Here is a 238,298-nt window from a genome sequence, read left to right on the forward strand (position 1 = left end):
AGGATTGCTATTCACAAAACTTAAATAATGAGTAAAACATCAATAATCCTCTATAAAAAAAAAATTACATGCTAGCCATTATAATTAAGGAGTTATATTACAGAGCGTGAATGCCTACTCTCTTATAAAGTAAATATTGATATAATTATTTCTTAAAAATCACAAAATCTAATTAGTTTCCTCTTGATGATATTAATAATACTAATATTACACGTTAATGAATCTCATTGGCTGTTAGCTAGCATAACTCCATATTACAATAATAACGTTCGGATGGTTAAAAATTAAATCCTCCTACCGTGAGAAACTCAACGATAAGGAAACCGACAGGCACACTCTCTTGTCCTCCTTTAAAAACTTCTTGGGGGAAGACTCTCTCTCTTCTCTCCAAGGCACGCCGCCGCTGCGAATCAAACTCTCTTCCAAAACCCTATCCCTCTCTGTTTCTCTATGGCACCAAAACGTGCTCCTCCCGTTGAAGATCCACCTTCTGCTTCTAGCTCCGAAGAAGAAGAAGAAGAAACTTCCAGTGGTGAAGAAGAAGCATCTGATGATGAACAGAGCCATCCCTCTCCTCCACAGCCACAAACCAAAACCATCCGAACCCAAAACTCAGCCCCCAAAAAACCCGAGCCCACCACTCAACAATCTGAATCTGAGCTCGAATCTGATTCTGGGTCGGAGTCAGAATCCGAATCTGAATCCGAACCCGACCAGAGTGTCAAGCCTATAACCTCTAAACCAATGGAGGAGACCCCACCGAAGGAAGCAGCAGCGGTCAAGAAGTCCAGATCCAAACCAGCTGTAGCCGCCACTCCGGAGAAATCAACAGCTGTGAAGAGGGGTAACGGGGCTGATCGCGATTCAAAAGACTTGAAACGGGCTAAGAGTAAGGAATCCGAGCCTGAGAAGTCCGAGGACTCCAAAAAACAGCTCTTTCAAAGGTTGTGGACTGAGGAGGATGAGATTGCGCTGTTGCAAGGTATAATTGATTTTATTGCAGAGAAAGGTTATGACCCATCAAAGGATATGAATGCGTTTTATGATTTTATTAAGAGGTCTTTGCATTTTGATGTGTCTATGACTCAATTGAAGGATAAGATTTCTAGGTTAAGGAAGAAGTTTGAGAATCATGTGAAAGGGAAAAAAGGAGAAAGCAAGATTTTTAGCAAACCGCATGATCAGAAGGGGTTTGATTTGTCGAAATATATTTGGGGCAGTGAAGGGACTATTAAAGCTAACGGGAAGAAAAACAATAATAGTAATGATAATAAAAGAGGGAATGCTAAGAAACTAGAGGCATTGAAGGCTGAGTTGGGTATGGATGTGGGGGAGGAGGAGAGAATGGAAGTTGAGATGGAGAGAGATTCAAGTGTCAAAAAGGTTTTGAAGTTTGATGGAAGTGCGAGTGGTGGAAAAATGGATGATTATGTGGTGAGAAATGGATTGGATTTTGCGCATGGAATGAAGAAGGCAGAGATGGAGGAGAAGTGGAGGAAGTTGCATATGGCTGAATTGGAGTTGTTTTTGAAGCGGAATGAATTGATACGAGAGCAAGCAAAGTTAATGCTGTCAGCTTTTAAAGCTGACAAGGATTAGTGTGGTCGAGAAGATACATGTAGAGGGGTTTCATGGTTTAAGTAATAAGTGATCTTGTTAGCTTTTCCTTTTTTGTTTAGGTTTCATAATCAGCACTAAGTTTGGAATGTTTAGCTTCATAGATAATATTATCCGTAGTCCTTTTGTTCTGCACAATTCTGTTTTCAAGGCTTAACTCTCATTTAGTAGCTATGCTATGTTTTATTTCTCATTTAGTAGATGTTTTGTTGTTTATTTCTTATTTCATAGTTATTGTGTTTGATTAATGGGTTTAACATCAATAAGTTTTTTGTTTGTTATCCATCATCGCCTTGTGGTTTGATGTGCTCTGCACAAATTTTTCCATAGGTGCTCTTAACAGTCTTATCTCTGTAGTTTATTGGGGAAATAAGTTGTTTCATCACCATATTGTTTGATGGTTATATGAAATTTGTCTTCACTTTCTGAAAAAGTATACTCAAATTATGACTATATGGTGTGTTTGCAGTAAGAACTTGCATAAAAAGTATGTTGTTTCAATTTATATCAAGGAAACGTTTCTCTCGTAGTTAATATATCCTTGAAAACAAGTTCGGCAGATGATAGAGAAACTATTGGCTTCAGATCGATTGGTGGATAATTTTTCAGATTATTATTGTTGTTTTTTTTAGCTTATCTGCCTTATGTTGGATAATATCCACACCATGTGGGTTAATGATGCTTAGCGATAATATGAGATGGCTTGGTGAATGTGGCTTGTTCCAGCCTAGGGTATTGGCACACACATATGAACTCGGCTCCGAAATAGAGTAGAAAACTGAGATCCACTTTAAGCAAATGAACTTGGCTCCATTTCCTATCAACCTTTCGGACATTTCCTATTGAAGGCTAAAGAAACAGAACAGTTGATTTCAGAACTGTCCAGAGGGACTGGACAAGGAACTGGGCTTATCTAAGACCGGGGATGTATCATCTATGATGTATAATTCGCAATAACTCTGCTATTAGAATCGATGGCCTGCTTTATCAGGAAATGACCAGGGCCTGAAAGTAATCAACCAAAAAGTAAATACACTTGTTGACAGTTTCTTGAATACCAGTCAATTATAGAGTTTGTTTTGATGACAAAACAAAGCATAGAGAAAATCCCGCCGCTTCTTTATTTGCCATTCCCCTCTGTGCATGACCTTTTGCAGGTAAAAACAAAGGACTTATAAACCAAGAAAGGGGAATGTAGAAATCTTTGGTTTTTCAACAGAATAAGAGCACACAGGAAACTCTTTGGCACAATTTCGACTTGAGGGAGAACAAGAAGAAAAACCACGTCAGTTGATTTTCTAATACCAAAACCAGAAAAAACAGCCAGCATAATTGATTTTCTTCTCCATAGTAATGAATAAATGATGTCTGGTCGAGAATGGGATGGTGTTGATTCCGAAAGGAAATATGCTTGATATGGCATCTGCCTGCATTTTGTAGTCACGTATACTGATTAAGATCTTCTGCGTGCTGTTTCTTGTGTTCAAGTGGTTAAAGCAGTTTTCTCCATACTACTTGTTAAAGACTGATTTGACTAATTGCATCATCAGTGAATCGGTGTATGAATACATGATAATTAGAATTATGCGTGTGACAACAGTCAATCTTTATGAGTTTGAGTGGGTAGAAATTAGCGTCAACTGAAAAGGATTTGCATTAACTGTTGTCGGCAAACACAACGATTCAACTGATGCTGTTTCAACTTTCAACGACAAGGAGGGTAGCTGTCCGTTGTTCTTCTTTCTTGGTTGAAAATGAAAAAAAAAATGGCTACCTGGTATATAGTTGCCATTTAGAGGAAATAGAAAAGCTCTATCCTGAGGCTCTCAGCTCTGCTTTGTGAAGAAGTACAAACAATGACTCACATTAAGAGGCACATGACAATCTAAGACAACCAAAAATATGATTGCTTGAAAAAAGTGTACTTTTGTAGTGCACAAGGCAGACTAACTGCTCAAGTGAATCAGGGTTTAGGTAAATGGTCATAGGAACTTTTCAGCTGTTGGATTTCTAACAGAAGACAAAGGAAAGTCTAGTTCAAGCCTCCTTACCAGTAACTATATATGTTATGGACATGGTAAAAGCAGTGTATTTGTTTGCCTTTTTTTCAAAGCAACAGCAGAAGGTATTGAACGATCAGAATTCCATCAGCTGGACCACACAACTGAAAATGGATAAACCTTTCAGATTACGAGAGAGAGGGACCATATCTGATTACGGGAATCCTGTCAAGGGCTTTGGGGTCAAATTCACTAGAAATTTTAATGCATGTCTTGGGTTTGATTTTATGATGCAGGAGAGTAACCAAGTGAATCAGGGTTTAGGTAAATGGTCATAGGAACTTTTCAGCTGTTGGATTTCTAACAGAAGACAAAGGAAAGTCTAGTTCAAGCCTCCTTACCAGTAACTATATATGTTATGGACATGGTAAAAGCAGTGTATTTGTTTGCCTTTCTTTCAAAGCACCAGCAGAAGGTATTGAACGATCAGAATTCCATCAGCTGGACCACACAACTGAAAATGGATAAACCTTTCAGATTACGAGAGAGAGAGACCATATCTGATTACGGGAATCCTGTCAAGGGCTTTGGGGTCAAATTCACTAGAAATTTTAATGCATGTCTTGGGTTTGATTTTATGATGCAGGAGAGTAACCAGCTTCCCACGACTTTCAAACCTTGCCTTGACTGTCGTTTTATCATCCATAATCCATGTTCCTCCAACTACAAGAACATTCTCCTTTTCTGAAAGCATCCGAGAGACCACTGCTGCTTCTGCAACTTTCTTCTCATGATCAAAATAATGAGCATATGATGCCCTTAGTAAGATACCCTTATTTGTCCTGAAAAGTTTAGAGAGAATGAGTTGCCGTAAGTCTCCTTCCCTGTTTAGGCAACTATAGATAATAACAACAGACACAAGCCATAAGCATGATGACTATTAGCAGGTTGTTTAACGTATAATATGTTGCTAGTTTAACTAGGAAAGTCGGTCCAATTTTTCACCAGTGCAGGCAAAATAACTTACAAAGTAATTCATCCATCAAAATTTGGTTTTGTCACTCTAATGCCTGTGTTAAATTCGTGAAATCTCTTCGAAGCAAGATTGTATGGCGTCTCCATACCAAATGCAAGGTGTGGAGCACCAAAAGTTGCAGAAAGCTGAATTATATGGCGGCTGGTTGAAGGAAGTCTCGTAGATAAAGCAGCATTTTTGTAGAAGTATTCTACTTTATACGGAACTAGAAGCAGCACCTGCAGGGGACCAGAAGAAAAGGTGATTAAACTTCTACATTTCCAATCAATTTGGGTAAGACGAGATAAAATGACAAATTTTTGTTTAATTTGCATATGTTGTCTCAATGCATCTGATCATTTGAGTAAGAGAAAGGACATTATGCAAGGAAACAGGAATTTTATCATTTCTTTCCGTGTTGGAGAATCATACAGTATTCAATGTGATTGAATTTAGGAACCTTAGCTTCAGAATCTTACTCAGGTAAAGCACAAAAACAGTCCATACCTTTTAGAGCTATGATCTGGCAATTTCAGTGAAAATGTATCCTTCATGGTCTGCGATGCTCAATGTAAAGGTTGTGAAATCTTCCATAAAGCGAAAGAGATCAGATAAAATAATAGTGAAGTAACAGAACATGATTTTAAGTTTACAAGTAAGAGCCGAGAACTAAATCCACGAACTCACTGGTAATTTTGAGTCAACATCGACCTTAACAGAAGCATGAATATCTTCCTGATTGTATTCTGCTGTAACACCTGCAATTGAACCTTGCGCTATCTTGCCAGCATATTAAGTAACAGCTTGAACAATGCAAGACATTCAATTTTTCATCAATATATGGCATTACAAGGAAGGATTAATCATAAAGTGGAACAGATATGTCAATTTCATCTTAAAATATATAAGAAGAAATTTCTTTCTTTTCTTGTATAGAATTTGAGAGAATCAATTATAGGATTTGATAACCAAAAAAAAAAAAACATAAGAAAAAATTGAATTCTATTACTATTGCGGGAAACTAGGGCGAGGGAAATTATCAACATACCAATCCAGTACCATTTCTAGTCGAGATGCTGAAGTAGTGATTAATTTTGTAGCTTAGAATGTCTGCAAAAATTGAATAATAACAAACCATCACAAAATTTGCAGAGAAAAGGTACCACAGCTTAAACTGAAATTTGAGAGAGCTCCCATTATCAAGACAGGTGACTAGCACAGGAAAGAAGTCGAGTAAATGCACATGTTGCGAGTTTCTTGAAAACGGAGTTAAAAAAATGAAGAAAGTAACAGAACCCTGGAAAAACAAAGGGATGAGGGTGTTTTTCAAGAACAGAAAAGGTGAATTGAGAGAGAAGAAGATGCGAATCAATAAAGCAAAGAACAACATGATATATACAACCAGAAAGCTTGCAAACAAGAAGCACGAGTTTATTCATAAAAGAAATGCATGCGACTAAAAAAGAACCTCTCGCAGGCTTTACAAAGTCAGAGATGAATCGAGGACGTCGGTGTTCTTTCTTTCTTTCCCTTTCTTGATATGATTAGGGTCACCCATTTTGTCCGTGTAGAGTTTTAGTCAGGGGGGAAGGTTAAAGGTAGCAGAATGGAAGGTTTCTTTTTAAACTTCTTGCTAGCCGAAAAGTTCTTATGTCGTTCATAAATGCCTAATAACAGGAAAAAAAATTTACTGATTTTCTGAAAAAAGAAAAGGTGATTTATATAAGCTTGAGGTGCGGTGAGTTAATATGGCATACGTGGCAATTTAGATGTGAAATTTTGGGCTTACCAAAAACTAACAAGCTATAATCTCTTAAGAGAGTAATTTTAATCATTTTCAGTTGAAATATGGGCTCTTATTGAAAAGAGAAATAACGAAAATCGATAGCAATTAAATCATTTTTAGCTATACACTTTATGTGTTAAAGTTCAAGATATTTAGTTAAAATAATTTTATTCATTTTCTATAATCAATGTATCTTGTGATTTAATATGAAAAATTTAAAAGGATGATAAATGATAATAAGTAATGTATGGTAAAACAAGTGACTAGAATTGTGATAATAACAAGTGATATCTAGTAAATTCAAGATAATCATATACTCAGTAAATCAAATGTCTAATAAATCAGATAATCAGTAGCTAGTACCTGTAAAATAATTTTTTTTGATGGACGAAGGACTTTCTAATAGTAAAATCAATAATTTTATAGAGAAAAAAATAAAATGAATTTTGAAGAGATAGGCTATGAAAAAATATATAATAAAAATAATAAAAATAATAAATTATAAATTTTTAACATTAAAAATTTATAATATATTTATTACCGCTGAATCTTCTATTTTAACAAGGTTTTTGAAGCAATGCAACACAACCAATTTAAGGCTAACAACATAACAGAGGATAGGATCAAAATGGGTGCCAAATTTCTGACATGAAATACGAAGAAAGTTCTTTCCTTTCTTTTAGCCACCGAAAACAATGAAAGCAATTTAATAACAAAAGACATCATCATGTTGGGGGAAAGAAACAGTTGGACCTCCTTCAATAAACGAATTAAAGGAATTTAATAACAAAATACTGCAAATTAACAAGAGGCATAAGCCTGGAATAAACCTTGTGATTTCTTGCCAAAGTTGGAGAAAATTGGAAGGGCCTTGTGGTGCTTCGCTGGCTGCTGCTGCTGCTTTATCTTTTGTTTTTTTTTTTTTTTAATGTTTGGATTTTGTTTTTTAAAATATTTTTTATTTAAAAATGTATTAAAATAATTTTTTTATTTTAAAAAAATTATTTTTAATATCAATGCATCAAAATAATCTAAAAATATTTAAAAAATATTAATCTAAAGCAAAGAAAAAAATAAAAAAAATTTAATTTTTTTAAAAATATTTTTAAAACACAAAAACAAATAAGATGATGCCAATGAGTTAGACAACAGAATTGAAAGGTCTTTGACTAGTTTACTGGTGTTTGTTTACCATGTTTTTTAAGTTTTTTTTATAAATATATTAAAATATTTTTTTTAAAAAAATATTTTTATTAATAATATTTTAAAATAATCCAAAAACATGAAAAAAAAATTATTTTAAAAAAATAGCATTGCCGCATAAATAAATACACCTCAAGAAATCCAACTTTACAAATGTTTCCATTGGAAATTTTTTTTAAAAAAATTTATAGTGGTGAGCTGGTCCTTATGAATATTTAAAACTTTTGATATTTACAATAATTCAAATTGAAAAAGGAGAATCTAACGGTGGATTTTGATGACCAACCAACTACTATCATTATATATAAATCCTTTTTTAACAACTACTCTTACCGAAAAATTCATTAGCAAACTATTTTTTCACATAAATGAAGCTTAATTATTTTTTTATGAGAAGAATGGACGGTTAAGATTAAGAAACCAAGTCAATCCCGTAATTTAATAATCCAATCGTGCGAAGATCGAATAACAGGATCCTCTGCCTCTTATCCAGTGAGGAAAACCTCACGGTATTTCTCTTATAACGCCACTTCACTAAAACCTAAATCACTGTTCCACCACAATCATTCCCATCTCTATTCGCGATGTCTCGTCGAGAACGCGGTTCTGACTCTAGGCGACACCGTTCTGGCTTCGACAGAGAACCCAGGTATCTTTTACGGTTTTTATGTGCTGAGTTCTTAATATACTGCATGCCCTGCTTTTGTTGCTCTATAGTCATAATTAGTCTGTCACTGCAATTCATGGTGCGTGCTCTCTCGTTTTCAACCAAACACGGCCTTGGTGTTTTATATGCCCTACATTTTGTTGCTATGTAGCGGTAATTGATGAATCACTTAGATTCATGAAGTGGGTTTTTTGTTTTAGAACCAAACATGACCTTGGTAATTGAGTTGATGATGTTGGTAATGTTTGTGAGGTGTTTGGTTTTCTTGAAGTCCTAAGAGGTCAAGGAGAGATGGAAAACCAGAGTCAGAGAGAGTAACAATTGACTCTAATTTAGATCAAAAGAACCGGCGCCGGTTGCAAGATGCATTGCCTCTTGAGACCCCGTCTGGTCCGGATTCTGCCAAGGTGGAGTCTGGTGGTGTGAGCAAAGAAACAGACAAGAAACCAAATGAACACGGTGAAGGAAGCAAGCATTCTTCTAAGCCAACTGAAGTGCCTTGGTCGCGGTCCTTTTTTCAGGTTTTTTCTTTTTGGAAGTAATTGTTGATATGTGGTTTTGTGGAATTTGTTCTGGTGTCTCATTGTCATTATCTAATGGATGCGAAATCTAGCGCAGTTGAGACAGTAAGTTCAGAAGCTAAGGTATGCTTGGGTGCCTATGGAAATAGAAAATTTGAGTTTGTAGCCATTATAGGACTTAGTGGTCTGGGATTATTTCTATACTTTCCTGAAATGCCATTTATACTATACAGTGGTTGTCTTTGTAAATGTTTATTTGCTTGAATCAAAACAGAGCAGTTCAACTTTTGCAATAAAAAAAAAAGGAGAGATTTTTTTTCCTTGACAAATCTTTGGTATCATAGAAGTTTTTTAGCTAATGTGTTGCATGAATTATTTTAATGACTGGAAAGAGATGTTTACATTTGCTCACCTTAGGGCAATATGGATCTCTAATACAATATTCTCTATGCATCCTTGTGCTCGTGGGACAAAAAAATAGATTTTAGAGTCTTGAATTTATGTAATTGATCATTTGCTCTAGTAAATGAGCAGTATTTCTCTCGATCTTAATAAATCCATTGACTTTATAAATCGTGAGGGTTCAATTCCCTCTATCCCCAAAAAAGGGCCTGCTCAACTCCCTAATTGTTTATTTTATTCCCTCTTTTTGTTAACGGTTCAAAATTCGTTATCTTTCTCATTCATTCCAGTGCATTCAAAACTTTTTTTCTGGGCTGATGTTGTGTGATTGTTGTCTGCCCCATGCCTTCGAAAGCCTCCATGTATATAACAATCTTAGGCTTGCCTGTACATGTCTTTTAACAGCATGATGAACGTGGTAATGCTGGACAAGGTGGTCGAAGCTTTGGCCGGAGATCTGCTACTGGTGGGTTCCTGATTTCACTTGCATGACCCAAATAATTCTTTGACCCTGTTACTTTTTTGTTGTCAAACAATTTCACATACTGTTCCTGTGCTCCTCTCTTTTGAAGAGCGCCGATTTAGGGATTCAAAGGATGATCGGGGTGAAAGGACAGAAAACAAGGCAGCAACTTATGATTCGCGGCAAAGAGACGAGAAGCCACGAGGTAAGGGGGATGACAAAAGTGTATGGGGCCATGATGGTTTCTTGAAAATGGAGGCTGAGCCGCCACCCCCTGTGAGGAAAAGACCTGCATTTCAGGAGAAGAAAATCCCAGTGGAGACTGACAATCCTGACAAAGCAACTGTGGAATCTGCGAGGTCAAACCATTCTCATCATCCTTTGTCGGTTAGTGAAAGGAGGGAGGAAAGAGACCGTAACCCTCGCCGTGTAGACAGACCTGAGAGGCCTGCTGCAGGAAATAGAGAAGTGAAGAAGAGTGGCCTTGCATCAAGAGAAAGATTTGGTGGTGATGGTGGTGGAAATTACAGGGGAAGAGAGAGATTCAGCGACAGACAAAGTTATCGCCCAAGTGGTACGCGTGGAGAGAAATGGAAGCATGATTTGTTTGACGATGCTAATAGGAGTCCGACCAAGAAGAACGAAGAGGATCAAATTGCAAAGATTGAAGCACTCTTGGCATCGTAGGAGGAGAGAGGATGCTCTGAAGTTTTTGATCTGCACAATGCAGTGTGTTGTGTTTTTTAAGATCATGTTGAAATTTTGTTGATATTCCCCCTCTTTCAAGACATTTTGAGTGCAGAGTTACTGGATTGAATTCATTTCTCTCATGAATTCTATTTAATAGCGCAACAAACAGTTGACTTGGCCAATCTAATTAGCACTATGAAAAATGCTACATGCGTCAGTTCATTCCTCAATTACGGACACTGGACGCCTGCCTTCTGGCTCATATGGTTTTGATCTCATCTTGTAGACATTTCTGACCTTCTCATTGTTATTGTTGGTGTTATACTTTTTTTCTTAAGCATGTGTCAATGCACATGCCTGAAATTGATCAAAGTAGAGCATAATATTGTTACAATCATTTATTTTCCCCTGGTCTTTACGGGGTGCCCTTGAACTCGAGATACTTGGAGGAGAAGGTACCCTGCCAACTGGATGTGCCGGCCGTTGACGTGAATACAATCATTGTCTTGAGTCTCCTGACTTCGATTAGTATGATTTAGATTATTTTATTGTTGAAAAGAATACAATCTTAAATATGTAAAATCCGACAACGTTAACATAATATAAATGGTTATTAGTTTTATTACCCGCGTGCGTGATGCTGCGGATATTTTTTTTTTATAAAAAATATTTTTAAAAAAATAAAATTTAAAAATGTTAGGTTTTTCTGTAAAGTTATACTTAAGAGTCTTGGATTTGACTGTAACGCCTGATCTAAAAGTAATATTTATAATATTAATAATAACATTAAACTTGCATGATCCAAGTTTAAGTGAGTCTGGTTGCAACACCGGACCCAAGAATATTGGATGTGAGTCTGGCTATAAGATCATGTTATAAAAGTGTGATAATTAAATAGATTAACTAAAAAGAAAAAAACCAACAGGAAGAAAAAAAACTAATGAAGAAAAAGAAAAAAAATCTGAATTAATTGGGTTAACCCTTCAAATCAGGTTAACCCGTAAAACCTGGAATTCGGGTTATGAAAGTTTGATAACTAAATAGAAAAAAAATTTGACGGGTTTACTCAGAATTAACTGGGTTAACCCATCAAACTAAGTTAACTCGTCAAGCCCAGGATACGTGTCATGAAAATCTGATAATTAAATAGAAAGAAATTTAACATTAACAAACTAAACTAAATGAAAAAAATTAATTAAAAAGAAAAAAAATCCAGGTAACCCGTCAAACCAGGTTAACCCGTCAAATCCGGGATCCGTATCATGAAAATCTTATAACTAAATAAAAAAATTAACATTAACAAAACTAAATTAAACAAAAAAAATTCATTAAAAAAACAAAAAAATTTTTAAAAAAAAACAGTTCTATAATATAATATAATAATTATAATAATATAATATATTAATAAGTGAAATGCATGGGGAAGCTACAGTAATTTCCCACGCCTTTTAGAGTATTACTTAATATAAAAAGACATGTGAATTTAACGTTCTTATTCGCGGTTGTAATTCAAACTAATTTGTAGTTTTCCTGTATTTTTAAAGAATATTTATTTTTATATTTATCATTTATATCTTTAAAATTTAATAAAATAAAAATAAAAATATATCTATTAAAAAAGTATCAACGACATGTCATATAACTGAATATTCATAAATTGATGTAGTATACATATTAAGCCATATTGTATCCCTATTATGCAAGGTAATGGTTATTTTGCATAAAATATTTTATAAAAAACATTTTTTTTAGTTTAATAAAAAAAATTGATAAATATAAAATTTCACATCATAAACTAATAGATTTAGTTTATTTTGTTAAAAATGTTATTAATTTATTAATTTCTATAAATTATTTTATAGTTTATTTATTGAAAAATATTTTTTAACATAAGAAGATTTATAAGACATTTTATGAATAACAAACAACTCACAATACTATAAAATTATTTTACTCACCATCATTATCGTTAGCCATTTGCATCTTCAATTGCCACAATCTCTATCAACATTTCTACGACCACTGTCATTTTATCGCTATTATCTTGTCACTGTCCTACCACTCTAACATGGCATTGCCGTTGTTCTAACAAGACTATTATATCCTCTTAGTCATTGTTATTGTCTCTATTACTAACATTTATATTATCATCTCATTACCATCACTGTCACAATTATTGATATTATTTTACGGAACAACATGTAATTATAATTTCATTACATCGTAATTCTTTTTCACATGATTACCTGTCAAATATTAAAAAAAAATATATAAAAATCTTAATTAATAAAAAAATTATACAAACAACCACACTCTAAACATAATAAAAATAATGTCACGTCAAATAAAAAACTTCTGCTACTTAATCATCTAGTAGGTGATCCAGCAGTAAGAATTTTGAATATGGGGGTTTGCTTTCCTTACAGTCTTAGGTTTGAGTCATGTGGTTGCTAATATAATGATCACTGGAGGTTTATATAGTCGTTAACTTTAAAGCCCGTGAAATTAGTTAAGGTATGCATAAACTAATTTGAACACCCACACTAATAATAATAATAATAATAATAAACTCCCGCTACTTATGCTTTCCTGGTAAATCGTGAGGGTAAAATGTCATGATGACCTTGAATAATCCAATAATTCTACTGTATATAATAGAAATAACTAGTCGATGAGCTCGCGGATTGCCGAGGGTTGAATACAAAATTGTATTAATTTTTTTCAACTGAAATTAAAGTTTAAATGAAAAAAAATCATTCGATATGTATGTTTTAATATTTAATATCACGTGTGTATTTCTATATTTAAATTTAAACATATTCAATGAATACATCTCATTTCAGTAAAAAATAAAATAAAAACTCAAACGTCCAATTAAATATCCATTTCATAAAAGAATATAATTAAAAGGAAAGCCACAGTCAACAATTAAGTGTTATAAAAGCATGTGGAAGTCAAAATTGAAAAGGTTGTTATTTCAGATGCAGTTATAAATTTTTGTAGGAAAATGATAAAATTAAATTATATTAATTTGACATGCTTATGCTAATACACAAATAACAAAAAATAAATATCTAAATGCTAACCTATTTACAAAGAATATTTTTTAAAACAATATGTTGTGTTAATCTATCTTAATGTATTTTATTATAAATATTTTAAAATGTTATATCGATAAATAATTAATTATAAAATATTCTTATTATCATAAATTCTCTCTTTATATAGAACAAACTTATTTTTATCTAATTATATATGTGTGTGTTGAGTTATAGTATTTATAATATGTTTATATTTTCTGACCAACAATATTTTTAATTACGTTCATTAAAAATTATAATATAGCTTGTATAAAAGATCTAGGGCAGGAATTAATTTTAAAGAGACTAGAAAAGGACACGGGCCAGGTTGCCCAAGGTCACTGAGCTGAGCGATTAAGGACCGAAGCGCATGTAGGCTAGCAAGACTGGGCCTAAACAAGAAATTAAAAAAATAAAGGGGCTCCGGCTAAAACTATAAAAACAGGTGGCTTTAAGAACCGAATGAGGAAGGGAAAGAGTAAAGTAAATGTCTAAAAGGCCCTTTATCTTAAAACTCCTGACTCCGAACTCATACAGGACATGGCTCCCACCAGTCTCCCTATAAATACATTACCCTCCTTGTTTAGCTTGTCGCTTTGCGTTCTGCTTTACTTGTCAGCTTTCTCTGTTTTCTTATTTAAGCTCTGGTTCCCGAACTATATTAAGATGAAGGCAAAAAGATTTCATTACCGAGGTTCACTGTCACAAAACCCTTTGTTGCTGCTGCTGCTGCTTTTTATATGCTTCGTTTAAAAAGAACCTTGTTTTGTGATCTAATTAATTTTGTTATCAGGTTGTGACATTATAGATGATTATGGTGATGATCAGTTTGAGATAACCGGCCCTAAGAAACTGGAAGCATATTTGGAAAAAGTTCTATCTAAAAAGAGGTACGCTGTTTAGTTACTTGGCTAAATTCTTTTTGGAGTATACTTGGTTCCTTCTTGCACATAGACTTCCAATCTGATATTAATAATTGCTTTTATTTGACTTTTTGGTCAATGAAGGAGATTTGCCGGAAAGGAATTACTACCGCCTATCGTTGAGGCCTTAAACAATGAGTTGGAGCTCAAGTTTGTGGAAAATAAGTAAGCAATTTCTTTACAGAATTTTTTTTTTTCCTGGTCCCACTAGAGTAATCTTACTTGGAATAAAATTAAATTATACAAGGAGGGAGAGGTGGCATCCAAATCACAATATAGGGTTTTCTTTATGATGATGACTCTCTAATTTTGCTCATAATTCTATGCAGCTTGTTTACAGTATTGGGTTTTTGCCTACAATTCATAATAAAAGGGCCTTCCACGGAGCGACAGCTTGCATTAAATGCACTTGGTTAGTAAAGATTTTAAGTTATATATGATTGTCTTTGATGGTTTGACAATTGGTGTTCAGTGGATGAATTCTGTTGTTCTTGTATTTTGTTTTATAGGTTTGTTGGCAATGACCATTGACAACGAGGATGATGCCCGTGAATTATATAGAAGCTCCCTAGCTGTTCTTTCTGAGACTCTAAATTCTGGGACTGAGACCTTGAAGGTATCCTACACTCGTTGTTCTCTATTTCTATAATGATTTTAAAGCAACGAAGGTAATAACACTTGGACTATCTGGCTTTTTCATGTGCAGATACTGGATTCCTTAGCTATGATCACATTTTTCTGTGCAAATTATTCAAACGAGACGGAAGAACCAATGAAAATTATTTGGACATTCTTGGATGCTGACTCTGATAATGTATGCAGTTATTTTTAGCACTGATGTGTATATATGTCTTGAAATTTAATAAAAAGAAAATGCTCTCACTTGCTACTTGATTTCATCTCAGGAAGTTGCAAGGAAACATTCATCAGCTGTTCTAGCTGCAGCAATTTCTGCCTGGTCTTTTCTGCTCACAACCATGGAGACATGGAGACTCAACGAAGAAGATTGGCAAGGGTATGTACATTGAACACAAGCATTAATGTAGAATTCCTAGATTTCACGGACATCCTGATAGTTTGCTTTTTACATGAATGTGGAGGGTCTATAATAGAGTCGTGAATTTTTTCATGAGAACGGTTTTCTTAAACTGCTTGCAATGCATATCTTTCATTGCTGCATAAGGTTTTGGAAATAACAGATTGTTTTAACAAATGCAGAGCAATTTCTTATTTTACCAATGTACTAGAGGAAGGTGATGAATCTGTGCATGTAGCAGCTGCTGAAGCTTTAGCCCTGATATTCGAAATTGATTGCCTCAAGAAGTTCTCTACTCTGGTGGATTGCTCACTCTGTGAAGAGGATAGAACCCTGATGGAAGATTTACTCAAAGAAGAACTGAAGAATACTATTGCAGAGAAACTGAAAGCAAGGGATGAAGACTCTGCTAGACAAGGCACTATTGCAAATTTAGATGTGCTGAACTATTTCGAGGTACTGCTTAATTGATTTTTTTTCCTATGCCCATGCACATATTTCCCTGTAGCCAGCTTACTAATATAAGTTCATTTTTTTACACCAGAATGGTACTGCCCCAGAAGATGTTACTATCGGTGAAGATGGACTAGAGTTATATACATGGTCTCAAATACTAAGGGTAAACAATTCTTCCTTCTAGTTCATTTAACTCTCCGTTTATTTCCTCTAGCTTCTGCACCTATTTCTAAGTGTTTTAGCCCTCAATTTATTTATTTACTTTCCTTTTTTATTCTGCAGGTGAATTTTTTGAAGAATCTTCTAGGAGAAGATCGAGTGGAGAAACACAGCATGGTTTGTTTCTTGATCTCAACTATTTTCATTGTTGCCTCATTACTCGTTCTTTTTTGTTTGAAATGCATTAACGTGCTTGCTGTTTAAACAGGAAAAAGAATATCTCCATTACATTTTCTCTGTGAGACCAACAACTTTTAATTCTTCAAATGTTGAACTCTACATGCCAATCAGGGAAGAGGTTAGTTTATGAGCTAAAATTCGAATTGTCTCTGCGTGCTTGTGCGAGTGGCAGCAAGTTTTGATTCCTTCTGACATTTTTCTACTTTGTAGGCCACTGTTCGATATTTTTATAAAACAGCCATGTCTCCAAATTCTTTCATCGCCAAAAAAAGGACTCAGCTACGGAACAAGCAGCGCTTAATATCAGAGGTAATTTCATTTTACCATTGAAATGGAAAGATCTTTTTGCCTTAAGGCCATTTAATTCATCAACACCTTTAAGTCAAAACTGAAAACATTTTGAACTAACTACTGATCATAAACTCTCCAGCCATCAATTTTTCGAACCACAGTTGATAGTACCAAGTTTGTTTTATTTATTTTAATATTTTTGTTTGAAGAAAACAGAGTACCGAGTTTGATCCGGAGGCCAACTCTCCTTTATTGTTAAAAGCCACCCCATTCTGTATCAAAATACTAGTTCATTTGTTTGAAAATAACATTCAGCCTTTGGTAACTTGCAGGAGGACAAGGTCAGTCATTTCCTGGACAATGATGACGGGATTCAATTGCCTTGAAGAAGATGTTACAAGTGCTCAGAGTGACAACAAATTCGTGAAGCTTACAATTAATCTATTTTTGCTCAATTTTTTCTTCTTCTTTTACCAACTAGATTAGAGTTCACTGTTTATGTAATTAACTGGATTAATTTTTTGTTCCATTTAATAAAAGGTGACAGGGTGTCACCCTTTTTTGATAAGTTGTAGCGTATTAGACCATTGAATGTGTTGGATGTGTCATGATCATGTCAAAAGCATTTTGCAAACCTCAGCCTACTTTCATTTGTATGTCTAAAACAGTTTCTTTCTATGCACTTGGAGTCTTAGTTAAGATGGAAAATTGCTCTGCCTCTGCAACTATCGAGTTTGAGTTGTAGAATTGAGCAGGTGGCAATTCTTACAGCAGAAACAGCAGTGAAAACCAAGGATTTGCTTACCATAGTAAGTAGTAGTAGATGTTATTGTATAGGAAATCAAGGATTTAGTCAACGATTTTGAAGCCATGTTTTTTTTTTTTGCGTGTGTGTACACGCTCGTGGGGGTGTTTAAGTACATGGTAACAGATCTGCAAACTGATCGGTAACAGGTAACTTGTTAAGGCAGCTAGACTTTCCTAATATCCTTTTTTATCAGTGATTGCACTGCAGAAGGATGTTGCTTCGAGCAGTCGTTAATGAAATTGATATATTTTCTGAAGATCCTAATTTTAACATGTTTCACTTAGTTATCTATTAGGGTTATTTTGTTGAAAATTTCCCAAGATATTTTTTTGGTTGAAATTTTCAACACATTACCATTGGCAGACGGTGGAATTGCCACCCATTTTTATAGCAAAAGTAAGTTAACATGCTACAATGGGGATTTCCTACTTTCAGCATCATATTTGAATTGGACTCGATCAAAGAAGCTGGAGTAGCTCAGTTGGTTAGAGCGTGTGGCTGTTAACCACAAGGTCGAAGGTTCAAGCCCTTCCTCTAGCGTTTTGTACCTTTTCTATGATTATTTTTTTCTTTAAACTATTTTAATGTACAGATATCATAAATACTAGCTAGTTTAAGGTCAAGAGGTATCCTCAGGTCAGCTCATCTCAATCTAGGATGAGGAAATTTTCAGTTCTGTTTCTATTACATAGATGCGAATCCTCCCACACTTCCGCTTTGAGACAGCCCAAGTGCCTAACGATGAGGTGGTACCTCACTTGATGCTCATTAGGAGACCCAATCATAAATGTATGCTTTCTTGTTATCCACTTCCTCTGCCCTTCACCATCCACAAGACCAAGTCCCTTGCATGTATCCCCATCCAAAGTTACATTATTTGTGTTGCCTTTCTTCACCTGCACCCTGTCAAATGCAACCATTTGCTTATTTTGTGGACTTGTTACCCCTGCTGGTCCCATTATTTCTCACGCCAATGACTAGACCAAGTTGCAGATTGGTGCAATTTACACTATAAACATCAATGGCTTGGCCATTAGGTTAAGGGTCTTGTTTGGAGGAATAAACTAGAGAATGCTGCTTGGCCCAAGAGAAGAATTTCAATGGGACTGGTAAGGCAGAAGGAGCGGAAATAACAAACTCTGAGAAAGTTGAGTAGCTTAGTACATAACCAAATTCTTATAATGATTTTACTGTGCAGAACCTGTAGGTTTTTCCAGGGAAGTCATCGGTTGAATTAGCTCTCATATTCACTTAATCAGAGTACTCTTTTGGATACCATGTAAAAGAGGACCCTCCAGCTGATAAGTAAAGAGATTGTCAGTATGAAGGTGGTTTGTAAACTTTGTTTTGCCTCGAAACAAATATAAATTGGTAATAAAATGCTCAAACATGAGACGCAGAAAATCATTTGGTGTTGGAATTGAGATGGAAAGATTACCAGGATCATCATGGTCTCCAAATATAACCTGAACGACAGCATCTCCTCCAGCTTGATCAGGATAGCCTACGCACAAAATCCCTCCAATCTTGCTCTCATTCTTGGCAAAAGAGATATCGACAGGACTAGCGGACATTATAACTAGGATCACCTTTCTGTTTGTTGCATTAAATACTTCTCTTGCAAGATTCTGTTTTTATCCTGGCAACATCAAGTTCTCCCTATCCAAGTCCTCTTGCTTAATAGATTGATCAGACCCCACCACCAATACCACCACATCTGATGTAGTAACAGCCTTAGTTGCTGCCCCAATAAGAGATTCACCGGTGCAATTTATGAAGGACACCCGACTTTATATGTAACAGATGAGATATACTTATGCAGTCCTTGTAAAGGGGTAAGGTATTTACAAGGCACGCCAGCATAGATGCCACAGTAGCATTACCATTTGGTCCTGTAACAGCCAAGTTTTTTGTGGCGTTTTTAGACAAAGGAAGAGCTCCATTATTGTCTAGCAAGACTATCCCTTGCTTTGCAGCATCAAGTGCTAGCTTTTGATGTTCTTCACTGCACACATCTGATGCTCCAAGATTTCCAAATGGGTGAAATTGTGGATCCCCGTCAAAGAAACTAAGTCTCATGAGGACTATATAACTGTAGATTAAGGCTCGGTATACAACAGATTCTTCAATTTTTTTTAACTTGACTGCATTCTCTGTATACCTTGGCAAAAAATCTCCACAGTCGTAGAAGAGTTGGAATCTTCAATCGTCACAGTCATCAACAACTTAGAAGCGTTGGAATCTTCAATCGTCACAGTCATCAACGATTTGTGCAAGTGCACTGTGTACCTTGCTTTTAAGTCAAGGTTTACTGCATCCTCGGGCGTGGCCGCATATCGGATTCTGTCATAATAAACCCAATGGAATCACATTTTGAGACAACATTCCTGCCCAAAACCGCACAAATAAGTAGTTAGGAACAAAAGTTTAAACATGAAATTCATATAAATCAAAAGAAAAGGTTTTTATGGTCCTGTTACATATTGCAGTATTCATATAGGCACGGGAAAGAAGTAGAGCAAAATCGTCAAGATTACGTTGTCCTCTGATAACCCCTTTGAGCAGGTCTAGATCAGCACAAGTAGGAATACCATTAACCCTGTTATATGAACACATCACACTACTCACATGACCCTCCTCTACACAGCTTCTAAATAGTGGTTGAAAAGTGCCCGCTAGATCCTTCTTTGTCACCTTCAAAATCAAAACAAACATATATAACCTTGTTCTCAATGTCCAAAATTATCATCGGACAATTGTACCATAGTAGAAAGGACTCATCAAGAGTGATATCTGCAGGCCTTACTAACACACATTGATGCAGCGAAAATGGCAATTCGTATATGAAATTCATGCATACCCTGGCATCAAAGTGAAATCGATCTGCACCTTTCCATTTGTCCATATCATAAGCAGTATAATGCTTGCAAAAATTTGATAAGCCTATTGCCAGTGGAATTCCCTTCACAGGCCAACTTCTTGCAAGGCCCTAACATATTTGACAGCATATTTTAACACCACCAAAGGATCCTCTCCTGGTGTCTCTTGGCCTCGATCCCACCTTGGATCACAAAACACATCAATAGTGGGACTCCTATATGTCAACCCGGCTAAACCCACATTATACATGGTTCGGGCCTCATTTGACACCACTTGTCCCATCTTAAATAAACCATAATCTTGTATTAAAACTAGCAGCAGACAAAATCACTGCTGGGAAGCTAGTGGCGCCAGGTACTGTAAATGTACACCATAACGGACACTTGCCACGCCATGAAGTGCCTCGGACCACCATTTGTATCATGTATAATTTATCATGTTAGGTTTAATATATTTGATATTTACCATTTGTAACGATATATGTCCAATAACCTACTGTCATTGTTTCACATATCACCAAAATAAAAATAAATCTTTATTTATGTAACAAAACACTTATAACAATCAATAAAAAATATTAATTTATTAGACACATCTACAAATTTATATTTCTACTATACTTATAATATAAAACTTTGAGGGCAACGAACTCCTTCACTATTTATATAAAAAATGAAGCTGTGGTTTTTTTTTTCTTCTTTTTTTATCATTATTTTTACTTAATTTGGAATTTGCCTTCATAAAGTTCATCAAGTAACTAAAATGGTGTTCACAGTTGAAAAAGTTTATTAGGGCTCAACCATTAAGTCATGTGTACACAGGCCTAACCGATAGAGAGAGGATGGTGGTATGCTTTCAATACCATCATGAAAACAACATTTGTCCACTGTGATACTCGCTATTTATTTTTTATTTATTAAATTATTAAATTATCTCTAATGTAACTTGATTATAAAAAAACAAAATGAAAATATAAAAAAGCCCTTAAACACCTGTTAATGAAAATTTTGTTTTTAAATATATTTTAGTTATTTCATAACCAAACTTCCATCCATGCATGGCCACAGTTAGATAGATGTACAGAAATGATTAGCAATTCATTCTGCCACTGAAGAATGCTGCTCTCTTCCATTTTTTTTTTTAAATTTATTGGACTTCACTTGACTAACCAAGCTAGAATGAAAAGTTTTTAATGTAATGAAACAAGAAGGTCCAACTAAACTAATTCAAGCCAATCATATAACCTGTTGTGGGCCTGGCTCACCTAGCAATTCCTCCTTTCAGAGGATACATTTGAAAACAAAATCCTGGTGGTATGCTGCCGGGAAATTGGATCAGCACGAACATTTTGCTGTACAATTCATGGCTACAGCTTGAACTACGTACATGCATGGCCAAATATGTTCCTGATATATAACAAAGAGACTTCTGTTTTTTTTTTTCTTCTTCATCGACAGCAAAGAGACATCACTCGTGACCAACAGTGCTGCTTCGAAGGAAAAGTGATTAACTGAACAAATTTTCTCGTTACCATGCTCCTAAATATCCCCGAACCTGCAAGAGAGGTGGGGCAGTTGACTTCTTAGTTTTCTCGAAAAAATCATAATAGCCCCCATAGTTTGCCCTCTGCTTTTATATATTTACCCCCGCACGTAGTTCAAGATTCAAATTTGCAAGCTCAGATATTCGCCATGGTGAGCCCCCATCAATCCGTGAGGAGGGTTTAGATATGGTGTAATTACCCACACCACAAGAGCCCAATACTGTAAATTGTTGGGTTTCCCCAGAACTTGGGGATGAAACAACCGCCCAGAATTATAAATGTCACAAGGAATGACATGTCCTTCTAAGATTGGCCGTGCTTTGTCATCCGAACTTGTGACTGGTCAGCAGGGAAGACAATCCGATTTGGCCAACTTGTAATATTGACCCGTGTATTGAGTGGTCTTGAACCCACTGGAACCCCGGAATTCTCAACGCCACCTTCTTCTTTTTATTGCTGGACAAATTTAATTAACAACATTTTTTTTAAAGGTGATAATACACCTCGTAGAAATAAAATATGACTTTCTTTTTTTAAAAAAAAACACAGTTTAAATGTGGTCAACCTCACAGCTATTATAAATTTACATAATTATTAATTTTAAATTTATATAGTTATTAATTTTAAAATCTCAAAAAATTAATCAAAATATATATAAATTAATTCAAACCCCTATAATTAATAAAAAAACAAAAAAAAAATCCAACAATTAAACCACGTGAATTGATCATGATTATTAATTAATGTGAAAATGGATTTTAAAATCCAACAATTAAACCACGTTTTGATGTACTGATTTTAAAAATAATTTTAAAATATAAAAAATATATTATTTTAATGTATTTTAACATGAAAAACTCTTTAAAATACAACCATAATTATACTCCCAAAAAGACCTAACAGATTTTAACCTTAATTGAGCGCTAGTTGCCCACGTGAATTGTTGACTAAGGTGGTAAAGATAATACTAGCTGTGAGACTTGGATCTTGTATTCTTGATTGTTTAACTTAAATACCAAGACACTTGGTTGTTAATTCTAACGGATAGGCAGGAAGTTAAGGAGGTTTTTTTTTAATAAAAAATGATGACATGTAACAAACGAAAAGGAAATTATAACAATTAATTTAATATTAAAGGATGCATTTTAAGATCTTCAAGAGAAAAAAACTTAATATTAATCTACCTATAAAATAGTTTTAATATATCTTTATTTTATTAAAAAAAAATGAAACTTGATTGTTAATTGATGTATTAGATAAGTAAAATTCTTATATTCCATATAGAATTCAAACCGAATAAATAAAAACATGCCATATAAAAAAACACGCATCAAGTATCTATATATAAATGAACTCCCAAATATTCGATCGAAAAAAGTTTTGATACACATGAATTAGAACAAATTTATTATTTGACTGGTAGAGCTAAAAAAATAAATAAATATTTAATTATTTCACAAATATCTCACACCTATATTTCGGCTATATTTCTTTTTTTAATAAAATTCGATGATGAAAAACATCATCATATCTTATCACAGTTGGGATCGTAAATCATAGATGTTGATGTTATCGGCAAATACTAATAAACGAAACACATACGCAGCAAAAAACGAAGAAACAAAACAAATCCCACTCGCACGCATCAGCAGTAACTACTTCTATGATTCTTCCTTTCTCTTTGTCGACAAGAAACCCAACAATTAAACCAACCCAAACTTTTTTAGATTTCCTTTTCATTTCTTACAAAACCCAAAAGAATAAATAAATAAAACCCACTTTAATTTGTTTTTTGTATGCATTCAAAGACCCAAACTTCTTTCACTCAGCTCCATTTATAGATCAAAACAAGCAAAACCCACAAAAAAATTCCCAACCTTTTAATAAAAAATGGTGCTAAAGAGACTATCTTTGAGTCTCTTTTTAGGGTTTTTGTTTACTTCTTTGATAGTACCAAGCTCTATAGCTAGATTTGTTGTTGAAAAAAACAGCTTGAGGGTTACATCACCAGATAAAATAAAGGGTACTTATGATAGTGCAATTGGGAATTTCGGGATACCACAATATGGAGGTAGTATGGCAGGTGCTGTTGTGTATCCAAAAGATAATAAGAAGGGTTGTAAGGAGTTTGAAGAGTTTAGGATTTCGTTTCAGTCGAAGCCTGGTGCTTTACCCACTTTTGTTTTGGTGGATCGTGGAGGTATGTACCCTTTTGATGTTTTTGGACAATTTTTTTTTCTTGTGCGTGGCTGGTCTAGGTTTGCTTGATTGGAGAGACACCTTTTTGTTTTTGAGCTTAATTTGATTGGTTTTTGTAAGATTTGTGGTGTTTTTGTTTGGTTTTGGTTGATTGTGAGGTGCCCTTATGTTAATTTTATCAAGTTGTCTTTTTTTTTTCTTATTTATTTATTGCTTAATTTGACTGCTGTTCTGATGTTTTGGGTCGTTTGTGATTGGTTGGGGAGCTACCCTCCTTTTGTTTTTGGTTTATTTGAGGGTTTTCTTCTTTAGGCTGTTGACCCCATGTTTGATTGGGATCATTTGCTTATTTTAGCTACTTTTATTACGTATAGAGAGGTTCAAGGAGGTTTCCGTTTGTTTCAGATCAACTTGCTGAAATTTATGTTGCATATGCTATTTAGGAATCAGCATTCATTGAGATGTGGGTTTTGTTGGATTTGGGACTTCCTCCTGTTGAACTACATTCCTCTGAGATTACCAACATAGTTCTCATGCTAAATCTATAATTGGTTCATGTGATTGCTTTTCAGATTGCTTCTTTGCTTTGAAGGTCTGGAATGCCCAGAAGGCTGGGGCTTCGGCAGTGCTTGTTGCGGATGACATGGAGGAAGCATTAATAACCATGGACACACCTGAAGAGGATGTTTCATCTGCAAAATACATTGAGAACATAACAATACCGTCTGCTCTTATTGAGAAAAGTTTTGGTGAAACATTAAAGAAAGCACTTAGCAACGGGGATATGGTCAACGTGAATCTTGATTGGAGAGAAGCTGTTCCACACCCGGATGATCGTGTGGAGTATGAGCTTTGGACCAACAGCAATGATGAATGTGGGGTTAAGTGTGATATGTTGATGGAATTTGTGAAGGATTTTAGGGGCGCAGCACAGATACTTGAGAAAGGTGGTTACACTCAGTTTACACCCCACTACATTACCTGGTACTGTCCGCAAGCATTCACCTTGAGCAGGCAGTGCAAGTCACAGTGCATAAATCATGGAAGATATTGTGCTCCTGATCCTGAACAAGACTTCAGCTCAGGTTATGAAGGGAAAGATGTTGTTCTTGAAAATTTGAGACAACTATGTGTTTTTAAAGTTGCAAATGAGACCAAAAAACCTTGGGTGTGGTGGAATTATGTAACTGATTTTCAAATCAGATGTCCCATGAAAGAGAAAAGGTACAGCAAAGAATGTGCTGATGCTGTCATCAAATCCCTTGGTAAATATTTCATAACTTCTTCTTATTGCAAGTATACTATCAATCACACTAGAAAATGGGAAAAACAAGAGTTTTGAATGTGTTGAATGTTCCATGTTGTTCACTTGTCATTGCTTCAGGGCTCGATGCTAAGAAGATTGATAAGTGTATGGGAGACGCAAATGCTGACTCTGACAATCCTGTTCTGAAAGAAGAGCAAAATGCCCAGGTAATTGTCTGTTATTCTTATTCTTCAGTTTAACACAACACTTTAAATCTGCAAGTTTGGATGCTTGTGCTTGTCTGCAATCATAGTAATCTCTGATATCAGTTCAACCATGTATAGCTGCTTGACAAAGACTTTCATGTAGGTTGGAAAAGGATCGAGGGGTGATGTAACCATATTGCCCACCCTTGTTGTCAACAATCGTCAATATCGAGGTCTGCTATTGCCAGCTTGTATATTGGATGAAAAGTTACATTTGGGTATTTATTTATTTTTTCTTTTTGAAAAACTTGTGCTTACAGGAAAGTTGGAGAAAGGTGCTGTTCTAAAGGCCATATGCTCTGGTTTTGAGGAAACAACAGAGCCAGCGGTTTGTTTGAGTGGTGGTAAGTTTTCTTATGCTATTGATCATGATTGCCCTTTGTTCTGAGGCCATCATCTGATGAAATGATGGACAATCCTGACTAAGTGGATTTGAGTGCTTGGTATTGTGAGCGGCCACTGAAAGCATGCTAGGCCTCAAACCAGATTACATTTTAGATCACTGGTTGAATACCCTGACTTGCTGAGACTAACATCTACTACTGGCTGCCTTGGGTGACTTGTGTGCACTCTTAAGTAGTTCATGATCGGGGAATCTTGTTGATGCAGATGTGGAGACCAATGAGTGCTTGGACAATAATGGGGGTTGCTGGCAAGATAAAACAGCCAACATCACAGCCTGCAGGGTATGAATTAAAACTTGCTGCGAGACATCACTCTCTGGCTTTTGATATCTTTAGGTCCTTTAGACAATTGCTTTTATCTATGCAGGACACATTTCGTGGGAGAGTATGTGAGTGCCCTCTTGTAGATGGTGTGCAGTTCAAAGGAGATGGTTACAGCCACTGTGAAGGTGAGTTTATCCTTTTTTTAAATCAGTAGAAACTTATGAAAAATGTAATAATATAGCTGTTCATTCATTTCAGCAAAGCTTGGATGTACTGCTGATGATTATAAATAAATGTCTGAAAGAAATTATTTTATGGACAATTGTGGGCTTTTATTAGAAAAAAATTACCTGCAGTACTGATTATATTCATATTCAGTATAATTGCAAGATTGTGCCATAAAGAAAATTTAGTTCCATGGATGGCACATGAATCTGACCTTTACTCGAGAGACAACATGTGTTGTATGAGAATTTGCAGGTAGAAGGTGGGTTGACTGGGCAGGAAAGTTCCAAACCTAGTCAACCGGAATCAAATGTGTGAGTTGAGGGAATGGTTTCCAATAGCTGTTCTAGCCATCCCTTGCAAATAACTCAAGTAGGATTTGATCCTAGGTTCTGGACTCAACAGCAATAGATTTACTTCCTAAGCTATCTAGCTTTACAGTTGGTGTATTCTGACCCAAGGTTTGGTGGATCTTACTCTGTTGATCATGCTCCAATATTAACTGTACCTTTTGAGGATTCATACCTGACGTTTGACTCTCAGATGTTAGTATTAGATGTGTTTGCACACATCATAAGAGGCAACTTATCTTATTTTCTAATTTAATATTTTTGTTATACTTTTGTGCCAACATCTTAAAATGTGCTATGCTTTAAAGTGACTATATTGTTTTGCAGTGAGTGGATCTGGGAGGTGCAAGATAAACAATGGAGGCTGTTGGCACGGATCTCGGGATGGACACACCTTCTCTGCTTGTCTGGTTAGTGATCATCATGTTTCTCAACTTGTTATTATCCAGTAAATTTATTCATTCCAGTTTCTAATTTTTACTGTGGACAGGATGTTGATGGTGGTAAATGCCAGTGTCCTCCAGGATTTAAAGGTGATGGTGTGAAAAGTTGTGTAGGTAAGATATTCCTCCATTGTCTTCCTTAATATTGTGCTTTTATCAGGATGGAGAGCTTGATTCATTTTGAAAGGAAATTTAATGACCATGCATGCAAATTGAGTCTACTGAGAATTTTATGGTGCCTGAGGTGTAAATCACAAACAGAACAACAGGTCATGTTTGGTTGAGAAATATAGCATAATTGTTAGGTTCAGGATATACAGCCTTATACAAAAAGACCAAGTCACTGTCTCATCCCCACCCTTGCCCCCCATTGTGATAAAGGCCCTACCAACAAAAGGTCGTACTTTACGCATTCAGAACTAGCTCCGGCTGTCCCCTTGTCTCCACAAATGCTACATGACAAACTCAATTCTTCCACCTTGCTTCAACAGGCACTTGATTGATCCTTGTTAACTCTCTTCATACTGCTTTGAAGTTAGAGATTGTCATTTCATTCTGTCCACTTCCAATGTTAGGCATTTTCTCTCTTCCCTCGTGGTACTACTTGGTTATTGGTTATCCAGGTGCACCTAGTACTTGCCCTAGTGAGTTGGTTATTGTTGATTCATGCATGATTTCTCAGGCACAATTCCACGCAGGTCAAATCTAATCTGCAGTTGTCAAAATCCCTTGCATTCAATTTAGTACATCTGTGCTACCCCAAGCGGTGGGGTCATGCTTATAAATAGCCTTTATGGGATAAATCAAATGTTTTAATTTCTAAAATTTATCTGTGCTTAGGCCATCAGTATGCTCCGATTATACTGATTTTGCTTATAACAATATTTTGAGTATCCACCTCTTGCCAAGTCAAAATTGTTTTGGGTTTTCTCCTTGACTACAGCTGAAACTGAAATCCTGCCAGAGAAATCTGTATGTTTGCCGATGCTGCTGCTTAATATTTTGTTTCTTCTACTTATGTTTGACTGTACAGATGTTGATGAGTGCAAAGAGAGAAAAGCCTGTCAATGCTCTGCATGTAGTTGCAAAAATACTTGGGGAAGCTATGAATGCTCTTGTAGTGGGGATCTTCTGTATATCAGAGACCATGATACCTGCATAAGTGAGTTAGAAATTGTACCTCCTTTGTTTGTTTATGCGATAATGTGGTCCTTGTTTTGATGCCCCCCCATGATCAATATCAGGTAAGAGCGGCACTGAAGTGAGATCAGCATGGGCTGCAGTTTGGGTCATTTTGTTAGGCCTGGCGATGGCTGGTGGTGGAGGTTATCTTATCTACAAATATAGATTAAGGGTAAGCGTGGTGCCCATCATTTTTTCCTTTTTAAAACCATACCTTTGGTTAAGTTTTACCTTGTTTTTTGCACACTTCAGACATCTGTCAAACATTTAGAATAGTGGTGGTCTCTCTATAGTAAAAATCTCTATTCAACTTTTTAGATCCACTATCTGAAGCAATGGTGGTATTGTGGGCTTGCAACCTAGTGGTGGTTGTTTTAAGCCCCAGGAAGGCTAGACCAGCTATTTATGCAAAAATGAAGAAGAATAAGATTATGTGCAAAGTTTCTTTCCAATACACTGCTTTAGTTGGGCTATCTACTACTGTTTTTAGGATCTCTTGTGAAGCAGTCTATACCTCATTTCTTTAGAACTTCCTTCCAGTGTTGGCATAGCTTGGAACATTTTAGAAATGATGGAAAGCACGGTATGGTAACTATGTTAACCACTTGTGGCAAATTTAGTTTAAATTGTCATTACTATGGGATAGATAGCTACATGTGGGTTAGCTATGCCTGAATGCTCAAAGGCTCAAAGCCAATCAAATCGAATCTATGGGCAGACTGAAGCTTCTGGGTTTTGGGTTTAACTTTTGGTTAGAAAACCTCAAGCAGCTAGATCAATTAGAGTTGACGTATATGAGTCTGGATTGCTCTTGACATGTTATCTTAAAAGTTCTATGCATACCTCATCGATGTACTTGCGATGCGTTTGATATGCGTACTCTAACTTTTTTCTTCTTCTTTTGCTTTGGCAGTCATACATGGATTCAGAGATAAGAGCTATCATGGCACAGTACATGCCTCTGGACAGTCAAGCAGAAGTTCCAAATCATGTCCATGACGAGCGGACTTGAAGAAAACTGTCCTCTGGCACAGCGCATGCCTCTTTGGAAGGTTGCTAGTAACAGCAGTGTTGAAGTGGTTCTCCAATTGCCCCTTATCCTTTCAACGGTTTTCAGCGTGGATTTTACACCTGTAATGTACATGGACAATAAAGAGTGCAGATTAAAATTGTACTTCGTTTGTTAGGACTGTAAAATCTTACACTTGAAGGATTGGATTTGGGCAGATAGTAAAGGATTTGGCTGTAATGTCCAAGAATTTTCGTTCCCGCCCCGTGATTTTTACATAATTTATGATTACCCTGTAACTGGTCCCCCCCCTTTAGACAGGCTGACCTTTTTTGCCGTTATATTTATTTAAATTCAAGTAGCTTTGACGCTTTCATTTGCACGGACGATCAAATTTATGTTGGAAATACTGTTGCCTTGTTCCAATGCGGCTGCCAGGTGAAACTGCTATTGCCACTTGATGTGTATCTGCTCGTTATCTTTTCTACTTCCCTTCCCTTTTTACTTTCAGTCACGCAAATGGCACGTTGCATTTACGAAATTATGTGTTACTTACGTGAGAAGAAACCATGAACAATATCCGGTGGCTTGTTATTTCTATGTGATGTGGATGATCAATGTTCAATGATGTGTAGTAGGACTTCTCCTTGTCTGTTCGTTGGAAGCCCCAACGGGCAGTGCCTGGTCTGGCCACCAGCATCTTAATTTTTGGCCAGAAAGTGGTAGCTGTTAGGCCCTGGACTTTGTTGTGGGTACTATATCAAAATTCACTTGCAGTTTATATAGACAAATCTCATAATCAAGCTACTCATATTTTTCCGAAAAACAAAATTAATCTGTCAACGAACCCGTGAATTTGACAGAAGGATCATATGGCAAGCCGCTTCTTTAGCTGCTACGTTAAATCAAACAAAAGCTAAGGTGAGAATAATTTCTAGCGAGGGGAGAGGGGAGAAAGGGGAAAATAAAAGGAGCATTTAGAATTTGAGATGTCTTTCTGATTGAAGTTGATCATGACCAGGAGCATTCATATTGGGATTTTATCCGTTTCACTTCTTTTATATTGTTGAAGTGCTGCCATGCCCTGAAAGAGAGAGCTGGCTCCTAATCTCTGGTCTGTTCACCTTGAGCCTCTTCTATTGAGCCGAGAGCTTAACACAGTTAGCCACCGAAAATATTCTTTCCTGCAGATTTTCTAAGGAAATTCATTATGGTAGTATAAAAAAGAATGCACGTTCCTTTATTATATGCAAAATCCTTATTTGTCATCTCCAAGGAAGATAAAAACATCAGTTGAATTTAGCCATATGTACTGACAAATAAGCAAACACAGATCAGCAAATTCTTTGGTTTGTTTAGATATTAATAAAAAGCTAAGCCACCAACTGAAAATTAATGACTGTTGGATAACCAAGTTCATGTATATTCTTATGAACGAACTTTTATATTCAAGTATAGACTCTGCTCGAATAATGTCCATCATGTCAAGGTGTCTACATGAAAGAATTTTTCACGACGATCACTCCTCGTGAATTAATTTTATAAGAGGACCTTATATATACTCAATACAGAATAAAACCATTACAAAGTGGCAATGACTTTATTTTAATCTCATCTATTAACAGATATAATCAAAAGCACCACCCTCCTCTTAACTTCTTCTATCTTCATGGTGCGGTAACTTTCAGATGATCAAGACCGATGTCCATCCCGTTGTAAGCGATTGGCGCATACATCCACAAGTCCTCAGAGCTTAGCAGCTGCAGGATTTAAAACAAGAAAATGACAAAAAAAAAATGTATCAGAAAATCTGTTTCATGTCAAAATATCAGCAAATTTAAAACAAGCACCATTAGATATATAATTTTTCTTATAAAGAAGGATGTTAATTTGTTCTGACCTTAATTTGGAGTTGCAAAAACTTCACATACTGGACAGCTTCTTCAAGCATTGTGCTAATGTCAACCTGCCATATCAGTAAACCAATCTTGAGAATTTTGCAGATCACAAAATTTATGGATTGATAATATACAGGGATGATGCCGTGAGATGTACTTCATACCTTCGTTCCGTTGGGGACAAGGTTTTGTAGAATTCTCAGCCTCTCATTTATTCTTTCTCTTCTTTTCTGCAAGACACAAAGGAAGATTTATCGACCACTGTTTCTTCAAATCTAGTAAATGAAATGCTGTGCAAAAGCATTGAAAGGGGTAGTCACCCTTGCATAGAGACTCTGGGGATCAGTGGCTGCCCCCCTGCTGGCTCTTGTTTTGCCACTTGAGTTGAGAGTTGCAGTCCCTTTCGAGCTCAAACTTGAACTCGCTCCTCTATTGAGCTCATGAGAGGCATTGGATTCATCCTCTGAGCAGCAACCGCTTGAGGCATGCCCATTAAGGCCAGCATTACTTCCTTCATCATTGTTGCTAGTCGAGGCAACCTTCTGGCTCTTCTTTGAACTTGCATTCCTCTTGTTCTTTTGAGCCTAAATCATTAGAATCAAAATAAGACTGTGCCTTGAAAACCAAAACCTTTTCTATATGCTCTACAGCAGAAAATAGAACTCCATCCAGTGCAAATGTAGCAGATTCTAAGAAGGTAAATGCTGGTTATTGTACTTACATCTCCTGAATTTCGTGATCTTTTCTTAGAAATCTGAGGTGGGTTGCTGCTTTTGTCTTCCAGGGGTAGTTCAGAAGCTGGCATCTCTGGTTCTCTCTTGGCCCGAATATCGTTTTCAGGAAGAGCAGCTACAGTCTGGTTTCCACCAGGCTCCTCATTGCTATTGCTCACTTCTTGGTTTGAGCAGTCATCGCCTTCAACGAGATATGAGTCTCCCATGCAAAAATCCATTGACATTGAGCTATTATTGTTAGCCAAAATTGGATGAGAATCACTCATGTAGTAGCTATCTTGGCTTGTGTTGGGAAAAAGAATGCCACTACCACCACTATAACTACTACTCCCTTGTGAAAAATGGTGCAAATTAATATTAGCAAAATCCAAAGAATAAAATGAACATTCATTAGCCCCTTCCATGTCCGTTGTTGGTTCGTGGTTAGGCCAGAAACTAGATGGAACTCCAAAGTTTGAACTTGAATCAAACTGTTTAGAAGGACAATTACCAAGCAACTGTGCCATGAAATCAGCCTCCTCACTAGTGTACATTCCACCAAGAGAACTCCACTCTCCCTCTGCCAAAGATCCAATAGACTCCATCTCTTTTTCTTGTTTTTTTTTTGGTAGCCTAATAGAGAAAGGGTCTTTTGTGTTTTTGACTGAACTGTTAGAAGCTAGATTAGCACGGTGCTTGAAAGGAAACAAGATTAAGATGGCATATTTATACCTAGCAGCAATGAAGAATGTTGAGACATACATTGACTTCACTTGTGTAACCATATCTGAATTCATTATTATAAATTATTAGTATATGAAAGGGTCTCAATTCTCTGTAACCAATTGGGACCAGTCCGTAATGGGGCCCAAGTACAACTCATCTGTAGGACCTAAATCAAGCAATGATGGAACTAAAATATTCAGCAACCCTTCATTAACACCCTAATCTTAAACTTAAAAGACACATGAAGAGAATGATTGTAAGCCTTAAAAAGTTATTTAAGGGACTTAACTGTGTTTCTGTTTAGGATAACTGTATAATTATTTTAGGATGCAGGTTGAGAAAAAGTGAGATTTGGTAGAGGATGAATAAAGAGAATCACACCTGGCAATAGATAGACGTGGGAGGTTCTTGTTGAATATGATAATACAAAAAGAATTTTGTTAAAGAGGATGAAAAGGACATGGATAAAGGACGGCTAAATGTCGTGGAGGGATGAGACTTAACATTCTGATCAAAACTACTTGGAACCAGACAATATATCGGTTTAAAGGATTCTCTGTCTCCTCCATTAATCTAGCTACCAAGTGTTCCTGAACTTAATTAGAATCTGTTTCTCTCTAGTAAGAACCCAATCTTAATCAACTCTTAAACATGACATCAGTCTCTCAACAAATGCAAACAAGATTTCCTTGATCATTTCATTTCTATGGGGCTTGTTTAAATGTTCTAACTTTACATCATGCGATATCAACTTAGGACGTCGATATACTACGTACTTAAGGCAATATATATACATGATGTTGTTGATCGATCCTTCTGAATGTAACATGGTACTGGTATTAATCAATTTTAACCTTCTGTATTTTTTGTGTTAAGTTGGGTGCTTTGAATTTGCTCAAGTCTTCTAGCTAGGTCAGTATAGAGTAACGAATTCCGGCATTCAAAGCAGCGAACTGATTCTTAACCTGTAAGGTTTTGCATGGTTTCCAAGTCAAAGACATTAATGCTAGCATCCCGTTTGTAATTTCCAAAGTAGAAAATTACTTCTAATTATAAGCACATTCTGCAGATTGCAGAGCCATGTTGTGTAAGAAAAAAAATAACGAGAGTCCACACCCCATCATGAGCTGCGAGATAAGAAAATAACATTAACAAAGATTGGGAACGAAACCCAAAAAATTTCCATATTTCTACAAAGACCTATAAAACGTTACTATATTATAATATTGTAGTGAATACGTTTCACTTTGAACTAATGATCACCGTGTGAGTAATGAAGAAAAACCAAGGTCGACCTTAATGCCATATCCCAAAGTCCTAGAGCTACCTCAGAATCCGGCGATCCTTACGCTTTATGGAACGCGTAAATCAAGCATTCTCAAAAGAAAGCTCAGAGGAAACTTCGATGAGTATTTTCATATTACTTACTCCACATTTTTAAAATTTGGCGCCGGCCATTGCACGATCTCTTGTAGGGGTGATGTTACCTTGTTTTGCTGAAGTATTAATTGTACAGGAATAAAATCTTTGCATTGCAAAGATAATTGGAAAAACTCTTGTAAAACCGATGTTGTTCTACACAGCAGAATGAGAATATTACATTTAAAATTGCTGTTTCTAATATAGAAAGAGGGGTGTAAACGTTTAAAATCTTGGTTTCTTGATTCTTAGCTGGCCTGCACGACCCCTTCAGAATGAGATAGAGTGCAGCATTTCTTGTTGGCTGGCATATGGTGCATGACCCCTTGCAATTAAAAGAACCCCATGAAGAGACACATCCAGATTTCAATCATTCTATTCATAATCCCTCGCCCTCGATCGTTGGTTAAATATTTCTCTAATTTACCATTAAATTAGAGGGAAAATATCAAATAATAACGTTGCCTCCGAGGATGAGACACGTTTATGCTTTGGTTAGTATAATGCCTTGCGTTGATAGTACTGTGGTATAGTGTATATATACAACATATATACAAAGTATTAAGTATGCAATTAATGTAGTTTTTTTTTATTATTATTTTCCTCCTAACTAAGGGAAGAATCCAATAATAAATTTGAAGTGTCTTTAGCTTCAGAGGAGTTATAAAGTGAAATTAATGCAAGCAACTTCTGCGTGTAAGACAAACATTCTTGTTAAAATGAGTAACAGAAAGACTTCACTCCCAAGTATAGAGATGATTTCGACGGACAGACGTCTGAGAGGATTGAAATCAAGTAGCTAGCTAGGGTTTTCAATGCTAAACGAATTCAGTAATTATTTTTTGTGGGGCATTGATTTTGTTAGTGATGCGACTTCAATATATATATATATATATATATATATATATATATATATATTTCAATTGAATTTTATATAAATTATTGATACTTTTGATGAATGCATTCACGAAAAAAAGTTGCTCGTGATCTGACAATATCTTACAGCAATATTCTCACAATTTTACTGTACCGATCATAAAGGTAGCAAGCATGCATGAAAAGAAATAATCTCTTGATACGCCAAATCATTGTAGAAAAAACCGGCCTTACGTGCAAATTAACAATCAAATCAAGTTGTGATAAATCCACATGCTGTTTATTGATGGGGAAAACGACAGCTCCCATTAATACTATCAATAATTAATTTATTAACAATCATCTAGGTGGTGGCCTAGTGGTAAGAGCTTGGGACTAAGGGGTTTGCTCCCTCTTAGGTCTCAGGTTCAAACCCTATGGCTGCTCATATGATGGCCACTGGAGGCTTACATGGTCGTTAACTTCAGGGCCCGTGGGATTAGTCGAGGTACGCGCAAGCTGGCCCGGACACCCACGATAATCAAAAAAAAAAATAATTAATTTATTAACGAGTAGTGTTGCATATTTTGGCATCTATATATATATATATATATATATATATATATATATATATATATATATATATATGTTTTGCGCGTTGAGTGTAATACAACTATACAAGTCAAGAATCCCAAAGAAAATACTACTCCTCTTCTCAATTATTACGATCAGTGGAACCCTTGAAAACAAAACAAAAAAATAGATGTATGATAAGTGGCCTTATTTGGTGGTCAGCAGCTGGTGCACGACCTCCGCGGGCAATTAAAAGAACCCCCATGAAGAGGCACTTCGCGATTTCTATCATGAATTCATAATCTCAACCTCGTTTGGTTACTTTTTTATTTTACAATTAAATTAAATTAGAGGGAAAATGCAGTATAATAAATTATATAAATCTCACTTAATAATTTAAGGTTTTGAGTTGAGATAGTTTTTCGATATGGTATTTGAGCCTTATCGACAAAGCGGTTACGTGAGTTCAAGTCTCACTATTTTTTATTCTATTTGATAAAAATTAAGCATAAGATAACGTGAATCTATACAAGTTTCAAACCTTAAAAAACTTTCACTTGATAAAATGTGTTAGCAAATTTTATAAATTATATCTTGTGACCTCATCTAATAACAATTTAAACTATTAAGTTGAATTAATTCAATATAATTATGTACAAGTTTCAAGTTCAAACGACCTCACTTATATCATTTAATTAACAACTTAAATTTTTAGGTGAGATGGTTCTTTGACTATTTGTACATTAATGTTGGAGACTAAATTTCTTTAGAATCATCTTAAAAGTGCACCACCTTCTTTAACATGATGTATTCAAATAAATTTAATAAATTCTTTTCAATACTAATTCAAGGTTTAGGTACAACCGATAAATAAAAAATAGTATAAAGATTACAATGGATCACAGGTGCATGGAAGGATTGTAAGGTGGGGGTAAAACCAGAAATTTACGATTGAGAATTAAGAGTTGGGGCTAATACGAAAATAAATTATTTTAAGGTGCAAAATATGTATTCTAAAAAAATAGAATTTAGATTGAAGGGTACAATTAATAATTTTAATAATTTTAGAATTAAAATGTATTTATTTCCAAAATTTAGGAATGAAATGATCACCCAACCATCGGTCGCAGATCTGCCAACCTTTGTGAAACTACAAATACTAATAAATAAATTAAATCCCCTTCAGTTTAAGAAAAAGATCAATATTAATCAGTAATATTTTCAAAAGGAGAATTATTAAAATATAGATCAGCCCTGTTTTCTAATTACTTACTTGTTTGTATACAATATAAAACCTTAAATAATATAAAATAAATTATTAAATTGAGCTCTTAGTTAATCACTTATAATTTGTTTTTTGCTATTTACTTGTGTTATTCTTTACTCTTTATGAAAAAAATACTGTTAATAGTTAGGGGAAAAAAAAGAGGCAAGATTTAGTATTAAAAATAATTTATAAATTTTTTTTTCATGCATGTTTTTTTAATTTATATTCACATTATGTATAATTGAGAAAAAACTGTTTACGTTAAAAATGGTGCATAAAAACACAATATTAGGTGAACATTATTTAGTAATTATTATTTTAAGAGTCTGGAGTTTGGCCATAATCATTGGTGCCTTTCCTATGCTACGATGACCTAGAAGAGGAAAAATGATTGACGGCAATGAAATTCCTTCCCCAAAAAGGAAATCTCACTAGAGACAATACCCTCTTTTATATTTCTTCTGATATATTAATATTAAATTCCATGAATTAATATTCTTTCATACAGGAACCTCCCTGGAAGTAAGAGTTGTCATCTGTGCACAAATTTTAATTCGGGGAGAAACGCCACCAAAAGAAAACTATTAATTAAAATAATATAATCACGAAATACGTGCAAAATAGTAATCAAACATGATATTTATTAATGGAGAAAACGACAGCTCCCATTAAAACTAATGAGGAGGGAATATATATATATATATATATATATATTAGCTAGCACTACTTACATATTCTATCCTTGAAGTTTTGCGCGTAAAAGGGCAAGAGTAATTAATGCAAGTCAAGAATCCCAATAGAAATATCTCCACTCTTCAATAATAATGGATGGAAGCCCTAAAATAAAAGGGATAAATTGCATGAAATAAAAGGAATTATGAATTGTTAATTAAAGACAGATAAAACAACTTGCAATGTTATTAGCATATTCTTAGTAATTATCCCTTAATTACTTAAAATAGACGCATGTGTAGCCTCTTATTAAGTTTTTTTATTTCTTTTTTTTATTTTTATACTGGTCGTGATAATTCCTATTTTATATCTAAACTAATGTTAAAAAAAAAAAACAAATGTTGGCTGTGATGATTTCTGTTTTATATATATATTTAGGCTATGATAAAGTATTGAGATTTTCTATTCGCTGGTGACTAGTGGATGCCGTAAGGTACTGAAAGTTTGGTGCTTCTTCTTAATTTTTTTTTTTAAAAAAAAAAAACCCTCATGGCCTCCCCGTGCGAGCATATAAAAGATTGGACGAGCGTCCCTAACGAAATTTTTGTCTTGTTATCATTAAGAGTGTCATAACCTAATTTTTGACTATTTTATTTTAATTATTATTATTATTATTTTATTTATTAAAAAGAAAAAATGATGAAAAAAATAATGTTGGAAAAACAAGTAAATGAAGAATGAATTAAAATTTGAGTTAAGGACAAAATGATTGGAAGTTTTGGGGTTTAATTAAACTTTGGAATTAATCCAATTAAGCTTGGAATTAATTTAATTAATCCAATTAAGAGTTTAATTGGAGAATTGATAAGTTTTGAGACTTAATTAAGCTTGAAATTAATTTAATTCATCCAATTAAGAGTTTAATTGGAGAATTGATAAGTTTTGAGACCCAATTAAGCTTGAAATTAATTTAATTCATCCAATCAAGGGTTTAATTGGAGAATTGATAAGTTTTAGACTTAATTGGACTTTGGATTTAATTAAATTAATGAAATCAGGGACTTAATTGATGAAATTTCAAAGTTTAGGGTTTAATTAGGGTCCAAATTGAAAAAAATTAAAATCCAAGGACTAGCTTGAAAATAGCACGGAAATGCAAGGATCCAATTACATTTTAACCAGGTGCTTGATTGCAAAATTACAAGAATTACAAGGACCAAATTGAAAGCAGCCTTTAGAACTGGAAAACGGAGTCGTATTGCAGCGACTGTTCACCGTCTTCTTGCTCTGCAACGGCTCCGCCATTAAGGCAGAGACGTTTCATCCGTTGGCAGCAACGCTTACGTTTGATCATGGAAGGCGGCCAATTACATGGCATTTAGGAGGCGACCGTTACCGCTAATCGATCTCTGGCCTTATAAAAGCTGGGCAAAGGCAAACTCGCAAGGGGTGAAAAAAAAACAGAGAGGAAAAAAAAGGAAAAAACTGGGGAAGGGAACTGAACAAAAAGAGAGAAGAAAAACCCAGTAGACAGGGGGGGAAGCTAAGCCCAGACACGAAAAAACCAGGGAGAGGCCGAAAAAAACTGCTGAAAAACCAAAGCAGAGAATACACGAAGAAAAGCCAGGGGAAGGAGACAGAGACAGAAACAGGGGAAGAGAACAAAAAGCCAACGTACCCCAGCTTCGCCTTCATCTTCCGAACGCAAACATAGTGAGCAGACGAAAAACCAGAGAAGAAAAACGCAAACAAAACCAAAGGAAGAAGCTTAAAAAAAACGAAGAGAGGACCAGCATCACCACCGACTGCCTCTTCTCCAGCACCAGCTTCCAAAACCAAAGGAAGAAGCTAAAAAGGAGAGAGGAACAAGCAGCTGACAGAAGGAATACACCGACAGAAGGGAAACGAACGAACACAGGGATCTTGAGGCAAGGATAGACGACCAAGAAAGACTAAAAAAAATCCGGATCGCCATTTCCAGCACCAGGTAAGTCGCGCTTTCCCTCCTTGCATTTTAATTACACGCCTGCTGGTAAAAAATGGCCAGCCGGGTCAAGCCTGTGACCCGGCTAGGCCTGCTGGGTCCAGCCCAGCCACATGGGCTGAGCTGGGCCCAGCCCCAAAATAATAAAAAATAAAAAAAATAGAAAAAAATAAAAAAAATAAAAAGATAGGAGAAATAGAAAAATATATGTATGCATGAATAAAAATAATATAAATTTACCGGTTTATTCACCAACGCCAGAGTCGGGAGTAAAATATTGGTTAAAGTTTATATTATTTTTATTCGCTATATTTTATTTTATTTAGCAAGAAAAAATATATGTGCATGTATGAAAAATAAATTTATTTATTTATTCACTAACGCCAGAGTCAGGAATAAAAAAAACTGATTTAATTTTATTTATTTTGATTTATTTGTTTTTTTATTTGTTTTTTTATTTTACATAAAATAAAAAATGTGTGGCCACGTAATAGTAATAAAATGAATTTAATTTATTTGCTTATTCACTAGCATTAGGGTCATGAATAAAAAATATATTAATCCAAATTTATTTTTATAGCCACGTAATAGTTACCAACGCCAGAGTTGGAATTATCCGTAGTCAAATATTCACTAACGCCAGAGTCAGGAATATTGTGAATAAATCATCAAAACATAAACCAATAAAACATTTAGCAATTTAAGACAAAATCAGCAATGCAGTCTGACTCAGGCAGAACGTTTAAGAGGTGATAATATCTTCCCTTTTACGTAATCAGTCCCGAGCCATAGAATCTCTGATGACCAGTTAGGGTTCCTAGTGACCATAATACTAGGTGGCGACTCCCCAAACAAAACAGATCTTTTCCCCTTAAAGAACCAGATGCCAGAAATCTGTTCTTTTTCCATAATTTAGAAATTATTTTTAGGGCCGCCGCGATGTCGGGTGCGACAAAGAGTACAAGTCTTTAATCATAAGCATTGATGTCCATTAATCATGAAATTTATATAACTATGGTTCTCAGATATCTGTATTGGACAACCATTTTGGCTGCTCAAAGATAATATCGCAAGCTAATTAAGCCCCTTTCTGACCTCCGATCAGGATGGATGCAAAGATAACTGTTGAAGGAAAGAAAATCTGCTACCTGTAAGGGAAGATACGGGATGCTATTTTTCCTGCAGAAGATCAAGTAGAATATTATTCCTCCATTATGTATTAGCATATATATCAGTAGCCATGCCATTTACATTGTATGTTACTTCATATATAGCTTTTCCTTTCCTTGTATATAATCCCTGCCCTGCATTGCAGAGATAAAGATTAAGTATCAGAAACACTATCTGACGCTTTACATATCAGTTACATTGTGCCATTTTTGTCAATAACATTGCAAACTAAGCAAGAAGTAGCAGCCCTAATCTTGAAAACGAGGGAAAAAAAAACACCTAGCTGTCGTCGGTAATGTAGCTGCCCTTTCATCTCCGTTGTTCTCCTATTTTTTTTCTGATATCTTTTATTTGTTTTCTTTTTAAGGTGTTAACAAATCAAATCTAGATTTGATATATGCACAAAGCAGCTCCTACTATATCAAGATGTTTTAATAAGGTTTTAGTGTCTCTTTGCTCGGGTTATGATGGGGGTACGTACTGTCTCTTATTGATCGAAAGAAATTGACTCTTTTTCATAAGGTTTTATTGTTTGATTTAATTATATCTTCAGTAAAATTACTATTTTTATATTAAAAAAAAAGCACTAATCAAATTCTTTGTACATATATAGAGTAGAGAAGTCCTTCTTCTTTTTTGACAAGCTTTTTAGATTGGCTGGAATGCCACGGACGAGTTCAACTGTTCATGTGTAGGGGTCATCTATAATTTTCCAATACAGTGTTGAAGCATATTTATGAATACAAAACAATAATATCCCGACCGGCTGCTCCTGCTCTCTTCACATTCAACAACAATAATAATAACCCCAAGCAAATCTAGTGTGTCTCGCTCTCACCAATGTATTCAATCATGAACAACAACAACAAAAAAAATTGCATGACAGAATAGCAGATGGACAAGATAATATGACTTCATTAATTCTAATTAACCAGCTCTGTTGTCCCTTTTTATTTTTTTTAGGAATAGAGAGAAGAATAGTTCAGTGTTGCTCCTTCGTGCTGTCTAGGAGTTGAATAATAATGATTTTTTCCCTTGATAATGATTTAATTGCAATGAAGACAGAATATATATATATATATATATATATATATATATATATATATATATAAAGTGTTTAAAAGAAAAGAATAATAATTATTTGGTTATGGAATTAATTCATAATTAAAACACAAAGATTGTCTTATAAAATATTTTCATATCTTGAGAACGTAAATTGTATTTTTATTGTTATAGTTTACATTTTCTCTGATCGTAAAATACTCTCTTTATAGTTTACATAACAAAATTTTCCTGATTTAGAATTTAATTTATACAGAATTTTAAATTAAACAAAAAACAATATTAATTTAATAAAACTTAGTTAATTCAAATAAATTTCTAGTAATTTAATTAACTATATCAAACTCGATATATCAACGCCAAATTTTTTAGTAAGAATGTGTTTTTTTTCAGATCACACTAAGAGTTGCACTTATGTATATTGTAAAGTTGCAATTAGGATGTTAATTTGCCTAGTTGGAAATGTCGTGTTCAAAATCAGATACCCATTTTCTGACTTGTCTTGGGCCAGGCAATCTCGATTATTTTTTTCGCGTATTTTTATTTTTTTATATTTATTTCTGAAATTTTGCAGCTGGCAGATTAATATTATTTCTTGAGGAAAGACAAATTAATATTATTGAATTAGAGATATTTAGTTTTTTTTTCCCCCGATTGTAAATAGGATAACAACTAGGAAGGTCACATCAACCACCGGGTTCAAAAGGAATCATCTTGAATAAGAAAGAGATAATGATAATTGAAACTATTTGCCGCATTAGAGTTGAAAGAGTGGCTTCAATTTATTGACTCGAAAAGCCATCTGGAAACTAGCTTAAGGCTGTCTCCCAACTACAAAATCTTAGGCTTGTGGAGGCATCATTATTTTGAAAACAAAAAAACCTTATTAATAAACATTTTTGAAAGGCAATGCTGCCTTGAATTTATGTTATATTTAGGGTTGTCCAGTTGGTGGGAAATGGTCCCCTGTGGGACTTTGATGGTGCCCATTTGAACCCACTAGAGTTTTTTTTAAAACATTCTTTAGTTAAATTTGAATTTTTTAAAAAATAATTTTTAAGTTTTTAGATCATTTTAATATATATTTTGAAAAGAAACTGTTATCATATTTTTATATATTTTTTTATAGAGAGTTTGGAAACACGATTGAAACCGTATTTTCTAAAAATTTAAATTTTTTATTTAAAATTATTTTTTTATATTTTCAAATTATTTTAATATACATAAATTTTTTTACAAAATTATTATTTTAATATATTTTCAATCAAATAATATTTTAAAAATAAATATTATCAAACTCTCAGACACTTTAGTCTAGTCTTGAAGCCGGCGGCTAATTTAGAAGTTTTGGTACTGTGGCAAACTGGGCTTAATCTTTGTCTACAGTTTGAATGATAGTCTCTTCTTCATAAACTACTAGATCATGTAACGATGGAATATTAAAATTTAAATGCTCAAGGATAGAATTCATCATGATTGGAAGACCAACACAAGAAAATATGAAATCTCGAGAAATGTCAGGACTTGAAATTGTTAAAATTTCAAGTCCATGTTTTGTTTTTCTTGTCAAGAGACAATCATTTTCTAAATGAAATTTATTTTTACTGTTTAATTTCATCTTTTCTATTCTGAAATAATAGGCGAACATTATAGACACAATAATTATATATGTTAACTCAAAGTTATGAATTATTTAGTATATCATCTATAGAATTGCAAATTAATTCGTGATATTAATTATTATCAAACAGGCCAGCTGATTGTTTCATGTTACATTAATAATTGCGAGTGATAAAAATTAATGCAATTACGATTTAATTAAAATGTAATTTAGAATCGTTTAAAAAAAGATACTATTCATTTCGCGAGTCGTTATAATAAGCTAAAGAAAGCTAACCAGCCCACTGCACTGTATATAGATAGTGTCACAAAACTTACCTCATCTTTTTGTAACTTCACCAAGTCAGTGATGGAAGTTAATGTATTGAAAACGCACAACAGCTATAATACTAATATTTCAAATTAACTATGTATCAAACATTACTTCTCGGCATATCCAAACGATCTTCCGCGTTTTGAAATTCTGATGTGGAAAGGAATTTCTAGAGGTGAGCTTTTTTTTTTTTTTTTTGACAAAATGCTAGTGATGGGCTATATAAGGAGGATATGGGACGGGCTGCTGGTCCTTACCAGTAAACAAAAGCTGATGTCAAAATGCATGGGCTGCTAATGAACTTCAATGCAGAGGAGTACCCGTGAGTAATCTTGGTGCTTCCATCTCTTCCACTAAAAATCAGATAACGCGCCACCTTCGAGGAGGAAGCAAGGGAATTCCCATGACGAGATAAGTCACGCACTACAAGTAGAAAAAAAGATCAGATAGCCTCAATTTTACCAGCCCAATAGGGTCTCAGAAAGAATTTCAGGGTAGGGTCTATTCCGGTTTTTGTTGATGCCAATAACAGGAAACAGTTTTGAAGAGCACTAAAGCAACTTACTAGAACAACCAGTTGACATAATTGAGTGAGCATGCTTTAACTCGAAAGCTATTGTAGGCTGCAAAACATACATGAGAGTGACAATTTTCCTTGTCCATGGAGTTAATAGCTGACCTCGTTCACAAATCCAACCAACACTGCGGGAAGGCCAGAAAACGACTAAAAAGGTAAAAGAAAAGGTAAAGGGGGAAGAAGGCCTAGCTCATGGACCTTTCAACTGGTATTTCTCCAAGTCTTATTAACTAAACAGTAGAGAATTACAAAAAAACAGGCCAATTTAAACGAAAACATCTATCCTTTAACCTGATTCTCCAACTCGACTATGAATAACCCAGAGAAAGAACTTTTTACATTTCACTCAAACACAAGTAACAGGTGCATGCATCAGTGCAGCCATACAAAATGGGAAGCGGCAAAAGCACCACTGACCAGCCGGCATGCATCCAAGGGTACAGTGTGTCATTATCCTATTCCATCATAACCTTACATACATCACTGCTGCTCATCACCTGGCTGCTCCTCTCCAAAACCCCGTTGTGCAATTCTGTAATACAGTATGCCCATAGTTGCCATACAAGCCCTGCAAAAGATCACAACACACTTGCATTAGTGAAGACAGCTATCATAATGTGTGCTTGCACTGTAGAAAATAGTCTTTTGTGTCATGTTCTAAAATTTGGGCTCATTGTTCTGGTTAGCAGTAAATCAATTCACAGATATAACTGCTTATATATAGGACAAAAACCACACCCTTCAAATTTGGAAGCCTTTACCAAATCAACAAATTTTGTCACCCTATCAGCAAAATATAATACACTGGTCCAAAAAAGGAGGGCTGAAAATTACATGATTGCTATCACGAGGAGGATTTTTCTTGGATCCATCCTTGAATGTTTTTGATTCCTTGTACGACCTTCTGAAGCATCATCTGCATTTAGTGCATCTTTACGTGGAGGTGCAGTAACTGGTAAAGTTGGTAATGCACTAGACCAGAAAGGAAGCAAAGCTCTGAGGAACTTGTGATGAAATGGACCTGCAATGAAAATAGTTGAAATTGAGATGGTATACAAAACCAAGAAAATTATTGAACCTGAGAAAACTGATTTCAAAAGAATCAGTATCAGCATATCAAATTGTTCTGATTCGCTAACGATGCTGTGTTTCTGTTTTAAAAACTTCTGATCAACTGCTTACAAAAATAAACAAACTATTTGGAATGATTAGAGTAGTGAGCAGGATAAGATTATAAAAGGTGAAAGTAGGCTCGCAGATAATGGTCTTGTAAAATGTCCAGCAACCTTCATCATATGATTTGAACTAAACTTCACACATAGGCAAATTTATACTCACCCCTTCGACTGTACTTTTTATGGTTCCCATCTTCATCATCTGCAAAGTATGAAAGTTCAGAATTTTGCCGCTCAACTTGTACGCCAACCTTTCGTGTTGTAGCAACAGGCTGGTTTGCATTACAAAACATACAAGAAATTGAAGTCAGCAAACAAATTGTTTTGAGTGGGAAAAAAAGGAAGAAAAAACGCTTACAATGCCAGTACTTGAGTTTTTCATGTAATTCGCCACAGAACTGGGGCTCTCAATCTCCTTAATATCCGACACAGAAATTTTAGAAGGCCCTGTTCCAGTTTCACTTGTCACTGAGGGTGACGAAGAAATGGCAACCAAAGGATCTGAGGTGAATGCAGGAGGTGGTGCTGGCAATGAAAATGGATGGTTTCCAAACAAGTTCTTTTCCAAACCCGTCTGCATTTTTGCAAAGATAAGTTATTAAAATCCTACTTAACTCAACAACACAAGAAAGAAGACCATAACTTCAGCCCCTGTTTCAAGTATTCTTCAGCTAGGTACAATTTAAAAGAAAATGGATGCCAAAGAATTTTCCCCATTAAAATGCAAAAGGTGAAGCCTTCCTTTTTTTAACCAAATAATAACTATCATGATAAAGATAAGCACAAAAATACAGGAGGAAAAAAGGAAATTTCTATCATATCTGTTAAATTAAAATCCTCGTTCATACAATGCAGAAAACGATGGCTCAAATACAAGACATAGCAAAGATCTTTCGCATTGGGATTCTGTCTAATTGCAAAGTCTATGAGCCATCAAGCACCCAACACCCATATGAAACTGTCTGTCAGTCATCATATCAGCAACTTTTAACTGTAGGCTATCACATCAGAGCTCGTATTAAACTAAATCATTCATTCACGCAATTCGCAACACCATGGTTGAAAATCCAACACAGCTGAAATGATCTCTCACCAGGGGAATATATCAGTCTAATTGCTACTAAGAAGGCACTAAAAATGCTACGGTATACACCTTTTTGAGGATTCACCGGTCAACATTTTGCAAGAATAAATCTACAAATATTAGAAGATGGACATGAAAAAACTATCCGTCCTCGAGAAATTAAACTCCACCAGCAATCTCACAGCCTAAAATCACCCAATCCAAACAGTTGGCATACCAGGAGGATAATCCGCCTTCCATGACCATGCAACTCATATGTCATGACCCTCTGTCTGTGCATGTGGTGTGAGAAATGCATGTGTGAGAGTGGGAGAGAGAGCAGAAGTCGAGCTGGCTTAAAACTCCCTAGACAAGGAAGCAAACTTGCAACTTGATTACCTTTGCATTATTAGTATTGCTTTACCCCCAAGGATCTTAGCTTTTAACAATTATAAGCTATTCAATATAGAACAGATTTATGTAGTTTCCACGGAAAAGAAATCAACAAATAGCACATACATCTTAGGTAACATGCAAAAAATGCACCTCAGGGCTTGGGCTAATTGCAATTCAGCGACTGTTTTAAATTTTGGCACTTATGTGTCATGTGATTTGTTCCATTAACATTGGCCTTAACATCATTAGTTTAGTAATAATGATGTACCATAAAATTCTTTGCCTCCTAATTTTTTCCATAATATTACTAAACTAACAGATTAAACTTAATGATAATGAAGCAAATTACTTGGCAATGAACCACCAAAATTTAAGCCTTTGTCAAGTGCAAATGATCCAGACCATATGATACATATTTTTCATTTTACCCTATCATAGAACTGCCATAATTTAAGCCTTTGTCACATGCAAATGACCAAGACCATGTGATACATATTTTTCATTTTACCCTATCATACGTTGGCAGAATGAAGAGGAGGATAATTAAAGATAACCAGTTGGAAAAAAAAATTACCACCAAAAGGTAGCAAAACTAAGGATTTAGTCATATAAGATATAGATAACAAATATTCGATACAAAACCTACAGTGTACTAAAGTTACATTCACAATGGAAGTTATGTAGTTAGATGATATGATAATTAATGAAGTAAAGCAGTAGTGCAGCATCAAAAAACACAAATACCCTGATAGATTGCAACTATTCAAGCACTAATGATGGAATACAGTAATCCAAAATCCAAGCTTAAACATTACCTGCATTATAGCTTCTTTCAGCTTTGAATGAAGACGAGATCCGGAGTCTTTCACACTTTTAGGAGGCCATATCTGCACCAACATAGCACCATATGGAAATAAATCAGGGATACAGAAAACACTACTAAAGTAAACAAATGCTGGAGATGACTTTCAGGGTTGTCTTACTGGTGTTGAACATGAAGGACACACATATCCAGCTGGTGCAGTATGCGGAGGGAAGCTTTTGATATGTGAAACCAAACAATTTGTGTGTATAGCATCTACAATAACCCCAAAATAAAGGGAAAATCAAATATTATCTTGTGTGTTTAAGAAAATTTTGCAACTAAAAGCATGTAACTATATCAGCAATGACTCATACGCAAGCAACCCAATCGAGTGGTTTGAGGACCATCCCCCTCTTGAAGCACAGCTTGGCATGAGCAACATTTTGGAGGCCAATCATACTCTCCATCTATTACCCATTCAGAGTATGTACGAACCTAGAAACAATGTAAACATTTGTATAGAGTGAGCCGGTAAGCCCTACAAAATGAACTTTACAGAAACATTTTTACATTATATATGCAAATACATACAGGCACATGTCCACAGTCCTAACAAATGTTAGTTTCATTATATGTTGAAGAATTTTAACCAAACAAACACGTCTAATTCTAATAAAATGTAACCTCAGGCAGTTTCCAATCAAGACATAGATGCCAAAAGTTTCAAAGGGCACATTGATATTTATCCCTCTCTTTTTTCTGATCTTTTTGGATAGATGATTTGTCATCTCATCCAGAATTTCAAGCTTAAGGAATGGATACCGTGTAGGCAGTCGCTTTGGTGCCATCAACATGTTCCTGCCTCTGCCCTAATCACATCGACTCTTCAGTAATTCCTCTCTTTTAATAACTAATATCTGCTGAATTCTAACTACTTGTCCTATTTCATTACCTTTTTTCGCCTTCATTCTATGCCCTTAATATGTCAAACATGGATAGTACAATATAAATGAATGAGAACCACAGTGCAAACCACGATGCAGCAATCAAAGACTAGTTATAAAGTTGGACGTAAATACCACACAAATTTGATGCTCTGGGAAGCAGATACAATCCCCGCAAACGGGAACCTTGTGCACGAAACAATATAACTTCGTAGCCTGAAACCCAAAAAAATAAAAAAATCAATCTCCAATTCAAAGAATGAAAAACGCATTGAAGAATGCGTAGAGGAAAAAAGAAATGACGAAACGCAAAATCATTTACCCTAGATCGAAATTAGATTCCAAAAGTAAGCGTTTGATGTCAAATTAAGAAATAACCAGATCTAAATATAAAAATCGATCGATCAATCACAAACAACTCAACACCAATCGAATAAGAGAGGGGTGAGTGCCTACCTTACGGCATTTGCAGACCACCATTGCAGAGAGCTGGAGGAGAATCTAGGAAGGGAGCTCCAATTTTACAAAAATAATTTGCTAAATGGCTAGAGGGAGATCTAATTGATAAATAAAAATCTGACGCTTAATTATGAAGACTATTTTTCTTCTTCGTTTTTTTTACTCTTTTCAGTTAATTGAATTTAGTTGGTAAGTATGTCGAGAACAAAGAGAGAGAGTCCCTATGGATTCGTGATTTTGGCCATGGAGATCCGTTTCTGTTTTTACGTCTCTCTCTTTAATATTTTTCTTTTTATTTTTAAAGATGGTTAGATTGGCCCTGATCTAAGAGATTGGGTCGAGATATTTCTAGCTGACTCGATGAAAATTGATTAATGGGCTCATTGGGCTCGTACTCTTCCGCCCCCTTAATCTCTCTTACTTCATACAACAGGAACCGATGCAAGCCACCTCAGTTCCTATAAAATAACATTTTATAGTTTAAAATTTTATTTATTTATTTATAGTGCTCATACATTTTTTTTTTAGTTTGTGATGGAAAATGATATGAAAGATGAGGGGTGGAAAGTGGAAACCATAATATATTTTGGGAGCCAGGTCACACTCAAAGTGTCGAATGTTTTTAATTTGAATCTTGAATATTTTAGCTTTTCGTAATAATTAAGCATTTTAACCTTTCAAGACTATTATATTCTATCCATGATCTTTCCTAGTTTTCTCATTTTAAAATTCATTCTAGTAGTTTATTTATTTCGACACCCCTCTTGCGAACATTTATTTCCTTCCTGTAAATGACTATCATAAAAATTAACATGATAAAAATAAAAATATCTTATCAATGTTATTTTTCTTTTCTCCAGGCCTAATATTTAAATTAGCTTATAATCTTTTGTATCAGCTCATTGGCAAGGTTTTAAAAGGGTTTGTTAGCACAAATAAGTTAAGTTAGTGAATGTTAATGCGGAAACGGTTGATTTTTATAAAAATATATTAAAATGATCTTGTTTTTGTTTTTTTAAAATAATTTTTTATATTGGTACATAAAAATCTAAAAATAGCTTAAATTTTTTTAAAAAAACAAATAATGCACTACGGTGTAATAGGGTGTTTGGAAGTGTGACAACAGTTATTTTTCAAGGCACTTTTTATTATTTTTTTAAAATTATTTTAATATCACTACATCAAAACAATTTAAAAACATGAAAAAATTGATTTTTTTTAAATAAATTGTTTGCCCAACAAAATTCAATACTAATTATGTGTTTGAGATTGTGGTGACGGTGACGGTTCATAATGTTTTTTGTTTAGAAATATATTAAAATAAAAAAAATATTTTTGATATTAATATAACAAAATGATTTAAATATATATATATATAATATTTTAAATAAAAAAATTAAAATTTCAAGAAATACAATTTATACCTCGACACCACTAGCTAAGCTTCAACTCGGTTAATTTATAGATTGAGCTTTTAAGGAAAAAATAAAGGTTTAAATTAATCTATTAACCATGAGAAATGAGCTAAAAAAAAGAAAGAAAGCAAGAGGAAACACTGCGGTGAGCATCACCCTGCTCATCAGAGGCTGCCGCCATCTCATTTCGAATTTAAAAATTCAAATTCCCCTCTCCTATTATTATTTTTTTTAGTAAAAAAAAACAGTAATACTTAGGCTGCCCCTGCTCGCACTTTCAAATCTCCTTCTTCCCCCTCAAAACCCCAACAATCAAAACACCGGCTTCCTCGCGCTTTTTTGAATCTCCGTCAGTAAAATCACGCGATGACAGCTGTCATCCCGCCACAATTCTCCGGCCGCGAACTCTCGAATCCCCCAACCGACGGGATCTCGAACCTCCGATTCTCCAATCACAGCGACCACCTGCTCGTCTCCTCATGGGACAAGGTACACCCTCACCAATCAAATCACTCCCAATCTTAACATTTTACTGTAACTCAATTTTTAATTTTGTTATCGTAGACTGTGAGATTATACGACGCGGGTACTAATGTTTTGCGAGGAGAGTTTATGCACGGTGGTGCCGTGCTTGATTGCTGCTTCCACGACGATTCTTCCGGTTTCAGTGCCAGCGCCGACAACACCGTGCGACGGTTAGTGTTGAAGTGGATATTGCACTAAATTGCGAAACGTGTGGATTTAGGAGTTGACTTTGAGGAGTAGTTTATTATGTGAAGAATGTGTCTGGGGATTTTCTTTTTTATACTGGTCAAGATTTTTGAATTTTAATGATTTAGGTTGGTTTTTAACTACGAAAAGGAGGATATTTTGGGAAGGCATGATGCGCATGTTCGTTGTGTCGAGTACTCTTATGCTGCAGGTAGGTGTGTTTAAATTATGATTCATTTGATTGCTTATATATTGTACTTTTTCATTGCCGTGGAGGTTATGCTAGTTTTGTTTGCTTTGTAATTTTGAAAGTGAAGTAGTTCTGGTGCGTATAACTTGAGCTTGTCAGATAAAAATCTGCCTCTAAATTCAGCTTCATCGTTGTTGATCTTGTGGACACTTGCATGTATGTCCAACTTGATCTGTTGTGCTTTAATGTTGTCTATCTGCATGAACTAAATGTGTGGCTTATTTGGTTATTGCTTTTGACTTGGATATTTTTGTTAGCAACAATGGTATATTTAGTAATAAGCCCTAGGGTTGCAAATGCGCAATCCAAGTGCAATAATGGACAAGTGAGACCTGAAGCAGTAAAACAGAGTAACATTTGAAAATGCCTAAACCAGTCAATCCAAAGAAAAATAGACTGGGAAGGTGGAGAATGACTAATTAACACATAGCCGAAGCGTAGAAAATATTTTAAGCTCTAAAGATGAACAAACAGGCAGGACTACAAGAAAGAGGAGCAGAAAATGGCTTGTGGATACTGGTCTCATGTGCTCATCGAACTTCTATTTTTCAACTTTTCTGTCATGTTAGTTGCTCTGAATAGATATCATACTGCTCTTGTGCTTGTGTTCGCTGTATTTACTTGTAATGAGGCTCTAAAGAGTATTATATGGAATACAATGGGACAACCTTCTCCTTATTTAAAAAATTATGCCGTATTCCTCTCTTTAATTGCTTATCCATCTTTCTTTGACTACAGGGCAAGTAATCACTGGTAGCTGGGACAAAACACTTAAGTGTTGGGATCCTAGAGGAGCTAGTGGGCAAGAGCGCACCCTCATCGGCACATATCTGCAACCTGAGCGTGTTTACTCTCTATCTCTTGTTGGAAATCGTTTAGTAGTAGCTACTGCAGGAAGACACGTCAATGTCTATGATCTGCGAAATATGTCTCAACCTGAGCAAAGGAGAGAATCATCTTTGAAATATCAAACTCGATGTGTGCGTTGTTACCCCAATGGCACAGGTATTGATCATAACACTGAACTGACATTGTTTTCGCAGTCACTGTTGCCATATTTTATGATGGGAGAAATCATGTCATTTGGGCTACCTCTCAATTGAAAGTCACCCTGTTTCCAATGCATTTATATTTGCTTGTGCAATGGCTTTCTTAAATTTATGTGTTATGAGGTTATTTCTATTTTCTTGTATTTTGCTTTAAATCTCAAGAAATTCACTTAAACAGAAAAGTGATTAAGGAATCTTCTAATACTCATATAGCTGAGCTCTATGTTCTGCTCTTCCATGAATAGCATCCTCTTGGCTTCAATTAGTTCAATGTGCAGGGAAAGTGTCTGGTATATGCAATGGTGATTTCCATCTATGTCATGAATTTGTCTTGCATTATTGGTTTAAAGTTCTCTCATGGATGACTCTTATTCACTTGAATTACATGATGCAGGATATGCACTCAGTTCTGTTGAAGGGCGAGTAGCGATGGAGTTTTTTGATTCTTCAGAGGCCAGTCAGGCAAAAAAGTATGGTTCATTTTCCTCTGCACCATCCAGCATAGTGCAAATTTGATTATGTTCTTCTCCCTCATCGTCTTTTACATTTATATGACTTTCATGGCTTTCGGTTAGATGACCAAGGAAATAACTTGGTGGAACACTTCTAATGTTGCATGATAAATGTTTATACTTTGCTCCTCTTGCATGCTAATTTCAGGAACTAATGGGTGTTTTCAAACAAATCCGTGTGATACAATAAAGTAGAACTTTTTGTTATCCTCCATAGCTCTTCCTCTGTGGGAGAAATTTTGAGGATGAATTAGTCTGTCAGCTCATCCCAGATTAGGTCAATAGCAATATGAAACTTGTATAAAGAGTGAATGGAACCTACATTGGATATGTAATAATTAATCCATGTGTCATGCCACTATTGACCTAGTTTATGGACGAGTTGGTAGACAGAGCAACAATTTCTCCTTCTGTGGGATGAACTTTTTGTACTTTCATGTGGGGTGTGCTCTCTATTCTCAAAAAAGTTGTGGTTTCTTGTTATCATTTTTTATGTGGTCTCTCTCCATAATCTGGCGATGATATGCATGTCTCATTTGTATAAGCTATCTAGTCATGAAATTGCACTTAGTGTAACTGTGTAAAAATGAAAGCAGCACATGTATCTTTAGGAGATAAATCCTCCATCGTTTATTTAATTGGATGCCCTTAGGGTATAACTATGTAAAAATGAAAGCAGCCTCGTGTATTATTAAGAGATAATAACCTTCGTCTTTCATTCAATGGTTTTGATAAAGTTGAAACTTTATGCAGATATGCATTCAAGTGTCATCGAAAGTCAGAGGCTGGAAGAGACATTGTCTATCCCGTAAATGCTATTGCTTTCCATCCTGTGTAAGTTTCTGAATGCTCTCTCTATACATTGGATTTATGAACTTTTGATTGACAAAATAAGATGGATGGACAGATTCTATATAATCACCAAAATGTTGATCTTCATCGTGTAATACTTTCTCTTTGTATAGTCCCTGTCCTTGTAATGCAGTTGTATCTAGCTCAAGATAAATGACTCGTCTGCTGTTTAGTGGCTGGGCTGGTCTTGAGTCTTGACTTGGCAAAAGGTTACTCTAAATGAAAATTGTGTGAATAAATGGACTGGAACAACAATATGATGCATAAGACACGAACATCAAACCCCAACTTTTATGAATTTTGAAGTTCTTGTTAATGATTAGCAGACATTCACCACTTTTTCCAAGCTGACAAGTTCTCATGGAGTAATTGGATGAATTTTTTCTTCATAGAGGAGCATTCTTTCCATTTGTCAGATCCAGGAGTCCATAACTATTATTTTTGCCTAACTTAATTTCATTGAAGCATCCAAGTAGTTATGTCTTGATCAAGATTTTAGCCTGATTGGTTTCTCCATTTCTGAACTTACAATGACTGAAGTTGATATCTTGTTTGGCATGTGGTGATACTACCATCTCGTTTCTCTTTGTTGGGTCACTTTATCTTACTTTCAGACTCAACTTGCAGCTATGGTACATTTGCAACTGGAGGTTGTGATGGTTTCATCAACATATGGGATGGGAACAACAAAAAGAGACTGTATCAGGTACATGATCACTGGACATCTGAAAGCATTAATTTACTAGTGGAAAGCTTATATCGTGTTCTTGTTGTAATTTTACCCTTTTCAGTACTCAAAGTATCCATCAAGTATTGCAGCACTTTCATTTAGCAGAGATGGCAGTCTATTGGCTGTGGCATCAAGTTACACTTATGAAGAGGGAGATAAACCGTAAGAGTTGTTATAATCTCACTCTCCGTCTCTCTTCCATGTTGTTTGCTCTGATTGTTGCAAGTTCATTTTGCAGGCATGAGCCAGATGCTATCTTTGTACGAAGTGTGAATGAAATAGAAGTCAAGCCAAAACCAAAACCATACCCCAACCCCCCAGCATAACTTAGTCTGGTAATCTTGGATATGCAGTGTCTTATGGTTTTCTAGGCTTTATTCTTTCCTATGAAGCTCTCCAAACTTGATGTGAACTAATCCTTGAATCAAGTTGGATTGTCCCTGTTGTCTCATATTATTTTAAGTGATCATATAGGTTTGTGCTAAGAACTTTGGATTCTGTAAGCATTCGTCTATCTAGTCTCCTAGATACACAACTGAATGTGACCGAGCAACTCTTTCTTATCATTATGCAAAGACTTGCAGCTAAGACGAGTTTAGGATGAGGTTTTTTTTTTTTTTTTGCAAGGTCTAGAAAGCTCTGTTTAAATGAAATCGTTGACAATCTGATAGGACCACCGGCACAAACACTTTAAATGGAGGCTCGATTGACCAGGGGAACAATCTGTAAAGAGAACTGGATAAAATTTAAATGGGTTTTTGCTTGTCTAATGTTCATATGGCCTTGTTTTTTTGCCACTGATTTGGCGATATTTATAGTCATTTAAATAGAGATCCCTAGTAAACAGCTCATCCTTCATCCAATAAATGAATGTGCTAATACAGTCCGCTGCATCTAAATTCTATATTTGATGATTTAATTATAATTTTATTAGGAAATGCATGAGAATTCTGTGCTACTTTCGTTTTTCATTCCTGAGCAAATTATACATGAGCCACAACAAGAATGTTTCTCGGTGGAAATTGAATTATCAGTTATCACTCTGATGGATGGGCAAACCGAGGCCGCCATGCAGTGTGCGCCAACTCAGCTTTAAACGGCGTATAATCAATTTTCATTTGGATATATACACGGTATCTCTTAATTCTTCGTGATATTGACCACATTTCTGATTTCTATTTGCATTTTAGGGGGCTGGTCTGGTTTGAGTGCTTGAGAGTTACTTTAATAGACATTTCAGTAGCTATTTGGTACAGTGGTAGAGTTTATTTTTTAAGATAATTTTTTTATGAAATATATTAAAATAATATTTTTTATTTTTTAAAATTTATTTTCATTATTAGTATATCACCCGATCAAGAAACATAAAAAAATAATTTAAAATAAAAAAATATTTAAAAATTAGCTAAATGATGGTTCAATTATTGCACCAAACAAGAACCTAGTAAAATTTTTATTTATTAAAAAAAGAATAGATTAAAATGGTATGTCCATCAATGTTTAAACTTAAGCATTTTGCGGAGTCCGTAAAATGTTAAACTGTAAGCTATGACATTATCAGCAAAATAACCTAAATTAAGAATATATTATTCCAATTCAATTGCTTTAAGAAATATAAAAAAAAAACCCGACAATCTAGGCATTGAATTAAATTGAGAAAATTGTGTGCTCTTAGTTCATATATCTTCCCAATAAGTCAATAAATCCTAACAAACCACAAGGTGAGATGTAACGCAAAAAAAACAAAAAAAATCAGCTGAGTGAATGCCACTTGATTGAAATATATTTTTTGATGAAATTTTTAGTTATAGAATTATTCAAAATTTGAAAGGAAAAGCTGCAGACACATATTGCGAAATGCTAACTAAAGCGATTTGCATTTTGAGAGGGTTTTGCATCCTATCGAGGATTTGGTATCAAGTTTGTGAACATGGCTTCGTGCTTTTAAAATTTTCGTTTTGTTTAAAATTATTTTATATATATATGGATAATTTTGATGTGTTAATATTAAAAATAAATTTTTTGAAAAATAAAAAAATATGTTTCTAAATAAAAAATACTTGCAATGTTATATTTATGGCATGTGCCATGACTGTGAGCTGATATTTGATTCTGCGTCCTCACTTTTATGAACTGGTTACTTTGAAGCCCTCTAGTCAGCACGGTCGCCATTTGTCTCTTTCTGTGCTGTCCTCTCGTCGAAAGATTTTGTTATAAAGAATTCGCTATGCATGATAAAAGTACTCTTTTTTCATTCTTGAAACTCGGACGAAGACATTGAAATACCATAAAACATCCTTGAATAGGAATGCCTCTTTTATTTTATTTTATTTTATTTTATCGAGAAAATTACCCTAACTTCTCAACCAAGACGATCATAATGAAGCTCCACAAACCATGAGATTAAATTTAACTCTTTCAAACCTGCACCACGTAATATTTCTAAACCACAGTTATCCAGTAACCCGGCTCAGGGTTGCTTTCAAACCAGGTAACCAGTTGAGCCAATAATAATTCAACAGTCAACCCATAACTTAATTGACTTAACCTAGTGAAACTTTGTCAAGATCAACTCTTAAGAATTTTTCAGTTTTTATCCAAAACAATATATTCTTAACAGCCAACTCACAAGTCGTCCTAGCCAACCAGCATCGCGAGCCTTAAGCAGGGTCTGATAAACAGTTTCCTGTCAAATTAGCTGATTTTGGAATTAGCAGTTCAGCACCAGCCGTGCTTCTAAATTACAGACGAGTCCTTGGTAAGTTTGTGCCCTGCGCAGAAGAACTCATCTCTTGACGAAAAAGGGGGGAAATCCACTGTTCAAAGAAGATCAAAACCCAAATACGGATTTGTTTGCGTTACATTACTATTATGAACCAGTGGCCTATTGTTACATGTAACTTTAACACAGCCCTTGGCCAAGATACGCTTTGTACACAACATTTTTTAGATAAGCATACGGATCCAGAGCAATCTGGCCACAGTGACAAGCGCTGCCATCAACAAAAGAGTGTCCTACCTTGATAGTTTCCTCTGTATGATAGGCTACACTGTATTTTGTCATCACCTAGATCCTGATGGAGCTGCTCTTGGACCAGCAGCTTGTGCCTTCATGGCTTTTGTTTGAGCAAGCAACGCATCATAATCCTGGACATTGAAGGCATATTGTCACTAAATGCACATAAAATCAAACACAAAAGAAAAGCCAAATGCAATGAAAAAATTACCCGTTTCTCAAATGCATCATCATTTGAGCTAAGTAACTTGTCTGCAATCCCATAATCTATGGCTTCTTGAGCTTTGAGATATTTTGGTCGCTGGATGTCTTTAACAAGTTCTTCCTTCGGTTTCCCAGTTCCTTTTGCTAAAAGCTCGATATAATACTCAGTATTCGCATCCAATTCCTTGGCCTGAAAAAAAAAATTGTTAAAAAGGGTAAAGGAAGTAAAGGGGGTGGGGTAGGAGGAGGGAGAACCTTGATCCACATATCTACTGCAGCTCCACTTGATCTGTTGACTTTAGGCAAGTATAATTTTGCTGCAATTCAGAATCAAATTATTAGAAGCTCATGCTCAAAACCTCTATATTTACTTGAAACAGGTGCAGATCAATGGCCCTATAGTCTGAATGAGCAGTCAACAGGCTGCATGCACTAGTCACTAATGCCAAGGTCATCAAATAGATCAGGAAAGCAAATAGGTACAGCCTTTTCTACAGGTTCCAAACAGCTAGGATTGGGGTAAGATCATCAGGTTAAGCCGCAAGTTCCTCTGACCCATAAACACTGTCCAATAACTATTATACCACTTTCCCTACATCTGGCAAAAGATTTTAGGTTATAGAACTTCACCTTATCAATCACTTCAATTGTTCTCATGCATCTTTTTTCTCAAGAATGGCACCTTAGCAGCCATATCATTCATGTAGTTTGAAAATTGTGAACAAAAATTATTTTTAAACCACATTCAAGTGCACCTAGGATCTCTAATTTTAAATTCTGAACAGACATGCAGAAATGAGAGAAATATAATATTTCCATAGTTCCAAATAGGAATTTCATTTTTCAAAACAAGTCAAGATAATCTTTTTAACTGTAAAGAGAAGTTTGGATCATACTGGATGAGTTTGGCTGTAAAGCGCGATAACCCTTGGCTCCAAGAGATAGAAGCATTGCTGCTTGACCATATGCCATGCCACAATTCACGGTATAGATAGTTGATTTGCAGTACTTCAGGCAAATAAAAAGAGATGCACAGGATAAGTTTCAAGCACATTAAACAATCGAAGAAAGGATTGACAAAAAAATTAAAAATCCTACATGCACACACACAACAAACAAACACAAACATACGATGTTACTCCATAGCATAAACATATAGTGACAAAATAATTGAAGATCTTATGATGAGCTTTGTGCAGATAATATTTTATATTATGATACTTACAGACATGATGTCTGCAATGGCATATGCTTCAGTTTCAGATCCAACAGTCTCCATCTTCTCATTCTAAACAGTAAGAAACCAAGTTAGAGAAGATAATTACACATATTCAACCAAATGAATGTGATTTCAGGCATCATTAGAACACAAGTCAATCAATAGCTTATCTAGATAAGCGACACATACATGTTGCCAGAAAAGAAAAGGAAAAAAGGATAAAAAAATCTGGGGCAAACCTGTGTCCCAGATGAGTTTATATATAGATATATAGGCTTTGAAGGGTCTTCATAATCCAAATACATGAATTGAGCAACAAGAAGCTCTGTGACAGCTGGTACAATCTGCAGTTAACAGGTAGGACATGTAAAGAAGATACAAGTCAGACAGAAGGAAAATGGTAAGATAGATAAACAATTCTAGTTGATACTGAGGATAGTAATGAAATTTATAAATAATTGCTCACTGGCATTCCAAGGTAGCATATCCGAGCATCTAAGAGCAAAGAAGGCAAATCCGGAGGAGCAGATTCAGGTCTTCCATATCCTCTGCCCCCTCCACGGTACATGCTTACGCTCATACTATATTTTGAAGGACCTTGATCCATCATGCCTGATACACTATACATCCCTCCGTGATCCAGATAGTTCTTTCTAGATGAGATGCTTTGCTGTCAGAAAAGGTAAGGACATAACAATCTCTCAGGATAACCACTATAAGATTTAGGCTCTTAGATGAAATCAACTTTCAGCAAGCAATAAGAAAAATTATTATTATGCAATTAATAATTATAAGATCATCTTGAAGCTAGAAAATGATTTCAAGGAGTAAGAAGAAAGAACCTCTGTGACACTCCCTGACTGACGACGAATGGGATTATCTTCAGTCATGAACATGTCCATTTGTGAAGGAGTAAGACCATAGAGAGATTGAGGTACATTTTTATAATTTTCCATCACTGCAGAGGATGAGATAAAGAGGAAGGGAAGTTAGGATTTGAAGCTTGTCATGTATCTGGGAGAACACACAAATTCAGAGCTGCTGGGGAATTCACAAGTAAAAGAAACTAGAAACGTTGCAGTTCTCAAATTCTAATACAAAAGTCCACTTTGAATTTCATAAAACCAAAGAAAGATAAGTATCCAAACAAGCACGGAGATTGTAGTTAAATGGCATGAAATTCAGGTCTCAACTTGAATAATTTGGTGTCATGCCATTCAAAACAAGTCGGTCTACATATTAACGGCATAACCTGAAAAACATTAAATTTCTATCTGAAAATATGAAAAGTTATCCTATAGCTCATTGCATAGTAATGCAATTGAGATTTGTCAAGCTTATAGCTGAAGGGAGATTACTGTTGAAACTTTGAACTGGAAAAAACCAACTGAATTACCACCTCTAACAAAAACAAACACCTATGGTATTATCTTATGAGCAGGTTCTTGATTTGATGTGACCCGTAGCAGACTAGCCACTAGGTCGCTTCAAAGGATATGAAGGACTCATAAAAGAGAGAACCTGTGGGAGCAAGAGCACATGAGAGCTGAGGTAGGGAAAATAAAGCCCCCAAACCATGTGTACTCTTGGGAAGCAACTATAGAAGATCAAACCCCTCAAAACATCAATCAAGTGCTTGACCACTATTCTCTAGGTGCGCACTACATTGATCAAAAGATAACACAAGGGCTTTTTGAGACTGCTATTAGTATTATTTAAGTAACTTTTTCCAAAATGCTGCAATTCCTCCACCACCAGCCTGCTGAAATTATAATTCTCACAGTTTAACTCCATCTTCTTCTCTTCAAAAGTGTCATCCGAAATGCTTTTTGTAGTACCAAAATGTTAACTGTAAAGGCCCTCGTAACTACAAATTCAATACAGACCCTTACTAACCTCCTAACTAGAAGCCTGCCATGATATGAGCACCATGCCAGCATACTGTATTGTTATAACAAAAAAAAAAAACTAGGGTTTACTTTCCTCCATTCAACACTATCTAAACCAAGGTTGAAGAGCAGAGCCAGTGTCTCAATTATCATATAAAAAAATAAAAAGGCAACACAAAACACAACAAAACCCAAAACCCAAAAGCTATTGATGATTCAAGAATCAAAATAATACTAATCGCATATATAAATCAATCAATAGAGCAAACAATAAGAAACTCAAATAACAAAGCAGAGAGTTAGAGAGGGAGAGACAGACATCCATCTTTGAGATTTTCTTCTCTAAACTGAGTGGGAATATGATTCAGTGGGTTCCCAGATGCAGAAGGGGACTTGTAATAGCAGCATCTTTGCTGTTGAAGCACCCTTTGATTTCTCGGACTGCTTAATAAAAAGAGGCTGGCGCTTGGGAGAAAGGAAGACTTCTGTTGCAACCCGGTAGCTGGATACGCCAGTTCTGGGTTTGGAGCTGCGAGTGGAGATAGCAGAGAAGTTGCCATAGTCATGAATTACCCGCACAGACAGAGGGGGTGATTCTTCTTTGATTTCTATTTGCTATGCCTTCGAGATAGTGAAGCTTGAGGTTTTTGTGCTTTTGGGAATTTTGGGTCTTTTTCTTATTTTAAGTTTTTATCTGGTTCTAAGGAAGAACAACAAAGCACTGCTCTGGGCCCTTCACTCCCGATTCTTATTTCAAACACCACGGCCTTTACTAGTTACTTGTTAGCCCGTAATTTTTCATGGGCTTGGCCCATGGTCCAGCCCACTTTCATTATATCGAAAGACAGCACCCAACAAAATCACCATTGGAGATGGAAGAGGGGTCTGTGTGGTCCACAATTTAGAACAAAGCCTAGCAGATGACGGTTCCAAGATTTTTGTAGTAACTTGTAAGTTGGTCCTTGACTTTCTCAAATTTCAATCCTTACATGGACCTTGTCCTCCTCGTCGTTAGAAACGATTAAAAAAACCAAAAGAGACCGCTACTTAGCCAGATTTTCGTTTAGATAGAAACTTTGGAGGTCATCGTCGCTGTTAAATTTCTGTCTCGCCTCCTTTGAGACTCCAATTTGTTTCTTCTTTCTTGCTATGAAAAAGGTTCAAGAATTTAATTTTTATGTGTGTTTGGTATTCTGGTGGTTAATATTTTTTTAAGAGTATATTTTATTTAAAAATATATCACAATAATTTTTAATATTTTTTACTTTTAAAAAATAAAAATAATATCAATTTAATATTTTTTAAATAAAACACGTCCAAAATAAGAATTTACAGCACTTCCAAAGTGAAATTGGTGGAGTGGGTTTGGGCCTAACAGATTTAAAAAGGAAGGCTGGATTTAACACGTTGAACTGCCCCTGACCCGTTGGTTCAGCCACCACCGGAGCATCCTCAGCTGATGCATTGCATTTGTAGCTCCCTCGTCAACAGTCAACAGGATCACGGTATTCACTATTCTCTGCTTTTGAATATTTGGAAGAGTCCCCGTTCACAGTTTACAAACAGCAGAAAGGAAGACAAGTTCCGCTCGAAATTCACGTGTGAAACTGTAAAATATAGTTTATTCATTGGTCTTATATTTGACCTCCACCGCTCCAGGTTTGGTTGACGGGAAAAATATGGTTCTGGGCAAGATCAGAACTCCATTTTTAACACAGCATCGATCCTATCTGGCAGTAAAGATTAAGACGAAACTTTAATAATTAAGAGTGGAATATTCGCATGCTTTTGGACTTTGATCCACAGCCATCAGTAAGGTAACAGTAACATGATCGATGTACCCTCTGAGCCTCTAAAACTAAAGGCCATTCCCATTGTATAGACTCTCAAAACTAGCTCTTTAAAGTTTACAAGCAACTTAACCAGACGGGATGGTACGTAGTCCTTGACGTCATGAAATTCCAATCCCGTCTCGGGCCTTGTCTTAGCCATCGTTTAAGGCAATAATTCAACATAAAACAGTAAAATATTCCACTGATAATAATTAAAAAAAAAAACAGCAGTCGGTTGACATCATCATTCTACGGATCATCTTATTTCTCCCTTCCAACTTGTTGCCAGTAAATTACTAGGAGTGTTTTGGTGAATTAAAACATTTTAAAAAAATTAATTTGTAAAGTAATATAAGTTATGGAAGTCATGGATGATATCTATAACATATAAGACGTGACGTATAGTATCTATCTACGACTCGTTTAAATATTCTAATTTTTCAAATAGTTTTTTTATGTTTTACTCTATTTTTTTATTTTTATGATGTTTTTTTTTAAAAAAAACAGAACTTCAAGAGACGGTGGCTGTTAAGAGATGATTTGACCATTACACGATAATCAACTGTTAAGGAATAACATCAATTATATTTTTGAATTTCATCTAAAAGTTTAAGTTATTATGTTGATATGGTTCTTTAATATAGTATCTTTGATGATTAAGAGGTCACGAGTTTAAATCTTACTATTTTTATTTAATATAAGTTGACAAAATTCTTTACCGTAACTTAAAAACAAAAAAAACCCTTTGTAGGCATATAAGATTCTAGTTTCCAAATTACCATTTGAAAGCAGTGGCTTTATTTATTCAAGGCGTGTGCCTTCGGCGACGACATTAATTAATTGGATATTATTTCGTGAGTGTGGTACACTGTTTTTCGAAAATATTTATTTTTTAAGAATATATATATAAAAATATTTTTAAATATTTATTCGCAACATCCATGTATCGAAGTAACTTAGGACAAGCCAAGCCTTTCGTGCTAAGAATCAAGACTATTCATTAAAGGAAAGAAAAGGATCGCAGGCACCTCGACACTTACTCCAGCAATTATGAGTTGGACCACGAAGCAAAGTGTGAATCTGTACTCCTTTTCTTCTTCCGACCCTGATGGATGAAGCCTGTAAAAGTGACGTCTGGGATGCGCTTCGGCTTGGACCCTCAGCTATCTTATAATCTACAGTTTCTGACACGGCATGGGTTTAGCTTAAGATCACTTGGCATCACAATTAAAGAAGCCGTGTTCATTTCTATTAGAGAAAAAACTAGGAGGGATCATGGATGCTTACCCTCTATAATAACTACCACTTAAATGAAAAATTTGAGGAAATATTCTTTTCATAGGAAAAACATGGGGTAAAATATTATTTTCATAAGTTTTAATTGGTGTTATCAAATTAGATACTGTACATCAATGTTTTACTTTTTTTTACATGGTAAAGTAATTTAATTATCCTTGAAATATATATATAAAAAAAATTAAATTGATATGTACAAGCTTCTTAGTCTTTTTATTTGTTTCATAACATTAAAATGACTAAATTACCTCTAAATCTAAAATTCATTGAGCTTATTTTTAGATGTCTTTTCGTATTTTCATAAAGTATTTTTGTTATAATTAACTGTATTGAAGAGAAATATAATATTTTAATTGATACAGAAGTTATTAAAATAAGTGGTTAATGTGTGCATTGCAAACATCAACACTTAGGTAGTGTCCGACCACTTAGAATGGTGCGTGTGACGTTGTTCAATGGCCAGACATAAGCTCACTGAAATCTCCCCAATCATCTCTTCAAGTCTATATGGTGCATGCATGTAACAGACCTTCAATTTAGCATTAGAGGACTTTATTTTTTTCTCTATTTATCTCGATTCTCGAACCTTTTTCTAATTTTTTAAAACAGCATTTTAATTTTGTTTCCTTAAGATTTGACTCATGTTCTTTTGATTGCTATTTTTTATTTATAATGATTTATAAAATTAAAATTGTTTTCTTATTTCATCTTTCTTTTATTTTTTTCATCTATCATGTTTGATTTTTTTAATTATTTTCTTGATTTATTTTATTTTTCAATTTTGTCTCTTGTTGCTTTATTCATTTATTCTATATGTCATATTTGGTCATCATTATTTTGACTACTATGTGTTTTTTTTTAAAAAAAAATTGGATGATTAAGAAGTTTACATTATGATTTTTGTTAGTCTGCCTTCTAATGGGGTAACATGACCCAATTTAACTTTGGTTATCTTTATGTTTTTTTTATTTAATTTTTATAATTTTATTGTTTGATATTGGGTTTCTGATTTCAACTTCATTATTTTTGCTATTTTTTTTTCATAAGATTATTTTGATCTCATGTCTAGGATCACGGGTTAGTCGAGTTAATCCCGGTTGACTTAGGGATTTTTTATTGATTTTTTCTTTTTAATTTTTATTTTTATTATTTGATTTCTTTGGGACATGAACACCATTGTTTTTTTATTTGTATGGTCCCAACCTCTGGACTGCTAGTTTGTAATCGTGACTAGAGTAATTGAACTTCAAGTTTTATTTTATTTGTTTTTTTAAGAAGTTATAATGTGTTTCGGTTTAATTTTTATTTTGTTATTAAATAAAATTATAGAAACTTTTAATAACAAAATATATATTTTTTGACGGCAAGCTTATTTTTTTCTTGATTAGTTATTTTTTGTTTATGTTTTTTATAATCATATTATTAAATTTATTTAATCTATCCAAATGTACTCAATTTCTTTCGCTCTTGTAAATCGTTTGAACATTTTTCGGGCCGCCATTCTAGTTTTATCATACGAATCTTCACTCGGGCAAAGCATTAAAGTCAAATTTATGGTAATTATAATTACCATTTACACATTGATGAACAGAAATATACCCAAACATCATGCTTTTTGAGACATAATAATAAGCTAAAGGGTATCTTTGTTTCTGAGTTTTAAAAATATTTTTGACAAATTTTAAATTTTTTTTATTTTTTTATTAACTTCAAATTAATATGTTTTTAGTGTTTTCAAATCATTTTGATGTGCTGATGTCAAAAATAATTTTTAAAAAATAAAAAAATATCATTGACATGCATTTTGGCACGAAAAACTATTTGAAAAGCAACCACAACCACACTGCCAAACAAACCAAGGCCGCTTACAAGCCGAGTTTTATTTCTTTAGTGTTCGACATTACGGTTAAAAAGGGTTTTAGAAAATTTTTTAATTTTTAATTAATATATTTTTAATGTTTTTAAATTATTTTGATGGGTTAATATTAAAAATATTTTTTTTAAATAAAAAATATTATTTTAATATATTTTAAAATTAAAAATATTTTAAACAACAACAAATACCCTTACCAATCATTTGTTTTGCTGACAACAACCTTGAGTCACGTGAAACTCGACTATAAATCCGCAGAACTGGCCCTTCAAGCTTAGCGCCACGCCCCTAATTAAGTTGTAGATTGTACCTATCCTTTCACTTGTTTTTTTCCAACTTAATTTATTCCCATCTAATCCCTCGTGCATATACAGTAATTACACAAATAAAAGAAGTTAATACACTCCAAAGCATCCCAAGTTACCAATAAATATCTTAGAAGAAATTGATCTTAACAGAATTCTGGCATCCCGTTAATCTGGCCTAATTACCGAATCATCGATGACGTCACTCAGCTAACTTCTTCACAGTTAAGTCACCTCAGGAGATTGTCCACATTAACACGTGTAGTTAAGGTGGCCTTAAACAGACTTTAACACGCATGTCGCTACTCTTTTTTTCCTGTTTTGTAGGTTAGGTAATGATGGCTGAAGCAAGGCCACTGGAACTGTGGTAGGGGATGATCAACAGGAAGAAGGGCTATACGTGGCAAGACCTACATCAGAAACTCCCACGTGGCAATCTGTTAGAGATCTCTAGCCAAAGGATGGCTTAATGTGGTCATCAACAATTGCTTGTCGGTTTATCTCTATTTGTTTGCTAGCGTGTAAAAACCAGCCAAAAAGAGGTGACACGTGTCTACTATAGAAGACTGGCGCGTAGCTTGCCGTGTGCCCTCACGGTTGCGCGTCGGTGAGCATCAGAAGTCTACTCTCTCTTGCTACTACTAGACTGTACTAGCAAAACTATCTTGTTGTTTAATGCAAAGAACACTGTATGCCTCCTTTTTTTGTTTCAATTTAAAAAAGATTGAGGAATCCTCATCTTCTTCGGCAACCTAATCCCTGTATTTGTATATTCAAAACATGAGAAACGATTTTCAAGAAAACAATGATATAGGTGAGTTTTTAATGGGGATGTTTGGGAATTTGATATTACTTGTTTAGTTTTTTTACGTATTTTATTAAAAAAATCTTTTAAAAAATCTTTTTTATTCTATAAAAATTATTTTTAACATCAACATATTTAAATAATTTTAAAATATAAATAAATTAATACTAAACAAAAAAAATAAATTTTATCAAATTTTTATTTAGACCACAATCATAAACGAGGCAAATATTTACACTAATCTTGATTTATTATTTCCTTTCACTATGCAATTTTGTTTTTTTAAAAAAACAAAGCATCCAAATCAAAAAAAAAAAAAGGTTTTGATATTCCTATAGTTTATCCTCTTCTACTGCAACTGACTAAAAATAACAATAAAACGATGCTATATGTTGATTGTTTCGAACTAGCATGGCTAGTTGTTCTTGTTTGGGTTGAAGATATTTTGAGAGTTGATAAATTTATCAAAAGAAATATCATCTCACCACTATATATCCACACCAGTAAATTCAGATATCAAAACCTGTACGTGCCTATAATTTCCATGCATCGACATAGGGGTTATATTAGAAAATCACAATAGTTAATTTATTTTGAGTATAATAATTAGAGAATTTCAAGAAATTTCATGGGGTGTATATATATTATTTTTTATATTAGCGTATCTAAACAATACAAAATTATAAAAAATAATTAAAATTAAAATTAAAAAATTTACAAAACACTTAAAAAAATAAAATAAAATAAAAATCAACGTACTCTGGGTTACTAGCGGGGAGTGAAGCGGCTTGTTTTTTTTTTTTGGGGAAAACAAACGAGGGATAATCATGGGATTACTGCAGCTATAGACGTGGCAAAGAGTGGGATATTGTTCGGTTCCTGGCGAAGATTAGACAGATAGCTGTCTTTCTAGATAGCCAACAAACAAGAAACTACCAAGATCATAGATAAGGCCAGTTAAAAGCGGCAACTAACAGAGGAAGTTCTCGAGGACTTATCAGCGCGTGAGTGTAAATGGTCAAAAGGGTAGAAGCACCTAGGAAGCAGGACAGAAGCATGTTTGTTTACTTCCAGAGAAGGAAGACCGTCAAAGCCTCAAATATATTATACCACAACACGTTTACATGTTTGAGATACGGTAACAAAAGAAACGGGGACGACGAGGAGTAGGAATACCTTAGCCTGCAAGGAAGATATTATACATGGATCGTTACTGCTAGTGCTAGCCAATTATCGTGTTTTGTGTGAGCACTCTTTAGTAGCTGTGAAAAATGCCAACTCATGTAATAATTGCGGTTACTTTATTTTACATTTTTCTTAGGTTTTTTTTTTATAAAAAAACACAACAAATTATCTTTCAGTTTTTTAAGAAAATAAAGCTATGAAATCAATATTAATATATTATTTATAAAAATAATTTGTGATTGAGGTTGATTTGATATTTATATATGTTTGGTTTGAAATTAAAGTTGAACAAAAAATAGTTTAATGTGTTTGGTTAATAATGCTTTTTAAATTGAAGTTATAAAATAATTTTAAAAAACATATATTAATATTGATGATTTTTAATTTAAATATTGCTATTATTTCATGAAAAAATAATACTTAATATAAAATATTTTTTATTGTTTCATTAAACTATCTACAATTCCATCACGTATGAAATACATCTGACAAGGACTATAATTTCATTAATTTTGTAAACGCACAACAATATCATGTAAAATATCATCAAAAATAAAATTGAGATTGCGATTAAATTCTACAAATGTTACATCATTAAACGATCTCTTTCTAATTTATATAGTGTCATTAAATAATGTGAAACACTAATTTTTTAAATAGAACATAATTAAAAATAAAAAATAAAATAATTTTTTTTATTTTACTGGGTCAGACCCGGTTCAATATATTTTTAACTTTAAATCAGACTCGAGCCAGCTGCAACAGTTGAATCACCTTCCACGAAGAAAAAAAGAATGAGCAAATAAAAATTACTTCTCATAAACTAAGGTTTGACTCGGACCTCAGTTTTTTAGTGTAACTTACGTGAAACAAAAAATGGTTTGTATTTTAATTCGGTGCTTGCTTCTTGCCGCTGCAGTGCCCAACGGGCACGAAATGTTCTTCGACAATCTCTCAAACAAACCCAGATTGCTTTCCGTGGAGCACCCCTCCTTTTCTTTCACTGCTCCTCCGACGCTAACTTGACTATTGAAACGAGCTAATCCACGTCGAGGGTAAATTCATTATTATCGATTATTTCGCCAAAAGCGGCCTGGTCCATGCTTCATAACAGTTCCAAAGCCATGCTTAATTCTACGTGGAGGAGAAGAAAAATACCATTTGATAACGAGCATCAACATGACTCGGAAACCAGGAAGTATAAGGAAGAAAGGTAACGTGGCAGTATTAATTTGTTCTTGCTTACTCGCGCGGGGAAATTTAATAGTGACTTGCTATTACTTTTCCTTGAAAGAAAATTAATACTGATATTTATTTGTTCTTTTTTTTTTAAAAAAAAACCTAATGCCATTGCCAAGAAGGAAAGGAATTGGAAAGGAGCAAGTCACTTAAATGGAATAATCTTGGAAGATATTCCAAGATTTACTTGGGAGATGCAAAACCCAACAATAAAAGGCAATAAAAATATAATCTTTGCAAGTTTATCCACCTTATTAATGCCCCCTTCCTGACCCAATAAGGCGTGCTCCACACGATCAAAAAGACCCGAAGACTCTAATTACCCTTTTACTAATTTCTGTGCCATCAGAGGTTAAAAAGGCAGGCGTAGCTTTGTTTTGACTTTGAAATTAGAATTAGTCATCCTCACAACCTCTCCATAGCAGCTCAGTCTCCACAAATCCCACCCCTCTCTTCACTCTTTCGCTTAGTTGACCGACTTCCCTACCCGCCAACTCTCCCACTCCACCCCAGCTTCCTCTATATATAAGCCGACCCTCTCTATGCTCCTCACTCGCTAATCTCTCTCTCAATCTCAATACCCTTCCTTCTCTCTTCGGAAAAACTTATTTGTTTCTTACTCTCTTCGCTTTCAAAAGAATTCAATATCAAGAATCCCAATTATGGCTCTTGAAGCTCTGAACTCTCCTACAACAGCCACTCCTTTCAATTATGAAGACACATGTGTTAAAAGGAAACGCTCCAAGAGATCTCGTAGTGAGTCCCCTTCAACGGAGGAAGAATACCTTGCTCTTTGCCTTATCATGCTCGCTCGTGGCGGCTCCACCACCTCCACTACCACAGCCAACAAAGAAACCGCCTCCCCAGCAGCCCCCCAGCCGCCGACTTTGAATCTTTCATACAAGTGTACGGTTTGCAACAAGGCTTTCCCTTCTTACCAGGCTCTTGGTGGGCACAAAGCCAGTCATAGGAAATCCTCCTCTGAGTCCACCACAGCCGCCGAGAATCCCTCAACCTCCACCACACCTGCAACTACCACCAACACCGGTGGCAGGACCCATGAGTGCTCTATCTGCCACAAAACTTTCCCTACCGGCCAGGCCTTAGGTGGGCACAAACGTTGTCATTATGAAGGTACTATTGGAGGCAACAACAACAGCAGTACTAGTGCTGCAATCACCACCTCAGACAGTGGTGCTGTCGGAGGCGGCGGCGTAAGCCAGAGTCAAAGTCAAAGAAGCGGTGGTGGATTTGACTTTGACCTGAACTTGCCCGCTTTGCCTGAATTTGAAGGTCCAAGAATTGGTCACCAAGCACTATTAAGAGATCAAGAAGTGGAGAGTCCTTTGTCAGGGAAAAAGGCAAGATTAACGCTATCGCTTCAGAAAGAAAAGACCGGCGTAGTTTCTTTGTAAAACTGAATTTTTAGAATTGTAGATTAGGTTCGATTAGGAAGATTGTTGGATTTCTTTGTTTTAATTAAGCGCTATTATTTGTTCTTATCTTTTAGGGTTTGCTTTGATGATGAGTTGGTTCTGTAAAGAGAATTTCTTCATCGTTTGTAGCCTTCCTACGCAACTGGACATTAATTCATTCTTTAAGTACTATTTGGGCAGTAATATTTATAATTTTTTAAAATTGTGTGAGATTGATATTCAATTATTTATTATTCTCGCAGATATGAATGGATTTCTTCTTCATGGCATATTTCAATTTTACTCGAATATTTTTATTTGGGATGGTTGAAGTCTCTAAAGTCTAAACGCGCTTTAAAGGCCTAATTTAGGTAAAGAATACAGTTCAATTTCTGATTTTAATTTTCTATTTTTCAAAAAATAAATAAAAATGTCAGAAGTTCAGCTAACGTGATGAAACCGCTGATAAATTCAATTCCACTGAAAGCATGAACACAACGTGAAGAATTATGGGCCTTGCGGTCAACTATAAAAAGAAAAGAGAAGGTCGAGGTGCAACATTTTAGCTTGGTTTTTTTGTTATGATTTTTTTGAATTAAATATTAAAGGTCGGTCTCACTGGCCATGGCGACATGTGAATGTTGAAATCAAGCTCCATGCATTACAAATCTGTGCATATAAAAATGCCAAACCCATCGAAGCAAGCCAGGTCTTATAATATTCAGCATCCCTTTTTGTGTGGCCTTAAACTGAAGCAAGTTATCGCCGCGTGAACAGCGCAGATCCAGCAGGCAAGAGGCCAGGAAGGCAGGGGATAATTCGTAGTGGGAGTGGTGGTTTTTCCAAACAAAGAACCATCCCATGCTCTGATCTAGAGTGATCTGAAGTCTAAGCCAATAACCTCCCATGTGGATCATGCCTTTATACACATGCTGGCATGATGACGTGACGTCTTTTGCGTGGCCTAGGACACCTGTAGATGTAAGAATTACTTGCATAGCACCTCCTCTTTATATATTCTAGGCTCAGACTTGATTCTGAAGGGTATCGCCGGCGGATCGAATACATCTGTCTGGATTTCATTCACACTTTACTGTTAAATTGAGGTGGAATCCTCAATATTTTTCCAGAGAGTTTTGGCCGGATACCTAATGAAAATTGCAGGTGAGAATTTTGAAACAGCCCACAAAAGAAAGAAAGCAAGAAAAAGAAAAGGACGACGACCCGAGGGATCTAAATTACTTGGTAGAATTCTGGATCACAGGACTGGGGCATGATTAAAAATGAAAATATTGCCCTTTTAAGAGAAAAATTGGTGTTAAAATTCACCAAGTTATTTTTTAGGTAAATTATTCAGTACACAATAGAGCACAGCTTGCGGTCTTGCAGGGAAATTAATTAACTAATTAATTAATATAATATTATCTATTGTCAGCTAATAAAAATCTAGGCTTTTAAGGATCAGACAATCTAGTGGTTAGAGATGCCAGGTTTTCACATGAAAAAAAATCTTATGTATGATAAAAAAAAAGAATAAAACGAAAACAAATTAAGTGGTCCAATGCTGAAATATTTAATACAATCGGGTCCTATATGTCCATTATATACTTAGGAACACATTTAATTCTATCAAGAACCTACTAATTACAAAAAAAAAAAACTTAGCGCTTGATACATTAGATTCTGACCAGTGCTGTATTTTATAACATATTCTCCCCATTCGCGGTATGAACTGTGATTTTTTCCTGTAGAACGTTCACACGCGAACTTGTCCAATTATTATATATATATATATATATATTCTCCGAGCCTCAACGTGGCCAGAATAACGAACAACCATTTACAAGTAGCGGTATGGGAAGCGAGGGCTGAGGCACTGAACAGTGGATAATGGATATGGATGCTTGAGGGGGTCAAGATTTTGATGCGTGCCGTGCTATCAACGCCTAACCACACAAGATAATTGTTTCTTACACACTTCTCTATCTGTACAGGATCGATAATATGAAAACAATGCAGTAAGCTACAAAAGAGAATTTCCTCTCTGGAATGGACTCTACAGTTAGAACTGAGAAACATCAGCAAGATTCCCTGGTTTGGACAGTTACTCAAGCTCTCGATACAAGCTAAGAAGGGAGGAGTGAGCCTCTTGGGCGACACGTACTATAAGATAAGATATACACACACTTTAATGAGGGTAGGGTATAATTTGCTTAATGGAGGAGCTTTAACGCTTTCAAAGCATTGAAGAGAAGGCAGGAAAAAGTCGGGAGTTCTTTGCGTGTGGGGAGGTAAAATATGAAGGAAAGGTAAGAGTACAACCATCACATGATGAAAATGTATGGTAATTAGTCCACCCACGCACACTGTTAATTGCAGGACTTGTGATGGTTAGCCACGAATTAGAGAGAGCGTTTAAAATAATCCCTGGTTAATTAGTAGGCGTGGAATATTCCTCTACCTCTAGCAGCCATTCGTTTCTGTATCTATATTTTAATGTTGTTTTTAGCGCATGTACCCTGAAGGTGAAAGACCAGGTCACACGATTTAAAAAAATAAATAAAAATAAAGCTATATAAATGTACTTGGTCTTGAATTATTAACAATACTTGGTTTGTGGGAGTGTTTTTTTTCCTTTTTTTTTTTTTTTGCTTTTATAGTAACAAATTGTAAGTCAATTTGTTAGAAAATGGTACGGTTACAAATAGGAAATGAAAAAGACATAGGAAATTAATGGTTTTTTTCAAACTTTGGGAAAAAAATATTTTTTGTAAATTCCATACTCTCTAGAGGTTACATTTACCTTCCAATTGACTAAAAAAACATGTGGGAAGTTTTTTTTGGTTTCCGGTTGATTTTAGATTTTTGTATAATATTTTTTAAGGGCATTATAAATTTATCAAAGTGTTTATAATGTTTTTTAATTATTTTAAATAAAAAAAGGTTTAAAAATAAATTTTTAAACAAAAAAATACAGAGTGCCCAGTTTCCAACAACCCTTGGTCATAAAAAATACTAGGCCAGTAAATGAAGGATTGTCTGCTGCCACAAACGATATACCGTTTGTGTTTTTTTATATAAAAAAATAAAGGGACAACGACGAGTCTTCTGCATTTATTATTGCAAGGTATGCTTTTTTCATGGGCTTGAAGCGCGAGCCAAGTCTTTTTACGAGTGAAGCGCATCTCCTGTTTTTATTTTTTAAAAATAAAATTTGTTGCTTGATATAAAAAAGTCTCATACATCGTGGTTAGCGTATAATTAAATGAGATAAATCACCCAAATCAGGGTTTATCATGTTAATTTATGTTAATTAGATTTTTTTTGTTAATTTTTGAATTTAATATTTTAATCTCTGATTTCTTCGTTTAACTATTTTTTTTCTTCATTTACTATCAATAAAACGCACTGTAAGAGCCTACATATTTATTTTTTAAAAAAAAAACTATCCAACGGCAGCGAATCTCGAGTCAAGTGAGGTTCTAAAGATGGTGAATTGAATTAATTATGTCAAATGAAAGTTTTTAGGAATGCTTGCTAGTTTTGGTTTGCTAAATGATCTGGCCTTTTAGAGTCGCATGTTTGCCAAATAGTTTAATTTTTCGAAATTAATCAAAACGTGAAAGACGAGTGCTTGGAAATCTGTGATTTTATTAGAATTACATTGGGTGGCCTCAAAACTACACTGTCCGGTGTAAAGTTTCATCTTATCCCCTTTTTAGTCTTGCATTCCAGACAGAATTTGGGCAAATTTTGTTTATTTATTTTTTATTTTAAATTTTATTTTTATATATTTTTATATTATATTAATGTGCTGATATTAAAAATATTTTTTAAAAAATATTTTGAAAAACAACTATTATTTCACTCTCAAACACTTTCGTCATCCTCAGAGAAATATTTTTTAAAAATAAATTAACCTAAAATATATAATTATATCCCTAACCAGATGTGAGATTTAAGAAAACAAATAAAACAAGGATTGCAAAAGAGATATAGAACTAGATTTTGATCTGCTGAATCTTAAAATTGCTAGGAAACATGTTTTGAAAATGTACTAATATATTGGATTGCACTGTGTAGTGAGCTAATATTATTTTAAAATGTTAAAAAATATTAAAAAAATTAAAAAAATTTAATTTTTTTGAGTCTGGCAGCCATACGAGATCCAAACAAATTGAATCTGACAACCATAATAGATCTAAAAGGCTTAGATCTAATGATCACGCTAGACCTAAAAATAAAGTTGTTATTTTATATTTTTTTAAATATAAAAGCGTTATTTACTTGTATTTAAAAATTAAAAAAACCCAAATACTCTTATAGAAGAAAGTCAAAAACACATTTATTCACTTGCAAAAAAAAAGAAAGAAATGAAAGTAAAATATCTATGATGATTTTACAATACACAATAAAATATCTATGATAATTTTCGCACACAGTTTAGTATTTGTTATAATTTTAATCTCGAAAACTGCTCGACTGACTTTCACAGGTGACTCTTGCTGTCTTAAAAGTCCTAGATGAACACCCAGATAAGAAATTACAGCCGTTAAAAGACAAGGTGTGTTCACTGATCCTTGCGGGATAACTTGTTGAGTTTTGCTGGGCAAGCCGATCCATGAACCCCCCTAGCTAGTTGCCACTGACATCATACGTGTTCGTTCGGTTTCTTCTTATCAGGTTGCAACTTGTTCTTCATATTCTACTTCATGTATCATTTCCCCTGCGCCGAATGGGTCGCTATCATATAGCTTTTCGTGCTTTAGCATATTTTAAGAATAATACACCTTCAGTACTGCTCTTTGCTGCTCGCTCCAGGATACCACCACTGACCATCGCAGTCGAAATAGCTAATTTGAAATTTTGCCATCATATACATGAACTTACAGACTAATAGGTTCAATTTAACTGTTAAATGAACAAAAAGAAAGAGGTTGGGTGTTACGTAAGACAAATAAAAACATCAAATAGCGTGACAAAGTGAATCTCATGTATTACTTTTTTTTTATTATTATTGTCACGAGCTTAATAAGTTACTAGCTAATTTATTATTGTTTAAAATTATTATTTTTTAATATTTTTAGATTATTTTGATAGGATGATGTCAAAAATAATAAATATTATTTTAATAAATATTTAAATATAAAATATATAAAAAAACAACCATCACAACATAGGAGCCGTCTCATCAACAACAACAGGACAATTAGCAATTAAAAACGAGGAGTCGTCACTTCCATCCCGATTTTTGTTGTCGATGTCTTCCTGATTATTACAAAACAGTGGTAGAAATCCCAGCCTAGCCACGCATGCATGCACCTCGTGCTATATGGTGATAATTAGTTTATTGTTTCAGCCACCGTCGCTCTCCGAGACTAGCTAGGTAGGGTGGAGGCATGCTAAACACAAGGGCCATTGAATCATTCTTTTTCTAGTTTTTTCATCGAACAGTAGTCATGGACTGAATTATTCAGTCCTTTGGATGCTTCCCACTGCTTGCATCAGATCAATATTGTTTTCCGATTTGGCAGCTTTACCTGCAAGTGTATAAAACATTAGGTCGGCTGAAAATAATGAACAATAAGTGGTGGCGGTGTCGTGCCATTTATTTAGTGGCGCAGACCCCCACGACTCGGGTGCATAAAATAACTAGGAAATTAATTCTTAATTAAACAGGGATTTAAATCTTCCCCTGGAGATATCAGCCTGTCGCTATCAGATTCTTATGGGTCATGGCCACTTTTAATGTATATCTCTGCTGGTCCATTTGCTAAACAGTTGGGTTTCATTCGAGGGACACGGCCCAATAGGAAGGGGAATAGAGAGGAGTGGGCCAATAATAACAGGCCGCAGTGAGAGCGATGTGGCCACGGTCGCAAAGTCCATTGTCAGTAAGGAGAACGACATGCCACTTGGATTTACCATTATATTGCTCTTTGAAGAGAACGACGGCCCTTGAGTACACACTTCCGACCCCGAGAAATCAAAATCCATCCCCTACTAAGGATTTCCTTGAAAAAAAATATCGCAAAAGAGCACTTGTTAAAAGAAAAATCGAAAAAAAACCCAACAATAGGCTGTTCGTAATGAAATCATAAGGCAATCTTATAAAATAATATTTTTATTTATGATAATTTTTTTTTCCAAATAGGAGTACTTCAGAAGAATGCCTTTTCTTCTCTTCTTCATTTCTCCAATCTTTGGATAATTCCCCTAAACTAAATTTAAAAAAATATTAAAAAATAACTTAAGTAAAATTTTAATAAAAAACATATTAAAACTTGGTACCAAACACCCTAAACTAGAGAGTTAGCCTCATAATTTGATGGCATGAGCTGTCTTACTCAAGCCTAAAGCTTTGTCGCAAAGTTTTCGGCTTTTGGATGGTAAGTTCCTCAACAATCATTTCCTCGTGGAGGCACCATGATCACAGAAGCTACAGAGAAAAGCCGTACTACCTCTCATTGTATGGGCAACATACAATTTGGCATTAACATATACAATTTTACGGTACTCGTTCCTGGCTTTCCTCTTTTTTTTTTAATTATTATTAATATAAATGGTTGGACTAATTTATGTTTATCCTGATTAATTTTATAATTTTAAAAGTTTATAATTATATAAATTTTTAATAATTTTTATATTAACCATTACAAAGTTTGAAATTAAAATTATAAAAAAGAATAAATTTTTTAATTTCAAACTTGTAAGTAGTCGTCTTTGTTTTGAAGCTAGAAGTGGATGTATTGGTAGGCTTGCCACCCGATTGTTTTAAATGCTACTCGTTCTTATTCCGCTAACTTTTTCTTAAATTCGGAAAAAATATATATAAAAAAAATAGCCACGTGTACAAGTTTGAAGTGAATTGAAGTTAATTGTAGCACGGGTGTGGGGATACCACCATGTCAGGACAAGATTTTTAACTGTCCAAAATAATGCTTTTTATTAGGGGATTTTTTTTATCTGGAATTTATATCACACCGTGTTCCAATCTCATCATTTATTTTAAATTTAATGATTTAGATATTAAAATTTTTATCATTTTTAGCATATATTAAAATCAAAATAATATCTATTTGTTTTGAATCAAATCCTTTAGATTTAACATAAAATAAACAAACACTAGAAGATCCCAGCTCATAATTTTGTTGATTTTTTTTCATTGGAGAGAATTTGTCAAACCAAGTGCTATAGGGAAACCACACGAGGGATAGGAGCACAATCGGGTTGGTTCTTCTATTGATACAGGACTGTCACGTATCATGGTTATTTATAAAATCCAGACTAGCATAGCAGGTTAAACAGGAATTTAATTTCTAGACTGGTTTAGTTTTGACAAGAAATAAAGAAGAGAATTGATCTAAATAATTTGGTTAAAATCTGGGGTTGACTCATGATTCAAGTTTATAAGGTAAAACCTTATAAAATAATTATTAATTTTTTTCAAATTAAAATAATATTTAAAATAAATAAATTAAATTGACCCTTTTAATTTGCAATTCTAAATCCTGTCTTGGATAAATTTTTATATTAGCGGGCTTCTCCCTACTTTGATAGCCTCCCCGGTTATCATCTCCTGGTTTGGTCCAAATCCATATAATAATAATAATAATAATAATAATAATAAAAGAGTTTTTTTACCATGTCACAACCAGTGTTGTTAAACCCGGACAGACTCAGCATGTCTACCAGAAAGCTGGACCGGTTCAGGTTTGTTAAAAAACCGGCTAGCGCAACGACCCAGCTAAACCTGGGTGAGACCAGTTTTTTTTTTTTAAATGTGAGATTTGAAACCTATCAATATATATACTCTATATTTTCAAGAAAAAAAAGTTATATTTTTTCAATATGAGATAAAAAAACATTTTAGTTTAAATATTTAAATTTAAAAGGATAATATAATATCTTTTTAATATGGAATTTAAAACCCATTAATATATATACTTTATGTTCTAGAGAAAAAAACTATGTTTTTTCAATGTGGGATAAATTTTTTTTTTGGTTTAAATATTTTAATTTAAAAACTTAACATAATATCTTTTTAATGTTGTATAAAAAACTTTCTAAAATATTTTTTTAAACTTCATTATTTATAATATGTATAGCCTATATTTACATGGATTTTTTCTTAATTTTTTTATATAAAATATTAATTTTTTAAAAAAATTTTAAGTTAATCCAAGTCAACTCATAAAATTTAAAACTCGGGTCCTTAGCCAGATGTACCCCAAACTAGGTTTCATCACTATGGTCTGAACAAGTAGTCTGCAGACACCCTTTCTCCATGTTTGTGCTCTTCAAAAACAAACAAGTATTGTTTGGCAAGTATTACTTTTTGTGCTTTTTCATCGGAGGTTGTGCATTGTCTCGCCAAACAGGTTCTAAATAATAAACCATACACAAGCAAAAGAAAAGAGAGACAATTGCCAGAGCAGTATTACAATAGAAAATAATCATCTCCTAAGCATAACAATACACCAAGAAAAGTATCTCCTCGATGGCCATTTAAACCAGAGAGGAAAACACATTGGGTAAAAATGGTAAAGAATTACACACCGTTTGGTGTCATGTTTGGATGCTTTCTATTATTTTTTTAAGTGTTCTTGAAATGATTCACACTAATGTCTTATATTTCGATATTATAATTTTAAAATTATTAAAAAATTATTAATTTGATATTTGTTAGTAGCAAATATTTTAGAAAAACACTTCCACTGGCATTATTAAAGACACCCGTAATCAGGAATAAATAATCTGTGAGGGTGTGGTAGTGTACATCACCCCTGATATATTTTTTATTAGAAAATAATGAGCAGAAAAATAATTATCTACACATGGTAGAAAACATCATGCATTTCATATATACACAAAACACCATACATTTCATATTCCCGCATGTTTTAAATAACCCCATAACATTAACAACATTTATGTTTAACTTTGTTTTTTTTTTTTTGCAAGATCGGTCGAAAATAAATATTCTACAGGGTCAACACCACGACTTGAATAGGAATCATCACTGGGTGGGTGGTGTTTGTATGTGATATGGTTAATTTTTGAAGTGTATTTTTTTAAAATATATTAAAATAATATATATTTTTTAAAAATATTTTTAATATCAATATATTAAAATTATTAAAAAAAAATTAAAAACAAATCAAAAGCTTTTAGAAATATGAGTTTTTGTCATGCTTTTAGAAATCATATATTAAAATTATTAAAAAAAAATTAAAAACAAATCAAAAGCTTTTAAAAATTATTTTTATTATTAATCTATTAAAATGATTTAAAAATATTAAAAAATATTAATTTTTAAAAAAATAAATTTTTTTTTAAAACATAAAAACAATTCTACTTAAATCCTAAACATTCTTACGCGTGCTTAAGCTACCTCGAATTTGTTATTCGTGATTGATGCACGCGGTTATATATGATTTCTGACTGTATGGTTGCTTTGGGTTAGTATTTAGAATTAGAATAAAAATATCGGCACAGAGGACAAAGATAGGTAAATACAATGAATTTGTTTATAAAACAATTTTGAAATAAATATCTGTATTTACAAGACAGTAGTGCATCGAGGTATGTTTATTCTTTTTTTTTAATCTCTTTTATTTCAAGATAATAACAAAACATTATAATATTATATTATTTCCCTACCCATCATCAAATTTTATTAATGCACGTAACCTATTCTCTAACCAATCGGGTCCCCATCTTATAAACAATCCCCCATTATATTACTCATATCCTAAAAATGACAGCAAGAGTTTGACAGAGAACATCGAGTTCTCTTTAAAACATGGGAGCCATTAATGGATTCGGACGAAGGGATCTGATTGAAAATTCTCAATACATTGAGGACTCGACTGATAAAAGCACAGGTTAGATGCAACTGAGAAGTTGTCTGTGGGTTATGACATCTTGCAAATATATCCCATAAAGGGCACGCGTTGATTTCTTTTTCCTTTTCTTTTTGGTTTTAGGACAACCATCTCACACATGTGACTCTTAGTTACACTTTCCGAATAATAATAATAAAAAAATAAGACTCAACGTGGTTATCATATGACGCCCTCTACTAAGGTTCCCCCCCCCCCCCCCCCTCTCAAGATTCAAACAAAAAACGCATGTTTTAATACTGTTTAATATGGTTTTATTAGTGTATTTTATCGTTATTTTTAAAAATAAATTGAAATAATGCACCATAAATTCAGCACAATTCAAAGTCAAATCTAAGGAAAAAAAAAACATCAACATAATCGACACTTTTTTCTTCTTCTTTGCCTTTTTAGGGCACGATAATCATTTAATTAACTTTATTCAGAAATGGACATTATTTGCATCCTTTCTTTTTGAGAGAGAGAGAGGCAGAGAAGAGTGATGGTACTAGTAAACAAGTAACTGTGTAAATTGAGGACGCAAAATCCTAAGGGCTAAAGGTGGGCCATTTATTAAAAAGGAGTGAAGTGGCAACAAAAAAGCTAGCTGTGTGTCAGTTTTGGCGTGCATGACTGAGCAAAGGTAGTGGCGAGTCATGAGTGCCCTCTTCTTTAATGCCCCCTTCTCCAAAAACTGAATGAACTTCTCTTTGCTTTCTTTCTAAACGAGCAAAGAAAATCAAAGACAAGATTTTTATTTTCGGTTTGATGTAATAACCAAGCAATGCAGGATTGTTAGTACACTCATATGAGATAAAACATCTGTTTCTAGCTCATGTTTTTGTGTAAGAAGTTGTGGGATCTTGAATTTCTGTAACTAAGTGACACCTCATTTCTAGGCTATATTTCTGGGTGATTCCCTTAGTGTTTTGTCGTGGTTAATTTTTTTTGGCACTTGAGACTCAAAGTTGCCATCTTTTGAGTGTCACTAATATTGCAGTTTTCGGTGAGTGTTCTTTCAAGAGACTTCTATCTATTTTGTTTGTGGATTTGCGGTAGCTTTAAGTCTTGGCTTTAAAGGCTTCTTTCTTTCCTTTTTGATGATTTTTGTTGTTGAAATGGGGTTCTTTCGGTGGGTTTATCTACATTGGTTCTAGGAATATGGTGGTAATATTTATGGTTTTGTAGATTTGGATACCTGGGGTCGGTTTTGGATTATGTTGGGGCTTACACGGAGAGTGGCTTTGGGGGTTTGTCTTTTGGTTTCCAAGTTGGTTATATTCATACGTCAACATGTGGGGTTTTAGGGTTTTACATTATAGCAATTCTATCCTGATCTTTGGTCACAATTATTTAACTAGATATTTGTTATTTAATTAGATTTCTGTAACATATTATGGTAGATTCCTTTGATTTCAGTTTCAATTTTCTTGTTGGTAGTTGATGTTTGATAGTTCATTACTACAGCATTTTTGCGATGCATAAATCTCATTTATTCCCATGCTTTTGCCTTTTTCTGAAAAAAATTGAAGATAGATGCTTGTTGTCTGCGTTTTTGGTGGTTTCTTCAACTGATACCAAGATGCTGTTTTTTTTTTTCTTTGCAGGTTTTCAAAGTTCAACGGTAAAAATATACATATTCTTTATACTTGGAACTTGGAAATTAATTAAGCTGGATTGGTCTTGTTGATATGAATCTTTTAATAAAGAAGGGAGAAAACAAAGTAACAGAGTAATCAGAGACGGAAAGATAAATAAATAGGGTGTGAGTGAGGTGGAGTCAGATTTATGCTTGTGGGTTGTCTCTAATTAGTGAATTGTTTAGTGCAGAGTGCCTGTTGGCCATGTCTCCTGGGCTGATTCATTGCCTCCGTACTCCGTGGGCTTTGCCGCCGATTTAGGCAACAGCCATTTCTTTGGCTTTCATTTTATTTAAGAGATCCTTTTAGTTGAAAAACTACTCAATCCCATCTTCTTTACATCCCTTTAACTCACTCTCTCTCTCTCCGTCACACTTCCTGCCTTGGTTTCTGTCAAGATTCGGTCATACCTTACTTGACATATATTGTTCACCGTCTCCTGAGATCCTTATTGACTCTCCCTTAGGCCTAGAAGCCTGTTACAATTGAGAAACTTGGTCCCCACACCTGGAGTATCTTTTCCAATTCAGGAATTTTTTTCTCGAGTTGGGTTATGTTAATGTTTCATTGGGAATGTGTGGTGGTGAGCGTATAGCATAAGGTGTTTGATTTAGGAGTGATCAATTGAGTGCAGGGAAGGTTTATTTCGAAACTACAGTATTTGGATCTTTAGTCTGACAAGATGAAGTTCATGAAACTTGGATCAAAGCCAGATTCATTTCAGGCAGAAGGGAATAGTATTAGGTGAGAAGTTTCAAAGTCCAATTTGCGTTCTGTTTTATTCCTTGCTGAAATTTTATTTACGATTCTTGTTGTTGCTTTAATGTCTTATTCTTTTTGGTTTCTTTTAAGTCAATCCTCTTATTGATGAATTTGCACAGCTGCTGTTGTGTGGTAGATCTGCTACTCCGGTTGTTTGACTACTTTCTTTGGAGAACTGTGAAGTTTGGGTTCTCTACTGAAGGTCATACAGCATTTGTATTGCTGGAAATGAGGATTTTATTCAGCCTCTGTTGGCAGTTGTTAATATCATTGATGCTTTAACAAAGTGAAACAATCTTTAAAATGATTCGCCAGTATATTTAGTTCCATGTGTCCATGATTTTACATTCATGCATGAGCACAGTGTTTGCTGATGATTTCTGTCTTCTGTGGAGATTGGAGCTGCTTTGCAATGTGAAGTGGTTCAAAAGGAGAGATTGTTCTTATGTTTCTGATTACTTAAGGAAAATTGAAATCTCTTCTGGTCCGAAGTTGTTGAATGCTTGTTATTCTGGCTTTTCCCCACCAATTGGGTCTTGATTTTTTGTACTTGGCCCCTGTAAAGTTTGGTCAGCCTGTGAAGATTAATACATTAAAAAAATAATTAAATGAATGGTTTACAGCTTTGGAATAGAATGTGGTTGCACTTAGCAATATGCATATCGTCAAATTTCTTTAAATTTTTGATTGTTGCTGACATTACTGGGATTTTATATGTCATGTGCAGATATGTGGCTACTGAGTTGGCAACTGATATCATTGTTAACGTGGGGGATATAAAGTTTTATCTGCACAAGGTACACATGATCTTTCAATCCAGTATACATTTCTAGTTGATGACTATGGTGTTATCTCTGCAACTTCATCTAGATCTTTGTATCTTAGTGTCTGTCCTGTGTGGTGCCCTTGGTACATAGCATCTCATGATGAATACATGGCACTATGGGCATCCAAGGTAGCTGACTTTGCTAATTTATTCAATATAAGTGAGCCTAGAATATGATTTTTGGTTCTGAGATGTCAAGACAATGATCTGACATGGCTCAGCTTGGTTTGCAATGTCTGAAGCAAGGGTAGTATGATACCGTTTAATTGATTCAATATTATTGTTGAATAAACCATCTAACCTTTTGTCAAAAGCATCCTTGGACTGCGGCTACAGTCATAATGGGTAGAGTGCCATGGCTTGGAATTGTGTTGACATGCCATTAGAAATCTGTGTTAATATGCTATGTTGCTATAATCATTTTGATGCTAATAAATTTAAAATCCTGCTATGCAGTTTCCTCTTCTGTCAAAAAGTGCTCACTTGCAGAATTTGGTAACAATTGCCAACGGAGAAAATAGTGATGAAGTTGAAATTTCTGATATTCCGGGTGGGCCTTCTGCCTTTGAGATATGTGCCAAATATTGCTATGGCATGACTGTAACCCTCAATGCTTATAATGTTGTTGCTGCCCGATGTGCGGCTGAGTACCTTGGAATGCATGAGACTATTGAAAAAGGGAACCTCATTTACAAAATTGATGTCTTCCTTAGCTCTAGCATTTTTCACAGCTGGAAGGATTCAATCATTGTTCTTCAGACCACAAGGTCGCTTTTGCCATTATCTGAGGAACTGAAGGTGACCAGTCATTGCATTCATGCTGTAGCTACCAAGGCCTGTGTTGATGTTTCAAAAGTCAACTGGTCCTATTCGTATAACCGGAGAAAACTCCCCGAGGAAAATGGGAATGATCCAAACTTGAATGGTCTGAGAAACCGGTTAGTGCCAAAGGACTGGTGGGTTGAGGATTTATGTGAGCTCGAAATTGGTTTGTATAAGCGAGTTCTTATTACAATCCAAACCAAAGGCACACTTTCTGATGAGGTGATTGGAGAAGGTTTGAAAGCTTATGCTTACAGAAGGTTGCCAGGTTTCAGCAAGGGTATGATCCAGTGTGGAGACGCAGCAAAATATAGATCAACAGTTGATACCATCGTGTGTCTGTTGCCTGCTGAGCGAGGCAGCGTCCCCTGTAGTTTTTTGTTGAAGCTATTAAAAGCAGCCATATATGTTGACTTGGGCGATGCAATCAAAGGACAGCTGATAAGGAGAATTGGACAGCAACTAGAGGAGGCTTCTGTAAATGATCTTTTGATTCATGCTGGGGAAGGGGAGAGCATGATGTATGATGTTGATGCAGTAAAGAAAATGGTAGAAGAGTTTCTGATGCGAGATCAGATTGCCGAGATGGAGTCTGAAGAAGGCCATGAGGTTCAGGAGATGAGAAAACCAGGGATTTTATCTGATGCTTCCAAGCTCATGGTGGCAAAACTGATAGATGGGTACCTAGCTGAAATAGCGAAGGATCCCAATCTGCCCCTCTTGAAGTTTGTTGAGCTTGCTGAGATGGTATCTGGTATCTCTAGACCAGCTCATGATGCACTGTACCGGGCAGTTGACATGTATCTCAAGGTAATAATGATATTTTTTTAATTCACATCAATTGTTTTTCAAATCAAGGCACTAAACAGCATGTTTGACCCCTCAACTGAGTTTAGGAGTGTAGCCAATCATAAAACTTGGGTGCATTCAATTGCTTTGTGGTTACTAATATGTAGAGTTTTGCTGTTCTTTGATGCAGGAACACCCAGGGATCAGTAAGAGTGAGAGGAAGAGGATATGCAAATTGATGGACTGCAAGAAACTATCAGTTGATGCATGCATGCATGCGGTGCAGAATGACAGACTACCATTGCGTGTAGTTGTGCAGGTACTCTTTTTTGAGCAGGTAAGGGTGGCTGCCTCATCTGGCAGTAGCACCCCCGACCTTCCTAAAAGCATAAGGGATCTAAACAATGGGTCTCAAAGGAGCTCGAGGTCAGCGAATACTAACACAGAGGGAGATTGGGATGTTGTGGCAACTGCTGAGGAGCTCAAGGCTCTAAAGGAGGAGGTAGCTTCCTTGAGATTGGCTAATGGTAGAAATGGTGTCGATAAGGCTGTCAACAACAAAATGAGAGGGATGCTCAAGTCGAAGATCCTTACAAAGCTCTGGTCAAGCAAAGGAGAAAAGGGCGAGAATAGTGGGTCGGATTCGTCAGAAAGTCTTGTTTCTGCTAACATGGAAGAAGCTAAATCCACGCCTTCCAGAAACATCAGGCATTCAGTCTCTTAGAAGAATTTAGTTATACAGAGTAGTTTTTCTTACATGTTTCTTATTGGCTTTTTGCCATTGTTAATGACTATAACAACTTAAAAACAGTAGTGTTTATCTTCTAAATTCTAATTGAGCAAACTGAGGCATATATACTTTGCAATAACAGTTCTTTATTTTGTTTAAAAAGATTTGCAGGGCAGAAGAAATCATTGAATATTACTGCTGCGCCAAACTAGTATATTAAGGATAAAAATTCCTCCACCAGCGGCCACCAGAAGTTAAAAAGTATTTTTAGATAAACATTAATCAGGTGTAAAGATATCAAATATCATATTAATTGATAGAAAACTATATGCGAAATCATCCATATAACTTCTTAAAATCTAAATTTTGCTTGATATTACTGTGGTATTCTTTTTTCTAATGAAAAAAAAAAAAAAAATTATTGTAATGCGCGAGCTAGATTCGGCCCACTTTTAGTTAATTAGATTCTCTAATGGATCCACTGTTTTGTTTATATTGGGGTACACTTTCCTGCTAATTTGGGCCACAGTTTAAATGAATGCTTAGATCACTATAAATTACGCAGCCTTTACTTCAAAGTTTGAATTTTGAAGCCTAGAAAGACAACTTAGAGTAAAGATAATCATTTTCAGTTCGGTTTGTTTTTTTTTAAAACATAATCAAATTAATTTTTTTTTTAAAAAAACCGAAACCAAACCGCAACCAGTTCAAACTGACCGGTTCCTCTTCGATTTTTTAGGATAAAAACCGGTTCAAACAGGTTTGACACAATTTTTCGGTTTGGCTCGGTTTTTTTGGTTTTAGGCTTATAAAACCGAAACCGAATCGAACTGGCCGGTTTTTTCAAAAAAATTAATCGGTTTAATCAGTTTTTTTTCACAGTTCTGTTTTTTTCGTTATTTTTTCTAGTTTTCTCGGTTTTGGCTCGATTTTTTACCGGTTTGGCTCGGTTTTTTTCGGTTTTGGTTTGGTTCGTTTCGGTTTTAGGCTAATAAAACCGAAACCGAATCGAACCGGCCGGTTTTTTTAAAAATTTAATCGGTTTAATCGGTTTTTTTCACGGTTCTGTTTTTTTCGTTATTTTTTCCAGTTTTCTTGATTTTTCAGTTTTGGCTCGATTTTTTCCGGTTTAGCTCGATTTTTTTCAGTTTCGGTTCGGTTCATTTTGGTTTTAGGCTTATAAAACCAAAACCGAACCGAATTAGCCGGTTTTTTCAAAATTTTAATTGATTTAATCGGTTTTTTCACGGTTCGGTTTTTTCGGTTTTTTTTTTCGGTTTTCTCATTTTTGTGGTTTTTTTGCTCACCCCCTAACTCAGAGCACGTTTGTTTTTATATTTTAAAAGAATTATTATTTTTTATTTGTTTTAAATTAATTTTTTTAGTGTTTTCAAATTATTTTGATATGATGATATCAAAAATAATTTTTAAAAAATAAAAAATATATTATTTTGATGTATTTCTGAGAAAAAATACTTTGAAAAGTAATCATTATCACACTTTCAAATACCTCCTCAATTTCATTGATAGATATAGAGGAGGTACAATATAATAGCAAATAATAATAATAATAGTGATAGTAATAGTAATAATAATAAACATGTATTTAACCTCTTTGCCTTATAGTTGTTTTTTTATTCTATTTTTATTACAAAATATGTTTATTAAGATTATAAAAAATAAACATGTATACTTTTTTTTAATGATATTAATAAATGCATTTCTTAAAAAAATTAAGAAAAAAAAAACAATTGACATGATTAACAAAGTCAAGCATATATATTCCGTGATTATGCAATTTACGTAACACCCTCAACAAAATTATTAACTGAGGGCTAAAATTAAAGAAATTGATAGAGCACTAGAATTCAATTAACACTAAAATTGATACACGAATCTGATTAATTATTTGCTTATAACAACTGTGCTAATTTGCGGTGAAATCTTGGTATAAAGATAAATCTTCAGTTTTTATCTAAGTATAGTGTTTAGTCAAGTTAATTGGATGACAAGTCGATCAATCAAGTCATATGAGCAGGTAAATATCAATTCAATTCAAATTAAATCATAAGCCAGGATAGATTTTAGGTTATGAGTTTGACCGCTGGGTTAAGCTGAGGTTTAAAAACCAGGTTTGTTTGATATTTTTCAAATTACGTGTAACAACAACAAATCTTAACGGCGTAAATCAGCTCCTTAACTCTGTATTAATCATGCCAAACAATATTTCATGGCTGACCTCACGTTGATAATGAGATGAGAATCTTCGGGTACATAAATTTCTAAAGCAGAGAAAATGTTGGAGCTAGAATGAGTGGAAAATATAGTTCTACACAGATGTTAACTTCTATATGGATCCACTTGTTCTGAATTAATCGCAATCGCTAAAGCTTGTTGTGGACGAGTTTAGTGCAATAATTATCATCAGCTAGCGTCTAATGGTATCCTGCATAGCGATACTTGATATTGCTAACAGTATACTGCTTCTTTTAAAAGAGTTTAGGGTTTAAATTCTCTTTGGTAGCAGAAAAAATTAACTTCACATTACCCTTTCAATGCAGGTCAAGAGGAAGCTGGACGCAGGATAGAACTTCAGTAGAAAAGTCTACGTACGAACTGCTTAATATCTGGATGTCATTTTGTATTGATCAGGAGCAGATAATCTGCCACTTCATCCATAAAAAGCAGCGGAGACACCATGCAGCTGTGTATTATTTCCAGATCAGGATCCAGAAAGCTATACGCCTGTGCTTCTTCTTCTTCTTCCTGGGATATTCACAGCAAGACGGGTTGTCATAATTAATTATTTACATGCAGTCAGTGGATAATTGCAGCCTGACTCGAGTGGATCAGATAGAGGCCCTTTTCGGATGATTTGGCAAACATTCGGAAGGAATATTATAGTAAGTGGCAGGTCGCACTCATCATGTGTGGAAAAGCACTGGAGGCTGAGCATAGGATTAATCATGTACATGACTCACGAGAGGGATGGCACATTAGTTCCGTACTTCAATGGCCTTTCTCGGTAGCAAAATCTACCAAAAGATTTATTAATCTTCCCTGTCTCGAGGTCACCTAGTGATCCCCTAGGTCCAAATATGTGATTTGATTACACTTAAAATCAAAAGGTTTTTCTTTGTTGATTTGATTACACTTAAATTCAAAAGGTTTTTCTTTGTTGATTTGATTACACTTAAAATCAAAAGGTTTTTCTATGATGATATTCGAATAAAAAAGAAGTTTATGCTGATATAAAAAGAAAACTGCATGTGGTTTGTGAAAAAAAATCATACAAGAAAGCTATATTAATTATTTATTTTATATAGAAAACACAAGATTAGGCATTGAATTGAAAAGGAAAAAACAATATTGGAAACATATAGAGTATGACAAGCAAAAGAAAAAAACGTTTCATAGGAAACACATATTAGGGAAGAGCGAAAAAATAAAATAAAAACATGTATTACAAAATTTATACGAGAAATATAGAAAATATATGTATATTAAATAAGTGTATAATGATTATTAAAATAATTTAAAAGATATTTTATAATTTTTTCTCTAAATCTTTTCTATATTTAAAGAAGATTAAAATGAATCTTGAATCTTTAATACAAATATTCATATATTCATAAAATAAATAAGTAATTTAATTGAATAAATGTTATATATATAGAGAGAATTAAATTACTTGGAAACAACTATTTTCTAGATACACAAGATATACACACACACACGTCAAATATTTTATTTTCAAATTGAATCATTTTGAAAAAGATCTAAAGGCAGGGATTTATCAATAGGTAAATTAATGTTGCTGCAATATATACCCAACCAAATGAAAACAGTACTTCCTTGTCGTTTAACACTTTTGTATTTGAGTTTTACATTTTTGCACATCATCAGTAATCCAGACACACAAATTAATATTTTATTTTTTCCCTAATATTAAGATAGGATCCTTTAATTTCTAACGATTAATCAAATTTATTCATGAATGAACCCTAATTAAGGTAAATGAATTGTATACTTCCATGAATTAACTCTGATTAAGGTAAATGAATTACGAAGATGAACACATCTCGATGCATTTTCATGTATAATATGAGTTTGCTAGAGTATCAAGGACCATTGCGCTCAACTTTTCAAGATCAGGGATTAGAATGCAACATATACATAACATTAATTAAATAGTTTGAGACTGATCCTAACCGTGAGAAAAACTAAGGCCATGTAAAATGTGCTGCGGCTACAAGTCACCCAGAACACGGTGTTAATTAATAATTTATCTAATCAAAAGGTTTCTATACATGCGAGTCGCGAATTAAATAGATTTGCTGTTAATTAATTACAATTAGTTGTAAGAAATTGAAAGCTTTGTAGTTTTGCTAGCCGTTTATCTCAAAGTAAATGGTTAGTCTATTGCCTAAAGACAGGTTGATATTGTGGCCGGTCGTGTTTTTGATCGTTTATTACAAAGGCAGTGCCAAACGAATAGGGTGGTTCCTCCTTGTGCCACCGCGCATTTAAGAGTCACGGGGGTTGTTTATTTTTCAATATATTTTAAAAATATTTTGAAAAATAAATTAAAATTTTATTTTTTATTTTAAATTAATATTTTTATATATATATATATATTTTAATATATTAATATTAAAAATAATTTTTAAAAATAAAAAATATTTTAATACATTTATAAATTAAAAGTATTTTAAAAAACAACCATATTATCCTGTTAGCACATCCAAAAACCAACAGCCATGCCTTGCTAAAGGTAACTCGATATCGATGCCTCATGTATTGGAATCCCATTCTCCACGAACTTTGTTTATCTATAGTTTATTTAGTTTGTTGGAATTAATATACACTACACCGTACATATATTTTTTAATTAAATATTATATATAAATGTATTGGTTCCGTATTTGATAACGATGCCACGTATGGCCTGTAACTGCAATGCATACATGCTCGTCTTTAGTCGTTGAATAATGCTTAATTTCTTACCATTTTCCGCATTCACTTTGCAAATGTAGCCACTTAGTATCAGGAGCTCCGCACGTCAATTGTTAAACAAGTGATGATCGCATATACATCTTTCATTTTAAAAAATATAAATAATTTTGATTGAAATACAAACTAATCTGAGAATGCTTTTATTATTAAATGAAAAACAATGATATATCTAAATATATTAGTATTTTTTATTTTTACCTTCTATAATAATAATAATAACAAAAGTAATGTAAACATGAGAGGTGCAATTCAACTGGTCAGATTCTAAATTTGTTTTCTAGAGATTATCAGTTTGAATTTTATAAATTTTAGGATAACTAAAAACTTACATGATCATTAACTTCAAAACACATGAAAAATAACAACAATAACAACAACAACAATACTGCGTGGACATCAAGATTCATAAGAAATAAAAAAATAAATAAACTGCTTCTCATTTCGTATTTTAAACAAGTTGCCTTGAGCCATAGATAGATTTTTCACTTGGAATCAAGATGTGAAAGGTGATTCGGACAACGAAGTCATTGTTATGCTCGAATAATTTAGTTGTTGTTTCATCTCTCGAAAGGAAAGATACAGAAGGATGCAAATTCTGATAAACTTAAATATATTTTTATATGCACTGAATGTTTTCAAACTAACATTTGGTAACTATATATATATATATATATATATATAATTATATAATACCCTATCGATCTTTCCACCCTCTCCCAGCAAACTCAGAGGGAAACAAAGGAAAACAGAAAAAAAAAAAGAAGAATATGCCAACAGAGAAATGAACTCGTAGTCATCAAATGGCAAAGGAAACCCAATCATTCGCGGAAACACGCAGCTGCTCTCTCACCCACTCTCTTTGGAGCTTAACCCTAAAATGGCTATACCTTACTAAACCACAGTTAACTAAACCTAACCATGGACAATTAAATATGCTTAACCATCTTCAATTATTATCCACTTAAGATATCTCCAAGTGCAAGCTCTCTTCTCTATATATGGTTACTTGTTACTTTCCTTCTCTCTTGTTCTAACACCAATTATATATTCTCTCTTGTGACCAAAGAAAGAAATCCTTTTTTCTTTGCTTACAATCTTATTTTCATTCCCAAGAAAAATCTTGAACAATGAGCTGCAATGGCTGTCGAATTCTTCGAAAGGGATGTAGCGAGGATTGTGTTCTTAGACAGTGCATAGAGTGGATAAATAGTCCCCAAGCTCAAGCTAATGCCACCGTCTTTGTTGCCAAGTTCTTTGGCCGTGCCGGCCTCATGTCCTTCATCTCCTCCGTGCCCAAAAGCCAAGGTCCCTGTAAGTCGCTAAACGTTATGCATGTACACTAGACGAACTATCAGATCTAAAGTAGTTCAATTCTCTTGCATCACAAAGAAAAATCTTGATAATTGAGAGCCTGATCATATATTTAAGAACCATTAAACCTAGTTTAAAGTTGGTTTGGTCTTTTCAGCATTGTTTCGATCGCTTTTGTTTGAGGCCGTGGGAAGAACAGTGAACCCAGTTAGTGGAGCCGTGGGGCTTCTCTGGACAGGAAACTGGCATGTATGCCAGAAGGCGGTGAGGACGGTGCTTCGCCGCGGCACAGTAGAACCACAGCCAGAACTCGAGGGCGGAGTTTTCGGACCAGAATTTGATAATGTTTCGGAATGTGATAGTTTTAGGCCGCCAGCAGATCATGTCAGTTCAGGATCAAAAACATTGAAGAGAAAGAGGGATGTTGATGCGGCCAAACGTGGACCGATGAGGACTGATCTTGATCTTTGCTTGATGTACCAGCGAGTGGATACACCACCAGAAGAGTCTGAAACCACAACACTGGAGAGTGGTTCAGGGAATAATTGCAGATTTCGCGATGGAGGTGAACCAAAGCTTTTGAGACTGTTTGTTTAACAAGCTATAGGAGGAGGAGCTGGAACATCTATTAGACCTGAAAATGATTCTGTCGTAGAGAAACTTATCAACAGTTATTCATGTATTACCACTGAGGCTTTTGTTGTCTGTTATCAGTGTTATGCTGAATACGCATACATGAGCGACTGAACAAGTCATTTTTCACTACGGCGTAACATTAGTTTCTTCTCTAGGGCTTTCAGGTATCAAGATCTCGATAGTTCCCAGGAGATTACTTAGTTAGCATATAGTATCATTTCCCACTTTATTGATCTATGCAGAGGGGTTAATATGAGCTGTTAATAGCATTTGAGCTGAAAGGCTAGCTAGAAGCCATCGATATGAATAAAGAAATCAACCATGTCTTCGATCCCTTTCTTAGTTTCTTCTTAATCCTGTAATTTCTTTTCCAAGATGGCGGCATGACTATTTGTTGGAGATGGTAATGATTTAGTTGGGAAGTTGAGGTGATGATTTTGGATCATTGCCATGGATGTATCCACTTTTTCTGAATTTGGAATATTGAGTCATTCTTCACCTTTAGTTATTGTCCGACGTACCCAAGCCATTAAACATATCGAACCGCCCACACTACTAGAGTCCCACTCACAAAGAAGAATCATAACATTGTAGAAAGTTAAGTTCATGTATAAGGCTTGGTAAGGTAATAAAATATCATATGATTTCATTGCGTTTGGTGCATTGATTGTTAATATTCTACTTCTATCCGCTTTTGCTTTCTAATTTTGGATAGTGAATGAAAGATATGCCCGGCACGATTGATACCATTCATGACTTTCAATGGCTTTTGCTACCATGAAAGAGGCACTTGCTATTTCATTATGCCCCTTTTCTTTCCCAAACTCAAGGCCTCCGGTAGTCGGTTTGTCAGCATTGGATTTCCCTTTACATGTACTTGTAGCCTATCTCCAACTCTCCCTCTCTTTTTCCTTCCACTATTTGTTTGTTTGTTAATTTATTTTACTCATGGCCTCTTCATGTAACCAATAGCCAAAAGGCTAGCAACATATCCCTCCTCAATCCACAAAATGGGTTCCATGTCGAATTATCATTTTACTACTTGGCTCTGTCGCTTCATCACCATAAATACATATGATGGACCATCCATGACCCTTTCTTAATTTTCTTAATAATCACCAAGTATAAACACACATGACTGTACAATAAAACATTGAAAAATGTGCTCATTTATCAAGAATGAAGAGGATTTTCTTAAAAAAAAAATACATCAAGATTAATATAACTAGTTTCCACAAAAAAATAATCTACAATAATCATCTTAATATTTATATTCATGGCAATCTAATTATAAGGTGGTTCACAGGTTGATGTTGTTCACATCTGTGACTTCAAGTTGAAAGTACAAGATCTGTGGCAAAATAACTACTGGAACTTTAGAAACCTGATGACAGTGCTTTCAGAATGTGTCTAGCACTTTATCATGGTTGTTCGTATTCTGGCTACTCCTCATCCAGATGTCAGGATTATTTGGGAAGCTAATGATGTTGGTATTTACAATTCTAAGTCTGCCTTTCATTAGCTACTGGACAGATCTACAACGCTGCAAGGGAACCCAATTTGGATCAGGGTTTAGAAGGTAAAAGCTCTTGATAAAGTTCAGATGATGGTTTGGCATATTATTCATGACTGTCTTCCTACAAGGCTTCTACGCTACAAACAACATATTTCTAATACTTCTATCTGTGGCTGCTGCAACCAGGAGGAGGAAAGTGTTTTGCATTGACTGCAAGATTGTCACTTTGCTAGAATCATATGGAAAAATATAGGACTAGTAAATGCTCTCGGGTTTTGGAACATAAATGTTGTGGAATGGTGTAGACAAATAGTTTCTTCTAATGATTCGTTCCTTTTTCTTGAGGGTATTTGGTGGATCTAGAGGTCTAGAAACATCATTGCTTATAGGGAGAATTATGCAGGTGACAATTGGCTCATGAGGCAAATTCATCTTTTTAAGGAGGATCTTTGCAATGCTTGGTACGTCAAGCAAGCTGTCAACATTAGAAAATAGCAAACTATCTCATGGTGCGGACCTGATGTGGGATTCGTGGAATTGGATGTTGATGGCAATTCGCAAGGTCACTCGGGGAAGATTGGTCTTGGAGGCCTCATTAGGGATAATGAAGGGAAATGGCTTGTGGGTTTTTCGAGCATTGGAGGATTTGACACTAACTTGCTTCCAGAGCTTCTGGATATTAAACATGGGTTAGTTCTAGCTTGGAACCAAGGCTATAGGAAGATCATTTGCAATTTGGACTCTATAAATGCCTCAAGACGAATTCATGATGGGAATTTCATTTTTCAAAAACTTGGGGTTGTTATCGTGGATACCAAAAAGCTTCTTTCAAGAGAGTGGGAGGTTCATCTTCTTCATTTATGGAGAGAAGCCAACTCGTGTGCTGACTTCATGGCAAAGCATGTTGCTCGAAATCTCGCTGAGATTTGTATACACGGGAGAATCCACCTCCAGGTTTAAGTGCTCTTCTTCTTGCAGATTCGATGGGCACTAGATATCATAGAGGAGATTAGTTTTTGTTTCTTTTATTTCCAGTGTACCAAAAGAAATTATAAAACATTATTTATTTTTCATTCAAATTAAATATTATCATGAAAAAATTAAACTTGTTAACTAAAAAACAAAAATCTTACATTATATTTATAATTAAACAAATAAATTTACAGCACTAACTAATTATAAAAATATAAAAAAATAATTTTAATATTTACATGGCTAAAAATTACTTGTATATAAAAGAAAAAAATGAATGCTTATTTTTCCTTCATTTCAGAAATAGTGAAAAACTTGTAAAAGAAAACCATGGAGAAGCATTGAATTGTTTTTTTTTTCCCAAACTCATTAGAAAGTTGAAAAAATAGTTTTCTAGCTAGTTTTTTGGACGGAGAAAATTGTTTTTTTTTTTTTTCATGTTCTTTATCTTTCCAGCTTAAAGGAAAACGGCAAGCCGAAAATATGCTTATCGGTTGGTTTAATATACCAACATGGAAGATTTTTGTCGAAAACTTGTTCCTGGTATATTAGGGTCCCATAAACCAGATGACACTCAAATTGAAAGGAATGCAAGATTTTCTCATGATCATTTCCACAAACCATATTTAATGAAATCATGCCTTGATAACCTTTCCTCGTTTCAAATAATCATCGTCCTGTTCTTCAAATCATTAAGTTGAAATGTTAAAGTTGCAACAGTTCACATTTCACACACCTGATATGCAGTCATGATTAATTAAGATACGAGATTTGACTATATGATGGAACAATTTGGCCTTGTTTTCAATGGCATGATTACTGGACAGTCACCCTAATTTTTATAGCTTAGAGTTTGTTTTTAAACTACTAGTTTTCAGTATAATAATCTCTTAATACTTGATTGGGGATTGAAGCTCTAAAGAAACAGAGAGCAAGACAGTTTAAGGAGCAGCAAGAAGTTTAGTAAACTCTGAAGATGCAATGTCAGCTCTCCAAGGTGTGGGTGGCCATTAATTTTTATCCAAACCATGAGATAAAAAGAAATGGCAATCAAAACAGGACATGTGAATGGACAATTAAAACGTGCTTTTCTTGTTTTATTGGACAATAATAATAAAAGGTGGAGAGGAAAACCATAACCAGAATCAAAGAAAGGTTTTGCTTTTTCTGAGATTCGACAAATATGTTTCTGTAGGAGAAGGCGGCTAAAGATGGAAAGGTGTTGATGGATTCTATTATCACTTGAAATACTATTAAAAATTAGGTTAGATCTTCGTTAAAAAGTAGAAGTTGGATTCTATGTACCGGCAGCCCATGTTGGTGGTAGGCTGTGGACTTTCACTTCCCCATGCGCCGGAAGCTCTGCCACAACATGAGCTGTCGCTGACTTTCCTAGTCTATACAGTCCATGTAATGTATGAGAAGAAATATATACACGCTGAGCACTCCTTTTTTCTTTGATATCCACACACCCATTTTTACTACAGGAAGAAATATGTCACAGGGAAGAATTTCAGAAAATCGTCATCGTAAGTGTTTGATAAAATATATTTTTCATTGTTTTTGAGGTGGCAATACACGACTCTTTCGCTTGGTAGTGTACCTCTGTCTCTCACCCTCTAAAGAGAAATAGCAAAATCCAGCAAAGTCTCTAAAGAGAAATGGCCAAATCCATTCTTGGTAAATTGAAAAATTCATTCAATACGTACAGGTTAACTCGGTACTACAAGCTACACATTTCTCGAGTAAACAAATTCACAGTTTTGAGTATTCAATGCCAAGTTCTGCCCATATTCATTCATCGATACTTGGAGCAAGGCACATCACTCATGTCCATGCTAGGCCCCGCCAAACGTATGCATAATCGTGAACATAAAGATTTGGCAGAGCCGACACCATGACTGGTTTCACTCAACTCAGACACCATGTTTTGCAATGTTATCACTTGTTCAGTGAACTAACTATTAAGCCTTGTAACTAGACTCTCCCAACCAGAAAATCAGGAATGACAAGTTGACAACATCATGTTAAGATTACAAGAACAAGTAGATCAAGAACTACATAATTTTCCGTAATCAGATGAACCACCGTGCATGTTACATGTATAAATATACATTACTTTCCTTTTCGCTGTGTACAGCTAATTAGTAGGAGGCGAAAAACCACTTCCTGTCATCTTCGGATATAAAGATAAATGGAATAAAAGAAATACAAGACCACAACTGGTTCAAAAAAATGCCAAAGGTGAAGCCAAAACTAACTATTCAATCCATGTTTATTACCTTCAGTGCACCTCCACCCAAAAGAAAAAGAGTCGGGAGTGATGTTAGCATTTTAGAGTGAGTGGTCAAGTGAGATCAGTTCTACACACGTGTTGTCAGGCTGGTAGTAGTTGGTAAACGATTAAGTTGTAATATATGTGTTCTCACGCTACAATCCTTAACCTGTTCATAAATATACAATATTTCATAAGCAGACTTGGAGGAAAATGATTCGCTAATCCTGGTGTAGCCAGAAGAAAGAACCATTACCTGCACGGTTGCTAAGGTGGACAAGAAATCTTTACATTGTTGAAGCATGTGTCTTTCCTTAGCAGTCACATTAACAAGTTCAGCCACCAATGAATTCATGTCTTCCACCTGTGAATGACAAGTTGTTTTAGATGTGCGAGTAAAGGCATCTCTATAAAGTCCAAGGAAGCGGCAACCAAATGATTTTAGGCAAGTTTATTGGCAATAGTGCATTTTTTTCCAAGCCACTTTCCCTTGATTTATCAGCGCCAGAATAAATAAACTCTCAATAAGATCTTTGGAATTAGATAACAGCATGAACAAGAAGACAGAGAGTACTAGCACTTTCGGGTTCAGGAATGACAGTCGATGTCATAGGAGATCAAGATTGAATGACTGAGCTAATGTCTGTTTCACTGACTTGAAAGGTCAAGACTGATTTTCTTTTTAGGGAGAATGGGATTTCAGGTAGTAGGAGTGTGTGGGAGAGTGATAGTGGTTGTTTTTTAAAATGTTTTTTATTTCAAAATATATTAAAATAATATATTTTTATTTTTTTAAAATGTAAAAATAATCTTAAAGCAAAATAAAAAATAATTTTTTTAAATTTTTTTCAAAAACACTTCCAAACAAAATGCCAAACACTGCCTTAGGTAAAAAGAAACCATTAGTAGTGGCGGACTGCATTAACCAGCACTTAAAACACAGGACCTGTCCACCCAGTCAAACCAGGCAAACTGTGAGCCAGACTGGGAATAATCCACCAAACTCCCTCAAACCAGAGTCATAACTGGGTGACCAAGCTAGTTAGCAAAACCTGACTCTTCATCAAGATAGCAGTAAGAACACCTTGTTATATTTTATTGTTCTTACATTTAAAAACTAGTAGACAAAGCTAAATAACTCATTGTTTGTCTTCAAGGCACTATGTTATATTTTAGAAGACTATTTGGCATGAGTAAGACATTCATAGTTAATGGACCCCTTTCTCGAGCTCATGATATTATATATAACTATAATTACAAGAATGAGCTACCTTTGATGATAGCGAGCATATAGAGGATGCCATTGCTTGCATTACATCAACTGCTGAACCAACAGCATCCTTCAGATTTTGTACATCGGCCTGTAACATAGAAAAGTAAAGTTCGTTAACCTGGTATTATGCTTGTAAAATGCTGCCTTTCACCTTAGATGTTTAATGAAGGAACATACCACTGTTTTTCCAACAACAGGAAGGCGAAGAGTACTGGCCTTCAGAGCTTCGGTTGCTCCTTCCAGAGAACTCGAGTGACCTCTATCAAGATGTGACCATTCTTCTAAATGGGCAATCTGCATTCACCAAGTACAGTAAAACTTCAGCAATAAAGATGAGAAAAGCAGAATGATTACAAACTAAATGTGTTTCTGGCAGTGCCAAAACAGGGAAAAATAACAGTCAACTAAGTCAACACAATCAACATGACCAATCCTTAGAAGGTGCTGGTAAGTAATAATTCATCAATCGGTGACCCTTAAAGTAGAAGGTGGATGACCAACTCATATGAAAACGTTACTCCTAAATAAATTAACAATAAACTAAAGGAAATCTAGATAAAGCTCTACAGGCATCTATGCCATAGCAAACACCAAGGCCTCTAAATGCTTCACCAGGTCATGGGACAATTTCAGAATCCCCTCTAAATGAATTTTAGAAACAATTTAATAGTCTTCATTGTTTTCAGGTCAGGTTCCAAATAAAAGTTAACAGAAAAAGAAAATGATATATTGGAAGGTGTTTGGGGCAAAAATGGCAGGTAAGAGCAGGGAAACAGCAGATCCAAAATCTGTATGCCGCAAACAAGTCACAGTATGAGGGAAATTGATCAGTTTGAGTCCAACAGGTATAAATACCAAACCATATGCATCTTTAAGGCTAAATCGATCTCCCAGGTTTAACTTTTCTACTAATTCTCAAGCTGTGAATCTTCAAGTAAAGAGATATGATAAACAGGAAAAGAGATGAAATGGCAGCAAAATTAGGACAAACATAAGATATAAAGGCAAAATGATGATGACAAAAATTAGACGTTAAAATTCTAACTATTCCCTGAAAGCCCCCAGAAAAACAAGACAGGTGTCTCATACTTGGTCATAGCATCCCAAATCTCCATAGAGTGATGTGGTTGATTTCTAAACATTTCCAAGTTACTTCCAGTTTACATCACTTTATAAATTGAAGTTCCATCATGCATTGCCGTTCAAAACATCAAGATTTAAGCTTAGCATAAATATAAAGAGGGTAAGAGATAATCCAGTTCTGAAAGAAGATAATTTATCAGAAATATTAAGAGGTTCAATACCATAACAAAAGTTAAGTGAATATCTTAATCTTACTTGTCCCTTAAGGATAGAAGTCAGCTTCAGCTTTTGCCTCAGCAATAGTAACTTGACTCTTCTGAGAGTGACAGAATGCCGCAGTTCTGAGATTGTTACCCATGCATTCCACAAATTTTTCTGGTACAAAGAAAAACATTGAGTATAAAAATCACAGCAATGTGTCTGCTACATTTATCCTGAAATTTTGGCAACAACGTAACTCTTTTCAATAAAATTGTTTCAGGCTAGTGTATAGGGCCTAGAAGCCGGTACAAACAGAAGTTTCTGCAGGCAGTACTGCAAGAACAAGCTCCTGAATTAAAGCAATGCCACACATGGTCAATGCGAACAAAAAGTCGTCAATGAAACACAAACCTTGATACAAAGTGAAAGGGGAGGGAGAGAGTATTGGATGACCTTGAGGTGCATAGAAGTTCATTTATGCTGAATGCTGGTGATCCTATTTGGTTCCTGTTCTCTAAAATGTATTTCAGAAACAAGCGAGAAAAAAAAACTAGACAAATTTTTCTAAAGCAGAATATTGTTTCTTCATGACATCTCTTTAGGAAAGCTTTTGGAAAACATAAACCAACCTCTTCCTGTTGTTAATAATGGAGTTTTTTTGTGGAAACAACATTCCAGAAACTGTTTTCAAGAACAGCTAGGCAAACAAGATTTCCAGAATGAAAAAAAGGGTTTATTTTGGGGGGGGGGGGGGGGGGGGGACACAGGTTTTTGAAACAGGAGCTAAACTTACCCTAACCCTTTAGACTTTACCAGCTTGAACCAAACATGCCTGTCAGGCAAGTAAGGCTGGTAAACAAACAGAAACAAGGCTAGACTCCTACTTTAGGAAGCAACTTTTCCTTCCATGTGCTTTTGGAAGAGAAGGCACCATGTGAAGGAGAAACAACCCCGAATAAGTAAAATGAGTTGGATGATAAGTTTGCCTCTTTTCATATTGGACAGCCATTAAAAACTCTGACATACCCTACACCACAAACTCTGAAACTACCCAGAATGGAAGTGTTTGCACCAATTCTCAATCCTGTCCCATCTTCTAAACCTCAAAGAACAGGAGAACAGAAGATATTCAGATACTGAAGCCTCCAAGGACCTCTATAACAGCATCAAGAAACAATTCTCAAAAGAAGTCACTGACAACTATTAGCTTGATAAAAAGCAATAGCAGAAAAAAGGGATTTAAAGCTTCCACTCAACAGTCAAGTCAAAGCATCTCTCATAACATCCAAATTCCACAAGCAGAGAAAATGAAAAATACCCCAACCTCCTCTAATATTTTCTGCAAGACCACAATGAAAATGGAGAATATTCATCCACTTCCCTTGTTTGAGTCTACCATCCATCTCCACAAACTGCCCTTTCCCATGCTCGTATCACCAGAATCACAGAACTAAAAGTGCTTTATTCAAAGTAGTAACTTCCTTATCCTATTTAAAATAAATATTTTCGCATTTACTAAAATGAAATCAGAACTTGTCTTGTATGCCTCAAACTGTCCTTTCCCATGTTCACAAGACCAAAATCACAGAACTAAAAGTGCTTTATTCAAAGTAGAAACTTCCTTATCCTATCTAAAACATTTATATTCACATTTACTAAAATGATATTTGAACTTCCTTCGTACACCTCCATTTTCCACTTTTAGCACTCTTCCAGCAGAAATATCCCTTGACCATTTTCAAATTTCTTACGCATCCGTGCTCTAATTGTGAAAATTGAATTATATTAAAAGGGAAGACTTTTATAGTCCACAGCCCTTCTAGACAAATACAACTCCTACCCTGCTAGTTCCCACTCGGTCTGCCCAATGTTGCTTTCCATTCTAGCATGGACTCAGATGAACAATCCAAAACAATAAATGGGTCCATATTGGAGTTGTATTGATTATGTATGTAAATGTTTCTTTAAGGTACTCGTGGCATACCTAAGCCCCAGAATTCCACATGGGTCTTGTATAAATGATGCAGATCGCCTGGGAACAGTGAGCGAATGGAGTTTTGGCCATTCCTCTATCTAAAGAAAGCACTATATTGTGTAGAATATTGTCCTAGGCACAAAGATAGACAAAGAAAGCACTATATTGTGTAGAATATAGTCCTAGGCACAAAGATAGACTATGTCAGCTTGGCTCTCATGAATTTAAGATAGCATAAATCCTCAATTGCATAATGAAGTCTGTCCTTATCAATAGTGTAGCACTCCTTTTAAAAAATAGCAGGCCAAAGCCATCTAGAAAGCAAACTCTATCTCTAGCGAGTACTTAATCAAGTTTCCAAACTCCTTAATGGCATCCTTTTCCAGCACCATTGCAAATCGGCTTAAGTCAAGGTCCTTCATTCCCTAACCTATCCTCTCCACACAGAAATGCACTTGCTTAGATTCATGGGTTGTCCTCCATTGTTTGGACTTTGGAAGCGGATTTATTAAATGCTTCTTTGGTTTTTCCACTCTATAGACTATTTGTTGATGCTTAAAGTCCTAAACAGTTTACATCATGCCAGAGCAAATGTTACCCGTGAATATAAAGAAGCTAGCACCCGGTGAAAGAAATTCATCAAGCATTCACTTTCAGATTTCAAATGGAAATTATTTTCAAGGTCAGAAGCCAAAATGAAGACATCAACTATTACCAACAAAAGGCACACATCAACTATCAGCAATGAAAAACACATTCACCAGATATAAACTACGTTAAGAAAAGAGAACTGGAGTGAATAAATTGAAAACAATGTACATACTAGATGATGTCAGTTTACCATACCTCTGCATTCAGTCTTTGCACCATGGAAGTAGCATCTTCCCTTGCATTTACAAACCGCCATTGCAAATAACGGTTATACAAAAGCCTCAACATGTGTGCATCAACAATTCTATCCTCCCCCATCTTCCCTCTCCTTAAATCAACAGAGAAACTAAGAATTGAGGGTGAACTGCTACTCATTGATCTCACCCTTGAAGGACTAGACATCCCTCTAGATGGTGATGAAGCTGAAGTTGTCCAAAGTTTACTAGGAGATGCAGGCCGTGTAGCTCCCCTAATAGGTGAAGCCGCCATCATTCTTGGAGATGACAAAGGACCATCACTACTAAATCTTTTTGATTGAATAGCCTTTGGTGAAACACCCATTCTAGAACCAGGACTAGTAGATAAGGGTGAACCTGGATCCTGCAACCTCCTCAACCTGCTATTGGTTTCCTGCCAAAACCTTGCCGAAACAGTAATGCCACGAGGAGCAGTTTTTCGTTTACCAATTTCTGGCACTCCTGAAGTGCTACCAGAGGAAACACTATCACTATCAGAAGCAGTAAGATCACCAGTAAAAGATGACTCATTTACAGAAATAGTATCTGTGTTTTGCCTAGCATTGCCTAAATCCAAGCTCAACCTCCTACCCTCGTCAACAATAGACTGCTGCAATGACTTGACCCCAAAAAACCCAGATCCAATAACCCTCCTATCTCCGCCGCCACCAACAACAACACTACAATCCAAACTCCTGGACAACAGTGGATTCCGCTCTTTCAAATTCCCTTCTCTACTTCTCCCTGGCCACCTATGCTGATCCATAGGCCTTGAATTCTCACCCTGATCTCTCACTGGAGTAGCTCTCCTCCTCTCAGGAGTGGCTTTTCTAACCACATTGTTTTGTGGTGGTGTCACAGACTTAGCTTTACTAATTGGAAGCGAAAAGGCCTCGCCTTGAAAAGAAACTGATAAGCTCCTTGTTGAAGTAATCAACATCTTTGTAGCAGCTGATATTTCAGTTGCGGTGCGCTGTGGGTTTGGTGTTGTTGGCCTTGAAGAAGTAACAGGCCTCCTTCTATCAACAGATTGGGATCTTTTTGACCCGGAAGGAAGAGAACATGTAGTTGTCGTTAATGGTGTGTGCAAAGGTCCAGAATTTGTAGACCTTGAAAGTAATGGTGAAGCAAATCTCCTTGGAAAAGAAGAACTCGAAGATGAAGAACTTGAAGTGGTGGTGGTGGTGGTGGTGGTGGTTGTAGAAGTGGAAGTGGAGGGAGAGGGAGAGAGGTACCTAGAAGGTACTTGTTTGCCTCTGGGTTTTCTTGTTGCAATGTGGGCACTACCATTATTTTGTTGGTGGTCTTTCTCTGAAGGTAAAAGTGGGGGTCTTGTTAGATTAGGGGTTTTGTCAGTTGAACTAGCTGCTGCTGCTGCTGTTTGAGGAATGGCAGCCACCATTATGTGTGTGATAAATCTGGTTTATGAGTTTCTCACATTGCCTCTTGAAAAAAGTTTCGGTTTTTCTTGGCTTATGGCTTCTCTCCCATTAAAGACACAACATTGCAGGTTTCATGCCTAAATCCTGCAAAAGAGTTGGTGAAAGTTAGGATCTTGAGCAAGAAATAGGAAACCCAAAACGGGTTACTGAGGGATCAGTCTGTATTTTTAGCTTTTACTACTATTTTGGGTTTTGAGAGAGAGAGATCAGAAAGAGTTGGTGAGAGAGGTGAGATTTGACATTTGAGAGAGGAGAGGCTCACAGGTGTGCTTATGTGGGTGTGTGTTTTGGGTGTGGGTTTTGGTGAATCTTTGAAGAGAAGTTATGATAATTTAACTGTGTTTGTGCCATTTTTAAGTTCTGATAAAACTTTAAATTATAGTTAAGAGTATGGTTTTCGTTTGGGTTTTCAAGTCTACCCTACACACCTTAATTTTTGTCTAAAATTCTGGTATTTGTTTGAGAGAGGTAGTGTTTTTTTCTTGGTGGTGTCTCTGTCTCCATTACACATGAAGAAACCCGTTAACTCAATTTCTCTGGCTGGTTAGGTACGTGCAGAGCCCATCTTTCATGATTTAGGGGAAGAACATGATGATTGTTAATTTATTTTATAGAAACTAATTAAAGACCGTGACACTTGATGAACCAGGCATTTGTATAAAATCATGCTTGTACTTTGTTAAGTGCACAAGTCATCATACTCCATTCCATGTTATTATTATATTAAAATATTCACATGTTTTAAGAGAGATTTAGTATGTGTTAGATAATGAGTTTACAAGTTTTTTTTATTTTTTTTAAAAATATTTTTAATTAAAAATATACTAAAATAATATTTTTTTATTTTTTTTACACTAACATAATAAAATTATCAAAAATTAAAAACAATCATTTTTTTTATTTCTTACACGCGCTGTTACTGTAACAATTGAAAGTTGATACAGGCAATCAAAACCAAAAAAGAAAGAAGTCACTGAAAGTGGTTGAACTATCAATTCCTCTCCTTTAACTAATTTTTTAAAATTAATTCCAGGTGGTTTTACAAGTTATTAAGCATTTACTCACAATTATAGCTCCCTCGCGGGGAGGGGAGTGGAGGGGAGGGGAGGGGCAGGACAAAACTGGGCTGCTGGGGTCATCTACATTGATTCTTATCATCACATTACTTGATTTATGGATCCTTTTCATCATGTCTGTGAACCAAATTTCTGGCCCCAAGGGCTCCCCAGCAAAAAAAAGAAGAAGAAATTAATAGAGCAATGACACCCTCGTGTACCTTCAATTGAACATGATTAAACAGTGTTCTTAGCGAGTAATGACCATAATTAAACAGTAGAGGTACGAATCTAGCTGCTTCAAAAAAAATTAAAAAAACCCAGTGGGATTCTGTTTGTTTTTGAATTTTAAAAACTGTTTTTTTAAAAAAAATAAAAAAATAATAATTATTGACAGAGTTCCAAATAGGCTCCTAGGCAGCAGCATCTATGGCCAATCCAAAAGAAAAGAATTGTTTTGTCTAAAACCAAATGTGTGTACAAAAATAATTGCAAAATTGGCAGAGCATCTCGCGTGCGTACATGATCTTGGCATCTTGCAAGTCACTCGTTAGGAAGTCACTTCTTTGCTGTTGGATTAGCGAAGAAGCATAGGCTAAGAAGCCTGAGCTCACACTGGGTCATTTTCAACTACAGTCGTTCAACAGTACTCACAATGACTACACAACCGTACACCCACAAGCATATAGCTTTTGAAACATTCGTTTTACTGCTCCATTTATTTTTTCATTTCAAATTATATTTTGTATATTCAAAGGTATGTTTAGTTTAAAAAATATTTTTTTAATTTTTATGATGATTCTCTGTCAAAAATATTTAAAATATTTTTAAAAATTATTATATATCATAATATTAAACCCGCAATGAATTTATTTTCTCTTAATTTAAATAATAAAACCAATGATGATAATAGTAAAATATATTTTTTAGCCATTTTTTTAATATTTTGATATCAAACCAACGATGTTTTCTTTTTCTACTTCTTGTTGTTGTACCTGCATAATAATCTTGTAATTAGGGTGTTTTTTTTTCATCACATAATATATCATGGCGCGACAAAAAAGAAAAAAAAACATTTGAAGGTGAAAAAGAACTCGTGCGGGTGTGATTAACCTCCTGGATCAGTAATCGACGGAGCAGGAGATGAAACATTAACGAGATTAAAAGAACACGGAGGGATAAAGAAAGAGGGGGCTACCTGAGCTAGACTGAGAGAGACAGCATGGACGAAAAGAGCTCCCAAGCAGACAAGGAGTTTGCTGGTGTCATCGATATGAAAATGCTACTAACTTAAAGAAAAGTTTTAAGAGGTGACAAGAACAAACGCCTTGCCTTGTTGATTTTTGCAAGCTAAGCTAAGCTATATAACCCATTTGTTAGTTAATAATCATACTTCTTATGCTAATAATTATATAATAAGATGCAACATCTCATTCTATCTCTCTCAGCCCCTCTGAAAACCCTTGCTTTTAACGCTTTTTAATTCTCAGAATTCCCTCCTTAACTTTGTCGTCATCTTGCCCCGCTTACAACCCACCAGCTAGCTAGCCTTGCTTTTTCAGCTCTAGGTCGTGCTTAGGGGACCATTAGATATTAACTAGATTGGTCTTGGACATGCCTGAACTCAGCAGTTATGTTTCAAGACTATGAAACAAGGTCGATTGCCTGAAATCCTCAGCAAAATTTATTTTTCCATTGAAGTTATTTGGCATTGGGTCCCTTCGAAGCCAAACCTAGTTGACTAGTTGTGATCCAAAAAGAAACAGCAAGCTATGATAGTCAACTGCAAATGGAAATGGAGAGGTATAGAGTCGCATGTCTGATTGCTACAGTTCTCTAATCATATATAACTTCAACATAACTTGAATACGACTTAACTGCATGCTCAAATTTGTGTAAACGGGTATTTTAATTAAACAGGAGTAACTACTGCATTCAAATTGGTGAGTGCACCATACTTCTTTAGCTGACAAAATTAAGTTTGTCTGGTATTTTGGTTTACATTGTTTTATAAAATAATTTTTTACTTGAAAATATATTAAAATATTTTTATAAATTGTATTCTACATAAGAAAATACAGAAAGGGTGGAAAAATTACTCGTGTCCTTTAACCCAAGTGTTTGCATAGAAAGAAAGAAAAAATTTCGTTTCCTGTGTCCCAAATAGAGTTACATCAAAGGAATTAATGATTAACCAACAAAGGTTGTCATAAGTGGAAGAGAAGCGCTTAAGCAGTGGACTGAGGTTCCCGTCTAACGCTTGATAGAACCTCGAAAGATTAGTCCTGAAATAACTTGGAGAACCCAAAAACGAATTAATGGTTAATGAATAAAGACAACTTGGAAAACCTAAGAACACCACGACCAAAGCTTTGGTTAGCTGGTTGTTCATCATGGCACTGTAAGTTTGGTTTACTAGACATTAAAGTCACAAACTACAAGGACCATGAATAAAATTGTACCCCTCACCATGAGAAATTACTAGAATTGAAGGGGGACCGCCAGGGGAAGGGGGCGGCGACTGCACGCAAAAATATAGTTTGATTAGCTGCAGTTATTTTTGTATTCCACAGGTGACTTTTACTGCACATAGCTAGCGACTCCTATGTGTACAAATATATATATATATATATATATATATATATATATATATTTTAAAACTAATATACTATTGGGAAACAGTCTGAAAGCCAAATCACCATTACAATTCATCTGAAGATGAAGATGAGCATGATGTATTTTAACTCCGTTTGCTAAGCTATGGCTGTACAGAGAAATGATGATAATAGAACTCTGGAAGGCATGTGGCTTAAAATATACTCCATGCTACAATTAATTTAAAAGTAATACAACCACTTAAGTGAGTTTGTTTAATTTGGTAACCTCCTTTGAAAGTGATAATATAATTGGAAGTATGATTTTGTCTGGACTAGTTTCTTTCCAGCTCCCTTCCGCTGCAACCTCACATCTACTTGTTATTGGAGATGAAATAAAAAGAAAAAACGTGACCATGGGGAAAGTCATTTGTGCATGCATTAAAAAAATGTGCCTTGTATTTTTCTTTGAACGAAAGATTCAGAAAACGAAAAGAAACATTGGAAACAAGATATGATTTCAGCATTTCGGACAATTTACACAGCCTCCCTTTTCAACCATTACAATTTAGACCTATGATGGGTGACCTGCAGGTTTTCACAAGTACTTCCCTTCAGTATTTTTCTATCTTCAATTGGACCACACGCAGGAATGAAAACATATCTTGAAGTAATTTATTTCAGTAGCTTATTAAATAAACAGCTTAGCATGTGCCTGTAAGATGTTAAAGATGCACTAGCTACTTGAATGCCTAGATGATTTTGTATTATCAAAAGTTTCATGGATGACACAATTATATTCTCTCAGGGATTTGCATCCCAGGTAAAGAGGATAAGGTCCAAAACTCAGTTAAATCCATGAGACAAGAAACCATAATGGTGAAGAAAAGGAGAAGATGTGGTATAATTATATTCCAATTGGAGAGATGAAGCATTCATGAGAATTCCAGATGTGTACTTCAATGATAGAGATAATTGATTGGTGCTAGAAATTAAGAAATGTGAAAGGGGCACACAAACTACCTTGAAAGAGAAGAAACAATAGTCAGGAAGGTTGGTGAAGGAGATTATTGCAGTCACTTTTAGCATGCCTGTGCTTTTATTTTTCATGTTGGTGATTTCAGTGTATGTGACCATTTAAGGTCACTCTACAGCATGCATTTGTTAAGATCTGCTAGGCTACACCTTACCAGCTTGAATGATGTCTGGGCACTAAATGAGAGCAAACTAATGCCTGCTAGAAGGTTTCAGTTTCAGGAGTCACATAAATGAGTTTTAACTACGCAAAACGAGTGCCATTTTCGGAATTGTTAAGTAGATCATCCTTTTGTACCAAAAAGCCAAAAACAAGCATTAGACAAGTAATTTTGCAACGATGCGATATATATGTCTGCCTTCAAGATTTCATTATTCAAGCAAACAAACTAAGGACAGCTTATGATGCTGACTACCTGATGTAAGACTTCAGAAAACAACCTCAACTTTGAAATAGCTCCGTATTTCAAAACTACCATGTCTGATGTAAGGACTTGTTTTTGGCTGGTGATAAAATGGTTAAGCAGGCGAAGGAGGTGATTTCAACCTGCCTTGCTTCGGGTGATCCAGCAGTGTTGGTCCTGGAATGTAAGGTATGAGAGGAGTGCCATGCTCGATTGGTCTGGATACTATGGTGGCAGTAGATTTCGGAGCTGGATCGATCTTGCTATAGCCCTCCATATTTATGTTGTCCTTCTGAATCTCTTCACTAGAAATGCGCTGACTATAGCATCCTTCCTGGAAATATAGAAATGAAAATAAATAACCAGAGAATCCATTAATCTGACATTTAGCACAGTCTAATATATTTAAAGATACTGGATTTCGCAGCCTACATGCAACAGCACAAACCAATGCCTTCTTGACAGCTTCATAAATTCATCTGCAGAGTAAATTTAGGGTTGAGTCGGAATTTACAGAATGAAGCATACCTTTGGTTCTTTGAATGATGTTGTAGCTGTTATGCTATCTTCAGTTTTGGGGAAATTCAAATCTGGGTTTAATTCGATAAAACAGAAATGATCAGAAAAGAGACGGTATAAAACTTCAATTAAGAATTTGAACTTTTTCGTTTGTCACAGGTCATGATACAAAAGTCCGATGAGCTCGAAATAATCAATTTCATATGACATCTTCCTTAATATGGAAAAGTAGGACCGCTGACCACTATATTAACTTGGTGCAGAGCTCTTCCAGCTATGCAACCAGGTTATGCAGAGCCATGACCTGACATGTTCATTAAGTTTAGACCCGTGCAAAGTTCAACCTGAGATCCAGGTAAATAATTGCAGTACAAGTACATGAAAATAGACATGCTCTGATAAGAATTTGTGAAATGTAACACGAGATTGGCAAGCACAAATTTAACTTTGCATGGGTTCTGTGGCGTGTTAATGCGTGTCATCATGAAAACCAGAAGAAATAATATGCCTGATTTTGTTAAGAAAGGATAAGGTGATTACAAGAAAAGGTTAGTCCTCAATCATCCTCAAGGGACACACCAGAGTAAATGGACTTCAGCTAATCCTATCTTCTACATGATTATCAGTGGTCCAGTTTGGCAAGTGTGAGGTAAAATCAGGAATCATTATTGTCCTGGGTCAGGTTTCCTATATAGAAAGATATATCAGTCCCTGCTCACGTCCGGTTAGGGCAATGCGATCAAGAACAGATGACCTGAGTAAAAGTTGGCAATTTCTCTTCAGCTCTACATGGATGATTATAGTCTTTCACGGTTTGGTGCTTCTATGTCTGTCGGTGCAGAGCATGTCATGAGTGAGCAAAGTCTGCTCAATTCGCAAACCTAAGTTCTACATGATAGCACAAAAAGATGTTAGCATCATCAGGATCAGGACCGCAGCATATGTGCTTGTTAAGCAGCTAAAATGGAGAGGACAGCACCCGCTGTAAAGTGATGTTAATCATACAATACCTAATGGTAGGAAAAGGTAATGATAATTGATAGGGAATTCTTATGATAAGAGCACCAAACCGTGACATGCTCCGCACCGACAAAGTGAATTGAGGAAGTGAGATTAGAGAACCGATAGTAAATAAATAAATTTTACACTATTAGAGTACAATCTTCATACACACGCGGTGAGAATTTACAAAAAAATCGGATAGGATTGTTAACGGATATAGCTACGTCGGGTTTGAACTTAAAATTATATTTAATTTATTTTATAAATTAAAACCCTACCCGTTTAATTTTTGTTTAAAACTTGAGTGGGTTAAATATATTAGGTTGGGCTAATTTGTTTTTGAATATTATAAATATTTATGTGTTGGGTTTATATTACTAATTTTCATGGGTATGATCATTTGAATAAATAAGCTAAAATAAAAAAATTAATTGCAATAAAAAAAAATATAACAAAAAAAAAATATGAATTGAGTTAGATTGATCCGGTTTTAAAAATCTAGACCCGTCACCCAACTTATGATATCAATTTCTTAAGTTTTTTTTTCACTCACTATTATTTGTAATATTCATATTATTTAACTTTCACGACTTAAATCGAGTCCCATTATAGATGGATTAATTTTTTAAACACCCCTAAGATCGACAACGTTTAAGTGCCAAAAAGAATTTTCTCTGACCCGCTCAAGTTTTAGCTCTATAAATTAATGATAATTCTGAATACATTACTTAGTAAGAATGGTGAAACTAGATCATGGTCCTTTAATTGCAAACCTTGCTATCAAAAGAAAACATTTGGTGATTACTTACTTTACTTTATGATCGCAAGGCACATGCATAGATGATGGACGGTGAAAAGGAAATTGTTGGGAACAGAAAGTGATATGGCCTAGTGGTCCAAAGGACTCATTGCTTGAATAGTAATGGAGTTCGCAAGGGAAAGTTCATCATCACTAGAATAGGGTTTTGCAACCAAAAGTGAGTCCCATATACAGTCGCCTAAACTAGATGAATTAGTGCTATTAAATCAATCATGAAAATCAAGAAACTCTTCTTCTTCTCCTTTTTAGCTTGTAAGAGATGACCAAAACAAAAATAGTGATGCCTCAATTATTGATATTGATGCATCTGCAAAGCATTCTAACTCTGTACTTCTTTCTACCTTAACAACTGTTACAAATACAGCAAGCTTGTGGCAGAGAAACAGATGGAGATATGGCAACAAGGAGCGAACAAATTATAATTGTACCTCTTGAAAATTTACTTAGAATATATATACGAAAAGATAAATCAAATTTAATGAAATAAAAGTACTAAAATGAAACTATATAAAACTTGGGTTAATAGAGCTTACCATGAGAAGATGAGTAAGTGGAAGACAAACAGGCAGTTCCAGCAAGGAGGATCAGAGCCCAGAATCCAAACACAGACATCCTTGCCATGTCAATAATCACAAATGAACAAATTGAGATTCCCTAAATGCCAGTGGCAAAATGAACAATTTAACAGGGGGTTTGCTGTTTGGTAACTCTAAAAGTTGGCCCCTTTACCTGTGAGAGAGGGGAATCGAGTGATTATGGACTTTATGGTGCCGATTTGCTGTGGAAAAGGAAGGCATATGGAATTGTGCAGACAGTCGAAAAGACATTGGTCATCAGTCTAAACAGTCTTGAAAACTGAAATGAGCTTCCTTCGTTTTCTTCATCAATTTCTCTTTAATAGAAGTTTTTAACAGTGTTACACCTGACAACGACGCGTGTGTTCTTTGCAGGAGAAAATTCAAGCATTTTGCCTTTCACATTTTGCAATTTTTATACATATGAACTCCAAAGTTAGCTCTCTAAAATTATGAAGCATTTTATAATACTGCATTCCCCTTTCGCAGTGATTGTCATCTTCAGTAAAAAACTCAGTTTCCCAGTGATCATCTTCGGCAAAAAACTCTCTGGTATACATTGGAGGATCCTTAAGGATCTTTCAGTACTGGGAAGGATTTAGATCATTCGGAAGCAATTTTCCGAGAAGACTTGATCAATAATCCTGTAGAGAGCTTGATTTGCTACAGTATTGTTTAGGATATAGTCTCTAACCTGCTCCGTTTTGTAGATGCTAATTTACAAGTGAAATCAATTTATTAATCCGGAAAAAATTGGCACGAATTCGAGATCGCGTTGGTGAGTAAGTCCTCCCTGCATGCCTCACACATTCAAGATTCGCTGAGCACTCGAGTGAGACATTAAAGAGTCCTATCTGCCTGGATAGCATAGAAGAGGCCACATTCTCCTGACAGATCACGCCATGAATCATGCATGCATTTGAACCCTCTATTTTCACCTTATAACAGGATCAAGCAGAGGGAGAAAAGAGTGGGAAATTTGACAACACCCACTGAAATCCAACAAGGTTCGCTCAAAGGCTTGTTTGTCATAGCAACCCTTACATCTCTTAATTACACTATGTAATATTTGACAGTTGAGCAGACTCAAAATGTACTTTTCGCAGAGCAAGGAAGGGCATAAATCTTCCACTTGCTTCAAAAAAGTGCCTGAGATCACCCCCTACATTACCATGGAAAGTAGGAAAGAGAAAAAAAAAAAAGTAGAGGCCATTGATATGTTCACCCACGTTTACAATGCAGCCTCTCGCCTTTATTCTTCACAAACTATACGAGGATCGGTGCACCCTACCAGCTGTAAACCATGATTAAAGTACCAGAATGATGGTAAAATCTCAGTACCCAAAGATGGCAGCTGCCACCAGATCATTTAACAAGCATTGTGATGCGGACAGGTGTATACCAGAGAATTCAAAAGAAACGCTTGGATTAGAACAAATCAATTATGAAAAGGACACCGATAATGCAATAGGAGATTATTTGAAAATATTCCATTTCCAACATCAATCCAAGTTCCACAGCAAATCAACTAACCAAAACATTGTCTTAATAGTTAATTCAAACATAAAAATTATAATCAATCATATTTGCGCAAAACACATTTGCTGGTCTAGTGGTACGGGAGCTATCTCCTGCTAGTCTAGTGGGACACGAGGTATCTTGTACTGCATAAAACAAAAGCGAGCTATCTTCTGCTCTTCTAGGGGGGTCACGAGCTCCCAGCTCTTCCTCAGCGGTACTGCAAAAACGAACATAAGCATAGAATGAAAACGATTATCAACAAACCATAGGCTAATCAATTAACATGCCAAACTATATTACAGCCAAACTAGATTACGAAAGGCTAGTCAATGAGTTTACCTTGATGAATCCAATCTCCTTAGCATTGCTACGGAAGCACTGTCTGCAGCACATGAGCCCATACTTCCTGATAATACCATGGGGATTCCCACACACGCGGCTGATAAATCAACAAAAAAACAACATGACATACATCAGAGTCCACAAACCAACATCTCATGCTTCTATCTAAACCATCCGTGTCAAAAATAAGAAGACATTTACAACATGGATCCCCTTTGAAACCCTATACAGAAATTATTGGTAAAATCAATTTTAGCAACCATCGAACTTCAAACTTAAACCCTACCGACCAAATAGCTAAAACCATCATTTTAAGCACTGGATGATAATGCTCATAAACGCTAAATCATCCAAAACAGGAAATAGTTATTTCTGGGATATCCAAACACAACAATAATAGATCCCAGTTACATAATCAAAACATGACAACAACAGGACAATTTCCTAGAAATAATATAAAAAAGCAATCTTTCAAAACTAACTGCACAGTGAAGAAGCATAAGAAGGAAAACTGATAGAACCCTTTTTTTTTCATAAGGTAAACAAGATAGGTTTGATATCAGATTATACTTTCATTTTCTCGTATCGATTACCAGGTGCGAGAACCAGGGCCGTAGTTCTTGGGGTGAGAGTTCCAGACATTAGAGTGACCCATCCTTTCTGCTACTGATCGCTAAAGCTTACGAGCCACTAGAGAAAACTTGAAAGCATGGAATTCGCAGAGCGCTTTTGAGCTCGGAAAGGAAAGTGACATTTTATAGTGGCGTTACAAAACCCTAGATTCCTGGTGTGTCAGACGGGCCGTAGGATTGTCTGGTTTGGGCCTTTATGTGATTTAGCCCAGAGTGAGTACTAGCTTAGAGCTGTGGGTCAGAGACTCGAAGCCCTCTGTAGGATTCACAAAGGTTTTTTTGCCCTTTCTGTATTGATCCGCTCCCAAATAAATTTTGATATTATTATGGAAGTAAATTAGATTATTTACAAGAGATTATTGCTTATTGGCTGCTTTAGTGTTACCAGCCCACCCGATACTGCGGATCTATTTTCAAAACTTATGTTTATATTTTTTATTTTTATTGAAATATATATTTAAAACAACTTCAATGATTTAAGTTTTGGAATGAAGATTGTTTTTCTTCCATCGGAATTTATTTCTCTTATTTATTCACTTTTTATTTTGACCAAACCTTCAATATTTTATTAACAATATGTCTATTTGAACAATAAATTAAAATAAATAAATAAATTAAAATTTAGTTAAAAATTATATTTTTTTAACCAAACTAGTTATTTTATATGACTGAGTGAAAAATAAGAAAATAATTATTCAAGAAAATAGTATTAAAAGTCAATAATAAAATAAATATAAAAAACAAAGAAATAAAGGTTAAAGACTGAAAGAACAACTGGCAACTACAACTCTACAAGTTTAGTATTGGAAAATTGTGAGCTACGGGGGGCAAAGTGGAATGTTGTTGAATCTACAGGGTCTAAAATATAGTTCACCCTAACAGTACGTGAGCACGTGACAGCAGATGGTGTCGTTTCAGGCATCCTCTTGGCAAACCTTAATCACAAACTGCAACATCGGAATACAGACAGACTCCTCAATGGCAAATCAAGCCGGTGCCTCTTCCTCTACTCCTCTGGTAAGCCCAAGAAAAAAAATTAAAAGATTTACAAAAATATCTTACAATTTCTAGATATTAACCCAAATAGAGAATTGTTAAAAATCTTATTTTCGAAGCATTAGATTCTATATTCTAACCAAGCTCTGTGAATAACAATAGGAGCCGGGATTTGAAGATGACGAGAACGATATGTACGGTGCCGAATCGGGTTGGGTCGAAGCCCGAACATCATGTGATCACTTGGCTTCTCTGTCGTCTGATCTTGCTCACATACCAACTCCCGACACTCCTTGCAACAGGTAATCTTTTCACGCTCTCTCTCAAACCCTGACTTATTATTTATTTATTTAATAAAAATAAAATAGTTCTTGTAGACAAATCAGATGTTTCGAGAATTTCTGATTTGTTGAAATTATTTTGATTACATGTTTTAAGGTGCCAACATCCAAGTGAGAACTGGTTATGCTTGTCGTGTAAGGATGTACTTTGCAGCCGTTTTGTGAACAAGCATATGTTGCAGCATTTTCATGAAACCAGCCATTGTCTGGCTCTCAGCTACAGGTATGGCATGCGATGCGAGTATTGCATTCTGTGGCGGTTATTGTTGGTTTGCTTGAGAATTTTCCATCCACGAAATTGTTTGTTTTTACGTTTCTGTTTTTTTAAAAAATAATTTTTTTATTTTAAAATAATTTTTTTTATGTTTTTAGATGATTTTAATAATTTTAAAAAATAAAATTTGAATTTGATTTGCTTTTGATCACAGTGATTTATCGGTTTGGTGTTTTGCTTGCAACTCGTATCTAGATGCTCGAGTGATTATGCAACTGAAACCTGTTTCTGAGACTGCTTATATATTGAAATTTGGTGAGGCACCTCCATCTCGTTCGATTGAATGTTCAAAGGGTAATCATGCCGAGGGTGGTGCATCATCAGACAGTTAAACTAATATCTTAGCAATCCAGGCTGGGGTTCTCTCTTGAAAGTTCACGGGGTAATCAAGCTGAGGACCCATCATCGTTCAGCCAAATTTTGTCTCTTTGCTTCTGGCAGCGGTTCTCTTCTTTATTTTTCTTTCCTTCCCCTCCTTGTATTTCAGGGTTCCATGTTGGTTGGAACTTAACTGGGTGTTATGTTACTGTTGAATCAAAATGCAAAACAAGTAACCTTGATTATATCTTGGTGACAAGCAGTTCGTGAATGATTTGATTTTTCTTATCTTGCTACCATCCATTGAAAGCTATTTCATTTTATATATTCCGACTTACAAGAGTAATTCTCTTGCTGCTATGACAAACTATCAAGCTTTAAGAGCGTTGAGGTCAGCCTAGGCAAGACTTCCTCAGTTACACGGCCCACCTTGATGGATTAATTGTAAGAAGTTCGATGGAACGTGAAAAGAAATTGAGACAGGGAACCTTGAAAAGCCTACCGAGTTAAACTTTGTCTTGCATCTAAATGATGAATCAAAAGTTGAGCCAATAAAATCAAATGGATATTCCTTCCATGAACCGTTATTGACAAAGGTGTATTAACCTATTAACTCGTAACATGGTTTTTCAATTACAGTACTGTAGTACAGATGTACATTAATCTTCATCGAAATTTGTAGTTCCTTGTAGATCACATGCACGTTGCTCACATTCTAGCTTGCCCCACCTTGCATCAACTCGTTCACAAGGGAATACTAGTTTACCAAGGCTGTTCAAATCACCCACATGTTAGCAAGAATACATAATTTTGCCAGGGTCGTTAAGCAGTTTGTCTACGATCAAGACCAAAGGTAGAATTGACATCTTAACTTACCTTCTATTAACTACATTATGCACATGGCACAGCCATTGCGAGAACTCAACATGAGATCCGGCCTGTACAGGATTTACTCTGCCAAACACATATCAGCCATAAGTAAACTATCCATTAAAAATGCAGGCTATTCAATGACGCTTGCTAGTCGTATAGAGTAAAAATCCCCCCCTTTTGTAGTTTATAGCATAATGGAGAAATCAGATGCAATAAACTGTCCATTATAGCAGAGTATCAAAGAGAAATTGGACGGGAAGTATACTGAAGCAATGTGCAGAAAAGAACCATTTCATAAAGAGGGAGCATCGACAGTAGACAACACCTGGAACACACCATTATGGAAAAGGGTGCGCGAGGGGGGGTATACCTTAGAACTTCTTTAAAGTGATCTGCACATTCCTGGCAAGGGTACATCCGAGATAAAATTGCCATCTGAATGCCAATGCAATCCTGTTAGTTGATCTTAAAAATCTTATAAGCATACTGGAATGGATCCACAAATTATGCTGGATCTCACAAGCAGTAAATTATATTTTATCTATTATCAAATAGTTATTTTCTGTGGTTTGCGTTAAAAACAGAAGCAATCACATAAATAAACACTCTAATAAAACAAAAAAGGTACACGGTCCATTTATTTCTTTAGCAGAAAAAATCACTAGCTTTCGTTATATCTCAGACCTAAAACCTGGCATCGGCTCAATTTTAGACAGGATGAACAGGGATTGAATGAGGAGTGAAATGTAACACATCTAGTTATACATGGAATGAACCACAATGGCAAGGCAGCTTGAGCTTTTCAAGCACACAAGAATGTGCCATTTGCATATTCGCTTCCTCTAAAATGGGCTGTTCATGTCCAAAGAAAATGCAACTGATGACAGAGGAGACCTCAAGATCGGCTGGCCAGGTCTAAATACAGTTGGGTCACATCATTGGCAACTACTAGAACAGTAGAACAGGGCATGATTCAGCTACTAAGAAGCTGCCCATGCCACAGGTGTACACTTTTGGTCGGGACAAGTTACAGAATCGCCTGCTCTTTGGTCAAGACAAATCATAGACTAGTACTCAAGATCAACTTTGGTTTTTCTAATATCATTAACAAGGTTCTCTCTCTAAGTTCTTACTGTGTCATGGATTGTTCCTGGTTGATTTACTATTTCGACAAGACTCATCCAAGGCTCATCTAATTAATAATTGAGAGACAAATTTAATATATGTAGGCTCAAGAATGATAAATTCACCAGTTCAAAAAAAAAGGAAAAAAAAAACAAAGAAGAAGAAGAAGAAGAAGAATAAAAATAAATTCATGTGTTTACCATCAAATTGGAATAGTTATTTTGACAAATAGTGTCACTGTGAGAAATATTGCAGGAAGCTAGTATAAAGAGTTACCAGTTCTTTTACGTCCTTCTTTTGCTGTCTAGTTGGATGTTCAGGATACTGAAAGAGAAAAGGTTTAAAAATAAATCCACGGATCGTATCGTCAATAGAATGGTTAAATTTCAACAAATAAATGTGCAGGGCATTTAGAGGAGTAAAGCTGCATTCTGGGAGCACCTGGGCAGCAAGCGTGTGCAGGAAAGTCCAAGTAGCTCTTCCAAGCTCTTCTTTAGTCACAGGAGCAGCAGACTTTCCCTGAACAGATAGATAATACAAGTTTAATCAAGCATACTTGTTTACATAAATGGAAGCCCCAAGAGATGGCAACTAAAAACTACATGAGATTGAGGAATTCTATGCTAGTTTTTGACACTTCTGTCCGTATTTTGCAAGCTTTAAAGTTCTCCTTTAATAGTCTAATTTGTGCAGAGGAAACCTATGCTGGAAAACTAATCCTCAAAAACACAATAATCCTTTCAGGACTTTTGCCAAACAGTTTGCGGGGTTTAACCTCCTTTCCATAGAAACCAACCAGACATACATATCGGAAACTCAAATTCAAATTTGATGAAGGTTAATGATTATGTAAGGCGAGACAATGAACGGGGTTACCTTGTTAAGAACGTCTTTAGCCTGGACAGAGGAAGTGTCTCTGTTTGCTGGGTATATTTTGGATGATAGATGTGATGAAGGCGGGGAGAGAGAGAAGATAGTGTTTTTGCTCGTGGATGAAGATGGGTTCTGAGGTTGGCCTGTGAAATTAGCCAAATGGGTTTGGATGCAATTTGAGACTTTTTGAAAGAGATGCTGCAATGGATTGTCAGACATGTTGTTGCAGACACGAGAGGGCGGTGTTGTTGCAGACACGAGAGGGCGGGAGTGTAGAGAGTCCGAGGAAGGATGATGTTTGGTTCTCTTAAAATGGGAATCCCTCGTCATTTCTTGTGAAAATGTTTTTCAGTTTGCCGGGTTTGTTTGTTTTTACAGTTGGTTGTACAGTGCTTCTAAATTTTTTGAATTTTTTTTATTATTCTACTTTCAAATAAAAAATACTATGAAAAATAATAAATTCTATTTTTTTTAGAAAAAACACTATAAAATAATAAACTCATCCTCAATCCATCAATTGAGACTGAGTTTTTTTTTCCGATGATTTTAAAAATCATTTCTCATATTAGCCTATTGTTTTTAGAAAAAAATAATAAATTCTCCTAGATATTGGTACCAGAATTTTAACTCATAAAATCAAAAAAAAAAAAAAAAAGAGCAAGCAGTGTCGACTGTCGAGATTTTAACTCAAAAGGTCAAAGAAATCAGCAAACCGTCTTAACCAATAAATCAATCTCATTTATTAGCTAATACATGAGACAGGTAAAAATTATAAAAGGACCAGTGGAGTAGTAACTAATTAACTATAATAATAAAAGGAAGTCAATTAACTAGCGTAAAATAAAAAATAAAAAGGGTTGTAATGTCGTGAAAGCAGACCTTGTTATTCGAAAAATATGTTTGGAATTATGATAGCTATTGTAATTGTTGTTTAAAAAAATTATTTTATAAAAAATATTTTTAGTTAAAGTTGGTTTAAAAAAATAGATATTTGATTAAAACTGTGGTTGAAATTAAGTTTGAACAAAAAGTAGTTTAATGTGTTTGGTTAATAATACTTTTGAAATTGAGGTTATAAAATAATTTTAAAAAATATATATTAATATTGATGGTTTTTAATTTAAATATTGTAGATTTAACTATTGTTATTACATTATGAAATAAATAATACTTTATATAAAATATTTTTTATTATTTCATTAAACTATCTATAATTCCATCACATATGAAATACATCTGACAATGGGTCATTAAATAATATAAAATACTAGTTTTTTGAATAAAATATAATTAAAAAATAAAAAAATCATTTTTATTTTTTATTTTACTGGGTCGAATCTAGTTCAATGCATATTTATTTTGAACCGGAACTGGTCGGACCAGAACAGTGTATACAACACTGCGTGAACAATATATGCTAATTAATTAGCATGAATAATGTATTATTATAAAATTATTCAATTCAGTCTTTATTTTTGAATTAATAAGAGGAAATGGAAAAAACTTTATCCATCTTCCACGAACATTATTAATATACAATCTATCTTACTCCCGTGTTCAAGGAACTACTCTTGACTGCTAAGAGAGGGTTAGGGGACTCCTCTCCATCCCAAGTGGATAACTCTATAGTCTAGGCAGACAAGCATTCACTTCAAATTAGGCATCGTCCCAACCATTTTGGAACCAAATCCTCCTCCATGAATTTTTAAGAATCCCAGTGATTAGTATACATCACAATACACAATCAATACCTCAAAGAAAGTCAGTTCGACACCGTTTATACTTGCGCATGGATTGTCAATATGACGTCTACCTTTGCATAGCATTCTTGTCAATGGCTATCCCTTACCAACTTGTTTTCTTAAAAAGTACCTGTCTTTTCTATAACTTGCAAACACCAATTTTCTCACTAATAACATAGCAAAACACAACAACCAATAATTTTTATTTTTTATTTTTTCATAAAATATCTATAAGAAAAAGTAATTATTTTTTATTATTATTAAATTTTTCACGGGTAAGCTAACATAACCAAGATTTATAAATACCTCTAGCCACCTAATAAATAAATTTTTAAGAACTTCATATTGAACATGACTTCACACATAACCATTCACTTTTGTGAGCTCTCTTGGTTATACTTTCATTCCCTCTTATGAGTTGCTAGCTTAATCATTAAATGGTCTCTTATTTTGCACGAAACACCAAGTCCAAAGATAAAGCCTATAGTTATGCATGGACACATATACTCATAGCAGTTATGAAAAGCTCAAATTCAATATAAAGTTTTGATGAACTCATTAGAGATAGTTGTTGCTAGTTGAATGATAAAGTATTTTAAAAAAATGCATGGAAACATTTTGATGGTTAAAGAAAATAGTACATTAGTGAGATAATTTGTGAGCATTCCTTATTCCAAAAAGCAAAAAACTAGATTACCCTTGATTGAATTTTTTTTTTAATTTTGATATTCTTTTAGTATCTTATGAAAAAATGCTTTTTAAAACATACATGTTATATTGATAAACAACCACTTGCAGTGTCTTTATTAGTTTGAAAAAAAATCATAATTTACCTGTAATCTAAACAATTTTCAATATGTTGGTACCATTTTATTTTATTGAGACTTGCTAAGAAAAGATGAAAATCATAATTTACCTGTAATTTAAACAACTTTTCAAGTTTTCTCCCCTCCATTTTGTTTTTAATCAAAAGAAAATGAAATGGAACTTAAAGCTTTTTTTTTCTTACTTGAATGATGACAAGTCAATATTTTTATAGTTTCGTGAATAAGTCTAAGTCCTTGTCTAAAAGGGCTCAATATGCTTGGATCCATCCATTTGCTGAACCTAAATAGACAAACGATTGGCAAGCTACCTAACCCCGTGTCCCTAGGTCAACCACGAGCCAAGTCGAAAAGAACATGGATCCCGCGAGCTATGAAACCTAATGTACTCGTGTTCAGTCACGTGTTGAGCCGAAGTGAATGTAAGCCTAGTGAGCTGCCACACCCGATATACTTGTGTTCATTTATGTGTTAAGCTCAAGTAAACATGGATCTAGCGATATAACAGACTCGATACTCTTGGAGTCAGTCACGTGTTAAATGCAAGTGAACATGGGTCTAATGAGCTGCCAAACCCAGTATCTCTTGGGTCAGCCATATGCTGAGACCAGGTGGATGTGAGCTTAGCGAGCTGTCAAACCCACCCATGCTGCCAAGCCCAATTATTATGGAGGTTGTTATAGGCCCATGTTAGAATCATAAGGCTCCATTTATTTATTCTTAAGACTTTTAACATGAAATGTTTGTGTCAGAGATATTTGTCTCATTTCATGTACAGGTGTATAAAAACTCTTTCAATAGCCTACCATATTTTCATCTTATTAATGATGTACAAGAGATATTTGTCTTTCATTAATGTTGTATAGAGATATTTATCTCTCATTAATATCAACATGAGAAAATAACTCTCCAACTCCTCCACTCCATCAAAACAACAAAGTTTAAGAATTACAAATATCTCATGAGCTATACGGGTAAGAGGTTCATAATTTCTTCCTTGTAAGTATTTATGCTTTAATTCCCGTAACATTTATTATACACAAATAAAAAATAAACATTTTTATTTTTAAAATTTAAATCTTATTCTTTTATTTATGATAATCTTTTATTAAAAAATCACTAACTTCAGGAACCTTAAGCCTCATCAAAAGGATAAACTGTATTTTAAATGATGTCTGTTGAAGGAGAAACTATATTTTTCAATAGCCTAGTGGTTTGGGTGGTTTTCGGGGACAAGGCTGATATAGTTTGTCTTTTATGGGTGCCAAATTTATGGGCATGTGACTTTCTTTTTTTCAGTTGTTTTGCCCGTCTTGGGTATTTTATGCCTTCTTCATTCTGCTCATCACAAAATAAAAATAAAAAAAAAAAACAACAAAGAAACCACCAACAAAATAGTAAAAATAAACACATTAAATTAGTTTTTGATTTTTCTAGTTTTTAATTCAAAAAAAAAAAACAAACGAAACCAATTATTTGTTTTGAACTGATTTTTTTGTTCAATCCAAGTGATATTATCAAGAAATAACATTTCTTGATTTGATTGAATTTCTTGAGGAATCCGGACCGTGAACACCCTTTACCTATCCTTACTTCTTGAGCTCCAATATATATATATATATATATATATATATATATATATATATATATATATATATATATATATATATATATTAACCTGAACATATAATTAATTACTATCCACAACAAATGATCTCATTACCAAGTATATTAGATTTTGAATTATCATTATACAAGAATGATGTCTCTTATGCCTCTCGACGAGACATACACTAGGATTTTTGTCTTCAGTAGTGTTGCTATTGCTAAACGTTAAAAGAGATGCTTGAGAATTTTAAAGAAGAATCAGTATCTTAAATTGAAAAAAAGATTTTATTTTTGTTTGCTTGTTTCGAATGACTTCACGAAGAAAAAGACCCCCTTCTTCTTCTTTTTTTAATGTTGATTTTTTTAGGCATGTTGAACTTTTATTTGCTTGATATTGTGTAGGTTTTTCTTTTTAATTATTAAAATGGGTGTCTAGATCATTTTATATGTACCTCAACTAATCCAACGAGCTTTAAAGTTAACGACCATGTAAGCCTTAAAGTTTACAACCACAAAACTCGAACTTGAAACCACAGAAAAAGCAAATTTCTTACCACCGGACCACCTACTAAATAATTCATTGTATTGCTTATTGCCTACATGAATTGTTGATCAAAATTAGGTATGTTCAAATAATATATTTGAACTTTAAATTAAAAATTGTGGATTTTGTTTAAAATAAAATAATATTAATAATATTTTTTACAAAAAAAAATATATCTCTTCATTATATTAAAAAAATATTTTTAAAGTTAGAATACATATTATAATCCACACTGCAAATATTAAACAAAACATAAATATAATTGTTTATAGTATATTATTCTATCTTATACCTACTAAACATAAAATAAAATAGATTATTTAGTCCACTACACTCCAATCATAAAATATAATATTTATTTATACAGCTCATTCTTATTATATTTATTTTAATTAATACTGTCATGCGCACCTATTATTATTTTTTATTAATATAAATATCCGAACCAATTATCCCTAGAAATTATACCCCACTGACTCCCTGCAAGCAGGAGAGTGGGGGTACAACCCCTCCAAAAGGTCTACCTTCCTCGCGTTTCCAAGATGGGAAAACGATTGATAGGAAGCCACCAATGCAAAGATAATGAGAAGTTAACGTGACGTGGGAGCACAAATTCTCGGGTTTACAAAGACAAGGCGACCAGGTCTTTCTGTTCTTTGCATCTAGAGATCTAATTAGAAAAAGAAGTTCTACTTTGTTTATCTTGAAATTCAGATTTCAGGGACAGGTAATTTCTTTACTTTTTATCAATTGGTATGGAGAAACTACCTTCATAGATCCATAAAGATCTGAATTTTAGGTGAAACCCAGTTAAACTAAGTCCAGGGTCCCAGTTTAAACCTCCTCTAGATCCTGTCCGTGTGGATGGGTGAAGAGGGAAGTGATGCAGAGAACAAAGCTAAAACAAGTCCAAAACTAACACTATTGCCTCTTATTGCTCTGATATTCTATGATGTATCGGGGGGTCCATTTGGTGTAGAGGATTCTGTGAGGGCTGGAGGTGGCCCTTTATTGTCTTTGCTTGGTTTCTTGATATTCCCTTTAATTTGGAGTATACCAGAAGCTCTAGTCACAGCAGAGCTTGCCACAAGTTTCCCTGGGAATGGTGGGTATGTTATTTGGATATCTTCAGCTTTTGGTCCCTTCTGGGGTTTCCAAGAAGGATTTTGGAAATGGTTTAGTGGGGTTATGGATAATGCCCTTTACCCTGTGTTGTTTCTTGATTACTTGAAACATTCATTCCCTATTTTTAACCAATCAATAGCTCGAATTCCTTCTCTTTTAGGCATTACAGTTTCTTTGACATATTTGAATTACAGAGGTCTGCATATTGTTGGATTTTCAGCAGTTTCCCTTGCTGTTTTTTCACTTTGTCCATTTGTTGTAATGGGTCTTCTTTCCATTCCTCGAATTAGGCCTAAACAATGGCTAGTTGTAGATTTTAAGAAAGTAGATTGGAGGGGATATTTTAATTGCATGTTTTGGAACCTGAATTATTGGGATAAGGCTAGTACTCTAGCAGGGGAGGTTGAAAACCCTAGCAAGGCATTCCCAAAGGCACTTTTTGGCGCTGTGATTTTGGTGGTTTCTTCATACTTAATTCCACTTCTTGCTAGCACGGGGGCATTGAAGTCGCCTTCTAGTCAATGGAGTGATGGGTACTTTGCAGAAGTTGGGATGTTGATTGGAGGGGTTTGGCTCAAATGGTGGATCCAAGCAGCTGCTGCTATGTCTAACTTGGGATTGTTTGAAGCAGAAATGAGTGGTGATGCTTTTCAACTTCTTGGTATGAGTGAGATGGGAATGCTTCCATCTATATTTGCTTCAAGGTCAGTCAATCTGTCTCAATTTTTTTCTTCACTGATTTGAATTTCAATAATTGCTGCTTTTCTTTCTGATTGGAAATTAATCTATTATGAAGCAACACAAGCAAAATATCCGCCATGATCTATTTCAATTATTTCCGAGACAATGTTATCAGGGCGATGCTAAGGCATAAATGCTGCGCATCAATTTATTTTTCAGTATTTGAAATTCAAGTTTTGTTATATTGGCCAAATAAGCCCTATTAGTGCACCTTAAGGATGCGGGTTCCTAATCAAATTGATCGAACCATTTATGCTTTCCAGGTCCAAATTTCAAACATAATCAACTAGACCATAAATATTGTGTAAAGTTTGTTCAAAATGGAAAAATTTACATCATTTGAGTGCTTTAATGTGTTTCTGCAGGTCCAAATATGGAACTCCCACCTTTAGCATTTTGTGCTCTGCTACCGGAGTAATCTTCCTGTCTTGGATGAGTTTTCAGGAAATCCTGGAATTTCTGAACTTCTTATATGCTATAGGAATGCTCCTTGAGTTTGCGGCTTTCATAAAATTGAGGATAAAGAAGCCAGAACTCCATAGGCCTTATAAAGTTCCCCTGCAAACATTTGGTGCAGCACTGCTTTGCCTGCCTCCTGCTTTGTTACTTGTTCTGGTTATGTGCCTGGCTTCTATGCGGACATTCTTAGTTAGCGGTGTGGTTATTCTTCTGGGGTTCCTCTTATATCCGACTTTAGTTCATGCCAAGGACAGGAAATGGGCCAAATTTGATACAGAAGAACCGGGATTGCCTTCCAACACATCACGGGAAGAGAACTCGGTTTTCCTACATCCACATCAGCAGGTAGCAGATGAGGCTTCAGTCAGCCTTCTTTCTGATTTGCCATCAACAGAACTGGGCCAGGAAAGCTGTGAAGTTTTGGTGGAAGGAGTTCTAAAATCCGAATGAGAATCTTTGTATATTTTTGTACTGGTAATCATACACAAAATTCTGCTCAATACTCCCACTAATTTATAAAATAAGATTATGATCTTCATGACTTGCAAACTGTTTCTATCATAAAGTGCCATATGATGTCCTTGAAGAGCAAAAGTATTTTGATGTCTTGTTAGGTGAGTTTTTCACAATGAGCTCTTGGAAATTCTGTAAAACAGTTCTTGCCACCAAGTAACTTTACGGCAGAAAAGGGCGTGTTTAAATTTATAACAAACAAGCTTTGAGCCTTCGTGATTTGAGATCAATATTTGCACGACTGGCAGTTGGAAACGATTTCTAGTGCTTTTGAGAGAGAAATTTTGTGCTCGGTGATTTTCCTGTTGGCATCCAAGTGATACTTGGAGAAAACTTTTCAATGAACTGCTGCTGACTGGAACACCCCTTGTATGAGTTTTCAGTTTTCACCGTTTAGATCATGCTTCTATAGGGAAAATGCGAATGCTAGTAAATAAAAGGAGACGATAAAATCAAATTATATTGTAGGAAATATCTAATTGACTCAAATACACAATAGGGTTTTATTTAAAATTATATATACTTTAAAACAATAAGGAGTAGGGTTTTATTTAAAACAATTATGATTTCACTTTATGAAATCTTGATTAAACATAATCAATACATGTTTATAAATTTATCTAGAATTGACTTTTGGGCATGTAAGGTATGAAGGAATAGGGAAGCCCAAGGGCATATATATATATATATATATATATATATATATATATATATATATATATATATATATATATATTATCGATCTGGGATGGTTTTAATTTTGAGTAAAAAATGATGCAATTGTTATAATTTAAATCAATTTATTTATCTCATGGGTTAAGGTTCTTATACCAGTCTAAGTCCATGTATTTATTGTATTTAAAAATTAGGCAAAAAAAGAAAAGAAAAAACAGAGAGGCTATGTTTCCTTTAACCCAAACCAATTTCCATAGGTTTTAATTAGACCGAACCTAAACCTAATTAACCTGGATTCTAACTTAAGCTCAAAATGTTATCAAATTGATTATTCATTTATAATGCCCAATTTCTGATTGGTTTTTAATTATAACCTAATTCAGTTTTATTAGGCTAATTGACTAATTATTATTAGCCTTAAACCTTTAACCCAATAACCTATATAAAAGATTTAGCCCAGCCAAAATTTTCATTAACCAAACTTTTATTTTGATGGGTTTCTATCCAATCCTAGACCAATTTTAATTCAACCTAAGTTTAAAAAGCATACAACCAATTTTAATTTTTTATTATTATTTAATACTAGCATATGCTATATTTTTATGTGTACTTGCAAGGAAAATATTTATGCTGTAGCCAGGTGGTGAGAGTCAGTTACTTGTTCATGGGAGGTCACGGGTTTAAGTCTTAACAGCCACATAATAATTTTCAAGCAGTGTTATAATCCATACATAATATAAATTCAAGTACTACTATTTATTTATTTATTATATTATTCCAATGAGAAACTAAATAATCAAATAAAATCATTAAAATATAATTTAAATTCATAAATCTGAGATTAAAAATAATATTTGAATAGAAAAACATGAAAGATTCAACTGATTTCACAATAGAAAAATACACACATCCTCTCTTTTTTTACCTCTGAACAATAATCATATTGTTGTCTGCAAAATCTAAAAAACTATACGTACAACTATTTTTTTCAAGTAGAGATAGAGTTTTTAGCATGATATATTTTTCTATTAATTGTGACTCAATGGTTCACATATATACATTGATTATTCTTTTATTAAGAATAAATTTTTCAAGTAATAAAAATATTAGTTTTTTATTGTTTTAAATAAAATAATTATTATTGTGTGTGTGTTTTATAATTTTAAATAAAATCATATTGTGTAATTGAGTCATTAACGACTCTTAGTGGTTGCTATGTGTGAGGTTAAGATTGAGCCATAAAAATATATGTTTGGTTAAGATAAAAAATGGTTTCGTTTTGATGGAACCCACAATAAATTGAGGTTGCACGCGAGGTTTAATCAAAGCAAAAAAATTGAGTTTTACAAACAATAGCTCACTTCAGTTTTTCCAGAACAGAAAGTAACGTGGGGAGAAACAGAAACAAAAAAGAATCGTTTAATATAGGTCAATGTATGAAGAAAAAAGGGCACCATCGCCTACTTTCCTTGTCACCGCCACAAGAACCCCCTTGAGTCACTGCCAACAATAGCAGCAGCACCATCAGAGAGGAGAAAAGCGTGCATGGTAGCCTGCTTTTTCCCTTCTCCTTCGTTGCATTTCTTCACCTCCACTGTTCTACAAAGTGAATAGTAGAGAGTGTCTCCACTATTCATGGTTTGACAGGGCCCGACCCAAAATAAAATGAATTAGACCGGCTCCGACCTTATAAAATAAAAAAATCCAACAAAATTTCTCAAATATTGTGTTTTATTCAAAAAAATAGTGTTTGACATTATTCAATGGTACTACATGATTACATTAGAAGAAAATCGTATGATGACGTAACATTTTCAGAATTTGATCACAATCCCAATAAATTCCCGATGATATTTTACTTGATTTTTTTGCACGCTCAAGAAGCCATAAAAATTGTAGTCCTTGTCGTATGAATTTCATACGTAATGAAATTGCATATAATTTAATCGAACAATAAAAAATAACCTTTATATAAAGTATTGTTCTTTTCATAATGTAATAACAGTAGTTAAATCTATAAAATTTCAATTAAAAATTATCAATATTAATATATGTCTTTTTTAGTTAATTTATAACTTCAATTTGAAAAGCATTATTAACCAAACACATTAAATTACCTTTTGTTTAACCTCAATTTTAACTACAGTTTTAACCAAACATATATTTCACCAAACCAACCTCAACTAAAAGTACTTTTTACAAAAAAAAAATTTCAAATCACAACCACAAAATTTATCACAATCCTGAGTGTTTGAGAGTACAGAAATGGTTGCTTTTTAAAATGCTTTTCATTAAAAAACATATGAAAATAATATTTTTTTATTTTTAAAAAATTATTTTTGATATCAGCACATCAAAATAATTTTAAAAAATAAAAACATATTAATTTAAAATAAAATTTTTTTAAATTTTAAATTTTTGAAAACACTTTTATAACACAATATCATACACTGAAAATAAGGAGATATTTCCGACGTATATAACACAGCAAACAAACAAGCCCCCGCACGTGTGTTGACTCGTCTAAAAACGACTCCCAAAGCCCACCCAAGCCCTTTCGGACATTGGTCTGCTTCTCTAACAAAAAAAAAAAAAAACTCCATCGATCAACCTGAAAAATCCTTACATGGTTGGAGAGAAAGCACAAAAAGAAAGAAACCCAATTCATAGTCTGGTTCGTACTCCACGCCATCTCATTTCAATTCTCAATTAACTTTTTGGGTTATTTATTTTCGTTAAATCTCAAACGGGTTTATATTATTTTTTTGTTGAATTGTTGCTTGAATCTTTCTAATTTCATCGATTTTTGTTTCTGGTACTTCTGTTTATTTAATGTTGAATTACTCAGTTTTTTAACTTTGTTTATTTTATTTTTTTATCTTTTCAGTTTGTGTAACTTTGTTTTAAATGTTCAAGTTGCATTCCTTAGCTAAATTTATACTTGGGATTTGTTCATGTTTCATTAGAACTAGAAAATAACGTGCGAGATTTATTTGAATTTTGATGAGTTTTTGGTTACTGTGCAGATGCCGATAGGGTTCTGGTACAGGGTTTGGATTTACGAGGAAGCGTTGTGAATCTTGTGATGTTGTGGGCTTTGCTTTAAAGTTAAGATTTTAACGAGGATTAAGTAGTTTTGGGTGTGAAAATGACCGTGTCCAATCAAATGTCTATGCGAATTAATACTTTAGAGCTCAAATCCTTGATTGTTAAAAAGATTGGGCGGCAAAGAGCAGATAAATACTTTTATCAGCTCACAGGATTGCTTAATTTAAAGATTACCAAGTGTGAATTTGATAAGTTTTTTGTTGGGATTATTGGCAGAGAGAATATCCATCTTCATAACCGCTTTATTCAATCCATTCTCAAGAATGCTTGCTGTTCAAAAGTTCCACCATCCAAAAGTGCTAAAAGAGCAGGAAGTAACCTCACTGTTACAAATGGATATCAGAAAAATAGTCTTCAATCACTCTATGGGGATGCCTTTCCTTCTTCCCCACGCAAGGGAAGGTCCCCTGTTAATCGAGATTGCAAGTTTAGGGACCGCCCAAGTCCTCTGGGCCCTCTTGGAAAGCCTCAAAGTGTAGAATGTGAGGAATTGAATGCAAGGGGACAAGAACAGCAGAGTGCAACAGAGTTGCTTTCACTTGGTAGTAGACCTCCAGTGGAAGTTGCTTCTGTGGAAGATGGAGAAGAGGTTGATCAGATGGCAGGAAGCCCCAGTGTTCAGAGTAGAAGCCCGGTCACTGCTCCTCTTGGTATTTCCATGAATTTTGGATCTCAGAAAGCTCTTTCAAATGCTTCTTTATGCAATAATCACCTTAAAAGGACTTGTCTGAACAGTGGTGAACTACCTGATACTAGATCATTAAGAAGTCGGTTGGAGCAAAAGTTGGAGATGGAGGGCATTAGTGCGTCTTTGGACTGTGTTAACCTGTTGAATAACGGGTTAGATGCGTATTTAAAGAGGTTGATTGAGCCTTGTATGGCTTTAGCTGGTTCGAGGCATGGCAAGGAGTACTTGAAAAAGGCAAGTGGTCAGTTCATTCCTGGTTTGAATGAGATGTTACCGGGGAAATACATGCAAAGAGAGACAAAATCAGTTTATGCATCCATGTTGGATTTTCGTGTCTCAATGGAGTCAAATCCCCAGATACTCGGAGAGGATTGGCCCACACAACTCGAGAAAATCTCCTTGCAGGGGTTTGAAGGGTGATAAATACTGTCTTCACAATAGCTTTAATTGGTTGATGAAATCGGAAGTTAGTTCCTAGTCACATATACATCGATAATTGGTTTGCTTTACATCGTATATGCCACCGGAATGCTTTTTGGGTTTTCAGCTTTAATAAAGTCGTGAATAAAGAAGCCAGTGCTTCATCATGTTATCTGGGTGCAACATAGCCTTGACTGCATCTCGTGCTGTTGCTCGTTTAAGTTATGCACCTCTGGCTTCTTTGCAAACTTTCTTAGTTAGTGGTGCAGTTTTTCTTCTGGGGATCCTTCTTATACTGACTTTAGTTCGTGCCAAGGACAGGAAATGGACCAAATTCGATACAGAAGTACCAGCGGTGCCTTCCTATACTGGTCTGCAGGGACAACTGGGTTGTGCCAGAACCACGACTAAGAAGGTGCCAATGAGGCTTTAGTCAGGGTTCTTTTCATTTCCTCATACAAAAACAGATCAATAAGACTGAAGTTCAAGTGGAAGGAGTTTTTGAAGTCATAGTGAGAAGTTCATGTGTACTTCAGTTCTGTAGATCATTTTAAAATTTTGCTTCAACGGGGTTGCTAATTCAAAAATGTATAGATTATCTGTCTGCCTTGTAAAACTGTTATTCTGATAGTGTAATGTTCTTGAAGTTATTTTCGATGTCTAGGCTGGATAGTCTTTCTTGACGAGTTGAAATCCTAGGAGAGACTTTTATTCCAAAGGAAAATGAGATTAAGATGTCCATCTCTCCATGATTCTGCTACCTAGTTGCTTCAATGCAGGAAGGGGGTATGATTAATTTAGCAAAAGCCAATTCCAAGTGATTTCATCACTTGACTGGCTGCTTGGAAATACTTTTGCCGTTTTAACATTAAAATATGTTCTTATTTGTTTCTCAAAAAAAGAAGTTTTTCTTGCCCCGCCATAACTGCAGTCCCAGGGATGCCTAGTAACTTTCCATCAGCTCCAAAAGTATGCCGCTTGTTCAATTTTCACCACGAAAGATCAAGTTCCGTTGGAAAAAAAATTAGAAACAGTGTCTCGTGTACAGATCAACCCAATCTACATCCCTTTTCAGGGATAAATAATGCCACTAGCTGGATTACAATATAGACTGGATTAATTTGTTGAAGAATATGCGGGACTATGACCCAAAAATTCTACAGGAATTCAAGTCTGAAGTTTTTGAATATTTGTGAAATAAATTATTCATGTACAAAGATTCGATCATTAGCAAACCATGTTAAATTCAATCTCGGTTCATAAAAGTGAGTCCAAATTACTTCTTTACTGCAAAAAGATGTATGTATGAGGATTTTTCTTTGATTTTTCCTTTTGTTTTTGCTTAGGAAGCAGAAAGCCTTTTAATTTTCATTTGCATGATCCATGTTTAGAAAACGAAATTAGCCGAGACTGCCAAAAATCAGCAAACAAACAGGCCTTTAAGAAAGTGTACGTGACGTGTAGTGGTGACTTGTGTCTTAAAAAGCCCATGAGCTATCCTACTGGCTTTGGTCTGTTTCTAAAAGACACCCAACAAAAAACATAACCAAAAAAAATAGACAAGGGATCGTTCACCGGAAAAACCCTTGGACAAGCACAAACATTGGAAACCCTAATCCCAATTCGGTACGTATCTCATTCTACCTTTTTTTAATTCAAAACTCACCATTTGGGGTTTCGATTTTCATTTAAATGGGTTTCTTTTATTTTTCAATTGGGTTCTTAAATTTCCCTAATTGTCTTTCTATTTCTGGAACTTCTGTTTATGTAGTTCTTAAATTCAAGTAATTTATTTGTTTATTGTATCAACTGTTTTTGTTTGTGAGCATCTTTATAATAGAATTAGAAGCTGTGTTTTTTAAGCTGAATCTGTACCTAGGGTTTGCTAATGCTTGATTAGAACTAGAAGAAAAAAAGTGTGAGCTTTGTTTAATTTTGATGTATTTCTGGTTACTATGCAGATGGGAACGGTGCTTGGGAACTAGGGTTTTAGGTTTTGGATCTTTGAAGAAGCACTTTAATGATGTGGGTTTTGCTTCAAAGTTTCAAGGTTTTGGATTTGGTGCAGATAAATAATTTTTGACCGAGTGAAAACAATGGCATCGAATGAAATGTATAGTAGAATTGATACTTTAGAGCTCAAGTCTTTGATTCTTAAAAAGATTGGACATCAAAGAGCCGATAAATACTTTGATGAGCTTACACGATTGTTTAGTTTGAAGATTACCAAATGTGAATTTGATAAGCTTTGTATTAGGATAATTGGTAGAGAAAATATCCCTCTTCACAACCGCCTTATTAGATCTATTCTCAAGAATGCTTGCCTTGGAAAAGTTCCACCACCCAAAGGTGTAAGAAGAGCAGGAAGCAACCTTACTGTCAAAACCACAAATGGACATCAGAGAAATTATCTCCAGTCACTTTACAGGGACGCCTTTCCCTCTTCCCCTCGCAAGGGAAGATCACCTGTTAATCAAGATCGCAAGTTTAGGGACCGCCCAAGTCCTCTGGGCCCACTTGGTAAGCCCCAAAGCGTGGCATGTGAGGAATTGAATTCAAGGGCCCAAGAGCAGCAAAGCGCAACAGAATTGCATTCACTTGGTAGCAGACCTCCAATTGAAGTTGCATCTGTGGAAGAGGGAGAAGAGGTTGAGCAGATGGCAGTAAGCCCTGGTGTTCAAAGTAGAAGTCCGGTTACCGCTCCTTTTGGTATTTCGCTGAATCCGGGTGGATCTCGTAAAGCTCTTTCAAATATTTCTATAGGGAGCAATTACATTCCAGAGACCTGTCTAAACAGTGGAGAGCTGCCAGACACTAGATCATTAAGAAGTCGTTTGGAGCGGAAGTTGGAGATGGAGGGCATTGGTGTGTCTTTGGACTGTGTTAACGTGCTAAATATAGGGTTGGATGCGTATTTGAAGAGGTTGATCGAGCCTTGTATGGCTCTAGCTGGTGCAAGGTGTTATAGTGAACAGTTGAAAAGGGCAAATGGTCAGTTCATTCCTGGTCTGAAGGAAACATTACCTGGGAGATATGTAAAGAGACAGACAGAATCAGTTAATGCATCTATGTTGGATTTTCGTGTTGCAATGGAGTCAAATCCACAAATACTCGGGGAGGACTGGCCTGTGCAACTTGAAAAAATCTCCTTGTGTGGTTTTGAAGAGTGATTAATACATTTTCACCATTGTATTAGAGGTTAAGCGGTTGATGAAATGGGATGTCAGTTGATAGCCACTTACATTGATGATTCAGTATTTTGAATCAATCATTTACTCCAATTTTCTCTCCACTTGCGTGGAGTTTTACAGGCAGTCCCAAAGGGAATAATAACCTGTAGAAGATGTGGTAATCCTAGGTCAGCTTGACCTGGTTGCCTTTAAATGTCAGCCGTCATAACTGTTGCAGGAAACATGTTTATATAGTATAATGTAATACTAGATACAGGTTAGAACTAGGTATTTTAGGAAATTTACACAATTCATCAACCAATCTCTTGTTTTTTGCCTCCCTGGAGCGTACTGGGTTATCAATGAAATAAAGCTTCCTTGATTTAGAAAGCTGTCTACTGTTGTTACTTCTGTTGGGTATAAATATATTTAGGACTTCATCTTGGATAAATTGTCGCTTGTTAACATAATTTTATTTTCCATTCAAGCCCTGTATCCTTACATTTGCTATCCTTATCCAGAATGCTGGACACTTGGTATCGAATTTGGATGTGAATTTCTGGATATTAAATCCTGTTATTCATACGAAGGTCTTAAACCATCTGCCAATGGTCGGTGAAAACTGATGTTCAATCAATGAAAAGCTTACAAGTGTCAACAAGGATGATCCAGGGTTTCATGATGGACAAGTAGTTGTTGACTGAAACTTGCATGGTGCACTCATTTTGTAGCCTAGCGCGAGCCTCTCCATCAATCATCATCATCAATTTTGATCCGCTCCCTAGTTCAGAGAACTAAACACCCTCTTCAATTTCTTTTTTCCTGTTCAGATGATCAGCGCTCAAGTTCTTTGTTACTGGACTTATCTTTTCTTGACGATATAAGCATGGACCTTGACATAATAATCCTTTTTTTTGGAATTTCACTTGACAATGGCATAATAACAAAATCGTGTATGTTTGAAAGTATCCAGAAGTCATCTCCTTGATAGAATACCAGCTCGAGTTTGAGTTATTAATGGTAAAATTTGCAGGTGTGATGTCGAAATGAGCCGTATTCTTTCACAGGTGAGGTTACTCTGACTTCACCATGAAGAATATGTAGTCTTGAGCACATTGTGAACATCTTGTATCTGCAAAGAGATCAAACGGCTTCTAGTTCAGCTCTCAGTTGTTAGGTATGAGCTGTCTTTGAGATGAGACATGCAGAGAAGACTGTAAACTCCAATGGTTCACATTGGTTATCTGAAATCCTACTTGCTCATTCTTCTGCATTACCAATTTCCCCAAAAATGGGTAACTTTTTTCCATGGTCAGCACTTTAAATTGGAGTTTGATACAAATTAAACGTAATTCCAGAGAGCAGTGTTTCGAAGAGATGTTTCCAATGACATTAAGCCATTGCTTTACAAAACACTTTAGTTCTACTTTACATTTCTGGTAAATTATCTCAAAACAATCATGAGAAGACCATCAAACATGATGGTTGCTACTTGCTACTCTCAATTGTATCAGAGATCTAACTGACGAGTTCCTCAATTGTCCCGATTTAGATATCATAGCAGCATTTCATTGACGGGATTGAATTTCGTTTCACTGATTATGCATGCAACCTCCAGTGCAGGGCTGTGTAGTTAAAAGACATAATGATGGTGAAATGAAAAGGCAAGCATTGAGCCCATCAGCTGGAAGAGCCTGCTTTATCTAGACTTGCCATATATGTCATGTAGACAGTCCATAGATATGAAAAAGAGTTGCTCACCAGGGGCTGTCAAAAAACACCGAGAACAAAAGTCAGCAGTCCATAAACCAGATCATATGGATAATGGTTTTGACTACAGCAATAAACCTAATTGTACCTGTAAATGGACGGGAATGAATTTGAATGTGACAAAATCACATACAGGCCAGTACATAACGCCATTTATCATTGTAGGCAATAAATCTCGCTTCAACCGGGCAATAATCTCGGCACTGTTCTCACCTGAACAAGGTAACCAAGGCAACAAACACTTCACTTTAAAGTTTCTCAAGTAGCTCATACAAGTGATTGTGACTTCTGGGGGACACACATAACCCTCGAGTCATAAAGATTAGAATGGAATACATTTTTATTGATTGACAGAACAGGGTCTGTTTGATGAATACAAGTGAACAAAGATGCAAATGCAGCAGAGGCATGCACGCAGACAGAATGTTTTTAATACCAAGAATTTCGAAATATAGACAATTCAGAACTTTTTAATGCCAAGAAATATCAATTGAACTCAAGAAAGCACCAAGGGTTGCACTCTTCACAGTCTATATTAGATATGTGGTCACCAACTCACGGTTATCATAGTTCAAATCTTCAGAGTTACTTAAAAACCCTTCTCATTTCAGAGTTATTAAAAACACCTGATTATTCCATGCTTATTAATTGAACTTTGTGTGTTGAATGAACTGGCCATTGACAGCAACGGAAGATATAATTGAACAAAACATTGCAAATTCAATCAAGTTTATTTGTTAGTTTGCAGGCTTCTATGCTTACAGCCAAAAAGCAGCATCTGAAATTGCAAGAATTCCCCATGTAATAGTGCATATGAAATGTGATATCTGCAGAAACAAAAGTATGTGCTTACCCTGTAAGCATGCATTCGATGAGAAGAAAACAACAGTCATGATAGGTCCATAGATGGTCTGACCCATGATAATTTTCTTAAATGTTGTGATTAGATCTCGTTTAGGAAAGAGCTTCGACACGAAGTTGAACCAAAAATGCAATGATGGTCCTATTATCAGCAACCCATATCCGGCCATGCGCAATATCCTCACCAGATCATAAGCTTCCGAACTTGGCAGTGACATTGTCTGAGGAAAAATAGAAAAAAAATTCATAAAATTATGTCAGGGATAAAGCTAGTTTCCAGTGCAAACATGCAATTATTAATAGCAACTGTTTGCAGCTAAGCATGGCACAGACATGTGAAGTTCTTGCATTAAAGCAGGCAAGGAGAAAAAACAATTAAACTGAAAATGCAAAGAATAAGAGACGAGTGGGGATGATGTAACTCGTACCAGTCTTTAGAAGACTTGAATACATGCTTTGTCAGGGCATTCTAAACAAAGTGAGTAACATGCAAACTGAAGCAGTTGCTGGTTGAAAGTTTCATTATCCTATTCCTAATACACAACAGCATTTACCAAACGGGTCTAAGCTGTCGTGTGAATACTAAAGAGAGAGGAGCACTAAGGTGGAGACAATGGATAGCTTTAGTCGATAGTAGGGATATAGAACACGAGTATGAAGCAGATAGAACAACATAAACAAAAACATGATAAGTCACCCCAACTTGTGGATAAATGGAGTAACCATAGATTAATCCAAATTCCAAGTTATAACTACAACAAATGAAGCAACGACCCATATTTGAGAATCTATCATAACTAGAGAAAAAAACCATCCATAATTTCAAACAAATTAACCAAGCAACTAAAGATTCTTACTCAGGTAGAGATATAAGAAGATGGCTTTCTATCACATTAAAAACAACTCCCTAGTTAATACAAAATCCATCGTCTCACAAGGAAAAATAGCAGCACTTGACATTAAATCAAACAACTCTGGCTTCCAAAAATTCAAATTGGCGTCACAAATATTTAGCTTTTTGCTAAATTATAATACAAGATCATATCTAAAACCCACCCTCAAAAAAAAAGGAGCAGAAATAGAGATTTTAGGCGCAGTAGAAAGGAATGCTTGTTAACATCAAGAGCCAGCTAATTATTTTCTTTTTCAATAGATCACCATGATCTCGATTCAATTCTCTCTCATTTCGCGAGTTGCTCCTTATATAACTCTATAAACACAAACTAAATCCACAAAAAAAAAATGAACGGTAAAAAAAAAGTCCTTAAAAAGACCCCATTTTTAAAGCAAAATCACTTGAAACAACAAAGACCCAGCAACCGATAAGTCATGTTAACATCTCCGTGGCTCCATATTTACCTGAGACGACAAGTCAGCAGCAATGTAAATAAGAGAAGAAGTGGCACTTTTAGTCAAAACAGGTCGTGACTTAACCATCCCGAGGTACCAACCAACAAACCCAAATTTGGAAAACTCAGAGGTTCCAGCCTTTGAAGAGAAAGAAGAGGTCAAAAGAGAAGAAGGAGAGAGCTCATTGTATTCTCTTGATCTCTTAAAAAAATTTGAGAAATCAAAGTAAGCTCTTCTTGTCTGATGTTGTTGTCTGAGAATCGAATGAACTGTTGTTGTTGTTGTTGTCGCTGCTGCTGGGTCTGTTATGGTGTGGATGCGTAGCAGGCGGGGGATGGTGGAGTTTCTCATGAAGGAGCCGCTCATTTTGGTGGTGTCTAGAAACTCGGTAGGTGTCTTTCTGGTTTTTATGAGCTAGGGGTTTGTGTTTATTAGAGGTTTTAGAGAAGAGAGCGAGAGGTGGCTTGAAAGAGTACTCGCCTATTAGTTCGTGGACCAATATAAAATAAAAGGGAGGGGTTTTTTTTATACTACTATTAGTCTCACGAGTATGGAAAATGATGTGTACTCGCCTTTTCTCCCTCTATCATTTTCATTGGTTGGCACTCTTTTTTTTTTTCTTCTTAATATCATCACTTTCCTTCATTTGAATGCTATTTTTTTTTAAATCACCATGGAAATCACATTGCAGCAACGCAATTGGAATAGCACTATCATATGCATGTTTTGGCTTGAAAGTTGCTTATAGTTATTGATGTTGCAATTAATAAGATAATATAATGTTATTTTATATTTATGCGTTGTGTTTTTACAATAAATAAATAAAAACTAAATAAGAGTATAGTCACTTAAGATCAAGAATGTGAATGTGAATAGAAAAAATAAATTAAAAATATTTAATTAATTAAGCTATGAAGTAAGAATTCCAGTATCCTTTTTTAAGCATCTAGTTTAATCTAAGCAAATGAAAATGATTATTAAACAATAAAAACTAGACATAAAAATCAGAATATTATTTTTTAATAAAATTAAATAATCAATGAAATTAATTTAAGTTATGAATAACATATTTATAAATAAATATATTTTATTTGATATAATTTTTCAATCATGAACTATAACATTATTTTCAAAACTAGTAAAGTGGACATATTTAATTTTGCTTTTTTCTTCTTTTTTTTTTCTTTTTTTTTATGCTTTACCGTGGAATTACACAGTCTTTCTATCATCATAAAGTTATTATGTTTAATAAAATTAATATAGAAGAAAAACAATTTTCAATAAAAGAATTAGTTTATAGTTTTAATAACTAAAAACGCACATTTTTTCTTCAAAAAAAAAAAAAACTAAAACGCATATTTGGAAACAACATAAAGTGGCTAGTATTAGAAATTTGGAGGCAGCGAGTACCTTATCGTCCAGAGACCAGCGAGTACGTAACAAAAGCTTCCGGCAGTAGCTGAACTCTTGGAAAAGTACTTGAAAACCACACCGATTCACCAAAAATCAAACACCCCTCCTTCCAGCATTTCGGTAAGCCATTGCCCGTCACTTTACCGACACGCGTTCAACCATGCCGCTTTCTTCAATCCACGTGTCTTTTATGTTGACACGTTTCCTTGCCGACCCGATTTGCTCCCCATCTATACGAATGACACGTCGTTTTCATTGAAACTAAACTATTTTTGGACTTGTTGATGTTGTCTCCGAAAGTCCGAATCACTCCCGTGTTTGTTAATGTTTTTTAGTAAGTGCTAGGGAAGCTACCTCTGCTCCATCGCCTTTCATAGTTACCTCCCCTTCCCATGGTGACGTCATATTTATTAAACTCGGGGATTCGGACTGGAATTTAAAAAAACACTTGATTTCACCCTATCAACTCGGTGAATCAACTCATCACCGGTCACTTTCAAACCGTGTACAAATCAGGCGGCTAATTCTAGTCCAGGATCTTCTATTTTTGAATGGCCATTCTGTTTATCAATAAATTTTACATTACAGTCCAGATAGGTATCTTGTGGAATCCATCTCAGACCATTAATATCTTCTTGCACGTCGATGTTAAAATGATGGAAATTCATCAAAACGTGTCCATTTCAATTGTGACAGTTTTTTTAAAATTAATTTTTGCTTAAAAATATATTAAAATAATATATTTTTTTATTTTTTAAAATTTATTTTAAATATTAACATATTAAAATAATTTTAAAATATTAAAAATAACTTTTAATTTTTCTAAAAAACACGGCGCTTTAGCATAAACAAACAAGCACAGCATCCAGGTTTCGGAATATCTAGGAAAATATAAGGACTCAGTCAGCTTATTCTTGCTTTCAATCTGAATCAAAACTAACACTTGCCGACACAAATGTTTGAACTTTCTACGAATGTCTCGTCTAATTTAAGTGTTCTCTTCCAAATTGGTGGAGAGCGACTGCCAGTCTTGGGTATGCAAGAAATAATGTCCCACATCGAATAAAAAGAGCAGCTTTTGATACTCTATATACTGCATCTGACCGACGCGTCATCGCTGAGCTCAGTAGCGTGGGCTTGTAACTCGAGCGAGGGCATGAAGGTGATGGGACGTTGTTGCGGCACAGAAGGTTGGATTTGATGGGGCTTCTTACTGGCCTGCCCGTTCCAAGCCCAGAGTGAGCCATGCTAACCAAGCGAAGGCCTGGTTGGCCTGTCTCCTGAAGTAAAGGGCACTGCGTGAGGCTGGTTTCACAGAGCAGCGATCACCTTCCTCTCTTGGCAGTGGAAGGATAACAGGCTGGTGCCAATCAGATCCGTATGGCCTAATGGGCTGTTCCAGCTGGACCATCATTTTTGTTAAATTTTAAATTACATGAAAGAAGAATAGAGGTTATGAAACGATGTTTCTTTGCCATTTTGTAATTATATCTCAGCAAAAGGGCTTTGAAGATTTAAATTAAATATTTTACAATCTTCTCGTGCTTCCATTGAGAAGCTCTTAGAAATTGATGGGTAACTAAGCATTGTAAGCAAAACAACGTAAGAGAGAGGTGAATGTTAGTATAAAATCAACGTGTTGACCAATTGTTATGTTATTTTGCTTTGCCAAACACTACTGGCTACCAAAATTAGACTCTCCCTTGGAAAGTTTTCCACTTCGCTTATTCAGGATGTTGTGTTCAATTATTCTAAATCTATCAGCACCCAAACAAATGCTACAGTGATTTGCGACCAGGAAGAAGGATTTATTAGCGGGAAAACTGCAAGATGATGTTGTTATGGGGACTTGGGAATCAGAGGGAGTAGAAAAGTTGAATCCCACATCGCTACTAAAGAACTAACTATACAATGCTCGCCATCACGGGGGGGTGGGGGGGGGGGGGGGGGGTCTGCTTCCCCCCCGGGCGTTCCAAGCCAAGTGTTGGACTTGAACCATGAGGCTTGTTTCTCTGGTGGAGGGTGGTGCGGGAGGCTGGTTTCACATAGCCTGCGATAGCGCCTCCCGCTCCTGGCTGTGGTGGAATATCTGGCAGTTATCAAGCAGGTCCACATGGTCTGAACGGCTTGATCAAGCAATAATAATAATAAAAAAATTGCAGGAAAAAACAGGGTGCTAAAACAGAGCAAATGCTGCGCAGCAATCTATCGTTGCTCGGTTTTACATATTGATAATGAGTGTACCTGTCCACCAGTACAATTATTGGGGAAGGTTGGCTAAGAGTCTATGGCCAACTGCAGATCTCATAAAACCATTTTATTTGCTTACTCGATCAACTTTCCTGACATCAACAATCTGCCATTGTCATTGTTAACTACATATCGTAATGGGGCACTAAATTATCTCAGATAAGTTCCAAGGTTACAGTCTTCAGCATCCGAAATCATAAGGCACCAGTCCCTTCAGCTCAGGCCCATTAAGCCTGTTGTTTGCGAAACTGAAACAGGACAGTAAAAATTAACCAAGTAAAACTCACTACGAAAATAAACTATAACAGAGCCATATCATGCTTCGTGCATGCATTATGAAACGAATTAATTGTTTCCAATACAGATGATATACGATAAATTTATGTATAAGAAAGCACGCATTCCATATTTGTCGTGTTTGCAACAATTCATTCAAATTATCGAGACCTAGCATGCAACCTAGTATTTGTATTGTTCAGGAGTTGCACCAATCCACTTGCTGGTGTACTTGCATCTCCATGTGACTGATGCAAGCAGTGCTGATAGCTAGAGTGGAGATCAGGAGGTAAAAAGGGGCACTTTCCCAAACAAGTCTACAGGATGGATGCTACATGATTGAGGATTTCCCAGTTTTCACTACCGGGGCAGAGTAATTATGCGAGGCGAGTTCATAAATGCCACATGCCAGTCACATGTTCGACACTGATTCACACAGGTAACAGGCTCTCTTAAGGTCACACAATTGAAGTTCTTCCTTTCGGTGTCTAACTACTCAGTGTACTTGTTATATGGGATTTTTAGGGAGACTAACAGTTTCATTTCAGATATGCAATTGGCCATAAGAAATTTAGCAAACGACGAGGAAGTAACTTCCATGTCATAATGATTCAAGAAAACTACAAGCAGACAGTAAGTTAGCAGGATGAAGATACCTTTCCATCGGAAAGGAGGCGAAGGGGCCATCAACAGGAATTGTTCCACAGAGATTGTTGTTAGAAACATCACTGCAACCAAAAGGAAAACATGAAAAAAATTAGAAAACTAATATAAACAATCTCCATAACTATTAACTTGGAATTTAAAACTACTTCCTGTTCTCTACTTACAAAACTTTGAGGTCCTTAAGAGTTGCGAGCTCCCTTGGAATAGATCCTGATAGCTTGTTGTTGTTTAGTCGACTGTACCATCAATTCGACCAAATTAAAGTTCCAAAATTGAAGTAATTTCTGAGTTGTTCATATTCAATTTGCTTTGGCCAATTGAAGGGGAAATGCTTACAGGAATACGAGAGACTTCAACTTGGCAAAAGATTTAGGTATTTGTCCTTCAAACTTGTTTCCATACATATCCATGCTAACAAGGTTTTTCAAATTACCCAACTCCTTGGGAATTTTCCCTCCTATATCATTCCTATAAAGCTCCCTGCAGACATTCAAGAATTTCACAACCCAGTTACTTTATATAATCATGTGAAAAAGAAATACAGCAGCTTATTCACCGTGCAATTAATATGATGATATATGGTCTTAGAATTGCTTGTAAGATTCTTCACTAAATTCTTCTGAAGAAACAAAAGCCTGAACTCTTCGAGGTCTCGTTCAAAAAAAAAATCAAATGCAAGATCAATTTATATTTATTTCCTTTAAAGAAAAAAGAAAAATCAGAACACAAACGGGATGTAATTCTCAGGGTCTAACTTTCTTCTGTTTTCTGTTCTCACATCATAACAGGTAACAAGATGTAGTCCTTGAAAATTAAAGCAAAAGGGGACAAAATGGCATACAAGTACTTTAGATGCTTGAGTTGTCCAAGCTCTGGTCCCAAAGTTCCCGAAATATTAGAATTACCCAAATCCCTGAAATTCAACAACGAAAAAATAGTGAGAAATAAAACTATATAATATTTTATTGCAAATTAAAAAACATACATGATTATGAATAAGAATTACAACAAATCTCAAAATTAAAATGAAAGAGTGAGAGAGAGAGAGAGAGAGATGAGAAGTTACAAGCGGGTAACATGATTGTTGGAATCACAAGTGACATGGAACCAGGTGCAGGGACTGACAAGAGCTGGGTCCCAACTCTGCAACGCATTGGTTGGATCGGAAAGCCTACTTCTTAAAGCTTGCAAAGCATTTCCTGAAACCCCCAATACAAACAAAAGCCACCAAACAACATATTCAGAAACCAGCAAACCCAACCACATGTTTTCTTGCCAACAAAACCAAAATCAAACAGTACAAATTTTAAACAAAATAACCCAAACCAGAATCTTAAAACCTATCACAACACTCCTTTTCATGGCAAAATACACACAAAAAAGGAGGCAAAATAATGATCTTGCTAGCGCAGCAAATACGTAAACTTTGAAACCCAAAAAGGAGTGAAGTTGATGAGCAGTCGTACCTTCAGAGTTGGTGGAGAGGGAGCGGGGAATGGAGAGAAGAAGGGAAAGAAAAATAGATAGAAGGTAAAGGTGAGCCATTTTTTGAGAGGGTAACTATAGTGAAGAAGGAGTTCGAAGAAACAAGAAAACCAGAGAGGAGAGAGAGAGAGATGGTGGGTAATTAATAAAAAAGTGAGTCAAGTCAAATCATTGAGTGGAAGAAGAAGAAGAAGAAGAAACGCTACAAAAGTGGGTTCATTTTCGCACACTGTTTCAACCTTGAAAGAAAGACTGGCTACTGTTACTGCACCACACCGCACAGCAGCAAGAAGACAGTGCAGGTGCAAGTGGAAGAGAGAGAGCCAATGGGAGCGGAGGATGTGGGTGTTTTAGTCATTGGCTGTGTTTTGGGTCTTTTGCGCGTTCAATGTGCGGGTTCCACTGCGCAAGCATTGATGACTTTGAAGTTTCAACTTTGAAGCCAGCCAGCCGGCAACTCTAGTGATGTATTAAACGAAACGTAAAAGACCATCTCAGCTTTCAAGCGTTGAATTGAAGGGGTTAGAGGGCATTATGGGAAGGAAGAACGAGATGTACGGCTGAGGCCCTTAACATTTTTTTATTCCACGTCAGATGGACCCACAAGTAGTAAAAGTTCAAACCAAGACGACGACCACGACGAAGATAATGCATATTTATTAAATTCGGGTGAATTAATTATGATATTATTTTAAATAGATTGATATGATTAAATTTGACTAATAAATAGATTGATATGACTAAATTTAATTAATAAAAAAACAGTTAATTTTAAATAGTGTTTAAAATGTGATAATGATTATTTTTAAAATATTTTTATTTAAAAATATATAAAATAATATATTGTATTATCACAATGATATATATCTATATATATATATATTATTTTTTTAAATTTAGTAAAATATCATTTGAAACCTGGTGTTAAACTCGTTTGGTTTTGTGATATAATTATATTTTTACAATAATTTATTTTTAGTTTTAAATTTATTTTTTTTATTGGACCAGATCTAGAACTCCCCTCAAGGCTTTGTGTAGCTTTTTTTGATATACTGGAAAAAAAAAAAAAAAGAGCTTTGGGTGCCATCAACATTTTGTTAGAAAGAAGAGGTGGAGATGACTTGCCATCAACATTTTTTTCGAGAGCTGACGGTTTTACCTTCAATCATTACTATGTTAAAACCTATATTGCTCGTAGGCAACTCGTCACTTACCCTTTCATTAGTGCAATAATTCTTGCTCCCCATACTCTAATTAGACTAGCCTTCTCTACCTCATGAAGGAATGCTAAATTGCACTCACAGGGGCCGCTATCTTTACTCCTCTACAAATAATATAATTCAAAAATTAAAAAAAAAATGAAATGTAGAACCATCAGCATGTACAATGCCATCTCAGACAACATGGGATGCTCATCAGGGAGACAGCAAAGTTTGGCATCTAAAATCCACAAGGCAGATCATGAACATTGAACTGAATGGATAGCTTGCATGATCATGAAAATGTTCGAGGAGTAGCAAGGTACATAATAAGTAGTATTCTACTGTCGACTTCTGTATGCAAGTTCCTGTTTTGCACTTCCAGCATCATTTCTTAAGATGCGGGAAACAAGCATACACATCAGACTTGGGGTGCTTTGCTTCAGCATGCTCCCGGCACTTCACCTCTGTTGTGGTGCATATGAATGTCTGCATGCACACCTTGCACTGCACTCAGTATCCATGATCCACCGGATCAATTATGGAAGGAACCAGCACCGGCATCGTGGGAGACAGCAACAAGAGATCAAGTCACAACCTTGTAAAGGCTGAATAAAATGTCTACTTCATAAAGAATGATAAGAAATCTTTTTTTAAAAAAATATAATGGAGCCAATGACATACAAGTTTACAGCAAGCACTAGATAGGTATATATATCCTAAGAAAATGACCAAGAAACATGGGAAAACTCCCCATCATAAATCAGAATCAAGAACCTCGTACTGGGAAACCTAAAATGCAGAAATGGTTAAATGTTCATGGACTATGAAATGAAGTTCTCACTGTTCACATTACTAATTGTATACCGTGAAGCGTCATAGATCTCTATAATAAATCAGTGCAAAATGAAAATCCAGCTTCTGCAATGAGCAGTAATTGAGAAAATATCCAGGTCCAAACTCGCCACGAGTCTCAAGACATTCTCAACTCTGAACTAGAGAGAGGGGATTCTAATGTTTGCAACACAGGAGAGAAAATAAAGAAAACTCAACATAATCTCAAGAAAAATCCATCAGACTTAATAATCTTTAATTCCAATACATCTCTAAAACATGTAATGAAGACATCCACAGTTTATTCATTCCCATAGGATAGCGTCTGACACGCATCCAAATCACCCACATACATGAAAACGCGCCGGAATTATTAAAAGGGCCAATGAAAAGTAATTCTATAACCAGAAGTACAACCGGAGAAACTCTGAGCAAGCTTAAAACAAAGAGAGAAGCTTTAAGAGAAAATCACAGCTAATGCAGAATTTCAGGCCAGAGCATCGAAGAAACAAGTTCCTAACATTCTCACACGGATGATCTAGTTACTAATTGCAAACATCACTAACTGCTATAGCTAAAAATCCAATCAAATTAAAATCCAGATTTGAAGATAAAAAAAGCTGTCAAATGACTATAGATCATATAATTCGGAAACAAAATAAAATTATACTAACAAGAAATGTTAGTATAAAAGAAGACAAGAGAGACGCAAAACAAGGAAAGATATAGCATACGTGTGATATCAAAATTTAAAAGCAAAAGCATGCAAAGAGACTACCTGGATAGACATAGCTTTCTTGTTAGACTCAAGCTGGCTTCCTATACACACAAGAAATCAAATTAAAATAACTCAAAAAAATTCAATAGAAAATAAAAACAACACCACTTAGATCCGTAAATTTCCAAGAAAAGAACCAAACTTTGGAGAAATTATATGAAGTACAAGATATATAAAGAATACCCTTCGCAGCTCTTTGCTTCTCCATGTTCCTCTCACGGGCCATTTTTGATTTCTGACCGTTTCCTCCTCCCATGCTGCTTTGATATCGGAATTAGGGAGAAATCTTTATTGAATTTCTGGTTGCGTGGTGGAAATTAGAGTGCAGAGGAAGAAGGGAGAGCACTGGCTTTGCTAAGGAAAAGAAGAAGACTCTAGAAACAAACAAGTATAAACAAAGTATCAATAGGATGTCAACGTACGGGTGATCGGTTTTCTATTATATTTATATTTTACTTATGATTTATGATTCCCAAGTAAAGAATTTAAATATTTATACCATGTTAATCAAATTTTAAATTAATTAATTATTTAATATAAATAAAAAATAATAGGTATATTTAAATATAATTTTTATTAAATATATGCATATCTTATATATATTCAAATTAAAGAAAGATATAAATTATATATTTTAGATGGAGTTTGTAGCAGATTTTGAATTAAATTTGTTAATATTCATTATTTATAAAATTAAATAGATACATATAAAAAAAACTTGCATTTTCAAATGGATATCCATGATTCCATTCAATTAAATTTAAATCAACATCACAAGTAAAGGTAGCTATCTTTTATATTTATGTTTTAAAAATATTTTGAAAAAATTTAAAAATTTTTGTTTTATTTTAAAACGTCAACATTAAAAATAAATTTTAAAAAATAAAAAATTCCTGTAAACAGATTGTTTGCGGCAACTGGACTGGTGGTTGTCCTCTGTTTTCCGTCTCCTGTGATTTTCCTCATCTCCCAACCGTTTTGTTTTGTCTCTCTCTCAGCAATGGGTAATTGGTATGGTTTTTTAGAGCTTCGGCACAATTGTTCACCTCACCAAGAGCTGTGATTGATTGCACTGTTGGAAGCAATTAATCTCTCTCTCGTCTCTTTTCCTCTCCAATTCTCTCCATCTGTCTGCATGTTTGGGCATGTAATGCGCTGCCTTTCTACTCATCTTGATGTCAGTTGTCTATTTACCATTCTTCACATCTTTTTTTTTTTGGTTTTGAGTCAACTACATTTGAACTTTTTATAGATTGTTTATTTGTTTTTATTTTTGATGAGTTTTAAAATTCAAAATAAGAATGATGTATTCGATAATTGATTCATTTTTTAATTCAAGTAATATGATATATTTTTTATAGTTAAGGTATCTAATGATTTGATATGAAAAATCTAAAAATTGATAAATGATAATAGGTCATATTTGATAAGGCAGGTAACCGGTAATAATGGTAGTAGCAGGTGGTGCTTCATAAGTTAAAGTGATCGATAGTTGTGATAGTAGCAGATAATGCCTGAAAAGGCACATAACCAATAGTTGATACGTGTAAAAGGTTTTTTTTTATGAACGTGAGGATTTTCTAGTAATAAAGTCAATAATTTTTTAGAAAAAAAAATTATAATAATATTTTAGATAGATACACTATGAAAATATATATGTTAAAAATATTGAGAATGAAAAAATTATAAAACCTTTCACTTGAAAGATTCATGATATATTTTGAAGGATTTTTTAGTTAATTTTATATGAATTCATTATTTTCTATAGAAATTATATGTTACATCGTCCATCAATTCAATACTTAAACGTGGACAGTAAAACCAAAATACCTTCGAATATAATATATCAAAAACATCAAGAAATGTCGTGTTAAAATTTCAATCTATACTGTGTTTAGTGAGGTTCCATTTGCATCACAATACTGCAGCTATTTTTTCCTTGTCGTAGTTTAAATTCTGGGTGTTTATTGCAGCAAGAACGTACAATTGTAGAATATGGCACATCGATGTTGGGATGTCCAGTGGAGTTCAAATTCAATATCAGAGGTAATTTGAAAGTGCCGCAATTCTGCTGCATAGAACACGTGAAAACATAAAAAAGGAAAATCAAGTTGCTCCAAATGTTTTTTTTTTTTCAAATTTCATTCACCATGAGTTTTTCCTATCAAATTTCATCTTATTTTTTGTTATTTATTTTTAGATTTTGCAAGGTTTCTTTATTCATATTTTTTAAATAATTTTATCCTTCAAAATTATATTAGTCAAAAATTAAAATTCTTGATTAAACCCAGTTTCAGGATTTCACGGGTTGTGAGTTTTAGAGGTTAGATTAGATTTAGAAGGTTCGTTTGTTTTTTTTTTTATTTTAAGGTGAATTTTTTTATCTATTTTTTTGTTTTGTTTTATAATTTTTTACGGTTTTCCTATCATTTTTTTAATTTAACCCCACTCATTATTTAATCTTTAAATGATCCATAAAATTATAAATATTTTTTTAATTTTACCTCTATCATTTTTTTATTCATCAAATATAGTTTTTATTTTTTAATTGTTATTTATTTTGTTAGTATTCATTTTTTAAATTGTTTGTTTTTTCAAATTTCATTCTCCTTAGAGTTTATTTCTATCAAATTTTATCCATGTTTTTCTTTTTTTATTGTTCTTTTTTTTTGCTTTTGCATATTTTTTTAATAATATTTTTCACCGATTTCATTCTTCAAAATTAAATTCATTAATGTTTTTGATTTAATATAGGCCCAAGATTTCATAGGTTGTGACTTTTAGAGATTGAACATGGTTTAAAAGGTTTGTCTGAATTTTTTTTAAGATGATGTTTTCTTATTTCTTATCATTTTTTATGTTGTTTTTATTATTTTTTTTGTTTGTCTTTTGTTGAGTTGCCTTATTGTATGTTTTCTCAATTTAACTCCCTGTTATTTTTAAATTTATGAATAATTTATCAAATTATAAATATTTTTTAATTTCACCCCTATGAAGTTTTAATCTTTCAAATATAGTCCTCATTATGCTAATTGCTATTTATGTTGTCTATGATCATTTTAATTTGTTTTTTAAATTTCATCCTCCAAACTTTTTTTTTCTGATAAATTTTATCCTATTTTTTTTTTGTTTTTTTTTTTGCAAGTTTTTTCTATTGATAATGTTTTCATCATTTAAAATTAAATTTATTGAGAATTAAACTTTTTAATTGGACCCAGTCCAAAATTTCATGAGTTGTGAGTTTTAGAGATTAGATTAGGTTTAGGAGATTCACCCGAGTTTGTATATATATTTTTTTAAGCAGGTGTTTCTAATTTTTTTAATCCTTTTTATAGCTTTTTTTTATCAATTCTTTTCAATCCATTTAGCCCTCTATAATATTTATTTTTCACCTCTTATCATTTTTTAATATATAAATAATCTATTAAATTACAAATATTTTTTAATTTCACCCCCCAATAATTTTTTAATTTTTCATATGCGATCCTCATTCTATTAATTATTATTTTTTTTTTGTAATCATTTTATTTTGTTTTTAGATTTCATCTCCCTGTACTTTTTTTGTTAAATTTTATCCATTTAGCCCTCTATAGTTTTATTTTTATTATTTCACCTCTTATCATTTTTTAATTTATAAATAATCTATTAAATTACAAATATATTTCAATTCCACCCCTGTGATTTTTTAATCTTTCAAATACGATCTTCATTCTATTAATTGTTTTTTTTTGTAATCATTTTATTTTGTTTTTAGATTTCACTCCCTTGTGCTCTTTTTTTTTATAGATTTTATCCTTATTTTTTTTTCAGAATTACATTCTTTAAAATTAATTTTTTTACTTTTGCTGGTCGAAATGAAATGGAGTGCAGCAAATTCAGAAGGTTTTGTAAGACCAATAAGAAAAACCAAGATGAGGAATCAGAGTTGAATCCTCTTGTTAATATAATGAAGATACACAGTACAATGTGGTAATACGATTCAAGAGAGAATCTGCCAGCAAGCATTTGGGATATGGCTGAAAGAATTTACATTTCCTCCGTGGCTTGCCTTCTTGCCTCCTCTTCAGCTTTAATCCAAGCCGCCTGAAATACGGAAGAACCAAACATGAAAATTTCAACAAGACTGGAAAAAAATCCCACGAATAGTATAGGCTAAAAAAATGTGAGAACTTGCCTTTTCCTTTTCAAGTTTGGAGAGATGTGGGCGAATGGAGTTTCCTAAACTTAAGCCTCCCCATGCTTCTTGCAACTCTCTCTCCCTTGCTTCTCTACGAGATACAGAGAGCCTAGCTGGCACTTCTCCAGATTGCTGAGCAGAAGCCATCTTCTCTCTTTCGAGCCTTGATTTTTGTTTAACCAAAATTTGGTCCAAATCACCTTCATTTGTCTGCGTAAGCACTTTTCTGCCATTTCTTTTCACATTCATCTCTTCTTGGTTTAGACTCGATGCCATTTTCTCTTTCTCTAGTCTAGAGACACGCTTGACCAGAACTCTGTCCAGGCCCTCACAACCTGCAGTAACATTTCCTCCATATTTGTTTTGGTGCCTGTAATTTCCACAGTTGCTTCCCGATGACAATGCTTGCATTTTCTCTCCTTCCAGTATATTCTCTTCTTTATTCAAGTCCACATTTTCCTTCTCTAGTCTGCCTTTCTCAACTGATTCATTTTTCTTTCTGTTCTTTGCTTCCTGAACCTCCTTTTCTAGTCTTGAAACATGTTTTACCAGAAACTTATCCAGGCTTGGTACTTCTGGAACATCGTTTCTTTGACCATTAATTGCTCCTCCAAGGTCCTTGCCATCCATGTCAAATGTTTTTCCTGAGTTTTTTCTTGTCTCTAGAACTTCCTTTTCAAGCTTTGACGGATGCTTAATCAATATACTTCCCAGGTCAGAAATGCCCTCGGATGTAGTCAAGTCACTGACCGGTTTCTTCGAAATAATTTCAAAACTTTTTCTTGAATGCTTCTTTGCTTCTTCAATCTCCTTTTCTAACTTTGAGGAATGCTTCATAAGAATACTTCCGAGATCAGGAATGCTCTTAGAAGTCTTCTTACCATCTATATTGACCTTTCCATCACCAGTTTTATCCGTATTCCCTTGATTCCCAGCCTTGAGTTCATTCCTCCTCCTATCCTTAGCTTCTTGCACCTCTCTTTCAAGTTTTGACATGTGCTTGACTAAGAACTTGTCTAGACTTGGGAGTCCCAACCGAACCTCGTTCCTTCTCATTGTTCCTGAACCAACAGAAGACATTCTTCGGGGAAGGTTAAGTGCTTGACTAGAGGTATAATCAGCAGCAAAGACTGGATCATACACCTTACTGTTTTCTACTTCTGCCAAGGCAGCATTTAAACCGCATGTGGCAACGATAGTTGCCAAAGAAGAAAGTTCGTCTTCATTCAAACATCTAAGCCTCTCAAGCATCACATCCACAAGCTTGATCACATCCAACGTGTCCAAAGACTGTCTTCTCTTATATTTACTGATTCTTGTCCCAGGACTGGGAAACTTACAATCCATGTCTTTAGATATCAGTTCAAATTCTGACCCAGACTCTGATTCACACTCTGAAAATTCAGAATTACTATCATCCATATCTGGATTCTGACTGATTTTTCGCAGCAGATCTTTGAATTCTTCTTTGTTAAAAGTAGGACAGTTTGCAAGCTTGGTGAATGCAGTTTTGACCGCTGCAGCTACTTGTTTATCTACCTCAAATACAGTTGCAAAAGATGCTGTGACCGTATGAGCAGTAGGCCCCCCTACATTAACAGTAGATTTTTGAACTTGACAAGGCATCCGAGGACTATTTGGTATATCGAACATGATTACTTCCATAGCTTTTGCAGCTTCAAAAGCTTCGGCTGCATTTTTCTCCGCTTTAAGCAGCAGTTCTTCTGCTTCTTTACTCTGGATCCTGAAATACTAACCAATAAGCTCAGTGCAAGAATGGAAAACCTCACAATATTTCAAATCCTCTGGGCATTGAAAAGTTTACCTGGCAGCTTTTAGTATCCGACACCAAGATGCTTCCACCAGTGCAGCTTTTCGAGCCTCCACCGCTTTGTTTGCAGCCTCTCTTGCTTCAATTTTCTCTCTCAAGACTCTAGAATAATGTGGGTTTGAATCACCAAGCGCCTCATCAAGAGTCATATTCATCCCATCCAATTCCTGGTCCAATATACAAATCAGTTGTCATAAAAAAAAGATGCGTGTTGACAGTTTGTTTTTTTCCCAGGGGTGGGGATAGGAGAAAATACAGTAAGCACATGACAACAACCAACCTGCAGCATTTTGATTTTCCTCTGCAAGTAGGAGTCCCCCTTCTTGCGTGGGAACCAGTTGATAGGAGAATTCTTACGGTGAGAAGGCTTCTTAATCTGGGATGTAAATTTGCTTAGAGAATTCAATGCTGATTGGCCAGTCCCTTTTGGCGATTTATTCTGCAATATTCAAGAGCGTGAAACGAAAACATCACAATTAACCTCCACAAATTTCAATTATCAGAATAAGAAAATCATCAACCATTACCAAAATCACATATATACCCAAACATGCTGCTGCTGCCCTAAATGACAACAAATGTATTGATGAAATGGTGAACCATTAACTTAGAGATTAAAACTTAGTACTGGCCATCAAAGAACACAAGTTAAAAGGAGAGACACTACTCACTACTGAATTCCAGTACTTTTTTTTTTATCAGTTGAATTTTTATCCAAGAAAGAATTAAACAAATCGCAACATTCTTTGATTAATGTTAGAGTTTCTAGAGTTCTAATCAATTCCAACTTTCTTTGAAACATCAAGAAAAGAAATCGAAACAACAACAAACAAGACCAAATTCTCTTCTTCCGAGGATTTTAAGCTTTTGATTCCATTCAAATTAAAATTCAATACAAATTAACAAGAAAATCCAAGAACCCTAAATCTTGAAAAACAACAAAAACGAAAAGGATTTACCTTCCCGATCTTAGAACCCGAAGAAACCTTCTCCCGCGAATCACATTCCTTGTTAACAGGATCAAGAACAAAACTGTCGCTGCTGTGCTTGTCTAACACAGAGATGCATCCCAAATCTAAGCACCCAAGATCCATTGATTGCTGAATTGTACAATTAAATCTCTTGAAAATTGTAAATTAAAAAATATTAAAAAGAATTTAATTGTCAGTCTTATGCTTATTAGTTAGGAGATATTTTGGGTTTTGAGAGATGGAAATGAAAGAAGAAAATTGTTTATTTTTTAGGGGATGTGATTTTATGAAAAATAAATTATGCTAATGTAAATCGTTTTTTTAAAAAAATAAAGAAATAAAAGTAGCCGTTACGGCTGGAGGTTGGTGGTCTCTAACGGCTAGTTTTAATTAAATATGGATTTGAGTAATTATCTGGTGTATTTGGAGTATGGCGACGCTAATGGTTACTTACTTGTAGCCTGACACGAGATCATACGTTTTGTATGATCTCGTGTGTATAATATTTTTTAGAAAGTGATTTTTTAAAAATAAATTCAATAAAATTAACATTATTATTATAATAGAAAAAACTAAATGCTGTGATAACATTCTGGATTGTCATAATAATTTTTTTTTTCATTCTAATTATTAATTTTTTCCCAAATCTTTTATGGTCAAATTAATGGTCAACTGGCTCTCGTTTCTTAAGAAATGACACAATAGTGTGGAAAAACATGGAAAATACATAGCAACTTCGTTTGTGTGCAAAGTTCACTTTGGTTTTTCTACTTTGCTATTTCTAACTTTTTGGTCCATGTGGTGTTTGAAAAATCAACATTAATTCAAAATTTTATTTTATTTATTTTTATAATTTATAGCATGAGAGAGAAAAGAAAGAGTTACTAAATTTAGATTGAAGATAAAAAAAGGTTTGAACTGGCATTGATTTTGGTTATGAAAAATATAAATTTTGATGTTAAAAAATTTCATTAGATGATAAGAGTTTTACTATGGTGTTTTTTGGCATTCTTATTGCATGAGATGAAAGATTTAAACTCGAGAAGATTTTTAAATTTAAATTAATTTTAAGTTTATCAAGATTTTTAGAGTGTTTTTTAAATGTTTCAAGAATAAAATAGATTAAAAATCTTTTTTTTTTTTTTTGTATAAAATACCCCAACCCCATTTTTCCGGTGACCCTCCAGTCATTGGAAACTTTGGTTACAAATAATACATCGCCTGCATCTTTTTTCTATTTTAAAAAATAAAGGGTTAATAGTCCAGGCACGCCTAGCCTTTCATGTTCCCCCCTTTTTTCTTTCACTATATTTTACATTATTGATCCATTCAAATAGTTGCATACAAAATAATTTGAATTTTTTTTAATACCATTTGAAATTCAATTTTTTGTAGAAAATCATAAGCGTACCTTTTTTTTGCACAGCAAGATTCTTTTTTTTTTAATTATTTAATTGTTGTGTTTATTTTTTTTTCATGAAATTTTATAACATTAGCCGATGTTTTTTTGTGGCAACACTTGACATTAGTTGTCTCATGATAAAAAAAAAAAAAAAATTGACTCTCAATGAAAGAATTTCTTGCTGCTACAATTTTTTTAAAAAAAGATTTTGTTGCAAATGGCTACACTTTTTTTTTCTAAAAAAAAAATTTACCCGTCCTGTAGCAGAGCAGCCTGGCCTAGTTTATTACATATCCTGTGTTCATATTGAGTGATGAAATTGATAGTATGTTTCCACAAAGGTGTTACAACGACTGCAACAGATGATGGGGAATCGCAGGTTAATAATATATCTATTCATCCCTAGTCCATATTTGATCTCTAATCCACTTTGTTGCCACCCATTTCACCCCTTTGATGACTGGACAGCTTCCGTGAAGAGATGTCTGCAAAAGCGTAGCGCTCATGGGTGAGAAATCACATGCAGAAACTAGAGTACCAATAGCTAAACTAGTCATTATAGATTGAGAAATAAAAATTCCCAAAAACCATGGCTAATGCTCTACGACCATTCCCTCCCCCGCATGCTTATTCCTTCAGGATAAAATGAACTAAAGAGGGGAAAATCACGCGGCGCAAATCATGCGGCGCAAATCATCCAGCTAAGGCGGGCATGCAGAATGACAAGAATGCGTTTTGGTTCAACACGGTACACCCAAAACGACCTTGAAAGAATAGAATGACAAAACGCCATTCAAGTGAGGAGGTTTTCTGCTATATTCTCTATCCTAACATAACAAGAAGTAGAATGCAGAGTTACATAAAGAACGGTTTCAAAAACGTTATGGGTTTGACACTATGCTTAGCATCACGATTTAACCAACTTTCATGGACCAATTTATTGGAAAACTCTTAAGTTACATACTTAAACATGTCAACATAACAAGTAAAATGCATAGTTGTACACATATGATTATGGGGTGAAAATGATCTGACAAAAAAAACATTACCGGATCAATTGTGCCATTTGGAAACAATGAGTAAAATAGAAGCCCATCACCTTGCCGAGGCTTCACTTTCAAACCAACACATTGTTTGTAATCAAAACCAGGACTTACTGCAGAGCCATTCTATAAATCGAACCAGTAGGGTGGTTACTATCAGTATGAAAATGATTCAAATCGTAAAGCAACAAAAAGACACAGAATTTGGTTAAATACCTCGAAGGGGAACATGGTTTCTCCACCTTCTTCCACATTAGACAGATACAGCAGGAAAGAAGCAGTCTGCATGATGGTGAATCAATCACAAATTTATAATATTTATTGCAATAAGACTTTCACAGTTACAGCAAGATCACATGTTTAATTTTAAGAAAACAACAATCTTTGAGAACAATATAACATACTGTGAAGTAAATACCTTGTAAGCAATTGAGAACAATATAAAAAAGCTTCAAATATGATTTTGGGTATGATGCCATGCTAGAACGACTGAAATGACAACTAGAAAGGAAAGGCATGGAAAGAAAATGATGGCATGCAAGAAAGCGATCTGATTTAATGAACTGCCAATTTGGTACAGCATTCTACATGTAGTGGCGAGGGGGTGGTACATTAAACATTCAAGATGCTATGGAGGTGCTTGTTATGTACCCTTTGGCTTGACTGTGGACCATATTCATCTGGGTTAAACGCATCATAATGCGAATCATACTTCTGCCCGATTTCATAACGCAAGATATTAAATGCCTGCAACAGGGTGATATCCACTCAGACAAACATAGAAATGACCTGTAAAGAAAGGTTAATTATTTTCAAATTTTAAATGCAAGGGGACATGATATCAAATACTTGATTAGATAAGAATTATTAACTGAAAAAGATCAAATCATGCTCACGAGAAAATATATGATGTTATTCTAACATCACACATCCAAAATATCAGAGATGCCAGCCTGGGCTCCAGGTAGCACATATAGGAGGAAAAGCAAAAGTAGAGGGATCAGATTTCACGTGCATTTGCTAGCATTTCAAAAGCATTAGACTTGATTTTAGACCGTCAAGGTAACTGTTAATTGACTATATAAATCTACCCAAAACATGGTTCCTCATTGTCTCCAACTTTCCCTTTTCAACTAAAAAGACTACAGGGAAACTAGAATAAGAGTTTATAATCATGTTGAGTTGCAGATTCTGGAATCAGGGTCCCTAACTTCTTTTCTGAAACCATAAGACACATCTAGATTGCTTATAGCCTTGTACCATTTCTGAAATAAAATAGCGAGCAAGTGCCATGGAAACAGGACTTAATTGGGTCAATCAATGAAGTCATAAGAAAGAAAGGTAAGCAAGTGACTAGCTAAAACAGGTGTTAATAAAAGCTAGTCTTTTCTGTCAGTTTTTCAATTTTCCTTAGTATTTTCAAGTTTGTGGCATGTTGAAAGAAAACTGACCAGCTAAAACAGTCTCTCTCAGAGGTAAGTTGTGATATCATTTGAAAATCTCTCCGCTTTTCTCATATGCATCCTTAACATTGTTGAGAGTTATTTTAACCATTTAATCTGCTAGTAATGAACATCTAAATTGCAGCAGTTTTTTTTTCTTTAACTTTTACCAATGTGCTTGATTTAGTTATCAAAGCCCCATGAGCATGATACCAAACAACTTGTATGTGTATTGCTCATAAACAACTGTCGTTTTAAAAAAAAAGCAGGAGAATACCTGGTTCTCTTGAAGAACAAATATTTAGAAAATCGCTAGACAGTGTTTCTTTTTAAAAAAAAAAAATCAGAACAAAAGAGAGTCAGTGATCCATCAGATTCTATAATCTGGAACATTAGGTTACATAATGTCATAAAGTATTAACAACTGTTGATTGAGTCATATTTGAATAAGTTATTGCCTTTAGCTTTACTAAAAGAAAGAGAAACAAGTAAACACACGGATATGGAAAGTAGTATACTACCTATTACATAATTATTATCACAACCCTATGAATTCCAGCCCCAAATAAAAGCCAAAAAAAAAGAGGACATTATAACAGCAAGAAAATACCTCTCCATGGGATTGCGGGATCATTGTAGCCTTTGCAATTTTCTTCTCGATGAAGTCCAAGGTCCCAGTTTCATCTTCTGATCCACTAACAAATGATCCTGAACTGTTTTCATGAGTTGTAAGATAAGGACATGGTGCATTGCACATAAAAGGGAAATGAAAAAGAAATGATTTACCTTGTTCTAGTTTCTTTGGTACTCTCAGGAGTTTCTCCCTTTCGCAAAGCTAGTGTAGATGGTTTTAATTTAGACTCAACCATTTTAATTATGCTTTCGCATTGTTCGGGAGTCGCAAACTTCGGAAAATAAAGTGCTCTTGGTTTCCAACTTAATACCTGAAACCATGTATAAAAAAGATGCGCAAACAAATTAGAATATCATTCAAAGCATTTCTAATTAAGCAAAAAAATTTTTAAAAACAATTACAGCCTATCCATTCCCCCTCACAAAAACATTGGTTTATTTACAAGATTGAAACTCTTCTTTTACTTTCAGTGCATCATTTTCTGTTTTATTTCTTACCCACCAACACCATCTCCAAGGAGCCATAAATCTTTCCACAGTTCGATATTTTCATTTTAATAATCTTATTTGCCATCATTTCAATAAACAAAACAAAAATTAATTTCCTTTATGGGAATTAATCAAGCTAAGACTTCTAAATAATTTACGAAAAAACTATGATCCAATGAAAACTACCACAAATCTATCTCACATTAAACCCCAATAACCTAACTTGATTTTAAGTCCAACTCTCCAATAAATCCCCAATCTAACACTAACCCAAAAACTTTTCAAACTTGAATTACCTGAAAAGGAATGGATTCAACGGAAGCTTCTCCAGTAACCCCATACGGCATCGTATCATGATCCCCTTCAGCTACTTCAAGCATTCTTAACCTCGGTCTAGTAACAGGTACATCCTGAAAAACCATAACTAAACAATAATCACCCTCTAATCAGATTAATTAATTAAAGCACAAAATCAACGCACGCAGAGAGAGAGGCACTCACGTGGGGGAAGAAAATGGAACTGTAGAAACCGGCAAGCAAGAACAAAGAACAAAGAATAATTGCAGCTGGTAACCCCAGTTTTCTTTTTGATCGTTTCGTTTTGATTTTCATTTACGAGTCTCGTTGTTTTCCGTCGATCTTGAAAAATGAAACAGTTTTTTTTCTGGAATAATTGAAAGAGTTACATGAATTTTTGTATTTAGAATTCATTAAGAATATTAATTTAAATTCCGAATTTCATATATATAAAAATGCAAAAGTAAGATATTATTGTTTCTTTCAAAAACTTTTACTTGCATCAATTCTTATTAAAATATTATCGTTTGTTTTTTTGTCGTTGACCGATTTTTCTTATTAGTTTTTTTAATCGTGCTTGTAATTAATGGGGTTTGTTTTTTTTTTTTTTTGGTAATGTGCGTGGATGATGATTGAATATTTTTTTAACAAATTTTATTTTTTAATTCTTTTCCGTAGATAATTAATATGAAATAGATTTTTTATATTTTTCAAAACATTAATATTTTATATCAAATTAAATAAAAATATTTTTTACTATTTTATTTCAAATATAAAAAATATAAAAAGTTATTAATTAAATTTGAATTTATTTATAAATTAAATTTAATTAAACATGTGATAAATAAACTAAAAGTGATTTTTGGGATTGATTGTGTGTTTTGTTTTTTGCGCGTTAATGGCGGGAAAGGAGGGTTTTTTTTTTCTTTCCTTGGCTTTGACGTCACGGGGGCGGGAAACAGGTGGTTACTGCAGGAAATAAAATTTAATTACACACGCAATCGGAAGTGTAATCTGATGAGGCAACACAAATTAGTGCACGTGAAGTTCAACGTTGGATTTTTGGTTTTCTTTGAATTTGATTTGCTACTCGATTATCCAAACGTGTGCAGTCATGGCCCACATGACCATAGTTGTCTGTGAAAATGATGTTCAGTTTGTTTTTAAAAATTATTTTTTTATTTTCAACTTGTTTTAATACGATGATGTAATAATAAATTTTAAAAATAAAAAAAATATTATTTTAATATATTTTAAAAATTAATTATTATTAAAATATCATTAAAATTAATATTTTATCCTAATCACTCAATGGAATGACTTTTTATCCTCTCTTCTATTTTTGCCAATAAAAAATCTTTCTTTGTTTTTATCGTCACTTTATAAAGTTATAATCTCCCTTTGTGAAAAAAAAAATCCAAAAATTAATATTCTACGAATCATTCATATAGTTTCTCCTTTTTCTTCTTCATAATCTTCAATTATCAAGTTTTTTTATTTATTTATAAATTAAGATAATGTATTTAAAATATATCTCATGTTTTTCTTACCTAAGTAAAAGATATAAATTCCGGTGGATAGTTTTGGGATGTTTTAGCACAAAGAGTATAGAATTAGCTTATAGAACATGTCGCGAGGTTTGTGTTGGTTCAGACATGTACTTGCATAAGATAACAAATCCAGATCTGAGATCTAAAAGGTCAGTTTGATTTTTTTGTTATTCACTTTTTATTTACAGATATTGTGTTTGAAGATAAAATAACATATTGTTGGGAGTAGAACAGTTTAATTAGTAGCACAACCCCTAATAACATAATCAATTGCAATTGATCCAAAATATACTTGTCAGGCTTTTCATATAATCTAGATATAAAATATCTATATTCAATTGATATATTTATAATATTATAATAAAAATTAAATGGTATAAAAATCACTGTATATCAAAAGATTTTTTTATTAAAAATTTTAATATAATTTTACTTTTAATTTTTTATCTCTTCAAATTTAACCATTCTCTATTCTTACTGGATGTGCAGCTGTGCTCTTTTCCACATGAGATAATTCGTGTGATAGATTGTTTGTATTTTTTTTTTCTCTTTTGATAATTAAAATGTATAATTGGATCTGACATGATAGCTAGACATGTTTCATGGCTAGTAGAACATACGCTCGAATCTAGCATAATTACTACATATTTTTTAAAAATAATATTAATCTACTGCATAGCTCAGACAATATACTAGTATTCTTCAGTTATGCCAACTTGTAATATATTCTCATGTTTTTTAATAAATATCTCCTTGATCGCCAGCATAATAGGGATATTGCTCCTCGATCAAATTCTGAGTGATATCCCAATATATCCATTTCTATTTTCTAATCATCCCATGCCTTGTTTGACAGGTCGCTGATGCTATCTATTTCCGGCCAATGATAATCACCACTCTTTAAGAAAAATCCATACATTCCAAATTGATAAAATAAGATCTTGAAGTTAACAATTATTATATCACAATCACACCCACTTGATACCCATCGACCATTTATTTAAGCACCATGAACAGTGATGATTTTAGAGCCACAGATTGGTATCACGCACCCCTTTTTTTTTTTTTTCTCAAAGAGGAGAAGTGTTTGTTTTTTGTTTTTTTTTTCTGGTTCCCATGCACTTTTGCTTTTCGAAGGTGTGCGTACCATTAATTGGCAACCCTTCACTACCAGGTGTACATACAGAACTTATTCCTCCATTGATTCTGATAGAACACCACTAAGATTTTATCTACTTGTATTTCCATGGTGACATTCCATCAGTTTCGATGGTTGCGTAGCATCACTATTATATAAAGGACCTTCAAACCTTCAAACATTCAACCTAGAGCCTCGCAGCACTATAACAACCTAGTTATAATAAGCTTCTGTACCTTGTCATCAGTCACGCGGCTTGCTAGAACTATGATTTCAAAAACAAAGATGCTAATGCTTAGGTAATGCTATTAGCTTCCTATAATAATTACTTTCGATTGTGGGCTCTCCTTAATTTGACCTGAAGTTAAACTCTAGTTTACTATGCGCGTAGTCAGTACTATATATTTTGCAAATGAACTTCAATTAATCTTGCATTTCTAGCTAGTGATTTGTGTCAGTTAGCAGTGGATATGTTTTTGTGTTCGCTAATTTGGCCCTGATATTGATTCGAGGTATGGCAGCTCGTGCAGGAAAACCAGGCCAGCACTCCAGTGCCATTTTAGCAGTCCTCCATCAGTATACCAGCCAGAAAAATCGAGGACCTCGATCAAAGAAAGCAAGATGGAGGATTGGGCACCTCATCCTCGCACAGGGATTTATGTCCCAAAAGGCCACGAGAGGGTGATGGACGATGTCCCAGAGAAAGCAGCTTCATTAAATCAGACTTATTGGCTAAGGAATGTTGATGGTGTTGAGAAACCAGACCCTGACACACCCCATGATCCTTGCTTGTCTACCAATCTTTCTTGAGTTGGTTAACAAGGCTTCGTTCCAGTTTCATGCTAACCACGAGATGAAAACTTAGGAAATAAATTATTAAAGTTGTTGTGGCCCTGAATGGTAGAACATTACTAGCCTACATATGCAAGTAATTAATAACACAATTAGTCCAAGAAATTTACATAGTCCTTTTCCTTTTCCGGGATGGTTCTGTTGTTGCTACACTCATGCAATATTCACATTAATGGATGATTCTGCAGCACACCTCGTGATTACTCACAGGGCTATAGCTGTTCACAGTGCAGGGAAAGAAATCCTTAACACTGAGCATGCCAAGTGTTTAGCTGGTAACTTGGTATGGCCAAACTTCTTGGCTGGTATGCGAATGTTGCCGATGCTGTAGTCAACAGTGGCAACTGCCGACAAAAGTGTGTGTGGGTAATTATGGCAGGGCCTAGCAAGGAACTTATTCTTTGAGGCAAGCCAACCCTTTCTCAAATTACTCTTTTCTAAAATCCCATACCTTGTCTCAAATCGAAACCCTTCATTTCAAGTGTCTCCATCAGATAACAATGAAAATGAAAAGTTTCAAGGGAAACTACAAATCAGTCCCCAACCAATTTAGAAACTGACGAATGAGTCACCAATCTTCGAAATTTTATTAGTTTCTCCAAGACACCGCAATCTCGCAACCTCAACCTCTAAAATTTTCATTTTTTTAATGTAATATTAAAATCTTGTTAATAAAATATTCATAGGTTAAAATCTACTTATAAGTTTTATATCTAAATAATTTTTAATATATTAAAAAGTAATATAAAAATATTATCCACCGACTAACTAACTTGAGGGGGGTATATATGAGATGGTCATTTCACACCCTAGAATTCTATTAAAAAAAAAAAAAACCAATTTCACAGTCGTTTTATCTCCTGCTTGCTGCTCTACACTACAATCTGCATTTCTTCGAAGCAAGCAAACTTCCAAACCCCCTCACTCGTCAAGACAAGCATCTGCCGTGTTTCAGCGAACCCTCCTCCTCTCTTCCTTCTGAATTCTCTCTCCAATTCTCAAACTTTCATTATTTCTTTGTAACCTCGCTAAAAATTTCACCTGTCTTTATCTCCATTTTTTATTTTATTTTATTTTCTTTTCTTCTCACGCTGCCATTTTGTGGCAACAAATAAACCGGATCGTGAGTTCCGTGGTGCATGACGAGCGCATCGGAGTTGTTTTATCAAAGAAGGTCGCGAGTGAGCCGAGCCAATACCGATCTAGGGCTCGAACCTTCTGTTTCTGACCGTATTTTTTACCAAAATTACAATCGCCGCCATCACAATAATCATAATCACCGTCATGATTTAGACGGCTGTGATCCTCTTCGCAGATCTCCTCACGTGCGGCACCCCTGCCAGCGCTTATCGTTTCTCTCTGTAAGAAACTTGCATATATTGGAATTTGAGTGCTCAAAAACTATATCTTTAATTGTTTTATTGCTTTAATTACTTGATTTAAAATTGTAATATTTCTTTAGCGGTAGTAAATAATGCAATAAGCAAAAAAATTTACTATAGAAAGCTACAAAAAATTGGTAAATTTGTTTTAAGTGGATATTTAAGTTGAAGTTTCTTTTGATTTATATTCACTAGAGAATAAATCTGTTATGGAAATCACATAAATTTTAGGCCAAATTAGGAAATCAATTGTATCATTGGCTTTAATTGAGGAATGAGGTGATTTTAATATAAATAAGAATGTAAGATTCCGTGAAACAGCTCGCGTATAGATTGCAATTACTAGCTAGCTAGACAGCATCTTTTGAAAGATTGGAGTTTTTGGTGGTTTCATGGTTTTCCAACGTTTTATGCTTAACTCGTAATCTGCCGAATGAGAAGCATTCTGCTAGATATCTTAATTATGAACTGATAAAGGTGTGTATTTTGTATCTTGTTGCGCTGCACCTCGACATTGGGCCATTCCATTTGGCTAACGTGTGTGTATTCTTATCTAGTCTCAAGTATGCGTACCTAATATTAAAATCAATAGGATTGACAAAGGTGTGTGATTTGTATGTGTACTCTTTCGCTAATATTTCCTGCTGTTTGTTTTGTTTGCTCGATTGTGTCTGGTTTCTCAATTGAACTTTATGTTCTTCACTTGTTTGGTGAACCACAGGGCATTTTTTTTTTGCATTATTGCAATTGTTATTTACCAACTCTCAGTTTTGCAATGCCACTTTATGATTTTTTTTATGCCCCGCTCATTGTTGTATTGCATTTGGCTTGCACAGGAACGTGCCTCATCTCGACTTGATCAAGGTACCAGTCAATTTGTACCAAGCAACAATAACAGCACTGAAACTCTAAGCAGCACAAGCCGGCCAAGAGTGACTGTAAATGACAGACTTCCTGGAGCTGTGGTACTTGCAAGGGCAAGGCTTCTCGAAAGGTTAAGAGGAGTTTCACTTTCTGGAAACAGGTGATTTAGATACCCTGTTGAATTCCCTATATAATGCACAGAGTTATGCATGGATCGTGGTACTTGGACCCATCACAAATCGGCAGCCATCAATATTCATGATGGTAACCTTTGGCATTTGTCACATGTTCATGCTATGCCATCATATGTCTGTGCTGTTAAAATCTTGATAGTTATGGCTGCTGCTTTTGGTCCCATTTCTTATGCCCCCCACTACTATCATTACTGCTTGTCTTATTATTGCTTGGAGATGCCTGCACTATGTCTCATATGTTACCATAAGAATGTAGGTCTAGGCCATATTCAGGAGAAACACAATGACAGTTTTCTTTGCTAATGCAAGCATGTTTTGTTATCTCTGAAGCATTGGTCATGGAATTAACTTAAGGTACGGACCTGTTTATTTTGGCTTCATTCAGGCAAAGTGGCCGGGCTTCTCTTGGCATCTATAACAGGGAGTATACGCTTGGCGATGAATTGAGGGTTGTTGATGCAGGGGACTGGGGAACTGACATTTCTACAGGGTTGTTTGCTGGAGGTTCCCTTTCCGATGACTCAACCCTTCAAACAGAAAGACTTCACACTGTGCAGGAATCACACAAGAAGAAACCACCTGGTCTAACCCAAGATGCCCTTCACTGTTTGCAATCAGAGGTATTTAGCAGTGTAGAGAAGGGTCTCGAAGGGGGTGTATCTCAGGTGTCATGGGATTGTAGTATATGTCTCGAGAGTTTCACAGAAGGAGATGAACTTATTCGGTTGCCATGTGAGCATAGATTCCACTCTGCTTGCTTGGATCCTTGGGTCCGGACATGCGGTGACTGCCCATATTGTCGAAGAGATGTAGTTGTAACTAATGATTGAGAATGAACATGAAGTCCTTCTGAGAAGTTTTAGGTTTCTTCCTCTGCGGCTCTTCTTACATTGTAGACTCCTAGTTTGAAGTTTATATATTGACCGAATTTCATTAATGTTGTTTCGTCGTTGTTTGGTTTCGTGTGGTGTTCATGTCATACTTGGTTTTGTTGTAAAACACGAAATTATCTCAGCCTAGAGTCCTTAATCCCCGCTTAATATTTTCTGTTTGGAGTTTCGTTTATACCAGATGCTGAGTAATACTCCTTGATTTCAAATTTTCAATTCGCAGTCGTTTTTATTTTTCCAATACTCTCATGTATAGTTTTTCCTCCTTGTCTTAAAGGGAGATATAAGGAGGAGGATACACAAGACCTGTCGTGAAGACTTTTCATTTTATTACAAAACGAAGAAAAAAGGGCAAAAAGTGATCTATTATCATCATTCATTTGGAATCGGTCTATTTCATTATCATGAATTCGACTGCAATAACTTTGTGAAGTAATTTGAATTTCTGGACCAATCAAATTTGGCCCAGCTGAATTGGATATAATTCATCTTGTTACTTTTAGCAAAGGGGAATGGAACAGAGACGTTACCGAAGCTTTGCCATGTTTTATTATTAATTTGAGGACACAGCATAGCATTTGGTGTGGACAACGAAGATGTTCGTTTCTTCTTCACTTTCTAGCCTCCTTCAATGGAAGATTATAATATAATTACTTAATTAGGCATGTTTCATTTTTATAATTTCCCAGAAAGGTAATCTAATGGCTAATGCTTTTTCATCTTTCTGTTACATAGCTCAAGGCCCAATTGTACTGATTTGCTAAACCTAATTTTTAGGCCATTGATTACCAATTGCTAATGCTGGCCTTTATAATTTTAGACTTTTTGGCAATTCCAAGTCCTTTGTTCCCATGCAAATGCTCAATATAAAATAATAAAAGCACCTTAATGCCCTCCATCTTCAACTGCCACTACCAGGCAGCACCAAAGTGGCTTGATACCTTCGTTGGCATTGAAATGGCTTGCTCTTCCTTCCTCCTTGACCCACAACAGGTCCACCTCACCCCACCTACCACCATAACCACCGCCATCGCCACCTCCAAAGAAAAATCACTAATGTCTTTGAAACCACCAACTCAATCCCCTGTATGTACCCTCATATTGACATTCCCTCTCTCACCCCTTGTCAATACCTCTTCCTCAAAATCACTCCCAAAATAATCCCTGAAAATTTAACTCTGTCGTTAGAACGTGCCTGAAATGACGATCCAAATACCACTCTCAAGCTCATTTGCCATCTTGGGTTAGCCACCATCAATGCCAATCCTAATAAAGATGCATTCTTCACTTCACTTCTTTGGTTTCATAAGAAAGATATTTAATTTCTCGAGTTACGTATTCTTGCAGCCCTTGCTAGTTCTGGGTACCTACAAGATCTTCCTGACTTGAAGTTAGAGATGGAACTTAAAGGTTACAACAGTGAAGACCCCCTGTTTCAAGAATCCAGTGTGAAAAGTGAGAGCCGGGGTGGTGAGATTGAGATGGACAAAGAGAAGAGGAGGGTTACGAGGAGGGAGAAAGATATGTCTCGTGCTAGAATTGCAGTTCTTTTTCACAATAATGTTTCATGATATCAATACTTGCACAATCGCATTGCAGATGTTTTTGCAGAATTGCTCATGTCTGATATTGAATTCTTGAAGTCGGCGAGACTGAAAGGATTAGTATGGCCTCAAGATGGTGTTCTTCTATCAATAGTTTCTGCGATAGGAGAGCTCTAATTTGTGAAAGCTTTGCAAAGGCAGTTTTCACTTTTGAATCAGGTCCTGTGTAAATTGGTATTAAAAATGCTTACTATGTTTATAGGGTTCGAAATCGCTTGATGAAAGAAGTTCTTGTTCCTCTTCGTAAATCCTTTTGAGTGCAAGAAGGTTTGATTCAATCACACAGAGGGCTGTTGTGTCAACCACTGTGAAGAAAATGTATTCAGGCTTTTCTACGGAGGATTGCAATGAAATGTTTAAGGTTTATGTTGATATTGCAGCAAGAACATTGAGGAAAAGGGAATTGTTGCTTCTTCATGAAATTGCAGCTTCTTTGAGGGATTGAAGCGGTGGAAAAGTTTTGGACTCTCAACGGGAGAAACTTGTTTACTATGTACAAAAGAAAGGAAGCCTGAGAAACTATTTGGCGATTTATGGGATATCAAGAGACATGACTAAAACACAGGAGGACATTTGTGTATCACTGGAGCTATTAATTTCAGAACTCAGTGAAGAACCCTGTAAGGGAAAGATTGTGAATAATACTGATTATCCTACGCTTTGCAAGATTGAAGGACGCAATCTTCAATCCAACTTTGAGTTCATAAGGCAATTGAACTATAGTCGAAATGTAAATATTCAGATGGTGTTTGATCAATATTGGGATTTTCTGTTCCAGAAAATACAAGCCAAGAGAAGATGGCGCAAAAGATATTTGTTTTGATGACTTCGGATTTCAACAGGCATCTGCTAACTATTGGGGCATGTGGGGGAGTTACAAGAGAAAGAAAGGGTATACAGAATTTCCAGAGATTGTGTTTTGGAATCTGAGAGGTGATTTGAGTTTTCCAGCAAGGCACTCCAACGGGGTGACAATGGTTAATGGATATTCAAATGATTCACTGGCAGCATTGTTGGAGAGAGATGTTGTTCCACTGCTAGAACATTTGGTGAGATTAGTGCACCCTGATCATGTTGTGAAATCAGCCGTTTCTGGAGAGTTGTATGAGAATTTACTAGTATATAATTGATGTGTCAGAAAACACTCCTAATAAGAAACTTGGCTTTCAGTTGCATCTGGAAATTGCTTTCAGTTGTATGTCCACGATTTTTCTGCCAATCACTTGATCAAGTTCCACTTCGCAAATATACAAGTTGTTAATGTATAGTACAATCCCACAGTAAAATTCATGACGAGAACAAGTTCATGAAATAAATTTGGTTTTCTTAGAATCTCCAATCAAGTTCTTCACGCTAAAAAATAAAGAGAGAAAAGGTCCTTAAAACTTATTGTCAGTGCATCTGATGCTTTGATCCTTAACGGGTAATTGGATATGACATCAGATGCTTTAATGATAGTTTTTCCTTACGTTTTTTGAATAAATATTTAGAGGCCATTGCGTGTTTAATGGGATGGTAAGAGTCTTGAGCTTGCTTTCTCAAAAATACATGACAATTCTTTGCCTATTTAATAGATGAGCTGAAACCTAAACATAGAAGCTTTGCGTAAGCCAGAGTTTGCTTGTTTTTTCAAGAACTGGGGTCTTCTCAGATCTTGATTTGCTTGTTAGATCAAATGGATTGGTGCTCTGACACCATGTTTTCTTTCTTGTGTCTTTTGTAAATATCATAGCAGGCAAATACTCGTGTAGCAGGTATGCTCCACCTAAATGTTTGATTTATACGAAATTCTTCCATTATCCAAAATTAAACAAAGTAGACATATGAACATAGATTGAGAGTTCGTGCATTTTCTCATGCTCAGGCCTGCCATGGACTGAAGCACGTTTAAGAGTGATTATATATGACCAAGCATATAGAGAACTCTTAAGAAAACAAAGAAACTGAAAAGAATTAATGAACAAATCTGAATGCCTCAACATTTTTCCAAGCAAGCTGGTGTTTGTCTGGTATGGTTTTGAAGTTTTAGGTACCCAACTGATCATTTTATGTTTGTTCATGGTCATAGATCCGAACTGAAGAATTTTGGAATTTGATTTGATTTTATGTAAGAATAAAACGCAGCGGAGTTCGTTGAACAGGAATTCTTTACTTTCAGCAAAGAGGAAGAGGGAGGGAGAAATTGATTCCTTGACAGGTTGTTTTACTATTAGCTTGACAACACAGGTCTGAAGAATCAAATGTGCTTTCGTCTCCCCTTTCCCATATCAAGATATATGAATTCTGAAAAGCAATTTGGTTGAAACTTTCAAAGAGGCCAAGATTTACAGTATCTGAACTTGGCATGGCCATTCCCTAGAAAGTTTGGACGTGATGTTACAGAGTTCAAGGGCCAGTGGGAATTTATTTCCCCTACGAATAAACCTATTTTACAGGTTATCAGTTACAGCTGATTATAAGTGCCGACCCAACTTGGGTCACCCAATTATAGTAGCAACATTTTAGGCGTTTAGCAACTGCAAGTCCTTGGTCCCCAAGTAACGCTCTGCCTATAAAAAAAATCTCGTTGCCTTTCTTCTTGATTCTTCTCCCGCCTCATAGCACCAGTAGGCACCACCACAAACAAACAATTTTCAAGACTCTAAAACCCTCCCATGGCTCCTTCTCCTTCCTTTCTCGTTGGCCCACCAGAGAGTTACCGCCGTGCCCCACTCACCACCACCGCAAGAACTCAAAAACCACAAACAAAAGCTCCTGTATGGTACCCTCAGATGGAGATTCCTACCTTAACCCCTTGCCAGTTTCTCTTCTTCAAAATCACTCCCCGTACACCCCCTGAAACTCTATTTCGCTGGTTAGAACGTGCCTGGAAAGAAGACCCAAATACCACTCTCAAGCTCATTTGCTATCTTGGATTAGCCATCATAAAGGGAAAACCTAATAAATACTTGTTCTTTAACTCGGTTCTTTGGCTTCATAAGTACCAACATTATGTTCTTGCGTCAAATCTTGCAGCCCTGGCAAGTTTTGGGTACTTGAAAGATCTTCCGGAAATCTTGTATCTAATCTTGGTGTTTGAGATTGTAAATGGAGGTTACTGTCAAAGCAGAATGTTGGATCAAGGAGAGAATGTGAAAATGGATCAGATCGAGAATGAAGAGATGGAGAAGGAGGAAACGAGGGTTCTGAGGAGGGAGAAAGACATTTTTTGGGCTGAATGTGCAGTCTTTTTTCACCGAAATGTTTCAGCATATCATTTCTTGCACAATTGTGTTGCAGATATTTATGCAGATTTGCTGAAGTCTGATATCGAATTCTTGAACTTGGGTGAGGTTGAAAAGATTAGTTTGGCTGCAAAATGGTGTCCTTCTGTCAATAGTTTCTATGATAGGAGAACTCAGATCTGTGAAAGCATTGCAAAGGCAGTTTTCCCTTTCGATTCAGACCCCGGGTACTTTGTTATTGAAAATGCTCACTATGTTTATAGGGTTCGAAATCGCTTGATGAAAGAAGTTCTTGTTCCTCTTCGTAAAGCCCTTGTGAGGAGAACAAGGTGTGATCCAATCACACACAGGCCTTTTAGGCCTATTGTGTCAACCACTATGAAGAAAATGTATTCAGGGCTTTGGACTGCGGATTACAATAAAAGGTTTAACGTTTACGTGGAGATTGCAGCAAGAACAACGAAGAAAAAAAAGTTGTTGCTTCCTCATGAAATTGTAGCTTCTTTGAGGGATAAAAGTAGCAGCATGGTTGCAGAGTCTAAATGGGAAAGCCTTGTTAACTACTTGAAAAGGAAAGGGAGATTGAAGAATTGTTTGGCAGTTTATGGGATATCAAGGGACATGAACAAAATGCAGAAGGATATTTGTGTATCGATGGGGTTGTTAGTTTCAGAACTCAGTGAAGAACATTGGAAGGGCAAGATTGTATCTTTTGGTGATGATCCTAAGATTCGCATGATTCAAGGAAGTAATCTTCCAGCCAAGATTGAGTTCATGAGGCAACTGGACTATAGTAAGGTTGAAAATATAAAGAGGGTGTTTGACCAAATATTCGAATTTGCTCTTGCGGAGAAGATTAGCCAAGAGAATATGCCACAAAAGATATTTTTTTTCACTGACATGGGATTACAGCAGGTATCTGCTTGCTTGTGGGGCATGTGGGGGAGTTATAGGAGAAGGAGAGGGTGTACAACATTGCCAGAGATTGTATTTTGGAATCTAAGAGGTGAAACTGGTATCTTGAATTTCCCAGCAAGGAACTTGAACAGGGTGACGATGGTTAATGGGTTTTCGAATGATTCATTGGCAGCTTTGCTGGAGAGAGATGTGGTTCCAACTCTAGAAGATTTGATGAGGTCAATTGGGCCAGATAATGTTTTGAAATCAACTATTTCTGGAGATTTGTATGACAATTTACTCGTATAAGAATGATGTATATTAACATACAAACTGGATAAAACTTGGTTTACAGTGGCTCCTAGAAATCGCCTTCAACTGCTTGTCAACTTCTGAAAATTCACATTCCATGCATATCTCTAAAGCACAGGTTAATTTGTTTTAAAAATCCCTCTTGAATATAATTTGCCTAGAAAATAATGATAACCTGACTACAGAATCCATTATAAGAGTGATCAGAACATGATCAAATCAAAACAGTTGGGTGTTCAATTTAGTTTTTCACACTAAGAAGTAGAGGGTAAGAAAAATTAGGCTTTCGAGGTTGTTGTCAATTGATTAGTGTATGTAATTCCAATGCTTTGGCCAAGACATTAGACTTTTTTTCGGTATTAATCAGAGCTCTTGGTTTAAGATCTTGCAATAAATATGGGGCACATTCAAATTAGCCCTCTTCTAATTACAAACCATTTCTATAAGGCTGCGGTCTGCACACCTGATAGAAAGAAGCAGGAGAGACCCATTAATGTGTCTGCAACTTGGCGCTACAAAACCGCTAGTAGTCTCTTACTCTCCGAAGTATCTTTGGCATGGTATGTGAAACCAATACCAAAGTTCACCTCTTTGTGCATGGAGTTAACGAGGATGATCTCAAACGCCCGTTGCGTTGCTACGAAGATGAATCTGTCACACACTTGTTCATTCATTTCAAATTTTCATGGAGTGTTTGAAAGCGCTTGGTTAAATTATAGGGTATCATAACAATTGGTGAATGCCACATTCTATGCCTGGCCAATTAACAAAGTGAGATTATGCCGAGAATTGGTTCACGGGAAATTTCTGAAGAAAACTCGGTTGATGTTATTCTTCGCATTTGTATGGTTCATCTGGCTTCTTAGGAACAGAATGGTGTTCAACGAGGAGAATTCAGCAGTTCAGAAACTGTTTGAAATCATTTTCCTGTGGTTAGGCATTTGATTTAAATCTGCATTTTATGGATTTCCTTACTTGACTGAGGACCTCATGCACTCAGCAACAGGTCTAACTCTGTTAATCGCGAAACTGTTTCTTCATGGCCTTCCACTAGTTGAAAATGGAATCTGGATGGCTCGTCAATCAGAAAACCAGTGTTATCAGGTGGGTGACGTGGTGTGCTAAGAGATTCTCAATGCTGTGATTTCATCTCAATGGAAACAAGGACTTCAATGAGGCAGAACTTCTTGCCATACAAAAGCCCTCCAACTTTTTGCTGGATTCCATGGAGAAAAGGCTGAAACTGTTTTTAATACATGATGGATTTGCTTCAAGACTTCACGCAAAGCAACTACAAGTTCTCCGCACTACTCTTATATTGCAGACTGTTCTTTTGTTTAGACTGTGTATGGATTTCATTTTTACCTTGAGCTTCTGCTCTGCTCATTTTCTATTTTTCCTGATCAATCAGAAGTTTCTCTATGGATCTGGAACTATATACTGTTCCTAACTTAATAAACTTGTACAGGATCATTAAAAAAAGGGGAGGGAGCAAGTACTTCCAAGACTAACCATGACAATGAACATGCATGCTTGTTGATAAACAATAATATAAAATTAAAATTATATCTCAGAATCTCGTTTAAAAACTTCCCTTAAAAACTTCCCTTATTTTTTAACATGATAACAAAGTCAGAGTCTTGTTGACCAAAATTCAAAAAGTAGCAGTAACTAATGCATCAGTAATTCAAATCTCACAATTGTAATCTCATTGTTTTACCCTCACCTAAAGTGACTAAATGATAACATGCTCGTTTGCTTGAGATGGTAGCAGATAAAATGCTCGTTTGCTTCGTGAATTATACCCAAAAGTTTCAAACTTGTAAAATCTTCAACTTCTAACCGAAATTTCTCTAATATGAATAATCTGGGTGGCATGTCCGGAGAGCAAAACTAAAATGATTTTTTAAAATCAAGCTCCCGTCAAATGGCAGGGCTCTACTTTTGTTGCCATGAAAGCATACAAGAAGCTAGTTATGGAACCTGATGGGAAGAAGAAAATCAAACAACACTTGAAGATTGTGTTTTAGTATGGTAAATGGAGAGATGATGATGGAATACTGCTCTACTGGCAGAGACTTGTATAATTGTTCTCAAAGAACGATCAATTGAAGAGTTGCATTGCAGTATGTGACATTTTTTAAGGCACGAGTGGTACAATTGTGGAGGAATTTTGTGTCTCTATGGGACTACTAATTTCTCAGGCTAGCTATAACCCATGGAAAGGAAAGATTTTCTCATTTATTGATTAATCTAAGCTCTGCATGATCAATGGTGACAACCTTATATGAAAATCCGAGTTTATTAGAGAACTGGATTCCAGCGAGGGATCAAGTTTTACAAAGATTTATGACCAGGTATTACAGTTTGTAATGACATAAAGTAGTGATAGGATGGTAAAGAGGGTTTTTGTCTTCACAAATCCGGATTTTAGAGATTCAAGGAAGGAAAAAAAGGCAGCAGAATACAGAGCGGCATGGAAGAGCTATAGGAAGAGAGGGTTCAAAACTGTACCTGAGATTGTTTTTTGGAATCCTAAGGGTTGCAAACCTAATCGTAAAGTAATTGATAGTCAAGTTGATCACCACCATAGAGGGATAGCAGTGGTTAAAGGGTTTTTTTGTTAAAATAAAAAACTTATCAAGTTCTTGATGGGAGATGATCATTCTACAAATGCTTACATGCAGCAAGAGGAGAAGTTGACAGAGAAGAGCTTGGTTCCAGAGATGGATGAGATTTTAAGCTCTGCAACTAGCCGGGATGAATTCAAGAATCTAAGTGTAATGGATTGATGATGTGCAAATGAATTGAACAATATGTTTGTATTAGCTCAAAATTTCTCTTCTATTCAAGTTTAAGTACTGAGCTTTGCACTAATCTTTTCTCTCCTAGCTTGGCTAATTATTTTCTCTATTTGCTATACTGAAACTTAGGCATTTTTTGCCTGGTTTGTATCAATTGAAAAGAATTAACCAAAAGTTCACACTTTCTTATGAAATATATCACAAAAAGAAAGGACATTGAGGACGGTGATGACGGGTCCTGCTAGGAACTGCAAAAATGTGTACTGGAATGATACATGAATAATGATCAACCAGGAGTAATTTCTGACAAATTAATCAAAGAACTACAAAGAAAAACCAAACTGGAATCTACAAGATTTTGCCAATAAAGCTAGTTTTTGTTTGGTAGAGTTTTGAAGCATTGGAAACCAGATTTTGATGTTTTCTGAAAAACGACGCGCAGGAAAACAGTGAGCAGGAACTGTATCCAAATGAAAATTCTCTGGCTACCTACCCAATTACTCATTAAAAGCCTCAACTCTCTGATTCAGCTGGTTTCCAATCACAACTGATCCCATTTTTTCCGCACAATAAATGGCAAGCACTCTCCTCTAACTATAAGGCTATAAGTGTTTTTTTGATGTCACATTAACTGTCATCTTAATTCTGTCATTGGAAAACAGAGACACCATTAATAGTTGCTTGCATTTGCAGCATCGATCACATGGAAGTAACTAGGAGGAGCCTGGAAGTAAATGGAAGGTATAATTGCTTGCGTACAAGAATGTCCAGCAAGTAATTAAAGCCAGACAATACTTTAATTTGGTTGGTACTAAATTTGGACTTTATTATTTGTGATTTGAACGATTTGTCTTTCACGACATGGAATCACTCTTGACTTTTGTTACTCAAAACATTAAATTATAGTGGTAGAAAAAGAGTCAATATCTACCGTCGTGTTTTATATAGTGGAAGCAAAGGTGAAATTGCCCTCAAGACTTCAAACGAGTGTAATTTACCAGAGAATTGTTTTGATTTTTTTATATTTTTAAATTATTTTGATATATTAATATATAAAATATTCTTTAAAAAATAAAAAATAACTGCTACATACCACACTCTCGAACTTTAATTTTTTATACTGGTTCCATCCCCTTTTCTTAAATTCAAATTAAAATAATAATAATAAAGTCATGGAGAAAGAATTTTATGCCAACGACATGAAAAATCTAAATAACCATTATTAAAGAGCTCTCTCTTTTCCTCTCTTTACATTGAAGCACCTTATTTGCTGTTGAGCTTCATGTGTATATACAAGTATTATATATATATATATATTAACCAGAAAAAGAATCCGACAAGAAGAAGAAGAAGAAGAAGAAGAAGAAGAAGAAGAGATCCTTTAAAGAAATTTGATGCTAACCCTAATCTAAATTTCTTGGTCATATCCAACCCTAATCCATAGTCACAGATACGGGTCCAAAATGTAGGGTTTTTTTGTATAATATTTTTTGTGGTCATGGTCTCAAATTCTACATCGAAAGTCGGTAAAAACGATCATTTCTAATTTCCTATTACAACTAAACAATAAATTAAATAAGCTTGATTTTGTAGATTCCAAGGATCAAAGTCTGCTAGAACAAAAAAAGAAAAATAATCGTAAAAAAAAACATTTTAAAAAAAATTGTAAAGCAACAAGAAAGTTAAAAAAAGTAAATATATATATATATATACACACACACACACACTCGAAAAGAACTGGAAGTTGCTTGTATAATAGTGTAACAGGTAGAGAAAGAGCGTTAACGTGGAGTGTACACTGAAAGCAAAAACCGAAAAGCTTCCTGTCATTCATACTTCGTCTTCACGCGGTATCTCTTTTTCTTTTTGAATGAAAAAAAAGGGCCATCTATTTATTTCCACAGAAACAGAGAAACCCAATAAGGGAAAAGCAAAAAAGACACCACCACAAAATTCTAGAACCAAAGAAACAAAGAACAACGAGAACGGGAGCATTCGAAGTTGTTAAGGCAGATGATGTTGAGATCGTGTTACAGACCATTAGAGAGGTGTTTTGGTCGGGTAGCAGGTGGTGGTGGCGGTGATGGATTGATGTGGCATGCTGATTTAAAACAACATGCGTCTGGTGATTATTCAATTGCCGTTGTTCAAGCTAATTCTAATTTAGAAGATCAAAGTCAGGTCCTTACGTCCTCCTCCGCTACTTATGTTGGTGTTTATGATGGTCATGGCGGTCCTGAAGCTTCCCGATTTGTCAATAAACATTTGTTTCCTTACATGCATAGTGAGAATTCTCTCCTCTCTCTCTCTCTCTCTCTCTCTCTCTCCTCTTGTTTTTTTTTCTTTTGTTTGTTTTGTTTTTTGTCTTAATTAGTTGTTTTCTTGATTGTAATGATCATGATCACGATCACAGTGATTATCTTAAACCCTGAATTTATTTGTGGTTTTGATTTCTTAATCTATTGGTCCTGTGGTTAAGGACTCAAGGTCCAGTCTTTTTGTGTTTGAGTTTGAATTCCCAAACCCCATATCACAAATTATAGAAAGGAAAGACAGTTTTTTATTATTATTATTAATCATACGTTATCTTATTCTTCATTTTTTACTATCTTTTCTTTGGTCACCTTTACCTTGTTCGTGCTAGTGCAATAGTATGTATTAATATCTTTTCCATTTCAATAGAATGAATCTCGATGTGAGAGGGATGTGAGAGGCTGGAGTTTGCTTTTGTGGGTTTAGTTATGTTAGTGTTAGGGTGACAACTTGTAGAAAACCTTGAAAGTTTCTGGCTTTATTGAATTGGAGCTTTGTTTGTTTGTGTTTTTATTGTGGGCCGATTGGAAAAGAAAATAGATAATATGTGATAAAATAAAAAAATTTGGCTGCCTAAGACGTGGACTAAACTGGCCTCTATGCAACAGACTTCTTCGTAATTGTGTCATTCTCTATCTAAGATGTTAGTTTTGATTGCAGAATTTGCTACAGAGCATGGGGGGTTATCAGCTGACGTGATAAGGAAGGCATTTAATGCAACTGAAGAGGAGTTTTGTCATTTAGTGAAGCGATCATTACCATGGAAGCCACAAATTGCTTCTGCTGGATCATGTTGTTTGGTTGGAGCAATTTCAAATGATGTGTTATATGTTGCGAACCTTGGGGACTCCAGGGTAGTTCTTGGCCGAGGAGTTGATGAGGATAAGAAAAAAAAGGTAGTGGCAGAAAGGTTATCAACTGATCACAATGTTGCTGTTGAGGAGGTGAGAAAGGAGGTTCAGGCACTTCATCCTGATGATTCACATATTGTAGTCTATACTCGTGGAGTTTGGAGGATTAAGGGCATTATACAGGTAAAATGGCTTCTTGTTGCTGAGCAGCTGGTCTTCTTGTTCCTGTTTTTGCTTGTTAGTTATGAGAATTTGGCTGATTGGGTATTGTTTGTTTGTGGCCTTATACATTCATTCATTTAGGTGCCAAATATGTTTCTTCATCCTCTTGATTGTCTTTCAATGTCTTGCCAGGTTTGTTTTGAGTTACTTGGATAACCTCTGTCTTAAAAACACTATTTTGTAGTGTGTTTGACATAAAGTAATTGGTCTGAAGATGGATCAATTCTGAAGGCATCCAATTTTATGTTCGGTTCTCTTATCTTTATCTTTTGCTTTTGCTTTATGATAGGCATCTGTCTATGATGGAAACACTGTAGTTAAAGTTGGCCTGGGGGTTACATTCATACCCTTCCAGGAATCTTATGCTCTGCCTCCTGGTCTACCATTTCATGCAATCAAGTGAAGCAGTACGTCTTCTGATGCATGAGAGGTAAATGAAAACCCCTGAGGCCTAACAAGAATGCTTATGTAATTACCGGAAGTCTTGATCCTTTTTTTTTCCCCTTCTATTTAACTTATCCGGAGACTAGAAACATCATAGTGTGATGTTCTGTTTGATGAACTGAACCATTGTGTTCATTTGTTACTGGACTCCCTGAAGTTTTGGAGCTGATTTACTATCTTAGGCATGTCGTAGAAGGTGGAATAAACCTTCCTTGTTTCCTTTTTCCCTTTTCAGGTATCTAGATCCATTGGTGATGTGTATCTGAAGAAACCAGAGATTAACAGGGACCCAATTTTTCAGCAGTTTGGGAACCCTATTCCTTTGAAACGGCCAGTAATGAATCCAGAACCTTCCATTCTCATTAGAAAGTTGAGGCCAGAAGACTTGTTCCTGATCTTTGCTTCAGATGGTCTTTGGGAACAATTGAGCGATGAAGCAGCTGTAGAGATTGTTTTCAAAAACCCAAGAGCTGTAAGTGCCTGTCTTTGACTTAGATGTTTCATTTACTTTTTCTTGCAACTCTTATTGATATTTAAATCCCGGACCTAATTTATACTCTGAGGTTAGGCAAGTTAGGTTTTGATGGGATCCTTGGGAATGAAAATTGAATTTCTTTTTCATAAAAGATATTTCTGTTGAACATGGACATTGTTTTGGAAATAGGATATTCCTGACATCTGAACCTTTAAGCAAATGTTTTGGAAAACAAACTAGATGTCATAGATGTTCAGTTGTCTGGAGTTATTTGTGCCTGTCCAAATTTTGTTGCTTGCTTGACAATTCTCTGGGCTGTTTTGACACCTGCAGGGGATTGCTAAGAGATTGGTGAGAGCTGCTATTCAGGAGGCTGCAAAGAAAAGAGAGATGAGATATGATGACATAAAGAAAATAAAAAAGGGAACGCGGCGGCATTTTCATGATGATATCACTGTGATTGTAATTTATCTTCATCACCAAAAAGGTTCCTCCAAGGGTGGACTAAAGAATAATGTTGTTGGCTGCACCAGTGCTCCAGTCGACATTTTCTCCCTTAATGCAGATCAAGCAGAGGTGGACTTGCTTCAAACAATTTCTTGAACAAGGAAAAACCGTTTGAAGGGGCAACACTGACTTCTTGATTTCAAGGTATATTAAAGGAGGATACATTTATGTAGATGAAGTTATAGCGGGTTCTGGTATTAGCCTTTTCCAAGTAAATATATAACTATACTTGTTTCATTCTATCAATGACTGGTTAATTTTTCAGAATTGTAGCACCAATTTTTTGCCTCTTTTGTTTTCCAAATGTTAGAAATTACAGGTCATCATTCATTATTTTTGGGCTTGTAAAATCTGACAGTTCCGGTAGCCAATGGTCCAAGGGCATTTTTAGGGGGTAAATTGCACTGCATTTGCCTTATTAAAAGCCTCTGACTTCAAGCACTGGCCATTCTTGAACCATTGCACGTTAGCAGCACGTGAGGTGAGTTAAGAAGTCATCACATGAGCCTCCCTGCCCTGCGCACAGCATATATTTGTCAGTTGCTTCTACCTTCGTAGCTCAAACCTAAATGATGCACAACTTTCACGCGAGGAAAGAACTTCGAAGTCCTCCATAATAGGAAGAAAAAACTACTTCTATGTTAAAAATTGCCGAATATGAGTTGAATTGAAGTAACAAAAACAAGCACACCCGTGATTTTAGAGCAATAAGCAAATGCAGACACGAGTCGCCCCTGCATCCATGTAGTTGGCTATGCGTAAGAAAGGGGATTGTGAGGACTCACTCAAGCATGGCTCCTTGCAACAATCAAAAAGATCGGATTGGCCTTAGCTTCAGGCTTTAGGTCCCCATTGATGATTGATGAGAGGATATGATGATGACAAAAATGTAATATACATAGATGATATTAAGATAAAATAACATAAAAAAGAAAAAGAAAAAAGAATAGAAGGATATAGGAAAGCTTTAACCCTTGCGAGACCATGATGCATCCATCGTTATTTTTGCTTTGCCCAACTTTGCATCCTTAAAAAACTCAAGATTGGGAGGATTTGAAAAAAACTCCTTGTACTGTAGAGAAACAGTGATGGCGGCTGAATTGCTTGGTGGAGCTGATGTTGGAGCAGTGTTTGGTGAGCTGCTAGAAGCGTTTTGAATGAGATAAACAAAGCAGCGTTCAAGACGAGACTGAGGCAAATAGGACAAACTCTACAATCCAACAGTCCAATTTTACAAGACATGGAAAAGTTGAATCAAGCATTAAATCGTAGAAATGAGGAGACAGAAACAATAATAGAAGTAATCAGGAAAGGCAAGACGCTCGTTGTTGTATGCTCAGAAACTCGTAGGTATAATTGTTGTAGAAGGCAGAAATACACAGACAAGCTCGTCAAGTTAGAAGAATTCAGTGCCCAAGTTATTCTTTCAAACTGTTATGCCAACGCAAACAGTAAGGGACAGTAAAGAAATTCTGTTGGAGCTAAGAGGCCAACAGCTCAAGTTCAAAAGGAAAATTGATGGACTTGTTGTCTCATGTACAATCTCTGGTGAATGCTGTTGGATTACAGGTGGCTTTAGGAGAATTGAAGATGGAGCTGTTTAAGGATGGGATGTCCATTGCTGTGCTATCTGCTCCTCCAGGCTGCGGAAAAACAACATCGGCAAAACTACCTTGTCATGTGTCCTGTGAATGCTTTCCTTTTTATGTAATAATCTCTACTAGTTCTTAGTAGCAACTCTCTCGTATAGTTTTCGGTCTTTGAACAGGAAAATTCAAGGATAACATCTTTTATATCACTGTGTCGGAAAAAAAAAAGGCATTATTTAATTATATAAAAAATATTGTTTTAATAAAAATTTTAAGAAAAATATTTAAAAAACAATATCAATCATCGTATGCAAAAAAGATCCCAAGAACCTGACAACTTCAAAGCATGAGCCATGATTACAGTATCGAGTTATTGAGAATATATGTAACCTGGTCGTATGAGCAAAGACGCAAAAATAGGAGAAGCCATAATGATAAAGGTATTAAATTAATATAAATGAGTCAATTAGACCTCCTAAGGCATAACGTGGGTTCGCCCTAGGCCTCAATTAGTATCTTCAATTTTGATTCAAACCTCCTTTTTTATAACAAAAGTAAAATTAATTTAAAAGATATACATAGTAAAATGTGAAATGTGTGTTTTGTGAGACACATGTCAGGTTAGAATAGTATTTTGCATTACTGTTTAATCGTATTTTAAAAAAAAAAAAAATTTAAATTATTTTTGTATATTTTTATATTGTAAAGTAAAATAGAAAATTATGCAGATAAATAGAAGGATGAGAAAAAGAATATCAATGATGATATAATAATATTAAAAATAAATTTTAAAAATTAAAAAAATATTATTTCTAAATTTAAAACAATTTTAAAAATAACCCACTTTTAAATATATAAAATTAATTAGAAAATGCAAGGAGAAATTAGACCCGGTGAGCTCATAAAGCCCATTTGTTACCGGGCTCAAGAGTGAAGACTTTCGAAACGTACAAGGGATTGGAGACCAAAACAAAGCCTAAAAAAACTCACTATCACAGAGAAATTGAACCCGTTGAGGTTGAGCTCATAAACTTGAAATTTATTTTCTTGTTCTTAGAACAAGACTTGAAATTTCAGAAACAGGACACTCAAGACAAATGGGAATCAGTGGAGACCCTCGAACATTCAGGTAGGTTGTAGTGCAAAATTAAGGAAGAAGGAATGAGTGCAAGTAGTTTGGTTGCAGATACAGTTTGGAAAACCATTGAATCAACCCAATCAGGTCCTCTCTTTCTATATCTCGTGCTTTTTAATATTTAGTTATTAAAGTCTTTTAAACCCACCTTCTATTAAATGACGCTTAGTGTCTTTTTTTTTCCGTGGCTAATGTAAATGGTGGCAGTGACTGAGGAGCAGCTTTCAATGTGAGTAGCATATAAAATAGTCACTTTCCAATTTCCTAGCTTGCTTTTGATCAAGTTAGTGTTGATTTTTAAAAGGGTGTAAATGGGTTGATTGATTTTGGGTCTTTTCTTTGTGTGTGTTGTTTGGGTTAAATGTAGCTTGCATTTCTTGTTTGGTAAGAATCTTGAGAGGGCAACAAAGATAGTGGATCAGAGAGGTGTCAAAAAGATCTCTGGTCAGCCCAGCGGTCGTTCCATCTTTCAGGTTCAATTCTATTCTTTGCTATGCACTGTACTTTAGACTTCAAATTTTTGCACATGGTTGTTAGAGTTTGGATCTAGGGCCTATTTCGGGTTTTACAAGGCAAATAAAATTGGTTTAGGTTGAATTGTTTTGTGATAAAATGGCGGGGCGATAAGCTAGGAACTTCAGTTTAAATGGAATATCTGATGAGTTTGACTGTTTTGTGTAAATTTATAAATAGGAATGTTTGAGCAATTTAGTTTGGATTAGCTTACTAAAGAAAGGTTTGAGGATTAAAAGAGTGCAGTTAAGGTTCTCCCTATTTGAGAAATTTTAGGATCAATCGTTTAAGAACTGATTTGGCAAATGGGTTTGAGGTAAATTTGGATTATGTTGAAGAAACTTGGTAGTTAGCACTGTGAACAAATTGTTAAATATGTTTCGTTTAAAAAGATAGAAGTAAAGATTAAGATTTGATCATTTAAGAACTCATTTGGTAAAATAATTTCTTGTTTGCTGGTGTTGTTAGGTGGTGGGAGAATCACGGAGGAAGGAGGAGTATTTCTGTTTTCCTGAACACTATTGTGCCTGTTATTCATTTTTTTATGACATTGTCAACAGAGGAGAACAACTTTGTGTAAGAGTTCTTTTTTCTTTTTTTTTCTTATTAATCATTTCAGTTTGTTGGAACCACTTTTCTATAATGTTTTATGATTAACTCTTTCATTTCTTGAATCCATTTCAGTGTAAGCATCAATTAGCTGCAAGACTTGCAGCAGCATTAGGAGCGTTCATTGATGTTAAAGTGTCCGATGAGCAACTGGCTCTCTTACTCATCAAACTATAACGTGTGGAGATGGAAGGGATCTGACTTTAAAAAAGAAGATGTATGGTCCAAGAGAATTGTAGCAAAAGTTTTTATTAATTTCGTAGGCTTCTGACTTTGGAAGCAACTACCAGCAATGAAATTCTACAACTACTTCCGGGAGATGAAATAATAGATCACTAATTCGGTTGAGCTTTGCAACTTACTGTACCACAAAATCTTTCAGAATTCCATAATCAGGTCTACTTCTCAACAAGCGATGCAATATTAGCTTTGATCCTTTACTGATGCAACGATGGCCATACTCGGAACTCTGGCTCTGGTGCTGCAAACGATTATGTACATTTCAGTCAAGATCAAACAGGCTTTAGTATAATTTAGATTTAGGAGACTCTGGCACCACATTTCATTTCATTTTGATCTTGATTTATAGAAAGTGTCATTCCCCGTTGGCATTCATGGATTACATTAAATTTATGTCATTCTTGTGTTGTCATTGTAAACTCAAGAATCTAACTTGTTTCCACGGTTTGATCTTTTGGTAATATTTGCACCTTGACTTGAAATGATGCTTAAAATATCTTAAATGTTGCATGCTATCAGGTGCAATCATAAAAAGGACAACCATTGAACTTGCACGATGTTTATGCCCCACCAATGTTGTTTTATACTTTGTAGTTGTTGTTCTATTGCATATAATAGATCTTCACATCTTTAGTCATGTTGAGTTTCTTTTTCTTTCATTTTCATTAGATTAGATGTTCATGAAAAATGCAATGCACGGTGAATCATCAATGCTATTAATGAACGGATCATTTTTACATGTTAAGCAAATAATGTCTAGCCCCACTTTGAAAATTGTCTCAAAAGCATCACTAATCAGAGACGATTTGAATCACTGATGTTATCCATGAACAGTTCAATGATACATGTTCAGCAGATGTGTAAACGCCACATTTGAAATTGTCCCATATGCATGCTAATGCCAGTTGATTTGAATTGTGTTAGTGATCTGTTGTCTCGGTAGCTCAATGTTACATGTTCTCCAATTATGTAACCCAAAGAGCTATTTCAACATTTCAGCATTCCTGTGGCGTGCGAAATAAACGATGGGGTTTGTTGGGAATGGAATGGGCCAGGTCTAGACTCTAGCCTGGTATCGGGGTACAAAACTGCTGACCGAGAAGAATCTACTTGGTCGTTGTTTCCGGCACCCCCACAATAGAAAAATAACTGGTTACAAGCTTGCAAAACATTATGAAAATGTCGTCTTCTCATCACGTTATCAAAAACTGGTGTAACCTGGAAGGCTTACAAAATGTTGGGATGAACATCCTTTGAGGATTTCTGAAAATGCTTGGCAAAGGCTCTAAATCCCTTTTGTTTTGTTAATCATGTCCCATTGAACTGCATCTCCCTTGTCTCATGTTGCTCTTGCTTTGCCTGTATTTTGATGGCTAAAGTGCCAAGTAACACAATGCTCCCTCATCAGTATGTCCATTAATACAACAACAACAACAAGGATTAAAGTTGCAACAGCAGCAACCATTGGCCCAGTGATAAGAGTTTGGGACCAAGAGGTTTGCTTCCTCTATGGTCTCAGATTCGAGCCCTGTGGTTGCTCATATGATGGCCACTGGAGGCTTATATGGCCGTTAACTTCAGAGCCCGTGGAATTAGTCGAGGTGCGTACAAGCTGGCCCGGACACCCACGTTAAACTAAAAAAAAAAAAAGTTGCGACAGCAGCTAAAAATAACCACCAACTGGGATCTGTTTCACTAGAGCTCCTAAATGAACTAGTGCTACTGGAAACATCAATGGAAGCCCCTCATACTTGCTTATCGTGGCGTAAGCACTCAGAGTCCTCGCCATATTCAACAAACAAGCCGGCGAAAACCCAAATATAGCTCCAGGCCTATGAAAAGGCCATTTCAAACACCCCTTCCTCTGAACCTTATTAAACAAAACATCCTTTGATAAAAACTCAATGAATTTAGCCTTGGAAGATCCTCATGTAATGGAGGGTCATGAGAGCTGAACCTTAAACAAGACTCAAAAGAACCCAAATAATGCTTGCGTCTTATTTGCAAGTAAATTTGCTGCAAGTTTGGAGTGTTAGGGATTACAGCTTTAAGCACGTTATGTAAAATGGTGCTGTTAAAAATGCAGTTTTCAGCTTCTGTAGACTTGCTAGCCCAGGCAACGTAAAAGATGTGGATTACATCTGTGAGTTTTGAGAGCTTTTCAATGGGTTTATGCATCGTTCAAGACATCACATCGGATTTGGAGGTATTTAATTTGGTGATCGGATTGCCAGATTGGCCGTGGACGGCGTGCAACTCTGTAAACTTTCCAGGGCCCACCCGGGGTGCCTGCAAGAGGGAGGATCCCGGCCAAGCTGCTGCTTACAATGCCTGTGGCACCTATTATGAGGGCCACGCTTTGGTACTTTGGTGGTGCATCACCATCCTCTTTAAGGTTTGTTCCGTTTTGTTTGATCAAATAAAAATTATTAGCTCACCTATAATTACATGACAGGAAATCGAATATGAAGAGGAATAAATTGAGTTTTTTTATTAAAAAAAAAAAATTCTTTGCAGCACCTATGGCTCCTGCCCACCACCACCTCATTGTGATTGTGTTTTCTGATTTTGCAAATCAGAGAGAAGGATGGAGAGAAGTGCTTGCAAGAAGAGGGAGATTACAGAGTTAAAGATGAGTGATTACGTCGTGGAAATGTGTAAATGGACCTAAAAATTCAGTTTATTTATTGAAACACCTTGTTTATATCATGGTGCTTCTATCCTTGTTATTGGCGTTTTGGTAATTAGGCATTTTGTTTACCTTGTACGCTTTATTAGTTCATTGTCACATTGAAAGTTAAACCATAGAAAATAGGGAGTTCTGACAACTGTTTTTCTGGTGTTTGGAGCATAAATCATCATTGTCAGCCTAACGTGATCCTACTTAAACAGGGTTCTTATAATAACTAAACCATGAAGTTGGAACTAATACTATTATGGCTTGTCTGGACTCATACTTGATAAAACAAAGCTATGAAATCGACAGCCACATCAGATTATTGCATCTCTGAAGATAGGAGCTAATTTGAGTTGCGAAGGACGCCATTCATATGAACAGGCAGCGGAATTGTGGATGGATTAGCATTTGTGTTATAACTTTTTAGCAAAATGAGTGAAATTCATTACTTGATTAAAAATAATGTATTTTATGCTATTTCTATCCAACTCTGAATGACAAGTTAGTATCAGACCTAGGGAGCTGTCATCCGACTATTGTAATGACCTGTTTTAACTTGGAATTTTTAGCGTGCAATCCTGTTAACTCTGAGGTCTAATGCTAAATCATGTCACCAAGGAAGACAGAGACTGTTTCTATGAGCTAATTACTTTTCTCTAGTGAATAACCAAGGAAAAATATAATACCTCTAGATTAGGACCCAGGCCAGCTTGGAAGTTTGAAGTTCAAAATCCTTTGCTTTATGCAGAGAAAATCACAGTAAGAAATGAAATATGGATTTGGCAAATATTTTAAGCCAGCCATTAAGCAAGTTGTTTGAAGTAGACATGAAACCTACGATGTTGTTCCTAGTAAGGATGAATTTTAGGGACTTGCCATTGATAAAACATCAAATAAATTACAGGATGGTGACAAATGTATGCAGGATTGTTTGCTAATGTACTGAGATGTGATTGAAACTATGATTTGTCCTGATCACAATTTTAAAAATGTTTAATTCCCCGATATATATCATAGTTTTGCATAAATTTCCCTATAAACTCTCTTTTAAAACCTTGGTCATGTTTGAAGCTACTTTTTCAAACGGTAATCGTAAAAACTACCACAACAAAACGAGCCAAACACACAAGAAGTTCAACCGGGAATACAAGGATGATGATAGACAATTACTCCTATATAAGTTTCTCCTCATTAACAACGTTTCTGTTTTTCATAATCATTCTTGATGATAGAACAGTCCAGTGGACAGCTGAAACACACTGTTGGCTTTCATGTTTCAGGTTTCGAGTATAACTGAGCTTCACAAAACTAACAAATGGAGCTCAAAAGCCACATTATCGTGATCTTTAGGGCATAGCTATTCATTAACTCGGCATTTATATATAGCTTTTTACTTTTTGTTACACCTACAATATATACATTGTACACACCTTTAGCAACTTTCAGTATATATCGCAAGAAGCCAGAACTTTATGTAAGATCTCGTATCATCAGCTAAGAAATGGCCATTTAGCAACTCTCCTGGACAAACCATTCATTCATCCGTCTTTCTTTACCACATAGTTCGAAGCTCAAGAACCTAACAACAATACATGAAAAATCACATCTTATCAATGAAAATTAAAGGCCACCTTTCCAATGACAGTAAAATTTTGTCAAAATAAATAACTCCTTCATACTCAGGAAAAGGGTAAGATAGGGTGAGGCCAGGAAATGCTTTGGCAAGTGATTCAAAACTAAGTTCAACTAACAAAACAGTACTTTTAATCTATATGGCCCATAAGAACAAAATGAGGATATCCATCCCAATTCCATAGTTACAGAGAAATAATTTTCTTCTCAAGTAAATATAATAAAATGCCATCTTTTACATTAAGAGAATCAAATTATTAATCACAATGATGACACGTTGCAGAGAAAATTTTCAAAATTTTGATTCTCATAACCACCAAATGCTAATGGTACAAAATGATTCACATTTGATAGAGGTACTCATACCTTGAAGTCAATAACTCCTCTTTCCCCTTCTTTTCATGTCTTGTCTGGATCCAAGCACCGCTCTCCAAATAGATGTGTTCCTGAGTGCTTGCATCTCTTCAGCCTCTAGGAAAAATTAGGAAGCTTTTGCTGGATCATCCATATCAACCACATCTTCATGCCTAATCAAAACATGAGACGGATAAGAAAAGGATTGCCTATGACCATTTGGTTAAACGTTCTAATAACCTGCACTCTTCCTCCCTGGAAATGTGTGGATCAAGCTCGTGAAGGCTGCTTATGAACTTGATTGCATCATCCCGGCGATTAAGTTTACAGTATCCATCAATGACTGAGTTGTATGTATTCTGGTTCGGTTTACATCCATGCTTGATCATGTAGCAAACAACATCAATAGCCTCCTCAAACATTGAATCAGCTGCATAACTTGCAACAAAAGTATTATATGTGATTACATCTGGAATAAGCCCAGATTCTCTCATTTCTGAGAATATATGTGAAGCCTCTTTCATCCGCCCATTTCGACAATACGCAAAAATTACGGTGTTGTATGAAATTATATCTGGTTTTACTCCCTTTGCAAGGATTTCTTTTAAAACTTCTTCTGACCTCTCAAAGTTCTCTGATTGGCTGTGCATATACATCAAACTATTGTAAGTTGCCAAGCTAGGAGTGAACCCACTCTCTTTCATGAAGTTCAAGATCTCATTTGTTTTGGTAACCATCTGCCTCCTGCCATAAATAGCAATCATGGCATTCAGAGTACTCAAGTCAGGTGAAAAGCCTTTTCTCTTCAACTCCAGGAATGCACGCTCAGCTTCTAATAGGAGGTCACATTTACTATTAACTAAAACAAGGGTCTTCAAGAGCACAGCATGAGGTTCAATTACACCAGAGCATATCTCCTCCGCAAGAGCAAGCATCCGTCCAATCTCCTTGCCATTGGCATAAGCATGAAGCAAAGAACAGTGTGTCAGTTCATTGGGCTTGCACATACCATCTTGCATTTCAGCAAGTATTTTCTCTGACTGTTCCCATAGCCCTCCTCGAGCTAATGCTGCCAAAACAGCATTATAGGTGGAAAGATCAGGTGTAATCCCAGCATCCAGCATTCTCTTGTACATAGCCATGGCTTGGTCAAATGAACCACACCGACTGTACGCACTGATTAGAGTGTTGTAGGTATCCCTCTCCGGTACAAAACCAACCCTCTTCATCTCCTTGAAAACTCTAGACACTTCTGAGTCCATCCCATTTTGCCCAAACACTGCTAGAAGGGTATTCCAAGTAACAATATCTGGTACACAGCAGCAAATTTTGATCTCCTCAAAAGCCTTCATCATTTCTGCAAACTTTCCCCTGTTACCATGCATCTTAATCAAGGCATTGAAAGTACAAATATTAGGTTTGCAACCTGCAGTTCTCATTTCCTCAAAAACCCTCATTGCAGACTCATCCTTACCAGTCCTCACAAATCCTGACAACATTGCAGTGTAAGTAAAAACATCCAGTTTAATCCCTCTTTCAACCATCTGGTTTTTAAGCTCCATTGCTTCTTCCAAAAGACCATCCCTTGCATAAGCAGATATCAACGAATTATATGTCACAATGCTTGGTGAACATCCATTGAACTCCATTTCTCTTAATACCTCGATCGCCTCCTTAATCCGCCTAGACTTCCCATAAACATCCAATAAAGTATTATAAGTGACCTTATCAGGCACAAACCCCATCGATTTCATATCCTCAAAAACCGCAGCAGCTTCTTCATACAAAGATCCTCGTCTACAACAAGTTATCAGCGTATTATATGTATACTCATCCGGCAAAATCCCAGCATTCTTCATTCCCTCAAACAGACCTATAATCTTGTTCCAAGGCATACCCATTTTTCCATACACGTTCAGAATCACATTATAAGTAATCAAAGTTGGTTTGCACCCTTCTTCCTCCATCTTCTTAAAAACCATCACAGCTTCCCTATACCTCCCATTACTAACACAAGCAGTTATTAAAGATGTATACGCATAAACATCAGGTTCAAACCCATCTTTATGCAAATTATTCAACAAAGATGCTGCCACCGAAACTTTTCCTTCTTTACCAAGCATATTAATAATCACAGCCACAGCTGAATTACTCAAGACAGATTCACAACCATTCCTATTCTTAAACCACTCAAACACACTCATAGCCAGGTCACTTTTTTTATAAAACCCTAAACCCTTAATAATACCCAAAACATCATTACTTAACCTCTCCTTACCACCACTACATACACTCAACTCTTCTTTATAGTAATCAAATAAAAGACTCAAGATTTTATCTAATTCACTGGTTTCGAAAGAAGGGTTACTTAAAGAATCTAGAACTCGCTGACCTTGAAGGGAGAGACGACGGTGGGTCCAGGGTTTGCCACGGTTAGGGTCGCGGGCCTTGCCAATTCGGGTTCGGTTTCTTGGGATAGGAAATAGATCAGGTTGGGTTTGCGGGTTGATGGGTTTGGAAAGATTGGGGCTTTGCTTGAAAAGGAAGTCCTGCATAGGTGGGGTGCCATGTTGTGGTGGTGGTGAAGTGGGTGTTGTTAGTTTTAGCTGTTGTTGGTGGAGGTGAGATTGGAGAGGCAGTAAGAGTTTTGTTGGGGGTGGGTTTGTGAGGAGAAGAGGGAGAGCTAGTTTCTCTGTCATTTTTGGGAGGGCTTTGGGCGGGTTTAAGGATATTATAAGTTGGTTTCTTTAGTTGAGTTTATGAGGTGTTTTGACTTAAGAAAGAAGAGATTTTTTTGTGTGGTGTTTCAAGTTGAGATTCTTAGAGGGGAGGAGGGTTTCAATCCTACGTGGTGAGTGAGTAGTGGAGATTGCCATGGTAGCAGACAAGAATCTCTGGCGAACAGATAGAGCTTGCCATGTCAGCAAAAGGTGACTGCTTCGGAGGAGAGAAGAAATTGACAAACTTAGAACTAAACATTATGATTGAAATTTTTCTGAGTTGAAAGAGGAATTGTTGCGGATTAAAAAAATATGAGTTTGTTTAAGATTGATTTGATGAATTTTTTCATGTAAAATAAATAAAAAATATATTTATATAAATAAAAATATATTATTTTAATTTAAAAAAATATTTAAAATATAATTATATATAGAATCCATATAAAAAACAAAAATTATTTGAGTAACTAAATTAAAGCTACCATAATATCAAACTCCCTACGGGAATTTCGAGTTGAAAAGTCTCTCTCCAATCTTGCGGAGTTCAAAAGCTCATGCCGTACATGTGGTGATATGGAATTAGCTGATCTAATTTGTGTTTCCCGTTGCAGGAATGACTGTGTAAAGATTCCATAGAAAATTAGGAGACCCAGAAGCGAGGATTAGATTAGAACTGTGTTCCACTCTTTCTTGTTTCTGCAACCAAATATTCTTCAATAAAGTTCCCTTTTCTGCAATTACTAGTTTTTGCCCTCAGGCACTCCCATTCTTGGGGAGTTCTGTGCAAGAACTCGTTATGAGTCCAACTCCAGAGGCCTTTCCAGAGACGCTCAATTGCCAACAATCATTTCAACAACTCTATTTCGTAATTAAGGTAGGTAAGTGCAGGCAAGGAGCGGCTTAATACGACTGCTGCCATGATCATTTGAGATAAGTTTTTCAGTTAGATCAAAACTATCTAAAATCATACCAAGAGCCTGTTTTATGCAGCATGTATCCAATATGAACATAATGCCAGAACCACAACTACATACAAGATTCAATCAAAATTTGAGATTCATCAACAGAAGCATAAACTGGCAGAAAGTTATAATATCATCTTGAAAATCGTACTACGTAAGGGATCCATAAGCAAAATTCTTAACAAAGCTAGTTCTGCATGTAAGTACTGCTAAATAAGACTAAAAACACAAGCTGAAAGCACCAGGCATAATTTTGACTATTATCGTCAACAAAAAAGATAGCCCTGCCACGGGAAAGATGACCACGAAGACTGGATCCATAATCTTGAACTTCATTTGAGGAAATGAGGACTAATCAACCCAGCAATCTCAAGAAATCCAACCTGGTCTCTACCAGCAAATATCTTCTTCAACTTCTCGTCACAAATTATGTTCTTCTTGTTACTAGGGTCCTAAAAAAACACAGCAAGTCCAGTCAGCTCCAAATTAATGAGATAACCATATATGCGTACACCATGGATGTTCTATCCAATGGCTCAGAAACAGCTAGAAAAACAAACACCAGATTCATGCAAAAATGACGAACTAGAGGTGCAATAATACTGCAGTTTAAGAAAGAGTTAGCACCAAATTAGTAAATACACCAATCAACAAATAAAGGGAAGTGACCGCACCAGCAGATGGACTAACAATGTTCTAAAGGGTGAAGTAAAACGGTAATTAAGTGAACATTGTATCCATTACTCAAACACCAATCATGCTTTCAACCAAATTATTCAGCTGGAAGCTAACCCTAATAGTGAAGGACGATAGCTGCTTGGAAATGGCAAGCCAACCGCCAGTCTTCGTGTTGAACCTCGCAATTTTGTAAGCGCTGCCTTGCATTTTCAGGTTAGTAAAATCCAGTACCTCTAATTAAGCCACATTCATATAAACATACTGCATGTGGTCGTATCAACAAAGCAGTGCATACCACATTCATGTATTACAAATTTGAAATTATTCTGAATTGTTTCTCAAACTTGAACTACCTACAAAATCATGTCTCAGCCAAAATTCTATATAAAATCATGTCTCAACCAAAATTCTAGTGATGAAATCTATCCCTAACATGAGAGACACCTTGTTCATACATCAACGAATTCACAGCAACAATGATCAGGCCATGCAAGAATAAAAAACTACATCGAACAAACATATCCAAGTATAACACCATTCAATTACATGAGCAGCAAACAAACAATACCCAAGAACCCACAATTATCCAGCAGCCTCATAACATTATCCAAACCCACAAAAGAAGCATCGCATAAAACATATTACATTTTCAGAACTAAAATACAATAACCGCATAACCCACACTTAAAAAATTCATAAAAGTAAAAAAAAAAACAATAATAATAATAATAATAGCAGCAGCAGCAGAACTGGAACATTTCGCTGACACCAGCACAACCTTATCCACAAACATGACATGTCTCCAGCTAATCAATTAAATAATCAACAGCATAAAAACCCATGAATAAAAAACAACCACATTTTACCGTTCCAAAACAACCTTATCCAAACGTTTAACTAAAAACTAAGCACAGGAAATGACAGGAACCCAAGATTTTAGAACAAAATGTAGACTTCTAATAAAAATTATACCTGAAGATTGTGCTCCTTGATATGGGCCCATATAAGCTTGAGAGCCTGAGTACGAGAGACCTCAGGAGCACCAATAAAGTCCGCCATTTCAGGTGAGACTCGCCTCGGCTTCATTATGCCGCGTGGAGCACGGTTTCCGGTCGATGCCGTGGCGCAGGTAACTACAGTACTACGCACCATGCGCGGGTTCGCGGGAGGCGCAGCCAGAAACCTGAGAGGAGGAGTGGATGTAGGAGAAGGAAACTTGAGAAGCGGCACCGTTTCGGTGGATAGGAAAGTAGAGAAAATCCCTGAAGAAATTGCCATTTGAAAAAGAAAAAAACTCGATAATTTTGTGTTTCTGAGAGGGGGGAGGGTTTTGAATTAGCTTGTTTTTTTTTTTTTTCCTTTTAAATTTTGGTGTTTCCAGAGAATGCGAAGAGAGATAAGGGTTTTTTGGGTTTTGTGTGAGTGAGAAACACAGAATTTGTCTGATCCCGCCTTAATCCTGGCGTAGTATTCTTTAACTTTTTCACGATTTTTTAAATACTTGAATGCCCCTGCCTGGGTCAAGCACTATAAAAAAAAACAGATCGTTCGATTTTTGTTGGGTCAAGAGTGTCCTGGTGTGGTGATATGACAGAGACAGACATCCACCAGAAATTTGGGCAGTTTGAGGATGGGGATGGAGGAGTTGGGTTGGGCTAAAGGAGAAATAGAAAAGGCCAATATATACAATGGTAGACCTGGGAATAAGTAGTGGATCTGGGTTTCAGAATTAGGTTTTAGCTTTCATTTCATTCTCTGACATGGGCTTTAGGTGACGGAGGTGTGGTTGAGGGTTTTGGCAAAGGAAAGATGTGCCACCGGCGAAGTCCATATGCAAATGTTCTAGCATCTGACATTTCACGACAAGAGACAGAGACGACAACGATGATAGAGTCTCGCGATCAAATTAACTACTTACATATTGACATGCACAGAGATACCGTGTAAAATTATCTAATATTAATTAGGGATGGAGTGAACTGTTTAGATTTTAAATTTATTTTATAAATATTATTAATTCGAGTTTCATAAATCTTAGTCTCTGTAAATTTATATAATTATTAATTTTAGAACTTATGAGATTAGTTTAGATATATGCAAACTGATCCAAATATTCATGTTAATAAAAAAAAAATACCTAATATTCTATTATATTTCTTTCTTTTCCATATAATGATACTAGTGAAATTTCATTACGTAATAATTATTCGTTAACCCTACTTAGACATGAAGGGGGGAAAGCATATAAAATAAAAGTATTGAATTATTGTTTGGACAGCATTGTCTGATAAAAAGAGTAGAATCTCTTTTTCCCGTAATAATTGTCTTGAGAAGTCAATTTGTGTGGCTTTTTTTTTATTTTGTCCGAGAATATAATTTATCTTTCCCCAGGGACAAGCTCAGCTAGCTATCTTGAACTGTTAATGCCTCATTCTCTTTGACAGAACATCCATCCAAGACCCTCTGCATGCCTGCTAACCAGCTCTCAAGAATTGATAAAATTAAGCCAATTGACGAGAAATGCTCATTGATGCCGTCGTCTGGGATGTATCACGTCGCATTTTAGCCAAATTGATCAAAATAAAAACACATGGCACCAATTAACTTTCTAGCACAAATACAACAGCTAAAAAAAGGGTATTTCTCTCTAATAAATGTATGGTTTTCTTTTCTTTTCTTTTCTTCTCGTAAAAGGGAAAGGCCTGTCCACGACGAAAGTGGAATATACTGTTACAACTTTAATATAGTGATGAAGCCAAACCAAAATGCAAGTCCCTCCATGCATGATTAGTGTTGTTATGGTCTGACTATTTGCCCTAGTAAAACCTTTCCGGCCGGCTTGCAGTTGAAACCACGTTATCATAAAGTCAGCCTAGGATTAATTAAGAGGTAGGAAGGAGGTCAATTTAACCTCAAGGAAAAGAAACCAAAGGGCCAACAAGAGGAGGATAGCAAGTTACAATCATTCACATTGCAGGAAATGATCGTTAAACTAACTTGGCCCCCCCACAGTCCACGTTCCCTTTTACTTTACTCTCGTTTACATGGACTTTGGACCTACCTTTTGTATGATTTGTCCTCATGAACCGTACCTGTTATATATAGTAATGTTTCAATTCGATCGGACCAAGAAAATCAAGATTCCAGAGAGTAATCTTGTTCGATAATTGTCGTGTAAAATGCGAGGGGAAACGTGTATGTTAACAACTGAAAGGTACTCTAAAAAAAATGGGGGTGTTGTTGTGGATTGAATTATGGAGGGAGTTGAGAAGGCAAATCCTTGACAGGCGTTGTAATGGCACTGTGTGATACATGTGGACAATGCTAAGATAAAGGATTGAAGAAGAAGCCATTAATTGTCACATTGTTTAACATAGATCGGAAGGGCTAGGTACTGGCTATATATCAATTTCAGTTTCTATGGAATGCCCAGTCAGTCGGTGCTTTTTTTGCGTTGAGAATAATCAACCACCTAAATTACTGCTTTCACCACTGCATAAGTGGAAGAATCTTCTCTCTCTCTCTCTCTCTTTGCGTGGGATTTCTTTTTTTCTCTTTATATTTCTTTTTGTTTTTTGTCTAAGTGATGTCTCTTGATTGATTTTCACGTATGGATCAATTATGTCAAGATTTAAAATTCATGAAAACTTTCACCTGAGGTCTTGACCTAGTGCTGATAGGGGCTTATTTCCTTTCTCTGCACCTGGGTTCGAACCTCACTTTACACGTCTGTCACCCCCGTGGTGCCTTACATGCTCACTGGGTTTGCAGGATGTTCAGTGGGTCGTGGGATTAGTCATAGTGCGCGCAAGCTGACTCAAACACCCACGTAAATCAAAAAAATATTGTGAAAACTTTACTCCTCGCAATCTAAGTAATCTTACCTGATTTTGAACTCTTAAAAACTGGAAAACAGTGCAATTATTAATCGTTTGACCATTTACTCAATGCCAAATATGCAAATACAATGAAATTCATGTTATATATAATTACTTTTCATCTCTTAACCATTCATGTCTAGAAGAAATATATCAATGAAAAATCATGTCTATCTACTTAAGGTTTTGTTTTTCTATAATAAGAGGTTTAGAAGAAATTCCATTGTTAATGATGTCCTATAAAATCCAAGTAGTTTAGAGAAAAATATCATGTATTAGATAACTAGTTAATCTCTTGATTATAATAATTTGATCTATTCTCGCTAGTAAAGGTGGTTGGTGGTTGTATCTGGTGTCTGGTATGTTAAATGTGGTTGATACCTATAAAAAGTTTTTTTTTTTTGTAAATTTGGAGACTCTCAAATACTTAAGTATATTTTAAAAGAAAAAAATACAATGATATTTTAGAGATATGAATTCTGAAAACATGTATGCTAAAAATATTGATAATGGAAAGATTGTGAATAATTTATCTATGTAGTTTAGGGGGCATTTATAACCCATGAACCTTGTTCTTTTACTGGAATGGAATAGTTGGAGAGTCATTTGATCCTTATAAATCAAATTTATATCATGAGTTGTGTTTTACTCATTCTATCTAGCTAAGAGATTGAGAGATAGTAGATCATGAGAGATTTTAATACATCAAATTGTATTGGTGGACTATAGACTTGTTTAAGTAAGCCTATTTTTTAATTAAAAAATAATTCATCCAATATTTATGTAAAATACATGGAGGTGTGGTGTTAGATTCAGGCATTATGTTTGAATTCATAGGTCTAGTGAGTTCAGCTACGTTTTAGAACAAGTTGAACAATGAGTGTTTGATCATGTCTGGAATGTAATGACAAAAGGCATGGAGCTAAATACTCACAAGAGATACATGTCAGGCCCACCCCGTTGGTCTAGGAGAGCGTCAAGCCAAGCTTCTAGGCCTAGCACACTTGTGGTGGGGGTGTTTGGGGTCGGTGCATGCCAGCCCAATATACTCGTTAATTTGAGGAAAATATAATTGTGTACTTTTTTAATCCAGATTCTTTTTCAAAAAATTATTAAAATAAAAATTACATAATGAATCAAAATTCATCGGCTATGTAATTGATAGTGTTTTCAAAATAAAAGTCAGTAAGACACACTTTCAAGCAAAAAATTACTAATCAGATCGCCGAGCCTATATATATAGTTAAGGATGTTTTTTTATTTTTTTTTGAGGAGGGCAATGCATATCCATGCTTTACCGTGGCATTCTCCGACTCCGACCATCAATCTCCAAACAAAAAAGAAACATACAACAAAAAGGACTATAAGCCTATAATTAAACGCTTGTTGAGAAAGATAACTGCAAACCTACAGGGACCTCGGCGATGGAGATGGTGATGGTGATAGGTCAATAAAAACAGAACCCTTGATTAAGCTATTAGTAATCATAATACTGCAGAGGAGTTTCTTGGGGTCTTATGAAAACGAACATCTTCTTTTATCTTTATACCAAAAAAAGAAGAAAAAAAAGAAAGAAAATCTAATGGAGGATTGGCTTATAAGCAAAGTTCATCTACCATTTCCTTTCCTAATTCTAACCAGTCTGGATGAGACACGTGAACCCAGTTTAATGATCCCTCACACTCAACAAGCTTAGGAGTTAGGACCCACCAAAAAAAAAAAAAAACAGAATCTGGGAGAACTGGTTGCAGGCTCACGGCAACGCATGTAGCTGGAACTCGTTGGAAATTTTACTCGTTTTCATCGTTTTTTTCTGCATAATTTTCATGTCTCCAGGCCTAATTTTGTATTTAGTATTCAAACTCAGCGACGAACTGGCAAGGATTATTTAGCCTCCAGGCTCCCTAAAGAGCGCCTGTCACGGCGAGACAGCTAGCACAGCAAGGGCCACCACACAATGGCGGTGCTCCAACATACCAACTAAAATTTGGCAGATTATAGCCAAAACTTGAGCGTAAAATATACGTCTGCCAGTGCCAATCCAATGGCAATGTTATGATTAAGGGCCAGCTAATATGAGGGCAGGGCCCACTAATCATAATCCTCCTGTTGCTTCTTCGGTAAAAAGGATCGCTCATTATTCTTGACTGGTAGAATACCTCTCATTTTCACAGTTGTCGAGTTGGATTTGAAGATTAATTCAAGAAATGCGAGTCAGTTCATGTATTAGTGAATTAATAATATGATATATTAAAAACAATCCAACATATTGAATTTATATATATATATATATATTAATTTCACCATAATTCTTAACATTGATTTTAACACAATTCTTAATTAATTTAAAGGGGCAAAGATTTAAAGACTTGAAACTTTGACTTGACAAGTATAATTAAAATATTTAAAATATAAATCATACTTAAAATCTTAAACATTTATATGACAATCATAATTGAAAAAATGCAAGTTCTTTCACTCATGCATAATAAAATTTGATTGTAAGAACAAGACTAGGAATTATCGATGTGCCTGATTTATTTAGTTTATTTTCATTTAAAATTGAAAAAAGATTTATTTTATTGGGTTTTTCTATTTAATCTGAACTATTGAAACCGATATTGAGCTCTACATTCGCCACTGGTTGACAAATGCATGGCCACTTTTAAGGACAAAAGAAAATCATTCCAACAAAATCATTAATAATCATGCTTTTTTGAATCGTGTTAATGGCCGACTCTACCATTTTCACTCCTCCCACAGAGAGGACAACCCCCTAAGCTAACCCATATTCATCATTAATACACAACTAAAAGAGTGACTAACAATTCTTCTTTTTTTTTTTTTTAAGGAAAAAAAAGCTGGCTGACTGCTACTAACGTGTCACCCAGATCTCATATCCAAATCACATGCATTGCTGGTCCCACATCAAACAACATAATCGACGCCTCAGATCTGTTTGGTAGCTCATTGGCCCCACCAATACCTCTCGAACTTCCGAACCTTCTTCCTTCTACTCTATTTATAATCCTCCCTTCCTTTCTCTATTTCCTCACTGGTCAGGACTGCACGCAAAGAGCAGAGAGAGAGAGAGAGAGTATCAAAACTAGACAAAAATGATGCTAAAAAAAGCTGTCATCCTTCTTTCTTTGATCTGCATTTCGATTGCTGGTGTTGCTGGTCAAGCACCAGCAACGTCACCAACAGCAACACCAGCACCACCCACACCAACTTCTTCTCCACCGCCAGCAACCACGCCTCCACCAGTTTCAGCCCCACCTCCCGTTACCCAATCTCCACCTCCAGCTACCCCTCCTCCAGTTTCAGCCCCACCACCTGCCACCCCTCCTCCCGCAACCCCACCACCAGCAACTCCTCCTCCCGCCACCCCACCACCAGCAACACCTCCACCAGCAACCCCACCACCTGCTACTCCTCCACCAGCAACCCCTCCTCCCGCTGTTCCTCCACCAGCTCCATTGGCAGCTCCACCAGCTCTTGTTCCAGCTCCAGCTCCCAGCAAGCCTAAGTTGAAGTCTCCAGCTCCATCTCCCCTGGCATTGAGTCCTCCATCTCCGCCAACTGGCGCTCCGGCTCCAAGTTTGGGTGCTTCCTCTCCTGGACCCGCTGGAACCGATATGGTAAGTCCATTATTGATCCCCATCTATATTCTCATATGATTATATTTTGCTAAGCATTCATGTGATCTGGTAATTTAGTTCAACGTACCCTTTAAATTTAACAAATATGATCAGTCATTTGCTCTATAAAAAAAAAAGTTTTATTCATGCACAGTTAATCTCTTTTTTTTTTTTAATATCAGATTTCTAATCTTGCTAATTTCTTTATATTCAATGAAACTGCATTGTTGAATCTTTTGTTTGAAAACTTGCTAGATGTCCTAGTACTGTAGCTGGTAGTAGTTAATTTAGTTAGGATCTGGCGTAATGCAGACAAAATACTGTGTAGTTTGCTATTGTAAACCGGAGTGTTGTTGGTGTTAATTTGTTTTTGTTTGTGTGTTTTAAAAAAAAATTTAAAATTTTAAAAAATTAAAAAAAAATTATTTTAAATTAATATTTTTTTAATATTTTTAGATTATTTTAATATACTAATTTTGAAAATAATTTTTTTAAAAACATATTATTTTAATATATTATTAAAAAAAAATATTCCAAAAAACAACCACACTTTTCTAAATATTCCCGATGCTGCTGCCTCTCTAGGGTCTCGGTCTGGGGCTCTGCTTGCTGGGGTTATTACCCTGTGTGAATATAACTAGATTCGGATTAAGAATTGTGCACCAATCAAGCAGTAGTTGTTTACAGATCTGATTTCAAATTCAATGTTTGACCTGATTTGATTAAAATGAAATGAATCCATTATATTTTAAATCAGGGAAATACAACAATAATAAACAATAAAAAAAGTACTGTATGTGCAAGACGCGGAATCCCGAGGACTTCCTGTGCTGTCTTCGCAGGGAGGACCACCCCTCTTCTGCTCAATTGCAGGGCTTATAGAAAACATAAAATATAAGTGTTTTTGGGCTCAAATAACCGTCCAAAATCGCAAGTTGGGTTGCATTCAATGGGGGTCCACCGATTTATATTTGAGCCTTGGGCCTTATCGGGTCCAGCTGCGGTCCATTACCGTCCCAATTAATCGCTTGATTAGTTTTGTATACGCAAGCAATTATGGTGGTTCCCATGCTTAATTGCATAACCTACCAGAGGTGGGTTTTTAGCGTGTAAATGTTGTGTCTGTAATGTTTTAACCTTTTTCCCCACAAAAATGGTGTTGTTGCAGAGTGGAGCAGAGAAGATGGGGTCCGTGCAGAAGATGGTCCTGAGCTTGGTCTTTGGATCAGCTTTCTGGTTGCTAACTTAGACATATCATCTTTGTGTCTCAGTTTTTAAATTTTATTTTTATTTTTTTAAAATTTCTGCTGTTGTCTACATATATTACTGGCTGCCATTTTAGCCCCTGCGCGGTGATGAGATCTTTTATTACCAGTACTTGAGCCATATATTATACATTCGGTTGGATTCTTTGGGGAGATTTTTGAGGGAAGCTTTTGTATTCGAGGGGAGTTGTTTTGTATTTGAGATTGTTGATAGTTACCTCTTTCTCTCTTTTATACTTCCTTCTTCGTTATTTGCCTCTGCCTTTAGTATTCTTCATCTCTCTCTCCTCTGCCTGTCCATTTCCAATACAGACAAGCACTAGCTTATGGCTTCAAAAGAGAAGGAGAATCCGATATTAATTTAATAAAACTTGATTGGCTTGATTTTGATTTTAATGATTTGATTGACCTCATTCAAACCTAATTAAATCAGTATAAACAAATATAAAATGAAAAAAAATTCTAAAACTAAGAAAATATTTTCTCGAAAAAAAAATCAAAAAAATTGAACTGAAAAGAAAAATTGAATTAATTAATTAACAAATCTCTTAAAAAAATGTCTGATTTTGGTTTCACAATTCTAAAACTAGTAAAATTAGACCGAACCAAACCACTCCAACTCAAAATTAAACCTAGCAGAAAAGAAAATAGATATTAAAAAAAAAAAAAAAACCTTTTCCCCAACGCTACCTTATTGCCAACTAGCAGCCGCCCCGTGAACTTAATTTTTCTTCTTCTTTTACTTTCAAGAATGTCATGACTTTGACAGGGACTTATACATCTTCTTCTATGTTTCAAATGTAAATGATATGTAGATTTATTACTGCCACCATCCATGGTCAATGTCATCATAATATGTGTCCCCATTCAAAGGCGCCAATATCTAACGGTAATGGATCGTTTAAAAACTCCATACTTGTCTGTGCTTTGAGGGGACTATTCGCTCCAGATCTTGTTTCTTATGCGGTCGCTCTTATTCTTACCGATGCTCTAATTTGCCTAGCTTCACTTTTATACTCCGATCTACCGGAGGATGAGACACGAGGTTCGGAAAATTGAACGGTAAATTTCTCACAAGTCTGAACGGATTTATCACTGCCCTCCTCCATAGGAATTTGTGCTGCAAGGTCAGAGAGAGAGAGAGAGAGAGAGAACATCCCATATCCAGGTTAAATTTACTTGAGCCCCGGTATGAAAGGGGGGGAAATAGAAAAATCAAACCAAACTAAATAAGGAAAAGGTAGGTTTGGATTGGTTTTTAGTTTGATTTGATTCAAAACTTTGAAAAAAATTATTTTTATTTTGATTATTTATTTCGATTCAAAACCAAATCAAAGAGAAAATAATCGAATCTAGGATGCCACCCACCCACCTCATCCGATTTATATTTAGGTGTACTTGTAAATATAAATGTTTCCGCAAGGGCAGTGCACCGCCGGCCTCTGTTACAGCTGTGGAGTCTGTTGCAAAATCATAAATGGCTTCTTTTTTATATGAACACAAGCGTCAGTCATAAATGGCTTAGTTACCTTGCATTTGCTTCGTCTATAAAAGATTCCAACCTATTCGGCCTATGCATTCATGTGCAGTATCTAATTCTTTTTCACTAGCAATCACTGCATTTTGTCGTGCCTTCAGAAGCTTCAACCACATTCACCCATAAAAACCCAAATGCCATCATTGAAATTAATGATTTCTTCAGAAAATAAACTCTTCAAACTTTTTTATATAAAAAAAATAGGCTAATCTTATTCTTGCATGAAAGGCATAGATTTTTCTTATAACAATATGATGCAAAAATATATATTTTCAATTAAAACCAAATATTATAATTTAGTGAATATTAAATACAGACACTAAAACATAATTAAAAGTTATGTATTGAAATTATAACTATAAAAATGAAATAAAATAGCTGCATAATACACATGCACGGCAAAAAGAACAGGAAAAGCAGTTTTTTTGGATTGGAGGTAACGCTTCAATATGGGTCAAATAAACCAGGCCCGTTTAGCCCATAACTAAGGCCCAGTATTCTGGGCACCTATGGCGATAATACTGGTGGCCCATAAAATACCTAATCCTTCAATGAGATCTGCCGTCCTTCATGGTCAATGGAGGAGTATGGGCATATCAGTATTATATGGCCCTTGTGCGAATATTCAATGACTAATCCAATAATCTTCAAAGTACATGACATGCAAATTGTTTTTTATTGACATGTACAGTTGATTTAATATCTATATTAAATCAACGATTGTGATGTTTTGATTAAATGATTAAAATACTTTTTTTTTTATTTAATTTTACATGTCCTATTTTAGACCCACCTTTTTTAGACACATGAAAAATCACTCATGTCTTTATCTGTCATATTGATGTTCAATAATATTTTTAATATAAGTTTAACCAGATAATCGTTGCTTGTTTTTAAACTCAAGAAAATATGAACAATAACTGTAAAAACATTCATAACATTTTACAGATATAATTTTAATTTTCAGCGGGAGCGCCTGCTAGGACAGCTACCCGAGTTTTCTGCATTGATAGCGAGGCTATTTTATTCCTATCCAACGGTCCTTATTGTGTCTTTGAACTTGGATACAAATCAACCCCTTTTTTTAAAAAAAAAAAGAAAAGGAAAAAGAAATAGTAATTTTACTTGTAGAATTAATGGGTGCTAGTACAGAGGCTCAATAAATAAATATTCATCGGTTCTTGGATGCCGCTGCTCTATCATTAATACTGAACCCTCTATTCTTGGGAATCCATGATCTAGTGGAAGGTTCCTTTGCCGACACCGCCTTCATAGTATTTTATTTATTTTATTTATTTATCTGCAGATGCAAGTTCCCAGCTCTTAACAGTTAACACCACTATCCATTTTTTTATTTTTTTTATTTTTTTTTTCAAGTGATAAACACAAGAAATTTAAGAACATTTCCTAAAATTCTGGTACACGTGTAGGATTCTTGTTATTAAACTAGACGGATTGTCAAGGTCAAAGCAATTATTCAACAACACTGAAGGTCATTTCCCATGAGCTCTCAGCAAAGAACAATTACAGACTTTAATGTTTATGAATAAATTAAAATAATATTTTGTATTTTCTAAAATTTATTTTTGATGTAAACATGTAAAAAAATCTAAAAGTAGAAAAACAAATCGACTTTTAAAAAAACACAATTACACAGTAAAAACAAACGTTACTTCTACTGTCGTCCTTGACTTGATTGAAAGTTTCACGACCGTAGCAGGAGATGCCAGCTAGTTAAGCTTGACACTTGCTTGATCCTCGGTCTTTTTTCTTAAATTTGGTGTGGTTTTCTTGAAATCAGATAGCAGGAAAGTGTTTCTCAAGAAGGTTGAAAGATTTGAAAAACAGTTCGAAGTCAACTTCAGTTTCTAACATAGTCATCTAGGAAGACGAGCTATACTTGGAATAATTAGATACCATTCCCCGTAAAGAATTTGGAGGCATATACTCGTGCATTGCCCCGTCTTTAAACTTCACCAAACTCAGTGGGTCACCTACTTCCTAGGCGATTAATAGTGTTTCTGCGAGACTGTTCATCGAAGAATAGTTATGGTTATTTTTTAAAATTATTTTTATTTATAAATATATTAAAATAATATTTTTTATTTTTAAAAAATAATTTATCAAAATAATTTCAAAACACTAAAATAATATTAATTTAAAATAAAATAAATTATGTTTTTAAACATTTTTAAAATATAAAAACAAATCCCTCGACTCGTTCGTGGGAACAAGCTCACTTACCCAAATACACACGTGTGTGCCCATACACCACGTCGCTTAAAACCAGGCAGCACGCTGTACAATTCCTGGCTACCTGCCGTTCTTCGATTCTTTGTCAGGCAAAAAGGGAAGTTGAGGTTATACGCCAGCAACTTCAATGCCAACTAAACTTGTTGAGGGATCTAAAAATCATTGTATTTGTTGAAGGGTCTAAATCCTTGTATTAAGTTATTAACTAAACAGTAATTAAGCACGCATCAAAATCAATATTTAAAAAAACAATATTTAAAATTGTCGATGTAGAAAACGTGATGTTTGAAAGAAATTCTGAAATTATGTTACCTCTAAAAAGATACTAACAAGATTAATCCAAAATATCAAACAATAATGGACTCCATCATCATTAAAAAAACGTTAAATTCTTTATAAAACAACGTAATTTATTTTTATTTCTTTTTAAAAAAAAGCAATATAATTTGATTGAAAGCATGGAAAAAAATCTTAGACGGTATTTGAAAGTGTGGTTATTGTTATTTTTCAAAGTGTTTTTTACTCAAAAAAGTATATCAATAATATTTTTTATTTTTTAAAAATTATTTTTTAGATCAGCACATCAAAATAATTTAAAAACATAAAAAAAAATATTATTTCAAAACAAAAAAAAATAAACTCTTTTAAAAATCACTCCCATACAGTCTATTAAAAGCAGATGATATATAAAAGTCTTATTTTTTAAATCTTGATAAAGAAAAAATATATTTGATAATAACATTAGAGCTACCTCGATAGTTGGGATGGTGTTTTGAAGTCTGAAGTATGTATGAGAGGAAAGTGCCAAATATTAGTACTATATAAAACAAAAACAAAGGTCGCAGCAAACATTCGTGGTTGTTGAAGTAATTAGCTGACTTGACATTCCACCTGTAAATATTGGAAAAAAAAACAGGTGAGGACGTTATGGTAGCTAAGATATCATTCTCATTTGAGCCTACCTGGTGCCCAGCCTAACTGCACTATCATTTATCACTGCGCAGACCCAAATTACATATTGGCCGAAGGAATAAAACTGATGGAAAAAAATAAATCCTTTTTTGATGTAATAACATTATTTAAAAAAAAACTGTGAAATAGTATATTATATTTTTATTTTATTGCATTTTTAAACATTATATTTATTAAATATTGTTATTTTTAAATACAATAGAATAATTGTCGTGCTTCGTAATAATGACATTTAAATAGTAGTATTTTTGAAGTTTAACAACATAACAAGAGCATCACTACTAATTTTATGACTTAACTGGTGAGTCAGTTAATTCAATTATATGAAATGATCGGTCATTTCACACAAAAAAAACATATTTTTATGAATTTTTATTCTAAATATGTTTTATCAATGTTAATAATATAGTCGAATTTGTAATAACATGTAATTTTGAATAGTTATGCATGAGCCTGACACAAATAGATGAGAAACTAACTAAAATAGCTTTTTCATTGAATCTTGTCTATTAGGGACAATGAATGTCAATCGATGGTTGGCGGTTAGGTGGTGGCGATATTTTTTTTTCACTTTCCCCTAATTTACCTTTTCTGAGATTCACGTCATTCCAACAAAAAAAAATATGTCATGTCATTTTGTGTTGTGTCAGTTTTTTTTATTATTATTTTGATTGCTATGTTTTTACTTGGGTTGTTTTTCAATATTGATTTTTTTTTTAATTTTATTATTTAATATTGAGTTTGTTCAAATTTTGGTTTCATGATTTTTTTATGTGAGGTGATCCTAGCTGTGTAATTCAAATTACATGTTTAAAAGGTTAGCCCATATTGACATCGATCTTTTATTTAAATCCTTTACACCAATTTTCTTTTATTTTTATTTAATCCCTTAGAATTAGATTTGTTGAAAAACTAGACTTCATGATTTTCTTTATGTGAGGTGAGCCTATTTTAATGATTTAGATTGTGGTTTTGACATATTAACTAGAGTTTACTTAATCTTTTTTGGTCATTTTGTGTATATTTTATTTATTTCATTCTTTAATGCCTAATAGTTTGAAAACTAAACTTCATATTTTTGTATGTTTCACCATCTACTGGGGTTATTTTGTTTTCATGATCAAACTCACGAGGTTTGGCAAGCTTGTCAATGTTTACTGAATGTATTTTTTCTTTTAGTTATTTTCTTTTACAATTAGATTATTGAGAATTGAATATCATAATTTTTTCTATTTGTTTTATACAAAGTTATTTCCACCTTACAAACTACGTCACATGTTTGGCATGCAATCCTAGCTCGACATGGGTCGCTTTTATTTGCCTTTTTTATTTTTTTTTAATATTATTTTCCAACATTTAATTTTTTGATAATTAAACTTCATGATTTTTATTTTATCTTGGCAAGCATTATTTTCATGTGCGTCGTTGTTATTGCCTTTTCATGTAAATATATGGTTCATTTATTGTCTTCACTTCTTTTTTTTCTCATATAATTAAATGAAAATAGCTTATTGGACTTAGTCAGAGTTAACTTGAGTTACAATTTTTATTTACTTCTTGAAAATAGAGTACAACATTTGGATATTTTTTTATATTAAAAAAATAATCTAACCCATAGTATATCAAGATTCTGAAGATGAAATTGCACATCAATCCTCTATCTAGGTAGAAGACTATAAACAAATGCATGACAGTAAAAAAAATGTTTCATTTTGTATAATCTATTTAAAGAAAAATAAATTAAATTTAACCAAAGTAATAATCATGCTTTTTAAAAGTATTTTTTATTTAAAAATATATCAATATCAAAGTCATTAAAATATACTAATAAAATCAATTCAATATATTTTCAAGGAAAACACACATTTAGAAACGAACTTAAAATCAATTTCAAGCAAACAAGAAGTGGAAGAGTGGAACCTTCCATAGTATATAGTAAATGTAACTTCCTTATTTCTTGTAAAAAAAAAATATTTTGATCACCTACCCTTAACTAGACTATTTACTTAGCACGGGTTTTAGATAAAATTAAATAAAAATAAAAATAATCTAAATAATCAATAAAAAAAACCTAAATACACGTGTATGAATGATCAAAACGGTTGAGCCTCTTACAACAAAGCCCGTTCACATAGACCCGAAGGTCTATGCCCTTGGAGTAGTCCACCCCCTGTTTTTTTAAAGAGTAAAAATAGATGACCTGATGTCATTAGCATGAAACATAATATTATTCACAAAATAAATGGAACCTACGATCTTCAACTAAGACACATGCTAATCAAATGAATTACAGCATAAAATAATTAATATATATATTTACATGGCTCATTTTTGCATAAACAGCTAAATCGACCTGGTTAAAATGTGAAGAGACAATGTCTGCAAAAGGCAGAAAAAAAATGAGGTATGACGAAACAAAGCAGTTTAGGAAGAGAAAGCAAAAGCAAGGGGAAGAAATCACATAGGGTTTTGGAGACTTTTTACCCCGTACCTTGCTGTAATGACATGTTTCATGCACAGGTTTCGCCTCAAACGATGCAAGCCCGCATAAAAACCTAAGCTCATGCCAATGGGTTTGGATCCAAGGGTCAAATTTTCTCAATTAATATACACTGCCTTTAAAAAAAAGTCGAAGACCCCACCAAGAAGGGGTCAAGTGTACAGAGAGGAAACAATGGAATAATGCTGCCGAGCTTTCCAACGTCACCACTAGATGCTGTCAACCACTGTGAAAAGAGAAATGCGGGCACTAAAACATCATGTAAGCCGGAGGAATCAAAATATTCAAAACAGCAGCAGTCAGAAATGAATCAGGTCCAAACAATAAAAAAAGACCTGTACATTGCACGATGAATGAGATAGAAAGCTCTAAACGATGGGAGGTTGAAATGTTTAATTTCGTGCAGATCCAAAAACTTGAGATGAAGGAAGTGATGTTGATCTCTACACTCATATGCATGAAGCATTCGATAGTTGATCAACAAATATCATGGTTCACATCCTTTTCAACAGCACTGGAAAAAGTGCCGCAAAACACAGAAACATAATGGTAAAGGAACTGGTTCGTCTCTCTTGCATGCATTCAATAGATACAAAAAATTCCATTTCCTTCAAAACCAAGAACCTTCAATATGACATGAACTAAGCAACCACACCAAGAGTAACAAGCCCACAAACAGAAATGAACAAAATAGACATAAGCGTTAAACTCATGTTAGCCAGAAGCAGTTTTCCTTTCCACCGCCACTGCTGTATGCACTCAAAGATAGAATTAGTTGAAGTATAGAATGTTATTGTTCTGCTATTTTAAAGCTTCACAACCTTCTTCCAGGCATGGAAGGTAAACTAAAACTAAAACCTCCATTTGTTCTATCCCTAATTGGAAAACCGAGCTCCAACTCCCTCGCTGGATTCTGCATTGAGAGTATAAAGATTCGTCTACGCCCCAGTTTGCGACAGTGAATGATTATGCTCTATTTTACAGATTAACAGAGGCAGATCCCAAAGTCCAAAAAATGACTTCAACTCCTACTTCGTAATTCCTAACCCGTTAGTCAATTGTAGCTAGTTACCAGTATAAACAATTGTAGCGATGCAATCCTACCCTGGATTAGACCTCCGTCTTCCATGTCATGTTATCTCCACAACTATCATCTGATTTATCTAGTGCTGCAACTTTCGCCCGAAGTGCTACTAATGCCACTGCACTCTTTCCCCTTTCATCATGAGGTAGCTCACAAGCTTCACTAAAGGACCCTGGTTTTAAATCTGCTGGGGGGATAAAACAGTCGACTGAAAGGCCAGGCACGTTGAATGCAACCTCTTCAATAGTCCAAGCTTCCTCCATCTTTGTCTTGGTATGGCTCATTGCCACCTCACCAAACCTGTAAAGGGTCACCGCAGAGCGACCTGAGTGGGCAATCATGATCCCTTCAACTGGCCTGTAATCATCAAGGAATGAATTGATTGTCGTTTCCCAGTAAACTGCATCACCGCCAATGGATTGGTTGCGGGTCAGATGTGAATCCTCCATATGAACAAGAAGTCCAGTCTTTTGGCTGAAGTAGCCAAACAAAACATGCCTTATGATCTCGCCCGGGCCTTCACTCCGAGCTTTCAGAGTCTGTGGATCAGCCAATACCTTTAGTATAAAGCAATCCTCGCCATTTATGTTTTTCTCTCCTATGCACCTTGCATCTGCAAACATACTAGCTGTGGTTCTTGGATCAAGACCCTGAAATGACATAAACAAGTCCACAGATGAGCCAATTACTAGAACAAATGTAAATGTCCAAAGCACAGCTTGCAAGAAGAAGTAGCATAAAAAACTTCACCTGGAGCGCTCTGCGCAATGGTCTAACAGGACCTTTGGCAGTATGTGCACCAAGCCAAGGTGTGTGCCTCCAGACAAGTTTGCCATTGCTGCCAGCACGAACCTTATCACCCCCAACGGCAAGCTCAACATACCACATATCAGGATTCATCTGCCAAAGCACAAACCCACCTGACTCGACACCTCTAGCATCATTGCGGTTCTTCACTACCCTTGTGGGTGTTTCAGACTCCGAAACTATCATCTTAAGCTTTCCCATGGCATATGCATTTCGAATCGAGGTCTGCACCTGCTGCCCACCAGACGCTGCCATGTACTGCTGCAATATGTATTGAGCAGAGGAAGTTTCCTGCAGCAATACAATCCCATGGAAGATAAAATATCACGAGTGGCTCTTTTCAATTTTTCAAAAAAAATGGAGCGATTTCCACCAAGTTATAGAGCAGAGAAATGAAGTCGTGTCCAAATTTGGAGAAAATACGAACATTAACGCTGCCAGTTAGCAACAACCTATTTCACACTACGATGCAAGCATCAGTTTTAACTTATGTGGAAAATGAAAAAAAGAAAATCCTTACAGCATCACATTTTTTCAATAACGTGAGCAGCAAAACATGTAACATAACATCATGAACTTTTTAATTCTTTGACTTTTCTTCTGTTTTCTCAGCAACCAAACAAAAGATGAACCCAAAAAAAGCAAATAAAAAAACCCAACAAAAAAAAGATTCCATGGATTTAGCAATTCACCAGTACAATAACTCTCAAGTATCCAGTAGCTCACCAAACAAAACCATTACGTTCACAAAAAAAAAAATCGTTAGTTTAGATATAAACACCCCAAAACTAACTTTCTCCATTCTTAAAAGGAAAACATTAAAACCCAAAAAGAAAAGGAAACCCACAAGACTAATAATCTTACTTATCCAAGGTCCAATCCAAACTCTACTCAGTAGTTAGTACTTTCCACTTAACATTCTCCACAAAACAAACAGTGTTCGTAATTAATAAATTGAAAAAATATTCCACCTTTATTTTGGTTACCACCCCCCTCCCAAAAAAAAAAAACCTTGCAAATCACACACACACACACACACACACAACAAAAACCCTTTTTACATTATTAACAATAAAGAATAATAGAGGGAGAGGGAGAGAGTTTACAATAGGGGTGTCTTTAATGCTAAGGTGAGGCAAAGGGTCTAAAGTGCTAACATGCACCGGAGCCAATGGTGCACCCATGACACCAAGCAATAACCTCAGATCAGACCTCTTATAAGCCAAACTAGTAACAGATGGAGTCCTCGATAACTGCCCTTTCATCCACTGACCCAGACCTGGCCCAGACCCGGCCCGTTTATGCTCACCCACCCCTCCATCGGGATCCGGGCCCTCTATTAGTGGAGATAACGTTTCCCCTACCATTGGCCTTGAGCTCCTCGATTTCCCAATCAACGGTTCTGGTTGTGCGGCGGAGGATGAAGTGTCCTTTCTGTGTTTTTTTCGGTAGAGCAGACCCGACATTGATGAAGCAGTTTTGGCCGGGCTGTTTGAGCGAGAACGAGAAGGGGAGAATCCTCCGACTAATTCTTCTTTAAGTGCTGAGAAAAAACCTTGCTTTTTTTCCATTTTTTGTAGGGGTAAAATTGAAAAGAAAAGAGGCGATAGAGAATAACCGGTAGTGAAGAAGAAGAGGTGAGATTTTTTTTGGTGTTGTTAGAGACTAGTTAGGAGAGTTTGTTGAGAGAGATGAGTTTTTTTCATGGGAGAAGTGAAAGGAATGTTTTTCTGGTGTGCGAGTGGTGGAGAGAATGGAGAAAATGGTGGGAAAACAGTTCGGGGATAGACGGAGAGGAATGGAGAGTGTGTGCGTAACAGTGTAGAGGTGTGTTGTGGGAGGGAGTGAAAAAGGTTGTGCTATATAGAAAGAGAGAGAGTGCGGGTCGCGTGGGCGGGTGCCTGGGTAGAGGCCAAATTTGGGAGTAGTGGGCTGGTAAGTTCTTGCTGCATCTGCCAAGCCGAATTCTAACGACAGCTTTCTCTGTGTTAAATAATAAACCAAAGTATAACAACATTCGCAACAAGTTAAAACCTTCAAGGATTAAAAACACTGTTATTGTAAGGGGATTTTTAAAACATTTAATTTTATTTTACTGTATCTTTCACTTTCACTTTCACTTGTCAATAAACTATTATAACCCAATGTGTGTGTGTGTGTGTGTATAACTTATTATATTCCCTCTTGAGCTCCCTTGGCAAAAAAAAACTACTACAATTCTTTATATATATAAAAATACAGTAAAATCCTGATAACGATGGATATAAAAAATAAAATATATAAAAAATTATTCCTTTAAAACAGCAAAAAAAAAAAAACCACAATTCCAACCATAGATTTTCACTGGAAAAAAAAGAGAGGAGAGGTATTGACAAGTGGTCGAGTGTGATTGATTGATGATTGCTATTATTTTTTTGGAATAGAAACGTCTATAATTCAAAATTGAAGGAAATCTACGCTGGCCAGAAATTAATTCAACGATCAATAATTGTTTTTTTTTTTAATAATTGATTGCGCGGAATTTGAAGTGCCGGTTCAATAAGTATCGCAAATTGATTACACGATTGAATGAGTTAATTACACGATCTAGTTGAAACGCCAGCTGAGAGTAACTTGGCATTTATAGCTAATACTCTAGGTTAAAGAATGCTAGACTAAAGTAGTAAATGTTCTAACTCGTCAGTGTAGCAGCAAAAATCTTACAAGGTTTAATCCCTAAGTAAAATATTCTAAAGTAACAGAAATATACTCGCTCGGTCAGTGTCCAAGTGTTCACGGGAGGGTGTGACCGTCATTTACTGGTTACAGTAGGATTTGTAGCCAATATAAAGGCTTGCATGGTGATACGTGGTGGAAAACAAGCGAGAGTAGGGAGATAAATTCACACTCGAGATTTTTTTTTTCCCGTGGTGTGCTGAGAGAAACAATTAGACACGACACTAACTTCTCTGGCAAAAATATATAATCTGAAATTGAGTTATTGTTAATCGTGTGATTTATTCTGTTTCTGTTTTGGGTTTGATTTTTTATGTGCATGTTTGTCATTTCTGCGGTACTTTACCTGCTCCTGGGCTTGCAGGATATCCAGTGAGCCGTGGGAAATAGTTGTGGTGTGCGCAAGCTGGCCCGGACACCCCACGTAAATCAAAAAATATATATATATAATCTGTTCGAAAAATAATTTATAAATCTCCCATTTTCTTACTTCTATAACAAACAACAACGTCTAACCATAAACACGTGTAAGCTGCCGTGGTTAAAAAAATATTTTAAAAAGAATTGTTAATACAATAAAAACAAGCTCTTAATCCAATAAGATCAAGTGACAAATTTACCTCCTCGTAGAGAACGAGCAAAATGTTGGTTGGCATGGTCATTCAGCTATATATGTCTGGTATAACTTTTTATAGATTAATTTAAGTTATTTTTTAACCATTGATTAAAAAAATATAAATATATTTAGTTAGAAATAATTTATTTTAGACACACACACACCATCATCGAAACGTTTTTATATATACGTTTCCAACATCTTTTTAACCTGGCTTCCAAATTGGAGAGAGATCATTTGTTGAAGCACGAACTGGTTTCTGGGAGCACTCTGTACACGTGACAGGCCATGGACCAGGTGCGCCATTTGTTAAAGCAATCCTTAAACCTAATTCCGGACTTCCTCGACCTGACCATCTGACGCTCATTGACAGTTCATTAAGCCAGGCTTTGTGCGTGATTATCCATGATAGTTACCACGTGTGACACGTTGGGGCCACTCGTGATAATTTTCCTTTCGCCTGATAAATACGTTCCAAGATATATAAATAAATAAAACAAGTATGAGAGCATCTAAGTTGAGTAATCACGAAGTCTTTGTCAAGCAAGTTCTTTCCTCTTTTTTAGACATTATAGTCGTTCGTTGCAATTATCACATATCAAAGCTAAATTCGCTTTTTTAATTGATAAATGCTTGCATCATTATCCAAGGTTTAAATAATAAAAAAGATTGCATTAAGAATAGCTTGAAAATTATTAATTCTGAAACGTGAAAATCTGGAGAGTATATATATTTACCATTGAAGAATCAAAATTTAAATCTAAAGGCTTAAAAAATTGAGCGAAGGCAAAATCTAATTCCATACACGAAAGGGAGCAAACTATCTAAATTAAAACTAAAAAAACTCATAATAAATTTAATTATCACATCGTGATGTATAGGAGGTTTTTTTTGTTATTATTAATGTAAGTTTCGGATTAACTATTTAATTAAATTTGATTCTCACATCCTTAATTCCTCGTGCCATGTGGTTTTTTCAAATCTCATAGTTAAATCTCTATAAATCTCAATATTGATGATTTTCATTTCCTTAACTTTCTGTCCAAGGATACTTTGCTGCCACCATCCAGTCTGCACCTGGGGGCTGATCTGTGCCATGGACCTAACAATCAGCAAAAACTTTGGCCTATCGGGACACACCACTAGAACAGAAAAATAAAATAAAAGGAATTATCATTATATTAACAGATAATGGAATATTTTAGATATGCAAAAATGAGAGTGGAATCCGTGGTCTGACGAGTGAGAAGCACTTTTTTTGGGCATAGTAAATCCAAAAAATAAAAAAAATAATACTTTTTTACCTTTTTTTTTTGTGTTGATTTGCAGCTCAAATGAAAGAGCCAATGAAAAGTAATTTTTTTTCTATCAAAAAGAGAGCGGGCACGCGCATATATATACATATAGAACATTATAATAAATTATTTAAAAATTTATTATTTCATCAATTAAAATTTTCTCAATATTTTAAAAAAACTAATATTAAATATATTAAAATACAAATAGGGTATGAAATATATTTTTTCCCATTATAACACACATAAAGAAAGTTTTATTTACATTATTAAAAAACCATACCAACAATTTGACTCATTTAAATTATTTTTGCCATTAGAAATGCTCCTGACCCTCCATCTATAACCTTTAATGGCTAGAAAAAAAAATACTTTATTTACCCTAGATATTTCATAAAGATGATAAGATTAAGATTGGAGTGATTGTACAAAACGGTAGCCTTTGGTTGCTTTTCGATTCAGTTTAAGAGCGTGTTTGGTTTTGTGGTTGAATCTGTATTTGATTAAATTTTAATTTTAATTTTTTTTGCTAAAATTGAGTGCGATTTATATTTTTTGGATCATTTTGATGTGCTGATGTCAAAAATAATTTTAAAAAAATGAAAAAATATCATTGACATGTATTTCGGCATGAAAAGCTATTTGAAAAGTAATCACTACTACACTGTCAAACACGCATTAATTTACTAACCATAAGTGTGTTTGTTTTGAATTTTTTTTCTTGTTTTAATTCTTTTTTATTTTGAATTGTTTTGATTAAAAATAAAAAATACATTAAAAAAGCAACAATTTTAAAAACTATCTGAATATCCAAGTACAGTACTACCGAGGACAGATTACTTTGAACACGTTATACTTACCAAGTGTGGTATAAATTAAATGTGACCACCGACGACGCTGGAGCTCCGTGGTTAAATTTAACAAGCAAGCAGTGGCGGAGGCAGAGGGCTGGGCAGGGGGCCGCCCCTGCAATGAAATGTTTTTTCCGGTTTTTTACTATTTTATTTTTTTAAAATAATTTTTTTAATTTGATTTTTTTAATTTTTTTTCTTACTTCGCCCCTGCAGGGCAAGCATGTTAAGAATCCTATAACTGCATCATTCATCGGCGTAATTATTAAATAGAATTTTATAAATGCTGTTTAAAGTTGCATATCTACGTCGATCTGATCTGCAAGAAGATCTTATGATTTAATTTTCACATAAATACAATAATCATCTATTGGATGCAAGGATGTAGACGAGATATATAAAAATAAAAATAAAAATAAAAATTAAAACGTAGAAGGAGAAAAGGTATAATATATACGACTTGTCGGTATAGATAAACAGTATGATAATTCATCTGGGCTTGAATATTTTAGCCTTAAAGAGGTCAGGTGATTGGATTGGTACAGTGGGTACAGTACTGGCGCTGTCCTAAATTAGAGAATTCAACCCTAAACTCACAGAATGAGACAATTAGCCATGTGAAAATGTTAAAAGTTCCCGCGTTAGAGGACCCAAAGAAACGCGTTTATTAGCTTTATTTCTTTCTTTATGATTGCCTACAGCTGAGAGAATCCTCCCACTATATGCTCAGTATGAATGTAAGAGGGATTAAATTGATTTTTTTTTAATATGATATCAAAATTTAATAACTAAGTAATTTTAAGTTTGAATTTTATTATTTTTATTTATTTGATAAAAATTAAGTATAAGGTAATATAATTTTATATAAGTTTCAAAATCAAAAGATTTTCACTCGAGAGAATATATTGAAAAATAATATAAATTATATCTTTTCACTTTATCTAGCAGTTTAAGTTTTTAAAATAAATTAATTCTTTAACACAATCCAAATTTACAAGAACCCAAAACCAAAACCAAAAGGTTATTAATTTGGCTCATCTTTCCCATTAGAAAGATAGTTATTTGCTCAGCTTAACCTTACGTAACAGGAACATGTGCAGTCTAATTTGCCAACAGTGATGTAGAAATTTCTACACGAAACACCAATAAATTGCCTGCAAATGAGGCCATGCTACCATGCTCATAGTTTCCTTAGACCATACTTTGCTTTCATACTGGCCTTTGCTATAATTGCCCATTGCAGAAACCAATATATATATATAGTTGCATGTTCCACCTCGTTACTATTACGAGTCTACTCTTGTCTGTTCTTTTGTGAGCGTGGCCTGTTTTTTCAATGTGAAAAGAAAAACAAAGAGGAGGTTCAGAACCAAACTAAACGGCTGCATTATTGTTCGAGTACAACTCCATTCTCGTGAGGATTGAGGGTACGTTGGCCACCAATATTTAAGTTTATCAATGGAATAACGTAATATTTTTTAATAATTGAAACCCCCTTTCGAAGTATGATAATGATATGATCTTAAACGGGTAAATGTCAAATCCAGATATTAATTTTTTACTTAAATACCCCATTACTCTTTCCCCAGCCCCACCTCTTTTTCGGCTCGGAACAATTCGACTCCATTCTTAGGACTAGGAGTGAGCTCGGGTTGGTTTTAAAAAGATTTATCTGACCCAACAATGGAATTTAAAAAAAAATTATAAACGGGCTCAAATTTAGATTACTAAAGTGAATGAGGAGGTGTCCTTCATCCTTCTTAACGAAGAAATTCAAAACTAACTAAAAAACCCATCTGTTGAACAGAATATTGAAGCGAGAAATTACAAAAGCTTTCCTCGGGATTAGAGCCTAAGAGGGGCCGACAGCAGCAGAGGGAAAAAAATACGATTTTGAATTAGGGTTTTGTAGTTTTTTTTACCGCGACTCAAGTTCTTCAAAGAAGAAGTAGGAGAAAGTGGTACACGTACATCTTGAGAGAACAGAGGATGGAGAAGTTGAGAACGAAGTAATGTTGTGAGATCTGGCGATTGTGTGAGCTTGAAAGATGGGGGCGGCTTCTTTAGGTTTGTTTGAGTGGCGGGAGAGTTTGGATTAGATGATCGGATAACAAAGTAAAAATAATGGTATTTATAGGTAGGGTTTACGGGTAAATATGAGGCGTTGATGTAAATACGGGTTGGATCGGTTATTTCAGTTTTTGAAAACTTTGACCCGAAACTGACCCGTAATATCTATACACTCAATTGTTTTACATCCAACTCACACTACAGTACTATCTGCAATATTTACAATTTGTCATATATAATAGATACTAATACATTTTGGTTTTGGTTTTTGATATTAGTATATTAAAAATATTTTAAAAAAATATTAATTTAATTATTTTTATATAAAAAAACAATGTATAAATCACTTAAAAAAAAGCAGAATATAATGAAATGCTGCAAAGGCAAATAAATTGGTGAAGCAATTTTATACTCACCCCTATATACCTAGGTCTCAAAAAGGTGATTTCCACTTCCAATTGCTGCTCACGGCGATCGATTGGGTGACAGTAGCTAGTCACTTCTAGTGCCCACCAAAACATTCATGGAAGTGGAAAAACATAGATTGAACTATATAGAAGTATACAATTCAATGTAACATATCGCTGAATTAGCTTTTGTTTATGTGGGATTCAATTTTTTTCTAGCTTCCGGATTGTGAGATGCCCAACTTAGGCTTGGAGGATCGACGACACATGAACAAACTTGGCCTCCATACATCAAAATATGCTTATATCTAGAATCATGCATAGGAGCCGGCTGAATTTTTTTTTTTTTACCGGCATAAGCATAACAACATTTATTAAAAGTGAATACAGATAAAAATATGTAGAAAACAAGAACAACAGATACCAAAAATTATTATAGTTGTGATGCCATAAGCCCATAAAAACACTCAAAATTGAGCACATCACGACATGGGTTAATCAAATCCAAATCAAATCTAAAAATTGAGTACATGTTGCAAAAAGTTATCAACGCAAAACGTGATAGAAAAATAAAAATCCCATATGCAGGTAAAAACAAGATGGTAGGTGTATCAAATATATATATATATAACTTTAAAGCCACGTCGTACATCTCCAAATCATTCATGTAAAATTGTCCAAGATATATGTGGCGTTGTCCACTAACAAAGAAAAAGGAAGAATGCATGTATGAGCCGACAATGATAACAGATTATATAATTGAAATTCATGCTTTTACAAAGAGATGCGCTTACACTAGCTGGGATCTTGGTTGATGACTTGCGCGGTCCAGCAATAGCTAGCTTAGAGCTATACGTAGCAGAATCTCATTTGTTTTCAACAGAGGCAATGAGTAATTTTTGGGACTAAAGTCCTTTCCAAGTCTTCAAATCCCCCCCCCCTCGTTTCAATCTTCACAATCCCAGATTTTATCTGGAGCGGTGTACCCTGGAGGAATAACAAATTAATAATAGCTATCAGGATTTTTTTATTATTTTTTATTAACGTGAATGTTTGAGTTAGCTTGTGTATGTTTTGATTAATTTCTTGCGCTCTGAAGTTAGTGAACATATAAATCTTTAGTAGTTCTAAGATTTGTAAGACTCGAACGAATGATTTTTACAAAATAAACCTTAGACTTGCCCAATTAAATTAATTATCGCCCCTCAAAAATACTATCAGGGTTCTTTTGATTAGCTGGATTAGTTGTCATTTGAGCATCTTGTATATACGGCGGAAAATTTAAGGTAGAGGTTGGAATATTTGACTGGCGAAATGGGGGAAAGCTAGCCTCGGTGATGAGTGATGGCACAAATTATGTACAAGTGACCCGATGATAGTCAAATAAAAATTCCCAATCAACACTCTTGAGACAGCTTCTAGTACTGCTGTTACAATGAGGCCTTGTCGTGTAATAAATAAATAAATAAATAAACAGTAAGGTTTAATGCGCGATCACCATTCACTTTTATTCGTTAGAGCTAAAAAAACACCATGCAATGACCTGTGCACTTGGCTTGTTCTTATATGATATATATTTTCAAAACCCACATTGATTCATCTTACCTCACAAAATCTCCATGATAGGAGATTGTGATTTTGCAAGTGCGTTGGCATCTCATGTGGCTCATTTCTCCGATATATTTTTGGATACTGATAGGCCTCATAAAAACCTTAAAAAATTAACATCTTCTTAGAGTTGGTAACGAGCTGAGACGATATGTAAATGGATTGTTATCTAATCGGATGATAGTTGAGAGACTATTTGTTGAGCTTGGAGGACGTTTAATGCTTAAATTAGCAAAATTGTAGAAGAAAAAAACAAAGTATTAATTAGATATTATACTGTGGTTCATGTACGTTTCTATATATATATATATATATATATATATATATATATATAATTAAAAAAAACTATGACACCTAATTTAATTGTAATCATTTGGCTTGGTTGGTGATGAACTGTTGAGAAAAAACAACCCATATGGGTCATCCACCGGGCACATACATATCTAACATCGTATTGTTGACTCGATTATAACAGGACATGCCGGTATTTAATGCGAAATACCAACTACACGGAGGACAAAAATGAATATTTTTAGAATCCGGCAGCTTCAGGCCGCCGAGGAAAAGGTGCGCGGCCGGTGCCCCATCATCCATGCAAAGAATTTCTTAAACCAGGTTGTTAAAACCCACCTCAGTAAAGGATGATGTGACCACTGGTTGATCAATCTATATAAATCAAGTGGGGTATATATTATATTTATAATTTACTAACTGAATAATAATTGGTCTGGACCGTCTGGTGGGCCATTTCCAATTTATACAAGGCAGTGAACAGTGGACGAAATTGTTGTTCCTTACAGACAAAGGCATCCCTTCTGGATGTTTTTTTTTTCTTTTCAGTACATGATATTATTTAGTAGTTGATGTTTATTCTACAACCTTTGTTTATTATGAAAAAAGACAGGCCAACATTTTAGATTCCAGTATGCTTTAGTACACGTGGTCTTGCACAGACCACCTACTCGCAGCTTGCAATGTGAACATCAAGAAATCTGGTATGCATTTATAACACCCTAACACAAATAGTTCTGTATTGCCACGTGCTTTATTAAGAGGAAATCCAATTTATTGCTACAATGTTTTTTTTTTTCTGGTCTGATAAAGAAAGATCAAGGTTTGAATGTCTCCCTGTAATGTGTTTCGAGTCCATCATAATTGATGAGTTTACTTTTTGTTGAGGTTTTTATAAATATTTTAAAAAAATTAAATGAGTTCCATAAATATACTTACATCTAAAATATTTGGAATTAATAGTCAAAACATATATATGGTACACCTAAAAAATTCAAACATTATCATGTTTTAAAATAATTATTCATATTCAGATGATGATAATGATTTTTTATATTTATAAGAGTATATAGTCTCTTGAGATATTTATTATACTTATTGTTTTATTCATTCATGACATGTAAGATGTAATTGCTTCTTATTAATATTGTTAAAAGCATTGGATTTTTTACTTTTTTTTTTAAAGAAAAACAATAAGATTCAGATGATATAAATACCTCTTAAATTACCGTCTAGTTAAAGAGTTTATAATTTCTTATTTATTAAAATAAAAATACTTAAATCTAAGAGTATTAACAAATATAAAACTCAAGAACAAATATTTATATATATTCCTGAAATTTAATTTTTTAAAAGATATTTAATATCTTTTCTATAAAGATAATGCCTTTATTATTTAAAAAAATCTGTAAATCCTTCAATTAAAATTGTTTTTACGAGTAATCAAAATTTGTACTGTAAACTTGAAATTCCATAAATTAAAAAGAAGAAACCTAAGAACAACAAGATTATGGTCTTCCATGGGTCCCAAATCCATGATAATCTTCTCGACATGCTAGCAACAGCCTTCCTCTTTACGCTCCGAAGCACGTGCAACTCTGATGCAGTTAAAATTCCAAATGCGAGAAGAGATGAGCATGCACCTTCGTGAAAAGAAGTCTGCTCGGGATCTCTGATATAATGAGCCTAGCTCGCATCCACTTTATGTCTTTTCTACTTGATATGAGATGGAAGATATATACGGTCATCTTTATCCAGTCAAGGCCTTGTGAAGCACAAGGTGCAGACAAGAGATCACTTAAGAGCAATAAGCCTGTCCGCATGATATAATCATCGTGTGAATATTATTAAAACTTAAGTGTATATATATGGTATATGGAAATTAATCCTGAATTGAAATCGGTGATCGATTAATTAATAGGGAAAATGTATAATTTTCAGATTGTGTTTGATAATGCATTTTCAAGTGCTTGGGTAATTGTAGTGTTTTTTTTTTCAAGATTAATTGGTGTTTTTTATTTTATTTTTTTGACATGATAATTCTAAAAAATTATCTTGCTATTTTTCAATTATAAAAGGATTTCATGAAATTAAGGTTTTTTTAGAAAATAAATATTTTTTCTTGATTATTTTTGTTATTTTAGTTTAGAAGTTTTATTATTTTTATTTCTCTATTCAATACTCATTAATAGACTTTTCTAGTTTTTTTTTAATTTTAAAAAATAACTTTCCATTAATTATTAATAGGTTTTTTAGTTTTTTCTATAATATTTTTTTGACAAGTGATCAGATTTAGATAAATAAAAATTAAATATTTTAAGTACATTTCTATTATCATGATGTTTTTGCTTTTAAAGGTTTTGATTTATAACAAACCCCTTATTATTTACTGCTGGCTATATCAAAAATTTATTTAAATGATATCCCAAATGGATGCTTTTGAAGAGTATATGCTCATTAATTTAAGGATTGATCGATTTGGTGATTAAGAAAGTTTACGTCTTCTAAATATATCAAGCTAATATGAAAAAAAAACATTTTTAAAAACATTAAAAAAATAATATCAATTAACATCCAACCTGGTTTATGATAATTAATAAAAAGACACTTATGCTTATGATCATGAAAACACGAAAGTACCGATGAGGCTGTGTTTGGAACAGGCTAGCTAACCCTTGTTCTTTCAAGAGGGTATGCGCATACGATGTAGAGGATTCTATTCATGGCGACTGAGTTGAGGAGGTAAACATGAAGAGGGTTAGTTGGATGAAAGTGAGGGCCATGCAATTAGAGTACTCTGTTTTAAAGCTAGCTAGCAATTGCCATCGCAGGATTATGACTTTACACTCCTTTAAAGGTGGTCCTTAATTTGGCTCCATTTAACTTTCTTGGATTCTTGATAGGGTCTATTCAATTCAAGTCGTAATACTTGGAACGATCTTGTTCATCAATGCTAATTCTAACTATCCATCTCAAATATATATAGTTAATTACGCAACTAAAATGATCCATAACTTTTAGATCAAGCCTGCTGAATGCCTTCTTAATTATGGCTTCATAATTTGCTTAATTTCTGGCTATTAATTTTCTTCTCTCCCTCTCTAGATCTCTCTCTCTACAAATATCGGTTAATTACCTCATTTGTAGATATATATAACTTGATTATTTTCAATGATATTTCTCAAGTGGCTATGTTATTTCAATAAGAGTCTTTCGTGATCTTAATCAAAGCTAAAGGTGAGCATAAAAATCGAGTTATCTGGAACATCCATGGTATCCGACCTGGTCTAATTTGAAATTTGCAAATATTACAGATATTCTGGTATGTAAAACAACCGAGCTATAAGTACCATTTTTTTTCTTTGCTACCTGACCTGATCCGAACTCTCGCGCTTTTCAAACAGACCTAAGAGAAGCCGCCCCCATCTCTCGATCTCTCACAATCTACATTTCTCAACATTCATTCCTTCTCAAACTCCCCGTTCTCTATTCTCTCAAGATGTAAGTGTAGAAATTTCCATTGCTTCTTCTTCTTTGAAGATCTTGAGCCATGATATATTAAAAAAAAAAAAAAACAACAACAAAACCCTTATTCAAAATCGATTTTTTTCTCCTGGTGGTGTCTGCCTCCTGGTTTACTCTAAAATCACCGTCCTTCCTTCCAGGCTCCCATGCAAAAAATATATTTAAAAAGCACGTAGGAAGGCACTTGCTAGGATGATAATTATCGGTGAGCTGCCTTTTAGATTTGTTGAGACTTGAGGGTTTTAGAAATTTTACTATTGCAAAAAAAATATTGGAAACTTAAAAAAACAAGGAAAAACTTAAGCAAGCAACGAACGAGGGGTCAACGTAGTTTATTTGCTCGATAGCCAATACTTGAACGTCAGTTCAGAATGCTAATTACATGCATGTGTTTAATCACGGGTGATTGGATTGATAATGTTGGTTATAATTTTTTTAAAAAAATATTAAACTCTTTAATTTAAATTCTTAATCACAAAGGAGAACGTTGACACTTGCTAGTTGAATTGAGAAATGAACAAGACTATAATTAACTTTTATCGTAGATAGTGCAAAGATCTGATGATGGCGATATTATATATATAGGTCTTCGAGAGAGTAAATAGGGATTGGAAAACCAACATTTTGATAATAAATACACGCATGTGAGCAGGGTTTGAAAGAACTGGATGATTTAAATGTTAGAATTCGGAATACAGTAGTTGGGACTTGGGCATGTGAGGCCTCCTCCTTCTATGCTAAACTCATTTGACAAGTGTGCAGGGAAAATGAAAAGTGAAAGCAAAAAACTGATGTGCTTGGATATTACGATGCGTTGGAACTCAAGCTACATGATATTAGAGGCTGCTGAATTTAACGAGAAAGTATTTGACTGGGTGCGTGGAAGAAGATCGATGACCCTGGGAACTTGGCTTTCTTTCAAGAAGATGATCCTCCTTAAACTGCACCTCGAGGAGTGATGATTGTGGATGAGCCTGAGCATGAAACATGGTGTCTTAGCTTCCCAGTTGAAGAAGCACTTGAAGGAGGAGGATGGTGCGTAGAGCAAATCCCAAGTAGAGAGATATTTGGTGGATAGATGACGATGAAGTCTATCAACAAATTGAATCAAGTAATTTATTTATGTCTACTGTAATTTATGTATTTTTAAATAATGTTCTTGGTCCATGATTGATTCGTATTTTTATTATTTTTTGTTTTAATCAATATTTTCTGTCAGAAAAAAATAATTTCTATGATGTGAGCTCTCTATGTTAGAAAGTTTGTGCAATCAACTCCCTGTATGTTAAATGTTTTCTAAGAAAATAAAGTGGATTAATAGGGTATAAAGTTTTTATTTCTAAAGTGGATTACCCATACCCGAAGCCGTATGTATTTTTTCGGGCCTGCATGCTTTAATGCACATGGCCCATTAGACAGTTTTTATGGGTATTTATTAGTTTAGATACGAAACCGTGCCTGCTATGTCTGGCCCAATTACCATTATTGGGCTGCAATATAAAAAGAAAGATGGTTGTGGAATGGGCTTCGAATTACCTTATGTGCTCCTCTCCATCGAGCACTGATAGGAACGGGTCCAAGAGATAGGCCCACGAGAGATGAAGTGGTTGTGCCCTGTTTCTTTTAAGGCACGTGTTTCACATGTAGTCAGCTTGATATTGATGTTTGTGGGCTTGTAGTTCGAAGCTTCTTGGCAAAGCGGATCCGAAACAAGAAGGAGAACGGAAGCCCAATAAAAAAGTGACAGGCCGCAGTGAAAGATCGGGGAGGTGGGTGGGTTAATTGTAGATGAAGAATTCTTTTAATTAGTTGTCTGTCTAGCTATAATTTTTCTAATTATTTACCTTTGGTCCTCGTTATTTTTTAGTATTTTTATTTTTATAGTTTATTGAATTTTGCATTTATTTCATAATCATAAATGTTTCAATCGGTAAGCGTCGCTTGCATCTCTAATTGAATATGATAGAAAGATATAATAAAAAATAATATATAGAATTTAAATTATACAATAGTAGTAATTGAATCTCTTAAGCATGAAAATAAAAGTACAAAGATGACATGAGAGCATTAGATTATTATTTGGGTGAGGTTGCTTTTTAAAGTGTTTTTCGTGTCGAAATGCATTAAAATGATGTTTTTTTATTTTTAAAAAATTATTTTTGAGATCAGAGCATCAAAATGATTTAAAACACATAAAAATTAATTTTTAGTACAAAAATAAAATTAAATTTTTAAAAAACACGATTTACACCGCGTTACCAGACGCTCTCTGAACCTTTTGCATTTCATGGGCTTGAAGTTATTCTTTTCTATGATAAATGCTACTTTCACTTCTTTCAATTGCTGGAAATTGTCCAGGGGAAAGATTTGAAACAAGAAGGGTATAGACAACATTAATCTGTTATATCTCCTTGGAATTCTGCTGTTGTTTCTTGGCAGGCTATTAATATTTTCAAGTTCAATATCTTGACAGTTATACCACTTCATAGAGGATAATATAAAATTATTTATAATACAGTGTTTCCTGATTGAATACCAATTTATTTTTATTTATTATGAAAATATCGAATCAAAAAAAGAAATATCAAAATAAATAAAAAACATCAAATATAAATGGCATGCTATAAGTTTTTGTAATAAATGTACTTTGATTTTTATATTTTAAAAATTATATAAATTATATAATTTCAGTTTATTGATGTTCATGAGGTGTTTCTTAAGTGTTTTTATTATACACATATATATAAACTTGAAAAATGTTTTTTTTTTCCAGAAAGAAGGGTCAATTTTCTGATGATTTCCTACCACTATAGGTGGCCGGATTAAAATCAATAGTCGACACCTGATTTGACACTGTAGATGACACATCACTTGTATTGGGCCATAGATTGTGGTGCTGATCTTTTCGACATCGGGAATTCAAGTGATGGACTAGGGATTCACTGTGGATGTATGGCTCTATGATTGTGTGGCTCTTTGGCTCCCTGATTATATGGTCAAACGCTAGCATTATACGTCTATCACCCTATCATTCCAAACCCTCGCAAGCATTTTAGTCATGTGTTAAACCCAAAATAATATACGTTTGAAAGTTGTCAAATCCAGTATATCCGAGTACAGTTACTGCTAAGCTAAGAGTATCTCGAGTCTGATGACAAGTTATCAAATCTAATATATTTGAAATTTATTTATATATTGAATCTAAAAATACATAAATTTAGTAAGTTATCAAATCTAATATAATTAAGTTTAATCAAAAAACAAGCCTCGCTCTTTTAAGCAAGGACAAGGGACGAGCCCGGCTCTACTAAGAACAACTAAAAAAAGGAGCTCAACTCCTTTGGATTTGGCTAAAAAAAAGAGCTCAGTCTCCATAAACGCATATGCATTTCATATTTTATTGTTCCTGTACTTTTAGGAGTGTAAGAATCTCATAATAGCTTGTCATGTTTAACCATTATTAATGCATATATAAGGTATATTTATCTTTCATTAGAAATTAAAAAAAGTAAAATAACACTTTAACCCCTTTTCTTTACAAAAAATCAAGGCTCATTAACTATAAATATCTTATGAATTCATAAAGTTACAAGTTTATAATTTTAATTCTTTATTGTATATGTATTTTTATAATATATTTTTCTATTATATGATTGCATTTTTTTTCTAAAAATATATTTATTTAAATATTTAAGAGTTTCTAAACCTCCAAGAGATCATCTCTTACATGATTCAGTCACTTTGATATACTAAAAATTATATATAGGCTACTAATTATTTTGACCAGAAAATATTAATAAATTTTTATAATAAAAATATTAATTAATTATATAAAATATAAATCTTGCTTCTAAACTAGTTGAATATTCTGGGAACTCATCGCTAGGAAAAGGATAGACCGTCTATGTCATTATTTGGTAACATATTCTAAAAAAGCCATTAATTGTACGTTTCAAGCTTTATTTATTACCGGTCACGCACCAACTACTTTCTTCTCTCCCAGAGAGTTTGATTGATCCACCAACCCCCTCCAAAACTTTGACTAATTCGACGCATAATGCACCTAAAGCTACCATCGCAATTATATATATATATATATATATATATATATATATATATATATATATATATATATATATCAACAACTATCAAACAATAACAAATGCTTGCTTTGCCTACCATATCATACGAACAGAAAATTTATTGATTTACAACAGGGGAATTTAGAATGCAAAGCATGATAAGATGGGTGATGTTTGCCGCAGGGTAACATGCTAAGAGGACGATGGTGTTTTTTAAATAATTTTTTGTATTGAAATATGTGTTAATAATAATTTTATAATTTTTAAAAATTATTTTTGATATTAACATATTAAAACGATCCAAAATATACAAATTATATTACATTTTAACAAAAATTAAAATAAAAAAATTGATTTTTTTAAGAACATGATTTGCACCGCGTTTCCAAATGGTTTCTAAATATAATAATTTATGCATATTATAGGATATTCACAACATAAGTATATGTCCTAGAAATTTTATAATTGTTTTTCCCCGGTTCAAGTAAAAAAATAGATTTTTATTTAACTCATTAAGAGAGAAATAAGAATTTGTTTAAAAATATCAATTTTTACTATTTTTATTTTAAAAAAAGTTATTGAATTATTATATTTAATTATAAATAATATTTTTTTTAATACATGAATCTGAATTAACAATTATAAAAATAAAAAAAAATCTAATGAATCCTAAGTTTGGTAGAAATTAAGAGCGTATATGAGAATATATTAGAAATTAATTTTTAAAATTTTTTTATTTAAAAATATATAAAAATAATATATATATATTTAATATAATATATTAAAATGATAAAATAATAATAATAATAAAATAATTTAAAATTTTAAAATTTTTCAAAAATACAATTAGATTGCAATACCAAATATTACCTAAACCTAAATTATATTATACATGTGCAAGATTTAAAGCGACAAAAGAATATAAAAAATAAAAAAAATAAAAAAATGTAAATTATTTATTATCATTTCTAAGATACACTTCATCTAAACTGACGAGAAAAAGATATAAAAAATAAAAATCTAATTACAGTAAAAAAAAACAAAAGGCCATATCCGAAATAAAGAACAAAATAAATGTTCAATAAAACCTATACGTACGTGTCTCCGTGCTTATGCATAATTGCTCAACTGTGTAAAGCTATAAAGAAACACCATCACCTCTGCTACCATTGAGTTACTTTTTTCCTTTTCTTTTTCCGTTTATTTCTTTTCTTTGCTGATAACCGGAGACTCCGAATCTAAATCATGGCCACTGATATCCAATCCTTTAATATCCCAACCCTCGAACAAATGTAAGTTTTTTTTTTTAATTTTTCTTTTCATCTCTACAAGTTGAACGCCTTTTTCTTTAGAGATTGAATTCTATGTTAACAAGGAAATTCCTCGAACCCAATTTGATTATACAAAGAGTTCAGCTACGAAATTTTACCTTTTGTTTCTTTTAAACTGAATTGAGGGAGATTATAAATGAGGACCCTGTTTTTAGTTGAATTGAGAAATCAATTTCGACCCATTAAATGTTTTTTTGCCCTTTTGTTTCTTCCTTGTATTTTATAAGTTACAGAGTGAGACGTAAGGATCGGTGGTGAAAGAATTGAAATTTGGTAATATTTTCATGTGGGGTTATGTGGAAATTTGGAGAAAAGTTGCTTGCATTGAAAAAAGAAAAGGATGCTGGAATGCATAGTCAAATTTCAATGATTACTCGTCACGACTTATCGAATTAGTCATTGCCATTTTTATTGTCTATAAATGTAAGCACTTGATTTACACCGATTTCTTTTATATTTTGATTCTGGTTTTAGGTACATTGATTCTTGCAAGAGGCGTGATATCCTACCTAATACGGAAATTCTATCTGGTTTCTTTAAGGTCAGTGTGGGTTAGAGTTGCACCTTACCTGTGTATTCAACAAAACCTGAAATAAAATAATATTAATTGATGTGTTAAATTTGTCATGTTTGATCTAGCACAGTGCTATCTGCGTTAAGTTAGGGATTAGTTTAGTTATTGATGGAAACAAGAAGTTGATCCTGATAATTGTTTTACTGTTCAGGCTGAGGTTAAAAAGTCCTGCAATGAGTTATGCAGTTTGGAGATCATCTTGGACCATCTTAAAGATATTGACGTTCCTCCGCTTCTTGATGTATGTGCAACCATAGAAACCTCCGAGATTGAAGCAGTTGACATACGCAACGGACCATCATGCTCTTTGAATGGAGAATGTGCTTTATCTTTGATGCGTGCTTTCAATCAAAAGCTTCGAGCAGTTGATCTTCAGGATTCACCATTTGGAAAGGACTTCTTGCGGTATATAGTTGTGCTTATTTTTATTATTTGTGTTATGGTTTTGATGAGTAAAAACTAGTTCTTTGATAACGCACCGAGGGGACACCGTCTGTTTGAAATGATCAGGAAAGCCACATCAATATAATGAATCAAAAAACTCTAAAATGCCCTCATTTACCAAAAAAAGAAAAAAAGAAAATCCCTGCATACCAGAAATGCGAAGTCTGTAGCCGCTGAAGGTTTTAAAGCAGCCAGAAGTTGAGAGAAAGGCCTGGATAAGAACAGATCCTTCCTTAAACCCTACCATCACCTCGGAATCTAACCAAATATTCTCTTGTTAGAATTGTCTTGAGTCCTGAATTCTTTCTCTTAAACGAGCTGGGAATTTCACTATAGTTTTGCAGATACGATTTATTTTTTTTATCACTAACTTCAGTTTCATACCTAGGGAGCTCTCGCAGAGAGGTTTGGCATGCCAAATTTTGAATTTGAGGTCTTCTCATTTCCGGAAGCTGAACATGGCAGGGAAATTCATGCAAATACATACTCTCAACCTTGATTTTAGTACTTCACTAACAAGCTTCCTGGAGGATTGTTTTACTTGCATGCCCAATCTAATTTGCCTCTCAATGTGTGAGACAAGAGTTGCAAATCTATGGACAACTATTTCAGCACTTTCTAAGATCTCTTGTTTGGTAGAACTTCGGTTTCAGAAGTGGCTATGCAATGATAGTGCCTCACCGTCAGCATCTTCAGGTGGAAATTTGGAGGACCAACCTGATGTTGGTCTGCCAATCAGCTGTACTGACATTGGAGAACAGTTGACTGATATTGAGGAAGAAACATATCTTAACCCAGGCACGGACGAGGCATTTGGGAATTTGTTTTCATTCAATAATATAGCTATAAATCAACCAGTTCAAAGTATGATGGAGGATTCATCTGATGACAGTGAAGTTGATTTTTCAAGTAATTGGCGGGAATTTGGTTATACGGATTTGTTGGCCAATTTTTCTTCTGGTTGGAACAGGCAGGTCAATCTGCAAAATGAGGTAATCCACATGTGCACTTTCCTTATGTACTGGTCTCTAGTAATTTCAGCAGGAGGAGGCAGATGCATCTCATCGCCTAAGAAAGTGGTGTCTTTTTGTTCATTTTCAATTGATGGCATTCAGAACGAGTCATTTGAATTACAAATGAAGTCCTATTTAGGAAGTCTAGCAAAGTATGATTGTTGTATCTTTTCACTTGTAATTCTTTTTAATTTTTGGCATTTCTCCTGGTCACATTTGACTGTAAAGGTTTCATGGATTATATATCTTGTTTTTCTTGTCCTTTTCTTTTTAAAGGGGAAAGTGTCTGGTCATTTATGCTTATATGTGCAGACTTCCTGTAGTGCATGATCCCACCTTCCTTTATAATGCTGGATTATTAAATGTCTACTATAGATTGAATTTATACTATTTTCTTGTGTCCATCCAGCTCTCTTCTTTTTAAAATCCTCAATAATCAAATTTCAAATTTACTTTGGTAGGTTTCTTCTGGTGCATCATTGAATCAAAAAGAAGAGTCCCTTACTGGTTCATTTGGGAGACATATTGCAGATGTTCCTTTGAAGTATATCCCTCGACATGCCTCACCAATATGCTTTGAGAAACATTATAGAGAGTACATGATAGCTTCATTACCCCATTTGAAAGTTTTGGACAACTTACCTGTCAGAAAGATTGACAGAGAAAGGGCTGCTGTTACATTTTCACAATACTTTGAGTACTTACCATACAATCGGAAGCATAAAGAGAGTGTTGTTAGTATCTTGCATAAGCGTGAAATAAAAGAAACTCGTTCTCATAGACAGTCAAAAAATCAAAAGCTTTCTTATTCTCATGGAAACTCACAATACTTTTATACCCGGTCTCTTGGTGCTGCCAAGGTGGGATCTTCTGCCTGGCCGTTCTTGCATTCACTTTCTGTATCAGGCTGTGATTTGGGTGATGGAAGTAGGAGCTTTCGCCCCAGACAATTTGAGTACCATCCGTCTCTTTCTAGTCTAATGGTGTTTGGAACTCTAGATGGTGAAGTTGTTGTGGTCAACCATGAGAATGGGAAAGTGGTTAGGTATGTTCCATCACTTGGTGCCATGAACAGTGTGTTGGGACTCTGCTGGCTCAAGAAGTATCCATCCAAGGTATGTCATACTGCATTGAGTGCGGTGAATACGTACAGTGTCTTATCATTCCATGATGCTTATCGTTTGTAATTTGAAATAAGTTTGGTAATTGTATACGGCTAACTGGTTTCAGAAATGGTTAATAGTTAATTTAAAGTATCATCCATTTTGAAATGAAGTTAATTTGATCTGTACTTCTAGAGCATTCAGTTGAGTTTTTTGAGGTGATTTGCAAAGTATGATGCTCATGCATGTAACCTTAGGAACATCAAATTCTAAAACAATGTGCATGCGGCTTCACAAGACCAAACTGCTTCCTAGAGGTAGCAGTTTACCGTGATAATGAAATTACTTTTGGCAACATGATCATTTAATGTTCTCTATCTATCAACTTTTTGTTAGAGCGTTTGACTCATGTGCTTATCAAGTTCCTAATCATATGCCCCCTTCTGATTCTGTTTTGGTTCCTCTCCCTTTAATTGTCAGCTCATAGCAGGTTCAGATAATGGTTCGCTAAAATTGTATGACATTGAGCACCTGCCCCCTACAGTTACAGGCAGGTATTTAGGTGCTGGTTCAATCACCTTTGATGACTTTGACCAATTGACATCTGTTCACATTAACTCCACCGACGAACTATTTCTTGCAAGCGGATACTCAAAAAATGTTGCTTTGTATGACATCAACTGTGGAAGGTGCATACAGGTGTTCACTGATATGCACAGTGAGCATATCAATGTTGTCAAGTTCTCAAACCATTCCCCATCAATTTTTGCAACTTCTTCATTTGATCAGGATGTCAAACTGTGGGACTTGAGACTGAAACCAATACGACCTTGCTACACTACTTCAAGCTCTAGAGGAAATGTGATGGTGTGCTTTTCTCCTGATGATCACTATCTTCTTGCATCTGCTGTTGATAATGAGGTATTATTTGAATTAATTTACTGCATTTTGAGTGGTCTCGATGCATTTCCATCAAGTTGAATGTTAAACTAGGGCCCCATCAATTGTTTTCCCTTGTGCAGAATCTACCCTTAATGAAACTGAGTGATGTACATACAAATTAAAATTTTTCTCCACAACACCATTTGCTAAAGCCTCTCTTTCTTGTAATGCTAGCCCATGTTTTTTGGTGATCAACATTTGGGTTGAGCCCTAATTACCTGGGGATCTAATTAGTGCTTGCTGCCTATGATGACATGACTTGTCTATTATACCATGTTTGATATAAGAGGAGTAGAATTTATTTATTAGGGCGCAGATGTGATTCATCGAGGATTCAAACTTATGGACATGTTTCTTTTATTTCAAGCAATTCTAACAGCTAACTTCTTGGTGCTTAATTTATGCTCCTTTTGCAATTTGGGCTTGGTGACTTGCTAAATATTCATTTCCCCTCCTTCAATTATAACTCGTGCACTGACTTTATTATTATTATTATTATTATTATTTCTGATATTTAATAGAATTCTGGTCACTCCTTTTAAGGAAATTAGTGGAGTCTTGAGATTAACAAGTAGAAATGTATCAGGTTCGACAACTTTTGGCTGTTGATGGGAGGCTTCACTTGAGTTTTGACATAAAGCCTACAGGAAGTGACCAGAATTACACCCGTTCCTACTACATGAATGGAAGGGATTATATTATAAGTGGGAGTTGTGATGAACATGTGGTCCGTGTTTGCTGTGCTCAAACTGGAAGGCGTCTGAGAGACATATCCTTGGAGGTACATCCATATTTTCATTTAATGCTTTATATTAAACTCTTAAATGTTAAACACAGTTTTTGATTGGGATGTGGAAGCATATATAATGACAGAAATGCTATGGAGTTATTGATATCGGAGTGTATATGCCTAGGGAGGGTCGCATTTTCCTGGAACTTGTAAAATGAGCATTTGTTGTTTTATTGCAGGGGAAAGGCTCAGGGACTTCAATGTATGTGCAGTCTTTGAGGGGTGATCCTTTTAGGGTGAGTTTACTTTTGCTACAAATTTTCATCTTGATTTTGGTTATTGAATTGTAGATTTGAATTTTTTTTTACCATAGCCCTTTCAGTTTTTGGATTTTAAGAAAAATATTGTTGTGGGAATTTTACCTCATTAAACATCTATGTTCTTTCTTATTTAGTATTATTTTACTTGTTGCTGAAACTTCCTTTTTAGCTGCCAATTTTTACTTTCTCTGCTTGGTCTCCACCCCACTCTTCTACTTGGTATATTGTTAAACTACTAAGCTGAGGCTTGTGCATTGTGGAATTATTAAGTGAATCTCAATTGTGTTTTTTACGCCCCTGTACACAGGATTTCAACATGAGTATATTGGCAGCTCATATGCGTCCAAACTCGAAGTATGAAATTGTTAAGGTATGATCATTCCTTGCTCTTCATTCTTTGTAATTTGAAGTTTGTTGCCTGTTTCCCTTTTCCTTTTAAGATTTTATAATTTTAAGGTAAAATTTGCAGGTCAATTTGCTAGCATCTTGTGACAATGCCAAAGGATACTCTAAAAGCCAGGATTCCTGCCCATCCAATAGCATGGGAGGTTGATGTGTGTGTGTGTTATGTATATATATATTTTTTTGGTACACAGAAAATGTACACCTTTTATATTCTTTCCATGATTGAAAATGTGTATTAATCGTCGCTTATAAAATCTGTATCTTTGATGTGCTTTTCTCAGTGTAATTAAACAATTCTAGCATTAATAGTCGAGGTTATGATTTTTAACAAAAGAACCCAATGCACTATAGCGTTTGTGATTTTGATGTGAGCATTTGGGATCTCAGCATCTTAATTGTTTCTTACACAACTATAAAAAACTGGAAGTGTTTTGATGTTAGAAAATAGAGTAAACTAGAGCTCGGCTGCTGGCGGGCCAGCCGAATAAGAAATTCTTGTCACCGTAGAAAAATAAATGTGCAAGCATGGTCAATGCATGTATTATTCTACTAAAATAAAATAAGAATTATATCAGTTGATAAATGTAAAAAATAGTTGTCTAAGTTATTCTAAGATTCAATCATAAAATTGGGAGACGTAGATTTATTTATTTTTTTACTTTATTATATGACAATTGAATATTGAATGATTTCTAATGAAATGACATCTTTGGATATGTCTGTTTAATTATACTAATTAATAAACTATAGGGGAAAAAATGAAGGACCGTGGAAAAAGCATTTAATAATATTAGAGAATTTATTACAACCTTATTTGAAAATAAATTTGAAACCGAAAAGCATTCAATGAAATAATATCCCAAATACTATTATAATTATTTTAATGGGTCTTGTATAAATTCATTTTTAAAAAAACTTTCACCCTCACACGCCAAGAAAACTCTCTTACGGCAGCATAAAACCATTAATTTAATGTTTAAGTTCTCTTCACGTGTTCAATCTTGGATCTTGAGAGAGCGAAGATAAAAATTCGTTGGAAAAAGGAGAAAAAAGAGCGAGACACATTCCAATTATAATAGGATAGTGGTTGATGCAAAAATATATATATATATATATATATATATATATATATATATATATATATATATATATTCTAAAATATATTAAAATAATATTTTTTTTATTTTTAACATTAACATATCAAAATAATATAAAAACATTAAAAATATATTAATTTAAAAAAATAATTTTTTTAAAAGTATTTCTTGACGGCAATGTCAAACACTATGATTGATTCATTCTGAAGGTGGTTTTTCTTTTTAACCATGTTAGTAAGAGTAGACAAAACTGTTAAGGTTTTTTTTTTTTAATAATTAGTACTGTAACAGTTCTCGAGCCTAGAATAATTAGACATGATAAGAGGACGAA

General features: G+C 34.9%; 33 protein-coding genes, 2 long non-coding RNA genes, 1 other non-coding gene and 2 pseudogenes across 44 annotated transcripts; 20 read left to right on the forward strand and 18 right to left on the reverse strand.

Moving 5' to 3' along the window:
- The first annotated feature begins 297 nt into the window (after nt 1-297).
- Nucleotides 298-1,814, forward strand: LOC133680281 (GLABROUS1 enhancer-binding protein-like). Its single transcript, XM_062103126.1, has one exon. It carries the CDS (start codon nt 451-453, stop codon nt 1,597-1,599), a length of 1,149 nt encoding a protein of 382 aa, XP_061959110.1. The 5' UTR covers nt 298-450; the 3' UTR covers nt 1,600-1,814.
- Nucleotides 1,815-3,997: 2,183 nt separating this feature from the next.
- Nucleotides 3,998-6,205, reverse strand: LOC133679287 (uncharacterized). Its single transcript, XR_009836147.1, has 6 exons — nt 6,101-6,205; nt 5,681-5,742; nt 5,320-5,435; nt 5,140-5,219; nt 4,645-4,871; nt 3,998-4,459 (listed from the first exon to the last, which is right to left on the reverse strand). It is a non-coding gene; the product is annotated as an uncharacterized LOC133679287 (long non-coding RNA).
- Nucleotides 6,206-8,101: 1,896 nt separating this feature from the next.
- On the forward strand, nt 8,102-10,546 carry LOC133680648 (uncharacterized). The gene is made up of 4 exons (XM_062103683.1): nt 8,102-8,270; nt 8,560-8,809; nt 9,617-9,677; nt 9,784-10,546. Exons 1-4 carry the CDS (start codon nt 8,206-8,208, stop codon nt 10,359-10,361), a joined length of 954 nt encoding a protein of 317 aa, XP_061959667.1. The 5' UTR covers nt 8,102-8,205; the 3' UTR covers nt 10,362-10,546.
- Nucleotides 10,547-14,055: 3,509 nt separating this feature from the next.
- On the forward strand, nt 14,056-17,117 carry LOC133679203 (uncharacterized). The gene is made up of 13 exons (XM_062101733.1): nt 14,056-14,138; nt 14,238-14,334; nt 14,452-14,532; nt 14,697-14,779; nt 14,877-14,983; nt 15,074-15,181; nt 15,273-15,382; nt 15,586-15,859; nt 15,948-16,022; nt 16,142-16,195; nt 16,287-16,376; nt 16,469-16,567; nt 16,882-17,117. Exons 1-13 carry the CDS (start codon nt 14,111-14,113, stop codon nt 16,933-16,935), a joined length of 1,260 nt encoding a protein of 419 aa, XP_061957717.1. The 5' UTR covers nt 14,056-14,110; the 3' UTR covers nt 16,936-17,117.
- A 706-nt stretch (nt 17,118-17,823) lies between these two features.
- On the forward strand, nt 17,824-17,897 carry TRNAN-GUU (transfer RNA asparagine (anticodon GUU)). The gene has a single exon. It is a non-coding gene; the product is annotated as a tRNA-Asn (tRNA).
- Nucleotides 17,898-18,004: 107 nt separating this feature from the next.
- Nucleotides 18,005-20,654, reverse strand: LOC133680168 (probable beta-D-xylosidase 5; annotated as a pseudogene).
- A 2,682-nt stretch (nt 20,655-23,336) lies between these two features.
- On the forward strand, nt 23,337-29,744 carry LOC133679930 (vacuolar-sorting receptor 3). Its single transcript, XM_062102672.1, has 12 exons — nt 23,337-23,980; nt 24,552-25,244; nt 25,364-25,452; nt 25,595-25,664; nt 25,752-25,835; nt 26,101-26,177; nt 26,263-26,344; nt 27,062-27,144; nt 27,225-27,291; nt 28,211-28,339; nt 28,422-28,531; nt 29,273-29,744. Exons 1-12 carry the CDS (start codon nt 23,671-23,673, stop codon nt 29,369-29,371), a joined length of 1,893 nt encoding a protein of 630 aa, XP_061958656.1. The 5' UTR covers nt 23,337-23,670; the 3' UTR covers nt 29,372-29,744.
- Nucleotides 29,745-30,768: 1,024 nt separating this feature from the next.
- Nucleotides 30,769-32,663, reverse strand: LOC133679112 (transcription factor bHLH84). Its single transcript, XM_062101623.1, has 5 exons — nt 31,988-32,663; nt 31,587-31,850; nt 31,431-31,496; nt 31,269-31,334; nt 30,769-31,128 (listed from the first exon to the last, which is right to left on the reverse strand). The coding sequence occupies exons 1-5, from the start codon at nt 32,582-32,584 to the stop codon at nt 31,036-31,038; spliced, it is 1,086 nt and encodes a 361-aa protein (XP_061957607.1). The 5' UTR covers nt 32,585-32,663; the 3' UTR covers nt 30,769-31,035.
- Nucleotides 32,664-44,385: 11,722 nt separating this feature from the next.
- On the reverse strand, nt 44,386-49,359 carry LOC133679235 (uncharacterized). Its single transcript, XM_062101773.1, has 9 exons — nt 49,057-49,359; nt 48,736-48,816; nt 48,031-48,151; nt 47,835-47,929; nt 47,667-47,738; nt 45,751-45,966; nt 45,556-45,664; nt 45,052-45,238; nt 44,386-44,785 (listed from the first exon to the last, which is right to left on the reverse strand). Exons 1-9 carry the CDS (start codon nt 49,078-49,080, stop codon nt 44,698-44,700), a joined length of 993 nt encoding a protein of 330 aa, XP_061957757.1. The 5' UTR covers nt 49,081-49,359; the 3' UTR covers nt 44,386-44,697.
- A 1,255-nt stretch (nt 49,360-50,614) lies between these two features.
- Nucleotides 50,615-55,166, forward strand: LOC133679773 (mitotic checkpoint protein BUB3.1). Its single transcript, XM_062102462.1, has 9 exons — nt 50,615-50,963; nt 51,039-51,169; nt 51,314-51,396; nt 52,174-52,440; nt 52,879-52,954; nt 53,750-53,830; nt 54,476-54,554; nt 54,640-54,740; nt 54,817-55,166. The coding sequence occupies exons 1-9, from the start codon at nt 50,841-50,843 to the stop codon at nt 54,902-54,904; spliced, it is 1,029 nt and encodes a 342-aa protein (XP_061958446.1). The 5' UTR covers nt 50,615-50,840; the 3' UTR covers nt 54,905-55,166.
- A 2,204-nt stretch (nt 55,167-57,370) lies between these two features.
- LOC133680429 (ATP-dependent Clp protease proteolytic subunit-related protein 1, chloroplastic) lies at nt 57,371-61,582 on the reverse strand. Its single transcript, XM_062103383.1, has 9 exons — nt 61,226-61,582; nt 59,860-59,975; nt 59,484-59,687; nt 59,257-59,361; nt 59,024-59,086; nt 58,695-58,806; nt 58,054-58,115; nt 57,806-57,988; nt 57,371-57,725 (listed from the first exon to the last, which is right to left on the reverse strand). Exons 1-9 carry the CDS (start codon nt 61,470-61,472, stop codon nt 57,642-57,644), a joined length of 1,176 nt encoding a protein of 391 aa, XP_061959367.1. The 5' UTR covers nt 61,473-61,582; the 3' UTR covers nt 57,371-57,641.
- Nucleotides 61,583-69,835: 8,253 nt separating this feature from the next.
- LOC133679745 (zinc finger protein ZAT10-like) lies at nt 69,836-71,079 on the forward strand. The gene has a single exon (XM_062102432.1). The coding sequence runs from the start codon at nt 70,104-70,106 to the stop codon at nt 70,854-70,856; it is 753 nt and encodes a 250-aa protein (XP_061958416.1). The 5' UTR covers nt 69,836-70,103; the 3' UTR covers nt 70,857-71,079.
- A 10,224-nt stretch (nt 71,080-81,303) lies between these two features.
- Nucleotides 81,304-86,471, forward strand: LOC133680430 (BTB/POZ domain-containing protein NPY2-like). Of its 2 annotated transcripts, none has more exons than XM_062103385.1 (5): nt 81,304-81,383; nt 82,348-83,124; nt 83,870-83,939; nt 84,425-85,600; nt 85,770-86,471. In XM_062103385.1, the coding sequence occupies exons 2-5, from the start codon at nt 83,063-83,065 to the stop codon at nt 86,301-86,303; spliced, it is 1,842 nt and encodes a 613-aa protein (XP_061959369.1). In that variant the 5' UTR covers nt 81,304-81,383; nt 82,348-83,062; the 3' UTR covers nt 86,304-86,471. The 2 variants fall into 2 exon arrangements, with proteins under 2 accessions (XP_061959369.1, XP_061959368.1); XM_062103384.1 differs by lacking the exon at nt 81,304-81,383 and adding an exon at nt 81,400-81,746.
- Nucleotides 86,472-92,278: 5,807 nt separating this feature from the next.
- LOC133679826 (LOB domain-containing protein 38-like) lies at nt 92,279-93,776 on the forward strand. The gene is made up of 2 exons (XM_062102529.1): nt 92,279-92,636; nt 92,794-93,776. Exons 1-2 carry the CDS (start codon nt 92,453-92,455, stop codon nt 93,231-93,233), a joined length of 624 nt encoding a protein of 207 aa, XP_061958513.1. The 5' UTR covers nt 92,279-92,452; the 3' UTR covers nt 93,234-93,776.
- Nucleotides 93,777-97,806: 4,030 nt separating this feature from the next.
- Nucleotides 97,807-105,412, reverse strand: LOC133679095 (QWRF motif-containing protein 2-like). The gene is made up of 6 exons (XM_062101605.1): nt 103,414-105,412; nt 100,647-100,766; nt 99,486-99,602; nt 99,307-99,396; nt 98,292-98,399; nt 97,807-98,204 (listed from the first exon to the last, which is right to left on the reverse strand). Exons 1-6 carry the CDS (start codon nt 104,854-104,856, stop codon nt 98,124-98,126), a joined length of 1,959 nt encoding a protein of 652 aa, XP_061957589.1. The 5' UTR covers nt 104,857-105,412; the 3' UTR covers nt 97,807-98,123.
- Nucleotides 105,413-109,910: 4,498 nt separating this feature from the next.
- LOC133679955 (uncharacterized) lies at nt 109,911-113,310 on the reverse strand. The gene is made up of 4 exons (XM_062102699.1): nt 113,055-113,310; nt 112,859-112,938; nt 110,513-110,574; nt 109,911-110,318 (listed from the first exon to the last, which is right to left on the reverse strand). The coding sequence occupies exons 1-4, from the start codon at nt 113,150-113,152 to the stop codon at nt 110,100-110,102; spliced, it is 459 nt and encodes a 152-aa protein (XP_061958683.1). The 5' UTR covers nt 113,153-113,310; the 3' UTR covers nt 109,911-110,099.
- A 1,065-nt stretch (nt 113,311-114,375) lies between these two features.
- On the reverse strand, nt 114,376-115,518 carry LOC133679644 (small ribosomal subunit protein uS14z/uS14y/uS14x). Its single transcript, XM_062102304.1, has 3 exons — nt 115,357-115,518; nt 114,761-114,860; nt 114,376-114,638 (listed from the first exon to the last, which is right to left on the reverse strand). Exons 1-3 carry the CDS (start codon nt 115,416-115,418, stop codon nt 114,630-114,632), a joined length of 171 nt encoding a protein of 56 aa, XP_061958288.1. The 5' UTR covers nt 115,419-115,518; the 3' UTR covers nt 114,376-114,629.
- A 766-nt stretch (nt 115,519-116,284) lies between these two features.
- On the forward strand, nt 116,285-117,612 carry LOC133679580 (uncharacterized). The gene is made up of 4 exons (XM_062102217.1): nt 116,285-116,412; nt 116,554-116,693; nt 116,830-116,955; nt 117,161-117,612. The coding sequence occupies exons 1-4, from the start codon at nt 116,299-116,301 to the stop codon at nt 117,336-117,338; spliced, it is 558 nt and encodes a 185-aa protein (XP_061958201.1). The 5' UTR covers nt 116,285-116,298; the 3' UTR covers nt 117,339-117,612.
- A 255-nt stretch (nt 117,613-117,867) lies between these two features.
- Nucleotides 117,868-120,561, reverse strand: LOC133679579 (FAD-linked sulfhydryl oxidase ERV1-like). The gene is made up of 6 exons (XM_062102216.1): nt 120,199-120,561; nt 119,764-119,841; nt 119,599-119,646; nt 118,568-118,632; nt 118,201-118,278; nt 117,868-118,095 (listed from the first exon to the last, which is right to left on the reverse strand). The coding sequence occupies exons 1-6, from the start codon at nt 120,523-120,525 to the stop codon at nt 117,984-117,986; spliced, it is 708 nt and encodes a 235-aa protein (XP_061958200.1). The 5' UTR covers nt 120,526-120,561; the 3' UTR covers nt 117,868-117,983.
- A 4,800-nt stretch (nt 120,562-125,361) lies between these two features.
- Nucleotides 125,362-127,787, forward strand: LOC133680396 (probable polyamine transporter At3g19553). The gene is made up of 2 exons (XM_062103316.1): nt 125,362-126,742; nt 127,145-127,787. The coding sequence occupies exons 1-2, from the start codon at nt 125,778-125,780 to the stop codon at nt 127,686-127,688; spliced, it is 1,509 nt and encodes a 502-aa protein (XP_061959300.1). The 5' UTR covers nt 125,362-125,777; the 3' UTR covers nt 127,689-127,787.
- Nucleotides 127,788-130,937: 3,150 nt separating this feature from the next.
- LOC133679421 (uncharacterized) lies at nt 130,938-133,292 on the forward strand. Its single transcript, XM_062102017.1, has 2 exons — nt 130,938-131,100; nt 131,453-133,292. The coding sequence occupies exon 2, from the start codon at nt 131,575-131,577 to the stop codon at nt 132,640-132,642; it is 1,068 nt and encodes a 355-aa protein (XP_061958001.1). The 5' UTR covers nt 130,938-131,100; nt 131,453-131,574; the 3' UTR covers nt 132,643-133,292.
- An 822-nt stretch (nt 133,293-134,114) lies between these two features.
- On the forward strand, nt 134,115-136,202 carry LOC133679265 (uncharacterized). Its single transcript, XM_062101809.1, has 2 exons — nt 134,115-134,268; nt 134,604-136,202. Exon 2 carries the CDS (start codon nt 134,739-134,741, stop codon nt 135,810-135,812), a length of 1,074 nt encoding a protein of 357 aa, XP_061957793.1. The 5' UTR covers nt 134,115-134,268; nt 134,604-134,738; the 3' UTR covers nt 135,813-136,202.
- Nucleotides 136,203-137,052: 850 nt separating this feature from the next.
- LOC133679266 (uncharacterized) lies at nt 137,053-140,278 on the reverse strand. The gene is made up of 4 exons (XM_062101810.1): nt 139,803-140,278; nt 138,436-138,664; nt 137,671-137,795; nt 137,053-137,579 (listed from the first exon to the last, which is right to left on the reverse strand). Exons 1-4 carry the CDS (start codon nt 140,157-140,159, stop codon nt 137,493-137,495), a joined length of 798 nt encoding a protein of 265 aa, XP_061957794.1. The 5' UTR covers nt 140,160-140,278; the 3' UTR covers nt 137,053-137,492.
- A 3,102-nt stretch (nt 140,279-143,380) lies between these two features.
- LOC133679269 (leucine-rich repeat protein 2-like) lies at nt 143,381-146,315 on the reverse strand. The gene is made up of 7 exons (XM_062101811.1): nt 145,865-146,315; nt 145,465-145,597; nt 145,240-145,311; nt 144,735-144,878; nt 144,563-144,634; nt 144,389-144,460; nt 143,381-143,704 (listed from the first exon to the last, which is right to left on the reverse strand). The coding sequence occupies exons 1-7, from the start codon at nt 145,941-145,943 to the stop codon at nt 143,638-143,640; spliced, it is 639 nt and encodes a 212-aa protein (XP_061957795.1). The 5' UTR covers nt 145,944-146,315; the 3' UTR covers nt 143,381-143,637.
- Nucleotides 146,316-147,230: 915 nt separating this feature from the next.
- On the reverse strand, nt 147,231-149,118 carry LOC133679702 (uncharacterized protein At2g23090-like). Its single transcript, XM_062102374.1, has 3 exons — nt 148,878-149,118; nt 148,695-148,735; nt 147,231-147,589 (listed from the first exon to the last, which is right to left on the reverse strand). Exons 1-3 carry the CDS (start codon nt 148,948-148,950, stop codon nt 147,470-147,472), a joined length of 234 nt encoding a protein of 77 aa, XP_061958358.1. The 5' UTR covers nt 148,951-149,118; the 3' UTR covers nt 147,231-147,469.
- Nucleotides 149,119-152,593: 3,475 nt separating this feature from the next.
- On the reverse strand, nt 152,594-155,963 carry LOC133679658 (uncharacterized). Its single transcript, XM_062102318.1, has 5 exons — nt 155,662-155,963; nt 154,983-155,141; nt 154,697-154,869; nt 152,869-154,615; nt 152,594-152,777 (listed from the first exon to the last, which is right to left on the reverse strand). Exons 1-5 carry the CDS (start codon nt 155,794-155,796, stop codon nt 152,721-152,723), a joined length of 2,271 nt encoding a protein of 756 aa, XP_061958302.1. The 5' UTR covers nt 155,797-155,963; the 3' UTR covers nt 152,594-152,720.
- Nucleotides 155,964-157,241: 1,278 nt separating this feature from the next.
- Nucleotides 157,242-161,406, reverse strand: LOC133679772 (probable prolyl 4-hydroxylase 9). 3 transcript variants are annotated; one of them, XM_062102459.1, is made up of 8 exons: nt 161,184-161,404; nt 160,979-161,092; nt 160,347-160,504; nt 160,171-160,273; nt 158,770-158,865; nt 158,335-158,400; nt 158,125-158,244; nt 157,242-157,560 (listed from the first exon to the last, which is right to left on the reverse strand). In XM_062102459.1, the coding sequence occupies exons 1-8, from the start codon at nt 161,292-161,294 to the stop codon at nt 157,468-157,470; spliced, it is 861 nt and encodes a 286-aa protein (XP_061958443.1). In that variant the 5' UTR covers nt 161,295-161,404; the 3' UTR covers nt 157,242-157,467. The 3 variants fall into 3 exon arrangements, with proteins under 3 accessions (XP_061958443.1, XP_061958445.1, XP_061958444.1); XM_062102461.1 differs by having other exon boundaries at nt 160,979-161,106; nt 161,184-161,310; XM_062102460.1 differs by lacking the exon at nt 158,770-158,865 and having other exon boundaries at nt 161,184-161,406.
- Nucleotides 161,407-163,750: 2,344 nt separating this feature from the next.
- On the forward strand, nt 163,751-164,709 carry LOC133679283 (uncharacterized). The gene is made up of 2 exons (XR_009836146.1): nt 163,751-163,966; nt 164,189-164,709. It is a non-coding gene; the product is annotated as an uncharacterized LOC133679283 (long non-coding RNA).
- Nucleotides 164,710-165,346: 637 nt separating this feature from the next.
- Nucleotides 165,347-168,065, forward strand: LOC133679121 (probable E3 ubiquitin-protein ligase RHY1A). Its single transcript, XM_062101631.1, has 3 exons — nt 165,347-165,880; nt 166,738-166,925; nt 167,345-168,065. Exons 1-3 carry the CDS (start codon nt 165,659-165,661, stop codon nt 167,787-167,789), a joined length of 855 nt encoding a protein of 284 aa, XP_061957615.1. The 5' UTR covers nt 165,347-165,658; the 3' UTR covers nt 167,790-168,065.
- Nucleotides 168,066-172,107: 4,042 nt separating this feature from the next.
- Nucleotides 172,108-173,883, forward strand: LOC133680169 (uncharacterized). The gene has a single exon (XM_062102986.1). It carries the CDS (start codon nt 172,108-172,110, stop codon nt 173,881-173,883), a length of 1,776 nt encoding a protein of 591 aa, XP_061958970.1.
- A 4,584-nt stretch (nt 173,884-178,467) lies between these two features.
- On the forward strand, nt 178,468-183,297 carry LOC133679608 (probable protein phosphatase 2C 63). Of its 5 annotated transcripts, none has more exons than XR_009836177.1 (6): nt 178,468-178,974; nt 179,664-180,037; nt 180,756-180,992; nt 181,329-181,646; nt 181,813-181,983; nt 182,581-183,297. XR_009836177.1 is itself a non-coding variant. In XM_062102257.1 (5 exons), the coding sequence occupies exons 1-4, from the start codon at nt 178,704-178,706 to the stop codon at nt 181,596-181,598; spliced, it is 1,152 nt and encodes a 383-aa protein (XP_061958241.1). In that variant the 5' UTR covers nt 178,468-178,703; the 3' UTR covers nt 181,599-181,646; nt 182,581-183,297. The 5 variants fall into 5 exon arrangements, 2 of the variants coding, with proteins under 2 accessions (XP_061958241.1, XP_061958240.1); XR_009836178.1 differs by having other exon boundaries at nt 181,822-181,983; XR_009836179.1 differs by having other exon boundaries at nt 181,861-181,983.
- A 763-nt stretch (nt 183,298-184,060) lies between these two features.
- Nucleotides 184,061-186,070, forward strand: LOC133679742 (uncharacterized). Its single transcript, XM_062102429.1, has 5 exons — nt 184,061-184,313; nt 184,434-184,455; nt 184,594-184,699; nt 185,208-185,315; nt 185,424-186,070. Exons 1-5 carry the CDS (start codon nt 184,253-184,255, stop codon nt 185,523-185,525), a joined length of 399 nt encoding a protein of 132 aa, XP_061958413.1. The 5' UTR covers nt 184,061-184,252; the 3' UTR covers nt 185,526-186,070.
- Nucleotides 186,071-187,251: 1,181 nt separating this feature from the next.
- LOC133680170 ((S)-8-oxocitronellyl enol synthase ISY1-like) lies at nt 187,252-188,136 on the reverse strand (annotated as a pseudogene).
- Nucleotides 188,137-189,623: 1,487 nt separating this feature from the next.
- Nucleotides 189,624-193,067, reverse strand: LOC133679204 (pentatricopeptide repeat-containing protein At5g02860-like). Its single transcript, XM_062101734.1, has 2 exons — nt 190,264-193,067; nt 189,624-189,844 (listed from the first exon to the last, which is right to left on the reverse strand). The coding sequence occupies exon 1, from the start codon at nt 192,948-192,950 to the stop codon at nt 190,461-190,463; it is 2,490 nt and encodes an 829-aa protein (XP_061957718.1). The 5' UTR covers nt 192,951-193,067; the 3' UTR covers nt 189,624-189,844; nt 190,264-190,460.
- A 970-nt stretch (nt 193,068-194,037) lies between these two features.
- On the reverse strand, nt 194,038-196,497 carry LOC133679356 (uncharacterized). The gene is made up of 2 exons (XM_062101927.1): nt 195,584-196,497; nt 194,038-194,385 (listed from the first exon to the last, which is right to left on the reverse strand). The coding sequence occupies exons 1-2, from the start codon at nt 195,887-195,889 to the stop codon at nt 194,266-194,268; spliced, it is 426 nt and encodes a 141-aa protein (XP_061957911.1). The 5' UTR covers nt 195,890-196,497; the 3' UTR covers nt 194,038-194,265.
- A 5,022-nt stretch (nt 196,498-201,519) lies between these two features.
- Nucleotides 201,520-203,631, forward strand: LOC133680089 (classical arabinogalactan protein 9-like). The gene is made up of 2 exons (XM_062102909.1): nt 201,520-202,130; nt 203,299-203,631. Exons 1-2 carry the CDS (start codon nt 201,606-201,608, stop codon nt 203,377-203,379), a joined length of 606 nt encoding a protein of 201 aa, XP_061958893.1. The 5' UTR covers nt 201,520-201,605; the 3' UTR covers nt 203,380-203,631.
- Nucleotides 203,632-211,261: 7,630 nt separating this feature from the next.
- On the reverse strand, nt 211,262-214,505 carry LOC133680357 (uncharacterized). Its single transcript, XM_062103256.1, has 3 exons — nt 213,655-214,505; nt 212,492-212,839; nt 211,262-212,391 (listed from the first exon to the last, which is right to left on the reverse strand). Exons 1-3 carry the CDS (start codon nt 214,117-214,119, stop codon nt 211,768-211,770), a joined length of 1,437 nt encoding a protein of 478 aa, XP_061959240.1. The 5' UTR covers nt 214,120-214,505; the 3' UTR covers nt 211,262-211,767.
- A 16,601-nt stretch (nt 214,506-231,106) lies between these two features.
- LOC133680466 (protein DWD HYPERSENSITIVE TO UV-B 1-like) lies at nt 231,107-237,206 on the forward strand. Of its 2 annotated transcripts, XM_062103430.1 has the most exons (10): nt 231,107-231,300; nt 231,814-231,880; nt 232,065-232,318; nt 232,746-233,349; nt 233,832-234,485; nt 234,954-235,394; nt 236,002-236,196; nt 236,385-236,441; nt 236,773-236,835; nt 236,935-237,206. In XM_062103430.1, exons 1-10 carry the CDS (start codon nt 231,254-231,256, stop codon nt 237,016-237,018), a joined length of 2,466 nt encoding a protein of 821 aa, XP_061959414.1. In that variant the 5' UTR covers nt 231,107-231,253; the 3' UTR covers nt 237,019-237,206. The 2 variants fall into 2 exon arrangements, with proteins under 2 accessions (XP_061959414.1, XP_061959415.1); XM_062103431.1 differs by lacking the exon at nt 231,814-231,880 and having other exon boundaries at nt 231,156-231,300.
- Nucleotides 237,207-238,298: the final 1,092 nt, after the last annotated feature.

The sequence above is a fragment of the Populus nigra genome, chromosome 19, assembly GCF_951802175.1.
Source record: "Populus nigra chromosome 19, ddPopNigr1.1, whole genome shotgun sequence".
Lineage (NCBI taxonomy): Eukaryota > Viridiplantae > Streptophyta > Magnoliopsida > Malpighiales > Salicaceae > Populus > Populus nigra.

What these genes read in the sequence shown, in the direction of transcription:
- LOC133679773 (XM_062102462.1), top strand. Translation starts at nt 50,841, where the DNA reads ATGACAGCTGTCATCCCGCCACAATTCTCCGGCCGCGAACTCTCGAAT. An exon ending in CGAGTACTCTTATGCTGCAG is followed by an intron (nt 51,397 to 52,173) that starts GTAGGTGTGTTT and finishes CTTTGACTACAG; the next exon opens with GGCAAGTAATCACTGGTAGC. An exon ending in ACAAAAAGAGACTGTATCAG is followed by an intron (nt 54,555 to 54,639) that starts GTACATGATCAC and finishes TACCCTTTTCAG; the next exon opens with TACTCAAAGTATCCATCAAG.
- LOC133680281 (XM_062103126.1), top strand. Translation starts at nt 451, where the DNA reads ATGGCACCAAAACGTGCTCCTCCCGTTGAAGATCCACCTTCTGCTTCT.
- LOC133679235 (XM_062101773.1), bottom strand. Translation starts at nt 49,080, where the DNA reads ATGGTGGTCTGCAAATGCCGTAAG. An exon ending in CAGAGCATCAAATTTGTGTG is followed by an intron (nt 48,152 to 48,735) that starts GTATTTACGTCC and finishes CATTGTTTCTAG; the next exon opens with GTTCGTACATACTCTGAATG. An exon ending in AAAACTCAAGTACTGGCATT is followed by an intron (nt 45,665 to 45,750) that starts GTAAGCGTTTTT and finishes AATGCAAACCAG; the next exon opens with CCTGTTGCTACAACACGAAA.
- LOC133679742 (XM_062102429.1), top strand. Translation starts at nt 184,253, where the DNA reads ATGAGTGCAAGTAGTTTGGTTGCAGATACAGTTTGGAAAACCATTGAA. An exon ending in ACTGAGGAGCAGCTTTCAAT is followed by an intron (nt 184,456 to 184,593) that starts GTGAGTAGCATA and finishes GGTTAAATGTAG; the next exon opens with CTTGCATTTCTTGTTTGGTA. An exon ending in GCGGTCGTTCCATCTTTCAG is followed by an intron (nt 184,700 to 185,207) that starts GTTCAATTCTAT and finishes TGGTGTTGTTAG; the next exon opens with GTGGTGGGAGAATCACGGAG.
- LOC133679608 (XM_062102257.1), top strand. Translation starts at nt 178,704, where the DNA reads ATGATGTTGAGATCGTGTTACAGACCATTAGAGAGGTGTTTTGGTCGG. An exon ending in GGATTAAGGGCATTATACAG is followed by an intron (nt 180,038 to 180,755) that starts GTAAAATGGCTT and finishes TTCCCTTTTCAG; the next exon opens with GTATCTAGATCCATTGGTGA. An exon ending in TTTTCAAAAACCCAAGAGCT is followed by an intron (nt 180,993 to 181,328) that starts GTAAGTGCCTGT and finishes TGACACCTGCAG; the next exon opens with GGGATTGCTAAGAGATTGGT.
- LOC133679203 (XM_062101733.1), top strand. Translation starts at nt 14,111, where the DNA reads ATGAAGGCAAAAAGATTTCATTACCGAG. An exon ending in TGGATGCTGACTCTGATAAT is followed by an intron (nt 15,182 to 15,272) that starts GTATGCAGTTAT and finishes ATTTCATCTCAG; the next exon opens with GAAGTTGCAAGGAAACATTC. An exon ending in GAGTGGAGAAACACAGCATG is followed by an intron (nt 16,196 to 16,286) that starts GTTTGTTTCTTG and finishes CTGTTTAAACAG; the next exon opens with GAAAAAGAATATCTCCATTA.
- LOC133679658 (XM_062102318.1), bottom strand. Translation starts at nt 155,796, where the DNA reads ATGGATCTTGGGTGCTTAGATTTGGGATGCATCTCTGTGTTAGACAAG. An exon ending in CGGGTTCTAAGATCGGGAAG is followed by an intron (nt 155,142 to 155,661) that starts GTAAATCCTTTT and finishes TGAATATTGCAG; the next exon opens with AATAAATCGCCAAAAGGGAC. An exon ending in GGAAAATCAAAATGCTGCAG is followed by an intron (nt 154,870 to 154,982) that starts GTTGGTTGTTGT and finishes ATATTGGACCAG; the next exon opens with GAATTGGATGGGATGAATAT.
- LOC133679579 (XM_062102216.1), bottom strand. Translation starts at nt 120,525, where the DNA reads ATGACGAGGGATTCCCATTTTAAGAGAACCAAACATCATCCTTCCTCG. An exon ending in AGAAGGACGTAAAAGAACTG is followed by an intron (nt 118,633 to 119,598) that starts GTAACTCTTTAT and finishes ATTGGCATTCAG; the next exon opens with ATGGCAATTTTATCTCGGAT. An exon ending in CATAATGTAGTTAATAGAAG is followed by an intron (nt 118,096 to 118,200) that starts GTAAGTTAAGAT and finishes TGATTTGAACAG; the next exon opens with CCTTGGTAAACTAGTATTCC.
- LOC133680357 (XM_062103256.1), bottom strand. Translation starts at nt 214,119, where the DNA reads ATGGAAAAAAAGCAAGGTTTTTTCTCAGCACTTAAAGAAGAATTAGTC. An exon ending in GCATTAAAGACACCCCTATT is followed by an intron (nt 212,840 to 213,654) that starts GTAAACTCTCTC and finishes GTATTGCTGCAG; the next exon opens with GAAACTTCCTCTGCTCAATA. An exon ending in CATTGCGCAGAGCGCTCCAG is followed by an intron (nt 212,392 to 212,491) that starts GTGAAGTTTTTT and finishes ATGTCATTTCAG; the next exon opens with GGTCTTGATCCAAGAACCAC.
- LOC133679702 (XM_062102374.1), bottom strand. Translation starts at nt 148,950, where the DNA reads ATGGGAGGAGGAAACGGTCAGAAATCAAAAATGGCCCGTGAGAGGAAC. An exon ending in GAAGCAAAGAGCTGCGAAGG is followed by an intron (nt 148,736 to 148,877) that starts GTATTCTTTATA and finishes TTGTGTGTATAG; the next exon opens with GAAGCCAGCTTGAGTCTAAC. An exon ending in AGAAAGCTATGTCTATCCAG is followed by an intron (nt 147,590 to 148,694) that starts GTAGTCTCTTTG and finishes TACTGAGTGCAG; the next exon opens with TGCAAGGTGTGCATGCAGAC.
- LOC133679772 (XM_062102459.1), bottom strand. Translation starts at nt 161,294, where the DNA reads ATGAAAATCAAAACGAAACGATCAAAAAGAAAACTGGGGTTACCAGCT. An exon ending in TTGAATCCATTCCTTTTCAG is followed by an intron (nt 160,505 to 160,978) that starts GTAATTCAAGTT and finishes ACATGGTTTCAG; the next exon opens with GTATTAAGTTGGAAACCAAG. An exon ending in TCCCGCAATCCCATGGAGAG is followed by an intron (nt 158,866 to 160,170) that starts GTATTTTCTTGC and finishes ACCCTGTTGCAG; the next exon opens with GCATTTAATATCTTGCGTTA.
- LOC133679356 (XM_062101927.1), bottom strand. Translation starts at nt 195,889, where the DNA reads ATGGCAATTTCTTCAGGGATTTTCTCTACTTTCCTATCCACCGAAACG. An exon ending in TCAAGGAGCACAATCTTCAG is followed by an intron (nt 194,386 to 195,583) that starts GTATAATTTTTA and finishes GTGTTTTTTTAG; the next exon opens with GACCCTAGTAACAAGAAGAA.
- LOC133680396 (XM_062103316.1), top strand. Translation starts at nt 125,778, where the DNA reads ATGGGTGAAGAGGGAAGTGATGCAGAGAACAAAGCTAAAACAAGTCCA. An exon ending in CCATCTATATTTGCTTCAAG is followed by an intron (nt 126,743 to 127,144) that starts GTCAGTCAATCT and finishes GTGTTTCTGCAG; the next exon opens with GTCCAAATATGGAACTCCCA.
- LOC133680169 (XM_062102986.1), top strand. Translation starts at nt 172,108, where the DNA reads ATGGCTCCTTCTCCTTCCTTTCTCGTTGGCCCACCAGAGAGTTACCGC.
- LOC133679745 (XM_062102432.1), top strand. Translation starts at nt 70,104, where the DNA reads ATGGCTCTTGAAGCTCTGAACTCTCCTACAACAGCCACTCCTTTCAAT.
- LOC133679421 (XM_062102017.1), top strand. Translation starts at nt 131,575, where the DNA reads ATGACCGTGTCCAATCAAATGTCTATGCGAATTAATACTTTAGAGCTC.
- LOC133680429 (XM_062103383.1), bottom strand. Translation starts at nt 61,472, where the DNA reads ATGACTATGGCAACTTCTCTGCTATCTCCACTCGCAGCTCCAAACCCA. An exon ending in TAAACTCATCTGGGACACAG is followed by an intron (nt 59,087 to 59,256) that starts GTTTGCCCCAGA and finishes CTTACTGTTTAG; the next exon opens with AATGAGAAGATGGAGACTGT. An exon ending in CCATTGCAGACATCATGTCT is followed by an intron (nt 58,807 to 59,023) that starts GTAAGTATCATA and finishes ATTTGCCTGAAG; the next exon opens with TACTGCAAATCAACTATCTA.
- LOC133679265 (XM_062101809.1), top strand. Translation starts at nt 134,739, where the DNA reads ATGGCATCGAATGAAATGTATAGTAGAATTGATACTTTAGAGCTCAAG.
- LOC133679644 (XM_062102304.1), bottom strand. Translation starts at nt 115,418, where the DNA reads ATGGGTCACTCTAATGTCTGGAACTCTCACCCCAAGAACTACGGCCCT. An exon ending in GGCCCTGGTTCTCGCACCTG is followed by an intron (nt 114,861 to 115,356) that starts GTAATCGATACG and finishes TTGATTTATCAG; the next exon opens with CCGCGTGTGTGGGAATCCCC.
- LOC133679112 (XM_062101623.1), bottom strand. Translation starts at nt 32,584, where the DNA reads ATGGAGTCTATTGGATCTTTGGCAGAGGGAGAGTGGAGTTCTCTTGGT. An exon ending in GATCACGAAATTCAGGAGAT is followed by an intron (nt 31,851 to 31,987) that starts GTAAGTACAATA and finishes CTAATGATTTAG; the next exon opens with GCTCAAAAGAACAAGAGGAA. An exon ending in CCCAGAGTCTCTATGCAAGG is followed by an intron (nt 31,497 to 31,586) that starts GTGACTACCCCT and finishes TGTGTCTTGCAG; the next exon opens with AAAAGAAGAGAAAGAATAAA.
- LOC133679204 (XM_062101734.1), bottom strand. Translation starts at nt 192,950, where the DNA reads ATGACAGAGAAACTAGCTCTCCCTCTTCTCCTCACAAACCCACCCCCA.
- LOC133679266 (XM_062101810.1), bottom strand. Translation starts at nt 140,159, where the DNA reads ATGAGCGGCTCCTTCATGAGAAACTCCACCATCCCCCGCCTGCTACGC. An exon ending in CTGCTGACTTGTCGTCTCAG is followed by an intron (nt 138,665 to 139,802) that starts GTAAATATGGAG and finishes ATTTTTCCTCAG; the next exon opens with ACAATGTCACTGCCAAGTTC. An exon ending in TCATTCCCGTCCATTTACAG is followed by an intron (nt 137,580 to 137,670) that starts GTACAATTAGGT and finishes GTTTTTTGACAG; the next exon opens with CCCCTGGTGAGCAACTCTTT.
- LOC133679955 (XM_062102699.1), bottom strand. Translation starts at nt 113,152, where the DNA reads ATGTCTTTTCGACTGTCTGCACAATTCCATATGCCTTCCTTTTCCACA. An exon ending in CACTTACTCATCTTCTCATG is followed by an intron (nt 110,575 to 112,858) that starts GTAAGCTCTATT and finishes AATTAAACCCAG; the next exon opens with ATTTGAATTTCCCCAAAACT. An exon ending in CATCATTCAAAGAACCAAAG is followed by an intron (nt 110,319 to 110,512) that starts GTATGCTTCATT and finishes CTATATTTCCAG; the next exon opens with GAAGGATGCTATAGTCAGCG.
- LOC133679930 (XM_062102672.1), top strand. Translation starts at nt 23,671, where the DNA reads ATGGTGCTAAAGAGACTATCTTTGAGTCTCTTTTTAGGGTTTTTGTTT. An exon ending in CAACAATCGTCAATATCGAG is followed by an intron (nt 25,665 to 25,751) that starts GTCTGCTATTGC and finishes TTGTGCTTACAG; the next exon opens with GAAAGTTGGAGAAAGGTGCT. An exon ending in TCTACAAATATAGATTAAGG is followed by an intron (nt 28,532 to 29,272) that starts GTAAGCGTGGTG and finishes TTGCTTTGGCAG; the next exon opens with TCATACATGGATTCAGAGAT.
- LOC133679269 (XM_062101811.1), bottom strand. Translation starts at nt 145,943, where the DNA reads ATGGCTCACCTTTACCTTCTATCTATTTTTCTTTCCCTTCTTCTCTCC. An exon ending in TTGAAGTCTCTCGTATTCCT is followed by an intron (nt 144,635 to 144,734) that starts GTAAGCATTTCC and finishes TTGATGGTACAG; the next exon opens with TCGACTAAACAACAACAAGC. An exon ending in GCCTCCTTTCCGATGGAAAG is followed by an intron (nt 143,705 to 144,388) that starts GTATCTTCATCC and finishes GTCCTGTTTCAG; the next exon opens with TTTCGCAAACAACAGGCTTA.
- LOC133680466 (XM_062103430.1), top strand. Translation starts at nt 231,254, where the DNA reads ATGGCCACTGATATCCAATCCTTTAATATCCCAACCCTCGAACAAAT. An exon ending in ATCCCAACCCTCGAACAAAT is followed by an intron (nt 231,301 to 231,813) that starts GTAAGTTTTTTT and finishes TTCTGGTTTTAG; the next exon opens with GTACATTGATTCTTGCAAGA. An exon ending in TTTGGAAAGGACTTCTTGCG is followed by an intron (nt 232,319 to 232,745) that starts GTATATAGTTGT and finishes TTTCATACCTAG; the next exon opens with GGAGCTCTCGCAGAGAGGTT.
- LOC133679121 (XM_062101631.1), top strand. Translation starts at nt 165,659, where the DNA reads ATGACGAGCGCATCGGAGTTGTTTTATCAAAGAAGGTCGCGAGTGAGC. An exon ending in AGCGCTTATCGTTTCTCTCT is followed by an intron (nt 165,881 to 166,737) that starts GTAAGAAACTTG and finishes TGGCTTGCACAG; the next exon opens with GAACGTGCCTCATCTCGACT. An exon ending in GTTTCACTTTCTGGAAACAG is followed by an intron (nt 166,926 to 167,344) that starts GTGATTTAGATA and finishes GGCTTCATTCAG; the next exon opens with GCAAAGTGGCCGGGCTTCTC.
- LOC133680648 (XM_062103683.1), top strand. Translation starts at nt 8,206, where the DNA reads ATGTCTCGTCGAGAACGCGGTTCTGACTCTAGGCGACACCGTTCTGGC. An exon ending in GGCTTCGACAGAGAACCCAG is followed by an intron (nt 8,271 to 8,559) that starts GTATCTTTTACG and finishes GTTTTCTTGAAG; the next exon opens with TCCTAAGAGGTCAAGGAGAG. An exon ending in TGGCCGGAGATCTGCTACTG is followed by an intron (nt 9,678 to 9,783) that starts GTGGGTTCCTGA and finishes TCTCTTTTGAAG; the next exon opens with AGCGCCGATTTAGGGATTCA.
- LOC133679580 (XM_062102217.1), top strand. Translation starts at nt 116,299, where the DNA reads ATGGTGTCGTTTCAGGCATCCTCTTGGCAAACCTTAATCACAAACTGC. An exon ending in CCTCTTCCTCTACTCCTCTG is followed by an intron (nt 116,413 to 116,553) that starts GTAAGCCCAAGA and finishes GAATAACAATAG; the next exon opens with GAGCCGGGATTTGAAGATGA. An exon ending in CCCGACACTCCTTGCAACAG is followed by an intron (nt 116,694 to 116,829) that starts GTAATCTTTTCA and finishes ACATGTTTTAAG; the next exon opens with GTGCCAACATCCAAGTGAGA.
- LOC133679095 (XM_062101605.1), bottom strand. Translation starts at nt 104,856, where the DNA reads ATGGTGGCTGCCATTCCTCAAACAGCAGCAGCAGCAGCTAGTTCAACT. An exon ending in CTGTTGTTGGAAAAACAGTG is followed by an intron (nt 99,397 to 99,485) that starts GTATGTTCCTTC and finishes TCTATGTTACAG; the next exon opens with GCCGATGTACAAAATCTGAA. An exon ending in TATGCTCGCTATCATCAAAG is followed by an intron (nt 98,400 to 99,306) that starts GTAGCTCATTCT and finishes TGTCATTCACAG; the next exon opens with GTGGAAGACATGAATTCATT.
- LOC133679826 (XM_062102529.1), top strand. Translation starts at nt 92,453, where the DNA reads ATGAGCTGCAATGGCTGTCGAATTCTTCGAAAGGGATGTAGCGAGGAT. An exon ending in GCCCAAAAGCCAAGGTCCCT is followed by an intron (nt 92,637 to 92,793) that starts GTAAGTCGCTAA and finishes TGGTCTTTTCAG; the next exon opens with CATTGTTTCGATCGCTTTTG.
- LOC133680089 (XM_062102909.1), top strand. Translation starts at nt 201,606, where the DNA reads ATGATGCTAAAAAAAGCTGTCATCCTTCTTTCTTTGATCTGCATTTCG. An exon ending in GACCCGCTGGAACCGATATG is followed by an intron (nt 202,131 to 203,298) that starts GTAAGTCCATTA and finishes GTGTTGTTGCAG; the next exon opens with AGTGGAGCAGAGAAGATGGG.
- LOC133680430 (XM_062103385.1), top strand. Translation starts at nt 83,063, where the DNA reads ATGAAGTTCATGAAACTTGGATCAAAGCCAGATTCATTTCAGGCAGAA. An exon ending in TAAAGTTTTATCTGCACAAG is followed by an intron (nt 83,940 to 84,424) that starts GTACACATGATC and finishes CCTGCTATGCAG; the next exon opens with TTTCCTCTTCTGTCAAAAAG. An exon ending in CAGTTGACATGTATCTCAAG is followed by an intron (nt 85,601 to 85,769) that starts GTAATAATGATA and finishes TCTTTGATGCAG; the next exon opens with GAACACCCAGGGATCAGTAA.